Source organism: Andrena cerasifolii, chromosome 2 (genome assembly GCF_050908995.1).
Source record: "Andrena cerasifolii isolate SP2316 chromosome 2, iyAndCera1_principal, whole genome shotgun sequence".
Lineage (NCBI taxonomy): Eukaryota > Metazoa > Arthropoda > Insecta > Hymenoptera > Andrenidae > Andrena > Andrena cerasifolii.
This window is the reverse complement of record NC_135119.1, coordinates 694,190-956,768: the sequence shown is the minus strand read 5'-3', so window position 1 is coordinate 956,768 and position 262,579 is coordinate 694,190. Positions and strand designations below refer to the sequence as shown.

Genomic DNA, 262,579 nt, shown 5'->3' with positions numbered 1-262,579 from the left:
CAGACTCTATACACCATTTGGATTTTTTGGGTGATGCAATTACTGTAGTAGTAGTAGCTTTGTTTGAATATTATTATGATCCTGGCTTTATTGCATCATGCAGGTAGGTACTTACGTATACCAACACGTACGGGTAGGTCCGGGGCTAGTTGATACGTTTTTCAGTTTTCAATTTTTTTCATTTTTGTTTGAATTAATTACTTGATAACAAATATGCTAAAATATGCTTTGGTCCTTCCTCTTTAATATATTGTAAATGAAAAGTTGAGAAAATACAGACAAAATGAATGAAAAAAATGTTATTTTGACGAAGGTAAAATATATCAATTTACCCCACTGTGAGGCTACTTGATACGCTATTCTGTTTTCAATTTTTTTCATTTTTTATTGGAATTAATTACTTAATAACAAATATGTCGAAATATACTTTGGTCCTTCCTCTTTAATATATAGTAAGCAAAAACTTGAGAAAATACATACAAAATGAATGAAAAAATGTTATTTGGACGATCAATTTGTATGTATCAAAAATATTTACTTTTTCTCTATATAAGTGAAAGCAGTTAAAGAAACGATTGTCAACGTCAATGTGCACATTCGTACGTTGGATCGTAGGAAAGAATTGAACAACAATCTTCACATATCTCGCTAAAGGGGAGCTACATATACACGGTGTCAAGATAATTCGTCTGTATCAACTTGCCCCCAGTATCAACTAGCCCCGGCCCCCCCCCCCCCTATACAATGGTGAATGGGCAAGATTCGGCAAGAGATAGGTACTCTCATAAAACCTGACCTTAATAAAAAAAAAGTTATAATAACACAAACAACATAAGACTATATAAAGTGTCCCCAAAAGTCGGAAAAAAAATTTACCAACTGATTCTAGGGGTGATTCTGAACCGTAAATAGCACACGACTATAGGGGTCGTAAATTCATAGAATAGTTCAGGAGATATAAATCAAAGTTGCTAATTTTTGCTAATTTTCACGTGTTCTGGGACTTCATATAATTTTCTATGTATCTCTGGAACTATTAATTGTATTGCCATGCATTTTTTGTTGTTGTTAATTTTAGTCAGGAAGAACGAGTGTTCTAAAAAATTCTTTTGTCCAGATGTAAAGTCGCTTTGACATTAGACTTCTTGTACTTTCTTCTTCCACTTGTTTCTGGAATGGATTATCGCGCGTGAATCAATCGGGCCCGATAAGAATTCATTTGCCTCTCACCAGGGAGCGACGAAAGGAGATAAAGTCCTCTCGTGCTGACGGATTTGGAAAGCCTTATCCGCGCAGGACTGTGTCTCTTTCTTTTTCACACGTCCGGTTGGTCCAATGGGGATGATAGGTCACACCCTCTGGAGGGTGCGAGTGGTTTAGCCAGCGCCGGCGCTTAGCCGGCGGCTTAGCCAGTAGGGACAAGGACACGCTACTTCTACCTGTTGATACTAAACCAACCCCTTCGACGAGATTTTGCAAATCCGGAGTTTCGCGATAGATGTTTCGTCACGCCCTCTCAGCATGGGTTTACGCACATTTTTCCCCACCTTTCCGTTGTGACGTTACAGGGGATTCAGGGTTTTCCTTTACATTTGAAGGAAAATCTTCTGATTACTTTTTAGTGTACGAATGTTATGAGATCTTGGTTGAGTGGCACGACATGAGGTGTAGTATGTTTTGCTTAATTATAGACGATTTTACAATTTTGTCTGTAAGCTATGTATAAACTGTGACAGAAAAATACAAACTCGGGGAGGGCAGGAATAAGCAGCAGTAAGGGGTGAAATGTGTTGTTCGCATGTAAGTATGATTTAACAGATCGCACTCATGTAACAATAAGTCTGGATAAATGGCTGTTGGATATTATTACTCTTCCTTGTCTTGATCCTGTGGCAACTACTTAGGGTCATTTCATGCGCGATACTTTTCTGACTCTCCACTGGTATTTCAGATTTTTTTTTAAACCAATCTCTACTAAATGAGCATATCAGAAATGCCAAGTTATATTCTTTCGAAGTGGAGCATGGGAAAAGTCTCTTAAGTTCATATGTAGTAGGGGAAATTGGGGCAAAAGCGGGTACGCGGGTCAGACCGGGTATAATTGTTTTTCTAAGACAAGAGCTGCGGTATGCACCCCACGTATGGTGTTACATTCGGGTGGACCTCACGACGGTATGAGATCAATCGCAGCGCAAACACCGTCGTAGTTTTTCATCCAGAGAAGTTTAAAAATTTCGAGTTGAAAAGTTTCAGTGTTGCGTTGGTGAATTGCCTTTTTTATACCAGTTGGATTTAAAGAATCTATTACGGTAAGTACTGCATTGTATTCTGTAGTCTTTACACAGTATTTTTACGTTTTACCCGGCTCTTTATCGCATGTTGAAGTGTAAATATTTAATGTTTAGTAAATGACCTGATTTGGGGCAAAACCGGGTATTTGAGTATGGGGCAAAATCGGGTACCCATAATTTCTATGTATGACGTAAATGTCTTATAGAAGCTGATTTCTAATCTTTAAAAAATCCAATATTAATCTTGATTATATGTATAGATCGCGGATGGGCTCATGAGATTTGCACAAATATTGAGGAGGGCGACGAGACCTTTATTTGTGATTTTTGTGCAATAGATAAATAAAAATAAATTTATGTACAAATTAATGTTTGTTAAAATATCTTTCTTTATGGTTTCTGAAATAATAGTAATAATGGTTTTATAATTATATCATATTTTATGCGTTTCTTAATAGGTACCCGATATTACCCACACCTATAGGGTAAAACCGGGTACTTGCATACTTCCGAAAAAACTTTTCCTGTGAACCAAATAGTTTTTTCAAATAAGAACTCACATTTTCTGATTCTGTAAGGTCCAATTAAGATTTCTGGCGGTGTCCAAAGTTTATTTTGCCGCCTGACTTTATGCTAGCAGGAAAAATACATTAGACACCCGATTATGCCCCACTTTCCCCTACCCAGGTACCATTATATCCACAATTGACCACGCCATTCAAACTGTATAGTTATCACCCATTTGTTATCGTTAAGTTCTATCATTTGCTTCCGTTGTTTCTGTATTTTCGTGTTTTCTTCCTTCGTGTACCCATATTTCATTATTACATTCCTTTTGAATTATATAAAAGTAACTTAAGAAGATTATATATTTCTGGTAAACGAACTGCCTAAAGTAATTTCTTGTGAATGTGAAAAGAGTTAAAATTTGGTGTGCTACCTGTACTTTATATACCTATGTACACCAAACTAGGACTAAATATAAGAAAAGATGCAACTATAACTTGTTCAAGTATAATTCGTTCAAAATGTACCTACCCTCTCAACTGTCGCTTAAGTATGTATAAGTATTAGGTACATAAGGCTAAATTAATTTGGAATGAAAAAGCGCACAAGATATTTTTAGCTCAAATTTATTCAGCAAATCAAAGTTGTAATATCGTGACTCTCATTAAGGAGTAGGTACTAGGGCGGAGCAGAAAATTTAAATTTGAATTTTCAGCTGCCCTGGGTGCGGGATAGTTGTCTTTTGATTAATCAAACACAACTGTAAAAAATTTATGGAAAAATATTCATGTCTGTACGTTCCTTTTTCTCCTAAAAATGATCATATAATCATATAATCATATAATCATTTTTAGGAGAAAAAGGAACCTGCAGACATGAATATTTTTCCAAAATTTCTTTACAGTTGTTCAAATTTAATCAAAAGCCAACTATCCCGCACCCAGGCCAACTGAAAATTCAAATTTAAATTTTCGCCTATATAGTATCGCTCCGCCCTAGTAGGTACTCTTATGTCACATCGGTTATTTAAAGTGGCGTGTGCGTGAGTTTGATAATCACCCCGTATTGATTTCCCATTGCCAATTTTAAGGCGCAGTGGATGGGGCAATGTCAGGGATAATTGTAATTAAAAGTGAGTGGAGGTCTATACCACGGAGCAGAAGCAGCACTTCAATGAAGCACTAAATTGATATTCAAATATTATATCCAGTATTAAGGCACCATTTAGCATTTAATAAAATTATAGCATTTCTATGCTGTAAGTATATAACTATAGCATTGCGTAAAGTGCTTCCCCGAAAAGTAAGGATTCATACGTGGAGGGCTGCTTTACTCGCAATATTGATCTGGCTCACGAATCACGGCTCACGACTGGTAGGTACATATTTCTTTTCTATAATACCTATCAGTAACGAGCCACAAGATTGTTCCGTGTGAAAATGCCTTTAATAGCAAACAAAACATGTAAATGTTTTATTGAACGATTTCCTTTCTAAAATTCCCTGTCGAGATCAAATACGTCACGTTATTCAAATATTAGTAGCATATCTTTGAACAAGAACATACATATTAGGTAGGTATATTCCGGACAAATCCTCGCAATGTAATAGAAGTCTTCTTAAAAAATTTAATCGAACACATGAGACTCTATAAAACAGAAACTTACAATATTCTAATTAGGGTAGCTTTTTCCCTTCTATTGTACGAAGAATTTGAAGAATAAAAATTAAAATTTCCCAGTCCACGTGGAAAAATAATGCGTCGTACCGTAACCGGTAGGTACTATCGTGGCAAAGATATCGCTCATCGAGAACGGAGCAAAAGTTCACGCCACGAAGTCCCTATTGAGGCCAGCTGTGCTAAACAGTTAAACAGTCAGAGGGTAAAATATAATATTACCACTATCTGCCTCGGTAGACCCTGTCCCGTGCGTCTACGTACGTAAGTACATACATACATATATACGTCCTTCTATATATTTTTAACGCCTTCATTTCCGGCCGCAGGGGACACCGGAAATAGCGGGACGATACCTCGCGGTGTTTCAGGTATTGATCAGTTCGAAGACCGGGTACCACCCACCCTCTCAGTGGGAGAGGGTGCACCTCTGCAGACTGGAAGCTTCGACCCCTGCACCGACCCCCTCCCTTTTACCCTCACCACTGGGTTGCCAGCGTCTCTCGTGACGCCCCCAACCGCCTCCAGCAACCACCCCTCCCTGCTCCTCGCGACCCAGACGTGAGCTATCGAAGACGAATCTTTAGATATCTCCGTCGTCTCCGCTTGGATCTTCGGGTTACGCTCCAGTAGGCTCCCCAGAAATAAAACGAGGACTAGTTTGCATTGGTGCCGCCTATAATATAGTTCTTCCTTCATCGGAGAGGCACTCTAGGATTTCATGGAACCGACCCTTGATCCGAATACATAATTCGAAATATGTACATACTTGGATCTCCCTACCTGGATCTAATGCTTCGTTCGGAAACTGAGCCTTAATTACTGACGCGACTGTATAACTACAATAGTACCTACTGTTGTTATAACGATTCACTTTTCGAGTAGACAAGTTTTGAGAGTCGTTCTTTATTATTCGTGTAACTAGGTAATGCGTAATCAACTATTTCGCTACTACAGTGTACCTGCATACGCGTGTAGTAAAATGTCCGCATGTGACTATGTAAAGTCACTCAATTTAGTGTACCTATTTAGAAAAGTTCAGTTTCTTGATAGTCACTGTTCGTATGAAACGAGAAATCAGCGGGGGTGACTATAATCGCCCTTAGGGCAGAGCGAGCGCTTAGCGATGGGTGATTGTAGCCAGTCTCCGTAGGCAAGGGGTTAAAATTATGGGTGAAGGTAAGGTTTCGATTCTTTAAATATCCAAATTAGGATTTGAATATTCTGGGTATTAATTGAAAATGCTTATGGGAAAATAATATAAGAATTTTTAAAATAACATTCCATATCAAATAAATTTTAATTATTCTCGATTTCATAGATTATCGCGTGTGTGGAAACAAGTATACCTATGTATGTATGTACCTACTTATACCCGTATCATGAAAATTGTTCAGTCATGTCAGATTCACAGTTTTAATGTTCATCAAGGAACGGTTGTTTTACTGACACGAATACAGAATCCTATGTTTTGTAAAATTACTTTCTTATTAATTTGATCTTATTGTACGTTGTACTGCGCGTTCTACATGCTATTCGGATAGTGGGATCGGAATATTTATAATTATACGAATGATTTCAATCCAAGTATCCGATATATTCAATTTTTCCAATTATCCAATTACTCTGCTACTCGAATTTTCAGAATTGTAGTTAAAATCATTCGTAACTAGGGCTGTTACTATTTTTCGGATTTACGGATATACGAGTCTTGGGTATCCGAGTCTTGAGTATCCGAGTCTTGGGTATCCGAGTCTTGAGTATCCCGGTCTTGAGTATCCGAGTCTTGAGTATCCGAGTCTTGAGTATCCGAGTCTTGAGTATCCGATTCTTGGGTATCCGAGTCTTGAGTATCCGAGTCTTGAGTATCCGAGTCTTGAGTATCCGAGTCTTGAGTATCCGAGTCTTGACTATCCGAGTACTCGGATACCCACAAAATGTATATTCGGTTATCCGGATACTTATTTAATTTAGATTCGAGTACCCGAGTATTTAAGGGAAATTAAGAGAAACTAAATTTCCAAAAATGGCTTCCTTAACAAAAAAATACCCATATATGCATACCTGCAACATCAGTAACTTCGGAGAGGGTCTTCTTTACAGCGGATAATGTTGTAACCCCCAAAAGATCATGTTTGTCACCGGAAAATGTACATAAACTTGTTTTTTTTTCATACCAAAATAGGAAGTTATTATCTTAATGTGTATGTATAACTGTAAATAAAATATTAGTATAATTCCCATCGCATTTCTTGTTTTAATCACTTCAGTTAAAGTTGCTCTCTTTAATTAGAATCGATATAAAGAAAGCTTTATTCCGCCATGATGATAAAATATCCGAAACCGGGTACTCGGATACTCGGATCCAAGTAGGGATATCCGGATACTCAGATCTGTATTTCGATCCGGATTTCGAGTTATAACGAGCAATCCGGATACTCGGATATCCCGATAGTAACAGTATATCCCTATTCGTAACCGTTGCATCGGAGTAAAAATAGGATTCTGGTATTTATACGTACCTATATGTATACCTAAGGGGGATGTGCAATGTTCGAGTAAGGTGATATTTATTATGAAGTAACGATTTACGATATCAAAATATGTACCTACATATTACGTATAAGGCAATCTTTCATCTCCGTTTTACAGAAAAAGGACGGTTCCCGTAATTGGCAGAGTTACATAAATATCATTGATTCGCCAACGTTACTCTTTGCATTAGAGACGGAAGGAGATACTTGCACAAGGGGGTTACACACTCGAGATTCCGAAGTGATTTTATTTTCCCTAAAGCCACCCCCGCTACACAGTGGTCCTTAAGCTTAAGCTCGGTTATAAATAACGGCTTATCTTTTGTCGGCTTCAACGCCACCGCGACTCTGTACAAAGCCAAACTCCGCTACGCCGAGCGACCCTTCCCGTCCACCTTTTATGCTTTGTAAGGGGTCGCGCGAAAGAAGACGTCTTCCGAAACGTGCGCCCGTAATTGCTCTGGCATGTATTTGAATTAATTCTAATGGTTTGTCGCGGCCTTTCCACATTGATGAGCGTGTACGGATCACGCGAACAGATTTACCTACAGAACCTTCTATATGTACATGAATTTATGGTTCGGATTAATGCAAAGACAACTTATTATTTCTATTCTTCTTATTCTTATTTTAGCTGAAGTTTATAGAGAATTTAATAAACTCTACTGTAATTGCACGCTACATTAAAGGAACCTAAGCAGGCCGAGTGCCAGGTTGTGGTGTCCGTAAAATTAGATCAGGAAAAATTAGTTTTGCGGTGTGTCATGGGTACTCATTCTAGAGGGCGTCCTGGGATCTTCTTTCAAACTGTGCTATACCTACGTATAAACATATGCCAATAAATAGGTACTTTATCACAATGTTGTGTAAAAATATAGGGTATTTTATTAATTTTTATGTCAGTTGCATTTATTAGTAGAAATCGTTAAAGGTAGGGTAAGGGGCCCAAATTTCATCCCCCATTTGTATTTGACCTGTAGAGGGTGTATAAAATGTTAGAATGAGCTGGCACTTGGCATGAATTTTCTTTGAACATTTCTCTATGTATCCACGAATCGCAAAATGTGATTATGTCGTGTCAATACGAGATAATAAATAAAATGTGAAAACGTGCAAAATGTGAGATCTGAAAAAAGTGTTCCTAATTTCGTCCCCCCAGAAAATGTTTGTAAAACAGCAAATAAATGGAAAAATTAATTTTTTTATTGATACAAGTGATCTCACAGTTAATGTGTGCAAGTAATCACGGCAAATAAACGTCATCTTCTCGCATGGACTCCTTATTCCACTGTTTTCGTTTCGGCATCTACAAAACATTAAACGTGTCCACCAAAATTGCTTGAAAATCGATAGAAGATAATTCGCTGCTGTAACTGTTCATGTTCCAGCCCTTTTTATTCGAAATAACAAATTTTTAGAAAATCGATCTCAATTTCCTTTAGAATTCCGGGGACGAAATTAGGACACCTCCTGGCGACGAATTTTGGAATTCGCGCAGTTTCAATTTGGTGATCGGTGTAACAGATCACGCGAGTGATGATCATCGAAGTTATTGCGTATAAGAAACTACAAGATATACCCGACAAAGTGCTACAACTTCGAATCCGAAATAATATTCACTTCTACGAGTAACATGCTATCATACTGAAGTCTGTAAAAACTCGCAGTGCTCGAAGATCTTCTTCTCCTTCGCAAACGTACAAACACCTAACCTGTCACTTGCAAGTCTCTCAGAATACTGGCGTATACTGGTGCAACATTTACCACCAGATGACACTGAAAATGCAACCATAGGAATCGAGAAATGCAGGGGGATTAAATTAGGCGCGGGGATGAAATTTGGGCCCCTTACCCTGATCAGTATAGTTTTTGTTCATCATTTACTACTGATATTCCATTTCAGAATGTTGGTTATGTCCTAGGTACGTACTTGCCAATACAAGATTAGCAACCTTTGATTTTCTTTCTATCTCAATAAATACAATACATATTAATCTCATGACGCGTATTAATCCTTGTTCGATAAACTTTTACTCTCAAACCTATACCTTATCAAGATCAAGTTAATTATAATTTCCTTTACATTTTGTGTTTTTATCATAACTCGTAATAAAACATATATGTATGGGATATTGTTGCCTTATTTTATCTCATAGAATATGCTTGCCTAGTTTTGGTGGAGACACTTGAAATACCGTATGTAATACATAATGTGTAATACATAAAGAATTTTCATCTTAAGGGGTCATGCTCAGTCAGGAGGCCGAAAAAAGGGTGGTCTTTGGAAATTATTTACCCAAAAGCTATAACACATTTCTCAAAAAAACTTTTTTCCTTTCAAGGATTGCATCTAGTACCGTGCATCGTAATTTTTTCATTTAAAAATATTTATCAATAACTAAGTTATGGTCCATCACTCGAAGGTTCTCTAAAAAAAAGGCATCTGCGGTGACCACTGCTGGTCGAAAGTCGATCATCGGAAATAAAAAATTCAAAAGAAGTTACTTATTATATTATATTATCTAGTATTTGAACGAAGGATTTTTTTATCCGATGCTTAGTTTTCTTTTAACTGACGAAAATCAGGCATGATTTATGATAAAAATTGAAACTTTTACTTTAAACATCAGCCATTTTTTTCCAAATCAATATTTCGAAAAATCCTTCGTTCAAATACTAGATAATATAATATAATAAGTAAATTCTTTTGAATTTTTTATTTCAGACGATCGACTTTCGAGCAGCAGTGGTCACAGCAGAAGCCTTTTTTTAGAGAACCTTCAAGTGATGGACCATAACTTAGTTATTGATAAATATTTTTAAATAAAAAAATTAAGGTGCACGGTGCCAGATGCAATCCTTAAAAGGAAAAAAGATTTTCTGAGAAATGTGTTATAGCTTTTGAGTAAAAAATTTCCAAACACCACCCTTTTTCGTCCTCCTAACTGAGCATGACCCCTTAAATCTATGCTACAGGGGCCTTATTCTTTTATAAAGAAGTTCTATTTTAAGTATAATATTCCCCACAAATTTTCCAATTTTGATTTTTCCATTACATATTATGTTATCGAAATTATGCACGTTCATAAGAATAGAGTTTAAACGTCGTTTAAACATGTAATAATTTATAATTGAGAAGTATTTAAAATATTCTTTTTATATTGGATCGATTAATATGTGTAATACTGCAAAATTTATTCGCTGCAGAGAATAACTAATAGACAAGATTTTATATTGAAACCAATTATAAATATGATTATAGTTTTGATATGATAATGCAAAGTACAACAATAATGCATTGAAATCAGAAAATCACACTTTAAAACATGTAAGTAATATCGTGGGAGCAGGTATATCCTACAATGTATCAGTTAGTCAAATTTGACTCCTGCAGATAGGCAAATTCCTCGCACTACTACACGTCGTGTGGTTTTTTAAATGGGTTCAGGATTTACAGGATAGATAGTACTTCACTAGGTTAAGTAAAAACTGCTTTATGAACATAGATGGAAAAGCCAACCCTGTCTGAGAATGAAGTGATTTTTGATGTTAGTAATGCAAGTGATTTGCGACTACTTCTATTTACCGCAGGCAATGTGGAGACAGAGGATTGTCTTATCAAATTTTTACTTCGATGTTTTTAAAATCCCCCTCCCATTTCCACACCTTGTACACATACATACTAACATACTGCAGAGCAGCGAACTCTAAAAAAATCTGGTTTGTCCTTGTTAGGCATTTTCTACTTATTGAAGTGAAACTTGCAGCATTTTGATTATAATTAAAATTATCAGTTGTGATATGGATGAAATATAATTGTTATTGTATAAATATTACTAGAAGAAGAAAAATCACTTTCATCACCTCAACCAAAAATCGCATCTACCTCAGGCAGCGTTTATTACTCGACCCACCCTAATTATTAATCATTTCTTCCTGAATTTAGTGAGTAGGGGAGACTGTTGTACCATGGAACACTTTTTACATTTTACTTTTTTTTTATTTTTTGGTTAGAATATTTTTTAAACAAAAAGTGATGATGAAGATTATTGAATATTCATTTACAACGTTCTGTAATTATTTTTGTGTTTTACAGTGATACTGAAAGTTAAAAATTATAATGTCAGTGCCATGTAAGATGTTCCATGGGCATGTACCATGTGTCGTGATCCCCGCCAAATAACGATTCTCCGAATTTGTTTTAATACAGTTTATTACGTAAAGTAAATTGACGGATACTATAACATCAGAGAGATTCTTTCGGTTACGTGTCGGAAAACGAAGTGAGAGATCCTCTCGCTGACCGTCAGGAAAGTCTTGACTGTGGGGGTGTGGGAAAAACCGAGGTCCTTGAGGACCTTGACAAAAATTGGTCGTACCTCGGTACGTCGCGTAGGCACGAAAATAACGCGGTGAAAGTTTCTACCTAGCCTACCCTCTTAATATATACCGGATGGCGAAAAATACATGATGGGGTTAGGTCTGGGTATCTAACACATGGAACACAACCCCTTGTACTTTCGAACACTGTCAAATTTAGGTTTATAATCAAAAGTTGCGCTTCCTGAGTTCCGGAATTTTGCCAGTAGTCTTGACAAATTGGTTAATTTAACATTATACTTTGCATGCTTCCCTAATTGATATTTTAGTCGCTGCAGGAGCCATAACTGCCTGGACAGCGTTCTTTGAAACATCTGGATCAATTGGAGCCCTCTTAACACCCTCTTTACTTCGTGGCATGATTATTCGAAAAAAAAATGGCATCGCGTACCTTGGACCATGTTCCATGTTCCAGGATGTTGTGTGTTCCAAGGTACAAGAGGGTGCACATTTATACCAATGTGTCTGCAAAATTTAGATGTCCACTAAAACTATTGAAGTAAGCATGTTTATTTACTCACCAGGAGATGTGGAGTACAATGTATGTAACACTGGTCACAGTTACAATTTAATGTCCTTATTAAATAATAAAATTACAGAAACGAAAAATTTACTTCTGTCGCTTAAAAATTTTTTTATTTCACTACACACACGTGTTGCACCACAGACAAATAGAACTTCCGTTACAGTTACTTAGCAGCATTCTCTACAACCTGTAATGAGTTTCAACTATTTATATAGCACCACTATCCAGTAATAGACAATGTTTCAAGATACATTATGCCCGAGGTACAACAGTCTCCCCTACTATTTACCTTGTAGGTTTGAACCGTTTTTTAAAACCACCGTGTACATACATAGGGTAACTCGGGGTAATATGCCACAGTTAACTTTGAAACGCTATATCTCACAAGTATAAGTAGATTCAGGGAAATAGATAAAACCATATGAAAGTGTAACTAATTCTGTATATTGACTAATAAGTAATGATATGTATCTTTTATAGTTCAATGAGAAACGTGCAAATACAAAAGTCCTCGAAAGTGGCATATTACCCAAGTGGTGGGTAAATATGCCACAAGATCTGAGGTAATATGCTACAAGCTATGAATTGCGAACTAATCACTCAAATTTTTGTGAATCAACAATATTTTAAACTATTAGTAACTAATAACAAATATTTGAACTCAATGAAAATTAAAATATATTTGAAAAAAAGCTATTTCTAACAAACTAAACAGTCCCCAATCTCTACGCAGTCTTCATGGACACACTTTTTGCAACAAGTAGTTTTTACCCAGCCACATTTAGGTCCTTTTTTATCGTAATAATATAGTTCATATATTGCACAGTAGTTGCACATTTTCTGCATCAGTCGAATTGTCATAAAAAAATATCTACATTCTCAAAATTTGTTCTATATTGTGGTACGAGCCTCCTTCACCATTCGAATGGCTTCCTTTAAACTTTCGTCTGACCAAACAGCACGGTTTGAAGTTCGTGCATACTTCTTAGGCATGGTTCTAATACGAAAAAATAACTCGATGGCATTAAATAGAAAGAGTTATAAAAATATTAGTTTGTGGCATATTATACCGACAGAGATGTGGCATATTACTTCACGCCGTCATAAAAGGAAGGATTGAAAATCTCTCCGCAAAGTACATAGTGTTAACGGATGTGCGAGAGGTTGTAAAATTCGTTTGTTAGTCTACTTTCTCATAATCTATTGATTTTTTGTATAACTGTTCACACAAATGTATAATCTGCATTCTAGTTACAGTCTGAAATTAGATTTATAACTTACCACTTTTATAACTTACCAGGATTTACTCAAAATAAAAGAAGGCAAAAGCCAAAATTTATTGTCGTCTTAGCAGTTACACTAAATTGAACAGACTTAGTGCAAATGGTAAAGGCATCTGTGCATTATTTAAAAAATTATTGAGAAGTGGCATATTACCTGCGGTAGCACATTACCCCGAGTTACCCTAACTCCTTCTAACAAACTTTTACCAGGCTACACAATAATTTGAAGCTCCCTAAAACTACTTATAAACCTACCTATTTGATCCTAAAAAAAACACAAAGGGAGAAACAACTCATAAAATTCTGCGCAACTTTTGGTAGGTATTTTAAATTTGAATACTGTTAACGGTTTGGTACATAGTAGATCCTCTTTAAGACTGCACTTTGCAACGTGCAAGCCGTAACATTTTCCACATCGTATCTTCATTACGTTCACCACACTGTCCACACACCCGTTTGCATCACGCATCAATAACGCGCTCCTTCCGCTTCTTCTTTTCTTCCTCGACATTCATCGTCACCGTATCGTTACGACGGCACTAGCTGGCTTAAGTAGGTAGATTTCTCGTTGATATTTGAATGGATGCCCGTATTTGTGGTTCAGTGCGTCCTTAACAAGATCAGAGACATTGAGGCGCGGAACACCCCGTGAGGATGAGATGCAGCGTATACCCAACGTTACGCATGTGTTCGTGTTTTCGCCTGTACATACAGGGCTGCCGGGTTATATACCCGACCCACGACACCGTGCACATCTGTTGGTGCTCCCAAACTACGAAGGCAGACGAGGGGCCTACCAAGGAAGACTCGCTGAACCTGAGCGTCCTCAATGTTTCCGTAATACATATTGTCTAATCGCCATCCAGGTCTATCCTTCACTTCATTCGCTGTCGTTTCTGCTAACCTTCTCCTCCTTCTGGCCGTCTTTCTTCGAGGGTTGGCTACATCCCTTCCCATCGTTCCACCGTTGAACATTGAGCGGCGTAAATCCGTATTCAAATTCGACGCGAATTCCGTAACCCCGAGACACGCTCTTCCCCACGTGGCTGACGATTAAAGGTCGTAGGTGTGGAGGAAGCAGCGCGTTAAGCAGAGTGTGAATTAAGATTCAAGAGGGAGCAAAGTTGGATCTTGCCGACGTTTAAGTCTAAGTGCGACACCATCCGTGGAAGTTTTTATATGGGAAACGTACCTACTCATTTACGCTAAATCGTGTTCGAATGCGAACTTCTGTTACCTCTTCGTGGAATTGTCTGTTGGTAATGACTGAACTGATTTTCAAATGTAAATCAGTGCTACATCCAGGTTTTTGGTATGCTTTTAAACATACGACATATTGGTCACTATTATTGTTACAACTGTATTACACCACTAATTGTAAGAAGGAGAATACCTAACACAAAAAGAAGTGTACGATAATATATTTATACAAAAAGCCAAGTTGCAGCCGTCGAGCTGTTATACAACTTAAATTTGAACATGTTGAGGTAGGGAACGGAAGAACTTGATTCTGAAACAGAATACAGGGCGTCTAACAAGGGAACACCGCAAACCCGGACTCGCCGATTGGAACGCAACTTTGTGGATTTTTACAGTGACTGAAAACTAGAACAACGGTGTCTTTCATTTAGGCCCTATCGCCCTTTAAGGGGGTGAAAATTAACCTCAAAGTCAAATTGGCACTTCCACTTTTTCCCGTATAACTCCTGAAGTACAAGAGACAGAAAAAAATGTTTCATACAAAAGTTTAATGGTACAATAAGCGCTACAAACTTCCGTTAACAAAAATTTGAAAAGAGTTAAAAAAATATTTATAACTGACGAAAAAAACTGTTTTCAAAATTTTATTAACGGAAGTTTGTAGCGCTTATTGTACCGTTAAACTTTTGTTTGAAATATTTTTTTCTGTCTGTTGTACTTTAGAAGTTATACGGGAAAGAGTGGAAGTGCCAATTTGATTTTGAGGTTAATTTTCACCCCCTTAAAGGGCGATAGGGCCCAAATGAAAGAACCGTTGTTCTTGTTCTGAATCACTCTAAAAACCCACAAAGTTGCGTTCCAATCGGTGAGTCCAGGTCCGTGGTGTTCCCTTGTAAGCTAAGATGATACAAGCTGTTTTCTCTGAGGCTACTAATTATAAGAATAACGATACCTACAATGTTGTTTAGTTTCTTACTGTTTATGTTCTTTTACATCAGTGCCAGATTACCGCTACTAAACTCTCAGGCAGGTGGAAACGGAACATTCGTAATTTTTTTAAATTGGAACTTTCATAAATGTTTGTATTTTCGAGTAGTTTTCTTCATTTCTAACAACAGTTATGCGAAACATTTTTTTTATTCTACGTAATTAAAGTGTATTTCGTAGCTTTGAAATTTTAATAATTATTTAACACGTACTTCATTTACTCCCCATCGTTTATCGTCTGCTTTTTTAATATCATATCGAAGTGCTGCCAGTATGTTTTGTGGAGGAAAAAATAAAACACACAAATTAATTGTTTGTTTATTAGAAATAGTGATGATATATATAAATACTGAAAAATACACGTGCGTCTCTGAATGCACCCTTTTCGACCACGAGGTTCGAACAGGAAGAACATAACCCCAAAAAATATAAATACAAGATGGCATCTAAGCATGGAATGTAAGCTGGGACTGGCAGCTGCCATCTACTGTACAAACAATGAGGCTTATAATAAAGATAAGAAAAAACAACTCCACATCTTTGCATTCACAAAATTAGGTACATAAATGCTTCGTGAATTTTCTTTCTTGACTTAATTTGTTGTTGGAAGGTATAACCATTACTATTTATATGCTTAATATAATCGACACTTTCATGTCCGTAGCTGGCATATCCTGAATAAATAGAATCACGTATATCCAAAAACGTTTAAATCCATAGAAATAAAATATTGAAATCAACCACTTTGTATGTAGGGTGCGTTCCACTAATGCCCAAATCGCGGCCGATTTGGGTGTAAGTGGAATTTGCCCTTAGAATGCTGCATCAGCTTCTGCGTCCTACTCGACTGTTTTGCAGATATTTATCGCGAGCAACTAAGAAGAGAAATTACCGAAATTAATTGCGTAGATTAATCATGTCCTTCAATCCTTTCGACCCGACTTTTTCCTATTTGGATTTTATTATATTGTATTTTCTTGCAGAAGTGGATTGTACTTGGTTACGTACAGGTACAAATGAAATTTGAAAGTTGTACGTCGATTTTAAAATTGAGGCTTCGTTTTGTAATTATAAGCGTTTAAAGATTTGGTGTATACATAGGGTAAACGATACAGTAGTTGACCACCTAAGAGCTTCAGTTTAGGTAAACACTATGGAATAAGTAACTTTAATTTTATAAATGAAATTTTGTTATACCAGGCGGAGAGAAAAGCATCGAAGATGATTATAACACTAAAGAAACTTTGAAGAAATCAGTAGTTTCCATGCTATGTTATTATAAAGAAATATAGCTCAAAAGTATAGTTGTTGACCGGTCGTGGCATAGTTGTTGACCTATGCAATAGTGCCAATATGTTTTTGTTAATATTTCGAAAACTATACGTTTCTGCCAAAAAAGGATACGATATTCATATTCAGCACGGCAAAACGTGTAGCACTTGGGGGGCTAAAGATGTCACTGCTCTACCCCTCGAAGGACTTCACCCACGTGCACTGGTGCTGGCCTGGTTGTCCGCTTTCAGGCGATATATACCAAATCATTAAACGCTTGTAATTACAAAACAACGCCTCAACCACAATTTCTTTATTCTTGATTTTCTTCTTGTTTATAAGTCTAGAATCATCCCTTAAATTTTCTGCCACATGTAGCCGAACACCCTGTAGGTATATAAGAGTCATTTACTTTATTATATATCAACCTCAACATTTTAATTATCGTCAGAGTTATAATTAAAGTAGCTCTATTCCCGTTCAACTACTGATTTAACCTAATAAGAAAGTCAATTAGATATATAAACTTAGGGACCTTAATAACTCTTATAAAATTTATCCCATTAAATATTATAACTTAACAGTTGAAATAAAACAATTTATATTGCTAATTATTATAACAAGAATAATTATGTCACCAATCACATCAATTAATAAATACTCATTGAAATTAATTTTATCTTACTCATAAAATCCATCAAACCAGATTAATAATAATCGGTAGTTGAAGAAGAACTTGCGAGAGAGCGGAATTGGTAGAAATGCCCTCTTGCGGAGAGTACGGAGATATCTCTACAAAGGTACAGTCTTCCTCGGATTATTGAAATGCTTTTTTCCCCGGATTATCAGGAAAGCCCTACCCCTCCCACAGTTTTGCTTCCTCGCTGCGAGCGAGGGCCTGCGATCCCGGGTAGGCCGCCCGTTAACTGCCGACGCAATAAAACGATTGGGCCAGGTAAAATACCCAATACAGAAACATAAATTATTCATGTTTTTGATAAATGTTCATGAAAATATTAGCAATTCGGTCCATTTTTAGTGAACGTCACTACGTTTACTAAATATTGTAATTCACACCCTGGAAAGTGACTTCTTGCCATTACACACAATGTAATACTGCAGAAGAGAATGTAAATGGAGAATATCAACGACTTCACCAAATTGTAAAGTGAAGTCTGCTGAAGATTGCTTAAATGCAGCCTTCAGGGAAAATTGCCTGGACGTTTAGTACGTATTTGGTATTACCAGGATTGGCAAATTACTTCGATAATTGCAGGAGAAATGTTGTGAGTTAATCACCGGAAACGTGTTTTTCCCTTAAACCGAGGAACTGGAGTTCTCAACATGTTTTCATAATAAAAAATAGACCGAATTGCTTCGTGTTTGGATTCATTTTCGTCGACATGAACTCACCAATTCATCGATAATACTCTCATCAAGGTGTAATCAGTAATATGAAAATTTTCATATCCAATTCTGAATGACTCAATTCGCCGTCGACCGAGGGTCTCCCGCTGGTGCGCTATTTCACTCACTCTCGATTTACGTCGGTCAGTCTCGTCAGACGGTTCGGGCGAGGGCCCTGACAAGGTTCAGTTTATTAGCTGCTAACTACAGGATCAGCGTTTTATCCTGCAACCCGCGCTCGCGCGAACAGATAAAGTGGCAACAGCGCCTCACGGACCCATTCCACTACAACCATGCACCGTCCCAGCGTTCGGAGAGCTGCCAGCGACCGCTGGACAGCAGTGATGCCCGAGCTTCGACAATTTTGAGATGGTCTCTTTCAAATTAACGTCGCAAAGAGCTACTCAGAATTTACCTGCCCGGGTTGAAAAATCTGGGGTATTTTTCGTATAACTTTTGAATTATAAAAGATATCAGAATGTAATTTGTACCGAAAAATGAGAAAAAATTATTCCCTATTAATGATGGATAATTTAACATATTTTACATTTACATAATTTTTTTCTATCATTTTTTTTAACCATAATTGTTATAAAAAGCTTTTGCAAACTGTTTATTTGATATTGTATTTAATGCTGCTTTTAAAATTCGTGGTGTTGATAAACAATAGGCTAGTTGTTTCTGTATCATTACTTTCATAAATTGAGAAATTAAATTTTTATTCAATTATGTGTTAGTTCTGCAGACCTCAGAATCTGTTGATCTGGTTTTCTTTTTTATGATTTTATCCTTAATGCAGTGCAAACCTAGATCAGACGTAAGGGGTAACTAATGGGACGTGTCTTTGAATTTTTTTCTAGAATTTTTGTGTGTGAATGTTTTAGCTACTCAACGTCACGTCTACACCGGCTTCCGTTAATGTTATTTTTTGGAACGATGCGCCATTATTGTGGCTTTTATACGCAGGTGGCGAAAAATCTCTCCCTACAAGGGTATAGCGCCGCGGTCAACCCTGTCGTAGCTAAAAAATTTTAAATTGAGACGAATACGAGATTAGTCGACATTATTTTCAAACCTCATTACAGTAATCTAGGGTGCGAGTGGTAAATCGGTCATAAAAGCGGAACGCGCGGCTCGATTACCTGGGCCGGGAAATTCCCAATAGCTCTTTGCGACGTTAATTTGAAAGAGACCATCCTAAAATTTTCGGAGCTCGGGCATCACTGCTGTCCAGCGGTCGCTGGCAGCTCTCCGCTGGGCCGGTGCATGGTTGCAGTGGAATGCGTCCGTGAGGCGCTGTTGCCATTTTACAAGTTCGCGTGAGCACGGGTTGCAGCATAAAACGCTGACCCTGCCCCGGTTTATCGAGAATTCCCCGGTCCCGAATCTTTGTCGATAATCCGGGGAAGACTGTATGTGGTATCAATTGCTACTTATACATCCTCAGTTTTCCTGCTACTCTTTCAGCCGCATGCGGCTGTAGCGGTCAGTTGCATGGCTACTTGAGACATCTATCTTCTACCAGCTCTATTAACGAAAGGAAAATCTGGACGCCAGACGCGTATTTTCCATGGTTGAGGTTAAGCGTGTTTCACCATGGGAAGGTACTGGCTGTCCAGGTAAAAAGAGCCTCGACGAATGACCTCGAGACTTGGGGCAAATCAAGGCCAGGTACGAACGGAAAAAGTTTGGGAAAAATTTTTGTTTTAATCATTTCTATGAAGAATATCATTATTGTGTCAATTACAAACCGTAATTTTCAATGTATCTATCGTTTTCTATTAGTATAATTCTTCCAATGTATAATCAAACTATACAGCATGTACAAAAAAAGACCACAAATGTTTAAATATTGCTTTAAGCAACCTTCATTCGTGAAAACTGCTATAATGTTGTAATTAAATTTAATATTAATAACTTTAATGTAATATTATAGTATTTAACTCTTATGTTAGCTATATGTTATTAATGGGATAGGTAAGTAAAATTGATTTATAATCATTTAAAATTCATATACATATGCGTTATGCAAATCGGAAGGTTGCACAATGCACTCCAAACTTCCTTTGATGTGTGGAAAAAAACCGACAGCAGTCAGCTCAGGCCATGTGCCTTCGTCGGCATTCGAGAGTCGAGCCGCATGCGTCGAATCACCACAAATGACACGTCCACACTAGCATATGCGTTCACGTTCACCCTATCTGACGTAGACGCATGCGGCCCTGACTACGTTTCCCCCGTCCACATCAGAATATTCGTGCGCGTTCAGCCTTACTCAACGTATACTCATTCAGGTCTGGATCCGGCTTTTGGCGCCTGAGGGGCACGCGGAGGTAAGGGGAACCGCCTACAGAAAGCGTGACGCGTTCCATAAAAGTTATGTGAAACACCCTGTATAATTAATCCAAGGAACTTAGAAGCGATTTGAATAATGTGCAATTACAAGCATCCCGAATAACATCATATTTGGACGCATTTTCATCGCAAAACCTCGCCGATCCATTGGTACCCTCGTGTACCTTTAATAGACAACAAAGAATTAATTTTTATTAGTGTCGGTATGTGCTGATAGTGCTGGGCAAACTGGACAAAACTGCCACAATAGAAGCGATCGCACAGACTGGCTGTACTTGCTTGAAGGAACGTTGTTACGCTATGCGCCAGGTTGGGGCTAATAGACAACGATCGTCCCCAACCTGTGACAAAGGACCAACTCATAACTTCTCGTTAGGTCCACCCGTTACACCTTTCCCGATAGATCCTAGCGCTAGATCTTCTCTCCTACCCTTCGCAATAGATCTTAGCACTAGATCTCCCAAGAGGATCTTCCCGCCTGATTTTCCCGCCAAAAAAAAACAGGAAAGCGTCGTGCCCTCAAGGGGTATAAAACCCCTGGAGTTCCACCGACGCCGGAGACTCCAGTAAGGACCACAGACTCGAACACATCGTCATTGCGTTACCCTTAAGCACGGTTTTCATCTTGTAACAAAAGTCTATCTCAATAAACTCTAAACGTTACTGAGAAAGCACGAGTGCCTTCTCTACCTCGTAACAACGTTTCTCCAAACCTTGCGAGTCTCACTGTCAGTCAGTGTCCAAATTCCACGTGTAGACGATCCCACAAGAATTATACGCCTGTGTTATTTTTCCATCAAAAAGGGAGATGCCGTAACGTTCCTCGCGGATGAGCATAATTCACGGCGCTATCTGGAAGCTGGTGCACATCCGAATATGCCTAAAGAGTCAGAAAGATTGCGTCGGCGTCGTCTACAGCAGGCAACATGCCAATCTTGCTCGATACTTTTTATTGCCAAGATAAGCGGCTGTCCTGTCTGCCCCCCCCCCCCCTCCCCCCCCCGAAACATTACGAATGTAATCTTTACTTCTGTGCCGCTCCTTAATGGACATTTTCGCTCCTCCACGTCGCGTAACACGCACCAACAACTGAATTTGAATCTCTTCGAGATTTGACAGAGCATATTTTCTTTATGGCATAGAGGAGGAAAAAACGAGATAAGCTTCCTGAAAAGTGCAGGGAGTAGTTAAGAGAAACGAAAGGATATTTAAGATAGTCTATGAGTTTGTGACGATTTTGGGTATAAGGCGGGTGAGAACGGGTGGTACACCTGGACGTGGAGTGGTTCCTCGTGTGAAAATAAATCGGAATTGTGGATTCAAATTTTACGGCTTTCAAAGTTCGCAGGGCATGTGTAAACCTGACTATAAATTGACTGAATTTATCAGTGAATACAAAATACCTCAACAAAAATTAAGGGATCACTTCTACTTACCCGGAAAATGAGGGCAAGTTCAAATGGTCATACCTAACTCCGGCAAAGATGTCGTTAAAATATCTTTCGAATGTGTGGAATCTCTAGTTTCAGCTGTTTTTTTTTACGATTTTAACTGTTTTACTTCTCGACAAAGTTACAGCGATACGAAGTGCATTTTGAAAATTTAAAAAAAATTGTTCGAACTTTGTATTGGTACATGGAGCGAATGAAATATTTTAGAAGGGTTAGGTACAACTTATACCAGTCGAAAGCGACTACTATCCTGTGTAAAATTAGTGTTCGTTGGTATTTGCTTCTAGAAATCGCGGGAATCATCATAGTACCTACGTTCAACAAAAAAGCAGAAGAAATGTCAGTATTTCCTCTTTAAGGCATCTTTTGCTTTTTCGATTTGGTGAACATTTCGGTGCACCATGTCCTGTCGAAAATATGCTTCAAAATTGCACAAATTCCATGTTTTCTATAATTGCTGTATCTCGGCAATGGATGACCGCAACATTATGATCTTACACACAGTTTAAAGTGGCGGGTCTACCAACTCTATTGACAATCTCTTTTTGTCAATATTTGGTTAATTATTATTTTATATTGTTATTTCATTATTTCTCCAGATTTATTATAATCATGTCTGAAGAGAATGCCGAAAGTGTGCAAAGCATTAATTCGAGCAAAATTCGATGTACCTATATACGTAATAATATATGTATGTGTGTATATGTGGAAAAAAAATTATAAAATAATGTTAGTAAATGGAATTTATTAATTGTAATATAATATAATTATATAGAAGCTCTAACTATTTTAATATTATGTATATCCCCCAATAGCACAAAATATTGAATACACATACATCCAATATTAAAAAGAGGTTCAATCTCTTATTGATATTTAAATGTACAAACTATATTCATTTTATATTATGAAAAAAATATTTTTGTCCAAATATAAAAAAATATTTATTTAATATTAGAAACAATATATTTTTTCCGAATGTTCGGGAAATATTCATTTTATATTATGAAATTTTTTTTCAAATATTAAGTAAATATTTATTTAATGGTAGAAACAATATATTTTTTCCAAATGTTTGGAAAATATTCATTTTATATTATGAAAAATATTTTTTTCAAATATAAAGTAAATATTTATTTAATGGTAGAAACAATATATTTTTTCGCGAATGTTCGGGAAATATTCATTTTATATTATAAAAACAATTTTTTTTAAATTTAAAGTATATATTTATTTAATGGTAGTGTGACGTCTCGGCCCCACCACGGTTTCGCGACTTAGTGTCGGCGAGCGCCACTAGAGGTCTAATCTTCTCGCAAATCCTAATTCCCACTCTCATTCATATATACACGAGTTCCAAATTATGACCTCTTGTGTCCCCGTGTTTCTAGGGCAGGGGCCGTCAGCTATAGCCTTACTGTATGAGTCTGGCTAACGTTTCTAAGACGAAACGCACCTCTTTCTCTTTTCCTCCTCGATCCTTCAATGCCAATCCACCCGCGCCGCAGAGTTACTCCATTGCGGCGTAACCGGCCGGCCTTAGTGTTTACGGTTATGTTGAAGCCGACAGGGCAAGAAAAAACTCCCTTCTCGTTCAGAACATTCCGGGCATTTCCGGCAATTCTGGACGTGTGACAGTTGAAACAAAATATTTTTTTCCGAATATTCATTATATATTATGAAATTTTTTTTTCAACTATAAAGTAAACATTTATTTCACATTTTCTACTTTACATTTTTCAAATATATATTTTACATTTCCTGAATATTTATTTTGGAACTCTGAATATATTTTTCACATTTCCAGAATATTGGCTTTATATTTTCTGAATATTTCTTTTATATTCCACAAATATTTACTTCATGTTTTCAAAACATTTATTTCACATTTTCAGTATGTGTATATAATATTTGGCATCAACATTTTTGTCATATTAAAAAGTGTGGCCAAAAAAATATTTTTTTAAAATTTGGAAAAAATATTTAACCAATATTTTGTGTTACTAGGGTCATGTTTCTTAAAAATTTAGATAAATTGTACAATCCTATAGTTAATTTCAAGTATCCCCAAACTTTTGACCGGTGCTGTATATTAGTTAATGAATTTCGAAATCGATATGTGTAGAGGACTTCTGGTGTTTTTAATTTACAGGCGACAAGTCGTTGGCATCTAAATAATAACTGCTGGAATTTGTATACTCCACGTATTGCTTTACCGTGATCAATTGATATTAAAGCTGTGGATACTGAAAAATGTAATTGAATTTATGACAAACTGTGTTGATTAAAATCTGTTCTACCCCCTGCAGAGTTTACTGAAACATACTTTACCAATAAAGTGCTATACGATGATTTCCCTTTATTTTTAAACACAGATCCGCATTTTGTGTTTCATATCAGTTTATACGTTAACTCTGAAATTGCTTGGAGTGCACAGAACATATATACAAAGAGCTTCATTAATTTCGCATGGAAAGGCATCAAACACAATTTTTCTTGAATTGCAATGAATTTTGTACGAAATACTAAAGCTTACGAATTATTTTAATTAAAGATTGCAATAGCTTTAAATGTCTCGTATTTGTAAAAACATTAAACCTGAAGGTATTAGTGATATTTTTAAACGATTTTATATTAGTTTCACTCCTCTGTCCGCTTGTTTGGTTCAAATCTTGTAGCTTAATTTAAACCCACTTTCACGAATCCAATCACTTGGAACTTTGCAGGTGTACGTAATTATGATGACAATATAATTTTTTTAAAAACAAACTCACCCTCCAGGGTGTGAAAAAATTGTATCCCCTACAATAAAAACTAAAAACACATAACCACAAATTCAAACGAGTTAAAATCAGCCTCTAATAGTATCATCGGGAATTCCGGAAATATATAATTTATCGAGAAAACATCCGGCACGTACAAACACTTCAACTCTTCAAGTTTTTATAGTTGCGAAAGTGAAAAACTAAAAAGTAAATAATAAAAAGATATATGAAAAAAATTGAGTTAAACAATTTTATTTATTTGATTGAAAATGCACTAAAAACTAAAAAATAAGTTTTTTCTTGTACTAAAATTACGATGGTGATGTGTCACTTTAAATAAAATCGCAGTTCGGGATATTTCATAACAGGATACGAATCAATTTAATACAGAATCAAACGTCGAAACGATCGATGAAAAGCAATGAAATATCCTGTCCCACGTTTTTATTTAAAAAGACATATCACCATCGTAATTGTAGTACAAGAAAATACTTACGTTTTAGTTTTCAGTACATTTTCGATCAAGTTAAATAAAATCGTTTAAATTTAACATTTTTTATATATATTTTTTTATATAGGTACCCAATACATTTATATTATGCATTCTAATGCAATGTGATATTTTTATTATATTAATACATACCTATGTAAGAGCACAATAAAGTAAGTAAGTCAATGTACAAAAAAACAAAATAAATAGATTATAATATATATGTACCCAAATAGAAGAGTACTTACTCGAAGAAGGAACGATTGTGTACTATCAAACAATTCAAAAGTTATTATATAGATGTTCGCAAATTTAAGTGTAGAATGTTGTAAGAAAAATTCAGTTGGACGAATTGAAATCGAGCGAATATTAAGAAAAAAATCTGTTTTGCATATGATGTTTGAGTTAGAAGATCTTGAGACCTTTATCTATGCTTCCCTTTATATTGATGCAAATTCGATGGATCGCGCCTACAGCATGCTTAAAGGTTCCCCATAATGAACCAGTCAGGGCGTTTAGCGATTAAGTCGCGCACTTCCTCAAAACTTAACTTACACGAAGCCTCGACAGTTCTTCGAGACTTGGAAACTTTGATCCATCTCTGCCTATAAACCCCCTTCTAGAAGCCTTTAACTTTTTCTTTAGGTAAGGTAAGCAATGTTGCCTGTCATTCAACAGAGAGCGTATTAAAATGTATTAGTTCCTATTAATTTTCAAGTAACCTAACTTTTTATATATATACTTAGAAACTGGAAGCAGTTTCTGAAAAAAACTATGCTAACGAAATTGAAGAAGTAAACTTTCTTGCATTTCACATCACCTAAGAAGGTATTTAAAACGATTTTATTTGGTTAATCTTCCTTTATAGATTTCTCGCCCTCAAGGACCATTAGCAATTTGAAATATAACAATTCTGAAACACCTATATTTCAAAATAGATTCCACGAATTTTAATAACACAGTTCGACAGCCATCTGGACTTTTAACATTCAATAGCCATTTCTTACAGGTTTTCGTGCCCTGAAAACGAATCCGCAAACCGTTTGTCGCCATCACCCTCAATTTTTGAGAAATCCGATTTTGAAAAAAATTGCACATTTTCAACTTTGAACATATTTAGTGTCAAAACGGTAATACTTATTCGGTTGCTCGTGATATAAGTTATTAGTGCATTATAAACATTTAAATATGATTAAACATCGATCAAAGGGAAAAGGACACCCGAAACGCACCAATTTTTGCAGATGTTTTTCTATATATTTTCAAAACTAAGGGTCTAGGAGAAAATCTGACCATTCCACGTGACGCAGCAGACATTTTTCCTTCGGAAAGCATTAACAGAAGTGGTAAGTCACGTTTTGTTTTCAACACAGACGCGAAATAGTTTGGCAAAACGCGCGGCGCCGACAGTGGTAGTCAACGGCGGCGCGCGATCCACTGCCGCTCAGCGTAACACAATCACTTAAAGGGCGTGACTACCACTGTCGGCGCCGCGCGTTTTGCCAAACTATTTCGCTTCTGTGTTGAAAACAAAACGTGACTTACCACTTCTGTTGATGCTTTCCGATGGAAAAATGTCTGCTAAATCGCGTGGAATAGTCAGATTTTCTCCTAGACCCTTAGTTTTGGAAATAAATTCAAATATATCTTCAAAAATGGGTGCGTTTCGGGTATCGTTTCCCCTTTGATCGATGTTTAAGCATATTTAAATGTTCGTTTCGACACAAAAGATGTTCAAAGTTGAAAATTTGCAGTTTTTCTTCAAAATCGGGTTTCTCAAAAACTGAGAGTGATGGCGACAAACGGTTTGCGGATTCGTTGTCAGGGCACAAAAACCTATAAGAAACGACTATTGAATGTTACAAGTCCGAAAAAAGTAAAAATTTTGTCGAACTGTGTAATGCATAATATTTCCACGGAAAAGTGTACAGAGTTACATTTACGTCCAATTGCCCTCAAGGGTCTTCTCAGATGCTCTCGAATTTTCCAAAAATTCTCTGTAGATACGTAGCTGTAATTGTGAATATTCCAAATGTATAAGCTAAACATCATACAAAATGTATTTTTTCAAACACTTCTGATACGATTGAACGGACTGTAATTATTAGTACCTAATAGAATTTATTTAAGACAAAAGATATGTCTGGTTAGTTATCGTTTTAAATACCAGTGCATTAAGTAAACACCCCCGTTCAAAATTAAACACTATTCCCAATATCTAATTGTAAGAATATCTGACAATCAGTGTGAAACATGGCGAGACGATTTGAGATGGTTTATCTTGGTCGAAATATAAAGGATTAGGCGCGTTTCAGTGGCGGCAGTTATTTTCAATTACCCTTCGACCCCTTCAGTTGCACCCCCGCCCTCTTCGAGCACAGAGGCCGGCCCGCTCAGGGGCGTATAATGTATGCGAGATAAAGACCGGAGAGGCGCCATCGTAGACTAAGATATTACAGAGAAATGGTATAAGGTGTGGAAGGTGGTGGCTGGAGGAGTCGAGTCGGTTGCAGGGTAACAGGGCACGGTAGTGAGGGGAAAGGGGTGCCCATAACTTATCGCAGATTTAAGGCTCTTAGACTTAAGGGACTCTAATAATAATATAGCGCCATTCCGCCACCGGTATATGGAATTCTGAAGCAGAAATTGTGTATGACTTAAAAAGTATTGCCGATGTATGTTTACGCGAAGATGGAACTTTCTAGACGAAAGACTGTCATACTTTGATACATACCTACCATTTTTTCATGTGTATATCGTACTGTAGGAAATAATCGATTATTTCTCTAGGAATTTGATTTTTCGTTGGTTTGTTGGTAAAATACACCAAATCCATGCTTCTCCATTTTCGGTAAATGCAAATTAAATGTTCAATCTACGTATTACTATAAATGAAGGGTAAGGGGAAAACACAAGAAATGCCACAAAACAGCTTTATTGAGAAAATCAAGTTTTAATACTTTAGTCCATTAGTAGAGAAACAAGGTTCTTAACTCTGTGAACTTAACTCTAATTAGGCATCAGAAAGGAACTAAACAAAAGATAATTATTTTACATTGTTTTAATATTTTCCAAGTGGAGAACACACTGCAGAATTCTGTAACAAAATCAATGCCCTCTGCTATTATTATCAAAACAAGGATGTTTAGTAATTGTGTACACAGTGGCGTTCGAGGGCTCCTGATGTAGTGCAAGGTTGCGCTAACCAGAAATGCATAGTGCAAGTGGGGAGACTGGGGACATTCCTTGTTTTGTTCCAGTGGAGGGTGGGCATTCCCCTGGTTTTTTACCAGTACCCTAAATCTTGAACAATGTCTTATGTGGACATTTATATTTTATAAATCTTTGTGATTCGACAGTTCTGTGACCCCCTCCCCCCCCCCGTTGCCATCAACTCAATACGTTATACATCGCAGAATTACTAAAAATGGACATTCCCTGTTTTTCCCCTTCCCCTTCAAATCAGGTAATAATTGAAAGCTATTGCAAAAACATACATCAATTTTTCCCCATATGGATTTTTATTAGTATGTATATTGTTGTAAAAAAAACTTTCACAGTAATTCCTTCCATGAATCCTTAAGGATTTTAGGATGGAATGATGGACTTGGTCAGTTTTACCAACAAGCCAACGTTAAAGGGACTTACGCGGGACTTTCGAAAAAGTATATTACAGTTAGGTTTATCCAATCTACAGTACTTGGTATTTAACTTTGCATTATCCAGTGGATAATGTAGCAAAACAATGTAGCTTTATTAGGTGTATATTAACAGCCTGATATGTTGGTAAAGGTATTTGTGGGATGATTCAGACATTTTCGTTACTATTTATTATGGCATGTTTAAATTGGCACGATTTTGTTATTTCAATTGTTATTCGAATTCGTTTATTTGATATAGAAACGTGATATACTACGTAGAAGGGGTGCAGAAACGAAAGATGTAAAAAAATGTTATGTTAAATATAAGTTTAGGCTCGGGATTTCTTGAAATCACAGAAGTAAGCAAAGCAAACAGTCCTGGTTACAGAAGAAGTTTAACTACGTAAGTATTATCATGTAAAGAAGTTATTATGTTCAATACGAACTCTTGACGGCTTTGAGAATGTAAGAGTGGTTAAAGGTTGATGTGTGAATTTCAATGTATTCATGAAGATTCTTTTGTTTCCTTGCACCCTAAATTTATTCTTTTACAGTACATGCCACAAATTAAGGAACATCTTGTACATACAAAAAGCACTTCCATGAAAATTCACAAAATATCAAAGCTCCATATTAAACGTTACAAATTAGAAGAAAGTCAAAGCCACCCATATCGCTAATTAAAATTAATGATTAAGTACTCGGTGACATGAACAATGTACACATCATAGATAATCCCTAGGAGGATTTCTAGGATCCTGACTGGCCCCACACGTTTCTACTTGTTTTGCGTTCTTTAATTATAACCTTGCCGGTGTGTACTGTGGCCCGATGAAAAGAAGACTGTTGAAATGTCACAGCGGCAAGAGGGGTTCTTCGCTCGCATTGGCTCCCACCGCCCGTGTCCCGTTTGCTTACTTTGTAACCGTCGACGTGTCGCGCAGGCCAATAGGTATATACAGTGTTGTCTCTGAAATTGCACGCGTTTTCAGATTCTCTATACGCGTGAAGCTATCCCCGCTACTTCTTCTGTAGTCGCCGCACAGTCGAAATACCGAGAATCAATTAATTTTCTTTGACTGAGCGACAGAATTTGGGTATCACGTATCAAAGAAAAACCCGAAGAAGCCGAACGCCGAACGAAAAAACAACTGCGCGTCGCCCCATACCACTCGAGCGCTCGAGGAGGAATCAAAGCAAGCCGAATAGGCTACTCGTCTCTCAAATTGCGTGCGCCCGGCCCCGACGCTCGCGTATATAGAGAGACCGAACTGTACTACTCGGACCTGATATTCGGACCCTAGAGTTTCTCGACCGACTTCTTTCCATCGGGACACAGTACTGCACATGAGGAATGCGGCACCCGCCCAAACGTTTTTTAATTCTGCTACAATTCCGATACCGCATACTTGGTTATAAATTTTAGTTTTTTTTTTCATTTATTATTGTAATTTAAACCAATAAATATTTTAATTTTGTGCAGTTAAATTTACGTTACTATCGATTCCATGAAATGTTACAACCGACCCGGGGTCAGAGAAGGTTGTAAATCTTTACACTGTAACGTTAGGGCTATAACACACCACTTCTCATTTTTTAATAATAACTTGGATATAAGTAGACATACAGTGAAACTGTTCTGACTCAATGATGTCAGATAAGTAAGTAACATTTCTGTATAAGAGTTTTTGTTGTGCATGTAACAGTTCCTGCGTAATCGTGCCATTGCTTACTTTGTATTCGTCAACGTTGTCGCGCCGGCCAATAGGGATGTACTATTCGGGCCTGATATTCGGACCCTGGAGTATCTCGACCGATTTCTTTCCATCGGGGCACAGTAGATTGTTAGGTTATGTTGAAAGTTAGAAGAAGAAAAAAAAAACTTTAATGTACTACCTAATGAATAGTATTTGCGGGTAACGAGCTAGCGCAGCAAACTTTACAAATTTTTAAATTAACCTTATTAATTTCTGGATGTCTCTCGGAAGGGTTCCCCACTTTCTTTGCGCATATCCTGATAATCGTGAGTCATCGATCCTGATTCACCAATCTAGAGAATATATCTACTTCTTTTTTAGTAACACTTTGAGTGGCGTCAGGCGTCAGCGTGTTTTCACCGCCGACACACCGGATATTTGTATCCTGTGTACGATTTCGACGTACTTCCTCGTCAATATTTTCTGAAAAGCATCGAAAGTATTAATTGTCCATGTGTCCTCGAATGTTTGCTCGGGGCAAGTTAAGTAAAACTTTTGCGGCGGAAGCGATGACGCGGAAAGGTCTGATTGACTTCAAGGACCATTTCTGAAAACCTTGCTCCAGTGAAAGTATTAAGAAATTGTCTTCTGACCGAAATCGTTTGATTCACTTAATTCAAACCAAGATTAAATCAATAAATGCTCAAATCTGGTGGAATTTAAATAAACCGAGAGGTTAAACCCGGCTGAAGTCGTCCTAGGGTTAATCTACAACGGTTTGCCACAAGCAAAATGAAGGTATATCATCCATACAGACTAGGCATTTGAGTATTATCAAATTTCTTGGGCCGGAGGGATAGGTTTTCATTCAGAAACGACGCACCCCTGCGGCGAACGTCGGAGGAACTCTGCTGCCCGAGTAGATAATGCAAAAGAAGAGAAGAACGGGCAGCGAATGGGAAGATTTAAGACAGCGTGGCGCTACCGTAAACAAAAGCCACGATAAATTTCATAAGTCGCCGAATTAATAAAAGATTACAGCGCGGTTACTACGGGCAGCCGCGAGATAAGAAGACACTCGGCGCGAGCACACTCGACGGAACGGCCTCGAGACCGCAGTTAAATCATCGGATATCTTTCCCCCGTGATACATAAACCACCCTTCAAGCTTACACGTAAACGTTCCATACACCGCTCTTCACGTTCTATCTCCACGAGAACAAGGATACTGTCCCGCCGATACCCCGGAAAAAGGGGGATCCGGATGTCGGATGGCGAATCGAGTCGTCCTGCGTGCAAGTAGTTATAATATGTATGTAGAGTGCAGGTTTCCTCCTCAGCGCAGAGCCTGGATATTTGCAAACGAAACTTGTTCCAAGCTATCGGTTTTCACGGTACAAATAATTCTTAAGTTTACACAGGGCTGCAGACCTGAGTGTCATAGAAACTTTTCTTTAAAAATGTATGCTGATTTCATAGGAATTTCGACTTCTAAATGCAAAAATAACCTCAGATTTGCCCTATCACGTACAGTTTCTTCCCAACTTGCTTTTACATCTTTATGTTGAAATAGGTAGGTATGCGATTGAATGAAAGTAGTAGTGAAAACTGAACCGAGGTGGTATGAATTTTGCATTGTGTTTATCGGACTCAGCACCCAAAAATATATTTAAAAAAGCTGAAATAGTATGAAAAGTTTTTTCATCACAGACCTGCGTTATTAAGGGACTTGATTGTCGACACTTGTTTACATAAGACGATGGATAAATCGTTTAAATTTAAGGGTACATTATATGCTCCTTCTGGAGCGAATAAAAACAAAGTATCAAATGGAGCTCTCAGATTTTTTACTTAAAGACATGCTCAAGAAAGAGTATTGAAGAATATTAATCAATTTTTTAATGTGTAAATCCAGGAGTGAGAATTCGATACTTAATAAACGTACTAATAAATAAATAACTTTTGCTTATATGAAACTCTTCAACGATAGGTTTTGTTTCGTTAAAACGCAGCATTGCAATCAGTTCGATGCCTCGAATTTTTAAACATTGAAACATTAAATTAAACATTTCTGTTACATTTCAATATCATCTGTGTTATACACTTTACCTAAGATTATAGGTACTCGTGCCACACACTTGCACCGCAATTATAGCTCACCAGGAGTATTTTTTCTTTCTCTTTATTGATTTATTATTATATGGCAGATTATTGGGCGTGACTGAAACATTTTACTTAGGCCCGGTGCAGACGAGCGGTTTGCGGCAGTTTGACGACGCGGCAATTTGACAATGTCTGTATATGTATATGTGTATAGGTATGTACTACTATATAGAACACCAGATTATTCTACTGACGCGACGGCAAACTGCCGCAAATCGCTGGTCTGCACCGGGCCTTAAGGCTCCCCCAAACCAACGCGAATATCCGCTCCGCGCCGCGGATCAGATAAGGCAGCAGTTTTTTATACGTGGCAGCTTATGGGCAGTGTTATCTGATCCGCGGCGTATCCGCCCCGCGCCGCGAAATTCGCCTTGGTTTGGGGGAGCCTTTAAGCGCGATCCCGCGGCGCGGCGCGTGGCTGGGCTAGTCTGGTAGGCTCGTCGAGTCTGTTTGGGGAGCGCGAGTTAGTGTCGTCGGTGAACCATCGGCGTTCTCACGGTGCGACTACACTGCGTTCCACATTAGAGCATACTCGTTTCGCGCAGGGATACACTGTTGATTGGTAGTAAACCGACAGGGAAAGTGTTACGACCAATCGCGAAAGTGCTACGACCAATCGCGTGTGCTAGATCCGTGGGAGCTGCGCAGATCGGTCGCAAATCGGTAGGGGCGTTGGTACACTCTTATATGGAACACAGTGTAGGTTCGCCGCTGTTAACCGAGGTAAATAAGCTTTTTTTTTACTCGATGCCCAGTTGCCAGGCAATTCCCTACGAGTAGGGAAGACGCGACGTCACAGATACCTGTAAGCATTAACACGACTTCTGCACGCCATGCGATGAATTGTGGTACGTCACCGCGTCACCAACACACACGTCACGTCTTCTCTACGAAGCCATTAATTCGGACGGGAAGCCCAAGCCGAACCGAGCCGAGCCGCGGGAGGCCGAGATCATCATTCCTACGACGCGCGACGCGTGGCTCGGCGAGTACGCCGCGATATTCACCGAGCCAGGTGACGTGAGATCTCACCTTTACAGTTACTTTACAGATCATGTATCTCTCAAAACGGTCTCACTCAATGATCAATATAAGGAAATGATACAGAAAGAGGGATCCGAGATTAATACGTCGTGCCCTGTCCCTTCTGGTCTTTGAGATTTCCGTATTTACTTATTATTACCAGATAAGACGTGATGCAGACCGTCGGACAAATATCTGGGTTTGGTATTAATTGGCAAGTAGGATACTTTGATAGACTGCACGGAGCGGACTGAAGACCAAAAGCTACGCTTTGATGTCGAGGACGCGGTCCATTTCGCAGTAGAAAGCCCAATTAATTAACTGACGATAAAGAGGGGTGAAGTTATGTGTCCGAGAGTATCAAGACTATGTTACATAAGTCGTATGCTTTTGCAAATGCGATTATCTACTGTTTTTATTTTTTTTTTTTCGTTACACATATGCGAAATATTACTTACTGATATCTTTTTATTTCTCAATAACAGATGAACCTACATACATTATGCGGTACAGCTTTTTATTGTCATCACAAGGACTTCAGAATTAATCTATAACATATCTATTTCAGATCATATTCGTTCTATCAGCAGGTTTACAAGATGAATAGGTAGCAGTAGCAGAATAGAGTAAAAGTACATAGCTGTTAAGAATTAAGTTAGGATGAAAATAGAAATTGCTGTAAATTATAAGCGTGTAGGGATATAATTAAATTAGGTTAGATTACAGTAGGTCAGATTATTATAAAATGCACAAGGAGACTTATAAACGAAAAAGAACAATAAAAATACTACTTGCAATTAGTACTGCAGATCATATTCTTTTTATCACTGTTGTACGGGTATGTACTTATACAAATGAATAAGATTTTTCAGCAGGGAACACCAAACATAACTAATAATTTTCTTAATAAGTAAGAACGATATAAAAGGCATTGTACATATTATGATACAACATTCACTGATACGTTAAGAAAATTATTAGCACCTCATTGGAATATGATGTCTGTCGAATAGCCTCTATTGGCAGCAAGACGAGTTGCGGCTCATTTTATTGGGTTGACTACAAAGGTATTTTGTACATTGTAAGAAAATCCAAAGACAAGTTTTGTATGTGAACCATTTGTCATATTTTGTCGGATTTTGATGTAATGAATAGGTATTTGAAGCATGCATGAAGTGAAAAAGAATCTCCATTCAGGTATTGCAACCAAAATATCATGTTGAGAAAACGAGAAGGTTTTTGGAATAATCCAATACTTGTGCTCAACATGTTGAGTGACATGCCAATTAATTTAACGAATATTCATATTTAGGTATTCCAACTTCCGAGTATTGCCCACATAAACTTTTGCTTATAAATAGGGTCGCAGCTAAAGTTACAGGCCAGGTCAGTCGACATCAATAATATTCATATTGCTTGATATTACCACCGTCGACTTATTAGAAACATCTTCTGCAGAAGGTTAATCGTTTCGTTGGGTGTACGCACTCCAGTATAATTACACGACAAGTTCCTAAGGAAAAAAATCATGGCTGATTGAAATATGTTAATTATTATTGCCTCACCTTGTATGTATAGATACTCACAACGAATTTCTTATGTATAAAGGAAGATTGTAGAACATGGCCATGTTTGGTAATAGGTTAAAGTGACCAGATATTTTCTGTTCCAATGCGGGACAAGCAAGCAAGCAAGCAAAAAAAAAAAGGGTTAACAGATCTGTGAAGAGATCTTTTTCGTAGTTAATTAAAGCATTTACAATATATTTAAAAATACATACTTGTGATTGTAAAGTGATACATTGAAACGAAATTAAAAATATTTCTTTTTCACAGCAAAAAAGGAGAGGAAACAGTAACTTTATGCCACTGCGAAAATGTAAAAGGTTACATGCCCAATCCGAGACACTTTGCGGGATACTTTTCAATGCGGGACTGTCCCGCACAATGCGGGACGTCTGGTCACTTTATACTAGGTACTTGAAAAAGAACCGTACTTGCAAAACATCCAAGAGTACCTACCTACGTCTTAAGGCAGCGTTCTTAAACCTTTTTTTACCCCTGCGGACCAGCGAAAATAGAAGAAATATGTCGCGAACCGACTGATGGCTAAGACAGAAATAAAAACCAATATAGACACATAGTATTTTATTTATAAAATCTAATGTTATAAAATCACAATTTAATTTAATTTATTTATTTTTTATTTAATGTAGCGGGTACATGATTCGGGCGAAATTTTTCGCGAACCGGCAGGGAATATATTTTGGAATCGTTTCATGGACGTCGAATATATCCGACGTTAGGCATTTTGGATTGTTTTGCGGACGTCGGATATATCCGATGCTAGGCGCGAAAGGGTTAAAGAGAAAGTCTACATCTGATATACATCAGTCGCAGATTGGTGTCGGGCAAAACCGAAATTGCATAAGATTGTTTTTATACCTACGAGAGCAGCAACCGAACGTATCTTCTCCGACCTTGCATCATACCATCTCCGACTATGTCTATACCTACGTGCGTGAGCTTAACGACTGAATGGCATTGATTGAAAAGCAGAATTGGTCTCAAACTCACAATAAACCACCCACTATTTACTTAAGAAGTTCCATAAAATAAAATACCTTAATCATATTTGCATTCGTTCTTTTATAACTTTCCCATCACATTTCGAAAAAATGATTATACTATCCTGACTCTTTACTCAAGACGTCCTATAAAATATCCTGCAAGAATTTCTCTTTCCCAAAGACACCCGACAGTGGCTATTTTTTATAATCCTCCTTTGGGAAACGTTAGGTATCAATCAACAATTTAACCTTCTTCGATCGAACTACCGATCGATCTATAAAGTCATTAATAGGTACCTTAATCTTTCCGACGAAACCATTGTCTGCTGACGTACAACTTTTGACACGTTCGTAAATGTTAAATTAAAGTGTGAGTTAAGTCCACGGTATTAAGACGCGAAGGCTGAAGACGAAGAAGAAGAAGAAGAAGTAAGAAGGAGACGGTAACGGCCGCGAGGGGCACGTAGGAGACGAGGAACAGGAAGAAAAGAGCTGAAGATACAGAGGCGGCCACCAGAGGCGGTGATCTATGGTAGGATTACCGGTGGCGGTATTTCTTCATAACCGTTTCTTCGGGTTGCTTCTCTTTTCTCTTCTTCGTCGTTCCCACCAGGTTCGGCTGCCCCTCTCTTGGCTGGCTCCTGCGATCTACCAGGAGCGCCTTTCCTTCTTCGGCTCTGCCTATATCTCCCTACGACGCGACGGTACGTATACACCCTGTGCTCTATGCTCCGCTCAGCTCGCGGGGGGTTGTATCTTAATAACATTCATGAGCTCAGATATACCCGCCAGATTTATTGCCCCGACACCCGCGGATTCAGCGAAGCCTTCGGAACCAACCACCACCCTCTCCTCCGCCCTCCTTCTTCTGCCACCGTTTCGTTTCTCTTTTCTTCAGACCGACTTTCTTCTCCCGTGTTCCACGATTCCCCTTCCCTCGTTTCTGCCGTCCCTGCGTGCATTGTCGTACACGATTTTCTATACGATTATTGAAATCCTGTGTATTTAGTGAGTATGTTTTGCTGCGGATTCAGAGTGATTACGTATTTATATAGTTATATGTAGCTATACCTGTAACGAAAATTTGGTGCAGTTAAATTAGCCGGTAACTGGTAACCATGTCTGTGAATAGATATCTGCATATTTAGTATACTTTTTAAACTCTCTCATTTGTATTCGTCTCTTGTACTATCTTTCTAAAATAAGAATTTATCACTTAAAAATAAATTCACGAATGAAGCTCCTTGAAAAAATATAATGTGCTATTTCTAAATACCTAATAATTATGCTAAATCTCTCATTTTGATTTGCAATTGTAAGCACATTGAAATAATGTCAACGAGGGTAAGAGCCAGAATATAACCAGAACGATAATATAATCAGAGAATACCTTCCACAGGGCTGACGTCTTCTTTTTTAGTCGACGCATATTTCATACATACCTATAATCGATAATTAGGTTAATTGCGAGGCGGGCACCCTCTTACAACTTCTGTTATTTTAATATGGAATGAAACGTGGCTACGGTTTTATCCGTTTATCAATTGAGTTTCTCCCGTGGAACCACCCCTACCAACTATGTACTCCCGGCCACCCTCCGTTTCTTGGCAGAGACCGTCGACGGGTCTGCGTTTCAATATTTATGGCTCCCTGTATATTACACGCGAGCTTCGAAGCTACCCACTGTCGTTATATATTCAGTATTAAATGTGTACCATCTTCGATTTACAGTCGATCCTTATAAACGTTTCACTTTCAGACGCGACGCGACACTCGTTAATTCTAACGTCCTTTTGAAAATGGTGACTATTGAACAGCAGGGAGAATTATTAATGGTTACGTGTGTAAGTAAGTGGTATAGGCAGGTACGTACAGCTGTATGTAGATGCTTGTTGAAAAATGTTTTGTTTAACGCATATTACTTAACTTATCATTAATTTTTGTGCGTTGTCGAAGGTTTAATAAGAAACTTACACAGCAATTATTTGATAAAGCTTGGGTTACGAGCTTAGAGCATATAGACATGGAGGTCTCATTGAGAGCTTGAAACTGTCGCCAACATCACGCGAGAGAGAAAACAGAGAAGTGTAGAGTCCTAATCGACCGTCCTTCTCTCGCTCGCACGATGTCTTTCTCTCTCGCACGATATCGGCGCATGCGCATTACGATCGATTAGGACTCTATACTTCTCTCTCTCGCACCAGTTCGCACACGTCTTTCTCTGTCGCGTGATGTTGGCGACAGTTTTCAGGACAGGAAACATAAAGCAATGAGATCTCCATGTATATATGCTCTAAGGTTACGAGTTACACGCAGAATTAAATAATATGAATGCAATTATAACAGGGAACTATCAGGGTCTTTCAGATAATTATCAGGATCTGCATTGAATTTTAACTCCAATTAATTTTTTTTAAAAAATTTCTTTCTTCTTCTGCACCCGCTAACGCGCAATTTCCAGTAATGATCTTAGCCCCTATTTACTGGATGAGTAAGTAAAACTGTTTATGAATTTGGACCTTGAAAGTGAGAAATGTAATAGTGATGAATAATAGGTAGGTTTTAGAAGTGTAGCTGATAAACAGCACTTAGCAGTCAGATCCTTTAGGTGACTTAAGACCGATAGAAGCCTGGCCATTTGCCTCTTCCTTGCATTTCTCAAGATTTCCACAAAAATAAATAAGTAAACGCATCTTTTAAGACGTATTTATGTAGACCGGAATCATATAGGCAGGTACAATTTATTATCTGTCATTCTCTACCATTCGTTCGCATCTTTCCACTAGGTACTTGTAAGTCTTACAATTAGGTCATTCTCCTTTTGATCTCATTTCTAAAACTAGCTAAAACATTGACTTACATTAGTTACCTCCGTATGCACCTGACAAATGTTTTTCACCGTTCTAAATGCATTCTATTTTTTCCTAAATTCATATAACGTAATACATATGTCGAATATGCTCTTCTGCCATGTTCACCCACTTTGAGTGGTGTTGGGGTGTTTTCACTGCTGGCTTCAACTTCTGCGGGGCTGGGTACGAAAATTATACATGGCCAAAAGAAACGCATTTATATGTATGTACTTCTAAATTTTATAATAATAAATATGTATGCATAGGGACCCGCAAAATTTAGGATAAGCTTTTCATGGACCGCGGAGGCTTTTAAAACGTCGCGCGGGCCGGGTTCTGGGGAACGCGCTATATCCGCCTCACACCGCGACGCGCGGCCCTGCACTGGGCTGTGTATTTTGTCCACGATTTTCTAGAACAGGGTTGACTAACTGGTGGCTCGCAGGCCACCGGGGGCATCTCCGCCTTGCTGCTACGCTGAACGGCCCCCCTCCATACCTACCAGACTCTGACGGTCGCAGTCGAAAAGAGAAGGAAAGAAGGAGAAATCCACTGCGATCGTCAGAGTCTGGTGGGTATGGAGAGGGGCCGTTCAGCGTAGCAGCAAAGCGGAGAAGCCCCCGGTAGCTCGCGAACTACCAGTTAGTCAACCCTATTCTAGAAATTATCGAAAGTATTATTTGAGAATTCCTGAATATTTTTTTGAAAATAAACCTAGTTCGGAGTTCGCTTTGTTCTTTGCTGTTCCTACGAGTCATTTAATAATGCAAATTTTAATTTCTATATTCTCTGTTAGATCTTTGTGAAAGTATGTATTACCAATGGAGTGGCGAGAATGTTCTATTGAAAATCAGTCTAAACCGACTTCATTCGGAATATTCTTAGCAGCACATGATATATGTATAGAGTGTTTCATCTAACTTTATCATCTGAAATATTTCTGCTATATTTAAAATTTCATACGAATGTTTCCTACAAAAGTTGCACAGTTTTGTGTGTGAGGGGAAAGGGGGAGGGGGTAAGAAAAGCTTTATTCTGCTGGCAGGGTTTAATGAGATGAAATTTTTTTTTAAGTTTTTCAAAAGACATTTCGTGGCCTTGAAGGACTTATCGTTGCAGGTCGTTGAATAAAATATAGCATTCTATTTAAAAAAAAAGTTGACCTTCGTATCTCATTAACCCCTTCCAACAGAATAAAACTATCGTTACTTATACTTACACCGAACTCCAGAAAACTATGCAACTTTTGTAGGAAATATTTTTATGAAATTTTAATTATAGTAGAAATATTACAAGTGAAAAAGTTAGGTGAAACACCCTGTATAAGGTAATTATGCATAAAATGGGACTGCAACTCCAATTTTGTTGAATTTCAGATATTTCGTAGAGGGTAGGATCCTGAGCACTATTATGCACTTTGTCCGAAGTGTGGGGCGATCGTAGTTCAAGAGTTATGACAAAAAGACGATGATAGGTACTTTTTAGTTTTTACATTACATTTACTCCATTGCCTATAAGTGGTTTCTAATATTGACTTCATCTCGGGTACTGATCCAATGTTGAGGTATCAGTATAGATTTGGAGCTAGATTGGGGGCAGGGAGTGGGAAGGCGCTTGAAAAGCGCTGACTGTTTTGAAACAATATGTCGCCAGATTTTACACCACTCGAAGTGTTAGTAACTAAATATTCCATTTTTTTTATTTAAGTCCATCTAAGGTCGGGCTAGATATATTGGCCGGTGAGTTTCGTGAGGGGTATTGTCCCACCATACCGCTTGCCTGCCTCGGTGCTCCTTTTCTCAACGATTTCTGACTCGCTCTCGTTCCATCTCACTCTCGCCCTTGCAGAACAAGAGTGAACTAGAAGTTGTGGGGATAGCGCCAAGCTTCTGACGTGTAGGCCAAACCGAGTTCTTAGCGTAGAAATACATTGGTACATCGGAATAGGTGTGCGTTAGGTCCGAAAAAATTCAGGAGTTTTATTGGTCAGAAGATTGATTCTTTCTCGATAGCTTCATCTCGTATTGGTTTACGCATAGCTTCGTAACGCACACAACTATTAAGCCGGGAATTCACCGGGAAGCTAAGCTATGCTATGCCATGCTGCGTTTTAAAAAAATTAGCTTCAATACATTCTTATGGAACCGTTTCCATCAAAAGCTACGTTAAACATAGCATCGCATAGCATAGCTTAGCTTAGCTTAGCTTAGCTTCACGGTGGATTCCCGGCTTTACGCTAAGAATAAATAACAGCCAAACGGCTAGGTTCAGGCGGAGCCGAGCAGCGTTCACGTTATCCCACCATACCCTTCGGGGGCCACGCAACTCCAACTGACAAAACCACGATCGTCAGATGGTGGTGGTTGAGTTCTCCTTGATCGCTGATTGCGAAAACAAACTCACCGGCCAATATATCTGGCCCCGACGTTAGTTTCTAGAGGGCGCAGTCGAGTTGGTTGTTCGGTGAGTCGGTGCCGATTACATCGTTTCTTGCGGGGCGCCTGCACGTAGGTATCTACGTTCGCTTATGTGGGTGTGTATACGTGATCACGGTCATATAGGTATGGTATAAGCTTCTCCCGTGCTGCGCAAGGCAATACAGATTTATGTAAGTATTTAGCACGGGCTCTTTGCTTTATCGCGAGTCGCCCAGCTAAGACATCGTCGGCGTCCTACCCGTCCCACCAGCCCCAGCCTGACCGTCCGAAAATTTTCAATTATTTTTTCCATCCTCAACCCCACGATCCCCTGTCCCGTCCCCCTTTCCCGTGCGTTGTCCCACGGGATTACGCCGCTGTTCACCCGTGTGCCGGTTATCTTATCCGTCTATCTGCGATGAAGAAGTTTCGAAACAGGTACTCATCAGTCAACAATGTGCCAATTCTCGAATGACGTGGATTCCTTTCGGAGAAACTCTTTCTGAAATTGTGAAGTTGTTAGCTTTATCGGTATTTCAATTCACCTGTTAATTGGGCAAGTCTAGTTAATACACATGTTGTTCGAAAATGCCTCGATTTTGAATAAAACGTTAAACGAGTTACTGCTACCTAAAAGTGAAATAATTACACATATGTAAAGGAAGAAAATCTAGTATTGTGTTGTACCTACTGTACAGAGTTGGACACAATTTAATTCGAACGACGAATAACGAATAGGTAAGCATAATGAATAAGTTCTTAATGGAGTAAGGTTGTATTCCAATAGCACAAATAAGTGAATAAATAATTTTTATTCGTTATTTGCAACATACCATATGGACGTAGTCTTTACTATTTGTAAAAGCAATTATCAGTCAATAGATAGCGAAAACTATGTGTGAGGAGGTTGCACAACCCGAAACAAAACGCAAATTATTACTGACAACAACAACAATAACAGTAACAATTAATAACAACAAAAAAACGATAGCAAGCTGCGCGTTTCGGCAAGTCCGAGAGCCGGTTCGGGACCAAGTACCCGCTTCGTGAATTTTCGCTGGTTACAACTAGTGTTGGCTAGGACCGTGATTTGTGAATCACGACTGATCCGATCACGTTTGTTCCCAATCACGGTGATTTTTCACGGTGATCCATGATTTTCGTGATCGCTTCTGATTGGTGGAGAGCATAACTGCTCTTTGCACGCGCCACATAACCCCAATTTCTACTTTCGAAACATTCGCAAGTCCTCACTGTTCTTATAGAATCTCAGTTGTATTTTTTGAACCAATGTAATTGTTCTTGATCTATTTAAATTAACGAATATTTCTTCCGTTTAGTTAAAAAGTATAATGTATATGTGAATACTTTATCCAATCAAATCAGTGCGTGCATACATTGACTATTTATGAATGTATATTCTATATATTCGCCGAATTAGCACGCTTTGACTGTAACACAAGCTATATTGAAGTATTTTATGAAAAACAATTCAATCAAGATCAAGAATTACGATCGCAGTAAACAATTCACTCAAGTTAAAAAAATCACAATCACGGTCGTGATTTAACTTCAATCACCACCGTGATTGTGATTCTGCGATCACAGTGATAAATCACTGTTAGTGATTTTGCACTCCATCCCTAGTTACAACGGAAAGACTGGACAGAGTTAATGATAGGGGCGAGAAAGATGGAAACGGAAAAAGAGAGAAAAACATAGAGAGGGTGAAGAGAAAGTGTGGGAAAAGGAAACTGTCCTCCGGCTTGCAAAGGCGGGGTCACTAAATGTTCCTGATCATCGCGATGATCTGGCCTGTGCGAACCCTTGAAACCCGATGCAAGAAGAAACGGCAGTTAGTAATAAAGAGGTGTGAAGGAGTAGAAAAGTGAAAGTTAGAAATACCTCCAGAAACAGAGAAAATAAATAACACATAACTGGCAAACTATGGCAAAGACGTAGTGGCGCACAGTGGTCGGAATAAGGGTAGTAGGTGACATTCGGCCCAAAAATGAACTTTTTCCTATCGAAATCTACTGAATGTATAGGTACTACTTCCTAAATGTCCAACAGTCCCGAAACTCAAAATATTAATAAAATTTAATAAAAATTGTAATTGGGACGAACACTTAAAGTTGGACATTTTAAAGATAGCATTTTCCATCAGAAAAACTGCTTTCTTCTTAGAGATGCCCTGACGTCCCTGTTTAATATTTTCTCTCCGTTTTTTTCTAGAATGAATAGCATTCTTTTGCGTTAAGAATTAACGCCGTTAACTAAAAATTACTGTTCATAATGTATTAAAAAAGTAACGCGCAATGAAATACAGAAAATTGTCAAAGTTCTTTACAATCGACAAGGAATGTTTTTCACGTTTCATCGAGTTCCACGTTCTAACCAATTGAAATATTTTCAGCACACCTTCTTCTACAGAGTACAGACACATGCAAAAAAACATTTCCCCCTTTAGCCCGCTCTTCAAATTATTAATGTTTAAAACTGTCAGCGTTACGTAATTTTACGTATATAAGTTCGTATCCATCGTATTATTATTGTATTACAAAGAATTTTTACAAATATTTATGTATATATTTAGCTCTAGTCCGGCGAGTAAATGAATAATAAATGAATAATAATGTTTAACTAAACTGTAGATTTCGTCACAATTTCTAATAGTACTATTTGACTTTTCCTTATAACTCGGTAACAAATGGTTTCCCCAACATGCGATTTAAATCACTTAAAGAGCATTAAATAAACTACTAAATAAACAAAATTAAATATTTTTTTTATCACAAATAAGTTAAAGGAATTGAAAAATAAATAAATGTAAAAAATATTAATTATACATCATTAGAAAGGGATAAATTTTTCCTGTTTTATAGTGTAAATTTCATTGCGATATTTTTTAGAGTTTAAAAGTTATACAAGAATGTCCCCTATTACTCCTATTCCGACCACTGTGCGGCGACGTTGTACTACCACAGTGTCATTATTTGAATAATTCTGGAATAGTTACACTGTCCAACAGCCATTTTGGTCTATAACATTCAATAGCCGTTTTTTATAGACTTTCGTATGCTGAAATTGAATCCGCAAACCCTTTGTCGTCATCACCCTCAGTTTCTTAGAAATTCGATTTTAAAAGAAAATGCAAATTTTCAAATTTGAATATTTTTTGTGTTCAAACAGTAATAGTTATTCGGTTGCTTGTTGCGTCAAATTATTCTACGAACCCTCGAGAACACAACGATATAAGTTATCATTGAATTATAAACATTTAAATATGTTTAAACAACGATCAAGTAGAGAAGGACACCCGAAATACACCAATTTCTGCAGATATATTGCTATATGTTTAAAAAACTAAGGGTCTAGGAGAAAATCTAACTGCTCCGCGCCATGCAGCAGAAAATTTTCCTCCGAAAACGGTCAGCAGAAGTGGTAAAACACCTTTTGTTTTCAATACAGAAGCGAAAGAGTTTGGTAAAACGTGCGGCGCCAAAATTGTGTTTTCACACAATTGTCTCTAGCTTCCGTATTTATCAATAAATTTTCTTCAGTAGCAGCTTGTTTTCTTTGTAAAAGTGCAGATTCAGACTAAAACGTAAGAAATGAGAAACTCGGCCCATTTTTGCGATTTCGATTTTTTCCAGGTGATTAAATGAATTGCCGATTTCAATTTCGGTCGAAAAATGACTTATTTCACATATTTCCATCGATTTTACCCGAATTACTGGACCGTTTTGAAAATTTTGTGAGACACATTTGTTGGTGATTCAATTATCTTTAATTTGATATAATGTTCGACCATATCAGTCATTCGCAACACGTGATATTCGCAATTAAGTGGGACCACCTTTTTTACAGGTAGGTAAAAAGTTCACCTGTCGATATCTCTCAAACGTATCCATAGAAAATTGTTTAGACCTTATTTTCGGAATCAGCGAGCCATTTTACGTAAGAAAAAAATAGTGGCATCTGCTGTACAAAATCTTTTTTTATTTTGTAAACTATATAATATAATTTATTCAGTGGCAATAGTACCTACGTGCAGTGAGAGCAGTGAGTGACTAATCAAATTGAAATTTATATTTGGTATACATATCTGATCGATACAATTACCTTGTAAATAAATAATTTAATACATTAAATGCTGTTTTTTTCATTTATAATTTTTATAAGAAAAAACAACATGTAAAACATATTTTTCGAACATCCGTCAAATTGACTTTATTTAGGCGACGACGGTCTTCTGAATGATTGGTTAACCAAATTATGGTTAACAACCTAACAACATGTTGTTCAAAAATAGTGCCGATATATTTATTTGGTCGAGTAATCCGTTACTAGGCTCCATAGCAATACTACACAGTACGATATTAAACATGCAATTTAGCACACATCAAAATAGGACACAGAATATAGTAGGGGAGACCGGTAGGCTAGCTCAAATATCATTAAACCGGTTAATATATTTGACAGGGCATACATTTGGCTACCTGATTAAATTATTAAAGTTGACTCAATATGACAACAATTAAGGTATTGTAATATTTTTCTAACACCTTCCATGCTGGTCAACCAGCCCCATGATCGGGGTTGGTAAGTTTATAGCATGACTATAGGTACAATCAGTTAAAAAAAAATTTATTAGCGACTTATCTCACAAGGGAACATCCTGATCCCGGAAATTAAAAAAAAATCTGAAACATCGTGAATATGTAGGGAATTTCCCCCTGATTACAACGCAATTTTAGTTTGCTGTCCAAATTCACTCTAAGGGGGTGTAATTGACCCCTGAAAATTCGGGTATCTTTCGATTTTCTGTTATAACTCGTGAACTGTAAAATAATTTTTTTATCAAATGATAGATCTAATTAAAAGAAGTAATTTTTTACTTGAAACTTTTTTTCTATCTCTTACATTTCGCGAGTTATAACACAAAATCGGAAAATAACCGAATTTTCAAGGGGTTGATTTCACCCCCTTCGAGTGAATTTGGGCAGCAAACAAAAATTGCCTTGTAATCAGGAGGAAATCCCCTACATATTCTCAAAGTTTCAGAATTCTTTGAATTTTCGGGTTCGGGATCTTCCCTTGTCAGTGGTAAGTAATACAATGACACAAGGTCGCAAGAGTTGATTATAAAATATTAATTATCCTTCTTTCATATTTTAATAAGAAACTGAAATTTTTTTCAACTTAAACACAAATTATAATATATTTACAACATAGTGAAATTTAAACAAAAAATAAAAATCGCTTTCTTAATAACAATTTAAACCTTAATACAATTATTAGACAACCAGCCCCGACCGATCATTTTGACTTCAATAATCTATATAAACTTCAATTATTTATGTATAAACAAAAAAACTATGTCAATAGATCGTCTACTAAACAAACAGTAAACTAGTCCCTTAACATTTATTCTACTGTAACTATATAGAGCGTGAAAATATAAAATCTTTAAGAAAAAATATTTACTTACGTAGTCAATTTTTCGACAAGCGCTGATAATTGTTAAAAAACGTGCGATCTCGGGGTCGGGCATAAATGCATGGCATAGGGTAAGTGTGGGTATTACTGCGGACTTTTAAGGTGGGTTAACTTTAAAGCCCTCGATACAGCGTTCAAATGAATGAAAGTTCCTCCTCCTTTTTTTTAAAAAAAGGAAAGGTGGAACCATAATAATTCCATAAAAAATATGAGGACGGGGTAAGAAGCACAGTTAATTAAAAACAGAGATTTGTCGATCAATGTCATTGCAGGAGTTACTGCGGACATGCATGCATTACTTCGTGCCAATTACTAACGAAATACCAGTTACTGCGCATGTATTACTGCGGTCCGACGTCAGGCGAAACATAACCTTAATACAAATATCGCTTGTAGATAGAAAAATTATTTAACTTTCTTTATTTAGTAAAATCAGCAGGAATGAGTAATAATTTAAATCTTAGTAATTAGGAGTACATAGTTGTATTTATTGCACCATCCGTACTTAAATGAATAGTAAATTTAATGTTATCAGGTCGGAAGAAAGGTTAGATTGCGCTGTCGTCGGTCCGCAGAAATACATGCACATGATGTAAAGTACTGTACCTAATACTGCGTTGAGAAATAAAAATTAAAACTAAAATGTAGGTGACTGATTTACTGTTTTTCCGTAAAAATAACTCTTACTCTATCGAGTAATAACGCTGCATTACATGTATTACTGTTAATAACAAAAATATAACTGTTTTTCAAGTAGGTATTCATGACCGCCATATCGGGAATCGACCGAAGTTTCGCCTTGACGAATTTCAAACTACGATAAAAGAATTAATAACAACTTTGCTGTACATATTTATTAATAATTATCTGTAATAGAGTTTAAAATAATTTTATCAAAAATTTTCAAGAGATTATGTACTTTCCAACATTAAATATGATCTGTTTTAGAATATCCGCAGTAACCGGGGCATCCGCAGTAATACCCCCACCTACCCTAGTAGAAGTGACTTCTTTCTGCAGTAAATCGTTCCGCAGTAGAGCATATGTCGGTGCAAAGTTATTAACAATTAGTCAACCCACCCGTTGGGACAACCAGCCCCGGTCGGCTCCATATCAATACTACACAGTACGATATTGCACATGCAATTTAACGCACATCAAAATAGGACATAGAATATAGTGCACATACAATTTAGAACGCATGCAGTTTAACGCACATTTTTTAGTGCACGTCAGGATAGCGCACAGCAAGATTTCACGCACAACCATCTTCTCGTGGCTGTCGATTGTTTCACAGCCGATGGTATTATTATTGGTTGGGGCTAAATCAGGGCGGGGGCGCGCGCCCGCTCGCGGGCGCGTAAAGCGTGGTGGCGAGCCAATGTGACATTGGGGATGTTCAAAATGAGACTGCGGTAACAAGTATCCCGCGATGGGGTCAATATCGCTATTGTTATCAAAGTCGTCATTCTGAACATTTAAACTTTTTGGCGGTTGGCTTTGGTTTACGAGATATTCACAAAAAACTTTACTTAACAGTAGCATTACCGAGTTTGACACATACTCATATTGGTTCGCTACCATGCTTTAGGCGCCCGCGAGCGAGCGCGCGCCCCCCGCCCTAATCTAGCCCCAACCAATTCTAATACTGTCGGCTGTGAAACAGATTTCAATATATTATGCCGAAAGTTGTGTATTAATATCTCGGAATCTAAGGCCGACCACCAAAAAGCTTAAAGGGAAATGTTGTTCAGTGTAACGACCTTGGCAACATATGTGAAGGTCATCGAAATCGGCGAGGGCTCAGTTCATCGGCAAGTTTACCGTACTATCTTGTGTGTTCAACTGCATGTGTTCTAAAAAAAATGTGCGTTAAACTGCATGTGTTCTAAATTGTATGTGCATTATACTTGTGTCCTATTTTGATGGGCGCTAAATTGCATGTGTAATATCGTACTGTATTATTGAGATGGAGCCCGTTACTGATACATTGGAGTCAATTGTCGTTCCAATTTTTTGGATAATTAATATGTAGCGCTACTTTTATTTGAAAAATAACTCATTACATTTTGAAGTATGTATTAGTCACAACTCCAAGTTCCGTGTATATACATAATGTTTTAAACGAATTCCGGGTAGTTATTTACAAAAGGGTCGTCCTCGCCGATTTCGATTACTTTGAAATATGTTGTCGGAGGTATGATTTTGAACAACTTTTTCCTATATATGTTACCGTCGCTCGGTTTTAGTTTCCGAGATGCATATTCTCAAAAAAATATGATCAGTAGTTGGCCGAGGTTAGATGGTTTAGCGCGCGCCGCCCTCTCCTCTCTCCTCCCCGTAAGGGTGCTGCCAACTTATGGGAGATTTACACATTTTTTTATCTTAAATCTCGCAAACGTTGCCCCCCCCCCTTCCCCGCACGGGGCCGCTAAGCCATCTCACCCAAACCAACTGCCGATCACAGTTTTTTGTGAATATCTCGAAAACTAAAACCGGGCGACGGCAACGTGTATAGCAGAAAGTTGTTCAGAATGTTAACCTTGACAACATGTGTCAAGGTCATTGAAATCGGTAGGGTTGACCCTTTTGTAAATAATTGCCGAATTCCGTTTTCAATCAATGTGTTTACAGAATTATACACATTTGTTTGTCTTTCTAGTAAATCACGATTGTTTGCAAAAATTACACGCGTAAGTTTACGTTGGGCATGAAATAAACACGCAAAGGAAGAGTGTCTGTACCTATGTAGTTGCCAGACATTGTACGAGAAAATACTCGCAATCTCCTGATCCTTCTGCGGCATGTTCTTGGTTATGCCGTCCGTCGTAGTCTCCTGGCAAGGATGCGTGTATCGGATCAAGAAGATACGCTTGTAGACCAGGACAGGAAAGATGCTGTTTGGCCAATCATGAAAAGGCTGAAAAGCCATTGGTATCGTACCGACAATCCCTCTGTCAAACCCTGACCTAGCAGAGTGGAACTTAAGCTGTATGAAATTCCCGCTGATCCCCGTAAAAAGGGAACTAATCAGCGTTCTTGAATTTATTGGAATCGGGACAGACGACATTGATGCTTATCCGTTTTTACCTTTCATCGTTAATAATAATGCAACAAATCGTTTTGTAATACATATTTTAAATGAACAAGTACCTATGTTTTTAAGAACACAGATAGGAAGTATTATTCGCTGTGAACATGCAGCTATGCTTATGTATTCAGAAGATGATATTACGTACTTCTATGTGTTAGTTAATAAATACAGTAGGAAATACAAGAATGTACACCTTTCTTTTACATAAAAAATAATAAAAAAGTTTCAAAGGCACAGCACTTTGTAAGAGTCGATAAATATGCCTAGAAACTGCAGGAGCTTTATTAGGTTCCTGTAAAATAAAAACGAAACTACAGACCGTTTATAGAACACTCTCTTTCTCTCATTGCTTCGCTTACAATGCTAGTATCACGTCAACACCTGAAAACCCATACACTCCACTAATCCTCAGTAAGCTTTCAATCTCACATCAGTCGTCTTCAGAACTGAACGTCCAGCTTGCGGACAGTGTGCACAATTTCTTGCGCTGGCGTAAATAAGTGGTCATACCGCTTGAGAGGTGTAAGGAGCAGGATGTTGGTGTTCGGTCGATCTTAATACTGTCTTAAGCCCACCAAAGCGCAACATAAATTATGTATCGTCCTGGCGTAAGATGCCTCCAAGATCCCAGGAGCACCTGGTATTCCTACTTCGGCTCATGGTTCCCCCCAGACTTCCTCCGCCCTCCTTCTTTATCCTCCCTCCCTTCATGGTGGTAGTTTATACGTTCCTCCGCAGCAGTACCTCCTCCGCAGGTCCCTAAATTTTCTCGAAGTCTATAAGGGTTAAGGAATTAACTGTGAGCTGCTAGCTGGACTGTTGCGAGCCTACAGGGTTCTGATACGACTCGGTGCAAGGGTGGCGGTGGTTGCCTCTGGGAGCTTAATAGCTCGTGCGAGGGGCAAGCGAAATAAGGATAGGAAGGGGGGAGGTGGAGCAGAGGGCAACAGAATCTTCGGCGAAAGCCATTACAAGGATTTCTTTTATTTACGGTCGCAAAAAGGGCTCTTTTGCTGGCCGAGCTAAGTGGTATGATCTTCTCTTCTCGTGACTCTTCTTCTACGATAGATCTTGGCCAATGACCGCCTAAGCGGCCACTTCGCGTAGCTTAATGTTCTGTCCAATCGTGTAATATTTGGCTATAGATCAATTAAGAGACTGGCTTTTCTGGAAGCCACGAAGATTGCCATATCGATGATGGAACGTAACTAGCCGATCTAGGATCTGCCTTGCGTTTTTGTTAACCGCAACGTAGATATTACAAATGTCTGAGATTCTTTTGCATCGAATTGTTTTGAGGGACTTGAAATTAGTAGATTTGGACGAAGACGAATCATTTCACGTCGGTCGAAGACAGATCATGTAGGAAATGCATACCAGGTTTAGGCAAAAATAGTCAATCCATTACAAGAAACGAATTTTATTGAATTTCTGGCGAAGTGGGAATAATTTTGTACCGGTCATGTATTAGCATGTCATGGTGAAATTGTCGTGGATCTCAATATAGTGCGTGTTGTAGTATGTGTATGTATTCAAGAAACATTAGTTACATACGTAGCAATGCTATATTTTACTCCCTTTCGCAAGTGTTAACACGTTTTATCCAACGCGATAATATTGTTAAATAACAAGTTATGTATTGAATTTTCCTTAATTAAGGCGAGAAAACGTGCATCTGATCACCAGTAGTAGCCTTCAACTTCACATCGAATAAGATAACCATCCACACCCGCTGTAAATATTACTTAAATGCATCTGTTTACAAATGAATCACGAATTCCCCACACGTCATTAGAATCTGTGCTAAGAAAAATATCTTCCTTTCTCTCACACGTGATCAGGGCGCGAGGCGAGCGTCGATAAATTAACTGGATTAATTATCCAGACCCTCGGGTGAAACGTAACCGAGGATACGGTCTACTATTCTCGCTGATCTTCCTCCTACGGCTCATTACTTTCAATCGCAGCTCTTCAGCCCTTCCCTCTTCCCCCGCGGCTCGTCGGCTCGTAATTTTTATCATAGCTACCGCTGAGGCTGGGGTGGGATTAAAGAATAAGAACGGGAGGAGGGGTGGAGCAGGGGTAGGGTCAGGCTTCGTTTATACGACTTCATCTACTATTTCATCGGCCAAGGAAAGAGGCAAAGATTAGGGATAACCGAAGGGTGAGTAAGGGAGAAAGAGAGTAACTACGCCGTCGACTTTACCGTCCCTCAAGGATTATAAGGCCAATCCTGCGGCTAATTTGCGAGCTCTCGAAATTCTCCCTCCAGCACTCGGCGACTTGTCTTAACCGCCGTATCATTTGCCTTTTAGCCGTTTCGTCCTTGTTTTCTTTGTCTTTTCGCTTTACGCACGCCTCTTAAGGAAACACACCGGATAAATGGAGAGCCTGTACTCCCCCATTTTCTTGTAATAACTCCGTAAAAAGGAAATCAGTAACTACATAGCGCGGCAAGAAAGTTGTGAGATTCATAAAAATAATACGTATTGATGCATAGTATAATACATTTTTTATTTATTTCCTTCGAAGTAATTAATGTACAATGGGACTTAATACAGTGTTTACAATGCTCAAATAATCGTTCAAAAGATTTTAAAAAATCTTCTGATTTAATTGCGTTTAGTTTACTTGTAGGAATCCCTTGAATATCAGATGCGGACTGAAACTGCTGTCCTGTTAATATCAGTTTTAATTTCAGATAGAGAAACAACTCAGTAGGGTCTAAATCAAGAGAGTAATCTTTATGGAATAATTGCAAAAGATCTTCCCAAGCATTCGAACGTCTGCTTTTTTCGTCATCGCGCAAGCTGTATGGCACGAATCTGGCAGAATCTTTTCTTTTGCCTAGTTCTCCGGTACCTAATAATTAATCTTATGCATTGCTTTTTTCCATTTAATTCACTTGCCATCATTCTGAGTGTTGAAACACCGTAGTTTTTAACTAAATCAGCCACAGTCTTCGCTAACTTGGCTTTTGATGTTGTGCTTAGCCGGTCACTTCGAGCTAGTGTTCCTTCTCGAGAATTTCTCGAGAAATTTTATAATTGCTTATTTTTTATTTCTCGAGAAATATTATAATTTCTCGAGAAACTTAAGTCTAGGAAAAATATTATAAATCTCATTTATTTTCGTAAATGAATGTATTTTTATTCCCATAGAAAATTCCCATAGAAAATCACAGTACAGAAGATTCGATATTATTAACTGCTGAAGGTGCTCTTAAATTCTTATTTAAAAATTTAGAAAAATTGTATACTGAATTAAGTACCTAATGAGTTTCTCGTGGCTATTAAAGAAGAAATATAGAAAAGAGGAGATAAGACTATTGTATCCCGTATACAATTTTTGCATGATCCAGAATTTCTTCCAAAAGGGTCGAAAGACGCATTTTTTCATTTAACAGCCAATATAGATATATATAAAACGTCAAAATATAACAGTAACAGATTTTGCTATAAAAAAAAAATATAGATTCGTGACGGTACATTACACGCATTGTGCTATTTAAAAATAAATTTTAAAACCAAAAAGTAATGTTTCGCTTTGTACAAATTTTGTATTAAATAAATAAATTTACCAATTATATTTAATATCTATTTTTTCATTTACACAATTTTTGTATAAATTAGACAGGAATAATGATTTAGTTAAAGTTTTCTTGTGTTTTTGATAAATATTTCAACATTATTCCAAAAATATAATTTTTCCAATATTTTTCAATTTCTCGAGAATTCTCGAGAATTCTCAAGAAATATCATCTCATTTTTGATTTCTCGAGATACAAAAAATATGGATAAATCAGGAACACTACTTCGAGCATCATCTTCAATATTATCTCTACCATTTTCGAAACGTTTAAACCAACGAAATGTTTGCGCATGAGACAGAACATCCTCTCCATAAGTTTCCCTTGACACATCATACGTTTTAGTTTCGGTTTTTCCCACTTTTACGCAAAATTTGATATTGTGACATTGCTCCATTACAATGATTAAAACAGTATGTAAAACCGAAATTTGTAAAACACGCCCATACAACACGAAAACAAAATATCGAGCAGATAACGTTTATTATACATATAGTGAACGTTTTAAGGTCTGGGCACATATATTAGTGCACTATATCAAAATTGTGTAAAAAATTAAACCTTTGGGTTCCAAAAGAAGTTTGCACCGTGGTGATTCTTAAAATTAATACAGTTATAATCTGCTGTATATATTATGTAAAATAACTTGCATTTCTTTAAAGTGTGTTAGTTAATCGTCCTGAAAATTGTATTTTATTATTACATTTCAACACCTGGTGTGAATCATCCTCAAAGATAAGGTGGAATTGATAAACTTCGTGTAACTATCATAATTATATTGAATTTTAATGATATACAATGATAATTAGGTGAGAATGATTAACGAAAACATTACATGCAAAGGATTATAACCGTATCTAATTACATACCGTATACTGGGGGAACATTGGCAGGTTTTTGAAACATTTTGTTATATAATTAAAAAATTAACATGTTTACATTTGCTTTAAGTATCCTATCATAACACTGCATCTTTTGTGATTGTACTACAAGTGTCAAAATGCATACAATTTTTGTCCTTTTCCTTCTTTAATACATGTTAACCCGGCGGGAGGCGCACCCTATATTGTAACACAGGTTGTCGCTACCGGGTCAAAAATACCCAAAATTGAAACGTAAAAAACCACGGTTTCAGAATATTGTTATTTAACTTTGTAATTTTTATGTTAAAGTACAGTGTTTTAAGAATCAAACAAAATTTATGAGATATCTTGAACTTTTTATTAAAGATCTTTAAAAAAAAATATAACAAAAACTCAAACAGTCTTCATATTTTCGCAACTAGCGCCTCTGTGGTAAATTTTACCAAGTAACGCCTCCTCCCGAGTTAAAAACGTTAGTGTACCGGGGTAACATTGGCACATCATACATATAGATGGCATTAACGGGTTAAGTTTTACTAATCTGAAGTCAGTAAGATACATAGACACTTAAATTTGTTTATTTTATTTTATTTTTTACATCTTGACTAAAATCTACTCGTAAGGCCGCGTACAGACTTGAGCACGAACGCGAATGCGGCAAGCCGAGGCAGAATGCGTATGCAAGTGTTGCGCGTCGGTGAATGTGTTCGGGGCCGTTCGCCGCATGCCTCGGGCCGTTCGCCGCTGCCTCGGGGCTGTTCGCCGCACGCGATCGGTCGAAAAAAATTAATTTATGCTCAATGCGGGTGTCGTTCCGAGGCAGGACGTGCCCGGTGCCGCAGCGCCATTCGCCGCATGCCTCGGCCGACCCGACAACTTCGGATCGGCCCGAGGCATGCGGCGAAAGCAAGGGAAATACGAGCCTCCTTCTATACATGTTTACTTATGATTTTTTTTAGAAATACGAATTTTAAGTGGGACCGCATGTTTTCTTTACTACTGCGTTGTAGTCTATAACAAATGTATAAAAAAAATAATGTTAAAAAAATTATATTAAAATGCAGTAAAAACTAAATTCAAATGCACTAAAAACTAAAAAATAATTTTTTTTTGTACTACAATTTTGATGGTTTTAATATCACTTTTAATAAAATCGTGGGGCACCATGTGCAACCACAAGTTGAAGTATTAAAGTAATTCATATCCTGTAATGAAATATCGTGTCCCACGATGTTATTTAAAGTGATATTAACACAATCAAAACTGTAATACATGAAAATAATTATTTTTTAGTTTTTAGTGCATTTTAATTTAGTTTTTACTGCATTTTTAATAGAATCGTGTAGCATTAATTTTTTTATATATTTTTTATTTTCTAGTTTTTAGTGTTCGTGGATTTACATTTCACAGCTCAGACTTCTTTGCAAATATCTTTTATTGCTGTTTACAATTTAACAGTTTGCTTAAACCCTGTAGTATTACAGTCACTAAAAAATAATTCTTTTCCTGTACTACAATTTCGATGGTGATATACTACGAACGCCTGCAAAGTTTTAGTTTGACTGTTCGTACATACATGACGGATCATTTCTCGATAAATTGTGTATTTTCGGTAATCGTGATGCGACTAGGGTCTCGAACGCAGCGGCTTTTTGTCGTTTTTGTAAAAGAACGCGAGTGGCTCATTTCAAGTACCTGGCTTCTAGAGAATATCATAAATGCTGGTCTTTTCTTGCACATTGAAATATCTGTTTTGAGGAACCTACATCTTTTATTTCATGAAAGAGGAGTCATATAATTTGAAAAAAATTGTCCTGACTCCTTGAAACATTCCTTCTACTTTTAACACTTTCGCTGCCGGCGGTGGCTCCGATCGGAGTCGTTTCAATGAATACCATGAATTACATCAACATTTATTCTTTACTTTATGTTATTATAAATAACACTAGTTTACAAAATGAAATAGGTGAATGAATTTCATGTACATTTGATGAGAGGTGACTGTTCTTATGGATTTTCTCCCGCTGAATTCGAAAATCAAGGTTACAATTTTTTTATGGAACAGTTTTTAAGATATTGTGATTTTTTCAATTTTTTACCTCTTTTCACCTTAAAAACCATATCTGGAGCTAGATGTGCCCGATTTGGTCATTCTTGGTACCAAATGAAAAACATTGAAATGCTGAACAAATATATCTAATGGGATCTTTAATTGGTTAAGTGGTTCAAAAGATATTGATGAAAATAGTTCACATTTAAAAGAAAATTAAATTTTGGAGCTTATTCTGTGGCCACGGAAAAATAGAAAACGATAAAAAACGTCTGGTTTCTCTTCATGTGCGTAAAGCTGATACTTTTACGCAAAAAATAACACCAACCAGAAGTAAATCGACCGAAAAATGACGAATTTATTAGCGATTGAGTGAATAAATCCAAATTCCACATTTTGACAAGTGGCCATGCCGAACGATTTGTTTTTTGTTCTCACGTTGACGCCACTGCTACAACGCAAGCTGACATTTCGTTATGAATAAAACAACACAATTTTGATTGTAAAAAACATACGAAAGAACCCAACTTTATTCTTTAGAATATGACATGACATGTTCATATGAAACCATCAACAATTGTACATTTAAACTTACTTTGAACCAGAACCCCACGCGGTAAGAGTTATATGACACGATAAACACACTTTATTTGGTGTCCACGTCTTATAAGAAGTTGCAGGTGCTATTCCAAAATATTGCAGATAATTTTGTTGTAATGAACCCGTGAGTCTATTTGCCCCAAGGACAAAATTACCACACACGTAACAGAAATTATTCAGATCGTTTACGCACTGGAATTCTCGTATTCTTTTAGCCATTTCGGTGAAAGCAATGAAATAATTTCACTCAAAGTTATAGAGATGTAACAGTGGCGTCAACGTGAGAACAAAAAAAGAACCGTTGCCGGCATGGCCACTTGTCAAAATGTGGGATTGGATTTATTCACTCAATCGCTGATAAGTTTGTCATTTTTCGGTCGATTTACTTCTGCTTGGTGTTATTTTTTACAGTGCCTCTACGAGCTATAGTGACTTAGGTGTGAGGTACCCAGCGGGGTCTTAACCGATACCCTGCTGGGTACGGCCCGCTAAACGTGCCCCCACTACTGCCTCTTGCAGGACTGTGTTTACGGAAGACCAGGGCAAAACCTGGGCCCTAAAGGGTAAAATAAGTTATTAATATAAAATAATTTATATTGCTGCTCTTCTAATGCAGTACATATATCTTACTGAAATGGATTTGTATTTAATATGTGCTGACAATGAGACAATTTTTAATAGCCAGTAGCAAAGCTTAATTGGTGTATTTTAATAATGATAAACAGTATCTTCAATTTCTATTTTATTTTATTAAAATCGAAGATGTAACACTTCATCTATACGGCCCCGGTTTTGTCCTGATCCTCCCTAAACACAGTCCTGCAAGAGGTAGCAGGGGGCCACGTTTAGCGGCCCATACCCAGCAAGATATCGGTTAAGACCCCGCTGAGTGACCTCACACCTAAGTCACTATAGCTCGTAGAGGTACTATACGTAAAAGTATCAGCTTTACGCATATGAAGAGAAACCGGACTTTTTGTATCGGTTTCTATTTATCCGTGGCCACAGAATAAGCTGAAATTTTTTTTTTAAATGTGGACTATTTTCATCAATATCTTTCGAACCGCTTAACCAATTAAAGATCCCATTATACATATTTGTTCATCATTTCAATGTCTTTCATTTGGTACCAAGAACGACCAAACCGAGCATATCTAGCTCCAGATATGGTTTTTAAAGTGAAAAGAAGTAAAAGAATTGAAAAAATCACAATATCTTAAAAACTGTTGCATAAAAAAATTTGGTAATTATTTAGAAATTTTCCGTCCTCACCGATTTCAATGATTTTTGGATATGTTGTCGGGGACACGATTCTGAACAACTTTTTCCTATACATGTTACCGCGGTTCGACCTTCGTTTCCGAGATATTCGCGAAAAACTGCTGCTACTACACAATGTATTCTGCCATATACCCACCTACAGTACGCGTCCGTGGCAGCGTATGCCCAGCACGGGACAAAACAAATGACGAAGCTGACCTTCGTTTCCGAGATATTTGCGAAAAACTTCTTTTGACTTATTCCGACGCAACGCAGTCCACTTTCCAACTTGTCCCGGGTATTAGTATTGGTTGGGGCTAGATTAGGGCGGGGGGCGCGTAAAGCGTGATAGCGAACTGATGTGAGTTTAGAGATTTGAACCAGAAACTTGCGGATGCCCGTCAACACCCCGACTCATATCGGTTTGCTACCATGCTTTACGCGCCCGCGAGTGCTAATCTAGCCCCAACCAATACTAATACTCGGGACAAGTTGGAGAGTGGAATGCGTTGCGTCGGAATAAGTCAAAGGAAGCTTTTCGCAAATATCTCGGAATCAAAGCGCAGCGTCGGCATTTGTTTTGTCCCATGCTGGCGCATACGCTGCCACGGACGCGTAGGTAAGGTGAATGTTCCAATACCTGAACATTTAAGGTACGGCGGAAACGCGATTGAGAATTTTGCAGTTATACAAGTCGATTTATGTGAAAACGATTTTGCAATTACATGGGGCACTGTGTGTACCTTATGATTTTAAAAAAATCAACATGTTATTGAATTGCATAATTTTGTAAAATATTGAAAATTCATATTCCTTACAATGGCCCAATATCATGACAGTTTAACTAGTATGCTCCGGTGTCCCGATTTTACTGTCCCATTACCTGCACACATGATGAAACAACAGCAATTTGGATATTTTCTAGGGAAATTAAATAAAAAAAAAACACAATAGTTTTTCCTATTGGCATATTTTTTCTGTATAAATAATTTATTTAAATCAGTAAACAAACTTGAGTAAAAACAATCTATTATTGAATGACTAATTTTAAAGCTATGTGTATTCGTGTGTGACACACGAATTTTGCACATAAATATTGAATTGAATATTATCATTAAAACAAAATAACAAGAATACAAAGTAATAATTGGTAAGGTGTTAAATAATGATTTTAATATTGTGTCAAGAATAACTCGTGCTTATTTCACAGTTTGCACAAATGGTCAGGTTTAGGGCCATTCCGAGATTGCACTGTACCAGTAGATAGACACGAGAATAAAAAACTAATACGAAATTTAATTTTAATCTTCCAATCAAAAAAGAATACTACGAGGTACCATGTTACTAAATATGTATTAGTTGTACCAATATACTAAACATTATTAATAATATTCGCTTAAGAAAAAGTAGAGACTGTTTAGCAAATCAGATAAAAGCAATACTAAAATGGTGTAAACTGGAGAGTTCAAGAGAATTTATTTTTATTACGAGTGTTACAAGTTTACTAAAAAAAAAATATGTACATGAATACATTTTATTAAATATCTGAATAATTGAATAAAATAGTTCTTTTATGGATAAAGCGAATATTAAATGTAATAATCAGTATTATTTACACTAGTGTCTAGGTACTGGGACGTGTCCAGGTATTGGGACATTTATCTTATATGACAAAATACATTTTGCAGTAGCAGCAGTTTTTCGTGAATATCTCGGAAACGAAGGGCGAGCGGCGGTAACATGTATAAGAAAAAGTTGTTCAGAATCGTGTCCCGGACAACATGTCCAAAAATCATTGAAATCGGTGAGGACGGAAAACTTCTAAATAATTACCAAAAATTTGACCTTGATTTTTTAATTCAGCGGGAGAAAATTCATAAGAAAAGTTACCTCTCATCAAATGTACATCTTCAGTGTAAACTAGTGTAATATGTATCCTCTATGTTGTTTTAAAAGTTTCCTCAGTTTGCCTTAGCTTGCCTCAGTTTGCCTCGGCTTGCCTCATGCGGGGCGCACAGAACGAAAAATCTCAATTTGTCCAGCCCGAGGCATTCGAGTCTGCCTCGGCTTGTCTCATTCGCGTTCGTGCTCAAGTCTGTACGCGGCCTTATATTGGCACATCATATAAATAGCATTAACAGGTAAGTTTTACTAATCTGACGTAAAACAATGTAATCCCGGCATATGCCAATGTTACCCCGTGCTGCCAATGTTCCCCCAGTTTACGTAATTGAAACACATTGTGCTCAACATAGCAAAATGATGTTTACTTTTTTCCGAACTGGACTAAGCATTTCATCTTACCACAACGTTAGTGATCTAATTAACAATAGTTATTTATGTATGGTACGCACAGCTAAGACTTTTGTATAGCGGGCTAAAATATGTATATCGACATTTTTTACAGTTGAATTTTATCTACGTAATACTAGATTTTTAAGTTCTTTACATTTGTTCTGTCTTGCTGATAAACATTTCGTGTCATTTTAATATAACAATAACTATTTAATGTCGTTAATTGATTTGCCATAGTGTACATTAGACTGGGTTGGAAACAAATTTTGGATTCTTCCCTCGTCATAGTAAAAAAAAGTTGTAGCTTGCTTAAAAAGTAATTACATATTTTCTTCATTAAAAAAAGAAAGGATTAGCCGCGCCCCTTGGACCCTAAATGGTAGACTGGGTCGAAAACGATAAAAAAAAACATTTTTTTTAAATGTGACTTGACATAGTGGGAAAAAGGTTTTGAGGTGTGTCAAAAAGCCCGCTGATTTTTTTTATAATTTTAAAAGTAAATGGAGTCAGTCAAAGGGGTCGTATTATCAAATTAATAATTTTTGTAGATCATAGGACGCAATCGTTTTCCACCAAGCTAGTAAGTAACCAAAACTTTATTTGTTGAATTATCTCAATGTTACCCCGCTAGCAAAAGGGAATGTGTATTATATGTAGGTATGTATAGCCGATAATACCTATGTATACTATACTACACTTTTTTTCATTTAGTTTCCATTTTTGCAACTCTCCGCCAATTAATTTAGAGATGGCAATGGTGTCCGGATAATGGAGAAGTCGCTCTAAACATCCTCATACACGAGTAAAAATATGTATTACAGTCACGTAGGTATTTCTGCAAAAAACAAATGTTCGCGTGAAATTTCGCAACGACATGGCGCAAATTCGTGTGACGTCGCGCGATGCTCAGTTCGGGCGAAAACATGTCCATTATAACTATATCGGTATGCCGAACTGATCCAGCCCGATTTCTTCTTTCGGACCCAGTTTGAAAATTTCGGGGTGTCCGACAGAATCAAGCTACCCGACCATTCGTATGTCGCGGGGACCCGTTCGAGCTGGCCCTATTTTGACATAGTAAGGAGTAGTGGAGGGGGAACCTCAGGGGGACTTGGATACTTCTTATCTTTCAATTCTCGATTTTTTTTTGTCTTACACCCTTAAATTGTAAAACTTGGTGAGAAAATGATGTGTGCAAAATTTCAAAGTGAATGGACAACGGGAACCCGTACCGCATTTGAGTTAATGTTTTGAAATTGTAGTGACTCCCCGTAAATTTCGAACACAATTGTTTGTGTTCGGCGATTTTTGAAGTGTCACTGAACATTTATTAATAAAAGTACAATTTATTAGGGGTATAAGGGTATTATTTGTGACTTCTTGATGTAGATTGTAGATCATATGCTACGTCATAAGGTAAGTTCAGGTAATAAGGCCCAGCAGGTAATAAGGCCCACCTGTAATTTATCCTTGGTAGGTCAATCCACAATCTTGTTAATGCCATCTATTGCTTTTACTTCGTACGAAATGTCACTCGAAGAACACCCACGCGATTAATATAACATTTGCCGGCTGCAAATTCAACAAATATTTCCTCCGCAACTGGCGTTGCTGCAGTTATAAGAATCACGTTGGTTTCTTGATTTTGTATTAGGAGTACGCACTATCCAATTACTGTACAACTATAGGTATGTATAAGTATATATGTTGGCAACATATTTCCAAAAAAATTGAGGATTTAGTAAAGTGCACGTTTAACATATAACCTCGGCAATGAGGAAGTGACAAAGTAGATAATAAGGCCCACCAAAATATTAAGTGGGCTTTATTTCTTGTCGCTTCTCTTCTAAAGCAGGAGCGATATTGAGAAGAGCCCCAAAGAACGTACCATTTCAACCGGAAGGAAAAAGACAAGAGTGTGTGAACAAGAGCCCATGCCATCCACCTCCAGAAAAAACGTGGACGGTAACTCTGCAGACAGTTGGTTTTGCAAATTATGCAGAACTGCATTCAAGACAGATATGCAACAGTGTGTCATGTGTCTCACCTGGATACACGAGGAATGCGTTGGGCTCACACCTGAGGTCGATGATGTCCTTGTTTGCCCGAATTGTACATATTAAATAGGTGGGCCTTATTACCTGCACTACAGGAAATAAGGCCCGTTCACAAGGTTTTTAAAATCCTATTAATTTCCGTATTTGTTTTGTTCATATATTGTTACAAATATTACAGTGCATAGTTTAATGTCCATAGATTTCTATAAAACAAAAACTTTTGAAAAATATGTACAAGTTTTTTTTTAAAAATTATAGAACCTTAGGTGGGCCTTATTACCCGAACTTATCTTACTCAATATATCTGACTGCCCGCACATCCCTATTCAAAACTGAACAATCAATGCATATTAGATAGTAGTTTATCTTATGTATCATTTAAAATCCTAGTGTAAATACAATTATATTCTTACACGTTCAGTAATGGGTCCAGTTACCTTACACTGAAATCAATTCATGTGATATTTCAAATTTTTGCAAGGGATCATTAAGAGATATGTGAAACATCTGTAGTACACATATAAATATTTGCACAAACGGTTAAGGCATCAGTTAATTTCTATCTCTGCATGAGTGTAACGGAGACAAAAAGTTAGCCAGATGATTCAGTTAGAACCCAGATAGTACACGACGTCTATAAGCCGTCTTTAAGACGTCTTTCAGACTTTCAAGTGGTCTTAAAGACGGTTTATAGACGTCGTCTGCTATCTGTTAACCCTTTCGGTACCAGCGCCGGATATATCCGGCATCCATCTGATAACCTGTGTGGACTAGTTCTCGATATATCTGGCGGCACGGAACGAGCCGTCGTTCCTAGCACCGACTTTAGTCGGCATCTCCAATAGTTTAAAAAAAAAAAAAATAGTTAAAAGCACTTTCGCGGAAATGTACGCGGTACCGAAAGGGTTAACAGTGTCTTTAGGTTAGATATACGTGTAGCGACACCTATAAGTTTGCTTCGCTTGGTCAGGGGATTGCGACGTTGCCGTGGTTTCATAAGCTATCGAGATACATATCGTGCCGACAGCACAATTTTCTCAGGTTATAATTTATTTCCTTAAAACGGTGTAGTGAAGACGATTGAAACTTGGCAGATATTTTCATCTATCCATATACTACAAGTACAAAAAAAATGAAAACATTGGTAATATTCGTTCGACATTTTTTCAGAGGTTTTATCCGTCAAGGTCGTCTCTTTCCATAAAAGTACGTATAAAATCAGTGAAAATTGAAATCGTTATAACTCAACAACCGTTCAGTGGATCCGTTTAATTTTTTTGCAGCACACCAGGAAGACTATAAAGAACAATCTCACAAATTTTCATCAACTTGGTAGTATTTGGAAATAGGTCCCATACATCCTTAAATTTTATACATACACCCCAAGTTCTTATCCTTGCCGAATTATATTAATTTTGTCAACTAGGGTAAAACTAGGGAATTCATCACAAATTATGATAATTACAATCTTATATATGACATACTAGCCTATAAAAATCCATAAATCACAGTTCATTACGGTATATTCACAGTATGCGTTGTACAGCAAGGAATTTTTTTGTTCGTTCAAAAACGTACATACAACTGGCAATTCTGTTTTTATAACAAAGGACGCGAACTCCATAAACGATGTTTAATAATAAAACTATAAGACAGGATACTGTAGGGAAACAGTATTAGGACACTTTTACCGCTGCTGCTGATAGCTTCCAACGATCTAACGATCCTATACAACATTATCTACGACGAAACGTCCGGCAGCTGTATGGAAACAGAATAGTTAGGTATATCCTAACCGCGGCTGATAGGAGAACAGCGTGGCTCTCCCGTTTCTCTTTCTCCCAATCTCTCTGTCTTGTTACCCGTTATTATTCAGGAACTTTGCTGACAGCTCCCCGGATAGGTAGATAAGAACGTCCTCTGAATGCCGAAGCGCGCACAATGCTCCTTTGGAACGACGTGTACCCACGTTTCGCGGTTACTTTCCTCGTGCACAATTGCACCGGGCCAGAGTTTAGTGCATATCGCGTCCAGCACCACCCTGAAATCCCATATTTTCTTCGTTCACGCAGATTTGTCGGCCGCTTCCTGTGTCTGAACCATTTTCCTAATTTTATTGTTTGTCCTTTACCGCATCGCAACAGTAATCCCAATATTATAGCAACTAGAGTTAAGCTGGGGAATAAATCTAATTGAACCCAAGTAAAGAATAAACCGTTCGTTTAACAAACGTTTTATTACATTTAAGGCCTCGTTCAGATATACCAGTGTTGGCCACACGGTCTCTAGTTCGGTTGGATTAAATGAAATCGTATACACTACCGTGCGGCCGCTGCTCCTTTTCACCAAAAATAAGACCGCGCGTTTCCGCGCGTTTCTCTTCAGCTGCTACACAATCCCTCCTAAGATTTTCTGGTCTTGAAATATCATGCAATAAACATTCTGAGGTAATTGGAAAATGTTGGTTCGTACAGTCACAGATTGGGGTAAAGGGTTACAAAAAACCCATGCGTGAGTTTATCCATTACAATCGGGTGCACCCAATGTTCTCTTGAATTTTTTATATTCTCAGTTTCCCACCGGCAATAAACACTCCAGATAGACCGATAGCTGGCTACATAGGGGTCAACGTGACCCAATGCAGTCACAGTTCTTATTTAAAAATGTTGGATTAGTATTGCCGAATACGAAATCGCCGGTCTGCCGCGTCAGTCCGGGGAACTAACGGCGGGGGTGGACGGTCAAACAGGTAAAATTTCTAGCTTAATAACAACATTCTTGCAGTTCTGAAATTTCATATAGGGTAAGTCCGGTATAGATCGACCACCGGGAGAGTCCGGCCAGTGTTGATAGTTTAAGACTGATGCAAGATAGGACGCTGTGTGTCACTGACAGGAACAAATTAATGCGCCTGTTGTTTATCTCACATTGACCATTGTTACAAATCCATATTTAAATTATAAGATACAGTGAAGACTTTATGAGAGGCTGAAAGTTTTTAGACCAAGTTACAGTGCTGATGATATTTGAAAGACAGGTACCGTAAAATGGGGGAACATTGGCACATGCCGGGGTTACATTGGCACCTATACGCACGAACATATAAAGTCGCATTCGAGATCGAGATTTTAGGTACTCAATTGTTTCAACGTTTGCGGTTAGATATCCAATAATCGCCTGTCAAATAGATAACTTTGTTACGTTATACATTATATTATTAATAACATTAGATCGCAATAATGCCTAGATTTATAGAAAGCATTTATAGATTCCGATCTTGATAAAGCTTTACCTGATGTTAGAACTGGAATGTCTCAACAGCAAGCTAGTAAAAAATATAATACAAGTAGAGGTACTATTCAAAACCATTTGAAACGTTCTTGTACCAAGCGTGTGGGGCATCCAACTACTTTAAGCACCGATGAAGAAAAGTTATAGTAAATACAATGTTGGCGGTGGCTACACGGGGTTATCCTTTAAACCCATTTGACATGAAAGTAATGGTTAAAAAATATCTCGATAAAAAAGGAGTAAATATCCGTTACTTTAAAGACAATATGCCAGGACAAGATTTTATATATTCCTTCTTGCGACGAAATAATGCTGTTTCACGTGTAGCAAGTAATATTAAACGTTCAAGAGCATCAGTTACTGGAAAGGCAGTTGATGAGTATTTTGCTAGAATTAAGGATATCTTAGAAAATATGGAATCATCTTCTGTATATAATTTTGACGAAACAACTATAATTGATGATCCGAAATGTAAAAAGGTCCTTGTTCCTCGAGGTATGAAGCGAGTAGAAAGAGTGCAAGAACATTAAAAAATGTCTCTATCGATTATGGCATGCATAACTGCTAGTGGTGACTTGTTACCCCCTTTCGTTGTATATCGAGCACAACATTTGTACGACAATTGGGTAACAGGTGGGCCAAGTGGCACAAAATATGCTGCTACAAAAAACGGGTGGTTCGAAACCCACACTTTAGAACGCTGGTTCTTAGAAATTCTTCTTCCTCATGCGCAAAAAACGATTGGTAAAAAATTTGTAGTTGGGGACAACTTAGGATCACACTTTTCACCAGAAGTTATAGATGCATGCCAGGAGAACAACATTTATTTTACAACACTGCCACCAAACTCAACTCATTTGACCCAGCCTCTAGATTTGGCTGTGTTTAGACCTATGAAGACGAAATGGGCTAAGATTTTGAATAATTGGAGGAGAGAAAGCAGAATTACTGGACGTTTACCAAAATAGCATTTTCCAGGAATGTTGAAAAGACTGTGGGACAACATGTCTATTTCCCAAAAACATTTCCCGACATGCGGGTGAGACCGACCACTTGCAGTGCCAATGTTTTTGGTTGAAAATGAAAATAAATATTTGAAATTATCGCACACTATAATTTATATATACCCTAAATTGCTTGGGCTTTGCTTTAATTTGCACAAAATTGTTTACGCATTTAATGAACGATATGCAAAATGGCAGACCTGAAAGTGGAGGATAAGACCTTGGCAGACGTCAATGAAAAGCGCAGTACGTGGCTGACGCGCTCTAAACAGCCGACCACAGCGATTAAATTTTCTGGGTTAATTTATTGTTTTTGTACTGTGCACTGCTGAGTATTTTTCTGCTAAAATGGTAAAAAGCGCAGCGAACAGTCTACGTGGGAGAAAGTTTATTTTTTCCTAGAGTAGGTAGGCTATGCGGATTCTGGCTCATACTTGCAATATTGATTTTGACGCAAATATTCTAATTAAATGCTGCGATATTGATATTCTCATTATAATGCTGGGAAATATGCTTCACTTAAAAAGTAGTGTAAATATTTAGATAGAAACTGGAATTTCGTGCAACAAAAGATTTATTCGTGTCAATGAATTACATCAATCGCTAGGAGATCTGTTTTCAGGATTTCACGCTTTAACGGGGTGCGATTATAATCCGTCTTTTTATCGTAAAGGGAAGCAACGACCACTAAAACTTTTATCCAAATCTGAAGAATACCAACAAGCATTTTCAGATTTGGGTGATGTTTCATGTGACAGAAATGTTATATTCCTAATATTAGAAAACTTTCTTTGTGAAATTTACGGTATTTGAACTGTTCATGATGTAAATGAAGCGCGATTTCACTTATTTTCATGTCGGTATAAAATAAACAATATTCGCAAACAGTTTAAGGAGAAAAATATCAAAAATTTCGATTATGGCTACAACTTTTAACAAGGAGAGTATTTTAGGTGTCCGCCTGCGATCATTTTAATTCTTGGGTATGTTATAGAGGACCGAAAAATAAGAAATACGTGTTTTTTTATTTTTCCCCGTTTTCATATTTGGGGGATGAAAACTGCGTTCAAAGTTAGGGTTGAAAAATCATTTTTGTGGAATATCTCGAGAACTATTAGAGATAGGGGAATAGTGTCAATGGACGAATTTTGTGTCTTTGAATGCGAAATATGACTGACTCACCAGATTTTCAAAAAGTCCATTTGTTTAAATAATACATAAAAAATGGTTGTTTTTTGTTAATAATTCTTGTAAATCTTCATCTATTTTCATGGAAATTTATTTTCTTATACTTCACAGCCGAACCGAAAATACGGATAAATCAGAATTTGTATTTCCTACAAATTAAGAAATATAATTTTTATTGAAGTTTACTTATAGTAAGGTGTCCTCCTACAGGGAAATGTAGTTCTCAAGTAATCTAGAAATAAAATTCTAAACAAAACATATCTAATACGCATATAATTTCCTTTTGTATACTAGATATTACTTCTAGCGTGAAGAAAATTGCCATTTCGAGTACGAGGTGTCTGTAGCGCTACGTTCTATTGCAAGTGGCGCACTGCGCCCTTAACGTGATTGGCTATCGTAATTAGTTTCAATGTATGCGAAGACCTTAAAATATAGTTAGAAACATTTTGGTAAAAGTAAAATAGTATGTGCAAGTTCAATTCTTGTTTTTTCGTTTATAAATATATGGTAGTTCTGAAAAGGAGTAATTTACTTATTAGATTTGTGCTTGCTATTGTTTAGCACACTATAGGATCACGCAATTGGGAAAATTAATCAATTTAGACGACGTCAATTGTTAATGGATCGACAGTGGTTTTATTTCGTATGGAACATACATGTGTTTGTGGCTAACTACATTTTACAAGATTTCACTTGTTCTGCTATTTTTACCATGCTGAGATATCAGTTTGTTTATACATTCTTCAGATTCGAAAATAAAAGATAAATATATCAACTTACGTACTGCTGTTTGTTTGCGCTAAGTCGGTATATATTCCCTCGGTTTCTGGCTACTTGTTCAGTTGTACCCGAGTGTGTGACGAATCCACAGAAGTGACTTTGTAAGTACCATTTTCGTAATAGAAAATCATTGTTAATCCATTGAATGTGATCAACTTGTTGTTAGTATCATTTCAAAGTATGTATTTGATGGAAACTCCAATAACGAGATAGGAAATACGGTTAAAAGACTCCATTGAAAAGCTGTTGCTCGATAGTATATTTGAATTTAATGATATCGAAATATAGGAAGTAGCTTCATTAGACTTTCTAGCTCAGTTTAAAGAGTGTGAAGCGGAACCTGTGGTTGTAGACGATACAGATGAAGACTGGACTGAAGAATCATATACAGGAGTTTGTTCGCAGCGTGATAAAGATGTTGACATTGAATATAAGCGGCGCGCAGTTGAATTTTAGAAAGGAGCAGAGAAAACACGAAAGCTTACTACGGTTCAACATAATTTTCAACTTGTTTCTTCCGAACGTCAAATACGACGATGGGCTCATGAAATTGAAGCAGGAGGAAGTAAAAAAGAAAAGTTAACAAAAGTTTCCGAGTCTGTAGTAGAAACTGAGAAAAGCTATTGGCGCTGGTTATATTTTGAGCTCTGAACGCATACAAAGAGCAGGGTAATAACGACAACGCTTTTAAAGCTTCTAGAACGTGGGTAAATAATTTTAAAAAAGCCCATCGCATGGTTTCACGAAAAATAAGCAAATTTGTTACAAGAAAGGCAATAGAAGACGATGAAGTTTTGACAGTTAAAGCTGCAGATTTTGTTAAGGAAGTGAAGCCCTTGATTGCAACATATGGATCTCAAAATATATATAATTCAGATCAAAGTGGATTTCAATTAGAAATACATACTGGACGGACCTTATCAGCGGAAGGCCAAAAAAAATAGAATGTGTTGTACAATCTGTAGCGTCAACATCTCATAGTTATACGATACAACTGCTGATGGAAAACTGTTATCATCTCTCTTTATAGTTTTGCAAGAAGCAAGTGGACAGTTTGGACCAGTAGTTGCAAAAAGATTATTTAAGCCGTCAAACGTATACGTAACTGCATCGAAATCTGGGAAACTCACTTCTGGTAATGTATATTTTCATGTTACCCGAATGAAGAAATTTTTCATTAATAAGTCAAGTCTATCTATGTATAGTTATAACGAATGTTAATCTAATATTTCAGCTGATTTCAAGACCTGGTTGGAGGAGGTATTCTTTCCTAAAACAAATGGAGCAAGTGTATTATTGCTAGATTCTTGGAGTGGACACTGCGAACAAGATGCGCATAGTGCGAAACCAGCTGGTAAAGAATTCATAATTAAGAAAATGCCACAAGGTACCACGGGACGAATCCAGCCTCTGGATGTGTACGGATTTAGAGTGTGGAAAAATTACGTTAGACGCTTTTCTGACGATGTACTGTTATACAATTCCGATATTAATCTACATTTAAGGAATAATATTATTAAATTACAGTCGCTTGTGCACAACCCACTGTCTTCACCGAGATACGCACATTTATTTCAGTATTCCTGGTATAAAAGTGGGTATATAGACGAGAAAGCAGGAGATTTTGAGAACCCTGTGTACTTCGCTTTTGACCAGGATACACAAACAGCTGTAATTAGATGCTCGTGGTGTCAGAAATCATTTTGTTTAAAACACTTCTTTCACGAATACCATTTTTGTGATCAATATGAACCATAAGGTCTGCGATAATGTAAACACATTCATTTGAGGACGTAGCGCTACAGACACCTCGTGCTCGAAATGGCAATTTTGTTCACGCTAGAAGTAATATCTAGTATACAAAAGGAAATTATATGCGTATTAGATATGTTTTGTTTAGAATTTTATTTCTAGATAACTTGAGAACTACATTTCCCTGTAGGAGGACACCTTACTATAAGTAAACTTCAATAATAATTATATTTGTTAATTTGTAGGAAATACAAATTCTGATTTATCCGTATTTTCGGTTCGGCTGTGAAGTATAATAAAATAAATTTGCATGAAAATAGATGAAGATTTACAAGAATTATTAACAAAAAACAACAATTTTTTATGTATTATTGAAACATAAGGACTTTTTGAAAATCTGGTGAGTGAGTCATATTTCGCATTCAAAGACACAAAATTCGTCCATTGACACTATTCCCCTATCTCTAATAGTTCTCGAGATATTCCACAAAAATGATTTTTCAACCCCCCAAATATGAAAACGGGGAAAATAAAAAAACACGTATTTCTTATTTTTCGGTCCTCTATAACATATCCAAAAAACAAAATGATCGCAGGCGGACACCTAAAATACTCTCCTTGTAAGATCATTTTATATTACAAATATTTGGCAAGGACATACTATTGGACATCGAAGATGCTGAATGTGAAATATAACATGCTTATACGTTTATTTTAGATTATTAATTATTTTGTTTTCATAACGTTATATAATTTATTTCCAGTCCCTAGCACAGAATCTGAGACCGATACTGATGAAACCGACCAGTATGATAGCGATAAGGATTTTGATTACGATGCGTTTAATGAATAAAAACAATTTCTGCGCAAGAAGTATTAATTTACACCTCAGCTCCTTGACTGTATGATTTAAATATTGCCTCTGTTTTTCAAATATTTATGAACATTATAGGGATGAAAAGATCATTAAAGACGATTCATTCCGTAAAGTTACTCTACATACATGAGTGTACAATTTACATTTTTACTAATAATTTTACCTTCTGTCACGTCCTGAATTGCCGGTCCTCAGGACGAGGAGGGAGTTCTTGCCCCGTCGCTTCCGACGTAACCGTAACACCTAGGGCCAGCAGGTTACGCCGCAATGTAGTACTATGCGGAGCGGGTGGATTGGCTTTGAAGGATCGAGGAGGAAAAGAAGACGTGCGTTTCGTCTTGGGACCGTCCGCCAGACTCATCAGCAGGGCTATAGCTGACGGCCCCTGCTTTTTTTTATTTTTCTTTTTCAATGTTTTTATTCAGAAAATACAATGAGTGGATATCATATTGCTCGCTGTAGTGAATAATCTACCTCTTATCCTTGTCTCCTAGATTGCCAAATGGCTTCGACGACGCTAACAATCAGTATTGCCTGTCTACGTAATATACTTATAAAAATAGTTTCCTCTCTGTGAGGCTTCCCGATTGTGCCGGGTAACAGGTAACATTATCAGGTACTATGATCCGGAAACAAGCAATAGACATCTGTCTGATAAAACCGGAACAATATTTTTTTCTTTTGCCTCCTTCCTGGGAATACGCAGTATACACACATTCATACCGCTTATGGACTAGACCTTAAATCTATTTCTATACATATTTACAAAAGATATAAAGGGAACAACAAAAAGAACTGGTTTGCCATATATACAGTGATTAAATGATTTCATATCCTTCAACTATCCATCCTCCTGACGAGTCTGGCTTAGACCTAGTACGCTCAAGGTGGAGTTTCCTCTTCCAGCCACCAATACTTTTCTGTTTTTGACTGATGCCTCTTTGTAATATTCACCTTTGGTAGCGTCATGATAAATACTTTCCCTATATTTGCGGTTAAACAATCTAAATTCTGGCCATAAGTGATACGCTTATCCCACGACTTTCTATTTATGTGATAAATAGTAGGAATCTTATTTTTGTCCATTATTCTGCCTGTTTTGTCAAGAAACATAAAAGCTTCAGGAGGGAGGTGGCCTGGCTAAAGGGTATTCTTATAGTACTCATCGTTTGGGTATATAGCTCCTCTAATGAGATCATTGTTACAAATTTCAGGGATATTTGCGAAGTAGTCCCTTACCAACTTTATTATGTGGCTATCGATCCTGGGTGCCTCACTATATAGTTTTTGGCAGTTTTCATACCATTTGAAATTTGTTCTTTCGCTCGTATAAACTCTTGTACATGCCCTTAGGCAATTCCTTTCAAATTTTTGTATTTTTTCCATTAAATGTGGGCTTACGTTGTACCAGATGGGGCAACTATAGGTGAGGATCGGTCTGACTAATTGCATATAGCAGATGATTTTAATTCTATTATTAAGATAATTATAATAAAAGATTCTGATGTGAGTATGAAATGATTTGCGGGCTCTGTCGAGTTATATATCGATGTGCTTACTCAGTAGCATGCGTTCATCTAGATTGATTCTTAGGTATTTAACAATTTTCTGTTGCGGGATTACTATATTGTTTATTTTAATATTAAATGTTTTATAAGTTCTACGGAATGCTCTGGATTTATTTGCTAGTTTTCCCTGAATAATATTGTTTCGCACTTTTGGGGGTTTATCTTCAGTTTGCACGTTAAATAAAACTCGTTGATTTTGTCTATTATGCTCTGCATTCTTTCTTGTAATTTTAATACGTTTGTCCCCCTAATATATACTATAAGGTCGTCAGCAAAAAACAGGGTGGACAGATCACTAACGTCAGCTATTCCAAACAGATTCGGAATGTCCGCGTTGTAAAACTTGAAAAGCGTTGGGGCAGTAACTCGAAGATCAGATTAGGACTCGCTGTTCCCACTGATGTGTAAAATTTTGAATTGCGTGGCATGCTTGTTATTATTTTTAGAAGTTGCGGAAGGCATCCCTCTTGAAATAGTTTATAGACAAGGCCTTTTATCCACACCGTGTCGAAAGCCTTCTCTAAGTCTATAAGACATGCCGCTACGCTTTCCTTCCTTGCCAATGCATAATGTACGTCCGAGGTTAGTTTATTTAGAGCATGTGCCGTACTTAGCTTGTGTCTAAACCCAAATTGGTTATCTGGGATTATGTTTTTCTCATTGGGGAATCTTTCCAGCTCTATCTTGATCAGAATTTCAAAGATTTTGGATATATTTGGAAGTAAACTAATGGATCTATAGCTACTAGGGTCTGAAGGGTCCTTACCCTTCTTGTGTATTGGGACAACCCTCGCAGTCTTCGACTCCCTAGGGAAATAGCGATTGTTGAGGCAATTGTTAAAAATAATGTCATAATCTTAGATGGTTACAAAAAAATAAAGTTTTTAACAACCATGTTGGATGACGGCCCCTGCCCTAAACACACACGGGAACACAAGAGGACATAATTTGGACCTTGTATATATATATATGAAATGAGATTGGGAGTTAGGACTAGCGAGAAGATTAGACCTCTGGTGGCGCTCGCCGACACTAAATCGCGATACCGTGGTGGGGCCGGGACGTCACACTACAAGTAATTTAAAAAAAAAATTAAAAAGAATAAAAATGACACTGTAACATTAAGTGACCAAAAAATAAAAGGTAAACTTGCCGATGAACTGGGCCCTCGCCGATTTCGATCATCTTCACATATGTTGTCAAAGTCATCATTCTGAACAACATTTCCCTTTAAACTTTATGGCGGTCGGCTTTGGATTGCGAGATATTCGCAAAAAACTTTACTTCACACTAGATTTACCGAGTTTAACACATACTCATATCGGTTCGCTACCATGCTTCACGCGCTCGCTCGCGGGCGTGCGCTCCCCGCCCCATCTAGCCCCAACCAATACTAATGCCGTCGGCTGTGAAGCAGATTTCAATTTACGCCGAAAGATTTTCATATGTTTTTGGCAACATATGTCAAGGTCATTGAAATCGGTGAGGAGGTAGCTTTCAGTATATTATGCCGAAAGTTTTTTATTAATATCTCCGAAACTAAGGCCGACCGCCGCAAAGTTTAAAGGGAAATTTTGTTCAGAATGACGACCTTGATAACATATGTGAAGGTCATCGATATCGGCGAGGGCCCAGTTCATCGGCAAGTTTACCGAATAAAAATGACAAAATGATCGTCGGTGTCCGTTGGTTGCCTAAGCCCCGGTGCACACGAGCGGTATGCGTCATTTTGCAGCCGCGTCAATGTAACGTTGTGTGCCAGCAATACATATACGTATATGGAGAGATATATGAAATATATGTATATTTTGCGGCAGTATTGTCGTATTGACGCGACTGCAAAATGGCGCAGGCCGCTCGTGTGCACCGGGCCTAAAGGCTCCCGTTCCAATATGCAACTGCGGCCGACGGCGGTCCCACTAGTGCAAGGGAGGAACAGATGCATACTTCTCCCTTGCACTAGCGCGCAAGCCACGTACTGCGCTTTTCATCGACGTCTGCCAAGGTCTGATCCTCCACTTTGAGGTCTGCTATTTTGCACATCGTTCATTAAATGCGTAAACAATAAGTATATGAAATTTCGGAACTGCAAGAATGCCGTTATTAAGCTAGAAATTTTACCTGTTTGACCGTCCACCCCCGCCGTTAGTTCCCCGGACTGACGTGGCAGACCGGCGATTTCGTATTCGGCAACACTAATCCAACATTTTTAAATAAGAACTGTGACTGCATTGGGTCACGTTGACCCCCATGTAGACAGTTCTTAGACTAAGAGGTATGTACACTGCTTCTCGCACTTCCATAGAGCAACTGAATGACTCTTTTCATTGTGTCTATATACATACTTAATTACTTACACATCAGTATGGAAACCACGTGGCAAACAACACCGTGTCTCAACAAGGACCAACTATCAATGGGTTCGTTTTACACTTAGAATAAAGGATGGTAGGAGTTCGAACTGAGATAGTATTATCTTGAAACTGACTTAGCTTTGTAATCGTAATGAATTGGAACTAAGGAGAAACGGTGAATATTAGTCAATTTGGAAGTAGAAGGGGTGGTGACAAAACACAGTTCTGTTTAAGATTTCAGAAGAGTGGTAGTACAAAGCTAGGATGATGTAGTGTTTTATCAATACGCATAATGCAGTGTTTATGAACGAGAAGAAAGCTGACGAGGCAGGAAATCAGGAGTCACGCGTAAATTGGGGTGAGTAGGCACATATATTGCACATGGAATATTTGAAGGTTATAAATCTTTGGTAATCATTTCTTTATACGAAGAAAATACAAACGCGTTAAATCGTTGCAGAATCACTTACTTTGATCTCGAATAATTGGAAGTCTATGAACGAAAAGACAGAGGGAGGGTTGTTGGAGCCGGCATTTCTCATAATGATTTACTAGCGAGGGTGTGGTTTAAATTGTTCCCGCGCCGGCTGACAAATTAAGATCTGATAGAGGGATGATCCCGGAGGCTGCTGACTTTTAGATTTTCATAAGGCATCGACCTGCCACCCTACTCGAGTTCTTACATTTCCCTCCTTTCGCTCTGTATTTCCCGAGCTCAATTCCTTATCCGATCCGCCAGCCTTCCTTCTTTGGCTGTGCCTTTCAATTTTCTTTGTTAAATCAAAAACTTCGCTTAACGAAAAGGAAACTATCCTGTGCGTTTGATGTGAACTATAAAAATGATGGTCGAAGCAACAGTATTTGACATTTTCTTAAAGAGTGACCCAAAAATAGCCTCTTTTTGAGCCCACGATTTTGGAACTGAATTTTATGCGAAACGACACCTTATGATGAGACATCAATCACACGAATTTTTCAAGTTGAGGTGACAATTAATTTCTGGGATATGGGAGCTCAAAGAAATGAAAATTCGTTAACGTGTCAGATCAGATGTACCGTCTTATATATCAATCCGATAATTTAAACAATTATTTCCAGGGGTTTTCCTGACTGCTAATGACGAATTTGAACTTAGATTTTCAAAATTCACGAACAAAAAATAAAAATCATTAAATATAAATGACTGTGTAGTGGGTGCTTTTTTAAATATCGTTCACCATATTGAATCGGCCATTGTGAGTTTTGCTGACAGCTAACAATGAATTTGAACTTAGATTTTCAAAATTCACAATGGTCGATTCAACATGGTGGGCGATATATTAAAAAAACACCCACTACAGAGACATTTATATTTCTTGATTTTTATTCCTTTTTTCGTGAATTTTGCAAATCTATGTTCAAATTCGTTGTTAGCAGTCAGCAAAACCCCTGGAAATAATTGTTTAAATTATCGGACTGACATAGAAGTTCGTACATAGAAGCGTATGAGTTGACACGTTAACGAATTTTCACTTCTTTGACCTTTCATATCTCAGAAACTAATTGTCACCTCAACTCTAAAATTTGTTGTGATTGATGTCTCATCATAAGCTATCATTTGGCACAAAATTCAGTTGCAAAATCGTGGGCCCAAAAAGAGTCTAAAAAAGGCTTCATTTTTGGGTCACTCTTTAATATCTTCTATAAAATTCAACTTTGTTGATGTATGTTCAGTATATCCGTGAAAGCGTCCAGTGTGTACAGCGGTACGAATTGTACTGATTTTTTTTACCTACTAAATAACTCTCAGTGTTTTTATACACAAAAAAATCTACAACTCCGATGCCAAACTCGAATCTTAAGCGGCCTCTAGATGGCCAATATTATTGTACAATATATTGCACAATACTTATGTTGGATGACCCTAGACCAGGCATGCACAGGACCCCCAATTCCGGGTGCGATCGCACATTCGAGCTCGAATTGAGCTCGAGCACGAGTTCCGAACTCGTTCAAGGACAAGCGAGTCCGCCAACGGAGTGGGGTGCGGCTGGAGTAGTGGGAGCGGAGTGTGTAATACACAGGTTGCTGCAGGGGTCTCCAGAGTTTGACGCTCTGAAAATAAGGCACATTTTGTGGAATTTTTTTAAAGAAAAGTATTGAGAATTATAATTCCAAACTTTGTACTTTTATTAATTGAATTTTGAAAAATGTGTTCAAATTTTTGTACGCAATAATAGTCATTTGGTTCAAAGTTATAATGGTAGGAATAAGAAGGGTTTGAAAAAAAGTTTATTGCTGGGGAACATGATTTTGGCTGTCCTAATCATCTGAAACAAAAAACGCAAAATTTTTCTTAAGCTGTATGAGTGTGGTTATCGTATGAACTAAAATGAATGAAAAATGTTGAAAAGCACAAAACTGCTTGTATTTCAAATGAAAACATTAATTTTTGGGAAAAGCATTTGTTAGTGTTCTGTGTTGCAAAATTGGATTTTTGCAAATAATTACTTCATTCTAGTTTATACGATAACCACACTTATATAGATTAAGAAAAATTGTACTTGTTTTGTTTCCGATGACTACGACAGCCAGAATCATGTTCGCCAGGATCAAACTTTTTTTTAAACCACTCTTACTGCCACCATTATAAGTTTGAACAAAATTATTATTATTGCATACAAAAATTTAAACATATTTTTCAAATCTCAATTAACCCTCGGTATCCTGTGCCTGAGTCAATTTTGACCCACCGCTTGAGATCGCTAACATACACAGTGACGGATGTGTATGTCAGTTGCGGCCAAGCCATCATTTAGCTGTTGGGGGTGTCATAAAAACATGAACAAGACCTTTCCGGTAACTACGTTGGAGCAACAATGGGAAGCTCGAGACAATAACATATTTTCCTTAGAGAAAACAAAATGGGCATACGGCCTCTGCAGTCATACAGTTCTCCACCAGGAGACATTATACCGAGGAGTGGGGAGTGAGCATACTACGGTCGAGCTCGAGGGCGCATCGACTGCCCAAGGGCAGTCTTAATGTGCACCCCTGCCCTACACGGTCAATATCGTACATTCAGCGGACTATCTCTTTTCTTTCTGTTTCCTACCCCAATGCCAGGGAAACATTCTTTAATCTATGATAAGAACATCTTCTTTTGATCATCACGCGGACCACAAGATTAATTTTCGTCACGGTCAGCGCTCAGAACATCATTATAATTTATTTATCTAGAGACGCGGTAGCGTCTCGACGCCAAGTACATGAAAGACACCCTGTATATGTTGACTGTCGCTGCCACGTATCTTTTACTCGTAATCCGGCTATTCTAACCTAACCTGAAACTTATTTCATTAATATCTCATCACGCCTGCAATATTTTTTAAATTTAAAGGCATTTTTCTGGTGTAAACCGCATATAAGCTTTCGAATAAGACCAAATTCAATAAAATCGATCCACGCATACCAGAGATATCGTAATATCGTCTCATGGATCTCTTAGAAACGGTAGGATTTTCTTCTTCTTCTCCAAGCAAATCTTTTATACAGTGTGATCTACGTCAGACTATGTACGCATAAATTTGCAGCTAGGATGTTGCATACGCAATTATTCATTCAATGATCTTGACATATGAGCACGTGTGATAATTTATAAATAATTAGTAAATGTGTTCTATTTCAGTTAACGATGCAGACGAAGAGAATTATTTCAAGAGTTGAAAGAGAAAGTAACCCTGTTGCACGAGCAAATGGAATAACCACATTGTCATGTATCAACTTAATAAATTTTTTTTTTTTTAAATATTTCCTTTTCCATTTTATTTTACTGACTGCCATTGCCGCCACGGCCCCGACCACGGCCACGGTACTGTTCCATTATATTACCTCACAAGGGATGATCCCGAACCCGAAAATTCAAAAAATTCTAAAAATTCTAAAACTTTGTGTAGATGTAGGGGATTACCTCCTGAACAACATGCAATTTTTTTTGCTACCCAAATTCGTTCGAAGCGGGTGAAATTAACTCTTGAAAATTCAGGTATTTTCCGATTTTGTGTTATAACTCGCCAACATTAAGACATAGAAAAAAAGTTTCAAGACAAAAGTTACTTCTTTTAATTAGATCTACCATTTGGTAAAAAAATATTTGAAAATTCACAAGTTATAACACAAAATTGGAAAATAACCGATTTTTGGGGGGGTCAATTACACCCCCTTAGAGTGAAGTTGGGCATCGAACAAAAATTGCGTTGTAATTAAGAGAAAATTTCCTACATAATCACAAAATTTCAGAATTTTTTGCATTTCCGGGTTCGGGATGTTCCCTTGTCAGAGGGTGACGGCCTGGGCCCTCATCATCTGAACGGCGCACAGTGGTACATAATGACATGTTTTGTTCAAATCACCCTACAGGTCGTAATTTTTCAGAAAACTTGACGATTCTTTTTTTAAATTCTTCGCAATTAAATTCTCTATCGATCTGTCCGGCCGAAATTTTGAATTTCGTTGCTGATTTTTTTATATTTAGCGAATTATACAGCACTTTTCGAAGATCAGTATCTGTGGGCTTTTTGGCCGTCTGTTCCGAATTTAAAGTCAAATTTTCGAAATTGAAGGTGGTGAATCTAGTATGCCGAATACAGTTGACTTTTCTGACTCAATATTGATGAGCATGATTTTTAATGTTAGATATTTTTAAACACGTACATAAACAAGAAATCAGGGATTTGCTTCCAGAAGCACAAGTCCTGCTCCTCAAACAAGATTGCACATAATAAAATCGGATTTCAGTTATATCAAATATTAAAAATCTTGCTCATCAATATTGAATCCGAAAAGTCAACTATAAGAACGCGCATGAACACAGACGAATAGGCTTAAATATGCAAAATCACGTACACATTTATAAGATGCGTAAAAATTTGTCAAAATACGAATGTCCATCCGCCATTTTAAATTTTACAATTCGATCTACAGTATCAGATTTGTGGTGCAAATAAAAAATTTGATCTTTATAATAATTGCCTCATTTTCGTAATCAGCGTCCCCGAAAATCTAGACGCACTATGTTTCTACCGAATAAGCCCATTTTCTGAAATTTTGCTTCAACATATTGGATTCACCGCCTTCAGTTTCGAAAATCTGACTTTAAATTCGGAACAGTCGGCCAAAAAAGCCCACAGATTCTGATCTTCGAGAAGTGCTGTATAATTCGCTATATATAAACAAATCAGCAACGAAATTCAAAATTTCGGCCAGGCAGATCGGTGGAGAATTTAATTGCGAAGAATTTAAAAAAAGAATCGTCAACTTTTCTAAAAAATTACGACCTGCAGGGTGATTTGAACAAAAAATGTCATTATGTACCACTGTGCGGCGGCCCAGTTTTGTTCCTGGACCCTCACCCTCCTTCCGCTTCTGCGATGTCGCGCTACGTACGGTCCTAGAAACTATTTATCTACTGGAATGTAAAAAATGGTCCTTAATAATGTGAATAATTAAAAGTCAAATGTAAATGAAATTATTCTGTAACTATTGAAAATAAGTACTAAATTCAAATCTCCTTCTTTTTCATCTTTGCCATGTATGTATGAACGTGTTCATATACTTCTCTTTATTTTATCTTTCTTTTCTTCTTACTTTCTTTTTTTTTTACGTGAATACGCCTTTAAATTTGCTTCCATACAGGGGCGCATTCCAGAAAACCCGATGATAACAAAATCGGGGGATACAGTTTGGCATTGCAGCTCCGAATCTATGGTATATATCCGAAATCCAATTACACCACTCGATAGCCAAAGAATCAAAGAATTTGTTGCGCTAAGTGAGGATCGTAACGCATCGCGCGCGGCGGAGGGTGGGGCGCCGCTATTTTTGTTCATGTTTTCGCTGCGTCTGGAAACTTCCGTGCTGTATAACTTCTGACTCGGCGAAGCTACGACGTTCGTTTTCGTTGCAATCGACAGCTAGTGTCGAGATCTACAAATTTCTTATATAAAACATAAGGGACGAGTAGTTATGGTGAAGTTGTGTAGAGTTGAAGTTAAAAATTAACAAAAGTTAACACGACGTCGGACTATACTCGACGAAAAGCCAAGTCGAAATATAGAAATCCTATACGGTTGGAAAGAACGTCTCGCCAGAAATCCAGTGATATCCATGAAACCCTATATGAGCGAGTTAAGCGTTGTCGGGAACGCAAGAATGTCGCAAGACCGTGCGTTGCGCGAGTTTATGCGCAGCGAGTTCCACCTTTCTTATATCAAAACTCCTCCAACGACTCTAGGTAGTAGTACTTGTATAGATTTAACCTTTACCAGAAATCTGGATGTATCGCCTATGCCATTTGTATCATATTTCTCATGCCATAGGCCTATGATCAATAAAATTATAATGGAGTAATCATTTGTTTGCGTGATTTGCTTCCTCATCACAGCAACAGGAAAACATTCTCTTGGGTACACATAAGGTGAATGTCCCAATTTCTGCTCATTTAAGAGATTACTCGTCGGAAAAAGAGAGTAAAAAATTTGTTTGAGATCAAAATTTTCAGATTAATTGATTAATTCTTTAATAATAAATGGACCAGTCGAAAACTATTTAAGAAAGATATTTCAAGATGTTTGACTACTAGTAATTTGTAATTAAATATAATGCTTTAAATGTCCGTATTTCTGCTCACGAAAAATAGCGATGTACGTATTTCTACTCACCATTTGTACCAATTTCTGCTCACATAATATGTTGCCTTTTCAGGTTAAAATAAGTTGCATCTTTTATGGACATGTTTTATAACACAGCAGTAAAGCATAAAATAATGATAAACAAAAAATAAAATGCCTTCGAGTAGAAATAGAGGTTACAGCATATATTGAATTGTGAGGTTATGTTACTAAAATTTTGGTGAGTAGAAAGGCGGGCATGACGGTGATTCACTTGACCCTAAACTTACCTCACATGTTTTCTACTTAAAAAAAATTAAAAATAGTAAAAAATCTACATCCAGAGCACAATGCGGTATCTGTTTTTGTTAATAAATAAGAACTTTTACTGCAAAAATACCAATAGTGACCCTGTTCCTTACCACAACCAGCTAAAATACGGTCGAGAAATCACGTGTCTCTCATTTTAAAAGTTTTTCGTTGCTTATGCTGCACTTTGATTAGTCTCAAGCTCGTGCAACACTCGCGTAAATTTTCAAATAAATTAGAATTATTTTGTTGTAACTACAGTACAAACATGACGCTTATAATAATAAAAAAATACGAAATGAGCAGAAATTGGGACATTCACATTATTCACGTTACCCGTCCGTACCCTCGGCACAAACGCACCCGTTTTTTTTTTTCTTTATTTGTTGTCTTCTTTGTATGCGTTATATTTCTGTCGTGTCTAACAGCAGATATAGAAATTTTAATTTACATTAGTGTTAAAACCTTGAATAGCGCAAGGTTGTGCTAAATACCAAACTGTGATGTCAGTCGGGCCTTTTCGAGCGATCGCTTTTACCGGGACATTTTTATCCCTTTTTTATTTTTATATTATAATTTATGAATGTATGTCAGCCGAACATTGTATACAGTCAGATCTTGCACCGTTTTATTCATATACGGAACTCAATTTTCGTCAACGACCATACTACGCCGGAAAACACCAGTTCTCGTCTGATCACTGAAGTTAAGCGGCATTGGGCGTGGTTAGTACTTGGATGGGTGACCGCTTGGGAATACCGCGTGTTGTTGACATTTTTTTTTCTCTGCTCCTGTTTTATTTGTACCTCCTGTTTTTATTTATGAACGGATTTATTTACAGGTGATCTAGAGACGCGGTAGCGTCTCGACGCCAAGTACACATTTCGACGCCTTGTAGGGTAAACGATACAGTAGTTGACCACCTATGAGCTTCAGTTAGGTAAACGCTATGAAATAAGTAATTCGAGTTTTATAAATGAAGTTTTGATATGACCGACGGAAACAGAAGTATCGAAGATGATTATAACACCAAAGAAACTTTGAGAAATCAGTAGTTTCGATATTATGCTATTGTAAAGAAACATAACTCAAAATTGTAGTTATTGATCGGTCGTGGCATAGTTGTTGACCGGTCCAGGTACAGTTGTTGACCACTTGCTATATAATATAAAAGAAAATGGCATATTTTTTACTTTAAAGTCACTTTTATTATTAAATCCATCTGTCACTATATCAGAATCAAAAACATATTGTCTTGGGGCAGGGTGAGTTTCATGTGCAACCCTTCACGACGTATGCTGTGTACTTTGCCACGGTCTCATTGGCTCCTCATTCGCTTTTTTTATATTCTTAGATTTCTCTCTCACCTGCTCTTTCTTTGCTTTTTCTTCTTCTTCTTCTCTTTACATCTCTTAGCCTATTTCTTTTTCTTCTTTTGCTTTTCTTTTTTCTTCTTTCGTCAAGCGCCTTTGACCTCCGAATTATCGTACCGACCCCCGGACCAATGAAAAATCAGAAGTCATCGGAGGTGCATAGTGCATACCCGAAACCATATAAAAGCAGGGCACATTGCCCCGTGGTTCCAAAGATCTGAATCAATTTTCATCGCGGTCTTTCAGCACGAAAATTACGAGTGGCCAATAACTGTGGTACTGTGCATTCGTCGAACCAGTTATCGAACACCCCCCAAAAAACAGCACAATCACGTTCGACACGACTGGACGTATGACGAATGTTAACATTGGGCCCTTGTCACCTATTGTGATCAATGGTATTCACGGCAAACAAATTTGAACAATGATTATACAGTCATTAAACAAGTCGTCGCTCTAAAGATGCCCGCTATGCCCTTACCTTCTTTGAGAGTTGAAATTACACGTTTCCTTTCCGACGACCTCACGGCGGAATGCTTGTATTGAAATCATCGATTCTTGGTTGAAACGAAAGGTAGAACTGTCTGTTCTGATCAAAGTGAATCATTGATGCGGAAACGCGCAAGTTCATTAGACTTTAGACTATGGCGACAGAAAGAGTGACCCAAGAAATAGCCCCTTTTTGGGTCCCACGATTTTGGAACTGAATTTTGTGCCAAATGATATCTTATGATGAGACATCAATCACGACAAATTTTCAAGTTGAGGTGACAATTAGTTTCTGAGATATGAGAGGTGAGAGAAGTGAAAAGTCATTCCGATAATTTAAACAATTATTTCCAGGGGTTTTGCTGACTGCTAATAACGAATTTGAACTTAGATTTTCAAAATTCACGGAAAAAATCAAGAAATGTAAATGTCTGTGTAGTAGGTGCGTTTTTAATATATCGTCCACAATGTTGAATTGGCCATTTGATTTTTTTTTCGTGAATTTTGAAAATCTAAGTTCAAATTCGTTATTAGCAGTCAGCAAAACCCCTGGAAATAATTGTTTAAATTATCGGAATGACATAAAAGTCATGTGAATTTTCACTTCTTTCACTTCTCATATCTCAGAAACTAATTGTCACCTCAACTTGAAAATTTATCGGGATTGATGTCTCATCATAAGCTATCATTTAGCACAAAATTCAGTTGCAAAATCGTGGGTCCAAAAAGAGGCTAAAAAAGGCTTCATTTTTGGGTCACTCTTTGAAGTGGTCAACTTCTGTACTCTGGTCAATAACTGTATCGTTTACCCTATATGTCGACTGTCGCTGCCGCGTATCTTTTACTCGTAAACCGGCTAATCCAACCTTACCTGAAAATTGTTTCATTAATATCTCATCACGCCTGCAATATTTCTTAAATTTAAAGGCATTTTTCTTATGTAAACCGCATATAAGCTTTCGAATAAGACCAAATTCAACAAAATCGGTCCATGCATGACAGAGATATCGTAATATCGTCTCATGGATCTGTCGGAAACGGTAGGATTTTTCTTATGAATCTTCTTCTCCAAGAAAATTTTCGTCGACTTTCGTCAACGTAATATATATATGCGTTACACGCACACTTTCAGCCAAAAAGAAACTGACACATGTTTTATTCGTCAATCGCTATCTTCACTATGCAATTTACTCCAAGTTTAGACAGCTTACCGTCAAGTTATAACCTAGCGAGTGTCAAATAAGATAAGTTGTCAAAATTTGAGATGTTACGTGCTTTTAAACGATTTTATTCAGCTTCGATCCTCTGCTTGTTTGTATGTATGTATGGTTCAAATCTGGCAACTTAAATTTAACCCACTTCCAACTATCCAATTGTCTTGAAACCTTGCAGACGTGCGTAGTTTGGATGACAATACAATATTTAAAAAAAAAAATAACCCCGAGCGGGTGAAAAAATTACTCAGTCATCAATAAATATAACCCATAACCACAAATCCAAACGACATGAAATAAGCCACTCGCGTTCTTTACGAAAACGATAAAAAGCCGCTGCGATCGGGACGCTAGTCGCATCGCGATTACCGAAAATACACAATTTATCGAGAAATGATCCGTCACGTATGTACGAATAGTAAAACTAAAACTTTGCAGGCGTTCGTAGTATATCACCATCGAAATTGTAGTACGAGAAAAGAACTATTTTTTAGTGACTGTAGCAGTACAACGTTTAAGCAAACTGTTAAACTGTATACAGCAATAAAAGATATTTGTAAAGAAGTCTGAGCTGTGAAATGTAAATCCGCAAACACTAAAAACTAGATAATAAATAAATATATATAAAAAAATTTTTATGCTAAACAATTTTATTAAAAATGTAGTAAAAACTAAATCAAAATGCACTAAAAATAAAAAATTATTATTTTCTTGTACTTCAATTTTGATGGTGTTAATATCACTTTAAATAAAATCGTGGAGCACTATATTTCATAACAGGATATGAATCAGCTTATTACAGAAGCAAACATCGAAATGAATTTGTTAGAAAGTTTTCATTCGCATTAATGAAACAAAATATTTTAATTGCGGGATACAGATTGTAATGTGACATAATATTGATAAACTCTAGTTGATGATGTTCCATTTGCCAACCGATTTTTCAACTTCTTGTTACAGATGGTGCCCCACGATTTTATTTAAAGTGATATTAATACCATAAACATTGAAATACAGGAAAAGAATTATTGTTTAGTGTTTAGTGCATTTTAATTTAGTTTTTACAACATTTTTAATAAAATCGTTTAACATAAAATTTTTTTTTATATATTTTTTATTCCTCATATGTATCGTTGTACCATTGAATTGCAACCAAAATGCAGTCTCAAACACAAGGTAAGTTGCCGAAATTTGAATTGCGGCATGTTTGCATATCATCAAACTGTTTTTTATTTGTAACTAAACAGAGGATTTTATGTATATGTAGATAATCGAAGCGTAAAATGATGCTGTGACCTATGCCAGGCTATGTATGTACGCATCATTTTGCAGGAAAGATATTGTATAAGGGAGAGTAGGGGAATTACGAACACGTAAGGGAAAAGTTAAATTGAAAGAAAAGTATTGACTCTGTTCAGATTTACTTTATAGATAATTGAACATTGGTTAATTATCTACAAAGGCAACACAATGAATTATAGATACTGTTGCGCCGAGGCGTTTCCATCCCCGGCCACCCCGACGCAAAGGGTAGAATAATGATTACACGGGCGTACACACGACTGAACTATATTGTTACATAGGGCAATAGCGGTTACAAAGGTACAACCTGTACGTCCGAAGGCAATGGCTTTCGGTACAGGACCATCTTCTTCTCCATAGCTGATCGTCCTCTTGAAGGGGGCCGACCTTCTTCTATCTTCAGCTGTGAGCACCAGCAGGCTATGCACGGGCCTATAACCCGGTGCTCGCAACAATACTTTAATAATCAAATCATTTTCTGAAAAAAAAAACAAAACTCCTTCTGTCCGCAACATTGAGCTCTAAACATACCTGGAGAGTGAACAGCAGTGGGAAGAAGTAGAGGCGACAGCGGTCCGAGGGAAATAGAAGATAAGCAGTGAACTTATCCTTCTTCCTATTATACCTCTCACTCTGTACTATCTGTGTTATGTATGTTGTGCGCGGGTCTCTTCACTCACATGCGCTGTATATCCATAGCCTGTTGTAAGACAGAGATATGTTCACCCGTTATCTTCCGTCTTTCTTGGACCGGCCGCCATTGCTCTGTTCACTCTCCAGGTATGTTTAGAGCTCAATAGTCCGCGATTACTCATAGCTAGCGGGGTAAATGCGAACGGTTGCTTAAAGTTCTTTTGATCTTTACTGAACATTGGTTTTCTTCCATGCTCTGGGTCTGACAAAGTCTTTCTTCTTGTTTGATCGAATTTTGGTTGCTCACGGAATTGAATATTTATTTGCTGCCAAACCAATTGAAAGTCTTTTATCTTTAAGCTCTTTCACGGGTATTCAAGATGTTTCAACGACTATGTGCGTATATTCTTCCTAATATAATTCCGGAGTACTGGACACATAAAAAGCTTCGAAGTTTTAAGAGGAAAGGGTAGATGATGTCGTCCGTAATAGCCCCAAAAACGCTGTTCGTAATTGCCGCAAATGGACAGAAGTTAAGAAATTTCAAATAAAGCAAATACGAACATGTATATATACAAAGTGATCCCGTGATTTTATTTAGAATTAAGTAACTGAACTACGAAAAAATTGTACTTTGTTGGGTAGTATAGTTTTAATGCACTATAGACTCAAAATATTCGAGCGTAAAATTATAAGAAAAGTTACGAAAACATTACACGCCCATTACCTTTGCAGTTGCGCCCAGCCTTTCGTTGTGACAGTTTCCTTAATATTAAACATAGCTAATTACATCATGTAACTATATCGCGGGAGGACAGGACAAGCGGGCTCAGCGAATACCGCGGTGTTCGGGTTTACCCCGCGTCCGCAATTCCCCCACTCTCCCTTACATACTTATTCAGTTATTTTGATACATGGACACCTTCAATAATGCCTGAATTTAATCAGTGTTTCTTGTGCTATACACAAAGTACTATACATATAATACATATATGTAGATTAGGGTGGCTCTTATTTACTCTTGGTAAAATTTTTTTTCAAGATTTTCTTCGGGGCCCCCTCCAGAATAGGTCCAAATAATTAAAAAAAATTCGTGTAAAGTTTGAGCTCGATCGGATAAAGGGAAGGGGTGGTACTAGGCCCTTAAACACTTAAATCATTATTTAACAGCTCGCGAAGTCGATTTTATATAATATTCTCCAAGTTATTGATTAAATAATAAAATATGTCAAACAAAAGTAGGAGATCCGGACAAGGAGCATCTCTTATGTTGTATTACTTTTTCTCATACGACAAACGGTTTCAGAAAAAAGTCCGAAAAATTAAAAAAAAAATTTTTCCTGAAATTTTGAAAGTTTAAATGCTTCTAGATCACTTTTTATTTATGAAGGCGAACAAAGAAAATGGAATTTTTATTTTCGAGGAATATTTTTTAAACATTTAAGGGGATGGGGGGGGGGGTATAAAAAGATAAAAAAAAATCTTATTTTCAGTGTTTGATATGTCATGAATGTTGCCTGGAAATTTGGGACCGAAAGTCGCAAAAATATCGAAGATACAGACATCAGAAGTGAGGTAATCAAATGCATTTTTCTCAAAATTGTGACATCGTTATCTTCGATATTTTTGCGACTTTCGGTTTCAAATGTTCAGGAAACATTCATGACGTATCAAACACTGAAAATATGAAAAAAAAACATTTTTATCTTTTTCGCATATTTCGGTATATGCCCCCCCTTAAATATTTAAAAAATAGTCCACGAAAGTAAAAATTCCATTTTTTGTTCGCCTTCATAAATAAAAAGTGTTCTAGAAGCATTTGAACTTTCAAAATTTGAGGGAAAAAAAAGTTTTTTTTTTTTATTTTTTCAGCTTTTTTCGAAAACCGTTTGTCGCACGAGAAAAAGTAATACAGCATAAAAGATGCTCCTTGTCCGGATCTACAACTGTTGTTTGACATATTTTTTTATTTAATCAATAACTTGGCTGATATTATATAAAATCGACTTCGCGAGCTGTTAAATAATGATTGAAATGTTTAATGGTCCAGGGGCACCCTTTCCCGTTATCCGATCGAGCTCAAACATTACAGGGATTTTTTTTTAATTATTTGGAACTATTCTGGAGGGTGCCCCGAAGAAAATTCAAAAGTCGAAAATAAGAGCCACCCTAGTGTAACACAATAAACGACAAAAAAAAATAGCCTGGTCTGAAAGTCAAATACTTGGTGTGGCCAGGCAAGATCAAGGTGTCGATGAATAAGAATGATTTAAAACCCGGAAACTAATCTAAGTCAAAGTTTTATTTAAATGGATGAATTATTAGCTGTACGCCTGTCAAAGGCAAGGTATTGGTGTCGATGTATGATCTGAGAACTATTTAAAAACGCAAAATAATGAAAGTGTATTCATATATTGTCAGAGTTTTATATTGACAAATTATCTGAAAGCCTGCGAGAGGGAAGATATGGGTACTGATGATCTGAGAATAATACCTTGCCACGCCCCGTCAAGTATTTGACTTCCAGGCTCGGCCATCTTTTTTTGTTTTTTATTGTGTGACACAGTGTCGCCTTTGCACGCTGCGGGAAAGCACCTTTATGTACTTGCAGCTCATTTTGATTTCATATCTTCTTTTTATTTTGTAATTTTTATTATCTTCTATTTTATGTGATTTATTTGATTTCATGTCGGGTAGGGTGGGTCTAAAAGTCCGTCGGGTGAAAAGTCCCGAATTCAAAATCTCTATTCCTGAACAATGTATTGAGTTTGGCAGTATATTATGTAAAAGGCGAGAAGAAACGGAGGTGATCACAGAGTCGCCAGTCGCTCCTGGACGTTCGTGTGAATTACACGACGCCTTCGTTATTTTATGTATCGAAAACTAAAAGACATGCGTCGTCTTTGTTGTTTTATACGAAGTAAACCACAGTTTAAAAGCATATCAGCCAGGTACGTTAAGATTGTATGTTTCTTTAGTAATGTGTGTATGATAATATTTATTGCTAAATGATAATATTTTCTAACGTATATATCGCAGAAACTAAAGAGGTACCATTGGGGCAAAAAGTCCCTCAGACTGAAAATGTATATTTTATTATTTGTTTTCATAATAAGATGGCTAAAGCATAAAGAAATGATGCCAAAGTTTTTAAATAGTCTTTTTGTTTCAGTTGAGCAATTTTTTTTTAGTTTTTAGTTCAAAGTGAGCCTCTGACTTATATTTTTATTTTTTGTTAAAGAAGTCATGCTTTCTTTACAATACTATATACCAAAAAGAATTGGTTTGATAAATATTTGTTGATTTGAAAAGATTTTTCTACTTATTTGGTTTAATATTACCCGAAAAGACATTAGGGACTTTCTACCCTATGCAATGGACTTTTTGCTCCGTGCGTGGGACAAGAAGTCCATTTTGCATTGACAAACATTTTGTGGTGTAACTCAACAGAAAATAACAGTATCAACAAAAGAACTTCGTGAACGTATAGCAAAATAGTTGTAGTTTATACAAAATAACACCAAATATCTCTAGATTGTTAGTACTACATTTTACATTGGTTTATACGAAAAAAACGGGGCTTTTAACACCACCCTACCATACTTGTTAATTATAGTAAATAATATAATTATTCGGGCTGCTCCTGTCATATCATTATTTAAAATTATAATAATAGTGTTCGAAGTCGACTTCACTCGGTCCATTACCATCATTACATTATTATACATAGCTACTGTGAACAGGGTCAGCATTTTATCCTGCAACCCGCGCTCACGCGAACAGGCAAAATGGCAACAGCGCCTCACGGACGCATTCCACTACAACCATGCACCGGCCCCGCGTTCAGAGAGCTCGCAACGATCGCTGGACAGCAGTGATGCCGAGCTTCAAGAATTTTGGGATGGTCTCTTTCAAATTAACGTCGCAAAGAGCCATTCAGAATTTCCCGGCTCGGGTTGAAAAATTTGGGGCCTTTTTCGTATATCTTTTGAACTATAAAAGATATTGGAATGCAATTTGCGCCGAAAAATGAGGATCAATTATTCCCCCTTAATGATGGATATTTTAATATATCTTACGTTTACTGAATTTTTCTTTTATCAATTTTTTAACCATAATTGTTATAAATAACTTTTGCAAACTGTTTATTTGATACTGTATTTAATGCTGCTTTTAAAATTCGTGGTGTTGATAAACAATAGGCTAGTTGTTTCTGTATCATTACTTTCAGAAATTGAGAAATTAAATTTTTATTCAATTATGTGTTAGTTCTGCAGACCTCAGAATCTATTGTTCTGGTTTTCTTTTTTATGATTTTATCCTTAATGCAGTGCATACCTAGATCAGACGTAAGGGGTAACTAATGGGACGTGTCTTTGATTGTAGCGGTGTTTGAATTTTTTTTCTAGATTTTTTGTGTCTGATTGTTTTAACCTTTTAGCTACTCAACGTCACGCCTATACCGGCTTCCGTTAATGTCATTTTTTGGAACGATTCACCATTATTGTGGCTTTTACACGCAAGTGGCGAAAAATCTCTCCGTACAGGGGTATAGCGCCGCGGTCAACCCTGTCGTAGCTAAGAATTCTTGAAATTGAGACGGGTGCGAGATCAGTCCACATTATTTTCAAACCTCATTACAGTGATCTGGGGTGCGATTGGTAAACCGATCATAAAAGCAGAGCGCGCGGCTCGATAACCTAGGCCGGGAAATTCCCAATAGCTCTTTCCGACGTTAATTTGAAAGAGACCACCCTAAAATATTCGGAGCTCGGACATCACTGCTGTCCAGCGGTCGCTGGCAGCTCTCCGCTGGGCCGGTGCATGGTTGTGGTGGAATGCGTTCGTGAGGCGATGTTGCCATTTTACAAGTTCGCGCGAGCGCGGGTTGCAGGATAAAACGCTGACCCTGTATAGCAGCGCGTTAGATATTACAGAACGGAACTGAATTTTTGAATTAGAACAGATGATTTCGGCGCACTGGTTCGGTCAATTAAGTAATTAAATAAAAGCTATTGTGCAATTTTGAGAATTATCAAATTCCAACGTTTCAGTCAGTGGTTGTGACCATTTTTAAGGGAAGTTAGATAACGGAAGAATAGTCGTTCTATTAGAATCTTCCTTTCTATATTTCTTTTCTATGGTTTGACCATTATTACATATTACTGTCAACGTTATGTAATTATATCTTTGGACACCTATGAGTGATGAATTTTTACCACATTAGCAATAATTGGTGGTATTATGGCAGTATGGTTGTGAGGTTTGGAGTTTAGTCCTTTCAATTTAATTGAAAATCTTTAACGTTTACCGCTGTTGGCATCGTTTTGGCCGCACTGTGGTTTACCCTCTAGTTGCTCTTGCCTTGTGTCTACTGTTTACCTCAGTCACCGTTTTTGGAGTAACATTTCGGATGTGGCTGAAATTTGAATATGTTGTAGTCTTTAGGGATATATAAACATATCTCGAAGGATTTTTGACAATTTTGAAAAATGTCGATTTTACAGCTGTTTGAAGGTAAGTGCTAACTTTTTTTCAATAAATTATAACTATGGAAGTAGTAAACGGATGGAGATGAGGTTTACGGCGATTTGTAGAAAAGACATTGAAGTTTTAAGAAAAAATTATTTCAGTTTCGGAAACAAATTTCTTTAACCATTTTTGCGCAATTATTTTAAACAAATGCAATTTTTTAACAACGTAAAAATCTGGAAAAAACAGAATATCGTTCTATGCTTCCCCTTCATGGTCTAATTGTCAAAGATATGGACATTTTAAAATTGGCCTTGTAAAAATTGCCGAAAGTTGACGCTGCGTCGCCCAGCACCGCGGTACCCGCAGGGGCCAAGCGGCTATACCTGATATTCTTATACAGGATTCCCGAAAATGGTAAGTATTTGAAAACAACTGAAGGAGGAAAACTTTTACTGTTTTTCATATCCAACATAATACAGTATCTCAATTTTTGATGTTCGCAATATTTTCCTTGAAACGAAGGTGACCTTTTCTTTTTTAAATGGAATGTTATATATTTGATTACCCAATACGAAAACGACTGTCAAGACAAATTCAACCATATGGTATACTATGACCTTCAAGGCCACACAAGGTTAGGGATAAAAGAAAGAAACCCTATCTACTAGATAGATAGTTCAATATATTTACTTCATTCCTAACCTTATGTGGCCTTCAAGGTCATAGTATACCATAAGGTTGAATTTATCTTGACAGTCGCTTTCATATTGGGTAATCAAATATATAGCATTCCATTTAAAAAACTAAAAGTCACCCTCGTTTCAAGGAAAATATTGCGAACACCAAAAATTCAGATACCGTATTATGTTGGATATGAAAAACAGTAAAAGTTTTCCTCCTTCAGTTGTTTTCAAATACTTACCATTTTCGAGAATCCTGTATAAGAATATCAGGTATAGCCGCTTGGCCCCTGCGAGTACCGCGGTGCTGGACGACGCAGCGTCAACTTTCGACAATTTTTACAAGGCCAATTTTAAAATGCCCATATGTTTGACAATTAGACCATGAAGGGGAAGGATAGAACTATATTCTGTTTTTTCCAGATTTTTACGTTGTTAAAAAACTGCATTTGTTTAAAATAATTGCACAAAAATGGTTAAAAAAATTTGTTCCTGAAACTGAAATAATTTTTTCTTAAAACTTCAATGTCTTTTCTACAAATCGCCGTAAACCTCATCTCTATCCGTTTACTACTTCCATAGTTATAATTTATTGAAAAAAAGTTAGCACTTACCTTCAAACAGCTGTAAAATCGACATTTTTCAAAATTGTCAAAAATCCTTCGAGATATGTTTATATATCCCTAAAGGTCCCATACGCAGTATTCTTCCGTTATCTAACTTTCCTTGAAAATGGTCACAACCACTGACCGAAACGTTGGAATTTGATAATTCTCAAAATTGCACAATAGCTTTTATTGAATTACTTAATTGCCCGAACCAGTGCGCCAAAATCATCTCTTCTAATTAGAACAATTTTTACGGTCAAAATTTAAATTATATTATTTGAATTTCTGAATATATCGTATATCTATCAACAGCTCCAATATGTTCAAATGTTTTCTACACTTCTAAGAGAAACATAAATTCGCCTCCGATGATATTTAATAATGGTAATATTCGGTTGGGTCACCCGATTGGGCTCCAGCTGGGACTAGGAGTGCGATTTATGCACTCGAGTGTCTCAACCAGCAGGTCCGGAGGTGGTTTCGATGCAGTTGTTGCGTTTTATTACTACTTACAAGGAAGCATCCCGAACCCGGAAATTCAAAAAATTCTGAAACTCCGTGAATATATAGGGAATTTCCCCCTGATTAAAACGCAATTTTTGTTTGCTGCCCAAATTCACTCTAAGGGGGTGTAATTGACCCCTGAAAATCCGGTTAATTTCCGATTTTCTGTTATAACTCGTGAATTGTAAAATATTTTTTTGCCAAATGATAGATCTAATTAAAAGAAGTAACTTTTGTCTTGAAACTTTTTTTGTATCTTTTACATTTCGCGAGTTATAACGCAAAATCGGAAAATAACCGAATTTTCGGGAATTAATTTCACCCCCTTGGAGTGAATTTGGGCAGCAAACAAAAATTGCGTTGTAATCAGGAGGAAATCCCCTACATATTCACAAAGTTTCAGAATTTTGGGAATTTTCGGGTTCGGGATCTTCCCTTGTTAGTGTCGCTAGCACCATGTATAGCGGTAATCACGGCCTGCTGGTGCTCGCATCTCAACTCAAGTTGGAAGACAGTCGGATAAAGCAGACCGAAGTTGTTATTGAATACTCGACTCTTGGACTCATGTGTTATTGTAAATAAACCATAATGCTTAACGAAGAAACTCCAAATCGCGACAGTAAGCTTTATTTTCCTTCCTGCTGTAGACGAACGTCTTCGTTGAACGTATTAGAAAAATCTCTTTTTACTCTTTTCACCAAAAGCACCCACCATTGCTATATGTCGCTGGAGCGTTAATGGGGCTTGTGAAATGTCTGTTGAATGACAAATGAATGAGTAGTCCCGAGTGCAATCCGGCGCGGGCAGCGCCGCGCGTGTGAATGCTTCTTTGCATCTCCTAAGTAGGTACATAAGTATGTAATATACTACACGACCGGACGCCGCGAACTGTCCGGCCAAAAACAGTTACGATTACGAGCGACCCACGGTTTAAGGCTGCTAGGGTAAGCAGGCCAGTAGATGGACGGTTTAGCGGATTCCGATGTTCACATCAAGGTGTTTCTTAGAAATATCTGTTGTATTAGAAAACAATCAAATGCTTTGCACGTAAAAATGTATAAATTTAAAGAAAAAAATTACTGTAAGTACAAAAATTAATGTATTTAAGCATAAAATGATGAAAATTCTACTGATAGCACGTATCAACAGTAGATGGACTATTGGGCTAGTAGATGGATAGTTTAGAACCAATAGATGGACGGGTGTCTGGCTAGACGTATAAAAGGCTTATTAGCTATAGTAGTGACCTAGATTAAGGCATTTTTTTGTTAAAATATAGTTTATTTGATCAAAATTAAAACCGTATGCAGTCTTCATTGTCCGAAAACTGTGCAACAGGTTATCGCCCCAGAGTGCAAATAAAGTGAGGTTATATATATCCTAAAGCGATCAGACGTCCTGGATCGTGTAGGACCATCCCGATTTGACATGTAACCTCTATCTATGTACATCATTATGTGCATATTGATATGAGGTATATATTTTTCGTTGCGTGCCATCTAAATTAAAAGAAAAATAAGGTACCTACATGCAAGTAAAGGTGTAAACTTTCTGTTTATTAAACAAAAACGGCATCAAAAGGTTCAATTCTATTCTGTCCATCTACTGGGTTTAGGTTATAAAATCCATACCAGTATATGGACAGTCATTTTTACAAGTTCTATCGTTTTATTTTTCTTTATTTACGCGTTTATTTGTAAATTGTTAATATTTCAATACAATCATCTATTACATACCTCTTTACAATACGTCCAAACATGTTTTTTTATTAACTTAAAGGCACGAATACGCTGAGCAATGGCTACTAAGAATCGAGCGACTAGCGCATACTGGCGTAAGACCGTACATAAAAATACTTTTTCGTATACAAAAAAATTCAATAAATATATTAATGTTTTATAAAACAACATACGTTTTTTCTACAAAATAAAAAAACAATAATATTGATTAAAACTCGGATACACTTCCGAATGCCCCCAGTGGCCGATCGCACGAGGTTTGAGGGGCCGGGTGGAGAGGGGGTGTGAACTCTAAATCTAAAATTGTAGCTTCGGATATTTATTAGTTTCCGAAATATTAATAAAAAATTATTGTTATTATTTTTTACAAACTACTTTTTGAACTCCGTACACGTAGCTCTCTAACGGCGATCCACCCTGCCCCCCCCCCAATTTATTCTACGGACAGTTGTCCGCGTGCCCCTCAGGCGCCTAAAACGCACGCGTATTTAGCTGAAATTCGAAGTCAATTTTCTCGAAAACGAAGCGCGATATTAAAAAATTGTATTCTATATTTTCGTCTTAGTTTGGCCCATAGAATCACCCCGTAGAGTATTGGCTATCAATAGAGTAATAGGTATCCACCCTGTATAATAGGACGGATCGCATCCGCAAGTTTCTGGTTCAAAATTCCAAACTCACATCGATTCGCTACCATGCGTCACACGCCCGCCAGCGGGCGCGCGCCCCCCGCACTGATCTAGCCCCAACAAATACTAATACCCGGAACAAGTTGAAAAGTGGCATGCGTTATGTCGGAATAAGTTAACAGGCATACTAAAAGGTTTTTATTAATATCTCGGAAACTAATAAATTTCCGAAGCAACAATTTTAGATTTACTGTCCACACACCCTCCCCACCCTTCCCCTCAAACCTCATGTCGATCGGCCACTGGGGCCATTCGGAAGTATAGCCTAAAACTTTAGTTCTTTCAATATTAACGATTAACCAACGATTCGTCCATCTACTGGCCCCGTCCATCTACTGGCCTGCTTACCCTAGATAGCGTAAATCGTTGCTCGCGATGCAAAAAGATTTTTAATACATAGCGACAAGTTTTAAACCGTCTACGGCTACAAAGATACAATTATCTGTGTGCATGCTACTGAATGGCGCGAAGAAAAAGTAGTTACATAACAAATGTATCTACTTTTGTTTTTTTCTTGATTTGTTGAATGGTGTCAGGAAAAATACTTACCTATATTATTGTCACACAATTTTTCACATTGTTAATGAAAGTTTCAGAGAAAATGACAGAATACCTACTATACCCAATCCTTCAAATTAGATGCAATAAATGTTGATTTGCATTTGGAAATCGCAAAAAGTAGTTTAAACGATTAAAGGTGAAGAGTTTTCCGACACTTCGAAGAGTCCATTTTCCTTGTAATAGAATTATTTCATTTCTTGCACAATATTCAAACGTAAAAAATAATCCAGACTAAACAACTAAATAATTTCCCAATTTCACAGTTCAACAGCCATTTGGACTTGTAAAATTCAATAGCCGTTTCTTATAGGTTTTCGCGCCCTGAAAACGAATCCGCCAACCGTTTGTCGCTATCACCCTCAGTTTTTGAGAACATCGATTAAAGAGAAAAGGACACCCGAAATGCACCCAATTTTGAAGAGATCTTTCAATTTATTTTCAAAACTAAGGGTATAGGAGAAAATCTGACTATTCCACGAGAAGCAGCAGACATTTTTCCATCGGAAAGCATCAACAGAAGTGGTAAGTCACGTTTTGTTTTCAATACAGAAGCGAAATAGTTTGGCAAAACGCGCGGCGCCGACCTGACAGTGGTAGTCAACGGCGGCGCGCGATCCACTGCCGCTCAGCGTAACACAATCGCTTAACTTGCGTGACTACCACTGTCGGCGCCGCGTGTTTTGCCAAACTGTTTCGCTTCTGTGTTGAAAACAAAACGTGACTTACTACTTCTGTTGATGCTTTCCGAAGGAAAAATGTCTGCTAAATCGCGTGGAATTGTCAGATTTTCTCCTAGACCCCTAGTTTTGGAAATAAATTGAAAGATATCTTCAAAAATGGGTGCGTTTCGGGTGTCCTTTTCCCTTTGATCGATGTTTAAGCATATTTAAATGTTCATAATGCACCAATAACTTATATCACGAGCAACCGAATAAGTATTACCGTTTCGACACAAAAGATGTTCAAAGTTGAAAATTTGCATTTTTTTAAAAAAATCGGGTTTCTCAAAAACTGAGGGTGAAAACCTATAAGAAACGGCTATTTAATGTTACAAGTCCGAAAAAAAATCAAATTTTGTCGAACTGTGTTTTTTACATAATCTACATCCCAGACGATTTACCCGATATTAGCAAGGCAGCTTTTCAGAAGAGCGTTCTTAAATCCTTACCACCCTTCAGACGATTCCTCGACAAAGCTCAACTCAAGAGGTGAAGTCTCGATAACGATAACAAAAGGGATAACGGTTTCGGTTTGTGCCCGTGTTGGATAAGAAATGGTTGTTGCAGCGATGTCGAAATTCGATGTTTTGCGAATGAACGACCGTCGACCTGTGTGGATCTTTGCAAGACACTTTAATTGGACAAATCCGCCTATCCTCATTAAATCTGCCCCGACTTCAGTACAATCTCCTCGACAACATCCTGTGCGTGTATCTCGTAGATGACAAGAACAACCCCCTTCGTCGTTCTCGTGCAGCGCTGCCGATTGAAACGAAGTCGAAACTTCGATATCTGTGGTTGGGTTCGTTCGTATCGTGACGCGAGCTACGATAAGGATACGATTCCGCTTTAATTATCATGTTTCATAAGAGATTTTCTGTAGAGGATGAAATGCAGCTTGTCTTAACTCAAAGCTTTTGCACAAATTCGATTGAAATTGTGGCTACCTTACCTATGGTTTTTAACGCGTGTTATCTTACGTACGGTGATATTGGTCCATGATTAGCTATGTACTTTGTGAACAAAAGATGTTATTAGTCGAGAGTGTTTGTAAAAAGATTCAACAGTGTGCAATAACTTCTTGTTGGGATTATAGAACCACTTTAATACATGCTAGGGAATTTAGGCAGACACTCTAGTTTGAAGTTAACCTCCATTTAGTTACTTATAACTTTTTAAATAATATGAATTTTTAGGGAATTCTGTGTCGATTTTGTTTAATATTTAATAATCTATCCGAATGAGGTGCGTATCTTAATACTCTTTTTCATTTCCAATTTTATTCCCTGTCCCGAAATTGTTCAACAAAATAGGTACTGCATTATATACACTAACTTTCAATTCACAACGTATGTCAAGTGACAGCAACGAAATAAATAATTACCTAAATTATCTGAGATATTGCATATGTATGCATACATATTCCCGAGTAGGTACTGAATAATTGAGAACAGAAGTACTTAATGTCCAGAAACACATCATCCACGCGTAAGCGTACGTTGATCTTTTAATTACTAATAACAAGATGGTGAAGAATGTAATTACTAAAGGGAACTTTGGTTTCTACCATTTCATGCTTTTTATCCCATTTAACACAAACAATATAGGTAACCAGAGGTTTATTTCCAAGCAAATCGTAGGTATCACATATTTAATTGTAACTGTGCTACACCTAAATTTTAGTTATAAATGCTCATATAATTTATCGTCCATGTTATAGGTATGTCCTTCGGCTCCTTCCCAGAAAGACTCATTGACTATTGTTACGCTTGAGTTGGGGTTGACTCGACAACAACGCGGTGGTCTTATCTTAGACCGAGATTTCGACTCGGCGCGGCGCGCCGCGGCGGTCTGTGCGTTTCCAGACTTGGAGACAGTATCACGTCGTTCCACTCGTCTGTATGTATATGTACAAGTACATAACGTAGGTATCATATCTATTTACGCGTTGAATATGCATATGAGTTTCTCATTCGTCCATGTACCTATCGCGTTTAGTTCTACAGACGAGAGCCAGCAATGATATCGTGTAGGAAACTTGATTTCTGCCCTTTTCAGACTGGCATGCCCTCTCTTTTATGTTCTAAATATACATATCCCCTGTGCAATCTAGCACGATAAAATTATTATACTAAATTTGCCATTACCCTGGCGGGATGAAGGAAATTTTTGTCGTGAATCTAGGGGAGGCTGTGCTCTTTTATTCTAAAGAGATTAGAATTACTTGTTTGTGCAAGCTAAAAAATACCACAGATTTCTGACATCTCGTGTCATGCGCACGGAAAAACGTGAACTAGTGGGGAAATGCTATTTCTACTAGGGAGTTTCTAGTGCGAGGGTGTGGGAATCGGAACTCGGATTGGTTATTGAGAGGGTGGAAGTGGTGTTACTGGGGAGAGGTTGGTTTCTGGATAGGAAGTAATTTAGGTTGGAAAACGGCCTTGAGGCCCGCGGCATAATCCGCTTGTTTGTGACTAACAATAAGCCACGCAGCCTGAAAGGAACTAAGGGTACGAATAAGTGACGATGACCAGACCTGGTGAAAGGGAAAGTCGCGCGGCAGGTATTTAACAGTTCAAGTGGGCCACGATGTCCAGATATAGTGCCTATACGAGCTATAGTGACTTAAGTGTGAAGTCACTCAGCGTGGTCTTAACCGACACCCTGCTGGGTACTAGAGCTGATCAAGTACCCGGAAAAAGCAAGCCGAGCCTGGCTCGGCTTGAAAAACCGAGCCGAGCCGGGTACCCGAAAGAACCGAGCGGCTCGGACAGAACCGAGTACTTGAATTTTTTTCAAGCGGCCCGAAAGAAACCGGGCGGATTGGATGGAACCGAGCGGATTGAATTTTTCCAAGCGGCCCGAAAGAAACCGGGCGGCTTGAAAAATAAGCGGGCGGGCCCTAAGAAACCGGGTGGTTTGGAAAGAAACGGACGGTCCGAATGAAGGTCGAGCGGGCCGCTCGTTTCTTTCCAAGCCACCCGGTTTCTTTCGGGCCGCTTGGAAAAATTCAATCCTCTTCGCTCTATCCAATCCGCCCGGTTTCTTTCGGGCCGCTTGGAAAACATCAAGTACTTGGTTCTATCCGAGCTGCTCGGTTTCATCCAATCCGCCCGGTTCTTTCGGACCGCTTGAAAAACATTCAAGTACTTGGTTCTATCCGAGTCGCTCGGTTCTTTCGGGTACCTGGCTCGGCTTGGAAACCGAGTCCCGGATTGGGTCGGATTTCAAGCTACCCGAATATTCAAGTACTCGTACAGCTCTACTGGGTACTGGCCGCTAAACGTGCCCCCCCTACTACCTCTTGCAGGACTGTGTTTAGGGAAGATCAGGACAAGCCCGGGGCCCTAAAGGGTAAAACCTCCAAAACTACTTCAAGACATGCAGTGATTTTAATTTCAAATAAGTTACTATTATAAAATAATTTTATTACTACTGTTCTACTGCAGTAGCTTATTAAAATGAATTTGTATTTAATATGTGCTGACAATGAGACAACTTTTAATAGCCAGTAGCAAAGCTTAATTGATGTCTTTTAATAATGATAAACCGTATCTTCAATTTCTGCTTTATTTTCTGTTAATCTTTAGGGCCCCGGTTTTGTCCTGGTCTGGGTCAGTACCCAGCAGGGTGTCGGTTAAGACCCCGCTGAGTGCCTTCACACCTAAGTCACTATAGCTCGTATAGGCACTATACATACGTCAGTAAGGGATAAGCTCGGGGTATTTAATATTATAGAGAAAAAATCATGCTTTGATAATGAACAGTTTATGCTTCCCAATGTGCCTAGGTACTTAGGTAAGTAAATTAAGAATTAAGATGCAGAATCCGGCGATTCGAATAAAAAGTCTTGCCGCGCGAAGGTCCGGGTTAGGTCGACACTTGACCGCGTTTTTTAATTCGTGTTACCTACCCATATCGAAACCATGTGTCCCTGTGGGTATACGAGGGTTATCTGTCGTCCGAAAATCCGTCGTAAAGAAACTTTTCCGTTTCTATGGTGTTTCAATCGCAAAAAGAGTACCTACCTATTTATAAAAAAAACATAACGATAAATAGAATAAAGGAATGCAGGAAGGTTTGTAAGGATACAACAAATTATGACGTATAGCTTTTATTCGACGTTATTCTCATATGTACATACATTCATCAAGGTCCATAATAATTATATTAATCTTATGCAATAATTACAATAAAAGTGCAACCCGCAAGGGTGGTCGTGGTTACGAGTCAACGATATTAAGGAATAACGGGTCGATTAACGGTGTTTACTTCTCTTCTCTTCTCCTTCTACCCCATTTTCGCGTCGTGGTACATGGTCGCAACGTCTGCGTCTCCTGGCTCCACGGTCGCTGCTAATTTAGGTTGCTTGAGGGGGCGAGCTAGTCTGCGTGATATGGATGTGGCTGCGGCGCTTCGCCCTCGAATAGAGCCATCTTCAAGCGTTTGCACTTGGCCCGGCGATTCTTGAACCAGAATTGCACATTTTTGGGTTCCAGCCGCGGAAACTTCTGCCGGTAGGGCATTCGATTCAGTTCCTCCGTGTATTTCAGAATTAGCTGTGAATTAAGCAGATAAAACTTTCTAAGCAAATCGAGTTGTCAGAGACAGAATGAAACGAAATGAAACGGTCATATGGAAATTTTATGACTTTTCACGACTCTCCAAATATACACAAGTTTTTTGCTGAATTCACAAGTAAAAAATAAATACGGGAAACGATCAACGCGCGACACTCGGATCACATTTCCTATCAATTGGCACGGAAAAGAATAATTGTGGTTTTTCAAACTCTGTGCTACTTGAAATGCTCGATTTCATCGACATAAAGGTAATCACTGAAAGCATTGATTAATAGGGAGGTAGTAGGTACATAAACTGCTGACTGAGTTTCACTTCGGGATGTTTGCGTTTCAAAAACTAAAATGCAATTGCGCCACGTAATTCCTATACGAATTTTAATTTCCGAAAGTAATGATAATTTTTTTTGTTATAAATGATATAATTATATAATGAAATTGTAATAAAAAATTTGGGAACAAATGTGTTAAGGGGGGACCCCACCCTGAAGCCACTAACAAAAGAGAAAGTTAGGGATTTATTTGTTCGTATCAACAAAAATCTAGGGTTTGGATTTTTATGCAGTTTTAAAGTATAAATCTTTATTCTGCTAGAATTTTTTTTCTTTTATGAAAAATTGTACAAAATAACGACGAACAAAATGGCTTCCCGGAGCACTGCAAAAAAACTGGCCCACACTCCCGGGAATGACTGAATCATCTGCGAAGGAAAAACAAAAACGATATATAAACAGGAATATATTATTATCTTTGACCTAGCGTAGGATTTTTTGAATATTTCAATTATCTGTTTTTTACAAGCATTTCAGTGCAGATTTTTATGTAAAAAATTAAAGTCAATTCTGGAAACTGCTATAATTTCCAAAATAATTCCAATTTTGAGAAAATCCTACGCTAGGCCAAGGATAATATATTCCTGTTTATATATCTTTTTTGTATTTCCTTCTCAGATGATCCAGTTATTCCCGGGAGTGTGAGCCAGTTTTTTGCAGTGCTCCGGGAAGCCATTTTGTTCGTCGTTATTTTGTACAATTGTTCATAAAAGAAAACATTTTCTAGCAGAATAAAGATACCTATGTACTTTAAAACTGTATAAAAAATCCAAGCCCTATATTTTTGTTTATACGAACAAATAAATCCCTAATTTTGTCTTTTGTTAGTAGCTTCAGGGTGGGGCCCCCCTTAAGTGACAGTGATGAAATAGAATAACTTCCACGACTGTACGACTGTAGGTGTTACATTATCTACTACATACTACATACATATATAGTGTAAGTATACATATAAAAAGAAATTTCATGAAAATGGTTAAACGTTTCTTCGTACGAAATAAATTTACGTAAAAGGATCGATTTCAGATCGAAAGATTTTAAAGAGTATCAAGTGATATGAAGTTATAAAGCAAAGTTCATTTTTAAGATCTTTAAGTTTTCATGCAACGGTCAAATAGGCACACATCACACATATTCTTCAGTGTCTGTACAGTGCACGCGCTTCTTTCGTATATACTTAAGTAGAGAGTGTTTCTTAATAGGTGATCCAAGCGAATGAGATGACTCTACAGTAGGGCGGAGCGGTACTAAATAGGCGAAAATTTAAATTTGAATTTTCAGTTGGCCTGGGTGCGGGATAGTTGTCTTTCGATTAAGCAAACACAATTGTAAAAAAAAATTGGAAAAATATTCATGTCTGCAGGTTCCTTTCACTCCTATAAATGATTATATAATCATACTATATAGGCGAAAATTTAAATTTGAATTTTCAGTTGGCCTGGGTGCAGGATAGTTGTCTTTTGATTAACCAAACACAACTGTAAACAAAAAATTGGAAAAATATTCATGTCTGCGGGTTCCTTTTTCTCCTAAAAATGATTATATGGTCATTTTTGGGAAAGGAACCTGCAGACATGAATATTTTTCCAAATTTTTTTACAGTTGTGTTTGGTTAATCAAAAGACACCTATCCCGCATCCAGGCCAACTGAAAATTCATATTTAAATTTTCCGCTCCGCCCTACTGTACAGTCTAGATGAAAAAATTAAGTAAAAATCACAAAATGGAATGTGTTGGTAGGAGGCTTCATTGTACCGATAAAATTGATTTGAATGGTGAGACCGATTTGTAGTCATGTGTACGCGTACTCGATTTTCTTCAAAGAAAACTTATTCTATAATTGCGACTTGTATTTTGCACGAGGAGTCTACTACTGGAAAAACTCTGCTAAACGTTTAGTTAAGTGCACGCGTTGAAGATAAGTCTGCAAAATTCATTTTCTCGAGAAGGGAGCCTCTATGAACAAAATTCCACGTTTCCTATTTAGTTTCCCTCTCCCATGTAGGATCACTGCCCTTTCAGCTGTACCACTTATATAGCTGTATTATGAGAACGTTCCCTATGAATATACTTATTTGATAGTAATTGGTTAGAAACATCACATAGTCAGGAGACTTTCAATGTTACACCACAACAACGTATTGGCTTCCAGTGCTTTGGAAGTATCACGAATTGTTCGCGTTAGCTATTAATGCACAGAGCTGGCAAATTAACGTGCCGATAATTCAGCTGTAAGTACCGTTGAACTTACCGCGTGACTGGGATGAGTGTTGTGAGTGAACCAAGCCTCGAGCCTCGGCACTTCCGTCACGGGATCGATGAATGTCCGGTTCCTCTTCCTCCTTTCGTCCAGCATGCTGGTGGAACAGCCAGCTGGCCCACGTGGCGGCAGATAAGGTGACATGTACATAATTCCATGGCCGAACATTGGACTCGGTACTAAAGAGAATCCTGGCGGCAAAGGACCTGTTGGCCGTGGCTCCTCGTCCTCGGAACCGGAAGACACTCTGGCGTCCTCTTGTTTCACCGAAGATGGCGTCGAGGGTGGAGGTTGTTGGTCCTCGGGTCTGGTTGTCAAGGACAGTGGTCCAACTGGGGGGCTTCCAGGCGGACAGGGAGAAGGTGAAGTAGACTAAAAAATACAGAAGGACGCTCTTATTTTGTATTGTTTAGTTAAATTGGTAATTAATAGTTTGAACAGTGACAGAAACTTGGTGGGGTAAGTCCGGTATAGTTCGACCACCGGGAGAGTCCGGCCAGTGTTGATACTTTAAGACTGACGCAAGAGAGGGCACTGTGTGTCATTGATACAAAAGAAATGGGTGCGCTTGTTGTTGACCTTGCATTGAACATTGTCACAAATCCATATTTAAATTATAAGAAACACTTAAGACTTTATGCGAGTCTGAAAGTTTTTAGACCAAGTTACAGTGCTGATGATATTTGAAAGACATGTAATATGCATAAAACTACAGTGTCACCCCAACATTACGTAGGTATGTATTCGTTTTTAATTTATTTTAGCAAGGTGGTCGATCACTCCCTTGATTATGGGACAGTCCGACCACATTAGTTAAAATTACAATGTGTTCGAAAAAAATGTAACTATCTCGAAAAATATGAATGGTACGAAAAATTGTTTCGGACGAAAGTTGTAGGACGTCAAGGGGGACATAGCATTCTCGTATTTTTTTTCTTATTCTTGTAACTGACATCGAAACACTACCTACATGTGTCTTTTATACTGTAAACCCATCTTCAGATTCAGGGAGCGAAAATTCCATTCTTCAAGATAGTGATAAGTCGTTAAAAGACTGGGACGAAAAACGAATGCGTGGGATGCGGAGAAAACTATTTCGAAATCTCGAAAAGCGACGAGTGGATTAAATGTCTGCGCTGCAGCCTTCGCTTTCGTGATACTAGATGCTTCAAGTACAAGAATGTTTGCGATTTACGTGGAAAACTGAAGAAGAAATAACATATCAATTAACATCTTCGTGTATTATACTTTTCGTAAGCTACACTTTTTGTTATTTTTCAAGGTCGATCTCACCCGTAGTGGGTGGACGCTCTAACCCCGACATGCGGGTGAGACCGACCAGTTGAAGTGCCAATGTTTTTGGTTGAAAATGAAAATAAATATTTGAATTTATCGCGCACTATAATTTACGTATACTCTAAATTGCTTGAGCTTTGCTTTAATTTCTACAAAATGACAAAAATGTGAAAAACAACGATGCTACAATTTCTTTTGCAAAAAGTGGTCGAACTATCCCGGACTTAGAATATAATATATAGAATCTTGGGGATAGTTAAGTTCTTCAGTTACAGAGTGTTAAACTAAATTAAACTAAAAAATCCACCGACCTTTCTGAATTTTAAATTTCGTTAATGAAACAGGCGTAATTAAAAGTTTAGGGTTCGCCTTTCAGTACAAACGCATTCGGTAGCGGAGACCACCCCCATTGTGGCCACTACAATTTTAAAATATGAATTTCTGACCACATGTAGGTACACTAACGTCATTTATTACCTACCTTAAAAAATAACTGTTCTATTTAAACACATAAAATTGATTTTGAAATCGACCTAACCCCTCACTTCATTCGCACCGAAACTAATGCCATGATATTACGCTTCGAACGCAGAAAACCTTATACCTTCATTTTTCTCTTAATATTTAGAATAACGGAGATAGGTGGACAGTGTTAGCGATCCGCTCCGTATGGTAGAATGTGATGTTAAAAAGTGGATCACTATGTTTATTATTTAGCTTCTTGCTTCCGAATTTTTGGTCGCGTTCCATCCACCAGTTTTTACACTACTCTTAAGGGGTTATACCTAGTCAGGCGGCCGAAAAGAGGCGAATATTTGTGAATTTTTTTTGAAGAAGCGGAAGCGTATATTTTTACAAAACTTTTTGCGCTTAAAAGAGCAACATTTCAAGAACATTTGGTAATTTTTCGTAGAAAAATAATTAATTTTATAATAAAATAACAAGCGACATCCAAGAAGCATTTTTAAAAATTTGGTTTTGCGGTGAGCATTGCCATTCGTAACCATATTATCTAAAATCAAATAACAAAAAAGATTTCGTTAGTATATTAATGTATCCTCAAGTTGACGGAGAGAATTTTCCGAAATATTAATTTAAAACAAAATGGCAGCTATTTAAATTTGAAATCCTGATTTTCTCACGTGATTTTTGCAGGAAAAAATCAGGATTTCAAATTTAAATAGCCGCCATTTTGTTTTAACTTAATATTTCGGAAAATTCTCTCCGTCAACCTGAGGATACATTAATATACTAACGAAATCTTTTTTGTTTTTTGATTTTAGACAATCTGGTTCCGAATGGCAATGCTCACCGCAAAACCAAATTTTTAAAAATGCTTCTTGGATGTCGCTTGTTATTTTATTATAAACGTAAATACTTTTCTACGAAAAAATTACCAAATGTTCTTTAAATGTTGCTCTTTTAAGTGCAAAAAGTTCTGTAAAAATATACGCTTCCGCTTCTTCAAAAAAAATACACAAATATTCGCCTCTTTTCGACCGCCTGACTAGGCATAACCCCTTAAGGACTTTTCAATTCGAGATAGTCCAGTATCCCGCGACTGCTGTCCTATAAATATTCGCACCGTTTACATTTCTTGTGTTTTTGCTGTTTCCTAATATCTCATTCTCGAATGTAAGGACCTTTTCACACAAGACAGTTGCGTAGCTCACGACTGATATTTCGTATATTCTTTCGGTAGACAGAACGCAGGTTTAAAGGTTAAAATGACGAGGCTAGAGAATGTGTGAACTTATCTAAAGTATCAGTCGTCAGTCACAAAAGTGTCTCGCGTGAAAAGGCCTTAAAATAAGTGACGAACACACTTCTCAGTGTCTCGACCAATGGAAAGCGAAGTTCCTGACCAGATTCAGAAGCTTATTTCACACTGGACTAGCTTGCCACTGAATATAAATTTGAATCACTGAAAGCGCTCACAGAACATTATTCAGAGTTTGTATCTCACGGTGGCTGTCACTTTTAGCGGCTCTGACATTGACAGGAATAACGAACTGGTACGCATTCGCGGTCACGCAAAGTAATCCACATTCGAGTCCAGTCTAGAAATATGATTTTGTAAATTATTAAATAGTGCTTTCCACGATGTTAACGATATACAACAATAATTAAGTGAGTTTGTTCATCTTTTAACAAGTCATTGAATAAATTATGAACTGCTTCTTTTTGGAATCTACATTTGACGAAATCCAAAATTTTCGATTTCGAGGTTTTCTCTTCGTGTATTTCTGGTTTCACATTGTATCATTTATAATATTTTCATATTTAATGATAAATTGAAGATATACAAATTACACATAGGTACTCTGAAAATATATCCTTTGCAATTTCTACCAAACTTAAACATATCAGCAAGACTTCTCATTTTAAATAAATCGAAATAAACGAAAGATTTACTGAAAACACACTACAATGAATATTTGAGATTCTATGAAATTTTCTGTCGCAGTTTTGAATTTGTAAAAGATTTTTTTGTATATAAATTAATGTTTCACAGAATATTACATAGGGGAGATCGGGGCAAAGTGAACCTCGGGGTAAAATAAGCTTTCTTAATTTATTCTTTAACAATAGAATATATTTACAAATTTTGGTGACGTAATAAATGCGTGTAATACCACAATGATAATTATGCACATTCAGATATCGAAAACTGGAAATTCATTTAAAAAATTAAAAATTAATTTTTGGAGACATCCGATTGGTTTTCTTTTCAATTTAGCTTTTTGGATAAATGAGTCTTAAATGTGTTATTTTAACTCCAAATTTTTTCTGCGTGTTTATAACAAGGTTATAAACATACATGTGCACTCGTTTGAGAAAACATTAATCCTAACATTATTAAATAATTAATTTTCCACTGAGTACATATTCGGGGTAAAGTGACCAGGGTAAACGGAGCTGCAAATGGCTGCTAAGAACCAATGCGCAAGTGATGTGCGCAATGTCCTAACCTTTTCGCTGGCTAGCAAACCATGCGGCGTAGTGGAACAGAAACTAACCTAAAAAAAATGAAAAATCTGCCACAGTTTTTGACAACCACGGTGCAAAAAGCCAGAAGCTGCCGTGCTACACATGTAATTCCAGCGCAAGGGGTTAATATTTACCTATATCCTTAATTTAAGTTCTTATTTTGTTGCACCTCACTTTATCCTGGATAGGAGTTCACTTTACCTCATGTATGCCTCTTGCATCATTTCTTTCAAGTTGAATTTTAATATACTCTTAATTTATTTTAAGTATTGGCTATTCGCCATTTATCAATAGTAATGTTTTAATTATATTATAAATCTATTTCCAAACATTTTTATTGAAAGGGAAAAATTGTATTCGACTTCAAACTTTTTCCGCCCCACTTTGCCCCGGTCTCCTCTACATAATCGTGGTTAACTAAACGTGATCATTGACATCAGAGGCCCCGTTTATTTGCGGTGTCAATACGTCCCAGATCGTAGTCACGATCTATCAAAGTGCCTCACGAAAAGTATTTTCTCTACCAAATAATATAGCTAGTATACGTATATGTTTTAGAGGATCGAAAAATAAGAAATACCTGTCTTTTTATTTTGGCCCGTTTGCATGTTTAGGGGGCGAAACCACTCCTCAATGTTCATAAGAAGAGGTACAAAAGTTCCTATTGTTACATTCAAGAATATTATAACATTGTGTTGAATAAAACTTGATATAAATTTCATTTGCGTCATAACTTGCTGTAGGGTAAAACTATACAATACGCCCCACCATTGTTTTACGCACCCAAATAAGAATACATCGACGCTGTCGTCAGATTCGAACTTGCCTCAGTCGCCCACAACTGCAGTAATAATAATACGAGAAAATATTACGGCTTTTACAAAAATATACCAAAATTTATATTTTCTGCTTTCGGACAATTTGCGGTGAGTACGAGAGGAAATCAATTTTCTAAGTCACTAATGTTTTTGCGATAAATTCATACATATGTTTCGAAAGTAGACAAACTAACCTCTTTAAATTGTTATTGCCCAAAACTTTTTTCACTGCATGGTTGCTAAATTTAAGCCGGGGTGTTTTTTGCTCCAGAATTTACAATATGCCCCAGCAAAGAATTTACAATTCCCCCCACTTCAAAATCATATTGCTCACGAATAACGTATTTTTTTTTTCGTTGATAACAGAAATGTCACGTAAATATGTAAAAAGTACATTCCAGGCATCATGGTTCAAAAATGATAAAAAGTAAAAAGTAAAACTACCGGAGTTAATGAAAGAAGCAGAATTTATATTATGCATACTGTCAAGGATGCTATGAAGGCGCCTACAAACAGGAAAATCAAAGAAGAAAAGAAAATTGATGCTCGAAAAAAAAGGAAAATTTTTTAAAATTGTATTCAATATTGTTCAATTTTTGAAAATTTTATTAAATATTGTTCTATTTTTGTTAATAATATCTTTTGTAATATATATTCTATAATATTTTGTTAAAAATAATAAAAAGTAATTACTTATTTATGTCGGGGCGATTTGTCACATACACTGCATTCCATATAAGAGCATACCGACGCCCCTACCGATTTGCGACCGATCTGCGCAGCGCCCTCTATTACCCACCGTTTGAACCGCACGCGCTTGGTCGTGGTGGTTTCCAAGGAATAACTGGTACATCCGAAACGCGGGACCTGACCGTTGTCAACGTAAACAACGTCCCGCACGAAAAGTTAACAGAGAGAGTCGAGGGCCGTGCGACGGAGAAAAACATAGGCGGTTAAGTGGGGAGTCGGGCGTAGCAACGCTTCCCGAGGGTCGTGCCTGCGCGGAACAGGTATGCTCTAATGTGGAATGCAGTGTAGGTGGGGCGTTTTACCTGACGACTGTGTTACAAAACGTCCCACGTAAGGTTCAGGGAAATTACGATTTGCGGTTACTTCCTGTTGTGTTTTCTTCACAATTGCGGCGCAGTTGTAAAGAGTAATGAACACTTAACCCTCGCGCGGGCGCGCCGGTGAACTCAGTTCACCAATCTGCGTATTTCTTTGTTTACGTCTCGGGAAGATAAACATTCTTGGGTAAATTGCTATTATTTTCCCATCACGTTTAATCAAAAGTTACTAATATCGATAGAAAAACCATTTCTGAAGTGTATACTTTATATATAAGGGGACTAAAATGATTAGTTTCAACTGGTGAACTGAGTTCACCACGCACCTGGTCGTGTAACTCTCACTGGCGCGCCCGCCCGAGGGTTAATGTGGTTACACAACAAATTTAAAGAATTATTAAAAAATATTGGTTTTATAGATCTTTCTTTAAAAGTGGGGCGTATTGTATAGTTTTACCCTATGGATGATGTGCTTGTCGTCAGTCACTTGTGTACCTGTTCTTACAAACTTTGAGGTGTGGTTTCACCCCTTAAACATGCAAACGGCCCGAAATAAAAAGATACGTATCTCTTATTCTTTGGTCCTCTAAAACATATAAAAAAACCAAAGCAATCGGAAGCGGACACCACCTATAGTTCAACCCTATAGTTAACAAAAAAGTTAACAATAATTGTTTATTAGTATCTCGGAACCTAATAAATCTCCGAAGCTAAAATTTTATATTTGGGATCTACACTGCATACACGTAGCTGCGGGTCCTCGCAATTATAGACATAATAGTACAATCCTGCGACACTTTGCTGTTTGTAAACAACCACAGACGAGATATTTCATGTTCCCAATTTCTATTAATCATATTTGAGAATACTGTTTAATTAGAAGTATAGTTATATTTTGTTATACTAAACTTAACCCAAAACTAACTGAAACTTAACATCAAGGCAAGAAATTCAAGAAATATTTTTAAACGTGTATAAGGAAAGTAGGGAAAAGTTCTTCCTAATGATGACCTTGAGAATATATTTCAAGGTCACCAAAATCGGTGATATGTACCATAAGTGTTAGGCACAATTAACAACATTTTATTGTATAACAATATTTTAGGATGACTATGCAATTAAGATCATCACGCGTTATTAGTCTGTATTCGAACATCAACCATATTATAAGCTTCGTTAACTTTAAATTTTGTTAGATTATGCCACCACAAAGAAGATATAGGTGGAACGTAAAATACTCCATTGTCCCGAAAAAGGAAGCAAAACAATTGTTCCTTGGAAACCCAATTTGAGGAGAGGCCATCTTTAGTTTGCAATGTTTCTACACACACATACCTGATGCCTGGAATCCTCTTCTTCGTCCGTGCAATCTTCGCTGACAATACTGGCGCCTCTCGGGCTAAGTCCAGGAGGACTGTAGCCATTGACACCCCTGTTCTCGGCCCTCTTCTGAGCGGCTCTAGCATTCTTGAACCAGTAGACAACGTTATTTACGTCTAGAGGCTTCCTGCCTCGTCGCGACTCCAGGGCGTTTAATTCCGACACGTAGTGCTGTATCTGTTGGCGTGACGGATGTTGATTTTCACCGAACCACCGTTGCAGCCGTGGCAATTCTAGTTCCGGATCAAAGCTCGTCCTCATCCTGGTCTTATGCGAGTATTGGAGGAGCGCAGGATGCGGAGGACCAATAGCGCCACTCGTTGATCCAATAGTACCAGCTCCATCTGGCTGAGGGCTCTGCGTGTGGTGATGATGGTGATGGTGGTGATTCGATGACGGAACCATCGGGTTCAGGCCCAAACCCAGTTGTTGCTGTTGCAACCACGACTCAAAATTGCGCTTGGTCTCCTCTGATAAATCGTTTCCACCTCTGCATAGAGATAATAATGTCATCTGCGGAACAAACGATACATTGTGTTTGAATGCCAGGAACAATTACATTGCAATAAATGTGAGAATTTTGTTTCCTTTAACGGATCTACGTGCAAAGGCTGGGGGGAGAGGGACGTCGCGACCCCCTCCCGGCTTGAGAAAAAAGTCGCTTAATCTTATAAACTAATCTTTATTAAGTTTACACTAAACAAGTGAATATTTTTAATTTTAAATTTAAAAATTTTAATTTTTAATTAAATTGGTGCTACAAAAGGGGTCTAAACAATCAACCAATCGTCGCCTCTCAACTTGACCGTTTCTCAAAGTCCACCCCCCCACCCCCGAAAAAGTCTGCGGGCTTCCTAGATGCAAGATGAAAATATGATAAAAAGAACCAAAGTACGGCCGTGAAATTGATATATTGATAGTGAAATTTTTAAGCTTAAATGTATTATTGATATATATATATATATAAGCTGCCAGATATTATTTTATAACACCTAGTGTATAGCATAACGAACATATTATATTCTAGCGTGTTCATATTTTAGTGTTGAACGATTTGTAACAGTAATAATGATGAAATGTTGAATCATCGACTGAATTCACAGATTAATAAAATCACTTTTGTTTCGGTATTCCATTCAACTTCCATTGAAAATTTTGAAAGAAATTGGATCCACTCTAATAACTGTTGTTTTGATATCAATTTCGATTAATATTGTGTATTCTGTACCGCGCCATTTGTAATATCGTTTTGCGCTACGTTTGTCACATTCTACATCTGAAAGTTCGTAAATAAACCTTGTGAAACGAATGCCAAAAATAATGTTCCATAAAAACATCTTATCTTTCTTTTTTCAGCATATTTTAGTAGGTAGGTACCTACCATATGTATAATCTAGAAGTCGTCTTAGCTTATCTCCTCCAGAGCACAGTTAAAAATCTGATAGCACGGAAATTTTTGTATGTCACTGCAGATTTTAGAATCTAAATGAATTTCAATGTCTCCACACGTTCTTAGAACCGTGGAATTTTTAGTTTAAAATTTTTTTTAATACTTAAATTTAATTCCACTTATACAAAATTGCAGATACTTTCTGCGCAATTGATCTATTATGTTTACTTTCGTCCTTTTTCTGCGCAGTATTATCAGCTACTCAAAAAAACCAAAGGAAATTAATTTTTTACAAAACAAAATATCCCACTTTACATACTTAATGTTATTCCTCTGCACAAAAACATATGAGCATTCCCAATGAATAAAATAACCTATCCAACTATACAAAATTATCGTACAATATAGCATTCGATTAATACATATTAATAACAAGCACAGCAAATCGTGTATTCTTAGAACCTTTGTTCAGGCAACAAAGAAGCTAAGGTATCCAATCCTCACAGACCAGCATTCAAACAAAATTGATCTGTTGTTTGGCAGGAATACCGTGTTGATCCGTGTAACAAACAGTGATCACAGTCGTCAAAGTCATCCAGAAGTAAAATCATAATGGGATTTTTTCTGGAGCAACAACACGACACGGTGGGCATTGAGTTATCATCCGCAGTGCGCGATGCACGTTCATTCGCTAAGGCATTAAGGAGTCGGATTATGGAAAAGTTTAGACTCGTAGGAAATAGTACCAGGTCTGAGGAGCGTGCGCCTTATCTGGACAATGATTTACAAGAACAAACGTCTCCGCCCGCGAGGATCAAGGTGCTTGACGCCACTTTAATAACGCGGTAATCCGTCGCGTATCCGTGGCACCTTGGTAGCGTCAGATACGACGCAGAAGAAGCAGTGTTATCCACGGCCCGTCAACCGCTAAAATTCTCATCTGGCGAGTTTTACAACCTAGCACTTAATCACTCAGTTAGGCAGGCGAGACGCGGAATGGTTGACAAGGCATGAGACTTCAGAAATCGGTTGATAAACATGTAAGCACCGTCGAAAAAAAAGGAAGAAAAGAACGGGCCACCCAATTTATCTGACAACATTGAGCTGTAATTCGAGGCCTGATTTACGCCTATTTATTATTTCCAGATAACGTGGTAACGTCAGCTGATCATCCGCGGGGGAGCAGTAAATCAATCCTGCGGCAAGAGCTGATCAAATATTCCCGAATGGATTCCACCGCATCGTCAGCCTGGCTCTAGGCGCAGACTTTTCCGCAATACAGGCCTTAATTCACTGAAAACCAGAAACTAGAGGGAAAAAGATGGCAAAAATTAATCAATGCCACCAGCATATAATTCATGATAATCATGGATTCGCCGAAATTCTTCAGATATGTACATGTTGTCTTTGACTTGTCTCTCTTTTTGGTTCTCATAACAGAATATGTCTCTCCTTCTATATGTATAGGGTAACGCACATAAAGCGTGGAAGTTGAACATCTTCAAAAATATTTGTCATTTCAACGGAATGTTGTTACGCGAACTTGAAATATTGTAAGTAGATCGCGCACTCTTCAGCTTAATTTCCTTTTTTTGTATGTAAATGAAGGTGTTACAGAGAGTTTAAGCTCGTCGATGTTTTTTCAAATAGAATTATACCTACATATATTTTGTCCGCTGCATTATTATGCGTAGTTTGCAGAATAACTAATTTAATGGCATGTGTAATGTGCCGTTTCGACCATATTTTAATAAAAGTAATTCAGTTCAATATTACAGATAGCTGATTGACAACCTACAACTAAAATATAGGGCATAAAGAATCATTGGAAAATGTACGACGTTTATGTACCTATTATACTTCAATATCATTGATATTGTAGAAAATATTCAGTTGTTACGCTTTAAGCCGAGTTCACATTTGTTACCACACCTCACTCTGTTACCAGCGGCCATGGCCGTGATGGAAACACCGGTTCCCGTAAGATCACCGAAGTTAATCATCACGGGGCGGCGTACTAGGGAAAGATGGGTAACCGACCACTTTGTCTCCCGGTGCGTCGCTGCTGTTGGGACCCGAAGGAGAGAGGAGGGAAAAAGGAAAAAAATGGACTATCGTTCGTTGGGCAATATAAGCGATATGCTTGAAACGCCATCCTTGTGTGTTAGGAACACACAGGAAAACAAAAATACAATACAATACCTCACTCTGTTACTGCGACCTGTTACCTCGCCTACTGATCACGGCAACTGTGTGCTGTGACTCGTTACTTGGTTCGGCCGTTCCGATGAATGTCTCGGAACCGTCCAACGTCGTCTACATTTGCTAAAAAGATCGGTTAGCTAGGTAACAGATCGCGGTAATAGAGCGAGGTGCGGTAACAAATGTGGACCCGGCTTTATGTGAACCACTCCGCATGCACTTGATACATATCATAAAGAGATGCGAAACGATACCTTCGCTGAGGCGTTTTGCGTCTTGGAACTATGCGTATTTTAAGAGAATGCCAAATATACACAGGCGAACATTTTTCGATTCTTTCTTGTTGCATTTTCTGATAACGCTAGATTCGTACTGGAATAGATTCAGACTGGTAAGTCAATGCATGTGTTCATAATTATCACTTAAAATATGAATCTCAACTTTGATGCTGATTTCCCGAAGAAAAAACTTTTTGGAACCAGTGTGCATGATTACCTACTCAAAAGGTAAGGTACTCTTGAAATTTTTACAGCAGTTTAGTCACAGATGGGGCTGTCGTATGGACTACGGACAAGAATGTTGAAATTCTCGTTCCTGTTCTTTTCTCACATTTTGTCAAAAAATTTGTGCTTGTTTTCCGTTATATGAAATCAAATTATGTATCTAATGGAGGCCAAATTAATTTCTATCCTACTGATAGTCGTTCATACCAGATCTACTGTCATACTGATTGTGTAGAAACCAGACATCATAACTGTTGTAAGACAAATTTTAAAAGTTATGGTATAGAGTTAATATGTTTAATTAAACGATTTTGGTTACAAATAACGGAAATTTAATTTTGGTTACCAGTAATCTATATAAATGACTGGATTTTTTGGTGGTTTTCAGCTGTATCAAATGATCTTGCAAATAATGAAGCAATACAGCAGGTAGATTACATTCCTGCACTGGACGTATGTTTTCTGATATAGCAAATATGCTAACATGAATTTGCTAGTTATGCGGCCGATATAGTACCTACTTTTGCGGTTTTTCCATTGCGAAGTTTTTATCAGGATCATAACTGTCTCTTGACCCTGACCTCACCTGACCCAATGAAATTTGATTTCTATTTTTCTGTTTTAATCTATTTGTATTTTTTTATTTGGAATTTAGAAAAAAGCTTTGCCTGTCAGTTACGTAGCACCTTCATGACCCAATGAAATTTGATTTCTATGTTTCTATTTTTATCTATTTGTATTTTTCATTTGGAATTTAGAAAAAAGCTTTGCCTGTCAGTTACGTAGCACCTTCATGTCGGTGTGCCTGATAGTGATGGGCGAGATGCCGCTCAAGCAGTATCGATACCTAGCGGTGAAGTATCATGGTATCACAAGCACGTATGAGTACCGTAGGTATCAGAAGGTATCGATACCTACTCAAAAGGTTCGATCCTTTGTAGGTATTAACATCTTGGCTGGACTGGGTATCGATACTATTCGAACCCGAATCAAGCATGCATAGGTATCGAAACAGTAATGAGTACTTAGAAAGAATCGTTTCCCAAATGATACCTACAATAGTCTCAGTCCTTTAAACTCGACGAGATCTGACGAGAAATGCGGAACTGAAAGATTTCTCACTTCTTAATGGGTAGGTATACTAACCACTCCGAGGGGTCTTGTTTTCGCCACGTAGTGCCGGGCGCCAGTTTGTTTGACTAGCGTCGCGAGAGGATCACCTTGTACGTCTATTTCACTTTCTCTCGTTGTATTCATTCTCTTTCCTTGTCCAACTATTCAGGGGTCCCTTATCGCGAGACTTTGTATGCTCAACGTCGGACCCGAACGCAGTCGAGTTTAAAGGACCGAGACTTTTGTAGGTATCATTTGGGAATCGATTCTATTCGATACCTAAAGTACTCATTACGGTTTCGATACCTATGCATACTTGATTCCGGTTCGAATAGTATCGATACTTTACTGTTGCCGTGATACTAACTCCACTCAGTACTCATTTCAGCTCCTGCTGGTATCAAATGTCGATACCAAGAACTTACAATTTTAATACGTATTCAACCTTCCAAACGAGTACTTTGGGTATGGAACTACTTGAAACTCGTGAGAAAGACTGGTATCACGCTCATCGCTAGTGCCTGGTGCCCGAAACTCCACCCAATGCAGAGCTCGGGTGGACGTACCTCAGCCGCACGAATCGTACGTGAACTTACGCTGAGTTTTGTTCATGTTCGCGGCGATGTACACGCGGCAAACACAGGCGATAACGTTCACATCCACGCAAAGTGTTATACGTAGGTCTGCAAATGCTTCCCTTTCGAGTTTTCAGGAATAACTTCTGAAGTTGTCTACCAAAGAAAATAGGCTCCTCGAGCGGGCTGACAAACCGTACATCATCGACTTATTTGTTATGCGGCATGTTAAAAAATTCCTGGTTTACTCGGAAACGTGTCGCTACGTGGAGATCACGTAGATGTGGAGTATCGTAGAGTAACAACTAGTGATTACTAAACAATTCCATCGAAGGCGCTGCCGCTTTAGCGATTCTAGCTAACGCTAATTACTTGCTAACAATAAATAACACCGTTGTCATTGCATTATCGCACTGTAAGGGTTCTCTCATGCGAGACACTTCTGTAGTTCCAAAATAGTGTCTCAGACATATTCCCTTTATAGAAATAACGGTCAATTGAAAATTAACATAGAAGGAGATAGGAGCCATCTGAACAAGTCCGAAACACTTAATGCAAGTCACAAAACTCCACCTTGGTGAATAGATCCTAATTGTTTACATTTAAGTAATGTTTATAGGCTCAATAGGTAGTTCAGTTACATGCAAAAAGTCCTCTGCTGATGTGCGACTTCCAGTGTTTTGTAATTCTTAACACGCTCGCTACGGGCTAGGACACATACATACATCGTATGTAAGTATGTAGGTATCTATGTATCTCCCGTATCAGGTTCCGTGGTGCGGCAACGAGACTGTAATGTTTGCTGTAAGTGATAACTTCTACATTTCTCGATCATTTTAAACGACTATTGTAGGGTTCTAATGGCGATGCTGTATACTTTCTGATTTTTTAGAAAATCGTACAGAGCACATGAAATCTTCGCGCCCACAACGCGACGCGTTCGTAGCACATCTTTTTCCTTGGTGTCATTCGTGGAATGTGCTGACAAACTTTACGATCCATTTTAGGAACATCCTATAAAGGGATTTTGATTTGTGCCACACCGAATGAAAAGCAATCGTATTGGGTGTTGGATGAGGTAATTTTAGGGCTGACAGTTAATCAGTCAGGACTATCTACCTAAATCCACTCGTTAGCCTAGTCAAATATTCTGAACGTCGCATATTCGTCGAATGATCTGCAGAATAAGTCACACGTACACGAACCGGGCGGTTCTCCATCACAGCCGTTCGCCATTAGCCAACGGGCCGAAACTCGAGCAGGAAACGTCTGTCAAGGAAAATTGGTAATCATAGACCACCGCGAGCGGCATTAAAGTTCGGGGATGGGCAAGTATAGCAGGATCTTCAAAGAGAGTGCACTTAGATAATGCCCGCCCGTAGGGGGTGGGACACCTACCCCCTAACCGTTTCCTACTACCGATATCGAGGGGGCTTTTGATGAAGGCTGCGAATTTAGTTGAGTAAAGGGTAATCCTATCATACGCTATGAGATCTACGTTGCCGTCGAAAGGGCACGCTCGCCTTTGCTTCACATGGAAATCGTACATACAATAGTACTTCAATCTCCGGAGAAACGAAATCAAACGGATCTTGTTTGCGAATGATCTGTTCGTGAAAGTGTGGCAATAAAAAATGTTCCAACTCAACCCATCATTTGTGACACGTTGAGCCTATGAAGATAGGATTTATTTCGTGGGATATTAATTGTGTAATGAACCGCTCTACTTGTAATGTGGTGTTTTATACCAACGTCATTTAAATCTATTTCTGTATATAAAGTATTAGTTAGCGCGTTAGTTTTCTAGATAGCAATAGTAAGCATCCTAAATTCTTTCTTCTACGACCTTATCCGTTCCTTATTACTCATCCTTGAACCTTGATCTCTATGCCTCATCCCTTAACGACCGTTAAACTCAGGACAACCCCCACTTTTCAGCTTACCGAAAACCGTACATATATATATATATATATTACACGCAATTCTTCCAGCAGTAGCACAGAAGCACTTGAGCACTTCAGTCCGAATAGTCTGGACACGAGAATCTAGTTCTGAATCTATAATCTAGAATTTTTTCTGTAATCGTCTTAGTTTCCGTTCTTTGTATGAAATTATTTAATAAAATAAAAGTAATACTAAAAATACGGTATACAACAGTAGTCACCAAGTATGGGGTGAAAACACAAGACGATAAATGGTCATTTTCCATGGAAGCTACATGTTGTGGGACTGAAAATTGCTATGAACATATCTCATATAATATTCTTTCGTGGAGTATGACTTAAAATGATGTCTGATAGATTAAATGTTGAGGACTTGTTTAATTTTGAGGCATTTCAGAGTACGTAGCTCAAATATAGGATACAGTAAGAAGATGCTGTAAAAATGCTCCTTTTGTAAATGTTACAAACACATCCACAAGAAACAAAAATCCTAGTAGCTGCATACGCATGAAGGTACGTACCTACAACATGCCGCAGACAATTCAACTTGCTTTGCAACTTTAGTCAGTGCAAGTATTGATTAGGCCATTTTTACCAATTTGGTAACCGAATCAAAGATTTAATTGTTTGTTTTCAGTGACACGTTATCGAAAACTACGTAAGACTGGTTGTATCTCATGGAGAAATTATTTCCTTCTGTTAAATTCATAAAATTCATTTCAGTCTTTGAAACTATTGGAATAATATATTTAGACTATGTATATCGCGAATATTTAATGTATCTTTCTAGAGAGTCACACGCGTGGATCGTCACGCAGGCCAAGGTGTAACTTGTGTTTCTTTTTTTTTTTTGTTAAGGAACAAGGAACAGATTTTTCAGAATTTTCGTCAAAGGAACAGATCTTAGTTTAGTCGTGGTTTGGACAACCGTCGCGATACTTTTCCATACCATTCTTGTATATTACATTTAATTATATTAAATATAAGTTCAGACAAAGAAATGTGTATTTCATTTAGAAGCCCAAGACGTGATTAAGACTAGAAAAGTAGTTTTTCTACAGAAACAACTGGGATGTCGTTTTAATACTCGACTTTGACTACATGTAATCCCTATTTTTGAAATATCATGTTCATTCATTGTATATATAATATTGAACGTTAAAGTTACATAGCATAGATATGTACCTACATTACTCCGCATCAAAGAACGTCCTCCCTTTTCTGCATTAAATGTCCATATTTATAATATTTACGAATAATTTGTAAACCATTTAACATAAAAAAAATGAAATGTTCTATATTATATTTACCAGTTTATTATTATTAATATTATCGTATGTCTTTATTGCACCATTCCTGTTACGAGCATATAACTAAAACTTCATTGAATAAATGTACAGAAATCTTTTCTTTAAATGTGAAATATTTTTGCCTGAAACGTGTTAAATGTCTATTCGTATAATTTTCATGGCATTGCTTTCGTCTTTCATTTCTTGTAAATACTATAACAAAATGCACAGTATAAGACACGATAAGTGAATCAATAGATTTAGTAGATCTTTATGGAAAAATTAAATGGAAACAATATGTCGCGACTGGTGTTCCTTCTCGAGAATTTTATAAATGCTTATTTCTTATTTCTCAAGAAATAATATTTTCCTCGAGAAACTTAGTTTACAAAAATTATTATAAATCTCATTTATTTTCGGAATTGAATTTTCTGTTAGTTCAAATTGTATATTACTATAGTTAATCGCGAACGTATAACCACATCTACAATTTATAATAAATCTTATTAGTAGCATTAGAACCTATATGAATTACAATAGAAAATCTCAGTAGAGAAGATTCGACATTATTCACTGGTGAAGGTGCTCTTAAATTCTTATTTAACAATTTAGAAAAATGGTATACCTACTGAATTAAGTAATGAGTTTCTTGTGGCTATTAAAGAAGAAATATCGAAAAGAAGAGAAAAGACTATTCTATCTCTTATAAAATTGTTGCAGAGATACTGGAGAATCTCTTCAAAAAGATTCAAAAGACTCATTTGTCATTTAATGTATACGACACACATGTATATAACGGAAAAACAATTTTTAAGTAGCTAGAGTTTTCGGAAAATATAACAATAACCATGATTCTACTGAAAATACTGAAAATTTTACGGGTCCTCAAAATGAAGAATTACCATTAAGAAAATAATTAGAGATAGCAATCGCAGAGAGCCTCCAAGAAATTAGTATCAACCGAGAGCACGATAAATTGCGAACATTAACAAAGGAATTTCATATTTTTGAGTCCACTAGAAGGACACCCAATTTACCATAACTTTTGGATCTGCTACATAGGATCAAGACAACATCCACACAAAACGAAAGAAAGTTTTTTACAGCTACAGATTTTATCACAAAAAAACAGATTAAAAAACTATTTTAAAATAAAAAAGTAATGTTTCGCTTTGCACAAATTCTGTATTAAATAAATAAATATATCAATTATATTTAATATCTGTTTTTCCATTAATACAAGGTTTGGGCAAATTAAACAGGAATGAACAATTACTTAAAGGTTTCTTATGTTTTTGATAAATATTATCAACATTATTCCAAAGTATAAATTTTGTAATATTTTTTTTTTCATTTTCTCGAGAATTCTCGATAATTCTTGAAGTATGATCTGATTTCTGATTTCTCGAGAAACAAAAAATATCGAGAAATCAGGAACACTAGTCGCGGCATTATTAACAAAGCTGCTTTCATCATCCGAGAATGTTTTCAACCTAAAGAAGGAAAGCTACAAATGACGTCGCGGTGACTCGAAACCGAGAAAACATTTATTCAAGACAAAGATCAGCGAGTCGAGGAAAAGAGTCTGCCAAAGATTACCACTGTGATTCGCTGAGAAGGGACAAGCTCACCAGCAGGCCAGCAGGAGGACTTCCTAATGAGATTAGGTGGTCCACGGCAAACACTTTCTGGTTAGATTTACATTTTATACATTTTTAAGTGGTCTTACAACGGGACATCTTACCACAGTCTGATCCCAAATCGTCCTTAAATTCCTCGTTTTGATTTATTTAGTTGCTCAATCTTAATCTTCGGTTAAAATATCGATTCCGCACTAATATTAGACTAATACTTTGTGAAATTAACTTGTAACTAGGGCTGGGACTATTCGAATAATTTAATATTCGAATATTTCACAAGTATTCGAATGCTACGAATAAACTTCGAATTTTGAGTATTCGCATGTTATTATTCGAATAGTATTCTAATGTTATTATTCGAATAGTCTGGTGTGAAATGGATCAAAATTAGCTTACAAGATTTCACCCTGACAAATGAACCTAAAGAACTTGATTTATAATTCACACCATACTATTCGAATACATCAGTATTCGAATACTTAAATATTCGAATTATATTCGCCAAATAATTGAGCAACTGAAGTATTCGAATATTCGAATACCGAAAAATTCAACAAATAGTCCCAGCCCTACTTGTAACACGATTAAAGCTAATCATTTATTGTTTAGGTAGGTGCACAAGTTTTGACGTTTGTATAAGGTCTACTTGAAATATATGTTTATTAACGTATATTGAATGGAAAAAAGTTTGTATACAGGATAGTATTTTTCTGTGTGATAATACTTACTGATATATAACGCGAGTAATACACATACACAGTCGAACCTTCATTATCCGAATTAATAGTGGGACATGATTGTTGAAATAATGGCCTTTCGTTCCGGTGATTGTTTCATATTTCAGAAAGAATAATACAAATAATAATACCAAAAATGAAAAGTAATATAAATGTGTTTACTATTATTATAGCTCTTCGAACATTTTATATTCTTGCTAATTTAGCGGGACTCTTACCAATTTGTAGCTTTTGAAGTATTTCCTGTTTCGTTCCAACAGTTAATATTCAGAATTCGGGGGGATTCGGCTCCACTGATGGAGGGGGAAACACCTACAGGAGCGGTGGTAATGTGTGCATGAACTGCGCCTGCGTCAGTCACGCACGCATTACCACCGCTCCTGTAGGTGTTTCCCCCTCCATCAGTGGAGCCGAATCCCTCCGAACTCTGTTAATATTACATGTTTCCTCTTTGATAAAATTACATCTGAAGTGTTAACGGGTACAATGTCAATATCATACTAGAGCAGCGTGAATAGTATTCGTTTTGGTCGTTATAGAAGCACGGAAGTACATACTATGTTCGTATCTGTTTCGACATTAGGAGAGACGGGGGAAATGAGAGCCAGTAGGTAACAGGAACCAGTATAGTTTTAGCAATATTGTAAATCGAAATACGACATATTCCCGCCCGAAGGTATCCCTTCCCTCTTCAACATTGATGCTGGGCATTTGTTTGTCTCGCTAGTCGCGTTTGTACCGGTGACAGAGATCGTTGTTTGTTCAGCACGTATTTCCTGTTATTTTTCGAAAATTGGCATCGAAATATTAGGTACAAAACCTTCGTCTATTATATTTTGTTTAGGCCTTATTTGAAAGATCCATAGTTAAGCTTTGTTATGATAACTTCAATTTTGTGTTTATTTCAAATGTTATTCTGCTACTTTTACAGAAATAAAATAATGCTCATGGGGGTAATGAGAGTCAAGTGGTTCCTTACCCCATAAAAGCTTTGAATAGTGACAGCTTTTTTTGTTACAGATGCCAATGACTTGGAATCGGCTGGCACAGGTTGTCACACACCAAATAAGTACTTACACGTGTGATTTCTCTAATTAAGTGTATCCACTTGATTAGAATTCGTTAAACATTAATCAAATAATTAAACTTGATTGTTGTACGGATATTATGGATCTCTAATAATTGCTATCCTTTTAGTATTAGAAGAAAAGATTTTAATTTTGTATTGAGCTACATAGTTTTCTGCGTTCTGTGTGAAGACTTGCTTGGTCCTCATTACCGCAACTTGCAGGCAATGTGAGCCAAAACTACTTTTTCAAGAAAATGTTATAGTGTATTTTGAGTAGCTGTCACGTGAAAAACGTCACTATTATATTATTGTTTATTACTTGTTTAAAGAATTGCCAATGGTTCTAGTAAATATATCAACTGATTAATTAAATATCTTGACTTTTCGTTAACTGGCTCGTATCCCCCCCCCCCCCCCCTAAAGAACATATTACGTATGTGGGTAGGTACAGTAATCCCCCGTTATGAGTCCGTTCTTCCCGCCCGTTGACAGTCCGGCGACTATCCCCACCATTTCTTAGAAGCCTGCGGGCCAGAGTGAGAGAATTGGACAACGACCGAGAGCAACAGCAACTGGCCGCGCGGAACCATGTCCGCAAGCGACTATGAGTCCGCCGCCAGCCCCGTTCGTCGGACTCATAACGGGGGATAATCATGAAAGAAGTAGGTACACTGTTTGGCCAATTACGATGTTCGGATAGCAGAACGTTCGGATAACAGGTGTTCAGATACTGGAGTTTCTATTGAATTATAATATTTAAGGTTGAAACTTCAGTCATTTTGTCATCAGTACGTTTATGACCTTTCACCTTCTGATTTTCATTTATTTAAACACTTCGATTTGTTACCCCGGGTTCAAACCGAGGCGGGCGATGTTAGCGAACATGTTAGCTAACGCGCTTAACGCTGTTCGTCCCTGTGTGGACGCGAAATAAGAGTGTTCGCTAACAAATGATTCTACTATATGTACAGGGCTATGCATCTAACTCAGAACGCGCGCGCGTGCGCGAGAACTGATGAATTGACCAAGTAGTCAGTCCCTGTCCTAAAGAAGAAATTGGATTTTCGATGTACCTACCAACGCCCTGCTCAGGCTTTTTGCGTCGTTTTCCCCTGAGTCTGAGGACAAGTGTCGAGGTGATTGTCTCAAAAAGACCACACACGCATGCCATCTGTTCTCGCGCGCGCGGGTTCTGAGTTAAATGGATAACCCTGTACAATAGGAGTGTGCGGATCGTCCCGAGGCTCGGGTTCCCGGCCCTCGGAACGGGTCGGACAATTTCGGGCGAGATCCCGACGTTTTCGGGATCCCGAGACTCGATTCGGGCTACAAGCATAACCATCATGAGCGGGCAATTTGATTTTAGGTCGGCTCGGCAGAACGACGCGATTGGCTCGAAAGCCAGGTATTAAGAGGAGACCGAGACGGAAAGAATTATGTATCATTTATATCAATACCACTTAAATAAGACGTATAAAATACATTTAATAAAATATTATTTTATTAAATATTATTTTATTAAATATTATTTTATTAAATATTATTTTATTAAATATTATTTTATTAAATATTATTTTATTAAATATTATTTTATTAAATATTATTTTATTAAATATTATTTTATTAAGATTTTAAAATATTGTCGAACAAAACATAGTCTTCCTCCCAAGTTGTGAATATGGTATTTATTTAACTACGTAGATGGACATATTTAATATTCACAGACTCTTCGGTAGCAATGGCAATATATATGTAAATGAATAATAAGATACAAATTATGATTTAACAGGAGACAAAAAGGTAAAACTTATCACTGACAGTGATATAAATGATATACATAATCCTTTCCGTTTCGGTCTCCCCTTAATAGCTGGCTTTTGAGCCGATCGCGTCCGAGTTTTGCCGAGCCGACCTGACATCAAATTGCCCGCTCATGGCGGTCATGCTTGTAGCCTAAATCGAGTCTCGGGATCCCGCCCGAAAGTTTCCGGCCCGTCCCGAGCCCGAAAGGTCGGGTACCCGCACACCCCTGCTGTAGGGTATGGTGGGGCTAAAAGTCCAGTTTTTCATATGAACCTATGTAAAATGCAGTACTAACAATCTAGAGATATCTGGTGTTATTTTGTATAGACTATAACTATTATTTACTTTACGTTCACGAAGCTCGTTTCTTGATACTGTTATTTTCTGTTGAGTTATGCCACAAAATGTTTGTCAATGCAAAATGGACTTCTTGCCCCATGCACGGGGTAAAAAGGCCATTGCATAGGATAGGAAGTCCCTAATGTCTTATCGTTTAATATTAAACTAAATAAGTAAAAAAAACTTTTCAAATCAACAAATATTTATTAAACCAATTCTTTTTGGTATACAATATTGAAAGGAAAGCATGACTTCTTTAACAAAAAATAAAAATATAAGTCAGAGACTCACTTTGAACTAAAAACTAAAAAAAAATTGCTCAACTAAAGCAAAAACATTATAGACTTTGGCATCATTTCTTTATACTTTGGCCATCTTATTATGAAAACAAATAATAAAATATACATTTTCAGTCTGAGGAACTTTTTGCCCCAATGGTACCTCTTTAGTTTCTGCGATATATACGTTAGAAAATATTATCATTTAGCAATAAATAATATCATACACGCATTACTAAAGGAACATACAATTTTAACGTACCTGGCTGATACGCGTTTAAACTGTGGTTTACTTCGTATAAAACAATAAAGACGACGTATTTCTTTTAGTTTTCGATACATAAAATAAAGAAGGCGTCGTGTAATTCGCACGAACGTCTAGGAGTGACTGGCGACTCTGTGGTCACCTCCGTTTCTTCTCGCCTTTTACATAGTAAACTGTCAAACTCTATACATTGTTTAAGAATAGAGATTTTGAATTTGGGACTTTTTGTCCGCCGGGCTTTAGCCCCACCCTACCCTACAATAGCCGTGTAATCGTCCGCCTGGTTACGGTAGACGTGAAGGGGCTAGTTTTCGCGAACAAAATCCTGAGATCCACCAAGAGTGGAATATTTGGAAAGAACATCGGGTTCCTCGTTCTTGTTCGTGTTTAAACCCATGAAATTTGGGCCTTGCTGTCACCTTTAATTGTGGGACTGCTCGTAAGCAGGCAACTCTCTATAGTGCCTCTACGAGCTATAGTGACTTAGGTGTGAGGTCACTCAGCGGGGTCTTAACCGATATCCTGCTGGGTATGGGCCACTAAACGTGGCCCCCTACTACCTTTTGCAGGACTGTGTTGAGGAAGGATCAGGACAAAACCGGGGCCCTATAGATTAAGTGTTACAACTTCGATTTTAATAAAATAGAACAGCAATTGAAGATACTGTTTATCATTATTAAAATACACCAATTAAGCTTTACTACTGGCTATTCAAAATTGTCTCATTGTCAGCACATATTAAATACAAATCCATTTCAGTAAGGCATATGTACTGCATTAGAACAGTAACAGTATAAATCATTTTATATTAATAACTTATTTTACCCTTTAGGGCCCAGGTTTTGTCTTGGTCTTCCCTAAACACAGTCCTGCAAGAGCTAGTTGCAGGGGGGGGGGCACGTTTAGCGGCCCGTACCCAGCAGGGTATCGGTTAAGGCCCCGCTGGGTAACTCACACCTAAGTCACTATAGCTTGTAGAGGCACTATACCTACCCTCTACGACCTTCCGCTGGTATAGAAATAGTACATATGCGTGACAATAGTGAATCAAATTTTTATATTTTTTGCTTTAACTTAATAAAAAGATTTCCAACGCATTTGCAAGATTTTCCTGAAGAAAATAAAACCAAACAAGACATAATTCGGACAATTGTGCGATCCAGTTACAATATGTAATTAACTGATTGTTTTAGAACGTCTATACGTTTCTATACTATGTAGTGAGTAATAAATTTTCTTAAAGAGAAAGGAGTAAATCGATTGTACAATTCTTGTCAGGAAATGATGTTGCAAAGTTAAATTAATCGTCTGCACCAAAGATATAGTGAGTGTTGAACGTTTCGAAGAAAGAATTATTCTTACATTGGAGATTTAAAAATCAGGAATTCATAAAACATAATAGAAAGACTTCAAGTGTATAAATTTTGGAGAAATGAAGACGATGTTAATTTTCGCACATTTCTATACATTGTAGACATTTAATTGTGAACGTGAACAGTGAATTGTGAACACTGTGAAATGAAGATTCGATCAACTGCAGGTATACGCGACAAATTTTGAAACTTAATTGTTCCGAAGAAAAAAGTTTTATTCTATATCTTGGATTAAATTTTTCATGGACAATTATTTTTTACCCGCTAGTGCATTTTGCAGGTGCGGCCGTTTTGTGGGTATGTACGATGCATGAGTAGCGGATGAATGGCAGGTTTCAATAAACTTGAATCTACGTTTATACGCGACGGCAAGAGCGGCAGCCGTAAAAGAGTGGGGATAGTGGCATAGTGTACTTAACTGACTAGGGCTAGAAGGGATCGCTCCAGTCTCTACATTCTACAACTACATTCACAATATTTCCCCACAATGCAATTTTTCCTCTTGGGACCACGGGCAGCGATGCCAGGGAACAGTTCGGCGGAGCCTCCGAGCCTCCATTCCGGAAACACTCCGGTAAACTATTTCCTGGCATCGCTGGTCGCGAATGGCCTGACTCGGTGCCTTCAAGAGCGAGGAGTAATTCGCGGTTGCTCGTGCGAGCAAATGCTTGGACGGCCCTTAGATATAAAATACATAGGTGTAAATGCAATAATGTCTCCTTATTTCCTAGTAGTATCATACAGATTTAACTACGAATCATCTCCTAACAACAATTCTATCCATCTGCTTTTTCGAGAAAATCTGTTATTGACTAGTATAAAAAAGTGTTATACATATTATAAAACCATTACATGTTATACAGTTATAAGTATAAGCGGAGTTCAAACTTGTATGAATTACGTCGTGTTTGGTTTCATTTTTATTAGCCAAATCTCACCCATACGTTGGATATATTCTTATGAAGGTTCAACAAAAAAAAAACAAATTTTGTATTGCTCAAAAGTGAATAAGCTTTTGTCTCGCGTATTATCCCTTTGGAGTACCGACCTACCTACCAGCGAGTGGTCGTAAAGGGTCGCTTGGTTTCGAGTAGTCCCAGAAGTGGAAGGGATGCGGATCGCCAGCTTTCGTCAGAAATGTTCGTCTGCTGCGTTCGTACCTACTTATACAGGGTCAGCGTTTTATCTTGCAACCCGCGCTCACGCGAACTAGTAAAATGGCAACAGCGCCTCACGGACGCATTCCACCATAACCATGCACTGGCCCAGCGGAGAGCTGCCAGCGACCGCTGGACAGCTGTGATGTCCGAGCTACGAATATTTTAGGTTGGTCTCTTTCAAATTAACGTCGCAAAGAGCTATTGGGAATTTCCCGGCCCAATCGAGCCGCGCGCTCTGCTTTTATGATCGGTTTACCACTCGCACCCCAGATCACTGTAATGAGGTTTGAAAATAATGTCGACTGATCTCGCACCCGTCTCAATTTAAAATTTTTTTAGCTACGACAGGGTTGACCGCGGCGCTATACCCCTGCACGGAGAGATTTTTCGCCACTTGCGTGTAAAAGCCACAATAATGGTGCTTCGTTCCAAAAAAGTGACATTAACGGAAGCCGGTATAGGCGTGACGTTGAGTAGCTAAAAGATTAAAACATTCAGACACAAAAATTCTAGAAACAAAATTCAAACATCGCTAGACCGCTACAATCAAAGACACGTTCCATTAGTTACTCCTTTCGTCTGATCTAGGTATGCACTACTTTAAGGATAAAATCATAAAAAAAAGAAAACTAGAACAATAGATTTTGAGGTCTGCAGAACTAACACATAATTAAATAAAAATTTAATTTCTCAATTTCTGAAAGTAATGATACAGAAACAACTAGACTATTGTTTATCAACACCACGAATTTTAAAGACAGCATTAAATACTATTGCGATATGAGAAGAAACAAGACTACAACCAAGCTGAAATGTCACAGGGGCAAGAGGAATCGCTCGCTCGCGTCAACCTATCCCCTCCAACACAGTTCGTCCCGTGACGAAGAACGCGAACGAAATCAATCGCAACAATCCGCGGATATGGACAGCCGCTAAGAACCGAAAAGTAGGACTTCTTGTAGGGGATAAGGTGGAGCGAGCGGGCGATTCCCCTTGCCCTATGACATTTCAGCTTGGCGGTAGTCTTGTTTCTTTTTATCTCGCAATAGTACAGTACCAAATAAACAGTTTGCAAAAGCTTTTTACAACAATTATGGTTAAAAAATTGATAAAAGAAAAATTCAGTAAACGTAAGATATATTAAATTATCCATCATTAAGGGGGAATAATTCATCCTCATTTTTCGGCGCAAATTGCATTCCAATATCTAATATAGTTCAAAAGATATACGAAAAAGGCCCCAAACTTTTCAACCCGGACCGGGAAATTCTGAATCGCTCTTTGCGACGTTAATTTGAAAGAGACCATCCCAAAATTCTCGAAGCTCGGGCATCACTGCTGTCCAGCAATTGTTGCGAGCTCACCGAACGCGGGGCCGATGCACGGTTGCAGTGGAATGCGTCCGTGAGGCGCTGTTGCCATTTTACCTGTTCGCGCGAGCGCGGGTTGCGGGATAAAACGCTGACACTGTATACGTATGTACATATCTAGGTACCGACGCGAAATCCTTGAAAACGTTCGTACACTGATCGTGAGTTCGTTTCATTCGATTTTGCCTTGAACATCGAAGAACATTGACCTGTGTACGTACCGACGCGAACACCTTAGAGAACGTTTTTACGCTGTGTTTTTGTTCGTGTTCGCCTGGGTGTGCACCCGGGGTTAGAGTACCTACATATATTCCTGAAGCCTGTATACAAATGGGAGAGTAAAATACATTTCCAAAATCCAAATACAAAAAGTATACTGATGTTATTGGCGACTACTTCTGTGTGATTTCCCTTTCAACCTTCTTTTAGCAAAAACAACACACTTTTTACATGAACCTAATACTGTCACTTGGTACAAGTATCACCAAAGGTTTTCTTCAGCTGATAGATGTAATTTCTTAACTGTGGCATTCAAAACTACGTTATAATAGATATGTTTTCTATCTTGAGATCTTTATGTACAATACATAGGTATTGTACGATAGTCTGTCATTATAACATTTTGCAAACTAATGATACTAAGAATACCCGAATGAAATTAGGCTTGTCATTATATTGATACAGTCAGAAGCTTACCTCGTCTAAGGGGCATCCGGCCGACACGAGAAGCGCATGACTATGTAGCAGCAACAGTCTTAACAATTTATTTCTAACTTCGGCTGCTGGGCTGGGCGGTGGTGGTCTCGATCTGTAAACTTGAATTTTCAAAGTTGCGACTGACGTCAGTTCAGCTAAGATGTCGCCCACAGTTAACAGTGGTCCATCAGCAACTTTCTCCATTGACAGAGGTTTCCAATTTCTTATAACGATACTTCCCCTGGCACTTGGTATCAAGTCGCTGGAATACCCAAGCCGCACCAATGCCTCGCCCACTAAATCCTATAAAAAAAGGAAGAATATTATTTAATTAGAAATATAAATAGCCTCTATTTTGAATTTGTATACATAGGGTTATTCTACTATTCACTAACACGTTTTTCTGCTTTATTTACTTTATTTTATACTAATAAATTAGACTTCGCGGAGAGATCTACAAGTGGCGAAAGAATGATGCATATTTACTTGAAAAGGCATAGCCACAGGGATGATAACGTAGGAGTCCGTCTCTACTTGGGGCCTCCGCCAATTCTCACGGGAGTTGCTCACATGAGTCTCCACGATGTTGTGAATTGTTTCGACTATGCAATGCACTGGGAGATTCTTTCCTGTAAAAAAAAAAATTCTACATATAGATCATTTTCGTCCAACAGTTTTCTTGTTAATATTCTTCAAATGCTTTCAAGCTCATTTATTTGAATACTATTATGCTATTATGTCCATAATCAATTAGGGAATACAGTACAGATTTGACTTGTGAATATAAATTTCACTAGTGTAGCGCATACTCCGTTTAAAAGAACATCGATGAAGATTGAAACCTCTTTAACACCTTCGTGTAGAAAAAAAGAAAATTGAGCTGAGAAGTAGACATTCTATAACATTTCAACTTTGTGTAACAATATTCCTTTGAAATGACAAGTATTTTTGAAGATCATGCTTCATTCATCACGCTTTATATGCCTTACCCTATATATATATATAGGAAATTAATAATTGCAACATTTTCGACCGTTTAACTTGTAAACATACTGCATCAATGTCTGTTAAGTATATTGAAAATCTTCCGTGCTAAGAATTGTTACAAAATTTATAAATGAATATTAATAAATATCGTTATAAATCAATATTATTTATATTCTCAGTATGCTGTTAATTTCCGTAACGTTTTACATCGCCAATCAATATCTTTTATTGTTATTTCTAATTATTAAAATGGAATGGAAGTTAAACGATGCAGATATTTAAATAATATAATGCAAGGGGGAAAAATAATCTCTTTAAATAATCCAAGAGAATCAAAATATTATCTATTCAAAAAGTAGTCGAGCTTACACCGTATTAAGGGCTGACAGCTGAAACACGTTTCATTAATTGTCGAATATAAGTACATAGGTACGTACAATTTTGTATTCTCTTTGCAAGTGCTTGTAGTCGTTTACTTCTTCGTTCTTAGTTTGTGAAAGGTATTTTATGCAGCCTCGTCTCTTATTCGTGATATAAGTATGTATCTAACCCAGCAAGGGGATGATTCGTTACGAAAGAATAAATTACAAACGCAAAACAAAGTTTCTTAAAAAACAACCCCCTCTTTTTAAGGAGAAATAATTTTAAAAAAATTACATACAGATCACAGTGTGGAAATCTATGAAAATGTTATCTATGTTGCTGTATACGCAACCACGTGGTAGAAGATGAATCATTATACACTTTCTCTAGCAGATGTTTGACAGTGATGCTATCGATACGATTTGCAAACAGAAACAAGTAAAATTATTATTCACAAAAAATGAAGGCTTATTCGCAAAAACTTTATTCCCTGCAATTTCGACTTTACGAAAATTGTTATCTAATTTCTAGTCATTTCTAAAAAATTATATTTCCATTAGATTATCTTAAAGCACCAACTTACTTAAAACAAATAATACACCACACATAACGTAAACTATTTCTTTCGAGGGGCAAAGGATGATACGGCTTACTTTGCACGCACTTTACATTTAAAACATTCTTTACTCCTTTTATCGTTGATGTTGCCTTAATGGAGAAGAAATTGACCTGACATACTGTCGTTGGTAAAAAAAGAAGAAAATAAATATGGGAAATAAATTCTCTCACATTCCATAAAAATTCACTGCGCTCAAATACAATGTAAACAGGTATTATACTGTATTGTTCCCCCATTTATCATTGTACTTCTTTGTATTGCTTAACGTGACGTTAATAGAGGAAACTCGCAGAGAACAAGACGCGATGCGAATTTATATCTTAAGGCTACTTGAACAATCAAGCCAGTTTCCGCTTTATACATTCAACTGACAATAGGCGCACGCATTCGCTTTCCAGGATTTGAATTCGAGGGTCCAGATGATTCGCGAAGCTGAAGATCGTTGAGAGAAGTCTAACTCCCGTGCTAAGCATATGCAGATCCACTCGTCTATCCCGAGACAATAAGAGCTGGGCGATGGCACAATAGCTGCGATCCTTGTGTAACCCTGACTTAAGTCCCGGAGTCTATCCCACTCCAGGTTATAATTCCAGACTTCTGCGAAACCGAGGAAATGGAGAACGAGAGGAGGCTGGCAAAGATGAAGAAGGAGGGAAAACTTGGCTACCGCCCGCGCCACTTCCATTCGAGGAACAGAGAGAGAGATATATATATACTTATTAAAGAAAAATCTCGATATCGTACAATCAAAAGGAACACACTACATAGTTGCGTTGAAAGCTCTTGGTAAATTGTGCGTTACGTGTTTACTTAAGGAACACGTGCCTGCTCGGCTTATGTCGTATTTCTGTGGGTAGCACGTTGACATTCGGGGTCTACAACTATGCGTGTACATTTAAATGTCGCATTCTGACAAGGCTAATTGAATATAGAGCGATTGTTTTTGTGAGACATGATAGAGAAACGTGTATGGGAAATTGAGTAGTTGAATGAAACTCTGTTATGTCAAGACACACGTCGATGCGAATAGATCAATAATAACCAGAAAATGTACTTGTTAATTCATACGATTAGTGGGCGATATTAATATAAATGATAATTCGTCAATAGTTTGCAACGCCATTCCGTTAATATACCTACATATTTTGACGAGTTCAGAACGATCGGAAGTAACTAGAACTCAAGCGGCCTTATTTCAAATTAAGTTAGCAAGTAAATAACCTTTACATCGTCTTTCTTAAATAACGATTATCTATTAATAACATAAACCCTCATAAATGTGTCAAAAAGTTATCCGAAATAAATCAATTCCTTATAAGTTCGCTATAAATACGAGGGTCATTCAATAAGTAACGAGAGAAACGGCTGTTGCTTTAATATGGTTTATTCAACGTATCTCGGAATTTAAATATTTTTCGAACTAGAGCTCTTTATCTTTTTGAGTATCGAATAACTCTCGAATATGTATCTACGTACATGCAGGCCATACAGTCGCGGCGGGCGCTCAGCGAGTAGTGGAGAAAATTTCAAGGCCCCGAAGGCGCGAGTGAGAGAAAACGAGAGAGAGCGAGCGAGGGGAGGGGAGAGGGGGGGGGGGCGAAAGCGAGCTCTCAGCGACATAATGACGCCGTCAGCCGCTCGCGCTAATAGTCCAAGAAATGGTGGGGATAGCGACGAGCGCTCAGCGCAGGGCCCAAAACGAGCCCATAACCGTAGCGGATAGCAAGAGGATACTGTAAGTACTTACATGCATCACTGATAATATTCTAAGAAGAAAGAAATTGATTATTTGATCATTAAACTCTGTAACGTACGAGTGTTTATCTTTGGAAATTATTATACACACCACTCTAATTTGTAACTTTTCCATACGTTTATCAAACGTTTTTCACGTGATACCATAAACTGATAGGTGACGTTATCGATGCTCGGTGATGGAAGGTGGTAAGCCTCCCAGCCAAGATGACTAACAAAGGATTTACCGCTGGTGGCACGATATTAGGTATTAATGCCCTAAACTTCCATCTAATACGCTGGTCTCCATAGGATCTACCCCGGGTTGCATAAGACAGGTTGTACCTCGGAGGACCTACCGTAGACTGACCAGTGGCCACCTTAATCCAGAGACGTATAGTTTTCATTAAGGTGTCCCGTCCTAGCGTCATCTCTGTACCGGGATCAGCTGGTTTAAGGTAGGCTTTTACTCCGCAGATTTGGCCACAGAAGGTCGTATTATGCGGTCTGTTTATTAGCGATGCTTCTTGTCGCACAAAGATCCCTTCTGTAATCTGCTGCTACTTTGATCCTCATTCTGCCAAGTTTAAACACGTCGAAACTCTCTGCTGTTTAGTTGCAATTAAATGTGCCATTCTTCTGCACGATTAAATTCGATTGAATTGGTATTGCTAATAGAGTAAAAATGATAGTAGGAAGTTTAATTTTCGCCTCTCTGGGAAAGGTCCATTTGGACAAACCCTGTATAAGGCGAATGTCCCAATTTCTGCTCATTTAAGAGATAACTCGTCATAAAGAAGGTGTAAAAAATTTGTTTGCGATGAAAATTTGCAGAGTAATTGATTAATTCTTTAATAACAAATCAAGCAATTCAAAAACTATTTAAGAAAGATATTTCAAGATGTTTAACTATTAGTAATTTGTAATTAAATATACAATGCTTTTGTTGCAACTATAGTACAAACGTAACGCATATAATAATAAGAAAAATTCGAAATGATCCGAAATGGGGACATGAGCAGAAATTGGGACATTCACCTTATTAAAGTTAATATTGTTATTAATGAATCATTTCACGATCCATTGATAGCTGTTTGCACTTGAAGTCAGGAATTTTTATGAAATTTAAATCTAACGTAACCCATGCGAAATTAGAAGGAGGTATCGTTTTATCAACTTGGAATTTGTTTAAAAAATGCAGGTGTGCTGGTTGATTAGCATTCTGTTAATATTTTTTTACCATCCAGCAACTTCCTCCAAAAGAAGTTATTCATCTCCACACTCTAATGGTACGAATTCATACATTATTCAACTTACTCGTTCTAATAATAATGGCTACTGCCATCCTCTGCCCATCAAACACCTGATCTATATAAGATCCAAAAAACTGCTAATGGTCAAACATTTCAAGTAACACTTTAAGTTCAGTGCAAATCCATAGATCCATTCCATTCCTGTAGAATGCGCATAATCTGTTTAGTAATACAGTTGTATTTATTGTTGTAATAGGTGATTGTGCGCGCGCGCACGGTCCCATTTAGCTTTAATGATAAATTGTAGCCTTTATTGTTAATGTATCGTCGGTCTGTAGCGTTTCCTGCTGGCTGTTCCATTTTACAGAGAACATTTCTGGACGATTGCATTTGATTCAACTGATGCTTCTCTTGGAATAACGATGATAATAAAAGAGTTTAAACAGCGATCGTATAAAACGCAACACTGATGAACATTAAAATACGCCCTCCCCGAATTTCGACACGTCAAGAGGAAACAGAAAGAACGAGAAAAGTGTCAACCATTCATTCGCGAAATCTTTAATCTCTGCAACCGCAAAGACATTTCTCATTTCTGGTGCAGGCCCTATCGGTCTTCTGGTTATCTCCCCGTTTGCGCTGTGAAGGAAGAATGACGGAAACGTCAGGACGGCTCGTCTTTGACAGTTCTCGCTGCAAGATAAGATTCATCCGAGGAGGGACCCTTGAAGAAGTGAAACTGATTGTGAGTTTCTCTTGATAGATTTCTTTCGTTTATGAAGATTCGTACAGTTTCAGGTCATTACCTAAATAATTCGTTACACTCAATGACTGAAAAGCAAAGTGTACTAATAAATCCAATTTGGAATGCTTTTTTAGTGTAATCTACTAGTACTCGCAACAAAATTTCAGATAACAAAATTTCCAACTGTTCGTTGAAACTGTGAGAAATTTTTTATTGCAAAAAACACTTAATCTCAGCTGTAGTGACATATTTGGATTTTTTTGCACTTGTAATGGGTACGTAGGTTTTTTATTACATCAAAATTTCGCACCTACAAACTTCCGTAAGAAAATAATAGATATCTGTAATGATTATTATATAAACTAATGATTATTAATAAATAGTGGCATGAAACGATGGAATTCTTCTTATCCTCCACTTTTGTCTAGAAATGTCGAGTTTCCCTTTCGTTTAAATTTTATTAGCGTGAATCAAAACAAATTTGAAAAGTACACAAATCGGAAATACAAGAAAAAAAAACAGAAATAGCTTGGTTTCTCTGTGCTGTTATTTCTAATAGGAAGGATTGCACTTTAAACATTTATTGCAAGCAAGCGCATTTGTGACTCGCATGCTGATATGCACATCTGCGGCACAGTTTTTATACCGTCTTATAATGTGTGTACAAGTATTTATTAGATTTTTTTTTCAATCACACTACTAATATTTTTGCAAAGACAAGTATATAAATCGATTACAGTCGCTAAAGGTAAGCTTCACGTCTGAGAAATAGAAGTAAAGGAGTTCGGTTTGCAGAAAGCAAAAAGTACGCACACTCAAAATTAGTCCCACTTTTCTGTAAGTAATTTTCTGTAAAGGAAATTTCCAAAAAATTGCTTAGAAATAAAAGTAAATGCCACGACAAACATTATTGAGAAGAATAAAATAAACAGTATGCGTGTACTTAAGCTTCTTCTTAATGGGGTGTTAATACACTAAAGTGAACCGTTATGTGCTTGAAAGTTCTCTTTAAATACATTTCGTACAGTTAACATTTAACGAGGGCCCCGCTCGATAAATTAACAGTGTAGCCCCTGCACCCATTGCCAAGTCGGCGATTTACCAGCGGCGGTGCAGATACAAGATAAAAAGTTAGAACATATTTTTCGACACCCTCCTGATCACCCTCTTGGTACTGGCGTGATAATGGGTTCTTTTGGCGCGCATGGGGATGCCAGGAGAATGAGATGAAAAATCTGTATTGAATGCCTCTTTCTGCGTCCTCGGGCACTGTTCTCTTTCAGGGAATAATTGCCCACGACGCCAGACCGATGAGAGAATCTCTCTAACTCAGAGACAGGAAAGCACCGCAGCCGTTTAGATACATCGACAACGAAGTTTCCTCTGTTAATTAAATACAAATTTACGTTAAATTCACTTCGTCGGAAAGAATGAGAGAAAAGACTTTAGGGTTAGGTGTAATATGTAAATAGTAACGCACTGCATGTAAATTTACTTTTACATTTATGTATTGCTTTCCGTTTCTTGTCTTTTTCTTTGCGTGTAAATTATTGTATAATAAAGACGATTTATCATCATTATTATTATTATACACAGGTATAACAGCACTTTCCAGTTTTCATCACAACCTATTTATTATTTTCATCGATGCTATTCCCCGACACTATACTTATTACTATTACTTGTGAGGTTCTAAGGTCATAATTAAACGCAGAAATGAAAAATGAACTATAATATTTATGTACCTATTTGAACGTGCTTTTAGTTGCATCGTAAATTAATTGATAAAAAGTATAACATACTTTCGAAAAATGTATAATTCCAAATTGCGCACGCAACAGTATTTTGTGGATTAAAATATTTATGAATTTGCTGTACGTACAGCGAGAAGTTACGCTCAACTCCGGGGTAAAATTTACACCTAATCTAACGTTCGACATCCGGAAGAGGAACGCTATGCAGATAAGTCGCAGCACGGCCGGGACTTTGATGCTAAGGTTTCCCCCTCGTCTTGGTGACTCGGTAATCCAAGACGATTCCGCCTAATCTTTCAAAATCGAATCAACTTGTGCTCCGAAGCCTCGACTAAAGAGCAAGGGTATTAAGGTGGAATCAGACGGCGCGTGAATCGGCGAGCTTGCTCGGCTCGTTCAGGCTCGGCAAGTCGGCTTGGCGAGCACGACTCGGCGATCCATGACCGATCACACGGCGCGCGGATCGGCGAGCTTACTCGGCTCGCCCGGGCTCGCCCAGGTTCAGCAAGTCGGCTTGGCCAGCTTCAGTCGGCGATCGATAATCGATCACACGTCACGTGCATCAGCGAGCTTGCTCGGCTCGTCCAGGTTCGGCGAGTCGGCTTGGCGAGCGCGAGTGGACGACGCATGAGCGCTCTCACGCGCCGTCTGATTCCACCTTTAAGGCGAAATCTAACGGCACGTGGATCGGCGAGCCGGGCCGGCTCGCCAGGCTCGCCTAGGCTCGTCGAGGCTCGCGAATCGGCGATCCATGTGCGTTCTCACGGCGCGGGACTCGGCGAGACGGCTCGGCTCGCGGGTCGGCGAGCCATGAGCGTTTTGACGGCGCGTGGGCTCAGCAAATCTCGTGCCAAGCTCGCCTAGGCTCGTCCAGGCTCACGAGTCGGCGAGCCGTGAGCGTTCTCACAGCGTGGAACTCGGCGCGGGACTCGGCTCGCCTAGGCTCGCCTAGGCTCGCGGGTCGGCGAGGCATGAGCGTTTTGACGGTGCGTGGGCTCGGCAAGTCTCGTGCCAAGCTTGCCCAGGCTCGTCGAGGCTCACGAGTCGGCGAGCCGTGAGCGTTGTTCTCACAGCGCGGAACTCGGCGAGTCGGCTCGGCTCGTCCAGGCTCGCCCGGGCTCACAAGTCGGCAAGCCGTGAGCGTTCTGACGGCGCGTGGGCTCGGTGAGTCTCGTGCGAAGCTCGCCGATCCACGTGCCGTCAGATTTCACCTTTAGAATTGTCGTTTTGTCAACGTACAGTTCACAGAATGAAAGTTAAAAGAGAAGGAAGACGCGAATAATGAATATGCGCGTCAACGTCCAAACACATGACTATTTTCGATAGAAGGCACCAGCCAATAGAAGGCACCAGCCAATCTTATGCAGCTGGTTAAAATAATTGAAGTTCGTAGAGATCCTTGCTATTTCTCCAAATATATATGTAAAATTTTAATGTTACACAAGTCAACGTAGAAGTATGTAAGTAAATAAGGCGATCCAAATTTGTGGTACATCTTGAGATACGACACCATCAAAATAAGCGGAAATTATGGATCGTTTTCGTATAGAGTTTTGACTATAGCTGAAGGACCCCATGCGGCATACACCAGCGAGCATGCTCGCCAGTGTGTGGAATCAACGAGCGAATCAGATGTTCGGCTCGTGAGATGCTCTGCTCACAGGAAATTGCTTAGCACAATTGAGGCTCGTCGAATTTGTTTATATAGTGTGTGGAGAATCCCGAGCATTCGACAAGCTTCATGCTCGCGCGATGCCCACACGCAGCCGAGCATGTTCAGCTGGCCGCTCGACTCATAGATAATTTCCACCGAGCAGACCACCTCGCGAACCGAGCATTTCAACCGCTCGTTAATCCAACACACTAGCGAGCATGCTCGCTGGTGTATGGGGGCTTTAAGAATTCAGAGAATGCAACAGCAAAAACCGAAAACCACGGTTGGAATGAATTGTTGTACAATAATGTCGAAATTCTGTGTCGAACTTACTTTCAAGGGAATCATTTTTCGGAATGGGGCCGGTTATGTGTGATATAAGCTGGTAAAGGTATAGCGAAGCCATAAATTAAAAACCACTGAGTGTCGGCACTGATGATGAGTGATGTAGCGGTTCTGGTTGAGGCTGGGGTTCGTTATCTTCTCATATTTGTGTCAATTTGTTTGTACAGACACTCGAACATGTTTACTTCAACAACACCCCACTGTTACTACTATTACGACCATGCTGACATTCACTCGATGGATTGTCAAAATTGTTTTTTTTTTTTAAACAAAACCTTGCTCGGAAAAAGATATTCTACAATTCTGACTCCCTTCTGAAGAAGTTTTCATTTCATACGTATTTGCATACCAACTATTGTCGTACATCTATTTGTAGTCAGATGTGCAATCGCGTGCCAAATGTAGTTTACAAAGACAATTTTTTCGAAAATGAATCCCAGTACGAAAAATAATTTGTTCTATGACTTACTTTGAAGTGTGGAATCACCCCCCTCCCCCCGCAACTTACAGCAAAATCTATGAGGCAACCTGTATATCGCAGTAGGTACCTACATACCTTTGTTCGACTCGTGTCCAATAAACGCTACGCATTCAACTGTTTTTTAAATACACATCCATCGAAAAAGTGAAACACTCAATCAATGAAGATACTAATATGATTGCGTTGTACAGATACGTACTTTCATAAAACATGCCCTGGCGTTCAGCACGTGGCGGAATCCGCAATCCTTGGGAGCCGGCAGTTTCCGTTCTTGGAACTTAGACTAAACGCGTGCACCAGAAGGAAAGGAAAGTGTGGGTGGTTTCGGTATCTGAAGCTGATCCGGCGGATGCCGGCCTTTACAGATAACCGACCAACTCTTTCGAACTCTTTATCTACTACAGCTACACCCGCCCTTTCTCTCTCTCCCTCTCTCTCTCTCTCTCTCCCTCTCTCTCTCTCTCTCTCTCTCCCTCCCTCTCTTTCCTAAGGCCGAGAGAGAGAGAGAGAGAGAGAGAGAGGGAGAGAGAAAGAGCTATTCAATCTGCACGTGTTTCGCTTCACATTTTCCTTATTTCAACGAACTGCATCGAACTGAATGGTAATGATACACCATATTTAATCTAACCCTGTACGTTTTATTAAACTTTTTTTAAAAGTAGAGCCATGTATGGCCCATAATCCATAATACAAGTAGGTAGTTACTGTAGGTAAGAGCAATGTTACAAGTAATACCCCCACTGATAGTACCTACTGCACATACATACATGTAATAATGCTAGAAGCTACAACTAGTACTATGTACTGGGAACACTACCATTAAGACTACTAAATAGTAACACTATTGCTAGTATCACTAACCGTAGGTACTACTAGAATTATTAGCAAAGTTACTGCCGGTGCAACTAAAATCTGTATTCAATGCCTCTTTCTGCGTCTTCGGGCACTGTTCTCTTTCCGGGAATAATGGCCCACGACGCACAGTGGTACATAATCGCACTTTTGTTCAAATCACCGTACAGGTCGTAATTTTTTAGTAATAGTGACGATTTTTTTTTAAATTCTTCGCAATTAAATTCTCTATCGATCCCTCCGGCCGGAATTTTGAATTTCGGTGCTGTTTTTTTTTAAATTTAGCGAAATATACTGCACTTTTAGAAAATCGATGTCTGTGGGACTTTTTGGACGCCGATTCCGAATTCAAACTCAAATCTTCTAAATTGTAGAGCTTTTTAACAATGACAACTTCAATATATCGAAGCGAAATTTCAGAAAATGATCTTTTTTGGAAAAACTTAGTGTGTATAGATTTTCGGGGTGCTATCTTATTTCAGAATTAGGTTTTGTGCTTCTGGATGCAAATCTTTAATTTTATCGCGATGAAGAAAAAGAAGTAGTTGAGAATACTAAACACCAGATTCAAACAGGCATTCGCGATAAATTGGGTTTACTTGTGGATGCAGTAAAACAAGGTGCAGGTAATACAAATGACGGCAATACGGCAACGAAGTTTTTTTCAAAATTATAATAAGGTTGCTGAAAACACTGGCATTGATCAACATTTCATAAAACGACTGTACATAATTATGCAAGCAATGGCATCAGGAAAACCGATCGATGTAAATGAATTTAAAAAGTATTGCATGGATACGGCGAAAATTTATGTGAATAAATATATGTGGTACCCAATGCCTTCTTCGTGCCATATGACTTTAATTCATGGGTCGGATGTAATAGAGACATTTTTAATCCCTATTGGGCAGTTATCGGAAGAGGCACAAGAGGCGAGGAACAAAGACATTAAGAGGTGTAGAGAAAATAATAAATCGACACCTATCCATACCAACGAGGACATAATACATTTTCTTTTAATATCTTCCGATCCGTACATTTCGAGTTTAAGACACGTACATAAATATAAAATTAAAGATTTGCATCCAGAAGCACAAAACCTAATTCTGAAATAAGATAGCACCCCGAAAATCTATACACACTAAGTTTTTCCAAAAAAGATCATTTTCTGAAATTTCGCTTCGATATATTGAAGTTGTCATTGTTTAGAAAATTTAAGTTTGAATTCGGAATCGGCGTCCAAAAAGTCCCACAGACAACGATTTTCTAAAAGTGCTGTATATTTCGCTAAATATAAAAAAAAACAGCAACGAAATTCAAAATTCCGGCTGGAGGGATCGATAGAGAATTTAATTGCGAAGAATTTAAAAAAAAATCGTCACGATTACTAAAAAATTACGACCTGTACGGTGATTTGAACAGAAAGTGCGATTATGTACCACTGTGCGACGCCAGACCGATGAGAGAATCTCTCTATCTCAGAGACAGTCTTCATAGTCGTACTAACAGTACTTCATAGTTGTACTACTGCTACATTGGTGTATTTAAGGTGGATTCATACAATTCAGTTACGCGACGGTTCAGTGGCGCGAGTGTCACTAACTGACACGGATGAGTGCAAACTGCTCCATTCTAGAACAGGGAAACGATATTTTTCGCAACTGACACTGCCGGCACTGAACCGTCACAAAACTGAACTGATATGTGCGAATTTGCTTTTATAAAACTACAAAATAGTGGTACTGTGTATTACCTAAAATAGCACCTAATTGGTCACCAATCCTTTTATCCAACCATGATTTTTCTACTCACATCGAACTATCAGAGAGATCCTTCGTAAACTTTCCAACATAATGTATTAGAAGTTGGTTGCGCTTGGGACTTGCTCCAGTTGCGTGCAAGAAAAGGCTGTGTCCGTGAGCTTGCGTGCGATTTAAGCTCCACGGCACCGCTAAGCTTGCGTTGGGGCGAAAGCACCAGATAAGATATAATGAGATAACCTCACAGCTAGCGTAGCTTATAAGATCACCAGCCACGCGACGAAACCTTCTAAATCTAAGTGTTAGCTGATTTTTAGAGACCGGTTCACGCATCATGCTGTAGAATACATACGTCTCTATACTAGACAGTAGACTTTTGTAAACACAAACGGCGCGCGGTACCGTTGGATCACGTTACTCATGCCAAGAAAGCATCACCCTATATTTAAGACACTTTGTTGACAATTCATTACCTACTACTCCTCGGGATTTTTTATTCAAATGTCCTAACTCGTTTAATTTTCAAGTTCTGTGTTGTAATTAGGTATATGTCCTGAGAAAATAGATTCTCCTTTATAATAATATTATAAAAGTGAGAATTCGTGAGAATAGCAAAACGGAGACTGTAGTAAATGGCGAAAGATTTCGATGAATATTACTGAACGAAAAGTATTTTTGTATAACATGTACTTGTTCCTGAAATTAACTTAATAGCTGGAGTCTACTGACATTCTCTGTAAATGGAGGTGTTTAAGTGGCTTGAGTGGCTGTTATATGAAATACGAAATAAATAAATAAATAAATAAATAACGAAACAATTAATTGAAATGTAGTGACACGACAATTGTTAACACTGTACTGTTAGAGAATTGTTGTAATATTTAAGGAAGCTTCCTTCAGAAATGTGAACCATGATATTCAATCCCCCGCCTGTTTCTGGCCGAAAATTGAAATTAACAGCCTCAATTGGTCGTTACTCCTATCTTGTTCTGCCCAACAAACCACGCATGTATTAATCCTATAATTTTTCATCACACACTCAACCTCGATCCGATCCTCGGGAAACGTGTTTTACTCGATAGTCAGGATCGTTCTCTCGAAGTATGCGTTGCCGTTGAATGGAAGCAAGGGTGAAAACTTGCCCTAAGACGCTTAGAGAGTAAGCTCTTATACAAGACGGAAAATACGAGAAGGGCGTCGTTCTCTCGTGCCTAGCTTTCTCTTCACTGTATCCATTTTGCGTACACATATACACGCGCGCGCGCGCGCGCGTACATCCATGTAAACACATATTGCAAACGAGAGTTTGTTTTCCAACGCTTTCACACAGCCTCCGTGCATTACCATCTTGTGCTCAGAGGTAACTGACGTTTGTGTGCACGCACTGTGCCCGAAAGATTAAAATTACTTCAGTAAACTGCGTCCAAGGAGGGAAAAGGAACGAAGATTCATAAGACACTAGAAGGATGAGGCTCGGAGGGGTGGTCTCGAAGAGGGGTGAATGTCTCGTAAATTTCTCAACTAAGGAGCTTAATTTGGATTTTCGGTAACGAGTTATTGTAAGCGCCAACTCATTGGGGGATGATTTAGGTGGCACCCAGGACAGGTTCCGGTGGTCTATTACCAGCAGGCGATGGATGGATTATTCGTTGAATTCTGAAGAGTAATATCGGGGAACTTCTTATCGCGGGCTAACCCGTCACTTTCCATCAGTCTCTAAGAATAAGTGCCTCTCGCAGGAGTAGCAGGCCAGAGCGGATGTGATTGGCGCGTCGTTAACTCTTGCTTAACACCTCAAGGGAATATTCCCATATAGACGGTAAAATAAAGTCCATGTGTTTTTATTACATTTTCTTATAGGTTCATATTTCGACAGGATGTTCTGAAAATTTTATGACAGATTTCAAGGAAATAACAAAGTTACAGGTATTCGAAGTGCTGAAGTGGACAATTTGAAGCGGGCGGGTTTTTTGGTTTACGCGAGTATTGGCATTGGCGGTCATGATGTCACCAAACAAAGATAGGCAGAGAGAGTAAGGTCGGTTGTAGTTTGTAATACGGCGTGAACGTGCGTTTTAAGCTGAAAGAGTACTTATCTTTTATTAAAATGATCATAATGAAGATTCCTATAAATTACATGCGCGATTTTATAAATTCAACACCTTCATGCCGCAATTTTGCTGGAGGTGAAAGAGTTTTAAATGCAGATGATATAATACTTTGTGGCAGGAAAAGTGTCAGCAAACACTGTATTTATTTCATGGCATTTTATTTGCAAACGTCGAATTTAAACAGTAATCCGCATGAGATAACTGCATCCATTCCTGCGCCTGGGAAAATCTTACATATAAAATGTACTTGCAAAGCTGGATAAAGTAAGAAATGTAAACACAGTGTGGCTGTTTTCTTGCTCCTAAGAAGAGAAGAAATAAATCAAGTTCTTATTACTGGAAACAAGAGTTCAGCTTTGTAGGTATAAGCATATGATTTTGCGGTGACTTGTTTTAAATAGTAATGTTTAATCAATCAAATTCATATTTCTTTATAACAGAAAATTAATTACTTTATGAATTAATTGATAGAAAGTATTGATTTTATTTATTTGTAAAAGACAGATATTATGTACAGAATTTTTATAATTGATTTCTTATATTTACACAGTTTTTAAAATTGATTTGTACAAATGAATTATAAGATTTTTACGATTTATTTTTATATACAATTATTTTGATTTTTGTAAAAAATTATTTGAATACTTGTAGGGCACACTATATACGATGGTTTAATTGTGTAACCATTTTTTAAATTAATTTATTAGATCCTAGAGACATGAATCTTTAATTTCAAAAGAAAATAATAATATTTTAGAAATAAATAATAATTATAAAATAGAAACTATCTTAAGGAAACAAAGTGCTGTGTACAGAATTTTTACAGTCACTAAAAATAGATACTAATAGTAAGTAAATTGATGATAGAAAAATTTATATGCAAAAATTTTACCACAAACAAGATAAAAGGTAAATTTTAAGTTAATTATTTAGGTACGCATTTTCTATATGCAACCGTAGTCAGCGACCTACTCTTTCGAGTTCTGATTTTCATCACCAGGTTGCGTGTCGCAGTTTAGTCAATCCCAATCAGATATATTAGATATAATAATTGTGGGTATACTGGTAAACACGCTAACTAATTAAAAAAATGCCTGTTTTTATTTTATAATGAAAAAACACAAAAATATGTATACTTTTATATTACCATACATAGCTACTAACTTACCTATTTTACCAGTAAACTCACGATATGCATTAGTGTTACGTCCGTAATAAGTATTACCATGAGCGACAAGAATGGCGAAAGAAGAAAGAGAACTAATCCAGGAAAAGTAGATTAAAAAAATACAATACTTATATTGTTAAGCACGTTCATAGTGTATGCAGAGTATAAAATAATGTTTCTCGTCGATACCTGCAATTTTCTTTCTAGTAGGGGATAATCACTCTTATACATATAAAGCGAGATATGTCGGATTTGCCCATCTCATTTGATTAAGCTGACGCCAATTGTGGGAAACAAAGAGATACATTTTTTTATATAGATACAGTAGGAAACAGTTAATAACTTTACAAGTACATAAGACAAATTTGTTACATTTGTTCTACAGTTCCTTGAAATATGACTAAATACCTATGTAAGGAAAAAATCACAATTCCTTTGCAGTTTAATTTTGTTCATATTGAATCTTGAATCGAGAAAAATAACGCGCCAAATGGGAATTCTTCCTCAACGACGGGATGCGTGGGGTTGATTATAACATCGTACGGGAAGTAAAGGTGCATAGAAGAGTACTATAATTACACCATAGATATAAAATTGTTAAGGTACAGAGTAAAAATTAATATAAGAGATGCAGATTTAGGTACTGAAGTGAATCGTTTGAATATCATTTTTATTCAGCATTTTCACACAATGCTAAGGTTCAACGCAAAGCTACGTCATCTGTCGTTGAAGATGATGAAGCGGAGTGGAAGCCGATTGATTTTTCCTAACAATAAGTTACAGAACGATATCCAATAGTGTTTAGGATGTAGAATGTGGTATTCGCGAAAGGTTACGATACCTATGTGCTGTTTTGCATAGCAGACATTGAATGAACAACATTGAAGAAGTTTGAGTATATCGTTTCCTTTTTCAACGTCGAATAGTTTGTAATAATTATAGTGCCTCTGCGAGCTATAGTGACTTAGGTGTGAGGTCACTCAGCGGAGTTTTAACCGATATCCTGCTGGGTATGGGCCGCTAAACGTAGCCCCTACTACCTCTTGCAGGACTGTGTTTAGGGAGGATCAGGACAAGACCGGGGCCTTATAGATTAAGTGTTACAACATGGATTTTAATACAATAAAACAGAAATTGAAGATACTGTTTATCGTTATTAAAAGACACCAATTAAGCTTTGCTACTGGCTATTAAAAATTGTCTCATTGTGAGCACATATTAAATACAAATCCATTTCAGTAAGGCATATGTACTGCATTAGAACAGTAACAGTATAAATCATTTTATATTAATAACTTATTTTACCCTTTAGGGCCCAGGTTTAGCCCTGGTCTTCCCCAAACACAGTCCTGCAAGAGGTAGAAGGGGGGGGGGGAGCCGTTTAGCGGCCCGTACCCAGCAGGGTATCGGTTAAGGCCCCGCTGGGTACCTCACACCTAAGTCACTATAGCTCGTAGAGACACTATAAGTTAACGGCTCAATGGATTGTACAGGGTGTCCCACTAAGGAGTGGACAGCGCGATATCTCTTAAAGTATTGTCGATAAAAATATAAAAAAAATAGGGAATTGCATGGTTCGAGGGGGCCCATTTATTAGCGCGAACGAATTTTGTTTTCGATTATTATTTTAAAAGATACGATGGTCAAGTTCGGTTTTTCAAATGGAACTATTTTTTTGAAGACCTGAGTTGATAGTGCGTTTCAAGACAAATTCAATAAGCTTTAATGTATACACTTTATTTCCACTGGTTTTTAAGATATTGCGCTTGCAAATTTACTGATTTTCACTGCAAGAAACCCCTCTGGAATGGCAAAAACCGGGGGCGGTCTTACTGGCCCCACGGGTGGCACTGCCTGTTGAAATGGATACTTACCTGCCAAAGGTCTACGCCAGAAATGGCAGGCCCAAAGGCTGGACAATACTTTTCTTTTGACACAATCTGCTCCCTATGGTTGAAATTTAGTCTAGCAACTTTCACTCCTCCTAACCTAACCAATCCAACTTGCATCCCTCCCAAAAGAACCGGCCATCCGAGCGTAGAAGCAAGTGCGAAATAAAAGTAACGATGCGCTTCTCGATACCGCAGATGTACCTACCTAAGTAGCATTTCTGACGGAAAAGAATTGTCCAGCTTTTGGGCCTGCGAACCCTGTCGTAGACCTTTGGCAGGTAGGTATCAGTTTCAACAGGCAATGCCACCCGTAGCGCCAGTAAGACCGACCCCGGTCCTTCCTATTCCAGAGGGTTTTCTTCCAGTGAAAATCAGTAATTTTGCAAGCGCAATATCTTAAAAACCAGTGGAAATAAAGTGTATACATTAAAGCTTATTGAATTTGTCTTGGAACGCACTATCAACTCAGGTGTTCAAAAAAAATAGTTCCATTTGAAAAACCGAACTTGACCATCGTATCTTTTAAAATAATAATCGAAAACAAAATTCGTTCGCGCTAATAAATGGGCCCCCTCGAACCATGCAATTCCCTATTTTTTTTATATTTTTATCGACAATACTTTAAGAGATATCGCGCTGTCCACTCCTTAGTGGGACACCCTGTATAAGAGATCAATTTGGGAGCGAGTGATTTTAAATCATGAAGATTACAATTTCTTCTTCGAATTGTCGTGAATATCTACAACAGGTTTTACAACTTTTTATTGCCTGCCTTCAAGTCACTTAATTCTGTTTTTACACGATAGGGACATTCCACGCGAAATCGGACACTTTTTGGAGTAACATTTCGGATGTGGCTGAAATTTGAATATGTTGTAGTCTTTAGGGATATATAAACATATCTCGAAGGACTTTTGACAATTTTGAAAAATGTCGATTTTACAGCTGTTTGAAGGTAAGTGCTAACTTTTTTTCAATAAATTATAACTGTGGAAGTAGTAAACGGATGAAGATGAGGTTTACGGCGATTTGTAGAAAAGACATTGTAGTTTTATGAAAAAATTATTTCACTTTCAGAAACAATTTTTTTAACCATTTTTGTGTAGTTATTTTAAACAAATGCAGTTTTTTAACAACGGGCGCGATTTTAAATATCTGAAGAAAAAAAAACAGAATATAGTTCTATCCTTTCTCTTCATGATTTAATTGTCAAAAATATGGGCGATTAAAATTGGCCTTGTAAAAATTGTCGAAAGTTAACGCTGCGTCGCCCAGCACCGCGGTACTCGTTGCGGCCAAGCGGCTATACATGATATTCTTATACAGTATTCTCGAAATTGGTAAGTATTTGAAAAAAACTGAAGGAGGAAAACTCTTACCGTTTTTTTATATCCAACATAATACGGTATCTGAATTTTTGGTGTTCGCAGTATTTTCCTTGAAACGAGGGTGACTTTTAGTTTTTTAAATGGAATGCTATATATTTGATTACCCAATATGAAAGCGACTGTCAAGACAAATTCAACCATATGGTACACTATGACCTTCAAGGCCACACAAGGTTAGGAATGAAAGAAAAAAACGCTATCTACTAGATAGATAGTTCAATATATTTACTTCCTTCCTAACCTTGTGTGGCCTTTAAGGTCGTAGTATACCATATGGTTGAATTTGTCTTGACAGTCGCTTTCATATTGGGTAATCAAATATGTAACATTCCATTTAAAAAAACTGAAAGTCACCCTCGTTTCAAGGAAAATATTGCGAACACCAAAAATTCAGATACCGTATTATGTTGGATATGAAAAACAGTAAAAGCTTTGCTCCTTCAGTTTTTTTTTTTTTAAATACTTACCATTTTCGAGAATCCTGTATTAAAATATGAAGTATAGCCGCTTGGCCGCTGCGGGTACCGCACGGTCCGACCAGTCGAGCCGGTGCTGGGCGACGCAGCTTCAACTTTCGGCAATTTTTACAAGGCCAATTTTAAAATGCCTATATTTTTGACAATTTAAACCATGACGGGGAAGGGTAGAACCATATTCTGTTTATTTTCAGATTTTTAAAATCGTGCCCGTTGTTAAAAAACTGCATTTGTATAAAATAATTGCACAAAAATTGTTAAAACAACTTGTTTCTAAAACTGAAATAATTTTTTTTATAAAACTTCAATGTATTTTCTACAAATCGCCGTAAACCTCATATTCACCCGTTTACTACTTCCATAGTTATAATTTATTGAAAAAAAGTTAACACTCACCTTCAAACAGCTGTAAAATCGACATTTTTCAAAATTGTTAAAAATCCTTCGAGATATGTTTATATATCCCTAAAGACTACAACATATTCAAATTTCAGCCACATCCGAAATTTTACTCCAAAAGTGTCCGATTTCGCGTGGAATGTCCCGATAGATACGTTTCCGGAAAGTCCGTGTAAAAGAAAATAACGAGCATACGAAAAATTTGAGCATTGTATCCAGACCGCAATTATACAAATTGTCGTGAAACCTGGAACTCAATTTTTTCTGGCTGCGTCACTTACGAGATAAAGTCGGAATGAAAGACTGATTGTCGCTACACACATTAAAATAAGTCATAAAAAGCAGACAAAACATTTATTTGAGAGTGTGTAGCAGCTTAAATGCAAATTGTAAGATTTCTCATTAATTGGGAGCCATTTCCTAGAAAAATAAGTATGAATATTTTTCAGAGGTCAATTTTCAGGGGTCAATTACACTCCCTTAGAGTGAATTTGGGCAGCAAACAAAAATTGCGTTGTAATCAGGAGGAAATTCCCTACATATTCACAAAGTTTCGGAATTTTTTGATTTTCCGGATTCGGGATGTTCCCTTGTTAGATGTAGGTATAATAGTATCATTTGTGTGTGTCTTCAAACAGTATTCCCAAAATCTTTAAAGCTTACCATTAAAATTAGCGTACAACACAGCTTCCGAGTCATTATGAGCGGCTACGTGAAGCCTTATTTTACGATTTCCGATTTTTTCATGGCATCGTTGTATCTCTGTGGGTTTATCTCAAATTGGAATTTCAAATAATATTTGGATTCTAATAAAGAGTTGTGGGTAAGAAATAGCAAAAGTACCTATATTCTAATTTTAATATTTATTTTAATTGTAATGGTGCAATAAAGTCATTTAATAAAAAAAAAAATAATAATAATAATAATTCTATAAGTTCAATCTTTATAATTGGTAGAACATAAAATTGTCGCGGGGCCTAAATCCAGAAATGCGGTGGTCTCGAAGAGTACAATAAATATATGTAGGTACTAGCTTTACTACTCGGCTTCGCCCGAAATTTAGATTCTGATTTTATAAAAAAATATTTTTTTAGTTATTTTTGTGAAAATAGTCACATTCATCTGGATTAGTCAGGCATAATGAGCTGAGGCTCATTTCGTGATCCCAGAGTTTAGCATTCGAAAGTTTGTAAGCGACAGACAAACACACCAACATATAGAACCTTTCTGCTTTATATATTAAGATAATGCCTAACAACAACTTCACGTATTGTACTGTTAACTCGTGTAATTGCCCAAAAGGGAATAGAGCCCGATCTTGCTAAACCTCTGTCTTCTAAACGTAGGTATGTATTAAACCAGAAGTAAACCCTCGAGTATGCATTCGTGACCCTTTTTATGCTGAAATTTGACTTAGAAAGTGGTGGGGACATGCGTGCCTACAATTGAATTTCGTTTTCCTTGGAAAACCTCCGCTGCACCACATTACTGAAGGAAACGATAACCCCCCAGGTCGTATGCATACCAGACACCCGAAAGGGTGAAGTGAAAATGTCATCAAACAGTCTCTGAACGTATCTAATAAGGTCAAAACAAATCGTGCAAAAAGAGAATTTAATTTTTTTCTAGACCGTTTCACATCAAAATCGCTTACAAAAGGAGCTTTAATATTATTTGGAATACGCAGATAATCAAAATTCCTATAGTATCTATAAAATGCTTGAAAATTTGGAAAATCGGCTCAGGAAGCAAAACAATTTACCAGAATTAGGTATATTTATTATGTATTTGAAAAACGCACGAGTTTAAACATATTGTATTTTGTCGAAAAGAGGAAGGAAGGAAGGAAGGAAGGAAGGAAGGAAGGAAGAAGACGAGGATGTTGACAGAGCGATGAAGGAATATTCCCTTCAGATTAACTGCTATGGGTGTTAATCGGGATTGATTGAATAAGCATTAGCAGGGGACCCGCAGGTATTGTAGGTGTGACTCCAAACCACCATTTGCCAAGAGCACACATGACTTCCTACATGGCCATCTATCCTAGCAATTCGAAGCACTGACACAAGCGCTCAGCATAAGTTAGCTTTGGTTACCTGACGAAACCTGGTGCTTTCAGCATGGCACAACCATCGCCTCTCATTTAAATCACATTTTTTTCTAACAATAAGAAACCACATCAACTAAACAGTCTTTCTGAATACAAAATTTAGATGTTTCGTAGTAGAATTATACCTATAACCTATAACCAACTAACTATTTAATCCAGGACTTGTGTATCTTCATCTCAATAAAATAATTATCACTTGCCGGTATTATGCGTGCACATATGATCCAATTTCTAAAGTGTCTATAAAATACACTACGCATATAGGTAATTTATGAAAATAAGTTGAACTGAACGAGATAGAACTGTCTAATTATCATTTATGCACAGGCTTGAAGCATGCGTGTATTGTGAAAGAAATACTCCTGGATAGACTCGAGCAAGGGCCATTGTTAATTCAGTGAAATGCTACACGATTGTTCAAGGACAAATTATAGAAGACTTGTTTGAAGATCGCGAGGTGCCCTAAACAACGCGAAATGATTCAGCCTGTGGCTGACAACCTGATTTAGAAACGGGATAGAGTCTTCCACGAAATCCTCAGAAGGAAGAGAGCTGATCCTTCCGGCGACCGGAGAGTCCTGCAGAATGACGTAGTAATCCCGCGGGAGAGCCTCGGCCTTAGCCTTAGCTTAAGCCATAAGGGTTTGCATACAAGCGCAGAGAGACCGGCACAAATCAGGATACACACACAAGGTGGTGTGCTATATACAGTTGCTTACACGCGTCCTTAAAACACGGATATACGCGCAACACGAACGATCCTAATCCATGAGGGTTTCAGCAAAACCTGAACCCCCATCGGCCGAGCAACATTCTGGATTTAGCTATACCACTTGCTCGGACGATCTGAAATATTTAGGGAGATCGATGAGAGCCCCGTACGTTCCGAGGTAACATCAAAGACGATCGGATATGCAAAGGAACTGCGACCCATTCTTCCTTCTATGATTATCGCGAAGAAATAAGTGCACAGCATTGTACACGATATTTGGAGAACAGACCAGTAACACTTCAGTGGTACTTGGGAGATAAAGTTTTAGTAGGCTTCCTTTTAAAATTGACTAAAAATTGTGAACCTAGCAATAATATATCCTTCAGATTTTTTTTAAGAGAGCGAGTGTTGCGCTACGACACCAGCTAAGGCAAAACGTTTGTGGCCTCGTCACGAACGAAAAGCTTGACTTTTTCTTAGATTTTCTATATAGGCAGTTTCACGTGTGGTAAGTAACGTATGTGTACTTATGCATTGTACCCTCGTGGAGCAGTCACTGTAAGTGTAAATTACTCCAGAAACGTCTTAGAACGAATCACAGTAGCATCTTCATTTTCACACAGTTCCTCCTTTGTAGATTCAAAATATATACACTCGTACATATTCATCAGGATTCTTTTGATCAGTTATTTGGATTCGTCTTGTTCTTGTGCATAGATCTACGTATACGATTTGGAAAAGACGAGACATTGAAGTTAATTTCCTCACAAAATTTGCCCTGTACATTTAATTCTAAATTCTAACCAAATTGATGCCCCGTACCGTCAGGCGCTCCACTTGTTAAGTAGATGATCGTTGTTGCATACGAGATTGCGTTAGAAATGTATATATTGGAATTCTATTTTAGGTTGCAAATAATAATTATTGGCGTGTGTTTAAATGACAAATGAAATCAGTAGGCAAGTACCTTTAGCTGACATTAGAATGAAGCGTAATGTTATTGCTGCCTTCCTCTCTAGGTGTAGTAGTAAATAAACATGTTTTTGTTGCCTGTTTCCCCTCTCGGTTTGGAGACGACGTGGAGAGGGTTAATTGAAACACAACAGTCTCTTCGGTTCTTTTAAACAATGATGGCGTTTTAGGCGACATTGTGCTAAGGCACGTAATCTTCGGAGGTTTCTCGGGAAGCGACGCCGGTCGTACCGAGCTGAGGATGGTAAGAGGGGAGGGTCCAAGAAGACGTCAGCCACGAGCACAGAATCGACGATGGAAGGGTGAAGGTTGGGAAGGGTAAAAGGGGAGGGTTAAAGGGCTCCTTTGCGGAGATCTTAGGCAAATCCAGCGTGAAATCGCATCAGAACATCCCCTTGCCAAAACCACCACTTACTCGTATCATCCTCCCTTGGTATCCGTGATATCCGCCTAGGAAAATTCTTATTGGGATATCTTTTTTTTATCATATCGAAGGAATCTGGCTTATGCAATACAGCACTGAAAATTGCTGACACTTTAAAACGAGTGAGAATATACAATATGAATGTTCTAATAAATAACAAAATTCCTATCATTGAGCTTTGTTAGTTACCTCAGATTTGATAGTTTGTCGGTCACGTATTTGGTTTTAACTTTTTTCTAAATATATATCCAAGTATGCACTACCTAAAGATGGCAATGTAAAATGTTACTGTTTTTGATAGGTATAACCACTACAGTACATTATTTGAAAATACAAATCATTTAAGGAGTGATTCTATTTTGAATGAACGAAAAATTAAGCTATTCTTAAAGATTTGTTCTCCGTAAATACAACATATAATGACATAAATATTTTTGGTATTTATTAAGCTACTCTTATATTATCCAAAAAAATGAAAAGAACTTTTTTAATTTGGTTTAATTGTTTTTTTGTTTACAACATCAATATGGCACCTGAAAAAGAGGTGTTCGTGGTGCAGGTGATTTCCCCGCCTAGGCTTATCTCAAACAAAAAATTCGAAAAAATTCTCAATCTGTATGAGTGTCGCTATCGCCCGTAGCTCAATTAACTATTTTTGTTGAAAACTAACAAAATGGCGTCGGTTTGAAAAAAGGAGTTTGACAAAACACCTAAAAGGATATTTTCTCGGGTGTTCCCCAAGAAAAATCTCGGTTAGTTTTCGACAAAAAATGCTAATTGGTGAATTTTTTGTTTCAGATAAGCCTGAGCCGCGAAATCACGTGCGCCACGAACATACTTTTTTTAGGTGCCATATTGGCACTATAAAAACCATTTAAAACAAATTAAAAAAATCTTTTTATTTTATTTGTATAATATAGGAGTAGTTTAATAAATTCAAAAAAAAAAGTTATTTCATTATATGTTATATTTATTTAGAAAAAATTTTAAAAATAGCTGCATTTTTCGGCCGATCAAAGTAGAATGACCCGTTAAAACAGACCACTTCCTTTCCTTTTTTAATGTGGATTATTTAATTTTTTCAGATGAAAATTGTATGTACCAAGTATGTACGTACCTATATATATATATATATATATATATATATATATATATATATATATATATTAAACACAAACGAACATACAATAAGCTATATCGTATCTATTTTCTGCGTTGTAACGAGTCTATTCCGAAGGTAAAGGCCTGCCAAGGGTTTGTGTTTCCTGTTTTTCAAATATAAATTTTAAGCATATATTTGCTTCTCAAACTTTTCGAAAAACTTCACCATGGATAACATAGCTCAACAAGGTTCCATCTAAAATGTCAGCAGCTTCACTGCAAAAGAAGTCACTTGTAATTTCAGAAGCTGCTACCTTGAAATGAAAATATCTTCACGTAAGTACAGATATCTTTACGTAAAGTTTTATCACTCGAAATCTAAACAATTTAGATATGTCAGGTTTCGTAATTGACTTTTAATTGATTCATCATGTACATATACAATATATCTTATACTATAAGGCAGGAAGTATATGCTTGTGTGTTTGTCTGTTGCCTAAAAACTTTCGAATGGTAAATCCTAGGGTCACTAATCCAGACGAGTGTGACAATTTCACAAAAAATAGAAAACATTTTTTTTTATATATAAATTCAGCATTTTTAAACTACCGGAGATACCGTCTAAAGTCTGAAGTGTCATACACAACACAATCGTGTTGAAACTCTGAAAACCTATCAGCTAATTTGAACTTAAACTATATTTAGCATTACGTAATAATATCGCGATACATACCTAGGTACGTAGGAAAATTATCTCGCAGACTTCATTAATTCTCGTTATAGCTATCGCACGACTGCTACCACGATTTGTGATCGTCGCGGCGCTACAATAAAGATCGCTTTTGACGACTTGACAGCCATAACTTTACAATTACTCAAAGCTCTAACACAGGTACTGTCACTGCCGCACTCCTTCCTCCTTTTCTCTTTCGCCAGGTTGCTACGGAATCTTTGTCGAGCAGTCGAGCTCGGCTCTCTTAATCACAACACGGAGAGAAAAGACATTAAAAGCCGCGGAGAGACTTGTATCTCGCGTCGAAATAAAGTTTTAGTCGACCAGGGAAGATAAGGCTCCCCCTTGGCGCTACTCTCTTTCTTCCACTCTTATGGGATCGCTGTCTAAACGCACTCTATTATTACAATACATTCACGGTGCCACGTGTGATTTCTTCTCTGGCGGAAGATTATGTCGGATCCTATGAGGCGGGAAAATGTTTCTGGCGTCAGATAAACCTTAACGGATCGAGGGTTTAATGCACGGCTTACCGCACGGAAATATCATTTCCTTCGGAGTGGTGTGAATTATTTTAAACGTATATCGCGGTAGCTCGAACCACTTTTCTCTTATCTGATTGGTTACTGAAGAAGAACTAAAGAACTAGGACCGTGTGATTAGGTGGTAGCTACGTAAATTGTTTGAATTATTATAATGTTAATTGAGTGTGTAGCCCGAGATTCTTGGTCTATTTCTCAGGGAGTGCAGTAATTGAGGGGTCTGGAAATTTTAAAATATCGATATTTTTTTTTCAACCTGTTTAGAACACGTGTTTTAAAAATTCCCCCAATTGTAGGCATTTAGGTAGCGGCGGATAGGGGTGTGCGAGTACCCGAAATTACGGGACCCGATTTGTGATTCAGGAGCCGATTGTCTTGCTTAAAAATTCTTCCATCTGACCACACTGCAAAATCACAACTTGAAAGTTTTTGGGTCTCGGGTATGCTAACTAATATGTAGGTATGTTGGTTTTAAGGAATTTGTATCGGTAACTTTTGTAACTAAATACCAAGTTGTACCTAATCAGGCCTAACAGATACTAAGGAATTCGAGAAAATACATTTTATCCCTTTTCACCCCCTTAGGGGTTGATTACGACAATATCCTGAAATTTGTTTTTAGGCATCTGTGCGAGTAACCTTTGTTAGTAAAAACCAAGTTGGTATCTAATCGGGCCTAAGAGATATTAAGTAGTCCGTGAAAAATACACTTTACCTCTTTTCACCCTCTTGGGGATGGAATTTCAAAAAATCTCTTCTTACCGAGCACCTACGTCGCAAAAGGAATATACTCTCCGAATTTCATGTTTCTAGAGTCAGCGATTTAGGCTGGACGGTGATGAATCAATGAGTGACACGATTATATGTATACATATGTATATGTAGATATAGGGTGTGTACTCTAACGTTCTGCATGATTTTTTAGCTGTTTAGAATAATTTAATAAAAAAAGTTATCAACAAAAATTTCTCCGCGTTGAATGGGTACCTAACAGTGAACGACAGCAAACATTTTGGAAATACTCTTCTGTCACAATTAGAGCTGTTACTTCTTGACCCGTCAGGTACCCGGGTACCTGAAACAACTGTACACTGTGACGGTCTGCATGATTTTTTAGCTGGTTAGAATAATTTAATAAAAAAAGTTATCAACAAAAATTTCCCAGCGTTGAATGGGTACCTAACATTGAACGACAGCAAACATTTCGAAAATACTCTTCTGTCATAATTAAAGCTGTTACTTCTTGACCCGTCAGGTACCCGGGTACCCGAAACAACTTCAAACAATTGAATGTTTTATTGTCTGTCGTATTGTTTGATGTTAGCCAAAAATTATCGAACAATGCCACATTCAATGGATTGAAGTTGTTCCGGGTAGCTGGGTAGCCGGGTACCTGACGGGTCAAAAAGTAACAGCTCTAGTCATAATAACCCCAAGCTCACCAAAATTTTTAAAATAGAACAATATACCTAGCTATCTACGATTTTTCCCATAATATTGTAGGGCACATTAAAACGCATTTGACCGATGCAGAATGTAACACTTTTATTCGCATGATATTTACTTTATAGCAGCGAAAGTATCTAGCAGTAACTACTTCATCTGTTTTCAGCTCAGACTAGTGTTATTGAGACCCTGATGACGAATATGAACACGAACATTGCGCATTTCCTGGGAAACAATATTTTCATTTTACCAACACGCTTTAGGCCTTGTTCTGACACAACATTTTCGACCGCGCGATTACCATTTCAGTAGAATCAGCCGCACTCTTTTACCAAAAAATACAGACCTCGAGTTTTTCTTCGGGTGGCACACAATTCCTCATAATATAAGATTTCCTGAGCTAGGAGTATCATGATATATTATTTCAAATAAATGGTCAAAAGATGCAATAAACGTGCTGAAGTAATTGGAAAATTTGGGTTCATTCACTCTCAGCTTGGCGTAAAGGGTTATAAAAACCCTATGCGAGAGTTTATCCCTTAAAATTGATTTTTTCTTATTTTGATTTCTTCCCCGACGATATACAGCCCAGTGGTGTACTGCTTCTGTTTATTCCACAGTAGGTACACCTGAACGACTATTTTCATTGATCCTATACGGTTATCTTTACAGCAACCGCGTGGCGGACTAACAATAAGTCAAACCGCGAGTCAAAACCGGCCTTGTCTGAAGAAGGCATTATCATTATCTATGTATATTAGGGCGGAGCGGAAAATTTATATTTGAATTTTCAGTTGGCCTAGGTGCGGGATAGTTGTCTTTTAATTAACCAAACACAATTGTAAACAAATTTTAAAAATGATTATATGATTGTATGGTGATTTTTAGCAGAAAAAGGAAACTGTAGACGAGAATATTTTTCCAAAATTGTTTTACAGTTGTGTTTGGTTAATCAAAAGACAATTATCCTGCACCCAGGCCAACTGGAAAATTAAAATTTAAATTTTCGCCTATATAGTATGATTATATAATCATTTTTAGGAGATGAAGGAACCTGCAGACATGAATATTTTTCCATTTTTTTACAGTTGTGTTTGGTTAATCAAAAGACATCTATCCCGCACCCAGGCCAACTGAAAATTCAAATTTAAATTTTCGCCTATATAGTACCGCTCCGCTCTAATGTATATGTACAGGTGTGAATTTATAGATGTTAATATTTTTTTATTATTTATTTGCATAAGGTCACAATCAACTTCATAGGTTATTAGCGACCACATTTGGGTTACATGTGGTGAATTGTATAAATTGGGTACTCAAACCTACTGGTCTCGTTCTACATTCTTATTGCCTATAGATAGGTATGTTATTTTAACGGATTTACAATCAAATTTGATTTTGTAAATTTGTACACATGCCTAAATTATAAAAGAAATTACTATTTCGATTGCTATTCGTTCAATTTGTTTCGGCTTGCTTGTAAAGGAGGACATTCCAACAAAAATTGCCCCCTCCCCTCCCCCCTTGTAGTAATGTTTTCTTATTCTAATTCCGAAAAAACCGATACGCCATTGGTGCGTGTAAGGGGAAAAATTTTAAATGTTTAAATGCGTTCAATGTTTATGTTTACATTATTCATGAAGGTCTCAATAAAAGTATTCTGAGGCCAAAACAAATGAATTACTGTTATTTTCACTGCTGTATATGTAATACCACGTGATTAAAAGTGTTACAGTTAGTTTTTGGGTATGCACTATGAGAAAAAAAGTATGTCCGAACTCTTTATTCAACATAGACACAGTTTTTTGTTAACAACTTTTTCGTCACGTCATCCTAAATGGCTAAAAATTCGTGCCAACACCCTGTATATTTTAGTGTACTTTAGAAAATATTTGAGAGGTATTGTATTGATTTGCTATCCTTTAGGTTGTCCTTTATGGTGGATTTGATGCTGCATTAAAGAATCATGTAATGTACATACAGAGTCAGCGTTGAATCCTGCAACGCGCGCTCGCGCGGAATTGTAAAATGGCAACAGCGCCTCACAGACGCATTCCACTACAACCATGCACTGGCCCAGCGGAGAGCTGCCAGCGACCGCTGGACAGCAGTGATACCCGAGCTCCAAAAATTTTAGGATGGTCTCTTTCAAATTAACGTTGCAAAGAGCTATTGGGAATTTCCCGGCCCAGGTAATCGAGCCGCGCGTTCTGCTTTTATGATCGGTTTACCACTCGCACCCCAGATTACTGTAATGAGGTTCGAAAACAATGTCGACTGGTCTCATACCCGTCTCAATTTAAAAAAGTTTAGCTACGACAGGGTTGATCGCGGCGCTATACGGAGAGATTTTTCGCCACCTGCGTGAAAAACCACAATAATGGCGCATCGTTCCAAAAAATGACATTAACGGAAGCCGGTATAGGCGTGACGTTGAGTAGCTAAAAGGTTAAAACATTCAGACACAAAAATTCTAGAAAAAAATTCAAACACGGCTACAATCAAAGACAAGTCCCATTAGTTACCCCTTACGTCTGATCTAGGTTTGGACTGCATTAAGGATACAATCATAAAAAAAGAAAACCAGAACAATAGATTCTGAGGTATGCAGAACTAACACATAATTGAATAAAAATTTAATTTCTCAATTTCTGAAAGTAATGATACAGAAACAACTAGCCTATTGTTTATCAACACCACGAATTTTAAAAACAGCATTAAATACAGTATCAAATAAACAGTTTGCAAAAGCTTTTTACAACAATTATGGTTAAATAATTGATAGAAAAAAGTAAGTAAATGTAAAATATGTTAAATTATCCATCATTAAGAGGAATTAATTTTTTCTCATTTTTCGGTGCAAATTGCATTCCAATATCTTTTATAGTTCAAAAGTTATACGAAAAAGGCCCAAAATTGTTCAACCCGACCGGGAAATTCTGAATAACTCTTTGCGACGTTAATTTGAAAAAGACCATCCCAAAATTCTCGAAACTCGGGCATCACTGCGGTCGTTGGCAGCTGTCCGAACGCTGGGACGGTGCATGGCTGTAGTGGAATGCGTCCGCGAGGCGCTGTTGCCATTTTACCTGTTCGCGCGAGCGCGGGTTGCAGGATAAAACGCTGACCCTGTATGTACAAGTGTACATTTAATATGGTAGAGTGCATATCGCATTATAACGTATTTGTTGTTAATTTATTTTCGAAGGAATGAAATTTGTATCTGAAGTTTGTATCTTCAAATACAGAGCCCCATTCGAATAAAATTATTCTACAAATTCGACTTATTTATATTCGAGGTTTCATTTCATGTACAGTTACTATATATATATATGTAGTATATATGTAGTATAGTAACTGTGCATGAAATGAGACCTGGAATATAAATAATTCGAATTTGTAGAATAATATTTTTCGAATGGGGCTCTGTATTTGAAGATAAGCGATATAAAGATGGAACCAATTTCTAGTGAGGCGCTCGCGCACTTTTTGAATTTTCAAACTTCATCCCTTCGAAATTAAATTAACAACAAATACATATGTATTCACGGATAAATTCTGCTGATTGAGCAGGTGTGCGTGTACCAACCGAAGTTCAAACGCGATATTCTCGCGAACGAGGGCTCATATTGAAAAATGTTATTCGACATTTTTGATTTATTTCTGTGTCTTGTACGTCCAGTTCTATCATCCGATCTCGCCAATCCTGTATAACACTTTATTTTTCTCTCATTTTCATTTACAGCAGAGGTACCTACTTACATTGGTAGGCACGGTGTGAACGTTAAATTTTGGAACACCCTGTAGAGTTAACAGCGATAGACGTACTTCCTTCACAAAAGTTGATTGACAGAGACTCCTCAACCTGCAAGGGTTGATGGGAATACGTAGCACATGCCGAATCGAACTTACGGGTCATCGACGTTCTGATACCTAAGCTGCGCTCTCGCGAGCATCGTCTTCGACGCGAGCAGGAACTCGAACTAGATCTCTGCGTGAATACATCCAGGTGAATACATAATGTGTAATCCTCGGGGTATGCGGACTCGGCGTCTTAAGCTAATCTTGTTAGGCGTTCTAAGCCTTCGGCTGACCCCGCGGGCCGGGATTTTAATCCCTTAACACGGCTACGCGCACGAAGATTTTGCATAAGAAAGAAATAGGATTGCCCTGCCACTGTTCGAAGGTGACGAGTCATTATCCGTCTTTCTTCGCGCACCAGAAGAGCGTTTCCTAACGGTTTCATGCCTCACAATGCGCACTGTGGTGAACAAGACGGGAAACGTTGCAATTTAAAAGGGAAAAAGAAGGGTGCAAAAGGTCCTCGCTCCCATTGAGTCCTTTGATTCTTTATGATCCCCTCATGGATGCTTTGGAAGCGTTATTTTGAGACGTTCAAGGGATGACGACGTGCGAACATTTCTTGTCGACGCTATAACGGAATAATTGCTAATGTGCTGTTTCTCATTTCATCACAGGTGGAAATGAATTATTTCAGTCGGTTCTTGTCAGTTTCTCGTGCAATGGAGGTGATTTCATTCAAACAAAAACAGTGGCTTCAAGATTCAAGACCCCGGGAGGCCAGATCAATTAACCCAAAATATCCAAGCGCTCTATTAAAGCGTCATTAAAGAAGAAAAAGATAGAAAATTTATATGGACACCTTCTCACATGGGAATCATGGGAAATGATAAAGCAGACCAAGCAGCAACACTACTCACTATCCTAGACCCACCGGAAAATATCCGGTTGCAAGACTTGAGAAAAGAAACAAAAAGAAGATTAAGAGGTAACTGGGCCCAAGAACTGTCACCTCTAGTTTCGGCAAAACTCCCAGCGAACAAAACAGGAGACTTTAAACCGGATCCAAGTGGACTAGATAGAAGGGACCAAGTAACTATTACGCGTTTAATAATTGGTCATACCAAACTGACACGCACCCATTTGATAACAAAAGAAAATATACCTAAATGCGAACAGTGTAACGGAAATTTAAATATCAGCCACATTCTTTTTGAATGCGATCGTCTCGCTGAAAGCAGGAAAAGGTACCAAGTCAAAAACAACATAGGTAAGTGAAACAGTGAACTCAAGCGAAAACATCAGAAACACAATTACGTTTTATACAAAATATATGCCAAATTGTAAAGTTAGAAACAAGCTAAAATTGTTTGTATTTGCATAATATGTAGGTACCCTACAGTACATCGATAAACTTGTAAAGTCGCTCATGACCTCAGCAGTTAATGTGACTCAAAACCTTAATTAAAAAAAAATACAAAAAATAGTGGCTGGTTATAATAATAATAATAATAATAATATTAATAATAATAATACGACTGTACCTATTACAGTGTACAGGGTGTTTTATCTATTTTTATTACCTGAAATACGTCTGCTATATTTAAAATTTCATAGAAATGTTTTCTACAAAAGTTTCATAGCTTGTTTTTCTTAAATGAAATGATATATCTTCTTTGTTGGAACCCTATAGCCTCTTTCAAGATGAATTCAATGACCTACAGTCCTATAACAATAAGTCCTTCATGATCATTAAAGGTCCTTTGCAAAACTTTAAAAATACGAAGTTTCATCTCATTAGTCCACCCCCTCCCCCCACCCTCCAATACAATAAAACTAGTTCTACTATACGTCAACTTCACAAAATTTTGCAAATTTTGCAGGAAGCATTTTTATGAAATTTTAAATATATAGCAGAAATACTTCTGGTGTTAAAGTTAGGTGAAGCACCCTGTATAAAATGTACAATAAGAAAGCAAATTAATCATAGAAGGAATAGATAAAAGAATGTGAGTTTTTAACAAAGATAAAAACAGTTATGGAAAAGTCAATATTCGGAGAAGACAAATTACGTTGTTATTAAATACATCGGTTCTGAGAGTATCAATTGATGTGTCACCGAGAGAATGTCTTCAGTAATAATTAATTACAGTTGAAGAGATTGGTGGTTACAAGAGTTAAATGGTGTGCCCCGTTTTATTTAATGTAACGACTTTTCTTATATCGTTTGCAATATTATCCACCATAGACAGTGCTTCAGATTCCGAAAAATGGTTTGTTTCTACTTCCGAACTTCATGCCTGACGTAGGTATTCTACTAATGCATACATAAGCTTCGCACACTCGAAATCCGATCAGGAAACGGACTTAAGTTTGAAAATATGAGAGCGTATATAGCGTTCTCTTTTCAGATTAATGTCGAGAAACAGACGTAATGTCCAGAAACTTTTCGTGGCTTGTGGATGGCACAGAAGGTATTGCAGGCCTGCCCGTGTGCGTTGCGACGCGGAGAAAGGCTAGTTAACGAATCCTATTAAAAATACGCACAGCTAAAAGTCATCGGCGATGCAACAGCAAGCCCGATGTCGCATTATATCTATATTCATAAGAGCCTTAGAACATTAAGGCTCTGCCAACGGCTATTATGAATGTACAATGAGGCGCCTCGACTCCGCCCCGAGGTAATTAAAAAGGGAGAGAATTCGAGAATTTGGCTTCTGTCTCGACTACGATGGTTCCCTTCTCGGCATCCTAATCTGCTTCAGTCTGCTCTTAACAGCACTAAGGCCACTTCAGAAGAAGAAGCAACTCGGTAGTCAAATTTTTCCCCCTCCCCCCCTTTAAGGGATACTTGTACTGTCCTTGCATCTTCTGTCCGTTCTGTTTGGCTTTGTATACGTCTGGTAAAATTCTTGTTGGAGTTATGGAATTGTTTATTGTTATTTGGAAGTTAGTTGCCTAATAATACTATTGTTTACTAACCTAAGAGTAACATGGGAGTGTCATTTAACATTATTCGATTGCATGCCGTTTTTCTACGATAAAATTTTTTATTTAATATTTAGGATTGAAAGAATTAAAACGCTAAGTTTTACTATACGCTCTCTTGAAATCCTGTATTTTACAGTAGAAGCAATGTTGAAATAATTATTATACTCATTAAATACAAATATCGTAAACAAATATGCAGAATAAACGAAAGCTGTCATAGAACGCTTTACGACATACATACCTGCATACTTACATACGGGGTATATCCTTTAGGACAGTGTTTTGCAACGTGGGGTATGTCTACCCTTTGAGGGTATGCGGTAACCCATACAGCACACTTCGTGGCGGCAACGTTGCAGGATCGTTGAAGTAACCATGCAGTGTTGCATAGTTGCAGCGCAATGTCGATGTAACGTTGCTGCGACGTTGCAGTGCAACATTGCACGGGGCGGACATAGAATTATTGCTGCATAGTTGCATCAATGTTGCGTTGCAATATTGCACTGCAACGATCCTGCAACTTTGCTGTAACGTTACGGCAACGTTTGGTAACGTTTCCACAATGTTGTTGCAACGTTGCGCCAGTATTGCGGCAACGTTGCTGCAACTACCATTTAAACTTAAAATATCTCAGTTGTTTTTAATGATACGAGAAAATGTCTAAGGAAAAAAATGTTTGCTCCAGAGAGACAATTATTCTGATGGAGACGATCTTTTTCTTAAAGTTATATTTCCCGAAATTTCAAGATCATCGATGGTTTTTTTAATGGGATGACATACTTTCATTACTGTAACGTTATAGCCAATAAAAATACAAATTCAACCATGTATATGTTATCCTTTTTGTCTAGCAATCATTTTTTCCTGAGACATTTTCTCGTATCATTAAAAACAAGGGAGATATTTTAAGTTTAAATGTTAGGTGACTCACCCTGTATATTTTAACGCGTAGAATGACACAGGGTGCAACTTGTAGTACATACCTATGTAGTGTTACAAATCCCTAATGGAGTTTGTCAAAATGAGTATTCATTTTTGAATAATTTGAATTTAAAGTTTTGCATGGTAGGAGTACAAGTTCGAATACGTTAGCACTCTTATCAATCAGTGGTTGTAGCTGCGGCGGTAAAGTGTTCGTCTACGACGCTACATGTTGCCGGTTCGAATCCCCTTGGGGGAAAAGAATTTTCTTTGAGAAAAAGAAACACGGGTTTATACGTCTATGATTCTGCACACATAATATATTATATACCGCTTTATAATTTTGGCCCTACTGCCCGAATCGTTGCAGGAGGCGGGCATAGAAATATTGATGCATAGTTGCGGCAACGTTGCGTGAAACATTGCAATCTTGCACTGCAACCATCCTGCAACTTTGCTGGAACTAGAGTGTGCTGTATGGAAAAGCTATTGGGGGTACGCCGTGAGGGCTCAGAACTCGCTAGATCTAATACCTGTAAGATATTGCCAGGCTGTGTATTCCGGGCGAATGTTAACTTGCTTATATCACTCTTTGTGTTTATCGATATGTGCAATTTATGAATACAAAATTAAATGTATATGCGTGTGTGTTTTATTTTATTCTCAAGTTATACTACAACTATTGTTTTATCTATCTATACAAGGGGTACACCTGTTAGATACACATATCCAGGGGGTAGGTGAAGTATAAAAGGTTGAGAAACCCCACTCTAGGAAACGCGCGATCGACATCCCCACCTCAAGTTCTATCTCAATGTTAGTCGCTCTCGGCGTGTCTTGCTTACTGTATAGTCAGAGTTGGGCAAAGATAATATCTAGATAATATCTAGATAAAAGGTACTTACGGTTAGTCGTTATTCAAAGTTTGAATAAGGATGATTTAGCTTTAGCTTTAGTCATGCGCCAGAGATGAAGCCGGTTATTCAAGGAAATTTAGCTCTTGGGTTGCGACTAACGTGGTTTCAGCTTTCATTCAATTTTTAGTCTAGAAAACGACTAACCGGCGGAAGCCTTTGCGGCCCAACCCGCGCGCGTCGCCTGCCGGTCAGATTCTACAGAATCTGAATTTACTTATTTTTCATCGTATCAATATGAAAGTGACACCAATTTTAACGAAATGGGCTTTAAATTCTGCAAATAAATTTCTCACGTAATATCCTTAATTATGGTCCGGATTTTATCATTTTTGGGGTCATTTATATCGGGAAGACATGAGGAATAGATTTGTAATACTTTCATCAACACTTATCAAAAATAGGGAGATTTTATGTGGCCCATCGGTTTTATTGCTCTCGGCTGTCAACGGGCGGTCTACTACCTAGGGCCCGAAGGTCCTCGCTAGTAGCGAGAAAGGAAAACAGTGGGGTGGGTAGGTCTTTCCCGATATTCTCAGCCCAAAGACTTATCAACAATCGAAAGACTGTATGTACTATTTTTTTCTGCTCTATTTAAGAACAACGTAATAGGGAGCTAATACTCTAGCCCAGCGTTGCCCCGGTGGGCAGCCCGAGAGCACGAGCATCCATCGCGTTTTCCAAAGCTCGCGTGGAAGGTGGCGCTCGAAACCAATGAAGTTGCGGGCATGCAACGGATGGGGAAAACTCTAGTAGTGTGCGTGTAGGCTCGTACCCGTAGGCTTATATAACTGGGACTCTTGGAGCCCCAGTGTTCTACATCAGGGTTGCCTAACTGGTGGCTGGCGAGCCACCGGGTGCACCTACGCCTAGCTGTCACGCTGAAAGGCCCCCCTCCATACCGACCAGACTGTGACGATCGCAGTCGATCCCTCTTTCTTTCCTTCTCTTTTTGACTGCGATCGTCAGAGTCTGGGAGGTATGGAGGGGGCCGTTCAGCGTGGCAGCAAGGCGGAGGTGCCCCCGGTGGCTCGTGAGTTAGTCAACCCTGTTCTACATTTTAGGAATTGGGAAAATAAACAGGAATTGACTAATGATTAAACAATAATATTATATAATTGGACGGAATAGACTTAAACAGTCCCACTTACACCTCTGATTAACAAAAAATTTCTTATTAAACGATTTTTATTACAGCTTCTATCCTCTGTTTATTTGTTTGTTTGTATATATGTTTATTTAGTTCAAATCTAGAAACTCAATTTTAACCCACTTCCAACTATCCAATAGACTTGAAACTTTGCAGGCATAAGTAGTTTGGATGACAATACAAAATTATGAAGAAAAAGATCCCTCCCCCAGGGGTTTAAAAAATTACCCAGTCATCAATAACTTTAATATATCCCATAACCACAACTCCAAACGATTTGAAATCAGCCTATAACCACAAATCAAATCAATTTAATCGACATGAAATCCGCATGTAACCTTTCCGTTACATGCCCGCAACTTCATTGGTTTCGAGCGCCCCCTTCCACGCGAGCTTTGGAAAACGCGATGGATGCTCGTGCTCTCGGACCGCCCATCGGGACAATGCTGCTCTAGGCCTTAGTATGTGCGGTATTGTGCGCTTCGCACTATCATTTCTTAGCATTTATACGGGGTGATTCTCTAGCTAGAGTCGTCAAACGCAATGCACGCCTGCAATCATGAAGTATCTTTAGTTGAAAAGTTATTTCAATCACTTTTTAATCGAATAATGCCCAACTCTGCTGTACAGTCCTCGGCGGTGCCGGTGCGGTGGGTACGCTCGCGATTGTGAAATAAAAATCGTGATCGTGCACCAAAATCGCACGCGGGCAGTCCCGAATGGTTGTGCGCATAATGAAGCACTACTTCTACATATGTGTATGGAGTTAGCAATATTACAATTGCACCTAAAATGTTTCTTATTTACATGTGATGAAGTAGATGAAATGTTTAATATGTACTTATGTATGTAGTCCATTTTTGAGAAGTCTGTAAGTTTACCATACCACCTATTTTTATTATATATTTTTACTGATTGCGAGATACAAACCGGGGATTACGATGAATCTTCAAACTGCTCATCTTTTACTTCAATACACCCTACACATACGTGTTAAGCTGATTTAATGTTCGCAAATAATGTCGCTATCTGTGGAACAAAGTGTCAGGCCCCAAAATATAGTGAGATGGTTATGCTGACATGGCGTATATGCGTTTAATCACCAAAAGAATAGCAATGCACATAGAAAAATCTGTAGTCGAAATATTTTTCGAAAGCAACAGAATTATATTTGAAATTTATCTTTGCATTCGCGATATTCCAGAGCAATATTTACAACAATATCTACATTATTCTCTTCATGATTAATTTCAGCTGATTCTAATTTATTTCTCACACCCTAGGATTTTAGATTGTTTTGCTCTTTTTCTATCGATAAATCCTTTAGACTTACAATTAGACAACGTGGTACATAGGTACGTACAAGTTGCAAATAAATGATCGTGGACGATCAAGAAACATGTTTGACTTATTGTATGACGTTAATTAACTGCAAGAAAAGATACAAGCTGGATTCGAAGTTATTCGAACGTCATCTGGTATTTTCCAGCGAGACCGAGATTCATTGTCAATGATAAGATGCGTGACAGGGTGCGTGAGTCACAGACAATTGGAACGTTTCCTTTAATCCTCTCTAAGTCACAAGCTATAGTATACCTACAGTTATACACTAGTATACAGGCTGTCAAGAAAACGAGCTCAGGACTTACATGGTAAATGGTACTCACCAAATTGGGTAAAAAAAACCTTAGTAGTCATAAGTCTCAGTTATAAAACCATTCAGGGTTACTGGTCCAATTGGTAGAATTTGTACGTTGCCACATAATTATAGCGACAGATTTGATATTTTTGCGGAGAACGTCAATGTGCTTAGGTCGAAGATGCTTCGAGTTTTGGGGTTGGGTGGTTATAATCTCGTGTACTATAATGTATTTCGTCTTTTTATATTGTAAAAATGGGGTCGTCCTCTTAAAGTGAATAAATAAATATATGATTTTGTAGGTTAGTAGCGTAAAGGACTTGCCGGCTCCTAAACGTATCATGCAGCATGAAAACAAAGGGCCACTACCTCGATATCTAAAAAAAGATGTTCTAGATGTCTTTCTTTCATTTCCGTATAGGTACGCTCGATATCTTCTTCTTACAGAGTAGCGAACTCTTTCGAAAATTCTAGATCTTTGTCGAATTAATTGGCAAGCATTCTGGGATCCGTCGAAGTACCTAATTCTTCTGAATCATTTACCGGTGAAGAATAAAACTGTGTTCTTCAGATATCCCCATAAAAAGTGTCAAGCGGTTTTAAGTCGGGATTAATCGTTTTTAGGTTCTTCTCGGGATGGAATTTTGATTTCTGCTGCACGCTACACGCAGAAATTGCCAAGTCACGGAACAGATTTTTTTTATCTATGTTTAATAATATTTTTTTACTTAAAAACAGTTCTTCGCGTACTATGTACCGTACAAATGCTAAACCCTCTCTTTTAACACCCTACATACGCATGTACATATTTTTTGCTTTGTTTAATGTTGACATGCATTTATGAATCATCCTTATAAAAAAATATATCACTGGGACTGATGATTCCTGAAATAAAGTTTTAAGTATTTTATCATAAGGAAATGAAAAAATTGGTCATTATTCATTTTTAAATCCAAGAGTTTTTATCTGGTTTAAATCGTTCAGATTTTCTTATGTTAGCAAAATTAAAAAAAAATCACTAAGGTACATACCTAGATGTGTTGAGAATGCAAGATACGTAGCATTTTATCATATATTGTAACATAAGAAAGTAGGCACACATAGCGTTCGGTACCGTATCAGCGCATGAAATAAGTTGCTGAGACCAGAGATGGGCAAAATTTTTATTTAAATAAAAATTTCGTATAACGAGTAAAAGTTAAGAAAATTATTCGCCGAATAAAGTTAACTTTTTATTCGTTGAGCGTTTCAACTTCAGCGTTGAATAAAGTTTTCAACTTTAACTTCTGGCGCACGTTCGAGCCGCAAGAACCAGGCAGTTCAGGCCTGACGGATGTGGTACAATATACATACATGGTATCGCCCAATGACGAATATGTATTCTAATTTCTATGATTTTCGTTTCATCCATTAGGGCTGGACTATTCAAATAATTTAATATTCGAATATTTTATAAAGATTCGAATGCTACGAATAAACTTCGAATATTTGAGTTTTCGAATATTAATATTCGAATAGTATGGTGTGAAGTGGGTCAAAATAACTTATAAGATTTCACTCTGACAAATGAGCCTAAAGAACTTGATTTATAATTCACACCATACTATTCGAATACATTAGTATTCGAATACTAAAATATTCGAATAGTATTCGAATACTAAAATATTCGAATAGTATTCGAATACTTGGATATTCGAATAGTATTCGAATACTTGGATATTCGAATAATATTCGAATACTTGGATATTCGAATAGTATTCGAATACTTGGATATTCGAATTATATTCGCCAAATAATTGAGCAACTGAAGTAATCGAATATTCGAATACCGAAAAATTCGACAAATAGTCCCAGCCCTAATTTGAAAATAGTACCAATAAATGGATTAGGTTTTTATAATGATACTAAGCCCAAACAGGATATATATATAATCGAACTGGTTGTAACAATCACTATTCAGGATAATAAGTATATTCAAATTGGTTATTGTTAAAACTAATGCGATATACGTGATGCTTAGGCTTATTTTCGTCAGGAAAACTTCCCCATTCCATTGGTACTATTTTCAAAAAGGTAGGTTTTCCTAAATCGATTATGATACTTTCGATAAAATCTACGACAAGTGCTCTACAAGAACCGTTCGATAACTCTTTGTTTCGGTATAAGAACCATCAACGTTATACATGTATACGGAGTTCACTTGATCAATATGAATGAAGAAAAGCATACTTAATACGGTTAGGTCTCTCATCCCACACCACGACCGCTTGCATAGACAATTCCGTGTACAAGCGCGCGTTACTACGTTCGAAATTTTTTTTCAAGTATGTACATTATTCCTCGTTGTTGGTCGAAGCACACCTTTACGTAGGCCCATCTAACCCGACAGGCGTTCAAGAATAAACATTTCAAGCGTGATTACTGAAAGGACCAGGGACTCCCATCGATGACATCACCTGCCCCGTGTGCGAGCCTGAAAGCGGAGAAAGATAAATCGAAAACAGGATGCAGAGGTGTGGATTTTCGCAGAGGCTAACGTAGGGGGCAAGCACACACAAATGCATATCCATCGGCACACAGGGAAACCGGGCTCGAGATACAGTAGAAAGAGAAAGAGAGACGGCGAGGGGATCAGTGTATACCTACACGCATCATGGTACACACGAGAGTTAATGCCACTCACACATCGTTCCCACCTTCGGGGATTATCCTACGGGGATATTTTTCATCGTGCAATAATCCCTAATACGATTTACACAGCTCGTGCTCGCAGGGACGCACACATTATTCGCTGACGCCAATAACCATTCGCGACTCTACACCTGACTGCCGGCCGCCGCGAGCACCGTTGGGTTCTCCGCCCTGCAAGGATTTTAATTAACCGATGCTGTGATCGAATAAATGATTCTTGCGTTGATCATAGCTCACTGGTCTTAAAATGAAGTAATACAATCTTCGATCCCCGTTTTCTTCTAAACAATGTACAGCTAAGGATTTAGCGATAGAGTTATGGGGCCGAATACGAAGTCGCGAAGTAGTGTGCAGCGAAACAGCGGTTTTAAAAACCGTTTGTAAGTAAATGGAGAGCCAGAAAGTAGTTGGCCTTTCAACCATATTTGGCTCTTAACGTAGACTGTGGACGCTTAATAGTCGATGGGATATTAAATTTGATAATAGAGTTAGCGTGTCCCTCGACACTTTCTTGTTAAGCAAAAGGAGAGTCTACTGCGTAAGTTCCAAGCATAGTAACCTACATAAATACCTATGTACATGTATATTTAGTATCCTATAATTATTCAGTTCGAATTTGAAGTGATTTTTTTCGCCAATTGAAAGGAGCACGTCAAAATAGTGAAACATTTATCCCTAAGGAACCCATTCTACTATTTCGTAAAGTATCGAGTGTGTAAACAAACGATAAAAGGGTGAAATGTTCTTGAGCCCTCGATCTACTTAGCTGCGAAGTGTTGTTAAAATCGGTGTGTAACTGTATGTATGTGATCCCCTCGTAAGACGTATACCTACAATCTACATATTGTATTACATATTATGTAGTTACATAGGTACGCCCCGTACCTATGTACGTGGATACTCTCATGATGAAGGAGCAGTAGTTTTGTCAAAGTTATAGCATTACTACACCCAGACCTAATGTAGTACCTATCTAACGTGATACTTCATCCTGCAAAAATTTTAATTAATCCATACCGCAGTCGGACAAATCTTCCGCAACCAGTTACAACTCATTGTTCTTAAAATAAAATAATAGCCACCTACCTATTCTTTTCCAGAGCTTCGATATTCATACGCACTCATACATTAACGCGAAACCATAATTCAGTTGCAGTGTCAGCCCGACTGTAATCCGCATAGGAACTGCAGATGTAGGTATAGGTACAGATATTATGCACATACTGATTTTTAATTATTCCTACAATTAGTTATTTAAATCATTCTCGTTATTCTGTATAGATTTACAAACAAGATTGGAAAAAGGCAGCACCTTCAATTAGATTTCATTTAAGGGGAGGTTCCGGTCTAAAAGTCGATTTTTTTTATTTCATTTTTCGAATGCTCAACCTTTTAGGAATACGTGCTTAAAAGGATATGTTGAAATTCGTAAAATTCCCGAAGTTATAGGCATTTAAGTAACGGCACATGCCTGGGCAACAACCGGCCACGCGACGCCCACGTAAAACTTTAAACGCGTTTTTCTCGAAACAGTGTTCTCAAAACGGTGGGACCTGTATCTCCAAAAGTTATTATCCGATTTCACTGAAACTTTTTTTATTCTGAAGAATATACACCTAGTTAGTGGGGATACCAGAAAAAAATACAAAAATTGGAAAATTTATAATTTTCAAAGGCGTTGAGAGGATGAAAACTATAGGGAAAAAGTGATTTCAATTTTCAAGTGTTGTTATTTTCTAAGAAACTGTAATTTTTGTAATTTTTTCTGGTTCCCTCTCCCTAGCCAGAAGTATATTCTTCAAAATAAAAAAGTTTGAGTCGAATCGGATAATAACTTTTGGAGATACAAGTCCCACCGATTTGGATCAATTTTTTGACGCCTTGACTTTAACGACTCCCCAGTGGCTTCTGCAATGATTAATTATAAAACAAAAAATATATTTCTCTACCCTAAAACATCCTTAATACAATGCAAAACGTCCCATTAAATTATATATAATAGTTTTCCTTTAATTAATTCCTAAAGATCACCTATTTTTTGGGCTCTAGACCGAAGGTCCCCTTAACGGATCGCTATACATTCGCTATACATCCCTAATTGCCTATATGTAGGTATGGAAATTTCGTAATCGGTGACTCGAACTTCGTTCACTGCTCCACTTGTCAGTCAGGACTGTTCACGTCATCCCTGTGTTCAAGCATGTACGTATTATGTACTTCTGTTCTGCCACAATGTGCAGGCTTACAGATCGACGGAACCGCGAGCATCGATTAAAACATACCGATCAATCGGTCGAGCCACGGACAAAGCGGCACTCAACAGTTGTTAACCGCTCGGATAAAGATAAGTGTCGACCCTTCTTCTTCTGTGTCTCCTTCGTCTTGTTCCTCTTCTCGAACGTGGCCGAAGATTAAGCCGGCAGCCGTGGCCGGTGACCCGTGAAAAGATAACTGGCCGTATATTCCCAAAGCCGTCGATCGGTTCGTCGTCCATACGCGCCTCGTAAGTCGCGACTTTTTTATCAACCCCCTTCGTGCGTCGCACGGTTGGCTTTCGGATTTCCGATCCGTCCGTTCGTTGCACTTTGTGTTGCACGCGCTCACGACGCAGGGAATCGCTAACTCTGATAAGACACTCGCCGACCGATGCGATGGAACGAGACGTCACTGGGAGTAGAGAGGAAGGTGCAGTTTGTAAACAGAGGCTGCATAGCGCAAATGCGAAACTGGTGGCATCCTTGTGAGCCCATCCGTCAGGTGACAAGTGGCACAAGCCCTAATTACGAAACCTGAGTTCGTTATACAAATAATAAACATTACGAAAACTTGCATTATTTTCCAGAGTATGTACCTACTACTTATTGTATAGTGGTAGGTAGTTCCTTATATGTTGAGAGAAAATCCGAATAAATTTTTCATCCAGAGTTTTACTGTAAAAGCTTCTGATGCCCGCCCTAAGAAATATACTGTACGTGTAAAAATAATCAAATATTATAAACTGGGTGAAAAATGGGCAGTTATGAATTTTTTCTTTACAAAATACACGTTCTACATTGTTCTGGTTTTGCACATTTGTTTACTAGTATTTTACTAATACTTTCACACCGTTGCATTAAAAAGTGACAAATACAGAGGCTCACAGCCATAATCGTACACTCTTTAAAGTCACATAACTTTTTTAAAATTAATCCAAACGACTTGTTTTTTTTAGAAGCTAGAAGGATTAGTTTGCTAAGTGACGTGATTCGTCGTTTTGAAAAAAGCACTTGATTGGAATAGCAAAACAAAAAAATAGAAAAGGTCGTTTTTCAACTTTTTTTGTGAGCCTGTAATGAAAATTTAAAAACCCGTTTGTAGATTTAAGTAAGTTGTATACGTGTCTAAAAATTCATGAAAATCAATCAACGTTGCTCTGAGCTACAAAATTTTAAAGATCGCCGAATAAGGTCGAGAATCGTGGAAATTCCCAAAATCAGCGATTCTCCTTAATCTGCGATCTTTAAAGGTTTGTAGCTCAGAGCAACGTTAACCGATTTTCATGAAATTTTAGGCACGTATATAACTTACTTAAATCTACAAACAGGTTTTTTTTTAATTTTCATTACAGGCTCACCAAAAAAAGTTGAAAAAACAACCCTTTCTATTTTTTTTTTGCTATTCCGACCAAGTGCTTTTTTTTCAAAACGACGAATTACGTCACTTAGCAAACTAATCCTTCTAGCTTCTAAAAAAAACTCAAGTCGTTTGGATTAATTTTACAAAAGTTATGCGATTTTAAATAGTGTACGATTATGGCTGTGAGCCACTATACATGATATAGGTATGCTACTCGTACGGGGTGCTTCCGAAATCTTGGTACAACCGGAAAGGAGATATAATTCCTCATGCAGAAGTAAGTTAAAATATATGATAGAATGACATTTTTTCGTCTAGGCCTCCATTTTCGACGTAACCGATTTTGAAAACTCGTTTAGCACGCACCCACTTAGCTCAAAAGTGGGTAAAATACAGGAGTAAGTATGGAACAAGTAAGTACGTACGCATGCAATGGATCATTGTCCAAAAAGAGTCGGAATTGTTGATTAACTTTTCTTCCTACACGCACTCCACACACGGTTTTGGGAAATCGAGTTTCCCATAAGCAAAATCTCGATGTAAAAAAATAATTCCTTAATTTCGAACTATTTATTCGGCGAGAGTTCATCCCTTTAAATTTGCAGCATATTTACTGATTAATTCTGCTGATTTTTAGTTAAGTGTACGCATATCGGATGAATGTCCAAAATCCATTTTCTCGAAGACAAAGCCCAGAGTAAAAAATGTCGTTCAATATTTTCAACTCAATCGCCTCCTTTCTGGCTGTACCACGATTTTGGAAACATTCTCTTGCTGGTATTGAAGACGAGCGTGGCTACGGAAAGTTTGCTTAACATATGTTATGATAATTACTATTCGCTCTCTATATTACCTTACAATAAAGCAGGGAGGTCGCGACGCGAGTGTATCCTTGTTGAACGAAATCGATATGAAAATGCTGGGGTTGGTAGTGCAAACAAATTTTAAAATAGTAGATGCAAAAAATGCCTTTAAACATAAACATTTCGATGTCGTCGGATTGGCTTTGTTTCTCTTGAAAATTGATGAAATGATGAAATATGCAGTTTTACATTATTATGATGAAGCTCTTTGATCAGCGATTTAACTAAAAAATTCAATCGTTGCTTAGAATGTACATATTCTGCTAACTGCATTAAGAATAGAGTCGATTTCCCATATTCTAACACAGGTTGTCGCTAACGGGTCAAAAATACCCCAGACTGAAACGTAAAAAAAAAAAACGGTTTCAGAATACTTTTTTTTAACTTTGTAATTTTTATGTTGAACTACAGTGTTTTAAGAATCAAATAAAAATTATGAAATACCTTAAAATCTGTATTAAAGTTCTTTAAAAATTTGTAACAAAAACTTAAACAGTCTCCATATTTTTCGCAACTAGCGCCTCTATCATAAATTTTACCCAGTAGCGCCTCCCGCCGAGTGAAATGATCTCTAAAAGTAAACGTGACTAGACCGAAAAATGATTTTTTTTCGAGTGCGTGGAAACTTGGGAAATGAGCTGGTTTTGAGAAATTAGAATAATAGATGTAAATAAATAATATCCCTTTTCGATTGCTCGAATTGCAAATCATATATTGGATGTAAAGATATGAGAAAATGAGATAATATGATCTTTTAACCTGTTAACTGACAATGAGCTACACTACGTAGATAGCTACACTATCAGTCACAAATTTCGAATGACATTTGATTTTCATTAAAATCATATCGTGCGACAGATATTGAAATGTTTCCTGATTCCAATACATTTCAATGCCTTAGCATGCCAAAAAAATACTTTAATTTGTACAACCTCTAGACACCAGTGATGCGCGGTGACAGGACGTTTGAAAATGCCTCTGGGGTGTGAAAAACGAGTCTATTCGTTGGGCAAGTTGAAAAATTTTTGTTGTAGAAAAATGGTAAATACTATGCCAGGTCATGCCTCGTATTTACTGCGGACTAACCGAGTTAATCTGTCCTGAATTCATTTTTAAACGTAGGTACGTACTATTTTAAATAAACCGGGGATGTTTCTGGTGGAGAAGTAACCCAGTTAACAGATTAATTGCGTAAACTTAATTCTACATATTTATCGTCGTTTTGCATGAAAAAATTAATTTTGTACAGTCGCTTCGTTAAGCGTCATTTTTGTCTCTCATAAACCTGCGGCGCGATTGAATTTTGTGCTGTGTGAAAAGATTAAAACCATCACTTCGACGCGAATTTTGCAGATTACACTTTACCACCGCGGTTTACTTCTCAGCACGAAATATAGCGTAAATCCCTTCTTTCATCTAAACGTGACCGATAAATTTGATAAACATAACGCGTGCAATAATTTCATTGCATTCCTCCCAGATTATAAAGATAAACAGTAATACAGTCGAAAATAAGATAACGTGGCGTGATCTCTGACGAATGATAAACGTCAAGAAGCAGATTAGGCGAAAGTCTGATATTCCATTTTGGATAACCGTGACCCCATTTTTAAACGTACAATAGCTTTCGGGAGTGTTTAAATTCTATGCACAGAAGGATTAAACGATACTGCCGAAATGTTAAATGAGTTGTACGAATAATGAATTCCAGATCCTGCGTGCGCATTGCGAACGTGTGCGTATGCATATACATGTTTCTGCGCGGAGCGTATGGATTTACGTTTAGCAATACATAATAATTATAATCTTTGTATTTGCAGCCAGACGTTCACAATCGTTTTTGATACCTTCTATAATACATTCGCATACTTTTCATATAAAATGGAATTCATATCAAATGATTTTTGATCTCGTATAATATGAATTTTGATCTCAAAAATACCTTTTTTTATGTATCGTGATGTTTAGAATGATTGAACAAATAAAAAACAAAGAAGAGTTTATTCTAAATGGAGCAACAGGATACGAGCGTTACCTATATATTATAAATACTTTCTTCTTCAGTTTCAAATTTACTCCGATGGCAGCAGAAATTAATCTGATTCTTTCATTTGCAATGCATAAATGTTTCATACGGGTTTATGACTATAAAATAATCCCACGGTTCTGTTGCTTTCGTATATTCGTATTCTATACATTAGTGTGTACCGTGTACCTATAAGTATATTTATACGACCATTCAAATTTATGAACACACGCGTACGACATACGAGTACAGTTTACCTACTGCATGTACATTCAATATAGCGGAATAGAGCTTACTTAATTTACGAATATTCCTGCTTAGCATTCAGTCGCACGTAAGACTCATCAACCGTGACTTTCATTCTGTTTCCATTCTCATTTATCCCGAATGAGATTAAAGTTGAACTCGAACGGCGCGTGGCTCGGCGAGTCTGTTTGGCGAGCTCGAGTCTGCGTGCTAACAATGAAATGAGCGGCAGCCCAAGCCGAGCCAAGCTTCTTTGTCGCTCGGCTCGCCCACTGACGCTCGCCAGTCAGACTCGCCGAGTTTGGCCGAATCTCAGGCTCGCCGAGCCAACCCGCCGCGTCCATACCCCGGGGCGCCTTGGCGAACACGAACAAAACTCAGCGTATGAATCGTATGTGTGGGATCAGGAGCCCCCATAACATAAGAGAGGGCACGGGATAACCAAGACTGGGAAGTCGGCGGTAGCCCCGAGGTGGTTAAGGCGGCTGGCCAACGCGCAAATCTGGAGATCGGCGGGTTCAGGTCTGCGCACACATATCCGTTCCGTTTCAGTTCCGTATCCGTCGTGCTAGTGGTAAGAAGCAGAGGGGTGTAGAGAGTCTCTTCTTCTTACCCCTGGCACGACGGATACGGAACTGACACGGAACGGATATGTGTGCGCAGACCTTTCGAGTCCCATCCGGAGGCTTCCCTTTCTTCCGTGATCCTACATATATGAACGTTTTGTTCTGTTTGCGATGGTGTGGACACGACAAGAACAAAGGAAAACGTTCGCGAACAATGTTTTTGTTCGTGTTCACCTTGGTAGGTACCCGGGGTTAGAGTTCACCTTTTGGTGAGCACCAATCGACGAGTCGATAAAGAACGGGAGCTCAAGCCGAGCCAAGCGAGCCCAAACTTGGGCTCCCGCTCTTTACCGGCTCGCCGACTCGCGCTCGCCAAGCAGATTCGCAGAGCCACGCGCTGCCTAGTTTACATTAGTCAAGTAAACGGTACAGTAGAGTGGCGAGTGTGAAAAAGCATATCTACCTCGACTAGTGTAAACAGTTGGTCGAGTAAAAAAGTCGAGTAAACGGGAGACTATTAGTCAAGTCGAGTGGTAGAGCGGACAGCATAGTAGCTGGGCCGAGCATTGGGCGCAGTTCGCTAGGCCGAGTTACTTGACTAATGTAAACAAGGCTAAAATGCCAAAAATTCAAAGTCACTTCCAACTTTAATTGTGGCGGAATTGCCTCCCTCATATGTGTGTCCTGTTTCTGTATTTTTGCACCAACCATACCCAAAAGAGTGGTAAATTGGTGTGGAGACATTCTTAAGCACATTCTGTACTCCTTAACGTCCTCAGCTGCAAGCTCTTTGAGGAGAAGTGCAGAGGCACCTAATCGGTTTCTCCTTCCTATTCAGGCACGTAGCCACAATCGTTTTCTTCTGCTTTTTTCTTCTTCAATAAGATCACGAACCTCACACAATAAAACATTATACACTCTTAACACAAAATTTTTTAAGCAGTGTAAAAAGCCGACGACGTTGAACCGCACTCCCACTCGCCGTTTCTGCTACTGTCATACTAAACTAGCATCGTGTAAATACCTAGACAAAAATCGAGGGCGAGTCGAGTACTGGGCCGAGCACTGGGCTCAGTTCACTAGGCCGAGTTATTTGCCTAATGTAAACAAGGCTTTAGAGTTCACCCTTACATTCTGCTGACCTGAATGTAAGTCTGGGGATTGTGAACATGCCACATTTTAATTTTTTTAACACACAAAAGGAACCAGAAGACTTCAGAATAGGAGAACCTGTATTGTATTTTATATAGATTAATGATTTTTGCACATCATTTTTCATATTTCCCGAATGTACCTGTACCTGCGCACTCAATTCTCGTTGGGTTGTAAAGCCCAATAATTAACCTTAGTGGTGCACGTACCCTATAGGTACATTTAGTGATTTGTCACTCGCAAAACTAATTTTGAGTGACTTTCGAATATGTAAACGATAGAGCTAGTGGCTCGCAAAAAGAACTTCCCGTAATTATGCATAAAAGGGTACACCTCATCGATTTTGATGACCTTGAAATATGTTGTAAACCTCAACATTCTGAACAACTTTTTCCTATACATGTTACCGTCGCTCGACTTTCGTTTCCGAGATATTTGCGAAAAACTTCTGGTGATTTATTCCGACGCCACGCATTCCACTTTCCAACTTGTCCCGGGTATCAGTATTGGTTGGGGCTAGATTAGCGCGTGGGGCGCGCGTCCGCTCGCGGGCGCGTAAAGCCGCGTATTCACCTGCGCATTCGCTCCGAATGTGCATTCGGCGCGCACCGACTTTTTGCTCGCCCGGTGTTCGGCGCGCATTCGGCGCGCGTTCGTGCCGATCCGCTTGCTGGCGGTCCATCAAAGCGCGCATTCGGGTCCGAACAATACCATGAAATGGACGCCACAAATTTGCGCTGAGCTCCGAACCACCAAAAAATCGGTGCGCGCCGAATGCACATTCGGGGTGAATGCGCAAGTGAATACGGGGCTTAAAGGTGGGTCCTCACCAGCGAACAGTTCGCGAACACTGTTTGCAAACAATGCTCGCAAGTTGTTCGCAACCTTTTTAAAACCATTGCTCGTGTAAAGGTGCGTCCTCACCAGCGAACAGTTCGCGAACAGGTAATTCAATTCCCATACTGTTCGTGAACAGTTCGTGAACGCTGGTGGAGACGCACCTTAAAGCATAGTAGCGAACGGATGTGAATTTGGAGATTTGAACCAGAAACTTGCGGCTGCCCGTCAACACCCCGACTATGTTCGGCGGTGCCGGCGCCGCCGGATATTACGATGACTCTGATTCTAAAACATAATTTTTTGCTAGGAAGAGGGTATGTGGGGACACCCGTCAACACCCCGACTCATATCGGCTTGCTACCATGCTTTACGCGCCCGTGAGCTGGCGCGCGCCCACCGCACTAACCTAGTCCCAACCAATACCCGGGACAAATTGAATAAGTCAAAAGAAGATTTACCCAATTATCTCAGAAACGAAGGTCATCATTTGTTTTGTCCCATGCTGGCGCATACGTTGTCACGGGCGCGTACTGTAGGTAGGTATACGGCAGAATACATTGCAGTAGTAGCAGCAGTTTTTCGCGAATATCTTGGAAACTATGGCCGAGTGGCGGTAACATGTATAGGAAAAAGTTGTTCAGAATGTTGAGTTTTATAACATATTGAAATTTCATAAAAATCGGTGAGGTGTACCCTTTTATGCATAATTAGACTCAGACCTTGTCTTGTCGAACATCGCAACGAGAGTCTTGTGATCCGACGGATAGCCAAAGAAGATTATGTTTTCGAACGATGTCTGCCTGACGGACGCTTTGACGAGAATGAAATAATTCGAATGGTGAACGCGACGAAAATGAATGTTCGAACGAGAACTTATAGTCAGAACGATGACCACGACGCTAATTATGTGATTCGAATCGTTTGCTCCAACTTTTTCAAGGAAAATGCAAGATCCGGCTACGAAAACTCAACCAAGTTGATCGGTCGGAGCGTCCCGCCAAGGTTGCGATTTATGAGCGTACCGCATCGTCCCGCGGGTCGGTGGACAACGTAAGGTGCGGATCCGAAGTCAACATGTATACATCCTACTATCTGCCAACGGAGCAATATACGGACTAACTCATTGTCAGAGCGAATAATGTCTAAATTTTTAAAGAAAGGTTAAGGGGAGAAGCTCGTATAAACGGTTTATTTTTATATAAATTTTTAGGAATTTTTTGCAAAGATACCAATGCGCTAATCCTTTTGAAACTTTAAAGGTACTTTATTTAATATTATAAAAAGTAAAAAAATGTTTATAACAGTAAAATTATAATAAATACAAAAGAAATAGAGCAGTATCTGAAATAGTTTTTTTTTCGAGATGCAAGACGGCGCCGGTTGTAGCGTCTCTGATAGTTATGTGAAACAGGCCAATAATTTGTTTTTTCAATTTATGTGCCAATTGTAAGAATATGAACTACAAATGGTGTAAAAAAATGGCATATTTTAGAAATGGCGGAACTTCAAACAATTAGCTGTGATTTTCGCCAAAAGTTCACGTTTCATTAGTTTAAAAACAGTGGTTAAAATGAATAATCTGGTTGAACATTGTCGCTCATATTCTGAGGAATATTATAAACTAAAAGTGTGCAAAATTTGAAGTTGATTGGTCAAATAATTTTTTAGTTATCCCCGGTGACAATTTTGAAAACGTGGTTTCGAAAAAAATGCGTTTAAAATAAGTTTTAGGTATGCTCGGTGCTCGGAGGCGCGCTGACTCCCCAGGCTATATTATCAATACAGTGTTGAATTCCGACCTATAACTTTGGGAATATATTTTTTAAATGTTTTAGAAGCGATTCATGGAAAAAATTTTGTTTCTATTTTTCGTTCGATTTATAGGTATTCTCCCCTTAAGGTAATTTTTAAACGATTTTATTCAGCTTCGATCATGTTTGTTTGTTTGTATGTTTGTATGTATGGTTCACGTCTGGCAACTCAAATTGAAACTTTGCAGATGTGCGTAGTTTGGATAACAATACAATATTTAAAAAAAATTTAACCCCGAGGGTGTGAAAAAATTACTCAGTCATCAATAAATATAACTCATAACCACAAATCCAAACCACTTGAAATCTGCCACTCGTGTTCTTTATGAAAACTAGTCGCATCACGATTACCGAAACTATTATTACCTGCACAATTTATCGAGAAATTATCCGTCACGTAAGTACGAATAGTGAAACTAATAAAGAACTATTTTTTAGTGACTGAGCTGTGAAATGTAAATCCACAAACACTGATAAGTAGAAAAAAATATATATAAAAACAATTTTTTTATGTTATAAGATTTTATTACAAATGCACTAAAAACTAAAAAATAATTATTTTCTTGTACTACAATTTCGATGGTGTTTTTTCACTTTAAATAAAATCAGGGAGCAGGATATTCATTTTAACGCTTGATTTTGTATTAAATTTAGTGTAGTACTAGAAAATAATTATTTTTTAGTTTTTAGTGCATTTTAATTTATTATTTAGCGCATTTTTAATAAAATCGTTTACCATAAATTTTTTTTATATATTTTTTTATTAATGGTTTCGTTTGCCATTTTGGAATTCTGACAAGTGGATGTTTTGGAAGCGTTCTTCAAAAAATAAGAAATTAGCCCGGTTTCACACGGCGATACATGTATGCCATTCGCGTAAAAATAATACCTTTTTTAAAAAAAGGTACAAAAAGTGTGGCAAGTATACGCGGGCGCGCAGACGAACGAAAAAAAAATGTCGTAAATTTATTAATGTGCTATATTTAGCTTTACAAAATTAATGATATACAAAAATTGCGCCAATTATAACAATGGCTATTTATACAAACAAAAAATGTATTAAATAATATGAAGCAGAAATATTTTTATTTTATACAAATAAATATTTCAATAGCAATAAATATTTTATTCAAAATACTTGGCGCTGCGAAACCGAAAAATGTTAATTGTCTTGGTATAAATAATAAAATAAGACAAGACACCACTGAGACAAGAAAGAAAGAAAAATATTAATGCAATTTATACATATTGATTCAGTTTAGCAACACCAATTCGGAGCGCAGCGCCAAGCATTTTGAATAAAATATTTATTGCTATTGAAATATTTATTTGTATAAAATAAAAATATTTCTGCTTCATATTATTTAGTACATTTCTTGTTTGTATAAATAGCCATTTTAATAATTGGCGCAATTTTTGTATATCATTAATTTTGTAAAGCTAAATATAGCACTTTAACAAATTTACGACAATTTTTTTTCGTTCGTCTGCGCGCATGCACTTTTTTTAAGAAACGTAATTTTTTTGAGATTTCACACATTTTGTAGTGTAATTTGATTACTGGATAATTTTTACACCCCCTCGGGGGTAATTTTTTTTTTAAATATATTGTATTGTTATCGAAACTACGCACGCCTGCAAAGCTTCAAGACAATTGGATTGGTGGAATTGTTTTAAATTTGAGTTTTCAGATATCAACCAAACATACAAGAAGCAAACAGAGGATCGAAGCTGAATAAAATCGTTTAATTAATATAATACTATGTCACAATAAATTTTTTTCTCTGACGTAGATCACACTGCATCATCTTCTACTTCGATTATCTGTAAATATATAATATCCACATTTTACTTACAACTTAACGTAGATCTAGAGTGGCCCGTTGCTATAGTAAGTGTAGAGACTACAAAATGTGTCCGAAGGAAGTGAGAGCGTATGGTAGAATGTCTTGTTGCAGGAAATTTAAATGCCAATGGCAATTCAGCGAAAATGAACGAAGAGATCCAATATTTTTGACGCACAATTTATTGGTGTTGAAATAAAATTAATTTAGTATGTTTATTGGTGAATTAAAATATTATTAATGGGAAACTAATCAAATTAATGAACAGAGTGGCAACTACTGTGGATTTGACAGTATTATGAATGTCTTTCACAAAAGATTGAAAAGAATTAAGGGAGATGTGTTTTCAGCGTACTTTCTTCACTAGTGTGACTTAATCTACATTGCAAGCAATCCGCCATAATTTTCTTAATTCTTAATGCTATGTCTTTTCACAAATTTTGTCGATTTATCTTATATGACAAATTTCCAGGAACTTGTGCGAAAGATGATGCTTCTCTGTTTATCTAACCTTCTCCGGACAACCTCCAAGCCTGTGCATCCCCTTCACTTCTATCGAAGCCCGTGTGTCCCCTTCGTTTCTATAAGCTCTACATAAAAAGTCTATTAAAAAATTTTGGCGACTTACCTTGTTAATTGAAACAATAATTCAGTGTCCTATTTAAAAAATTTTGACAACTTACCTTATTTGACACTTGGCAGATTATGAGTCATTGACGTTACGTTTGCTTTGACAGGTGTGCTCTCTGTCTGGCTGTCACGTGACAGCAATTTGTTACGCGATTGGCCGAAACTTTCATCGAATGAACGACGTGCCTGAGAGACATTTCCTCACCCTTTCATTTTCCCCTCTTGCCCACACTTGACGATGGAGGAAATCTCTTAACATAAAATTCGCCAAATTGCAACTTTGCCTCGAAATATCTCAGCTCATAAGGCACGAAGGAACAAAACGAACACACTTTTCTAATGTAAATCGAACCCAAGCTATCCATTAAGACCATTCAAAACTTAATCGGATCAACCATTATTGAGATTCGATAATCGGAGGGTTCTTCCAAATCTTGCTCGGCGTAATATAGGCACGGCCGTCTCGCGCTGCGCATGAACTTGGAGCGAGACACTATCGTGTCTCTTGATGGATACCGATTTTCATTGTTTTTTCGTGTATCGTCATGTGAACGTTTCTATAATAAGCAATGCAACATCTCTACACACCCAACACACGTTTTGGTCCCGCAATACAGAACAGTAGGTACCTTACCTACATCCAGAGTTGGGCAGAATGTAATCTACAGTCTTCCCCGGATTATCAAGAATGATTTGGGACCGGGGAATTCTCGATAAACCGGGGCTGGGGAAGTAGTTAGCACCTAATAAACTAACCCTTGTCAGGGCCCTCCATTAGGGTTTTGTAACACTACACTAGCGGACATAAAAGTTACCACTTTTTCGATTAGGCACATACTGCAATTTTAAGTTGATATTAAAAAGTAATAGACGTAGGGTGGTTCGAGAAAGTGGTAACTATTTGTCCGCTACTGTAGGTATGTACTACAACTTCCAACCTGTGTCATTCTACACATTAAAATATACAGGGTGAGTCATCTAACATTTAAACTTAAAATATCTCCGTTGTTTCTAATGATAAGAGAAAATGTCTCAGGAAAAGAATGATTGCTAGAAAAAAAGGACAACATATTATACGTGGTTGAATTTGTATTTTTATTGGCTATAACGTTACAGTAATGAAAATACGTCATCCCGTTAAAAAAACCATCGATGATCTTGAAATATCGGGAAATATAACCTTGAGAAAACAAGCGTCCCCGTCAGAATAATTGTCTCTCTGAAGCAAACATTTTTTTTCCTCAGACTTTTTCTCGTATCATGAAAAACAACAGAAATATTTTAAGTTTAAATGGTAGTTGCAGCAACGTTGCCGCAATACTGGAGCAACGTTGCAACAACATTGTGGAAACGTTGCTGAACGTTGCAATAACGTTCCAGCAATATTGCAGGGACGTTGCCGTGCAATATTGCACCGCCACATTGCCGCAACGTTCCAGCAATAATTCTATGTCCGCCCCGTGCAATGTTGCGCGGCAACGTTGCCGCAACGAAGTGTGCTGTATGAGTGAATACTACTTTCTATACCACAGTGGTTCGATTTATAATAATTTTTTCTAAAATACTATGTAAAAAAGGCATATGGTACCATTCAGAAAATACAAAATCATCTCGATTTTTTTGCGATAACCACTTTTCATAGACACTGACCTACAAATCATTAATTTATTTTCAAACAATGCACGCGCAGTATTTGTGCCTTCAGTAGTTGCCTTGTTAAAACGACACCCTTCATAAGGCACTCTGCACTAGGGTAGTTCTTATTTTTCAACTTTCGATTTCTTTTGGTCGCACCCCTTAAAAATATAACACTTGGTAAGAAAATGGTTTCCACAAAGTTTCAGGGCGATTGGAGGATGCACAATGCAGGGGCTGAAAACAGTTATTATATCGGTTTCGATGCTTGAAACAGTTATAAAGAACCGATATTCTGAATAACTGTTAAAAGGAACCAACATTCTGATTATATCGATTTCGATTACGGTTCTAGAACCATAATTTTTTCGGTTCTATATCGGTTCCAAGACGGTTCTGCAATCGATTTTACAGTAGATAATTGAGATCACTAGTATTACGGTTGCAGATTATTCTATATAAGCATAAGCATACCTTTTACAAAATCATTATGAAAAAGAAAACTTAAATAATTATGCATACCATTATTTTGTAACATGAAGTGTTCTTTAATATAAGCGCTTTTTTTTTAAATAGTTAAAACTAATCGAATAATAGAAATTCTTCTTGTATGTTGATTCTTTTTCATGTCGTAATATGTTTTTTTTTACTTTCCACTGATACGCGGCATAAACATTGTACAATTTGCAATGGTTTCCAACGGCCGTTGAGACTTACTTTGTTTAGGAGTATCAAATAAAAGTTTCCATTTCATGTTTTAAGTATTTATTACATTTTGTATTATAATTAGTGTACGAAACAGTGCGCGTCGCTGTCTTCAATAGCTTCCTACGACTTGAATATGCAATTACCAACAAGAGATATTCTCATTTTATGGAAAACTCCAGCGAATATGGTAGTATTTTGAGGGGATTTTTAAAATCGCGACTTTGAGCCTAAATTTGCAAAATAAAAATTTGTTTGTAATTTTCATTATTGTAAAAACAAAATTTTAACCAGAATCAAAATTATTCAGGAAGGCCGATATTTCTAGAATAAAATAACGGAAGAATCAACTAAAACAACAAATAGTTTCCAAAATAACAATTTATAATTGCAACCCATTTTCACGAAAAATAGGGAAAAATCGCAAAATTCAGGCCCGAAATCGGTAAAATTGTGAATTAACCCCCCCCCCCCCCATTTCACGAGGATTACAACATATTCGAGTTTGAACAAAATTCCAGACATCGAGGGAAAAAAGTGATCAGATTGGCGAAGAATGACCCAGACAAAAAGATGTAAAAGAATAAATAAACATGAAAGATTATGCATTGAAAATGTAAATATAGGTACTTACCGAAATTTCCGAAGAACAATCTTCAATTATACACCGCAACTTGTTCATAGTATTGCAGTCTTTAAAGTACCTTCGCACTTTTTCCTACCCATTGCAGAGTTTTCTAATTTAGTTAATGTTAATACTAATCTATCACCACTTTTGTGTTACATTAATATTAACTCTAATTTAACAGCAAGTTTAAATACACACTAATTTAAATTTTCACATATACAGTACATCACGAATATAGTAACTATTACTAAGCTTATCAAATATTAAATTAAGCAACGAATGACAGTAAAACAGCTTGTGTCTTTGACACCAAAGGATTCTGTTCTGTTCTGTGTGACGATCAGACCAGGAATTATACTTTTCGTATCGTCTGAAGAAAACGATGTCGCTTTGCCTTGTATCATTCGGCGCGTCGACACTAGGGCTGGGACTATTCGAATACTTTTATATTTGAATATTTTACAAGTATTCGAATGCTACGAATAAACTTCGAATATTTGAGTATTCGAATGTTATTATTCGAATACTATTCGAATACTATTCGAATGTTATTATTCGAATACTATTCGAATACTATTCGAATGTTATTATTCGAATACTATTCGAATGTTATTATTCGAATACTATTCGAATACTGATGTACTATTCGAATACTATTCGAATACTGATGTACTATTCGAATACTATTCGAATACTGATGTACTATTCGAATACTATTCGAATACTGATGTACTATTCGAATACTATTCGAATACTGATGTACTATTCGAATATTATTCGAATACTGATGTACTATTCGAATATTATTCGAATACTGATGTACTATTCGAATACTAGTGTGAAGTGGGTCCAAATTAGCTTACAAGATTTCATCCTGACAAATGAACCTAAAGAACTTAATTTATAACTCACACCATACTAGTCGAATACTTAAATATTCGAATAGTAATATTCGAATACTTGGATATTCGAATTATATTCGCCAAATAATTGAGTAACTGAAGTATTCGAACATTCGAATACCGAAAAATTCGACAAATAGTCCCAGCCCTAGTCGACACTGTTGACAGCATCGCGAAGAAGTCAGTAGTCCCAACGACCGGCCGTTGAAAACCGTCGCAAGCAAAACAATATTTCTGCCGCGTATCAGTCGAAACTAAAAAAGAATCGATATTACCACACCAAGAAAGCCACTTATATTAAAGAACCCCTTTCATGTTACAAGATAAATGGTACGCATAATTATTTCAGTTTTGTTTTTTTCCACAATGATTTAGTAAAAGGTATGTTTATGCTTATATAGAATAATCTGCAACCGTAATACTGGCGATCTCAATCACTGTAAAATCGATGCGAGAATCGATTGCAGAACCACCTTGGAACCGATATAGTTTTTGGTATTGTTACTTGCATCATTCTTTCTGAAATACAGTAGGTATAACCACCGCATGGAAAGTCAGTGTTCCACTTAACTGAAAATTTCCTTAACCGAACGGTTATGTCTCTCCATTAATACAGATAAGGTGCGCACAATCTGCCTTAACGGAGCGGTCGTTCCTTCTTAATTCAGGCACTATAATCTCATACATATACCTACTATATACCTACTCTCACGTTCGCCTGATGTTCTGTATATTCGCGTGGTCATTTTCTAATTCATTCTATATAGTAAATGCATAGCATCGAATGTCACTGTGCTTCTATGTAGATAAGGGGACATGGATGATCCTTCCATCAGGACGTTATCTTTGCACGGTACATACGAAAATGTATTATAGAAATCGCACGCTGCGTGTGTACTACATACTTAAAACATGCGCCTGTGTTGCGTTTTTATACGGACGTTCATGATTATTTTGTGCACACGAACGCAGGGCGCATATACGTGAACCTGCACACAGCATCGCGGAAGTGCGCTTTTAATCCTCGAGCTAAAAATCAATAGCGTTGGCCCCTCGATGGCTAAAACCTCCCCCGGGATAAGCTCGCGCTGGGACCGTAGTTAAATAAATCCTGGATCAAAGGATAAGTCCTACCTTCGCTCTCTTTTTTCATACACACACTTTTTCCTCCCCTGTGCGCGCAGCCCCTTTCCCGTCTATTCTGCGCCGCGGATTATTTCCAAGATCGTAAATTATGAATCTTAACCAGGTCGACCTAGGGAAATTATTTCCCTTTTCTCCCCTCCCTTTTCTGTTCGACTGGGTACGACCCGAGTAAGCAGGAAGATCGAGATTTGTGGCGACCCCTATTCGACGAAGTTAAGATCGTGTTCCAACTACGTTTTTTTATTTCTTCCCCATTGGTTCCCATCCTCTGCGTTCCTTTCTCTCTTTTGTTCCCTCGCCACTTCCTTTATCCGCTTCCCTCCTTTACTGGAAGCCACGCCGCGTGCGTAGGTACACGTATGCACATCCTACATACGCGCAGACACCCTGGTGCACCGTCGCGTCGTTTGCTCGGGCATGCCGTAGGGCGAGCCATAATCTCAGATTATTTTGACCTGCTCCAAGGATCAAGGATTAATTCGGCCAAGAATTCACTTACGTCCCAGCAATGGCCAGCGAATGTACTACTTATTCTTTTAACTTTTAAGCCATAAACAGTTACATAATCGATGATGTACAGTACAGTGGAAATGTTTGCGAATGCTTTGAAAAACTGTTTACATCAACATATAACTGGCTTGAATTACCTTAGGAAGGGAGACAAATGTTACCAACACCGTGCAATCCGTTTTAAACTACATCAGCACGTGAAACGTCAGAAAATCTGTGCTTCGATAAAAAGAATGTAGGATGCTAAATAGAAGTAAAACAAATGCTTAAATACAGCTGTATATAAAAAGCAGTTTCAAATTTGCAAGACCAAAATGTCATGTTACGTAATTTCAGGTTCTAGAGGCATAACAATATTAAAATATAATGGTTTCCTTTTATATTCACAAACTTCTTCGAATGGAAGTGGACTGTGTAAGAGGAAATGAAAAGACGGATAGCAGGATTCGCCCTAGGCATTTAAGGATAAACAAATCCTTAAGGCAGCAGGAAAGTATAAAGAAAACCGAAAAGCCACGGTGGAAGGCTGCTTGGTATCCTATTTCGATTGAAATCAAAGGGCTTTTCGTACCAGGGTTCTATACGCTGCTCGTATAGCGTCGTCGCGTGCCTCTGGAAGGAGTACGTAGGATACGCGTAGGATCACGCTGAACCTGCATTCAGACCGAGTATATACGAGGGGTTTTATTATCGGGAGTGTATAAGTGACATCCGTCGCAACTTCTCCCTCAGAGTTTCCATCGATAATCGTCCCCCATTAAAGCTACTAGGCAGTCGTTCCTGTCTAAAGTGAAGCATTTCTTTTTCAATTAATTACAAAGAAACCAATTGACACTGAGACTTGTTCCTTGGCATGAAGTTTATTAACATCATAAGTTATAAAAAGCATGTTTGTTTAGTAAAAAATATGCATTATATACGACGCTACAGATGGATCATTAAATAGGCTTTTGAGGAAAAGTTTCTTTTGTTTTACAGTGATAACTCAAAAACGGAGGTTCCAATCGATTCAAAATAAATTGGAGCATCTGCACAAAATATGTAGTTTCGGACCAGACCAAGATTAAAGTTAACGAAAACTCTTATTCTTTATGAAAATAAACTAAGACCTCACCTTTTGGGGCTTGGGGGATGGTAAAACCTCGTCAATGGGGTCTCAATGGAGTTTCAGTTTATTTTCATAAAGAATAAGAGTTTTCATTAACTTTAATTTAGGTCAGGTCCGAAACTACACATTTTGTGAAGATCCTCGAATTTGTTTTGAATCGATTGGAATCTCCGTTTCTGAGTTATCACTGCAAAACAAAAGAAACTTTTTTTAATAAGCCTTTTTAATGATCCATCTGTAGCGTAATATATAATGCATATTTTTGACTACACAAACATTTTTTTTAAAGCTTATGATGTTAATAAACTTCATGCCAAAGAACAAGTCTCAGTTTGAATTGGTTTCTTTGCAATTAATTGAAACAGAAATGCTTCATTTTAGACAGGAACGACTGCCTAGTACCCTTAAGTGTAAATGTGTCAATCTACCAAAAATTGTTTGTTGACATTTCTTAAATGGTTTGACTTGGTAATTTACAAGGGGAGGACACCATGAGGTAGACACTGATTTTAATGAGCCTTCGCACGCTAGATCTATGTCGAAAATAAGTAAATAGGTGTCCGAGCGTTTCTGCCTTAATAATAGAGATATTTACATGGAAATTATTCAAAATTTCATAGTGGTCGTGGGGTTTTAATGGATAAAAATCCCACACTACCCTGGCGCCCACGGGGGATTCCCCTCTGAAGGAATCGGGGTGGCTTTTGAAGATTTCCCCAAGTTAAACAAAAACTTATAAAAAAAATAATTAATTAAAAAAATTTTATAAAGTCTTTTTTAACGTAGAGACATCTTCAAAAGGCACCCCGACACCTCCAGAAGGGAATATCCCGCGGACGCCTGGGTAGTGTGGGATTTTTATCCACTAAAACCCCACGGCCACTATGAAATTTCTAATAATTTCCATGTAAATATCTCTATTATTAAGGCCCATTGGCAGAAACGCTCGGACACCTATTTACTTATTTTCGACATAGATCCAGCGTGCCAAAGCTCATCGAAATCGGTGTCTACCTCATGGTGTCCTCCCCTTATTAATCCAATAAATGACATAGATACATACATACATACTGTTATAATATAAGTGGGAAATGCTAATATAAACCACTGGATGTAAAAGTAAAAATCTTGATTTAGAATATCGAGTTGCACAATAATTCGTCTTTAAATTCGATGCAAGTTAATAAAAATGGTGATGAATACAACAGTACGTTCTGATAATTTTTTGTTTCAATTAAACTCTTAATAGAATGGATTTCAATTATGAGGTTGTATTTTTGATGTTTCATTAGACACTTTAAGTAAATTTCAATTAAGGCTTTAAATTAATTCCACTGACATTCATCACACTGTTTCTACTTTCTAACATAGACACCTTAAACCACCATAAATAACATTACAACATGTCGAGCCGTCTAATGACATAATTATCAAAGTTTATGTAAAAGTATCCAATAATAAAAAAGAGGCAAGTTCCGACTTCACCTTACATTGCATCACGATTGGATGTTTTGGAGTAACTTGGACAATGTGTAAAGGTTCGTAAAGGCAGCAGGGGCTCAGTTCTTTAACGCCACTGACAATGAGTGTTTCGGTGGCGAGTCAAACGCCCAGGGACACATTCACTGTACTTTTTGGATATTAGTTGTATGAGGTCTCACACATATCAAAGCAGACAAATGCATTTTTTTATCTTCCTGAATAGTTTTCCGTTACCTACACCGAAACAAAAAAAGGAATCAGATACGAAGAGCGTAAAAAGTATGAAATAAGTACAGCCCTGAAACAAGTAACTAGAAATACAGTATTTCCCAGCGCGGCGGGGCACTATACCGCTGATTCTTGAGCTTGTTGCTGGGTGACTTCGCCCCTGTTGGGTTTCCCGCGCTGCGCCTGGAAACGTGGGTATATGTATAAAGCTACCGTGTGACCTCTCCATCCCAGGAGAGTAGGAATCGTCGAAAGGATTGACAAGAAACCACCTGCGCCGGCTTGTTAAAGGTACCGAGGATCCTTGAAGGTTTCGATGTCGTACATACATTTTCAGATTTGTCCCAGTAATTGAGGGCTCGGATGCAATAAGGGGACTAGCGCTCGAAAATGCGAAAAATAATTGTCCAAACGCCAAGAAATATTGGAAAATTAAATATTGTTAAACTGTATTTAAAAAAATATAGCGTTGTAAAGCTCGTCACGACACACATTTTTTCTATTTACAGTTTGTTTATTGAATCGTTACTATTCGAGCTAAAAATTATAAACAAAAAATTTTATATATCGTCATATCTTCTACAATTATTTATTAATCAGTGTGAAAATTGGTGAAAATCTTCCTTGTATATTAAGGAAAAACTTTGTCGCTGCAAGTTATATGTACCTCAAAATTGCCTCGATACTTTTTAACGGCGAACGTTGAAAGACATGGGTTATATCCAGTATTACTTTTTAATTAAATATTATTACATTTTTTAACATAAGGGTTTTGTGCATACATTTTACGGCTTCGCTAGAGTTTTCTGAGTTTTATGTTTCAAGTCTCATAACGATCCGTTAATATTTACTCGAGTTATCGCAATTTATGTTTAAAGAAATAATAATTTTGGTCGAAGAAATTTTTTTCGTTTATAATTTTTATCTCGAATACTAACGATTGGATAAACAAGCTGTAAATAGAAAAATGGTGTGTCGTGGCGAGCTTTACAACGCTATATATTTTAAAATACAGTTTAACAACATTTAATTTTCCAATATTTCTTAACGTTTGGTCAATAATTTTTCCCATTTTCGAGCGCTAGTCCCCTTATCGCATCCGAGCCCTCAATTATTAAAGTGACCAAATTCGGAAATCTGGCAAAATGGAATTTATCACTTACTTTCTACTTTTTTTTATTTTTATGTTTTGTTCCAATATAATTCTGATAGTTGTGTCTCTTTGTGACGGTATTCCTAGTCGAATGTTCTGACAGTTTCGTGGATCACCGTATCATCTAGTATTTTATACTTTGTTCTTATATTTCATATAAATAAATAGAATCACGTGTATCGATGGCGCAGGATTTGTGTCATGCTAGGGGAGTTAAATTTTTTATGTGGAATATAGCTTGAAGGTATCGAATGTCGTTAAATTTGCTAGAAATATAATGGAAATATGTAGGTATGTAGAATATGTGCATTGTGGCGGGTGGTTAATTCGTAAATAATTACCAAAAATTTCAAAGAAGCACGCATTTTTCCACGGTTGTAGGTTTCTGATAATGCATTAGTAGATGGGAAAATGGAAACCAATATTGTTGATTAAAGATTATAATTATAACTAACCACGATTCCGAATTGAGAAAACAATGCTCGTCACATTATTCTATCCTGTTGACCCGATTTAAAGTCTGAATATTTCCCCGGATTTCGAAAATGCACTTGTATCATCGCCATGCGTATCTATCAAGCACCTCCATGATGAAACTGGGTTAAATAAACTTTAACGACAATAGAAGCAGAAATTTATGACAATTTCACCAATGGATTGAACGTCGGACCTTTTGTTATTTTCAGTAGCACTGAATTATTGAAAATCAGTCTATACCTGTATCCACAGTTACCGTGAGCAGTAATACATTTTTCCTGTGTTTCGCATGACGCACGGAAAAGTTACTTTCGTAATAGAAACAAATTAAATCCGTTTACTAGAATGTTAAGGGGCTACTCTAGTGTAGATGGTAGAACAATTTTTTTTTTTGCTTCATCTCGTAGTTTGTGGCGTGACAAATATTTCTGCAAAGCGACTTTTTGAAATTCGAAATATTAGCAGAGATGTAAAGGTCCAAAGGTAGTGTCTCCCGTATGGCACTATTGTCTGTAAAAACTTTAAACGCGTTTTTCTCGAAACAGGGTTTTTCAAGACGGGCGTCTGCATATCTCGAAAACTACTGAGCCGATCCAGTAGATCTTTTGCATACACGTTCATAACATAACTAAGTAGCTATGGTTGGAAGCTCGGGCGAGTTTCTGTCTTGTAAAATATAAATATTACAGAAGGAAGGCAGCCAAATTTTTCGTGAAAATCGAACAGTTTTACTAAAAATGCTGCCATTCTGCAAATTTTCATTTTTATAAGGCCTCCGTGGTTCCAACCATAGAGACAACCCTAATAAATAAAATAAACCTCAGTTTTTCCATTTCAGATGAATAGAACAGTACCCATACTAACGCCCATCGGAGAAGAATTTTTTTGCAGAAGGTTACGCCACCGACTATATCTATGTATATAAGGCTCCTTATATTATTATCGCTAGCGATGAATAAATAAACTGAAATATGTTTCTCTGTAAACAAAGTTTAAAATTTTATTCGCTAATTTACAACAATTATTTACATTATTTACACTCCTACCTGTAAACAAAGAAACGACAATTAAAGTTTACAACTCTCGCTTCTCTATTTATTTTACTCGATCTATAATATTCTTTTGTATACTTTGTACATGTGCTCTATTACGTAATACCCATCTCCCCTCGTTCCATCTAGCGGTCGTCCATTAAAAGGCGCGCGAAGCATGAGGAGCGCGGCAAGATTCGGATTAACGAAAGTATACTTTCGTTACATGTATATATGCGATGAAAAAACTCAAAAAAAATCTGTGTGTTGCTTCAAACATACCTTAATATGCAGGCAAAACGCCAGAGAGTATAAACCTATAGTTTTTGTTAAATAAATTCCCAAAGATGGCGTTGAAAAACGGGAAGTTACACTACACGTACCCCCTTAACCCGGCGGGATGCACGCCCCATATTGTAACACAGGTTGTCGCTATCGGGTGAAAAATACCCAAAATTGAAACGTAAAAAACCACGGTTTCAGAATATTTTTTTTAACTTTGTAATTTTTATGTTAAAGTACAGTGTTTTAAGGATCAAACAAAATTTATGAAATATCTTAAAATCTTTATTAAAGTTCTTTAAAAAATTGTAACAAAAACTCAAACAGTCTTCATATTTTCGCAACTAGCGCCTCTGTGGTCAATTTTACCCAGTAACGCCCCCTGCCGAGTTAAGGAGAACGTGTACTGTCCAGCACCCAAAAGAAATCGTTTCACAGGAAATCAAATCAGTAGTGAAGTCATTGAGGCTATGAGTAAACTGTTAGAGCTGTTTCACACGACTCGACGATACGTTGTAAATAAGTATACTACTATACATATTGCGATAGTAGGTCCTCTAGAGACGCGGTAGCGTCTCGAAGCTAAGTACATGTTTCGACACCTTGTACATGTCGACTGTCGCTACCGCTATCATTTACTCGTCGCATGGCTATTCCAACCTAGCCTGAAACTTATTTCATTAATATCTCATCACGCCTGCAATATTTTCTAAATTTAAAGACATTTTTCTTATGTAAACCGCATATCAGCTTTCGAATAAGACCAAATTCAATAAAATCGGTCCACGCATAACAGAAATATCGTAATACCGTCTCATGGATCAGTCGGAAACGGTAAGATTTTTCTTCTGATTCTCCTCCTCCTTCTTCTTCTTCTTCAAACAAATTTTCGTCAACATAATACGTATACGCGTTACACGCACGCCTTCAGCCAAAAAGAAAGTAACACATGTTTCGTTCTTTGTTCGTCGACTCTTGGGATTCTATTGGATTTTATAACCTACCCAGTGTCAAATAAGAAAAGTTGTCAAAATTGTCCGAAATGTCACGAGTCTTTACACTAAATAGGAGACTGAATTATTGTCTCAATTTACGAGGTAAGTCGCTAAAATTTTTAATAGATTTCTTATGTAGAGTCGCAGACTTGGAAGTTGTCCGGAAAAGGTTCGACAGAGAAGCATCTTCTTTCGCATAAGTTTCTGGAAATTTGTACCATGCATGTACAAAAGAATAATATATAGTAACAAATTGCACGGCATTTACATTGCCAGATATATATTTTTATACTGGCAAACTATTTTTAATTTAGAGTTTCTATGTGAAGCTTATCCCCATAAAAAGTAAAAAAAAATACGCCAAGTACATGAAAAAGTCGAGGACTGAAAAGAGTATTATGAAATAAATCACAAAAGTAGAAGATAATAATAAATATAATATTAAAAATTCTCTGAAGTCATTCCCTGCTATGCAAATTATCTTTGTAAAAAGAAGTGAGATCCCCATAAAAAATCTTCAAAAAAACTAAAAAAATTATGCCAAACGTGAAATCAATTAAATCCCCAAAAAATAGAAGATAATAATAATTACAAAATAAAAAAAAATGTGAAATCAAAATGAGCTGCAAGTACATAAATGTGCATTCAGTGGAATACTTGGCCTGGCGAGACAAGGTATTCTCAGATCATCAATATCCATACCTTCCCTCTCGCGGGCTTTCAGATAATTTGTAAATTAAAAACTCTGACAATATGAGTACCTACACTTTCAGGCCAAGTATTTGACTGAAAGCACCTTTATGTACTTCAAGCTCATTTTGATTTCACATCTTTTTTTTAGTTTCCACTTATCATTACTTGGTGTAATTTTTTATTTTTTTGAAGTTTTTATGACGTTTGTCTATACATATCAGCGTTCAGATGGCGATTCTCGCGAGATACAGTATGTCGATATGTTTGTACCTATGTACGTACCTACCTACCTACACGGATTTTCGTTATCCTCGGAAACATAGAAACAAATCGTAGCATTTACCCCTCATCCGTTTTCCCAGAAAAGAGTTCGTTAAAAACCATGTGTTACACAGACAAAGAGCTAGGGGAAACTCGGACAAAACCGGGTAGGTACCTGGGTAAAGCCGGGACGTGGTATTATTTTTAAAACTGCCTTAAATTTTCCGGCGTCGTTGCAGCAACATATTCTCGGGCTGTGCACTATTTCATCACCAAAAGATGATCGTGTTACAAGCGTGCTTGCTAAGTTTATACACTCCGCGGCAAAAAGATAGCGCACTATGTAAATATATTTTTTTTAACTTTTGGAACAATATATGGCATTGATTTTGACGGTTATAGTGTTTAATAAGAATAACAAATTATTTCAACGTAGTTGAATGCATTTATTACAAAAGAATAATTTTATTTTGCAACATGAAAAATAAGGAAAAATCGACGCGTCAAAAAAATAGCACATTTCTCTTAAAATACTTAATATGTACTGAAAAATATTATTTCAATATTTTGTAGTTCCACCTTTTGCTTGTATAACTGATATTAAACGCTTTGGTACAGATTTAAATAATTTTTTAACAAATTTTCGGCTTAATGATATCCAGTTTCGTTCGATGCAATTTTTTAATTCCCTAAGGTCTGAAATTGTTTTCCCTTGGCATATACTGATCTCGATAATTGTGCCCAACAATTTTCAATAACGTTCAAGTCCGGCGATCTGGCTGGCCATTTTAAAATTTTGATATTTTGCTGTCGAAAGTATTCTTTGACAGACTTTGCTGTATGAACACTTGCATTGTCCTGTTGGAAAATATAGTTAGGGCCCTCCCTCTCTACTGCATGTTTCTTCGGCTGTACTGCCCCATTGGTCGATCGACATATGGTTTGAGGGGAGGGGTGGGGAGTGCGTGTGGACCCTAAATCTAAAATTGTTGCTTCGGGAATTTATTAGTTTCCGAGATATTAATAAAAATCTTTTAGCATTTCTGTTTACTTATTCCGACACCACGCATTCCACTTTCCAAGTGGCCTGGATATTAGTATTGGTTGGGGCTAGTAGCGAACCGATGTGTTTGAAGATTTGAACCAGAATCTTGCGGATAAGATCCATCCTATTATTCAGTGTGCATACCTATTACTCTATTGATAGTTAATACTCTAGGGGGGTGATTGTACAGGCCAAAATAAGACGAAAATGTAAGATACAATTTTTTGATATCGCATTTCGTTTCGAGAAAATTGGCTTTGAATTTCAGCTATATGCGCGTGCCATGAAGGCGCCTGAGGGGCGCGGTGGTAAAGACCGCGTCCAGCTGTCCGTGGAACAAATTAGGGGTCAGGATGGATCCCCTTTAGGGCTACGTGTATGCAGTTAAAAAAAATAATTTGTAAAAAAAATTAATAATGATTTTATAAAAATAAATACCCGAAGCTACAATTTTAGATTTAGGGCCGACACCCCCTCCCTACATCTCTCCTCAAACCTCGTGTCGTTCGGCCACTGGGGCCATTCGGAAGTATATCCGTTTCTTCAACTGTTCGTCTATTAAAGTAATACAATTTGGACTCTTCATTGTTCCACTTATAAACTTAATTCCAGTGTTCCCATAGTACCCAATTCCAGCCCACACCATTACTCCCCCACCACCTGCTTGCCGACCACTTAAAATGTCTGTTTCTTTGCGCAAATCATGGAAATAACAGCGATATCCACCCGGTCCATCTAACGTAAATCTCTTTTCGTCCCTAAAAATAACTCTCCGCCATTTTTTCCTCCAATGAATATATTCTTCAGCAAATTGTAACCGAGCTTCTTTATGTCGCTTCGTTAGCGGTGGTTTACTCATCAGTTTTTGGCGTTTTATGTATTTACATTCTTTTATAATACGATTTACATTGTGTACATTAGTGTTTACTCCAGCTTCTGCTGCAATTTCCCTTGCAATAGCAGCAGAATTTGATGCAGCCCCTAAAATGGAACGTCGTTGATGGTCGGTTGTCACTTTTGGACGTCCTGTGCTTTTATTTTTTCCATATTTCGCTACATTTCTTATAAGATTTTATATAATTTTACGACTACGGCTTAACAATTTCGCAATCTCAGCGATGGAACAATTTTCTTTAGGCAAATTTTGAGTTGTTACTATTTCACACTCACTTAATTTTTTACCACGACCCATTGTCGTTAATTTCACTAAATTTCGATACTGAAACACGCAGAGTATTAAATATTTGCCTGTTTGAACAGTTTGACGACTTAAGGTCGATTTACACTATGCAGCACGGACCGACGCGTACCGGCAACGGCGCGGTCCGTCACCGGCACGTAATGTCATGCATGCGTCTACACTGCTCCGGCAACAGTCCGGCAGTTCACGTTTGGCAGTCGAAATGAGCGGATCAGACAGTGACGAGGAATTGGTTCTTCTAGCCTTACTTTTAGACGAAGAGGATGCCGCAGCAAAGACAGCAACAAAGCGAGATAGAATTTGGGTACATCCAATATTAAAAAAGAGAAAAGTCGAAGGGGAGTATTGGACTTTATTCAAAGAGTTACTAAAATACGACGCTAAGTTTTATCAATACTTTAGAATGCCGCAATGCAATTTTTTTGAATTGCTAGAATCGATTGAACCCCCTGTAATTATTTACTTTAGCGATTCCTCACCGATTTTGATGAAATTTGAATATGTTGTAAAACTCTACATTCTGAGCAACTTTTTTCTATACATGTTGCCGCCGCTCGGTCTTAGTTTCCGAGATATTCGCAAAAATATTTTCTAAATTTCTTGCTTTGGTGTCATAATTTGGGTTAGTGTTGGGCAGGGCTATATGTATACACTCGGCGGTATGCAAGGATCACTTGTATACATAAGTACAAATGTGTACATAATATATATTTGCTTACTTATTTATAATAATTTTTAAACAATTTGGTTACACAGAGTAATCTATAGTTGTAATATGTTGCGATTTCATTCACTGTAAAATTCTGTAAAATCGTTACAAGAATCGGTTCCATAACCTCTTTGTAATTTATATAGAACCTAAAAAATAAAAGTTATAGAACCTAAAAAATAAAAGTTATAGAACCTAAAAAATAAAAGTTATAGAGCTATATAGGAACCGTAACTTATACTTATATAGTCTGATATTTAGGTTTTTTATAACGGTTATTCCGAATAAAGGTTCTTCATAACTCTTTCAGTCAGAACCTTTATATAACAGTTTGAAACAGTTATTTTCAAAACTTATTCAAGCCCTGGTGTTGGGTTAGGTTATGCGGAGTTTTACAACAAAACCCAGTGTCATCAAAATCGGTGAGGAATCGCTGAAGTAAATAATTACCGAACCCCCAATCGCAGTATTTAGGATGGTCCTTTGCATACAACGGCACACATAACTTAACTTGCTCTATCAATTTTCCGGAGTTCATCCTCTGCTGCATGCGGTCTCTGCCGTTTACCGATTCCCGCTGGCAGATCAGCGACCGGCAGAACATTCTTCGCGACCATGTCGACCGGCGTCGGTTCGGGCCCTAGACGGAACGTTGCAGGTCGGTGCCGGATAGTGTACACAGTCCCGTTTAAAACGCATGTTAAGGGTCCCCCAGACGCTGATGCATGTTGCAGTGAAACGTTGATACATGCATCATGATGCAGATTTCATGATAGCAACATTGCTACGTCTGCAGATCGGTTTCCGTGTTTCAGCATCAGAAGCGGAACTGGCGTCTTGCTCATCAGCTAGGCGCGCGAGCAAGACGCAAGGAGTCATCAATCAGCGTCTGGATGTCCCTTTACAATGTTTTGTCGAGCCGGTGACGGACCGCGCCGTTGCCGGTACATGTCGGTCCGTGCTGTATAGTGTACATCGACCTTTAGCAGTAAATAGAGAAGGAAAACTTTGAAGGTGTGCTATCATTCTGACGCAGCGGTCACCACTAATGTTTACGTTTTCAGCTGTACCGTAAGCCAGTAGGCAAAACAGAAGTGTTTACCCTGAACATGTGCAATCTATTGCTGACTGAAACCGATACGTAATACGAGAACTGTCAGTCAATTTCTTATGCGAAAATTAAGAAAATTACACAGTGTGCTATTTTTCTCTGATCTAATTTTCGATCATTAAGAAACTTCGAACACTTTTGACAGTGTTCAGGTAGATACTTTTTGGTGTGAATTATGTTCATTTTTGTATATTAAAGTGTAAATAATTGAAAGGTTTGTTTTACTTCGACATGGTATTGTTGATAATTCGTAATATTTACAAAATTGTATGCTGGAGTAAAACCGGGTACCCGGTTTTGGACAAAATGTGCATAACAAAGAAACAAAATAGAGGAAGTTATCAAAATTAAAATTAAATCTTAATAGAGGACTACGAGTAAAAAGAAAGAAAACCACAAAATTTTGTTTAATTAAACAGAATACCGAAGGATAATGATAACAGTGGTGATGAAAACTGCGAAGACATTTATGTCCATGAATCATATGGTTTATCGAAATTGAACGAAGGTTGGGTGCAGTTTACAGCTTGTTCTAACTGGTTGGGGGACTGAAGAATTGGATGAGTTTCATTGTTTTAGGTGCTAGGGCCGGTATCTAGTATGGTACCTACCCGTTTTTACCCAGGCCATGGGGTAAAATCGTAAAAACGGATCATATTTTAAATCATAATTTTTTGAATTTTGCCATCTATTCAAAAAATTGGATATGTACTATTATTTAAAAACGAGTTTATTCTAATGAATCCCAATTGCAGTTTCTTTTTTACTTATTAATGTCAAAGTTATGAGATTTTATTGTTAACGTCCCGATTTTGCCTCGTTCTCCTCTACATCTTAATATATAAAGCAGAAAGCTTCTATATGTTTGTGTGTTTTGTAATGTACTGACCCTTTCTTATCGTTTTTCTCTGACTTTCTCTGTAAACATGATTCACACTAACTACCCAAATGCTGCGTAAATGTACATACTGCGTCATCCCTGCTATCCATAGTTATGTTAGCCAATGCGTCACCTATCCAAAATCCTGCAATTCTGCCCTATCCCGTCATCCCCTCTCTTACATTCAGAAACCTTTAAAACTCATCACAGTCCCTTATCCTACAGCATTACTATTCCAAAAGCCACCAGTGTCAGTCACGGAGTCAAGTTAAAACAGTTGAATCTCCGATATTCTTACATTAAATTGAATAAATATCTTTATAAGTATTATTCGTAAAAACGATAGTTCAATTATCCTTGTGTCCATTACAGTTTGTCTGTCGCCTAAAAACTTTCGAACGATAAACTCTGGAATCACGAAATCTGCCTTACTATGCTTGACTAATCCAGACGAATGTGACTATTTTCACAAAAAAAACTAAAAAAAATTTTTTTTATAAAATCAGGATCTAAATTTCAGGCGCAGTCGAGTAGTAAAGCTAGTATTTTACTGTATCGCGTGTATCGAATACATAAATAAGTACGTGAATCGCGATACACCTGATCGTCGTGCGAAAGAGCTCTAATGCCTCAATTTTGAAAGTGGGGATAATCATAAGAGCACTGCTGACAAAATCGATGGTATCGTCAACTTGAGGCGAGACTGTAGTAAAGAAATCACCGTTTGTATGATTTTTTTACAAAAACTACAAACAAATAAATGACATTTATGTAATAATACCAACAGTGTCCCAGTTAATTCTGGATTATATAATCCCTAAGATTATGCAATCGTGATGTTTTGTTTGCCAAAGACGCTTCAAGGATTAGTAAGTCTAAGTCTTAAATGACGGGATTATATAATCCGAGGGATTATTTAGAGCAGGATTAGGCGTAAGATAGAAACGCACTAATTAATTTGGTATCAGTACGCGTTGTTACGTGTCCCATAGAACGGCGCGAACTAACGAAAAAAAAAAAATGCACTGAAATAGTCACGTCTCGAAAAGCATCGAGGGACCAGCGAAGATCAACCGACGGCTTCGTATTAAGAATAAATTAATCGTAATAAATGGCAATTGACGGCGAGTATTTTTTCTCTGCATTCGTTAGTATTGTCGTATCGAATACTATCGCGCCCGCCTCTTCAGTAGGCGAGCATTATTTATTCGATTACATTCGTAAAACTCATTATGCAGTAATTTACGGTATCGTAAGCCGAATCCGGGCAATTGATATGCAATCGAAATGCTAGCAAATCAATGAATTGTTACGAAGAACCCCTCGACGTTACGAGTGCTGCTAACAAGGGTACCACACGAGGTGTTACGCACGGATTGCGATGAAACTTCGTAGAAAGGTAGAGAATCGAAAAGTATTTAACCCCTGTTCGGCCGTAAGCGTAGACACCTATTTAACAGATGACTAGATATTTAACAAGAATTTGCGCATTTGCTCGTTGGTGTTAAGTGCCTGAAACATCAATCCATTGATGTGACAAGTAGCAAAATATTGTTTTGTACAAAAATTGGAATGGAACTGTGACAAAAAAATATTTAAGACGATGGGACTAGAAATGGCGCTACGCGGTTAGGAAATAGTTTACTTTAACACCAAGCAACCACGCTAATTGTTATATCATTTCAGGCACTTAACACCAAAAGGCAGATGCGCCTATGTAAGGTGTCACACAGGGAACTTTAATCTCACGAGACAATTATTTAATTTTTTTTTTAGGTATTTTGTCATTAGGTTCGTGAAATTAGACTATCATGAGGCCAAGTTTCATGATGTATTTTCAAAAATCTCATATCTATTGCTGAGATTTTTTTCTCGTGTAAAATCTCAGCGTATATTCGTAACTTTTTACATATCTCGTAAACTATTAGGTGTCTACACTTACGAACGATCAGGGGTCAAATATTTTTCAATTCTCTGCTTTTTCACAAAGTTTCATCAAAATCGCTGCGTAACACCTCACGTGGTTTCCTTCTAACAATAAGTGCTCAGCAGAAAGTTTATCGAATTCATATTTTATACGTAGGTAGGTATTTTACAACCATTCACAAAATATTTCATAAACCTCCTAATTTATGGGGATCCATCATTGGCGAGGAAAGGGAGGAACATTAATAAAAGTCAATAAATCTGACTGAGCAAAGTTGAATGACATTAAGAATAAAAATGATAACAGTGACAAAAACAGTGTAAATAGTACCTACCTACCTACACAAACTACACACAATATGTATACCTACGCAATGCACAAAAACGAGAATGAAAATGGAAGAGGAATAAGGGAAAGTGGGTAAAGCGCAGAACCGGGAAGGCCAGGAATTAAGGTCGAGAAGAAAAAAGGAACGAGGGGCAAACAGCATATAATGAATATAGTTGAATGAAATGAAGGAAGCAGGGTGGAAGTATAAACTATAAAGCTAGCGCCAGCGAATGAAACAGGAAGAGAGTGTGCAGGGTACACGAAAAGAACACACATGCGTAAGGATGAGACACATCCTTCGATCCTGCTATCCTGGTTACGAGGATCCTACAAAAGCCCTTGTTTGGGTCACGAACCATTTCCAGCTAGCCGGTCCTGGCCCGTACTACCTTCTCGCCTCTCCTACTGTCCCATCCACAAAAATAAGGCAGCAGGTGTCGAACAAAGGACCTCATTTGCATATTTTTCGGCTGACAAGCAGGATGCTCGCGATATCTCAGCCAGCGGGCTATGGCGGGAACAAGGGCGGGATACATCCTAACAGAATATGCACGCCTAATACCAGAGACGTCTAGTAGGCCTACAAATTATTAGTCACCAATCAATCCTCCATGAAGCGCATGTACTATGCGCGTACATACTACATACATTAGATATCCATTTGAAGCAGCATTAAATAAATAATTTTATGACACATAATGCAATTTATCGATGAAATAAAAATAAGGATTTATATACATGTATTGTGCTATGTATCGACCAATTTTACGTGAAATGTGTTGTAACCGACATTGGTGACTGTAGCTCTAGTCTAGCATCTAGAATTTAGAATAGGTAAGTTATAATTTCAAATAGAGCAAAATAGCAGAAACGTATTTGAGGATAACAAATGCAACAGGTAATACAGAATTCAATTTTTCTCATAGATGGGGAAACCAAGAAGTTATAAATAAGAAATGGATTGTAATGGAGAAACAGTTGATACCATGGACAAATACTAGGATTAAAATAATTCAGAACAATTTAGAATGTGCCTACCTAAGTACCTACGTTGCGAGTAATGAAAATGACAGACAAACTGGAGAAGTATGAAAAGTTTGAGTATATACAATTTCCCTCACACCTTCTCTTTGCTAACGTTTCACAAATGAGAAACACGGGTAACACGTTGATCGAAGAGGCGTTTGGGAAGGTAAAAAAGGGTATGGAATGACCCTTGAGCATTAGGATTACAGAAGAAGAAGAAGCGTACTGCACGGGCGTACCCAGATTCCAAGATGGCAGTGCGCCTGGAAGCCTCGAAATCCATGAGGATCAGGCCTTCATGTCCTATGACTACGATGTCCCTGTTTCGACTATATGTATAGGTACATAGGTAGCTGTTGTCTTTCCTGCGAGCCTGATGCCTGTGTTCGCTCCTTATCCCAATTCTCACGTTGAAGATTACCTGAATCTCAGCAAAATCCATCGACAGACTGGACCGCTGTACCATTTTCTTGGAAATTGTGTCACCGTCGGGGCGTAAAAACTTTTAATTCCAACCGTTTGTGCTTCCCTCGTAGTCAGATGCAACAGGCTAAGAACGCCTCTACGAAGATGCATGCCGACTGCCGGGATGAACCTCCTCCACGTGGCCGTATCCTGGCCTATTTATGTTCTGTTACCCTGACACGAAAAGCTTGCCGCAATAATCTGCCAAGAGGCTATCGAATTCGCCACAGGCGCCATCTACTACCTAACAACTTTCTTACTTTATACTTATATATTATTCTTTATGTATTTAGATTTTACATGGAATATTTCATGAAAATTAAGCTGTAGCGTTTAACGATGAGAATTCCTGCGGATGCTTCAAAACAGAATTGACGGATAGAATCTTTTGGTGAAACTTCAAAATTACGTTATTATAACAATTGAATGTCTTTAGATATTGAAAATACTACTTCAATTGTTGTAGAATTTCAAGCATGTTGCCAATAGACAAATTGCGTGTCCATCTATTTTCATTAGTTCGGGTAATGATGTGACACACGGAGTAGTAGTGTGTTTTTTTTTTATCGTATCAAAGCCTGGAATCTTTTCAGGTTTCATTTATTACTATGTGTTTAAGATTATGTATTTTCGTAATAAATCCATACAATCCATGGATTAATTATCATAGTACGACTGCGAGGTTTTAGACTCTCTAATCCCGAGATTCGTTTCAGGGACAAAATGGCGGGATTATACAAACCCCAGATCGTTTAATCCAGGATTAAGATTATGGTCGCAGAGTGGTGGGCGTTCGCGAATGTGTTTTCGTATTTTTCCCCTGCGATGAGAGAGAAACGTCCAGCATAAAATCCATATAAGATTTCACGAGTTAATGCACCACGGAAGATTGTTTCCAGAAGAAATAACCTTCCATAAATATCCAGCGTGCCACTGAAATTATAACTTACCAATTCTCTATGTACGTATTGCTCCCTGTACCAGTTCCCGACGACTCTTCGAGAAATGTGCCATCGGTATACGTATGTGCCTATGTGTGCAGAGAGTCTCGGAAAAAGGATAACGAAGTAAAAAGAGTCCTATAAACATGGTACCAAAAATAACGAAAAAGGTACCAATGTTTTCTTAATCTCTTCTTAGAGCCTTCTCGATCACTCGGACCTTCAACTTTTATGTTAGACTCTTGGAGCGAAGTAGAGCAAACGATCGAAAATTGCAACACAAAATATCACACCAACTGTGTAAACATGCCATTTCAAGAACCTATTTGGTATAGCTTCGTGACTGTGGCTGTGGTGCCGTTAAACTCCTTAGGGAAGATAGTTGAAATACGAGCCAGTTAAGTCAGGATATTTAATCAATCACTTGAAATATTTATTAGAAACTTTGGCAATTCTTTAAACAAGTACTAAACAGTTACATAAAAGCGGTCTTATTCACGTGCCATCAACTCAAAATACACTATAACATTTTCCTGAAAAAGAAGGGTTGGCCCACATTGCCCACAGGTTGGGGTAATGAGGGCTAATAAAGTTTTACAATTAGTTACAAAAATCACATGTTAAGTGCTTATTTGGTGTGTCACGACCTGTGCCAACCGTTTCCAAGTTCTTGGCATATCTTTAGCAAAAAAGCTGCCACTATTCAGAGTCTTTGTGGAGGAAGGAGTCACTTGACTCTCGTTACCCCCATGATTGTTATTTTATTTCTGTAAAAATAGCAGAATAACAATTGAAATAAACACAAAATTGAAGTTATTATGACAAAGTTTAATTATGGATCGTTCAAATTAAGCCTAAACAAAATATAGTAGACTAAGGTTTTGTATTTTCTTTCATCGGTATGAACGCGACTAGCGAGACAAAGAAATGCGCAGCATCATTGCTGCGGGAAGGGATACGTGTTCGTTAGTTTTACAATATTGCTAAAACTATACTGGCTCTTATTCCCCCCCCCCCCCCCGCCTCCCCTACTACTCAGGTACTCTTTTTATATCATGTTTCTTTTAAAATTAAGGCGACCATCTTGTTCAAAAACGCTCTGTATAAATATAAACTCGATGCTGCGAATTGGATATTTTATTGCATTTAGAGCAACAGAAGCTTAAGTAGGTAGATACTCAAACAAAATCCAAGGAAATTCGGGAATTTCAAAAACGTTTGCACCCGTGTTCAGCACCTCGCGTTTCATTCGACCCTCCCGTAATTTTTGCTAGAAATTCCCAGGATCCGCTGAAAACCTCGAATCGCTCCTTAATGAGGCAAACAAACAGAATCCACAACAATATCGAGAACCACGGCGACTGTCGAGCTGGCGATGATCGCTAGAATTGCGCCGCGTCTCTTTCGCGCCGTCCAATATTTCCGTGCAAACCGATGCGCCGCGCATACTCGCGCCACGACCCCAACACACAAAGAGGATATCTTCCGAATCGTTCGTAGAATTCCCGTCGTATCAGGACGGGATGTAAAGCTTCCTGGGGGATGAGCCGCTTAGCCTCTAAACCTTGTGTGCTCTGCCATAGTCCTCCTTCCCCTCGGCCGTCTTCCATGATCCACCCCCACCGTTCTCTACGCCACCCTTTTGTGCGGACCATCATCTGTGTCCGTGATTGGTGTGCGCGCGTACGTACGCACGCACACGCGAGCCAGCAAACGTATATGACACCCTACACGGGGATTATCCAGGTTCTGTATTCGTGAGGATTATCTTTGGTCGTTGCATCGATGTATGCCCGCGTGTGTGACTTGGTGTACGTGTACACGGGAGTGTTTATGGGTGTGAGTGTTAGCAAATCCTTTGGCGGCTCGGCCTGGTCCTATCCTCCGTGTCCTGACTCGCGCGCACGAGTACCTCCCTCTATATGTTCACGCGATTGCAGGTGCACGAGAGCACGTATACTTCAGACACTCGGTTAGATCGGAGGCAACTCCATGCGCGTCCCTTGCTGCGAATGTACTAGTAACTTGCCGCGAGGATATACGTCGGCGGAAACGTGTGCATCCATGGATCAGCACACGTATGTGTGTATACGTATGTATATGTATGTGTAGCAGGAACCTAGGATTTATCCGGGATTATTGGTCGAGTGCGCCGCCCGTCGTCCAAATCCGAAATCCAACGCACACAACTCAGCTAATCCTAACCCTCCCCCCTTCCTCATTCCCCCACCGTTATGCCCCTTTCTCGCATCTCGCATCTCGCGCTCGCGCTACCCGTGTTCCACTCTTGGCGTACGCGTATCTTGTGTGTTCCGCAACATTCGAAGCATTACCCGTTGCCTGTACGCGGAAAGTGCACTACGGATTCTTTGGCCGTTTCGCAGTGATAAGTATCGGATCCGCGTTTCAAGGTTAACGATTCCACATCCTAATAAACTATTTATCGTTTGCACGAAATCGACGAATTCCTCAGAATCTTTGACTAATTTCAATCAAACGTGATAGATCTGAATGTTAGTGGAATAGAGTGGTGGGTATAGAGCAAAATTTCAGCATAATAAGTTTATCGTAACTCTTGTTCTTTTCATTTCAGCATAATTCCATTTTAAGCACGAATTTACGAATGGTGGATTTGAACAAATTTGTTTCTATGGTGCGCATTTGAACTCTGAACAATTCTTCTCCGATCAAACCAACGGCAACGGTTATTTTCAGTTGTCGATTCTTAGCACTTATTTATTTTAATCTGATTACATTGCTATACTCTATTAATGATGTAACACTGATTTTTCATAAATGAAAAAAGAAAGAACTGGTTACCCAGATGCAAGCAGAACTAAATAACACACTAAATAAGATAATTGTAATCACACTAAATAAGATAATTGAATATATTAAATATCCTGAAATATATTCTGAAATACCTATTTTTAATGTGTGTTCTTCACCTTATTAAACTTACTTTGCCTTACAAAATGGGGGGCGGGGAGGGGGTTGCGTTATTTGAATATTGTAAAAGGTGGTTGCGACTGTCGCGAGTCAAAAAAAAAGTTGAGAAACACCGAATTAGATAGAGCAGTTTTATAATAGGTCAAACTCTAATGCTTTCGGACTGTTTTATTTTACTGTATATTAGAGCGTCCCCTGCCGATTAGTGGCCGATCTGCGTAGCTCCCACGGATCTGACACACGCGATTGGTCGTAGCACTTCTGCGATTGGTCGTTGCACTTTTCCTGCCGGTTTCCTGTCCGCTCTAAAGTGGAACGCAGTGTAAATTTTAGGTACATATAAATGCATATCATGTTTATTGAATAATTAGTGCAATTGCCATGTATTAAGGCGTAACCTTTGTTTGTGGGTAAACGAAGAAAGAAGTGGAAAATCTGTTTAAATGCCTTTATTATACACATCTTAAGTAATTTCGACCTATTGTTTTTTATTTTTTCAAAATGGCACTGTAAACGCATTTTTCTCGGAACCACGTTTATCAAATTGGCCAGCAGCACCATTTGAACAAATTTTATTCCATTCGTACCGACTTTATGATTTGTTGAAAGCTTTTAATGTTATGTAGTCTACTGGATGTAGTGGTGAATGGAGCTAGAGAGTGGACTTTATGCTCAAATGCTTACCATTTCTAAGAAAAGCAATATTTTACAATATCGGTACGTACTTCGATGGAGTATGTAGTTTAGAAGTTACGATAAAAAGTTTAAGCGAATCGAGTAAGATTTGTTCCAATGCTGCTTCTGGCCAATTGAAAAAACATGGTTCCGAGAAAAAAGCGTTTAAAATGCTATTTTTAAAAATAAAGAAAATTCACAAAATAGCTTGAAACTACTTAAGATGCGTATAATAAAGGCGTTTAAACAGATGTTCGACTTATTTCTTTGTTTACCCACTAACAATTGTCCAAGGTACACTTAATTCACTACGTTCGTGAAAGAGCTCTGCGTTAGTTTTCATTTAAAATTTACGACTTTTAGGTTTACAGCTTGAGGCTTTTAACGAATTATTTGAAAAAGCTCTTGATTGGTTTCAACAGTTCTTGTGCAAAGGAGCAAGCCTTGAGCGAGTCATCACAGGAGGACATAGGCCCCCAATGTGTCCTCAACAGGTGACACCACAAATCCACGCTTGTAGTGCACGTTTACCACATTTACCTCAAGTTTTCTAATTGAACTTTTCTAATTGAGCGTTACGTTCCAAGGTCGAGAAAAGGGATGCTTATTGCTGTGATTCTTATTGATTCTTCACGATACATACATCTGTTAGGGCATTTCTTTTATGTAACTTACGATTTAACAATTTTTCAATTATGTAACTTCAAATTGATATAAAAGATTTACATGTTAAATATAATTTCCTTTGCTGCTGTTCACTTTTCTGTTATGTTTCTTTGGGCACTTCTTATTGCATAAATTCCACAAAGCTGTAGAAAGTGTTTCATCTATTTGTTTTTCATAATTTACAGTTATTTGTATCGTTAAATAAGCATAGGTACTTAATGTTACATAAAACAATATTGTAGGTATGTAAGTATGTAGATAGGGAATCAAGCTGTTGGAGACATCAATATTATTATAAAAAGTGAAACTAACTAGGGTAAACTATACAGTGATTGGCACCCTAAGCAGAAATCCGAATTGGAATGTCTATATTTTTTTGTCAAGTTTTTATATGGTCTTAATTTAAAGTTATTATCAATGATTATGGATTTCTCATTAAAATAAACCTTCTTCAGTACCTATTAAGTCTTTTATTTTAAAAATATTTAATAAAAAACAAAAATAGGCATACATGTACTTGGCACCATAAAATTTGAGATTATATAGAAAAACATATGTAGTTAAAAACGAAGTTTGAAGTGTTTAAACAGACTATTTCATTCACTATTAAATACCTACAACACTTAGTGTATATATATATCAAAATTTTAAGAAAACACCTATAACTCAGCCCTTTGTCCCACTGTGTGGTGTTGCCAGATGTAAAATGTGTAGTTCAACTACTGGACTTTGCAGTGTTGTAGTGAAAGAAAAATAAGAAATTGTAAAAAAGTACTTTCTAAGCTTGTACTTCTTAATATTTGACTTTTTAATCAGGAGTGCCAATGATTAGTGCAGTGACAGCATTAGTGCAGTTTACCCTACCTACCATAAGTCTTAAAAATGAATTCATAAGTATACGTATGCAATATGGTTCAGATACTGTATACCTGATATCGATATGTAGCAAGTTATAATATCGATTCTACCGTTCGCTTACTGCATGGTTACGTTGAAACTTAACCATACAAACATTAGTCATTAGTCGCTTTGCGAGAGAATCATCTTTAAGTTATTGAAGATTAATGAGTAGGTACCAATTGCTTTCACATTTCTCTATTCGAAAATACTTGTCCGTTTCTCGTAATTTGTTACTAATTGTATCTTATTAATCTTTTAACAGTGGATATCACAAAATAAAGGGTTTGAAACATCTTCGAAGCCTCGTAAGTTAATATAGGTAACACAAATTTCACTACTGCAAATCTATTTTGACACATAATTTCTACATCACGCGTTTCTTCTAACAAGGACTCAAACAAAACTTCCTTTTTATTCCTCAATATTAATACATTTTAATAACAGAGAAGATTTCAGAATTTAAGGAATGTAAAAGAGATCTTTTACGTTACTTCGCATCTCAACGTCGCATTAGAGTCATTCCATGCGAACTCGGACAGATATCCGAGTAAATTTTCGTAGATTGCTGAAATTTTAATATGTTGTAGTCTTTAGTGATATATAAACGTACCTCAAACGATTTTTGAAAATTTTGAAAAATGTCGATTTTACAGCTGTTTGAAGTTAAGTGTTAATTTTTTTTCAATACATTACAGCTATGGAAGTAGTAAACGGATGAAGATGAGCTTTACGGTGCTTATAGAGAAGACATTGCAGTTTTAAGAATAAATTATTTCAGTTTAAAAAAAAAATTGAACCATTTTTGTGCAAATATTTTAAACAAATGGAGGTTTTTAACATCGAGCGCGATTTTAAAAATTCTGAAAAAGGAGAATATAGTTCTATACTTCCCCTTCATGGACAAATTTTCAAAACTGTGGACATTTTAAAATTGGCTCTGTAAAAATTGTCGAAACTTGACGCTGCGTCGCCAAGCGGCTATACCTGATATTCTTATACAGGATTCTCGAAAATGATAGGTTTTTGAAAAAAAACTGAAGGAGGAAAACTCGTACTGTTTTTTATATCCAACATAATACGGTATCTCAATTGTTGGTGTTCGCAATATTTTCTTTGAAACGAGGGTTACTTTTAGTTTTTTAAATGGAATGCTATATATTTGAATACTCAATATGAAAGCGACTGTCGAGACAAATTCAACCATATGGTACACTATGACCTTCAAGGCCACACAAGGTTAGGAATGAAAGAAAGAAACCCTATCTACTAGATAGATAGTTCAATATATTTACTTTATTCCTAACCTTGTGTGGCCATGAAGGTTATAGTGTAATCAAATATATAGCATTCCATTTAAAAAACTAAAAAGCACCCTCGTTTCAAGGAAAATAATGCGAATACCAAAAATTCAGATACTGTGTTATGTTGGATATAAAAAACAGTAAAAGTTTTCCGCCTTCAGTTTTTTTCAAATACATACCATTTTCGAGAATCCTGTATAAGAATATCACAGCGAGTACCGCACGGACAATTTTAAAATGTCCACATTTTTGAAAATTTGTCCATCAAGGGGAAGGATAGAACTATATTCTCTTTTTTCAGATTTTTAAAATCGCGCCAGATGTTAAGAATCTCCATTTGTTTAAAATAATTGCACAAAAATGGTTAAAAATTCTTTTTTTTAAACTGAAATAATTATTTCCTAAAACTGCAATGTCTTCTCTATAAACACCGTAAAGCTCATCTCCATCCGTTTACTACTTCCATAGCTATAATTTATTGAAAAAAAAGTTAGCACTTAACTTCAAACCGCTGTAAAATCGACATTTTTCAAAATTTTGAAAAATCCTTTGAGGTACGTTTAAATATCCCTAAAGACTACAACATATTCAAATTTCAGCCACATCCGAAATGTTACTCCAAAAAGTGTCCGATTTCGCGTGGAATGTCCCATTTAACCGATGCAGAATGTAACACTTTTATTCGCGTAATATTTACTTTATAGCCGCGAAAGTATGTAGCAGTAACTACTTCATCTGTTTGGAGATCGCATGGAATGTCCCCATAGAGAATGTTATTTATTTTGGTAGGATGAAGTTGAAATCGTCGCTAGTTCAGGACGCTCCAAGGGACAAATTTAAATCTTTCGTACCACAAGCCAAAAGCGTGGAGGATCAGAAGTTCGGTTTCCAGTCTCGTAGCAATCTGAATGGAGCTGGCTGGAGAAAGGGTTAAATGTCGTAACGAGTTCAATCGTATGCTGCAAGACGGTGTAGTACGTGTTCGCAGATAGCCTAGCCACATAGCCAGAGATTCAATCCGGATTAGTTCGCAAGGGTCACAACAATATCCTCCCCTTCTCATGCTTGCCGCTTACTTGTACACCAAGGCACACAAGCCCTGGCACAGGTAAACCCGAAATACATGGGCACGCAGCACCCTATCATCCAAAATCGCAATTGCCGTTCTCTTGAAGCAAGGGAGAAGGGAACCTTCCGTGAAGAACTTTTTCAATTGTGCAGGCTGTTTAAAATTCTTTGGTTGGTAGTTCTTAGAGAAAAATTACTTTATATGAAATATAAACAAGTAAGGTATCACTTAGGACTTGCAGATTTACTTAAGTAAATTTAGTAAAATATATATTAAATATATTAAGTAACTCTTGGCATACGATTCCTTAATAAAATATATATATAAAATATTTAAAGTAACTCTTGGCATACGATTCCTTTATAAAATAACAATACAAGTGGTAAAATAATATATGGTAGGAACGTAATAGTAAGTATTACAAGTTTCATGAATCATTTCTTATAAAGACTATAGATAGTCCTAGGTAGGGGAGACCGGGGCTAGATGTTACAGGGGCAGATTGTTACAAAGCAGGCTGGTGTGTTTCAACCATGCACAGTTGTGTATGTTGTTTGTTTGTAGTCGGTTCACGCGTTGTCACTGTATTACAGTTTTTTGTGTTTTCGGTACTAATACTAACTTTTCTCTTTCTACTTCAATCTTTTCTACCGAACAGACAGATAAATGTATGTAATTTAGTATTACCACGTTTGAATCAATGTTGCTTTAGCTCCAGATTCGTACCAAGACCATAAGAATACACCAAACTGGTATGAACTTATAGCTTTTTATACACAATGGTGTCAACCGGGGCAAGTTGTTACACGAGACAAGGGGCATGTTGTTACATAAGAAAAGGGGAATGTTGTTACAGAGGGAAAGGGGCATGTTGTCACATTGTATTTAGTAATTAATTTATACGACAGGAACAACTGCTAAAAGAAAAAAAACCAAAAGTAAAAAATCAAAACCTAAAAAGATTTTATTAAAAAGTTTTAAAAAGGAAACTGATGACATAAAAAATAAAAAAAAACATACAGTAAAGAGAAGACAGATGAGAAATAAAACCACCACAAATAATAGACACGAGTCCCCGTATGAAACGGACGACGATAATTAGTGCAACTGATTTCAGTAGTTTTTTTTATTATTTTTAAAATAGATTTTTTATTGTATATTTATTGTAATAGATTCTTACCATGAATAAATTTACTTTTGTCCAAGAATATATAATTATGTTACTCGTAATAAGCCTCGTTTGGTAAAATTTAATTCTGTAACAACTTGCCCCGTATTGTGTGACAACTAGCCCCCACTCGGGGCACATTGATACAACATGTCTCGACCTTCAAAATGGCTTGTTTCAAAGTCATGGTTTTCGTTTAATTACATGCGATAGCGGTCCTCGGTAGAGGAAAGAACGTACTTTAAGTGAGAGTCATTGATAGTATCGAATATGGAATGCAAAAAAAATAAAAAACTGAAAATTTTAACAACTAGCCCCGGTCTCCCCTACTATCTATGTTTGTTGCAGGTAAATCTGCACTCTTCGCAACAAATTCTTGTGAATTAATTGCAGCATCTTTTTAATTATTTAGAACTTGTTATCCCTTTGCTGTAAACAATATGTAACATGTCCCCATAAGTAAAAATGGACATGCAGATAAATATAAGAGACCCAAGTAAGAAACATCTTATGCATGACTATGCTATTCTATTCGACTGAATAGGTATAAAATAATGTTATACCTACTTACTGTATCATTTATTTTGAAAAGCGAAGCGAGCAATGAAAAAAAATTATTTTATATTCGTCATTTGTTTTTTCATCAGAATTCACCTACATGGTACCACAATTTACCAAACACCTTGTATAAGTAATTCTTATTATATTGTTTCTATTAATAATCAGTCATTTTTTTCAAAACTTTTCTATATATTAACTAGCCTTATCTCCTGATTCTGTATATAAGGTTTGTAAAAGTTTCATTGCTGTCTTAGAATTAGCCATTATAATAAACAAGCGGATATTATTTTGAAAACGGTTTATTTTTATACCCACATTAGAGTAGCAGATAACGAGTTCACGTACCTATGATCGTAATAATGATAATGTAAGAGAAGCAACATGCATTGTACATACAATATAAGGAGGCATTTTCAAATTGCAGAAAACCAAATTACGAGAATATTCATTGGAGCTTTTCAACGTGCCAGTGATATGAATTATGAAAGCACTTTCAAAATCTAGCATTCGAGATTATGGAATAGTACCTACTTATTGACTACTTCGTCAGAAACAATGGGAACAAGTATTGTCATCAAGGTATGTATAAAAGAAGAATGTGCAGCCTCGATGAACAGACGTACCTACCTACTTACTTAGTCGTTTATACATTCAGAATGGCGATAAACATAAAAAACATACGTAACGAATAAAAACAATTTTAACAATTAATTAACGAAACATTTTTCTGTAGACCCATCTTTTTCTTATACAAAATAATGGCTTCAAAGACTAAATAATATGTCTCCCAAATATTCATCTTGAAGTTGCTAGCCAAGAAGCTGTGTCGGCCGAGGACACGCAGATTGTTTTTCTCATCAATAGCAAGGTTCCGCGAACTTTCAACGAATTCAAAAATCGAAGACAGTGAGGGCGGTCAAGATAAGGACGATGGAAAGGCAGAAACAGAAGCTGCGAGCTTAAAGCCGAGGATTAGCCCTGACGCTTGAAGATTTAAGGAGAAGCCTCGAAATCCGTAGATTTAGGAAGTGCGTGCTTCTGCCTCCACCTCTCTCTTTCTCTTCTTTCTCCCTTTGACATCCGAAATTCGAGAAGCAAATATGTACTTACACCCCCCACCCCCACCCCTTCTCATTCTGGCATTCGCCGTTTTCTTGTCCAAAGTCACGATCATAGAAAATCCGATGGGACAAAGCTTCCCGAGGAATCGTAAATCCTTGAAAGAACATCTATACTAAATTTTGTAAATGACGAACAACATTAGTGCAATGATATTTAAAATTTTTTATAGGTAGGTACACTTAAGTACTTGCCTTCACAAAGAACCTAGGTGTATCTGGGAGTAAAACAATTTAACAAAAATATTTTTCAGAATTTTATTGGATTAGCAAATTCGTATGATTATCAATTTGATTCGTTATATATTTTCACCCATCCTCAACACAAAGAAATATTAGGTCCTGTTATATGAAATGTCGGATTTCTAATCATTCGCACAATTGATCTCTCAAGTGATTAGTTGAGTGTTGAAACCGAGAGTTCTGAGATTTATTGCATTAACTTAAAGTTCATACAATCCATGGTAGTTTACTATTATATGGGGGGGGGGGGGGTAATTGTGCATAAAAGGGTACACCTTACCCATTTTGATGAAATTTAAATATGTTGTAAAACTTAACATTCTGAACAACAATTGCCTATACATATAACCGCCGCTTGGCCTTACTTTCCGAGATGTTTGCAAAACACTGCTGCTACTATAAAATGAATTCTGCGTACACCTAGGGGAAACCTGTCCAAAACCGCATACTGGGGCAAAACCGTATACCATACTTATTTCTGAAAACAAATGAACAATGGCCACGCGCGTTTGGCAATTTTTTTTCTCGTTATATTGAAGTGTTAGGCAATAGATCCTCGTGGCGAAATACATAAGCTCCAGCGAATTATAGACTGTACTTCATATTTTAGACTGTACTTCAAGTGGACTATATAGTGTTCTGGTAATTAGAAGGTAAGTTACATGAAGATATCTATTAACAGTATCTATTTCTATTATATTTTGAGGATGGTGGCCGATTGTTGTCATTTTCATATTTAGCTGTAACCAAAAGTGTGGGTTCTTACACCTTGGGGCAAAACTGTACGGGGTAAAACCGTACACCGAACGACGCACAGTGGTCCCAAATCGCCAAAAGCTGGCCAAAATTCAATTTTCGAAGTATATAACAGCTTTTTACTATTATATCAGATTTGTTGTATATATATCAGTGCATCAAATATCGCTTGAATTTCTTAAAGATATTGATGGGTTATTCAGATATAGGCCGTCAAAGTTAACGAAATTTCATGCCCCTTAATGTCTTGAAAATGGGAGCATGTTTAATGCGTCAGAGAAAGTTTATCTGAAAAGATCAATATGTGAAACAGTTTACCATTAAAGCAGATGTTATAAACATAAACTTTCCACAGAAACAAAGTAAAATATCTTTGAATTTACCCTTGTAATTCCCTTCTCAATGTGTCATAAATCTAAGTCATGTTTTAATAAAACGGAAGGAAAACAAAGACGAGTGTCACCGAGTGTCATGCTGTAACAAGTTCCTTGATATAAAATAACATGTCAAGTATGATATCCAATTGAGAATATTTGCGGAGGTTTGCGGTTTTTTAAGATATTTAAATTTAAAGTGTCAAGTGTATTTAGTATCTGAATAAAACAGCATTCGTTATTTCACACAACGCTTATAATCCATAGTTTTCTTTTATTATTTTTGATAATATACTTGAACTATATACTCCTACTAAACGGAGAAATGTTGAGTTTTTTTCGATAGAATCAGAAAAAAAAAAATTTTCAAAATAATTTTTAAAAAAGTTTTTAACTTAACGTCGTCATATTAAAATCGACCTTCTAATTATGTCGTTTTAGTAAAAAATCGGAAAGTAATCAATTTTCACAAAAATTAACTTGAAAGAAACATTTACGCCAGTGATATTAGATCCGCCATTTAGTTTTTTGCAATTCTGACTTTATATTCGTAATCAGCGACCTCGAAAACTGTAGGATGCCAAGTTTAAACCAAATTTGATATATTTCTGATATATGTCTCCGCCATATTGGATTCGCCATTTTGTTTTAAAATTTTTGAGTTTCAGATTCGTAATCAGCAACCCCAAAAAAAAAACCCGAGCACCGATTTCTGACTAAATTGAAGTATGTTTTGCGGGGTTTGCCGCTTTAGCTGGAACCACTGTGCGACGGTTCTTAAACTAGTGTTCCTTTTTTGTTTAAAGGTATCAGCAAGATGCTACGTAATTATAAAAGAAACACTATCAGACAAGCAATTAAACCTAGAGAAAATAAAGATAAAACTAATTTTTGTGTACATTGTCGCGAAGAATATGGCCTGAGACGCTTGAATCAAAATTGGGTCCAATGTACAAGGTGTGGTGGATGGGCACTCGAAGGTTGCACTGGCTGGGGATCCGAAGAACTCGACGATTTTCAATGCTACCGTTGTTAATTTAGACCGTAGTATATACCACCTTATGGGGCAAAACCGGAAAAAGAAGAGGTTTTGATTTATTGTTCATTTAAGTACCCTATTTAAACTTTTCAATTATATTTTTGTCCTTTTGTATTGTTTATGAAACCCTTTAAAAAATACCGTAGTTATTACCCAGTTTGTTTTATTATTTAAAAAGTTATGGGCCTAGAACCTTAAGAATACGGCTTTGGACAGGTTACCCCTACTTATGTTAGGCGTCCATGTCAGCGTATGCGCTAGCCTGGGACCACTGTTTATCTGCAAATACATCGCGGCGTTTCACAACAAAACATATGATGAAGCTGATGAATTTTTTCAGATGTTACAAAACAACTATGATCGGTAATTGGTTGGGGTTAGATTCGTTTAGGAGGAGGGGGGGGGGCTAACTTTTGAAAGATTAAAGATAAAAAATGTGTTTCTAAAATATTCTCTCGAAACACGAGTTGCTGGTTTAAATCCTTTCTGAAACACATTTTTTCAATGTAATCCCAGCCAACTACCGATTTGTGTGTGCTCGCTCACGTCGTGACCTATACTGCAAGTACTCTATTAGAATATTGGTAACTTGATAAACGGGAGCACGGGGGGCTTGTTTACATGACAAGAGCTGTGGGCTATACTTCCGAATGGCCCCAGTGGCCGATCGACATGACGTTAGAGGGGAAGAGTGGAGAGGGTGTGTGGACCCTAAATCTAAAATTGTTGCTTCGGGAATTTATTAGTTTCCGAGATATTAATAAAAACCTTTTAGTATGCCTGTTAACTTATTCCGACATAACGCATTCCACTTTTCAACTTGTTCCGGGTATTAGTATTGGTTGGGGCTAGATTAGTGCGGGGGGCGCGCGCCCGCTTGCGGACGTGTGACGCATGGTAGCGAATCGATGTGAGTTTGGAATTTTGAACCAGAAACTTGCGGATGCGATCCAGCCTATTATACAGGGTGGATGCCTATTTCTCTATTGATAGTCAATACTCTACGAGGGTGATTCTCTGGGCCAAACTAAGACGAAAATATAGAATACAATTTTTTAATATCGCGCTCCGTTTTCGAGAAAATTGGCTTTGAATTTCAGCTAAATACGAGTGCCCTTTAGGCGCCTGAGGGGCACGCGGCCAACTGTCCGTAGAATAAATTGGGGGGAGGGGCAGGATGGATCCCCGTTAGGGCTATGTGTACGCAGTTAAAAAAACTAGATTGTAAAAAAAAATAACAATAATTTTTTATTAATATTTCGGAAACTAATAAATACCCGAAGCTACAATTTTAGATTTAGGGTCCACACGCCTCCCCACCCCTCTCCTCAAACCTCGTGTCGATCGGCCACTGGGGCCATTCGGAAGTATATCCGAACTGTGTCCCAACTCAAACCATTTGCTGCTTGTTATTTTACGCAATTTCTCTCGCCAGAATGGAGTGTTCATACTCGTAACCTAAGTTTAACTAAAGTTTTCTGCGAATATGTAGATATGTAAAAAACATTTGAGGGTCATCGGTTATTTTTTTGTATGAATTCAAATAGGGTCACAGTGCGGGCCATGCAACTCGCAATATCAACAGTGCGTTTGGCAATGTTATCGCTAATGAACGGGCAGAGATAGTGCGAAAAATTCCATTCTAGAGAAGAGAATTTAAAGACTAAGTAAGATGGTGCTAGAGTTGGGCGTTACTCGAATAAAATATCGAATACATTTTTTCGAATAATTTCTGCTTCGAATAATATTCGAATAAGAGTTACGAATAAAATGAAGTTATTTCGAACAGAAGAAGAATTTATTCGAATAAATCATCGAATAAAAGATGACCGATGTTTGCCTGTTTGGCAATCTGCTAACATATTAATTAAAAAACCATTGAATTGTCGTCCTGGTTGTCGAATACAAATTATTACTGCATTATGATAACCGAGAATAGGGTTTTGTCTCCGGTACCCTTCTTTGTAATAACCAGACATAAACTCGGCCGCTATCTCGAGAAGCGTTCCTCTCACCGTCACTCCGCTTATTCATCACATTTATTCGTCGCTGAGCTCTTTCAAATAAATTCTTATTCGGATAAATCTGGCTCGAATAACGCTACAAATTTATTCATTATTCATGAATAATTTTTTGCCGAATAAAATCGTTGTTATTCATAAATAAATCTGGTGGATTTATCCTTTATTCCTTACTCGAAATAAAGTTTGCCCAACTCTGACTGGTATAAGAAGAGCTTGGGGTATATTGTAAAACCATCAGCAATCATCTCGAGGACACCGAAAAGGTTAAAAAATTCGACAAAGTGGCTTCCTCGTGAATTAAGCGATCAATAACAGCAGCAAAGATTTGAGATTTACAGTTCTATTTTAGGAACAGTAGAACACAGCTTTTGAGGAACGTCGTAAGCTGCGATGAGAAGTGAATCACTTGTGTCTTACGACAATATAAAACGATCGAGGCAGTGCACAGTGTTTCGCGTATATGGGCGTTCGGGACAAAACTCATAGCTTCTGAACTAATCAGTTTTCGACCTAAGTACCCTAATACTTTTTTAGAGGGAATATAAAGATGCAACGATAGGTGTATACAAAATATGCAGTTCCATTTAAAAAAAAGAGGTGATCTTGATTTTTTATTGAATTAATTTTTTTTATTAATTTTTACTTTTGCAATTTGTTGTCAACTGAATACTGTCTCGCTTTTGTTGGAAATTTTTTTTCATCAGTTTCGCAAAAATACCTTAAAACCGTTGCTGTCGGTTTACATGTATGGATTTGGGAGACGAATATCATATCTTCCTACAGATTCAAAATTTTTCTTGTATTTGGTTTATAATTTCCATTACATAGTACGTAAACGTAAAAAATAACATAAAAATGAAAACATTAATAAAAACATTAAGTAACAATATAAATAATAATAAAAGGGAAAAATTTATTTCTCATATTAAATCAGAATCGGACTCGGAACATGTGTCTGTGTTTGTATCTGACGATTCGCAATAATTTGAATCATCTACTATCAAGTATTTTATACGCTACGCGCCTAAGCGGTGAACGTGATTTCTTCATGATTTCCACTATTTTTTCCGTTTCGGGCAAATTCGGGCAGTTGAAATTGACGTTAATATAAAGTTTAATGTTCCCTCAATTAATATACAAGAAATCACGCAGGTACTTTTTATAAAACTCAAGTCAAAGATGATAAACCTTTAACATAAAAAATTGGGACAAATTGTTGATATTGCAAAAAAGTTTTTCGGCTGCTGGGAAGGTCGTATAATCCTAAACATAACTTATAAAAATCAAATTAATCAGATAAACATTCAGCAAATAGCATGTGTTTAAACAAACGCACCGAAAATTCGAATAAATTTCAAGCATCATTTTTGACAACAAATTGGTAAATTCAGCAAAAATTATGGGTAACATTAAAACCTACGTTCCTTCATTAACATTTTAAGATGCAAGAATTTGTGGATCGAACACTTCAGATTCTTGACTTTTTAGCATTACGCGAAACACTCTGCAGTGGGTTAATCGTGGTAATCGTCCCGGACACAAACCGGAGCCATCTCTGCATAGGCAAGAGAGATCATGGTGACAGTGTGGTGGACTACAAGGGGTGTAGCTCATTCTTTATTCCGGGGTCTGGATGGACGATTAATACTGATTCATGTTTCCGTGAAATTGAGACAATGCATAGAAAACTTACTCCAATGAATCCTACACCAGTTAACAGACATGGACCGATCCTCTTTCACGACAATGTAAGAGTGGCTAGAAAATCCTGCCGCATCCCCCATATTCCCCGTATCTTTCACCGACAGATTACCACCTGTTTCGCGGTTTGAAACATTACATATGAAATAAAACATTTCGCATTGTACATGAGGTCGAAAGGACATTCATAAACTTTGTGTTCTCCTAACCCAGGCCTCTAGGACTTAAGAGAGGAATCCTATTACTGGCATCGCATTGACGAAAGGCCGCACACTCAGACGGAGCCTATTTTGACGAATGGAATGTTTGTTTGAATTTAACAAACGATTCTTATTCCTCCGTGAAAAATCCGACATTTTACATTACACTGACCCGATACATGCATATCGTTAACAAAAATGTTTGTGAAAGATGCGGCACTATACTGGCGCCACCTATGATTTTTCTGAAGTTCTGTTCTCATCATTTTATTCTTTAAGGGGACCAGGCAGTCGAGAAATCGATTTTTTATTGCATTTTCCGAAAGTACTATCTGTTCTCAATAAAATGCCGCTTGGTTTATAGTAAAATTTGCAAAATTGTTGATTTGGCAGCTAAAAACGTCAAGCGGCAACCTATAACGTCGCCTTTGCCCAGAAACATTAAATGCGTTTTTCTGGAATTTTTTTTTCCTCTTCATTTTTTCCTGATTGCGAGCGAATTGAGGTTCAAATCGACTTGGAAAAAATTGCAGGATGCGTAGAACATGTGTCATTTCGGCGCAAACCTCTTATAGGGTCCGTAAAAATTCGAGAATTTCATAAAAAAAAATAAAAAGTCACCGGATTTTGGTAGCGCATCATCATTGTTTGTATGCTACCAAAATCCGGTGACTTCTTAATTTTTTTATGAAAATCTTGAATTTTTACGGACCATATCAGAGGTTTGCGCCGAAATGACATGTTCAAAAGAATCAATTTTTCTACTGCCTAGTCCCCTTAAGGTACGTCTACGCGACGACACTTTTGTGTCTAGGTCAAGTGTATGCGACACTCAAAAAAATTTCCGGATGATTGGAAACTGCCTAGAGCAATCCGCGACACTGAATTTGACCTATCGTCGCGGGAGTTGCAGCTAGAACTAGACTGCAGACACTGCACCTAGCTCTAGCTAGACACAGAAGGCACTTGTTCTAGACACAAAAGTGTCGTCGTGTATATGTACCTTTATAAGAAAATAAGCACCTTTCGTACTTACAATTAACATCCTTTCCTATCACCGTCACCTACTTTCCAGGTTTACCATCACCAATATGGGGGGCAGTTTTCCTCCGTGAACATGGCAGGTACAAACATATGCGTGCCTAATATTTTTGAGCACCCTACTTGTCAGCAAAGATTAATCGAAAACAGAGTGTACGAATTGGGAGATGTTTTACAGTTATCAGTTTGTTGTAGTACATAATATGTAGAAAATCTGTTGTGGCTTGTGTCAAATGAAATCAATAGATCTCAAAGTAGCGCGCGCGGACTCTGGCTTTCATTCGCCCCTGCAAACGGACGCGTGTAAATTGTTTCCACCGCATTATCGAGGATCAAGGAAATTCCGCCGATAGTCTATCTCGTTTACGAGCTTTAACAACCTCCCCGTGCGACCTCCACCGTCTACACACACGGACTCTTCGCCATCCTCGACGGAAGTTCGTGCTACGAGCGTCGGATCCGAATTCTTTCACTTGTGTTCGGTTCCTGCGCTACACAAATATGTGTACCATTGCTAAGTAGATTATTTTTCCTGTTTTCGAAAGATACATATGTAGTTAGCTAATTATTAATCAGTTACTAAAACTGTTGGAATAAAATACAAGAGTGGGTGGATTAATATGGTATTCACACTATTGGAAATATTTATTGCATTACTCGAATACATATCATTAAGGGGATATTCTACCCAAAAATTCGATTTGTTTTTTTTTTTGATTTTTTAATAGTTCAGGGTTTCGAAAATATGTCCATAAAATATTAAGGTGAAATTCGTAGAACTCCCAGAGTTATAGGGGCTTAAGGCCCCAGCGTGGCACGTAATCGTTCCCTCGATCCTTGTATCTAAAGAGGTTATGACTGACAGCAGAGAAGAGAGAGCTGCCCAACATGTTTTTTTTTTAAGCTGAGGATGGTTTCCTCTACGGTCCTGGTATAGCAGATTAGGGATAAGTTACAGAAATTAGTCGTTATCTACCGTAACTTCAGTCGTATAGGTCGTAACTGCATGAAAACTTTAAACGCGTTTTTCTTGAAACAATTTTTTTAATTCGAGCGCACATTTTTCTCAAAAAGTACTGGACCGATTGAGCTAAAATTTTACACACATTCAAAGTGAATGTGTACCTATAGCTGGAACTAGAATTATATCAATAGTTTTAATACAACCTCCCCCACACCTTGTTTTAGCTCAAGAAAAGTCGAAAAAAGCAAATATAAATTTTTAAACCGCTGCGATTTCGGTAACAATGTCCGCACTTGGTTACATCTAGTTCGAGCGATAACTACACTCATATAGTTTTAAAAAATCTTTGGTACTTTCGTTTCTTATGACTAGCACGGCCGCAGTTCGTGCGCCCGATGGGGCCGGTTTTTGATGACATGACCTGCCCTTCGGCGTGTAACTTGTATAAATTTCAATATAATGCATTCTAAAAATTTGTGTTGATAGGTCAAACATTACTAAATGTGTGTGCCAAACCCCTGCCCTGTAGGCGCGATAGGTTTTCCAGAATTAATTTCCAAATATCATCTTCAAAAATGAGTGTCTAGACTAGTGTTTGATCCCTCGGAAAATGTGTACATTTTGTGGATTTTTTTACAAGTCAACGGCTTGATAAAGATTTCCTGTTTTTTTACTATCTTTACATAGTATTATGAACTACTTATAAAAAAAGTTTCAGTTAAAAAACTATTGTTTTTCGGAAGTTGTACATACATATACGAAAGTCTCTCGATTATAGACGGCTAAACGGTGGGCCTAAAAACTCACTCTACGTTCAACCAATTCACTTTCAACTTTGCATGCAGGATGGTAATAAAATTCCACATCGTCCAACGAAGGCTTTTTTTATTCCGATTCCCCGTTTACTATTTATAAAGAAAAAAGTTGGGATTTTCTCTTAGAAAAATATAACTTTACCTTTGATCTCTCACCATTTCCTTATTTTTCAAAATTTTAAAAATCTGCCCCGTTTGGCGATAGCTATCGACATACTTTATAAGCAGATTTTATTGTTTTTGATTTCAGACACGACATACAGCTGTTTTCAGGCCCACCGTTTAGCCGTCTAAAATCGAGAGACTTTCGGATATGTATGCACAATTTCCGAAAAACAATAGTTTGTTAACTCAAACTTTTTTTTTAAGTAGTTCATAATACTATGTAAAGATAGTAAGAAAACGGGAAATCTTCATCAAGCCGTTGACTTGTAAAAAAATCCCCAAAATGTATACATTTTCCGAGGGTTCAAACCCCCTTAATATCTTACTTGATATTAGTATTACGAAAATGCCAATATGTGATTGGCAGATAAATAGGTATTAAGTGCTCAATACATTCGCGAAAAGAAATTGCAGGTGCACGCTGTGTCAATTTCTGTATGATGCAACAAATATTTGCAGTAGTGTCTACCTCGAAATATTTGTCAATGCTGTACGCAAATTCAGTGGGAAACACAGTGTGACCTAGTAATCGCAGTACAGACGTGAATGGATGATTCTTGATGCCGAAACGAATGGAAAATGTAGAATACATTTTTTTTCCATAACCTTCAGTTATCGAGAAAAATAACATTGAAAGTTGGGCTTAATATAAATTGTATAATAGAAGCATTGAAAAAGTAAAAGCAAAGATTGTTGCAGCGTTTGAGAAATTAAAGACGCGTAATGCATTATACAGAGTGGAGAATAATTTATTTTAACAGAGCACACCTCTGTATGCAACAGCATAGGCAGCGTTTTGAGTAATTTCTCCAATAAAATTCACCTTAGTAGGTAGTCTTCTTATACTCACGCATGAAATCACCCTAGTACTGCTAGTGAGCGCATGTTTGCCAGATTTTTAAATTTCTTTTTCTCGATAACCGAAGATCGTATAAAAAAAGTTTATTCTACATTTTCGATTAGTTTTTGTCACACTCTGCCATATTAAAAGAGTGTTGTTTCGGCGCACTGGTTCGGTCCTTCGAATATTTAAACAAAAACTTATTGCAATTTTGAAACATTTTTTTAACAATTCTGACCATTTTCAAGGAAAGTTAAAATTCATTTATTTTTTGAAAAGTGGATATAAAAATTGATATTAAATGAACTTATGAATTTAAAAGATTGTGGAAATGTCGCGTTCGTAGTTGGACATGCGACTCTCGAGTCCGCTGACTGGTGACTGAGGTAAACATTGTTAAATCAGGCAAGAACATCCAAACAGTATGCCAAAGGGCACCCGAACGATAACCGTTGACAATTTAAAATGTTTTTGAAAAGACAAAACTCTATTAATTCACGCCAACAATGCCTAATATCTTTATACATACTGTTGGATGTTCTTGCCTGATTTAACACTGTTTACCTCACAAGGAAACATATCGAACCCGAAAATTCTGATTGTAATGAAACTCCGTAAGATTATAGAGTATGTCGGAGTATGTAAGAAACGATTTTTTTTCTGCGGAAAAACACTCTGAGGGGGTGAAATCAGCCCCCAAATTTTCAGCGATTTTTCGTTTTTCGAGTATAACTTTGTAACGGTGCGAGGTAGAAGAAAACCGTAAATGGACAAAATGTTCAGTGCTTGATGCCGTATCACGCGCTGCAAAAGAAATGTTTGTACGTCCAACAATTTATAAATAAATTAAAATTTTCGTTATTTTACATATAATTTCTAACCGTGAGGGTTGGGGACGATCTTTTTCCGTGTAAAAGTTATAATTCGCAATGGTTTACTAAAATGTAAAAGCAAAAAAATTTTGGTTCATTTGTTTATTTGTTTTCAAAAATTTTCCGCCTTTGTCCATATTACTACCATCTGCCACTTGACAATCGAGGATTTTTTTATTTATAAATTGTTGGACGTACAAACATTTCTTTTGCAGCGCGTTATACGGCATCAAACACTGAACATTTTGTCCATTTACGGTTTTCTTCTACCTCGCACCGTTACAAAGTTATACTCGAAAAACGAAAAATCGCTGAAAATTTGGGGGCTGATTTCATCCCCTCAGAGTGTTTTTCTGCAGAAAAAAATCGTTTCTTACATACTCCGACATTCTCTACAATCGTACGGAGTTTCATTACAATCAGAATTTTGACCGAAACGTTGGAAACTGTTAAAAAATTGTTTTAAAATTGCAATTAGTTTTTTGTTTAAATATTCAAAGGATCGAACCAGTGCGCCGAAACAACACTCTTTTAATTCGAACGATTTATGCGGTCGAAATTCAAATTATTTTACTCTACCATATGATACATACTTTGCAAATTTGCAATTTTTAAAATTATATGGAAGAAGTTGTTTTTCTGGCGATGTTAGGTAACGTAGCGCATCGTAAGATTTCTACGTGTCCAAATTAAATAAATCAAATTAAATTCTGATTACTTCGTTGCATTAGAAGACATTACATACATATATAAAAATCCTGTTTAAAAAATATATTTACAATTGTGTCTCGACGCTCGGCGGGCAAGCGGCCGCCTTAACGAAAGGGTATGCTATTCGGCTCGCCTTTCGTCTTTGCCGCCTTCTTTTAGTAACTCGATGCTCTCGCTCTCCCTCACGATTAGTGTTCCTGATTTCTCGATATTTTTTCTTTCTCGAGAAATCAGAAATGAGATCATACTTCTTGAGAATTCTCGAAAAATTTAAAATAAATATTACAGAATTTATATTTTAGGAATAATGTTGATAATATTTATTAAAAGCACAAAAAAAACTTTAACTAATTCTTCATTCCTGTCTAATTTGCACAAAACTTGTATAAATGAAAAGAGATTATAAATATAATTCATACATTTATTTATTAGTTACTTGTTTGTTTTAAAAAAGTTTTTTAATCTATTCCTTTTTTTGTTTTGTCATTGGACTGAAAAGTATGAAATTCCTTTTTTTAAAGTCCGGAATTTATCTTCTTCTTGGTTGATATTAAATTCTTCGGACTCTTCTTAATGGTAATTCTTCATTATTGAGGATCCGTAAGTTTTTTAGTATTTTCAGGAGAACCATGATTACTGTTATATTTTCCGAAAAGTCTAGCTACTTAGATGAAAAAAACGCGTCTTTTGAATCTTTTTGAAAGATATTCTGGATTACCTGTGCAAAAATTTGACAAGGGATAGAATAGTTTTGTCTATTCTTTTCGATATTTCTTCTTTAATAGCCACAAGAAACTCATTACTTAATTCAGTAGGTATACAATTTTTCTAAATTGTTAAATTGGAATTAACGAGCACCTTCACCAGTCAATAATGTCGAATCTTCTCCACTGAGAAAACAGTATTTCTCGAGAAATAAGAAATAAGCAATTATAAAATTTCTCGAGACGGAACACTAATCACGATCAATCACTGATCGCACCCGTGGCGGCGCGGCGCGGCGAGTACGGACAAAGTAGTGGGGATAGAAATGTTCTCTTAAAGGAACGGAGGACACGCCCCATAAATGTTCGTTATTTTATAGTACCTAGGTATTCCTTGTTAACACTTAAGTTTCATTTGTATCTCATACGTACCTACATTATCAACATCTCAATGATTGAAACAAAACATTAAAATATTAATATTTGAATTTTGTTCTAACGAGGAGAAGACCAGCAGTGCCATTTGCTTTCGAGGTATTTCCATTTAAAAGTTCGGTTATCGTAGTCGACACACGAAATTAATAGCTTTTTATTCGCGCAGTACGGTGGCAGTGCGCGGTGAGCGTTGACGCCTGCATAAATCCGGAGATCACTAGATTGATCCCCGTTTAGATCCAATTTGGACAAATGTATTAATTCCGAGTGTTTAGTGTTTAGACTATTATAGCCGATTGTTTAAACGCAAATATCTCGAAAACAAATGACCAGTTGCATCCCATGGAGCCCTACTTAATTTGATAATATAAGTACATAAGTATGACTTATTACAAAAGCGCGTCTCCAGTGCTGGTCCTCTCCTCGTAAGTGCTCGTTCGATGAGTTAAAAATTCCTAGTTTCTTTGCCACTTGTATGAATATATTATAAATAGTATCATGCAGCAGTACAATTTTCAACCAAAATGTAAATTTAAGGAGACAAGGCAGTCGTTTTTCGTGAGAAAGAGACCCTGTTCTTTATTTATTTGTAAAAGAATGAAAGCAAATCCAGATGTATCCTTTTACCCAATGTTTATGACTACCATACAGATTGAAAAATAATTGGTATGAAATATATATGTGCTTTAAAAATGGCGCTGCGGAGTAATAAACATTTTAACGTTTTTCTGTGGTTTTGCCTTATTATCAGTCTTAAAATGTGACGTAATCCGATTTAAAAGGTGTGATTTTTATTTGTTGGATTCATAATTTCCAGTGGAACCTATAAAAACAAAAATTAAATAAAAATTGTGCGATTGGTGCCCGAAAAACGGCGATTTGTTCGAGAAAAATTCGTTCTTGTTTGTACGCAACTAAGAACCGGTGACTTTATATTTTTTTTATAAAAGTCTTGAATTTTATGAACTGTATCAGAGGTTCCACGTGGAATGGTACGTGTTTTACACATCCTGTAATTTTTGCAAGTCGATCTGAACCTCCATTCGCTCGCAATCAGGAAAAAAAACAAGAGACAAAAAGATTCGATAAAAACGCTTTTGAAGTTTCTGGGCAAAGTCGACGCTATAGGTTGTCGCTTGACGTTTTCAGCTGCAAAATCTACAATTTTGCGAAATTTACTATAAACCAAGCGACATTTTATTCAGAAAAGATAGTGTTGATGTAAATTATTTGATGCATATATATATTCTCGAGTGGGCATGTTGTTCGTGCTTAAGACAGCGCTGTTCGGCCAGCTACCGAACTACGAGAGAGGCATCCTACCACCCATCGAGTTGCCTTTCTAGACAGGACAAGCAAGCGTGTCTAGGCCTGGGCGGGTGCGTCGAGAGAAAAATGAGACCAAAGAGATACAAGTGCAAGAATTTTTATAAGACTGATTTCAAAGTATTATTTCATTGTAAACTTCATATCTAAATATATTACCGAATATTAATCCAGAACAAACACAGCCTATTTAATTGCAACAGATAGTACTTTCGGAAAATGCAATAAAAAAATCGATTTTTCGACTGCCTAGTCCCCTTAAGCAATAAGTGTAATAAAACCAAGGTATAAGGTGCAATATTTCTTGAAAATGATTTTTTTTGTAAACTTAAACTATCAACCTATTCGTAGGATACGAAAATAATTAATTTGATATTGATTTATCCAATAAAATTACAAAATACAGAAAAGATGTGTTTGAGATGAGTAATAGCGGTCACGTTCCGGGAAATCGCGGTCTAGGGGCTGTTACATTTTTCGCATAGCTTCCTAGTAGCACAAAATATTGAATACACAAACGTCCAATATTAAAAAGAGGTTCAAGCTTTCTTTGATATTTAACCCTTCGTTGACACACCTCTTTTTTCGATCAACTTTGACATACTTGGGTGGCTCACACGCAAAACAATTTTTGAACGACTGCCATTCTCATCTGAAGAATCCAATCGTTATGAAAAAAATCATGGGTCAATAATTTCATGGTCCGTAGAATGTATTCCAATATTTTTTTTATTGAAATTTCATCACAGTTCTTGTGAAAAAATCTAGATTACCATATGTCGAGGAAACACGAAGAAAATCTTTACAAAATTGTAACTTTTATAAATTTTAATATTAGAAGCTAAAAATCTACAGAGTTATTGTTCATATATAATATTTTGAGGGAAAAAATAGTTTGTAAGTTGGCTTTGGAAAAAAGGTATTTATTTTGCATATAGAAGGTACAGAGTGTCAAAATCAGCTTCTGGGTGGCTCACACTCACAGTGCCAACGAAGGGTTAAATATACATACAATATTTATTCTAGATTAAGAAGCAAATATTTTTTCCAAATATACTGGAAATATTCATTTATATTAGAAAAAAATATTTTTGTCCAGATATAAATAAAATATTCATTTAGTATTAGAAACAAAATATTTTTTCCGAATGTTCGGGAAATATTCATTTTATATTATGAAAAAAATATTTTTAAATATATGTTTTCTCCACTTACCAAATGTGTTGTATGCTTCTATACAGATTTATGAATAACAGAGATCTTAAATTGTTTAAATAAATGTAAAATTAATGTTCATTTAAATGTTTTCCAAGTGTTTACTTAATATTGTCCGAATATTCAAATCACATTTTTTAAATATTAATTTCAAATTTCCTGAATATTTATTTTACAATTCTGAATATTTATTTCACATTTTCTGAATATTTACTTTACATTTCCTAAATATTTAGTTCACATTTTCCGAATATTTATTCTACATTTTTTTTTAATATTTACTTTACATTTCCTAAATATTTAGTTCACACTTAATTCATATTTCCTAAACATTTATTTCACATTTTCAGTATGTGTATATAATATTTGGAATCAACATTTTTTCATATTAAAAAATGTGGCTAAAAAATATTTTTTTAATATTTAGAAAAAATATTTAACCAATATTTTGTGCTACTAGGGCTATGTATCCATCCGCCGTGCCCCTTCCACAACACTCACAATGGGCCCAGAGGCCATCATTATCATAGCCAAACTGATAGCAAATAATACACTTTTACACTGCTTTTTCAAGCATTTCGGAAGCCCAATTGACTTTTCCAGTTGCTCTAGGGCGTATTTTTGCCATCTACAGAATACAATTTTTCTAATGAAGAAAGATATGTTTATTCTACCCTGGGGAATAATGGTATTCACGTTGCCGGCGCTGACTGTCAAGCGACCATCATTGCCCGCACACGTTTTCATTGATAAAATTGAAGATTTGCCTTGACAGTATATCTGTACTTACTTAAAGTTGAAATGTAGAAAAAAGCTTCAAAATTAGTATTTATCTCTTACGTTGTGCACACAAAATATACCATCGATATTTAAAACACAAAAAGGCTTGTTGTCCTTGGTTGTTTAGCAACGATTAAGGCGAGGACGTTCAACAATATAGCGAATGTTGTCGTGGATAGGGATGAATCGATACAAGTAAATACGAGTATATACTCAAATACTTTCGTTTCGATAGCAAGTAATTTCAGTATCGATACCTACGGTTACGATATCCAGTAGGTAACGAAAAAAAAAGTAATCGTATCGAATGGGGCGAGTATGAACATTCTACGTGGAAGATAAAAGCATACATAGATGGCCCAAAAATATCGAGAAAATACGTATATCGATAATGGTTTCAATTCTCGATATCGACTACTTTTAGCAGCACTGTTTTCGGTTGCGATACCTTCTTGGTAGCAGAAAAAAGGAAGGGTTATCCAACTTGATTTTCTGTATAGCTGAGATGACGGAATGCCATTTGACAACCCTACCTAGTGCAAAAAAGTCATGGATTCTATATATGAATAAAAAAGTGTTCATTGTGATTCCATACAAGTAGGTATCGATACTATTGTTTCGATACTGAGTAAGTACCGATACTTTCATTCGATACAAGTAATAAGTAAAAGTATCGATACCTTGGCGGTATCGATTCATCCCTGCTAGTGTTCCTGATTTCTTGATATTTTTTGTTTCTCGAGAAATCAGAAGTGAGATCATATTTCTCGAGAATTCTCGAGAAATTGAAAAAAATATTGCAAAAATTATACTTTTGGAATAATGTTGATAACATTTATGAAAAACACAAAAAAACTTTAACTAAATAATTATTCCTGTCTAATTTATACAAAACTTGTGTAAATGAAAAAATAGATATTACATGTAATTAGTAAATTTATTTATTTAATACAAAATTTGTACAGAGCGAAACATTACCTTTTCGATTTAAAATTTATTTTTAAATAGCACAATGCGTCTAGTGTAGTGTCAGAGAATCTATTTCTTTTTTGTGGCAAAATCTGTTACTTTTATATTTTGACGTTTTATATATATCTATCTTGGCTTAACTGATTTAATGAAAAAATGCGTTTTTGACCCATTTGGAAGAAATTTTGGAATTTTATACGGGGTACAATAGTCTTATCTGCTCTTTTCTATATTTCTTCTTTAATAGCCACGAGAAACTCATTAGGTACTTAATTCAGTATACAATTTTTCTAAATTTTTAAATAAGAATTTAAGAGCACCTTCAGCAGTTAATAATATCGAATCTTCTCTACTGAGATTTTCTATTGTAATTCATATAGGTTCTAATGTTATTAATAACATGTATTATAAATTGTAGATGTGTTTATACGTTCGCAATTAACTAGTAATACATTCATTTACGAAAATAAGTGAGATTTATAATATTTTTCCTAGACTTAAGTTTCTCGGGAAATAAGAAATAAGCAATTACAAAATTTCTCGAGCAATTCTCGAGAAAGCATTTTCGAGAAGGAACACTAATCCCTACTCGTGGAACGTAATGAAAAGTAATTGCACATTTTGGACATGACTGACCGCGATTGCCCCATTCTCCCCTAAATTACACAGCTTTTATTCTCATCGAGCATGTTGCATAGGTACGTAGCCTGAGCTTATATAGGTAAATTTATTTTCTGAAATCGCTATGCCAAAGTATCTTAGAGGGTTCTATACTAATTCAGACATACTTTCTTTTTATTCATTATACCGACCCAGCTTCCTCGACATGTACATAGAATTTGTGTTGGCGTAGCCTAGTGTTGTGAAAGTGATTTAAATACTTCTGCATCAGGACTTTACGACACAGGTAATACTACGTCGGCGAGTCAATAAGATTTGGGGCAATGGGGTGTGTGCACCATAGTCATGAAAGTGCAGAAAAAACCGAAAGGAAGTAGCAGGTGGACGATTCGGACCAGCGATTTGTTCAAACGGAGGGTATTAATGTGTAGAACCTTTGGAAACATAAAAACCTGTTGCACGCGAATACTAATACGACATAACGGTTTAAGGGTGGATTGCGCCTTGTTGGGCCGAAAAAACACGTAATTATTTGTGAAATTTTTGTACAAAAGCGGCAAATTAACTCTGTGTATCTGCCATTCTTTTTTTCCACTGTCACACAAAAATTCAGAACAATAGCTCAAAATACAATAAAGCAGCCTGCCGAACCTCGAATTAATTTGTCGAATAGTTTTTATACAAAATAATTACAAAGAATTACATATTTTTCGGTCCAGCAATGCGCAATAAATTAACGAATATATCCATGTATGTACATTAGGGTGGACCTTAGCTGCTCTTGACGAAAATTATTTTGCGAGATTTTTTTGGTTCCACCCCCCAGAAATGTGACACTTGTTGGGAAAATGATCTGGAAAAAATTTCAGCCCGATTGGACCACAGGAAAACGAAGCGCCACGAATATGAAAGTTTTGAACTTTTTAAACCTTGAAAACTTGAAAGAATGACCTTGAAAAAAATTATTCCTTCCGTTATATTGGCCTCTTTATATATTACAACTTTTGTCTGAAGAGATTTTTCATATATCCATAAACGATGGAGATATTAAACATTTTTTATTTCCATTTTAACGCTCCATTATACAGAAGAAAATCAGTTCTGAGACTGAAAATAAGTTATTATAGCTATTATGTAAATTACGAATAGAAATGTCATGAAAGTATTGCGTCCCAGATCTGCTCGTGGACTCGTCAGTAAGGCCCAGCAGATCCTGTCTCAATTCCCAATACAACGTCTTAATACGATCACCTTGAATTTAAGCTATCATGAAAATTTCTAAATTATGGATAGCTTAAGGGGTTATGCCTACCTGCAAGGGCTGAAAACGGAAGTATATTCGGGATTTTTTTTCTTCAATTTGAAGACTTTTTTTTAAATTAACGGTAGTATATTCGAAAGTACATATTTTAAAGTTCTTGTAGTTTTTTTTTGCAATGCGGTAACTAAATAAATAATGGAATTATAAGCGATCTCCCGACAGCGCTTTTTTTATTACTGTGAATCACTATAGCTACGACCTGGTTCATCAGAAATAAAAAATTTGACCAAATTTAGTCAGTATATTAGATTAGCTTGTCCTTAATCGTGGGTTTTTCATTTCCGTGGGGTAGTTGTTATTTTACAGATGGAAAATGATGAAACATGAGCGCGATTCTGTGGTGAAAATCGATACTTTTGTTATGAGAAGTTGCCATTTTGTAGCAAATTAATATCTTGGGATAATAAACGATTAAGGACAAGATAATCCAATATACTAACTAAATTCCCGCGAATTTTTTATTTCAGATGAAACAGGTCAGAATTAGAATGTTCACCGCAAACTACTGACAACAAAAATCGCTGCCGAGAGATCGCTAATATTTTTTTTTATTCGTGTATATTTTCCATCGCAAAAATTACCACAAGTAATTTAACATGCACACTTTCGAATACATAAAGGTTTATTTAAAAAAAAAGTCTTCGAGTGTTTTAAAAAAAATCCCGAATATACTTGTGTTTTCAGACCTTGCAGGTAGCTATAACCCCTTAAGGGGGTATACCCGTTTGAACCCTCGGAAAATGTATACATTTTGTGGATTTTTTTACAAGTCAACGGTTTGATGCAGATTTCCCGTTTTTTAACTATGTTTACATAGTATTATGAACTACTTATAAAAAAAGTTTCAGTTAAAAAACTATTGTTTTTCGGAAGTTACGGATAAATGTTCGAAAGTCTCTCGATTTTAGACGGCTAAACGGTGGCCCTAAAAACTCGCGCTACGTTCAACCAATTCACTTCCAATTTTGCATGCAGAATCATAATAAGATTCCGCATCGTCCAACGAAGGCTTTTTTTAATTCGATTCCCCGTATATTATTTATAAAGGAAAAAGGTGGATTTTTCTCTTAGAAAAATTTAACTTTACCTTTGATCTCTCACCATTTCTTTATTTTTCAAAATTTTCAAAATCGCCTTCGTTGGACGATGTGGAATCTTATTATGATTCTGCATGCAAAATTTGAAGTAAATTGGTTGAACGTAGCGCGAGTTTTTAGGGCCACCGTTTAGCCGTCTAAAATCGAGAGACTTTCGGACATGTATCCGTAACTTCCGAAAAACAATAGTTTTTTAACTGAAACTTTTTTTATAAGTAGTTCATAATACTATGTAAACATAGTTAAAAAACGGGAAATCTGCAACAAACCGTTGACTTGTAAAAAAATCCACAAAATGTATACATTTTCCGAGGGTTCAAACGGGTATACCCCCTTAAGCGTTTCGTCCCAGACCTGCTCGTGGACGTTCGACAAGACCGAGCGGATCTGTGCAGGCAGTGACGACAACGAATGCCTTAAAAAATATAAAATCCTTCCAAAGGATGTGGAACATTTGGTCAACAAAAAAATGGAACATTTTATTTCTCCTGATTCCAAAAGATTCTTTGAAAGGTTTTGAATACCAACCACATTTTTTTAAAAAGACCCTTCTACATGGGATGATGACCAGGCTTTCCAAATTGGGCGAAACACCGTGAACGGATTAAAAGTGGTAAATGACACCGCTGAGCGTGGCGTTAAACTTATAGAAGAATATAACAAAATATTATCAAAAAATGAAGAGGAGAAACAATTTATACCGCAGAATGTGATGGAATATAGAAAGCAGTATCCTGACGTCACAGAACAGAACTTATCAAAGGATTTTTAAAACATTGTTAAGATAAAGGAACCCGTAATCAATACCTCCGTGGCTATTTGAATTTTTGAGACGCATTTAAGACTGTGTTTGTTAACACAGTCACGTCTAGGGCAAGATCTGCTCGGTCTTATCGAACGTCCACGAGCAGGTCTGGGACGAAACGCTTAAGGTATCCATACTTTAGAAATTTTCATGACAGCTTAAATATTCAAGGCGATCGTATTAAGACATTGTATTGGGAATTGAGGCAGGATCTGCTGGGCCTTACTGACGAGTCCACGAGCAGATCCGAGACGCAATACTTTCATGACATTTCTATTCGTAATTTACATAATAGCTATAATAACTTATTTTCAATCTCAGAATTGATTTTCTTCTGTATAATGGAGCGTTATAATGAAAATAAAAAATGTTTAATATCTCCATCGTTTATGGATATATGAAAAAACTCTTCAGCCAAAAGTTGTAATATATAAAGAGGCCAATGTAGTGGAAGGAATAATTTTTTTTTCAACGTCATTCTTTCGAGTTTTCCAGGTCACGGACGTTTTTTTTAACAATCGTATATGCTGTGTATGTATTCTTAAACTGAAAAAAAAATACAAATTCAACGATATATCATAATGTATATTTATGTCAAGGTTTAAAAAGTTAAAAATTTTCAAATTCGTAGCGCTTCGTTTTCCCGTGGTCCAACCGGGCTGAAATTTTTTCCAGATCATGTTCCCAACAAGTGTCACATTTCTGGGGGATGGGACCGAAAAATCTCGCAAAATAATTTTCGTCGAGAGTAGTTTAGGTCCAACCTATTATACATAAACTGATGACATAAAAATTCGATATCAATCATGCACTCTCCAAATGTGCCTCTCACACAGAGGATATTGGAGTATGCAAGGTGTGAAATCAGCCCTATGGATGTCGAGTCTCATTGTTTTTTTTTTTAGAATAATGATCAATGTAACATCGGTATTCATCATACATGTATCGAGATACATGTAAGTAGGTACCTATCGCCTTGTGAAACCGGGCTTAAAGTTATAGAGCTTTTTCGTTTTTTAATATAAACTTATTTTTCATTTGGTGCTGTGATAGAGCATAAAAAATTGAACAATTCTTGTATTTAAAGGTTTGTTCTATCTCACACCGTTACAAAGCAACATATGTACATGCTTATATGAAAAACACCCCTTCGGAGTGAATTTTCGCAGAGAAAAATTACTCCTGGCATACTTCAATATGCTCTGCATTCACAAGACATTAAAATCAGAATTTTTCAGGTTCGGAATATTTCCTTGTCAGCCACATTAAAGTTTAAATTAAAGTTAGGTACGCAGTGATATCATCAACCCACCGGCGGGCGCGCCTAAATGTTTTACACAAGAGGTCGCATCGTGTACTTCGTACACGGGGTCTGTTTTGGCTGAAAAATCGTTTTACCGTCATGTATTCTACTCAGCACCCCTGTGTATTCTTCCAGTGGTCATCTTTGCATAATGCTACGTACTTCTCGGGTTCAAATTCAGTTTGGAAGTGCCTCTGATTAAATGAAAACGAAAGTATGCCGCATATCCTGCCGGCCTGCGCGTGTACTCACAAGTTTCCCAGGTGTCCGCCTCCGATTACTTTGGTTTTTGGATATATTTTAGAGGACAGAAAAATAAGAAACAGGTGTCTTTTTATTTTGGAGTGTTTGTATGTTTAGGGGGTGAAACCACCACTCAAATGTTTTCAGGTGTTCGTTTCCGATTGTTTTGATATTTCGATATGTTTTAGAGGACAGAAAAATAAGAAACAGGTGTCTTTTTATTTTGGCCTGTTTGTACTTTTAGGGGGTGAAACCACCCCTCAAAGGCCTCCAGGTGGTCGTCTCCGATTGCTTTGGTTTTTGGATATGTTTTAGAGGACAGAAAAATAAGAAAATGTGACTTTATTTTCGCCTGTTTGCATGTTTAGGGGGTCAAACCACCCCTCAAAGGCCTCCAGGTGGTCGCCTCCGATTGCTTTGGTTTTTGGATATATTTCCAAACTGAATTTGAACCTGACAAGTACGTAGCATTATGCAAAAATGTCCACTGGAAGAATACATAGGGATGTTGGGTAGAATAGATCACGGTAAAACGATTTTTTCAGCCAAAAACTGACCTCCGTGTACTGAGTACATGTGCGCGCCCGCCGGCGGGTTAAACATAAAATTATAAATGAATTATTGATTCTGAAATTACTATACTATATATTTTCATATTCGAAGGTCTTCCATTTGATAAGTACAACATTATACATACAAAAGTTTTCTGCTTGGTTGACGAACACAAGCATAATGTGGAATGCAAAGGACGAGAATGAATCATCAGTATTATTCTATGAAGATTTATCATTCCTGCCATTAACGTTACCAATCCAGGTGGAAAACTAAATCATAAATAAAGTTTAATCCTCATTCACAGCTGAACGCACAATCATGTATTTTTCACTTTCGTGCAAACACATATATGGTGCTTCCTAATATGTGGTACCACCGACAGAATAATACTTATGAAAAAAGTAGTCTGAAATGTGGAATAAAATTTGTTCATGGGGAATTTCCTTTTCGAGAAAAATGATTTTAAACACTCATCTGTTAGTCTGTTACGTGTGAGTTATTGTAACAGTTGCCAGAATGCGGTAGTATCTACATATCATGTAGGGAATGAAATGAATCTTTGTATGAAAATAAATCTAAATACCGAAATAACTATTTCTCGAATGGAGTTTAGTTTTCGAAAAAATTTATTTGACGATGAAAATGATGCTTATTGTTAATTGGGTGCACGCGTGCCTACCTACTACCATACCCATCCGGATTTTTAATATCGCTTTCAAAAATAAATGCTCATTTTAAAGAAAAGTTATTTTACAAGGTCCTCTTATTTTTTTATAAAAATTCATTTCATTCGCAGTTATTCGTACATATGTTATTTACCTACTGATCAATTCTGTCGACTTCTTAACCGACGTCAAAAAAGAGGAAGATTATAGATTCGACCCGTATGTATTTTTTTACGTTTTTTTTATTCGAAAGATGGCGATGCCCAGGTGGTTTCATCCTACACTGCATCAATATTGGCACAATATTTTGCCAGTTTTGGTTAATAATAAAGACTATTGTCACCTAATTATTATTATTATTTTATGTACGTACACGCATATCTCCTAAGCAAGTTGTGTCAATTTTTAAAATGAGTTTTAATTTTTTAAACAAATTTAAGAAAAAATTAAAACTCACTTAAAAAAAAATAAAAATGCACTAAAAAGTAAAAAATAATTGAATCCCTTAATTAATCTACGACTCTCATATTTTTTAAGTCGGCGTCTCATCATTTGCACTGTGCAAACCTGGCGCCGACTTAAAAAATATGAGAGTCGTAGATTAAATAAGGGATTCAATTTTTTTTAATTTATAGTGCATTTTTATTTTTTTGAAGTCGGTTTTAATTTTTTTTTAATAGAGTAGGTATTTCCGCGCGTTGAGATGTAGACCCCATATAACGAATTTGAGACATCCTTACTCTCACTTTTTCAGGTCGCTTATTTTTTAAATCTTCCGTTTCTAGCAAATGGTTCTTTTTTTTACGAGCAGCTCTTTTTGTAGGTCTACCCATACATTTTTTAAATAAGTGTAGTTGTATAACTTAAATAACTAAAACGTACGAAGTAATAATTTTTTTAAATTTAAAATAAAACACACGACTTAAAAAAAAATAAAAAGTGCAAAATATTGTGTTTTCCTTATTTAATCTACGACTCTCAATTTTTTTTTAAAATCATTTGCGCTGTGTAAATCTGACGCTGATTTAAGAAATTTGAGAGTCGTAGATTAAATAAAAATTAAAAAAAGTATTTGTTTCTTTTTGTGCATTTTTATTTTTTTAATGTTGGTTTTCATTTTTTTTAAATTTTCTATTCACAATCAGACGCACGCGTAAGAAAGCCTTCCACGAACAAACACTAATTTTACCATGTACAATCGCTGCCCTTTCGAGTATGCCCCACCTGTTACGAAACACCCTGCGCATCAACGTTTCTAGCACCGAATTAATGAGATTCCATTTTATCCCATCAGTTACCTACATTAAGTAATTCCCTTTGCAGCCATGCGTCGGCTGTCCTTCAATGAACACGGTGGAACGATTGATTCCCTCGGCTCTCATTCGTTGCGGCATTTTAATCTTCGTTAAATGATTAGAGATGAAGGAGAATAAAGCACAAACTCACCTGTGCTGGAGCCAGATTTGCTGAGATCGAATCCTTCCTGTTTCGGGCTTGTATTCGCTTCTTGCTTCGTGTGCTGATTGTGCACCGAAAATGGTGTCTGGGGCGCACTCAGCGGTGTCTGCGATTGATGAGGATGCACCGACGGCGACTGAACAGTATTCTGCGGCTGAGAGTGTTGAGACTGATGAGACTGGGGGCTCCTCGGTAACGAGGACACGCTGCTCGGCCTCGAAGGTGGAGAGGCCTTGTGTGTCAATGCCAAAGCTTGGCTCTGGAACCGCAAAATTTAAGATACTAAATAGTATCTACTTCATTTTGGTATTTTTCAGATATCTTACGTGGCATTACTTAGCACGTTAAAAGAGTGTAACTTTCAGGTTGATGCACACTATTATATATATATATAGCAGAGTGGGGCGGGGGGGGGGGGTACACATATGAGCCGTTTATTTTGAAAGTCCATTTATATTTAAAAAATTTTATATATAAATTTTTAATACTAACTTCAAGTTGTACATGTTACTACAGTCAACAATAAAAAAATTGACAAATGGACTTGGGCCACTTTCAAAATAAACGGCTCATATAAGAAATTAGAGAACGTATGACTATTCACGTACGATTTTGTGAAATGAACGTGTCATTGACCTTCGTTAAAGCGGATGCCGGGTCCATTTTGACCCACCCTAAATATTAACTTATATTTAATATTACATATTAAACGGGACAAGGATTTTAAATCATGCCGAAATCAGAGTACATCTAATGTAAGAACTTATTCTGAGGTGTGTACATACAAATGGAATTATAGGTAAAATGGACCCTGAATCCAATGTACCTACATACAGTCAAGTTGCTTTGTCGTGCAAGGGTTAACTTATAAATTAATTATGGAAATGAGAGAAGAAGAAAGTACAAGTTAATGAAGCTTGAAATTTACTTTTAATACTCGTAAGCTGTCTCACGCTGTAGGTACCTACCTAATACAGTTCACAAGTTGCAGTGTCTAGAAAACACTACAGTACGAGCACAATGAAAGCAAAATTCGCCTGCTACCAGAGGGGACGAGGTAACATGTCGTGACAGTTTAATAATTACTCTCGTATATTAATAGTGCATCGCGTCATGTTTAACATTTACCATGTGTAGAATCATTTAATTAATTTCTATGTGAACTGAAATATATTTTGTTAAACGCACAAGGGGCGTTTTTAGTAAAAAAATGGCCCATTTAACTGGTTACTGCGAGTGTATCTAATCTCACAATCAGTGACATTGGGTTATAAAATTTCATTGCAACATTACCTATCTTTCCTACCATAAATGGCAACGTCAAGAACACTCCTGTCAGAATGCGCGAGCGAATGAAAATGTCTGCAGAGTGTTGGCTCTCCCCCGTATGACGCCAAACACAATGAGAATAATTTTGATTCTTATTTTACTGCTCGTTTGTAAGTCGCATAAAACTGCACGCGGGGTAATCTCCGCGGAAATAATACAAATCCAGCGCTGCCCTTAATCCGCACTGAAAATCCCTGGCATAGCTTATTCTTAGTACCGCGACGTATATGACTTTATTATAATTCCTGCGTGCCTTTTTCCCTTTTTCGTTTCGTGCATGATAGATATTTCAGGTGGGTAATAGTTTAGGGAATTGATTATAATTATTACTGTTATACGAAAAATCTCATATTCTATTAAATTTCATATAAATTTATAATGTCCTCCAAGTCCATTTCTGTTCATACATACATTTAATGTCCCTCGTCACAAGAGAAATAGAATATATTTTTATATTTTAGATGGATACTTAGATGGATTTGCGTAAAAAATTATTAATTCATAATGTTTATGTCACAGCAAATTTTCCATATCTTAATATATAAAGTAGAAAGTCTTTGTGTGTTTGTCTGTCGCCTAAAAACTATCGAGTGGTAAACTCTGGGGTCACGAAATGTATTCCAGCTCATTATGCCTAACTAATCCAGATTAATATGACAATTTTCACAGAATTTTTTTTTATAAAATCAGAATCTAAATTTCGGGTAAAGCCGAGTACTAAAGCTAGTAGGCACATAATTCCCTCAAATACAATCATTCGAGTCAAATGAACAATACATTTTCTAAATATGTTAGAAGTATTTTAAGAAATGACGATAGAGAATGTTAACAAGACTACAGAACATGGCATACTCTGTCAAACCATACTGTGAAACGTTGAAGAATCATTAAGGCAGAAAAGAATGTGTTTCAACTGTGTGCATTGTGTTGTGCACCGCAAATCTAATCAATTATTGTGCCACGTATAAACAGAAGAGAAGAAATTAAATACCACAATTATTAAAGACACTCTTAGGTATTGTTACCCTATAACCAAACTACATTTTATATTCTATCCATTTACGTAATTTTTAACACATAAGGGAGAGTCGTGCAGTACCGACCGCTCTAACAAGGGAAGATCCCGAACCCGAAAATTAAAAAAATTCTGAAACTTTGTGAATATATAGGGAATTTCCTCCTGATTACAACGCAATTTTTGTTTGCTGCCCAAATTCACTCGAAGGGGGTGAAATTAACCCCCGAAAATTCGGCTATTTTCCGCTTTTGTGTTATAACTCGCGAAATGTAAGAAATAGAAAAAAAGTTTCGAGACAAAAGTTATTTCTTTTAATTAGATCTATCATTTGGTATACAAATTATTTTACAGTTCACCAGTTATAACAGAAAATTGGAAAATAACCGGATTTTCAGGGGTCAATTTCACGCCCTTAGAGTGAATTTGGGCAGCAAACAAAAAATGCGTTGTAATCAGGGGGAAATTCCCTATATATTCACGAAGTTTCAGAATTTTTTTTGAATTTCCGGGTTCTGGATGTTCCTTTGTAAGTTTTTTTGTTATATCTTGGGGTAGAGTCGATAAAAATAGAAATTCAAAAACGTGTTTGTAGTATAGATGGAACTTAATAAGAGGAGGGAAATTATTTTTGTAAAATTTAATGATAACAATTGATAATTCGCAAAAGTAAAAAAGTTGTAATTTCTAGGAAACAAAAAATTGTCGTCCAGTACCGACCAACTATTAAAATAGTAGATTTTTAGGTCTAAATGATTAACATTGTTAATAAAAAGGCATTTAATTGGTACGATACAAGATTCTTTTCAAATTTTATTTGTACAAACATCGCAAGTGTAATACTTAATTAATATTCTCCTGATCTGTGCATTTGATGTGTACTGAACCTTCACATTCGGTACACTGCACCCAATTTTTATCAAATGATTCCTTGCAAACAGAAATGGGCAAAATTTGTATTTAAATAAAATTTCGAATAACGAATAAAAAATTAACTTTATTCATCGAATAAATTCTCGTCGAATAAAAGAATTAACTTTATTCGTGGAATAATCTAAAGTTAAAGTAACTTTTATTTGATCCCTATTTAAATAATTTTTTATTTAGTTAATTCCCAACTCTGCTTGCAAATAACACACTGGATAACTTCTCCATTAAATCCTACCTTCCTGCTTGTTAGGTTATCATACCTATCCTTATTTACTTAATTTTTTCTGCGGGACAAGGTAGAAGGAAGGCTAAATGAACATCTTATAAATTAATCTGAGTTGCTAACAGATTGAACTTACAGGTAAGAAAAATTTGGTCTCTACTGGTTGACAGTCTATTGGTCGGTACTGCGCGACAGTTGGGTGGTCGGTACTGTACGACAAACACGGGGAAACATTTTAGATCATGATATATTATGTACAAAAAATATTGCAAAACTAGCGCGTTTTCGTAAATTTAATAGACTAGACATAGTATATATAACAGAACAAAATCATTTATTCACATGAGAAACACAAGATTAACTTTAAAAAATAACTTTTAACCCACTGAATATCAACGAATACGTTTAATGCCTCCGAACATCGAGAGCAATGGAGTAAACAATATGACCCCGAAAAAAGGTTACAGAGAATTGTGATTTTCATTTGTTAATACAAATAAAGTGCTAATATCTGGTCGAAGAAGCGAGAACTAGCTTTGGTCGGTACAGTAGGCAGGTCGGTACTGCATGACTCTTCCCTATACATATTCGAAGACTTGAATGTAGTCCCCAAGTTCCTTTGCGTCTAAAATGTTGCCACACGGCGTGTGGGAATATGACGTCGCGGAATTACAGGAGAAATTTCAATTAATTGTACATGTTTAATAATAGACGCAATGGGAGCGACGCAATAATTTCATCATTAATACAGATGAGACGAGGACAGTCAGAACGTACTACTTAGTCGAAGCCGCGACGCGACGCGACGGTCGTATCGAATAAGCCGGATGATCTAAGCGTTATCACCGATGAAATCTGAACACGTGCTCAATTCCGACACAGGCCTGCTAAGGCATAAGCGCGGAGACTTAGATTTATGTATGAGTGAACTGAACTTAACACTAACGGCTAAGCCGTTCGTGGTGTTAACGAGGGTCAAGTGGGCCCAGAATGCGACAATCCTACACTACGGCCGAAGTGCGAAATGCACCGCGGCAGTTTTCGTTGTCTCGAAACTGGATCGTCGATGACGCTTCCGTGGAACTTGACGACCACGCCACAAGGGGAAATCGTTTAATCCTTCAACGGTTTATCGTAGGTTACATCGCGACGTCGCTTTTTATTTAAGCTTCATTGTCAGGTATCGCGTTAGATTATCAAATTTACCGAGGGACTGCTATTTTCATTTTCACCAGCCCGATGTCGATGCACGATGAGATTACTCGATATTCTTAAACTTATGTGAATATTCACTTAATTAAATCGGGGAAGGTGTTGCGCAACAACATTATGACATGTAACGAAGGTAACACTAATGTACAGGAGTTAGTACCTATACGTACCTACTTACTACTTTTCTTTTGTAGCGAATAATTTTTCCTGCAAAGCATGATTTCATTAGCAACTAGTGCTGGAAATGTTTTCAGGTGTCATGCCATAAATAATAGAAATGTAATAGATAATGTAATTGATTGAATTCAGAAGAAAAATGGCATAATCAATCAATCAATATTTCAGTATGTACATAGGTATTTGAATAATCTTCGTATATAGGTACTTACTAATGGATGATTCTACACGCAAACTTGTTTACAAGATAGGTAGGTGTTCTACTTGACGTTTACAGAAAAATACATCTTCACTGTACACCAGCTACATTCTTACCATTACAATATTTGTACCATTGCAGATTTGATTAAGATGTTAATTTAAAAGAAGAAAGTAGTAAGATTTTTATACTACTCGATAATATCTGATAGTTGGCTAAGCAGCTATGATCATAAAGTACTTAAAAATATTCCCTCTGCGGTTCATGTTAAGTGCTTGAAGCTTTTGCTACTTCATTGCGGATAGAATTTCGTATTTTCTCAATCAACAGATCGAACTTTGGATAAGATTAGTTGGACTCTTGAAAACTCAGAGATCTGATAAAAACATAAGTCACATTTTAATCGCATAATTTCTAAACCGTATAGGTAGGTACGCTCTGCGTTGCCAATGGGCACAATCAAATCTTTTTCAATTCCTACTTGATAATATTTTATACTCGCAATTTACATAATTGGGAGGTAACTACTCAAAGCTTCGCCAGATTTCGAAACACAGATTAGGTACATTCTCACTCCTCTTCGCACGATCACTTAGCGTGACAAACTAAACGATACAGGCTCTCGCTTCAGCATCGTTTCGTCGCCGCATGCCTTTACAAAATCCGGCATGCTGTAACGCGGCAAGTACACGGGGAATTGTTTAGTACAAACACACCATCGCGCCTAAGCGGTCTCTAGCACATTAGACGAGAACGCTACCCCCGGAGTCCAACCGGACCCGGCTGCTTGGGCGCAATAATAAAATGAATCCCAGGAAAATAACGACGAAATACTCTGCGATCGCGGTCGATCATCCGATCGGGTCCCAGCTCGGGTTGCTGATTTTTTCACTGGTCCGGACTGTACCGGGGTACCAGCTACTGTTTCGGGAGCTGCTTCGAGGTATGCACTCGCAAAAAACACGTCAGACCGCTGAAGACCCGGGCTTGGAACCGGAGCGAGGGAGGGAAGAAGAGGAGAAGAAAGGAAGAGCGTGATTACGAGAAGGAGGTGGTGTAGAGGGAGGAGCACGTGGAAGGAGCGAGCACGACGAGAACACCGTATAGGTGGCGAGAAAAGGAAAAGGAGCACAAGCCCGACACCGGTAGGTGTACGTAGTAATGTACTGTATGTATATAGTATGTGCATGTGTAGGTGTATATGTACAAGTATAAAGGAGTGGATGAGGGAGGAAAGCGAAGCCCAAAGGTAAGCGTGCGTTGGACGAGGATGACGGGCCCTTGGCTCGCTTCTACGCGAGGAATGAGGATGAACGCGAGCCTGTAAGCAGGAACACATAAGAAGGGGCAACAGGTGGATGGGGTTAGCGGCTTATCCGGCTAACGCCCCAAGTGATATCGCGGTAACTTGGACGTGACGCGAAAGGGGATGCACGATGCACCGTTCGCTGAGCGATGTTGCCTTTATGTTACCTGGAATCTCCGTGCGATTTTCAAACCGATACGAAGGTGTAATATTTTGTTTATCGAGCTCCCGTCTCTTCTTATTCGTTTCCTACACTTACCTCTTTAAAATATAGTGTTATTGTAACGTGATAGACGCGGGGAATTGCGTGAACTTTCCATCGTTACAGAGACTTCGTTAAAAAATCTGACGCGAATCAACGTTATTGCTGTTTAATTGATTACAAATTTTGTGAGAAAAAATTAATAATCTACGCGTAAGTTTTGAAGATTATAATTCTTATTGGCTCAAACTTTGCGTGTGTACATGAAAAACGAAATTCAAGTCTCTGTTCTTGTATACTAATAACAGTTTAAACGGCGCAGTTATTGTTCGTTATAAGCACTTGTCTTATGGAGGGAATATAGATACTTCTATAAATAATTTAATACTAGTTTTGCAAACCAGATTCATGATTTGCAATTAGGCATGTCGCGTTGTTCGTCGGTCGATGATAATTTCAAATCCAGTCGCACCGTCGAAATAAATCATAATTAATCGTTTTTCTCGAGTCATTACGAAGAAGAACTACAAAAAAGTCTGTACGAGCGCACGGTGCCCGTTCGCAAAACGCAACATCACCACGAATTAATACCAGCATCGCAAACAACGGTTTGACATCGTTTATCGGCGGATCAGCTTATCTACCGGGTGTAACAGAGATACGCGTCGACGACGTTTCCTGCTCGGGTGTTTCCCGTTAAGATGATAACCTTAATCGTCGAGCAATGTAAAATTCCGCGCGATCCTGTAACGAGCGAGGGTCCCGGCCGTTCCAGGAATTTATTTCCAGATAGATTCCAGTCTCGTCTTTCTAACGAGCTTACGTAAGATCGAACCAGAAACGGCCGGCCTACAATATTTGGTAATTGAATGTAGGTCCATGTCGGAGTTCTGCATGCGTCAGCTTCCATAACCGTCTAGATTGCTGCCCTGTTCCTATTAAAAATTTCGCGGCCTCTTTCGTGTCGGCCCTTTTCCAACATACGCCAGGCGCGTAAATTACCGAGCACACTATCCAACCCTCTTTATTATTTCCTCGAACTTGGCGTTTTATTCCTACCACCTGGACCTGCTAATTTTGATAGGTCCCTTTCGCCTTCTGCAATTTGCATGAAAAGGTATCGCAAGCTTCTTCCCCCCTCTTCCGCACGAATTCCATACAATTACTCGCGCAATATGATTTATAATGATAATTTATGCTTGCGCTGCTACGAGAAAACTGCAATATTATATTAGAATCTTCTGGCTTTGTGTAAGGAATCAATATGTAAGGTCAGAAGATACAATCTTTTTAATTCGTCCACAAGAAATAACTTAGAACCCTATACCCTATAAGTGCGCTGAATAAAATTAGTAACCAATCAATTGCGAAGATAGCCGTGTTCAGGGCTGATTTAAAAGCTCAGGCACGTAAGAGATTTCATACACTGAGATTAAACCAAACAACGTTCAAAACTTGTAGCCCCTAAGGGCTACCTAAGTCAGTATCTGAATCGTACGTTTCGATTTCCTTTATTGCTACGATATTTCAGTGTTTATTAACGTAGGGAGCAGTTTATAAGTCGGCGACTTGTTGCGAACTGGTTTCTTACACTTTAAATAGTCTGTGGCATGTTTGACAGTCGAATCAGTGGCTAAGTGTCGGCTTGGGCCTGAATTAATGTTGCACACGACGACAATTCGTTATAAACAATTAAGGGAAAACGGAGTCCCGTTAAATTCTTCCCCGCGATAAAGACCCAGTGGTCAGCTGAATAACATTGACCAATGTAATATCTGTCTTTATCGAACATCGATAGAGTGGAATTAAATGTCTCCGCGGTTCACGTTAATCGTGCAACATTCTAATCAGGCTTATCGAAATATCAGATGGCCGATATCCACGTACAATAATTGGCCCTCTTCCCGCGCTAGATAATCCGCGGATTGATGCTTCCACGATTACCTACGTTACATAAATTGCTGGCCGTGCTACCGCACGTTCGCTGGCTTCTATTCGCGATTAAAAAGGAATCCACAGCACAGAAAGAACACGAATTTACAAACAGAAAAAAGGTGTATCTTCTTCATCTCTACTATCGTAACCCACCCTGCCAAGGTTTTTACATAACGAACAGCCAAATTCAGTGTAAGTGACAACACACGTGACAAAGCTGTGCGTCATAACTCTCGCCTCTCCTTTTCCTGCCCGCCGATGTATTTCAATTAAAAATACGCCCACTATAATTATTGCGTCCGATGTGACATTCTGTACTATATTATTCATCCCTCAACATTTACTTTCCACCAGCGGTTATTACAAACGGAAACTCGCTTCGATGTAACACAACTGGAGATTAAATCTACCGTCAGCTTGTCTGTCTAAAGAGGAGTTTTTTACGACACCTGTTTCGTAGGATACTTCCATTTGGAATTCTGCTGAGTGGCAAAGACGTTAACTACAAAAATATTTTAGAGTGGGTCGTGGGAAATTTGATATTGAAATGCGCCATCGGCAGTGTAATTACTAAGAAAGTTACATACCTAGGTAGGACGTGGAACTGAATATCAACATTGCCATAAATTTAATATCGATGAGATATTTACGGTATGTTCGTTGGAAGAGGTAGCGTGCCAGCAAGACAGGGTAAGGGGCAGCCAGGAAAAGGGACGAGAAAAGTTCTACGTGCATTTGATGTATCGGCTTCGGTGGCCGGATAGATGGATTACAATCATTCCGGTAGCTGGGGTGGTCAAATACCGTGACCATGCGTGTCTCAAACCTATCCTTGGACGTGCATGTAGGTACGCACTTTCGAGTACTACACACGTGGCCTCGGTGCGTGGCCACGCCATTACTACATATCCCTGCGTAAAACGCGGCAAGGGCGCGACATTCAGTATCGGAATGCGCTTCCTGTCGCTGGAATTTTCGAATATCCAAAATTTATTAGCGTTATCTCGAAATCCACGAACTCCTTAAGCTACAGCGTTCATTAGACAGCGCTCGAGGATATACCTACACGGTGTTTTCTAAATCCCTCTCTTTAGCTTGTAGAATTCAGTTCAGATGGTAGGCATAGCTGAGGACATTGCTTTTGGGGGGTTGACAGTTCTTTTCCATAGTTTCGACGCTTCTTTTTTTATAGCTTTCCAATTCTGTAGGTAATTGATAGGCAGCTTACTCGCAATAATTCTTTCCTCGAGATTTTAATGGTCTTTAAATAGTTTGCGGATATGCTCACGAGCATTTTTACTCGCATGTAACACTCCAGATTGAAACCATTGGAATATACCTAATTGTAAGTTTCTCGCGGAAGATATTTTTGAATCATTAAAATAATTGTGTGCTTTTGAATGGTATTTTTAGGAAGAGGTGCCTTAAGTTGAAAGTAATTGCTGTGATCGCTAACAAAGCTTCTACCTTTTCTCAAGTTATAGGTACAGCTCGCAACTATGCACCATTCGTACATACGTTCGCGCTACGTTATTAATCTTTCGCTTATAGACAGGTACTTCTATCCCAACAACTAAGGCAGAAATTGGAATTCATTTACTCGCGAAACTAGACCTGCCTATTATTTATTGTCTTTTCCGGACCTAGAGGACCCTAGTAGGGGATGGAGCGGTTCAAACGTTTGCCAGAGACCGTATTTACAATGCTATTGAATGTCGCCCCCGTGCTTGTTAAGTAAAAATGATCTAAGGGAGGAAACCTCGCGACTCCTCGGTAAACCGGAGTCTAACTGTGTTACGGGATTATTTACGACTCTGCCGTTTATTTCGCGCCGCTGTAACAAATGCGCGACAAGGTTTACACGTTTTTTAAACGTGCAAATATACGTGCGCGGAAAACGGGAGGAAGTCTGAAGGATATCTTGCCAGCTGCCTCTATATCCTGTTGAATTTAATCTGAACACACAAATTGATGTCAGGAATACATCAGGCAAGCGCATATTACGGGAGAAACGCAGGAAAGGCTGTATAGGGGTGTTGAGTTCCAGCTTCCCGGAATTCCTGGGCATCATCAAACTTGGCGTTACTTCTCCTTGGAAGAGGACATTTACTACCATGCCAGGCGTAAATAAGAATATTGATAATTGGTCTTTATTGCAGATATCAATGTCGCGTACGTGTTAATTAGATTAAGAGGGGAACAGCAATAGGTATGCTGTTGTGGACCCAATCTAGGAAGCTAAATAATAATCCCACCGTTCCATGGAACTGGCAAATACTTCGCACCAACATTTAATATTTGTAATCGATATAGCGTTGTGTGGAGAGAATCAGTGGACGTCGATATAGGTATGTTTCATTACGCGCGGCTCCGCGAAGGTGTGCGATTTGTAGAGGTCAGAAATGAAAATCAAAAGTCCCCGACGATCAAGAGATCGACTGGTCAATGGAGATGCGGTCTTATTGCACTGAATGCTAGAACGTGAACGTGGTCGTGGCACAGGAAGAAGGCAGGGGCACATCCGTATCGTGGTCAGAACCCGTGACCCCCCGTACGTACACGTGTAAACGTATATACGTATGCCCATCCACGCAACACATACGATTCGCGGTTTTACCGAGGATTATCCCCCAATCCTCTACCGCCGCTCCGGTTAACGCTCTGAAATTTTAGAACGTCGAACGTATGTAGGTAGCCATCTACATGTACATGTTCTATGGTCTTGTCTGCCTACGTTGACTACACACGTATACATCTATTATTTAAGACGGTGCAAAGTTCGTTCGCTTTATTGAGCCAAAGTCTTTGTTAAAAGTAAAACTGTATCACATGTTTTTTTTTCATCAAAGTATTTTCCCTGATTATAGTAAAAAAATGATTTTCGTACACCTAACATTAACCTAACAGTGAGCGAACCAACTTTTGCACCGATTTAATACCTCCCCCCTAAGAGATTCGTGTCTTCGAATAGCTATCCACATATTTCTGTGTATCTTCAAAATGCCACCGTATCTTTAATTTCTTACGTTCTTTTGTCGTGATACCTTTCATCCTCAATTACTTGCATTTGCTACGATTAGGGAAACGTGTATACAAAATGTTGAAATATTATTGTCCTTGAAATATAATTATAGTCTGCAGTGAGATTTATTTCTGGCATTGTATAGTGTATAGGTACCCACGCCGTTGCTTAGCCTTTTACTATTTATTATAGGTACTGGAATTTTCACTAACACTATGTAAACCTGAACTATGTCCCACCCTGAAATTTTGTAAAGCGTTTTAAGTAATGCTCCTGAAATTTGTCGATTGATTGCTGCTCTGTTCGGTTGAGAATGTAGCATTCGCAGTAGAGGTACCTAAATTAGAGAAGATCGGTGCCTGCTACGTAAAACTATGCTTGTCTCCTTCGTTGCATTTCTATGCATTTTTATATTGAATTGTTAACGATATTCAGGGAAATCTTTGTCAATTGTTAGTTCTATGGCGAAGCATGTTGCTGTTCATATTTACACAGTAATGAGAAAATAGTGGTTCTCTGGTAAGTAGGTACTTTATTAATTGAAGGTTATTTCTTTACCCTTCGCTTTTTGGTTAGAAGACCGTACATTTTATCTAACACTACAAGCAAATAGAAAACACGAATAAGTAATGGAGAGAGTTATGTTAACGTGGGAAATATTTGCAAAATAATTTTCAAAATTCGGAGCTGAAGGTATGTTAGTAGGTACAATATAATGAGAAGTAGGAGAAAACCCGAGAACAGCCAGGCGAAGAATTTTTGGCCTCTGGAACATTTGATTTTTATTAAATTGGAATAACTTTTGGTTTCGCTGAGGAAGTGTGAAAGACTATAGAAATGAAAGTTAAAACGAGTCACATACACTCGACGATTGATGTAAAAACGAACATTCATATGCATCAACCTGACATTTTATGTACCAACACTGCGACATATTATTTTTCTATAGTAAAACACACAGTATTATACACATGCACGTGTAATGTAACGAAACCGCCACATTTGTTCTGGTACAGGACTTATTGGGCCAAGGTGTATTCCAAGATGTAGCGGAAAGTGGCAAATTGATTTGGAGGAATTAACTTGGTGATAAGCTGAAAGTGCTCAAGAGGGCAGAAATTGGTAGGGTAGCAAATTGACTGTGTAATGCTAGAAGGGGTTACTTCGCAACGATGCTCTTCACGGATACCGATCTTAGCGTGGGCATTACAATCGTTTCTTTAATGGTAGCGCCTTAAGAGAGAGAAAAGAGCAGCTGAAAAATGGGAACCCTCCGCCTTGCACCTTGCAGCATTTGCGGTGATTATATGATTTACCTGTACTTGATCCGTTTTCGTGTTAGCAGCCATCCATGCCTCTACAAACGTGTCCATAGCGCTCTGAAAATCCATTCCCTCGTGGAGAGTCTCTCAATAATTGTCCTGGGACTCGGAAGTCGCCGCCATTTTCAACATCACACTGTCACCTATTGCTTCAACGATCTTCACTGACTTTTATCAGTCGTTGCGCATCGTTTGTCGGCGAGCGATGCCGCTTACTTCGTTTCTCTACACTTCCCTGATAGGTATGCGTCCCGCGGATGCAGACCCCTCAAAATTCTCGAGTCACAGACAAGTCGATCCTTAATCTTTCTGCTCCATCGCGAATGGAAGCCCGCGGACCATGCACTTTCAGTCTGATTTCATGGCTCGTTCCCCGTTCAACAATATTGCGCGACAGATGTTATTACGCAGGTACGCGGAGCTTTATGCCGCGGTGTTGCTCGTTATTAAGGAGGAGTTGAATTAATACAGTCGGATGATAAAATTGATTCGATCATCCGATCGATAGCTAGTCGACGGTGCACGCTTACGAGTGGATTGGAAAGAATAGTCTTTGCACACACGTGTTTGCGGTTGGTACGACGCGACTGTACCTCGAAACATTAATGAAACCGGCGCTCGTGTGGAGCTGGATTTCGCACTAAACATACGAAACTGGCGCAATCGTTACGATTTTTAATTTTACAGCAAACCCAACTATCCTCATTCTCTGACATTCCGTGTCGTTCGACATAAGGCAACAAGATCTTTTGTTCGTTCCTACGACGAATGTTCACTGTTCCTTCAAAACAGAAACACTGTACCGAGAAATATACTTTCACTTGTAGAAATTTCTGTACGAAAGACACTCGGGTAATAGTTTTCAGTGTTTTCGAAAATCTAAGAACAGGTGTCAGATTCGCCCACCAAATCTGAACGCAATCTTTGCTCGGTGAACGCTCGACGTTCTCGGTATAAAGCGATCGACCTCGTCGATCATGTGTCATGCAATTTGGAAAATCTCGTTGTCATCCTCGGTATCACACGGAGGGTCGATAACGGTTGCCGATACTGTAACGACGTCACAATTGTCAATCTCTGGGCATCGTTTAATGGACACTATCCCCCCCTGGTCATGTATACATTCAGGTGTGCGGTCTCGACTTTAGCTTTTTTTTTGTTCCTTCATAATCCTTAAATCCTCGAAAACGTCCATCGGCTTCGAGGGTCGGCCGAGAGCTCTTCGTGATGGGATTCTCGGGATCGTGTCCTCGGAGAATCCTGAGCTTAGGGCAAGCAAGTTGCGAACATCGTACACGATGCTGTGAAGGATGCACGAGCCGCGAAGACAACACGTTCGTGTGGGACGGCGTTCGAGCCGCGACTGTGCATGCCGAGGCGTCGCGGCGCTGGTTCTGCCCCTACGATGCCCTACCCGCCGTCGGTGTCACCCCACCACCGCGACGGCCACCATCGCCCACAGCGGAGGACCAGGATGGTCCTCATTCGGATGGTTCACCCTCAAACCGTCCAGAACTATATAGGTACCTTCGTCATTCGCGCAGTTTCTCTCTCTCTCTCTCTCTCTCTCTATCTCTCTGTCGCTCCCCCCTCCCTCTCGCCCACTCTTCCTCTCTCTCTCGTCATCTCTCTGATCCTCTTTTCGTCTTCTCTGTCCTCCTACCTCGCTACTCATTCACCTGGCCCTTTTCCTTCCGATCCTCCATCGTCTCCTTTATTTTCCCTCCCGTGTTTCCTTTAAGTTCCTCTGTATCTGTCGCCCTCTTTGGTTTCCCCCCACGGTTCTCGATACCCCTCGGGCCCAACGTCTGTCCACCCCCTTTCATCCGTCGTCTATACTCGCCCATCCTCTCTCTCCCTCTCTGTTTTCGCTTCGAGTCACCTTAGTCTTTCCCTCGCCGCAATTCGACTCCCACTTCGCGTTCTAGGGGTGTGTCTAGAGATAAGATTCAGGCACACAGTCGCACCTGGGTACCAGCGACACGCTTCCCGCGGAGGTTTTCTCTGGAGGAAGAGAGAGTAAGGATTTCGATCGCGCCCCCTCGATGCAGCTACTTCGATTGTGATTTTCTTTTCCTAGAACTAAGGAGCCTCGAATCACTCCGCGCCCATTCACTCGCGTCAGCTCTCTTTTGCTTTTGACGCGTCGCGCTCGAATGAGAACGTCAAACGCAGGGAGTCGACGCGTCTGATAGCACTACGATATCAGCAGAAAGATAGTCCAAGTTCCGCCGTATCCGGACCCCCTAAGCATCGGTAAAGGTAATTTAAAGTTCTGCAAGTTAGGGGTCTGCTAAGTATTTGTATTTAGCCTCTGTACAAAGTGACGTTGCACGAGCGTGATTAAAAATTCGTCGGGAAATCTGTGTTAGCCCTTTTACTGACAGACGAGAATGCAGTTGTAACCATATGAATGTTGACGTTCACGATATTCTGTTTA

The 262,579-nt window shown here is 37.5% G+C and overlaps 2 protein-coding genes and 1 non-coding gene across 5 annotated transcripts; 2 read left to right on the top strand and 1 right to left on the bottom strand.

The window, feature by feature from the left end:
* Positions 1 to 67,283: 67,283 nt before the first annotated feature.
* Positions 67,284 to 71,136, top strand: LOC143366369 (uncharacterized). Its single transcript, XM_076807426.1, is given in 7 exon segments — positions 67,284 to 67,338; positions 67,715 to 67,836; positions 69,416 to 69,641; positions 69,709 to 69,993; positions 69,996 to 70,055; positions 70,058 to 70,198; positions 70,298 to 71,136. Coding segments are annotated over 7 exon segments (1,413 nt in total). The 3' UTR covers positions 70,822 to 71,136.
* Positions 71,137 to 83,224: 12,088 nt separating this feature from the next.
* On the top strand, positions 83,225 to 83,344 carry LOC143366531 (5S ribosomal RNA). Its single transcript, XR_013084752.1, has one exon. It is a non-coding gene; the product is annotated as a 5S ribosomal RNA (ribosomal RNA).
* A 19,310-nt stretch (positions 83,345 to 102,654) lies between these two features.
* Dve (SATB1_N and homeodomain domain-containing protein dve) lies at positions 102,655 to 261,508 on the bottom strand. Of its 3 annotated transcripts, none has more exons than XM_076830288.1 (7): positions 260,134 to 261,508; positions 247,256 to 247,526; positions 133,512 to 133,654; positions 133,026 to 133,328; positions 113,236 to 113,793; positions 105,720 to 106,100; positions 102,655 to 103,067 (listed from the first exon to the last, which is right to left on the bottom strand). In XM_076830288.1, exons 1-7 carry the CDS (start codon positions 260,206 to 260,208, stop codon positions 102,939 to 102,941), a joined length of 1,860 nt encoding a protein of 619 aa, XP_076686403.1. In that variant the 5' UTR covers positions 260,209 to 261,508; the 3' UTR covers positions 102,655 to 102,938. The 3 variants fall into 3 exon arrangements, with proteins under 3 accessions (XP_076686403.1, XP_076686404.1, XP_076686402.1); XM_076830289.1 differs by having other exon boundaries at positions 102,655 to 103,022; XM_076830287.1 differs by having other exon boundaries at positions 102,655 to 103,115; positions 260,134 to 261,505.
* Between the last annotated feature and the right edge of the window lie 1,071 nt (positions 261,509 to 262,579).

Excerpts from the sequence above, each read along its gene's own strand:
- Dve (XM_076830287.1), bottom strand. The coding sequence starts at position 260,208 with ATGGATTTTCAGAGCGCTATGGACACGTTTGTAGAGGCATGGATGGCT. Across the intron at positions 133,329-133,511 it reads CTGTGGCTATGCCTTTTCAA|GATTTAGTGGGCGAGGCATT; the intron begins GTAAATATGCAT and ends CTTTTTTTATAG. Across the intron at positions 113,794-133,025 it reads CCGGATGCCCCTTAGACGAG|ATGACATTATTATCTCTATG; the intron begins GTAAGCTTCTGA and ends TTTGTTCCGCAG.